This window comes from Hemitrygon akajei, chromosome 5 (genome assembly GCF_048418815.1).
Source record: "Hemitrygon akajei chromosome 5, sHemAka1.3, whole genome shotgun sequence".
NCBI classification, from domain to species: Eukaryota; Metazoa; Chordata; class Chondrichthyes; order Myliobatiformes; family Dasyatidae; genus Hemitrygon; species Hemitrygon akajei.
In genome coordinates, this window is record NC_133128.1 from 49,637,278 (window position 1) to 49,922,029 (window position 284,752).

The 284,752-nt window shown below is 39.6% G+C and overlaps 2 protein-coding genes across 3 annotated transcripts; one reads left to right on the forward strand and one right to left on the reverse strand.

Annotated features, from left to right (window-relative positions):
- Positions 1 to 10,848: 10,848 nt before the first annotated feature.
- On the reverse strand, positions 10,849 to 227,072 carry kdm6a (lysine (K)-specific demethylase 6A). 2 transcript variants are annotated; one of them, XM_073045507.1, is made up of 30 exons: positions 226,678 to 227,072; positions 226,504 to 226,567; positions 193,615 to 193,723; positions 186,461 to 186,510; positions 177,886 to 177,944; positions 145,553 to 145,673; positions 115,955 to 116,009; positions 105,154 to 105,188; positions 84,429 to 84,522; positions 67,618 to 67,744; positions 63,337 to 63,435; positions 62,995 to 63,214; positions 57,293 to 57,427; positions 56,613 to 56,762; positions 51,186 to 51,284; positions 44,265 to 44,372; positions 43,004 to 43,414; positions 39,099 to 39,880; positions 34,020 to 34,149; positions 33,793 to 33,898; positions 30,034 to 30,239; positions 29,499 to 29,566; positions 29,337 to 29,411; positions 24,755 to 24,903; positions 21,053 to 21,167; positions 19,247 to 19,434; positions 18,765 to 18,906; positions 15,547 to 15,673; positions 12,640 to 12,810; positions 10,849 to 11,713 (listed from the first exon to the last, which is right to left on the reverse strand). In XM_073045507.1, exons 1-30 carry the CDS (start codon positions 226,803 to 226,805, stop codon positions 11,684 to 11,686), a joined length of 4,353 nt encoding a protein of 1,450 aa, XP_072901608.1. In that variant the 5' UTR covers positions 226,806 to 227,072; the 3' UTR covers positions 10,849 to 11,683. The 2 variants fall into 2 exon arrangements, with proteins under 2 accessions (XP_072901608.1, XP_072901609.1); XM_073045508.1 differs by lacking the exon at positions 57,293 to 57,427.
- Positions 227,073 to 251,188: 24,116 nt separating this feature from the next.
- Positions 251,189 to 265,232, forward strand: fundc1 (FUN14 domain containing 1). The gene is made up of 5 exons (XM_073045509.1): positions 251,189 to 251,247; positions 253,875 to 254,031; positions 256,718 to 256,793; positions 262,115 to 262,243; positions 264,661 to 265,232. The coding sequence occupies exons 1-5, from the start codon at positions 251,232 to 251,234 to the stop codon at positions 264,736 to 264,738; spliced, it is 456 nt and encodes a 151-aa protein (XP_072901610.1). The 5' UTR covers positions 251,189 to 251,231; the 3' UTR covers positions 264,739 to 265,232.
- The last annotated feature ends 19,520 nt before the right edge of the window (positions 265,233 to 284,752 follow it).

Below are 284,752 nucleotides of genomic sequence, written 5' to 3' on the forward strand. Positions count from 1 at the left end.
GTTTTAAGCAAAATCATACAGGCCTATTAATCCAAAGATACATATTTTAAAAATAAATGCATAAATCATTATTTTATGGATTTTTTAAGTAGTCCTTGGGACTTGAGGAAGACTTACTCAAACTCTAGTTTTGAGAGTTCTTTGGTGCAATGAGACAAATGGTGATTCCTCCACAGATGGGGCAGAAGGCAGGATTTCTCTGTGTGCCAGATGCATGGTCTAATGATTCTTGGTACCAACCAAATCCTGCTTCTCCACTTTGAAGGTTTAGGGGCCAGAGGCAGCTACTAGTCATGGGACTAATGCACCTTAAAGAAACTTTGAGCATACCCTCTTATCTAGCTGGTTATCTCCACCACAGAGTTTAAAATAAGATATCTGTTTCATACATCTAAATTGACCGGCCAAGCACAGCAAACTGAATGCAAGTAATGATGGGAATACTGGGGTGAGAAATGTAATTTACATTGGCTTGCTTATACTTTTTAGTAAATTTGGAGGATCTTGTTGGTGATATTTTTCCAATACTTGCTTCAGTTAGCTCAGGTCTCAGGCCTAATTTTCTTCTAACTTTGAATCAAGTGTGAAGTCTTAATTTGCAAATATTCTCTTCTTCAACTGACCAAGCTGTGCTAAGTTACTGCATGCATTTCATCACTGATGTCTGCACTGGGCAAGAGCTGGATCCAAAGGTTTAAGATATGGCTCATAGTTTCCAAGATATCATCATGAAATCCCTATTAGTAAACAGAATTGGCATAGAGGTAGTGAACCTCGGTCTTGTAGATGTTAAATCTAAAGCCCAACCTCACACATGTTTTAGAAACATAGAAACCCTACAGCACAATACAGGCCCTTTGGCCCACAATGCTGTGCCGAACACGTCCCTACCTTAGAAGTTACTAGGCTTACCCATAGCCCTCTATTTTACTAAGCTCCATGTACCTATCCAGAAGCCTCTTAAAGGACCCTATCACATCTGCCTCCACCACCGTTGCTGGCAGCCCATTCCATGCACTCACCACTCTTGAGTAAAAAAACTTACCCCTGACATCTCCTCTGTACCTACTCCCCAACACCTTAAACCTCTTGTGGCAATCATTTCAGCCCTAGGAAAAAGTCTCTGACTATCCACACAATCAATGCCTCTCATCATATTATACAACTCTATCAGGTCACCTCTCATCCTCTGTTACTCCAAGGAGAAAAGGCCAAGTTCACTCAACCTATTCTCATAAGGCATGCTCCCCAATCCAGGCAACATCCTTGTAAATCTCCTCTGCCCCCTTTCTATGACCTCCTGTAGTGAGGCGACCAGAACTGAGCACAGTACTCCAAGTGGGGTCTGACCAGAGTCCTGTATAGCTGCAACATTACCTCTCAGCTCCTAAATTCAATTCCACGACTGATTTAAGGCCAATACACCATACACCTTCTTAACCACAGAGTCAACCTGCTCAGCTGCTTTGAGTGTCCTATGGAAGGAATCAACAAAATCTTGGGACTTGATCCCTAGGAGTACACAAATGTTGGAAGTGAAATATAACAATGCAGTAGGAAAGTGGTGGGGCAATGATATAGACTTGTTTGACACTGTTCACCAAGCTTAGTTCCGTTGTAGACACATTAGTGCGGACAATGATGCTACATCGTTGGGGCAAATATAACTGCATTGAGCTTTTGTGGGCAGCTGAATGCGAGAAGTGTCTCACCGTTGATCGTCACTGGTGGAATCAAAAATCTAGTAAAGTTGCAGCTCCAGCAACCAAGTTCAATCCTGAACTTCAGTACTATCACTGCACCGCATGTTTTCTCTCACCGTAGAAATGCCTACCGTTGTTTGCTTCAATGTTTTCTGCAAGGAGGCAGTGAGGGAAACTTGGGAACAGTAAAATCAAATTTGTGTAGGTGAATGCAAAAGGTGTGCAAGTACTCAGTGTGGTCTGCCAGCCTCTTGTTCACTGCTGTAAGAGGAGGGTGTTTATGTGTGACGTTCCTGCTGCTCCTAAGGGAAGACCCCTGTGTTTGGGTGCTCTCCTCTCTCTTGTGCAATGCCGTTGGGGGATAATACCAAAGTTCTGGGGGGTCTACAACTTATGAATTGGACAGTAGCTCATTAGGACTCTTTCAATATTGTGCTTCAAATTCTGTGTTTCCACCCCATTCTTTCTTCTTGCCATTTGCGCAGTTTGTTTTATTATACACAGTGGGGGGGGGGGGGGGGAAGAGAGGTTGTTGGGGTTCCGGGTTTGATGTTCCTATTTCTGGTTGCTCTTTTTTTTGCACAGAAGGTTTGGGGGTTGTTTTGTGCATGGGAGGGGGGTGATGTTTTTCTTTGAATGGCTCCATGCTTTTCCTGACTGTCCATTAATCTCAGAGTTGAAAACTGCACATATACTTTGATAATAAATGTCCCTTGAAATGAGAACTTGATTATCAGCACAGATTCAGTAAGCCAATAGACACATCCCAGTTCTAGAATCTGCTTGCTGCAACTTCTTCAGCGCTGTTGCAGTGTCTATTGTACTTCAGGGTTGTTGCACAGTGTCGGTTGTACTTCAGGGTTGTTGCACAGTGTGTTGTACTTCAGGGTTGCTGCACATATTTATTGTACTTCAGGGTGGACATCATCCACACTGTAACTTGGAAAGTTATCTTCTCTGGAAGGTGATCTAGGAGGGCCCGAGCAAAGACTTTCCCTATAGCATACAGCAGGGACCCTTCTGCAATTACCAGTTGGGCAAGTCTCCTTTCTTGGTGATAGCCATGATTATGGCACTCCTGTGATCCGCTCGTATATCCATTTCTTCCACATTAGATGATGAGATTGTGGATTTGAGACTGAAGCTTTTCATTACTGAGTTTCAGGCTTTCATTGGAGTTATTGTCTGCTCCATGGCCTTATATTTTATCAGTTGGAATATACCCTTCACAAATTGTTTGTGATGGAGAGCCTACTTTAGTTGCTGTAAGATGGTATCATGAGTACCCACACCAATAACAATTATGGTGGTTAAGGTCTTTGAATAACTCCTTAAGGCAGGCATGAACTGCTTCTTTCACTCTGGTGGGTTCACTTCTGTTTTTAGCTCCCAGTGAGGTAGGGCCTTGGGTATTTGGAACAGAAATGATTTTCACAGCACTGCAGACAAATGTTATTCGCTGTCATTGAATTGGTGGTTCTCTTGCTCTCTTTGTGTCCTCCTTTATCTCCCACACACAAAAAAGGAACCAATATCAACTATAAAAATTAGCCCAGAAGCTAAATCTATTTTTGCTCACCAAAAGCACATTAATGATACTGCAAAATCAAATAAACTTAGGAGTCATTTATAATCCCTGTTCAGCATTTTCACTACTGCATTCAAGAGTATAGGTTCCTGGTGAAAACAAAAGTAACCAGTCCATAGAAATGATGAGAAGATGGTTGTGGTTGTTGGAGGATAACCATCTCATCCTCAGATCATCAATGCAACAGTTCCTCAGAGCCATGTATTCAGCTGCTTCATCACTGACCTGCCTCCACAGGACTTCCATTCTATTCACAGATAGTGAAGCAGTTCATACATACAAGCATGGCCTAGACAATGGCATCAATTTGAAAAGTGCCAAGTAAAATATGTGCAATTCATGACTAGGCAATTGTCATTTTCAACAAGTATATGCCACTTCATAATGATAAACAGAAATGCCTATGGTAAACTCCTTCCAGAGGCAGAGATCAACATTGACAATATATTGAATAGCGGCAATTACAGTAAGCCAGAGGTCGGGTCTTCTGCAGGTATTTCTCCACTTCATCAATCCCATAATCTTTGTACCATCTGGAAGATAACAATAAGTTGTAATATAATACACTTCACTTACTTGGCTGAGTATAATTTGAGAAACGTGACACCATCTATACAAAGGAATTTAATGAAATAGCACCATGTACCATGACAGCACTGCCACAAATTCCCAGGGCTCATTCAACACCATCTCCATCACAAATGTCACATGGAAGAAATAGTGACAACTTGAAAATACCACCATCCACTAGCTCTACTTCAAGATGCACACAAATACATTTGTAGTTCTCAATAATCATTGGGTCCATGGCCTTAATCTACTTAATAGAACTGAATGAATATATTCACCATAAGATACAACATAAAATAAGCAGCAGACTACTAAAATCTCAAGTTAAAATCAGATACAGAAAAGTCCTATGACAAACCTTCACGATAATTAGTAATTGTTCAAGTCAAAAACTGTACCATTTCCCAGGGTAAACTACTTTAGCAAGAATTTGAAGCCTTTTGAACAAGACTTGTGTTCCTCATTGCAAAGGCCAACAATATTAAGATATACTGTATACTTAGCACTTTAACCTATAAGAGAGAGTTGGCTCAAATACTCAAACAGCACAGAATGAAAATTTATTTTTTCCACTCTTAAAAAAGTTCATTGGTGCATCTTAGGACTGCTATGTACGAAGAGTCAGATCTCTGAGAATTTTTGGCAAATAAGACATGCAAAGTATTTTAGAAAGTCAAGCAAATGCAAAGCAAAATTGTGGCCTCACCCAAGTACAACCTACAGAGTTCAATAGCTTTTTAATAGCTGGAATAAAGATAGTTATGTGTCTGAATTGGGGAAGTTTATAAACTCATTGCTGAGAAAAAAATAATGCAGAGTGAACTAGGCAGACAAGTCAGGAAGGCTTTCTTCCGGGGAGTGAGTGTTTATTCACTATGAGAAGCCTCAATAAATTTAGATTAGCTCCTTTTTCATAAAGGAGCTTGTAATTCTTAACAGCTTTTATCACCTAACCCTAATTTTCAAGATGTTAGACAGCCTTCAGAATGTTGCTCCGTAGAAACCGTTGCCAACTTTGATCAGACAAGAATTCAGTGACGTAGAGGAACGATGTCAATTTGTTGGTAGTTCAATTTTGTTAGCTCTCACTATTGCCAAGCAATGAAAATGGTTGATCTAGAACAAACTCTGCCAAGCTGAAGTTAGATAAATTCTTCTAAAGTTACATAATAGATGATAAACCAAATGATGTGAAATTCCATACTCACAAGATAGGAGAGAAATATGTATTGCAAGTGCATTCTGGTTAATGCAGCTAGACAAAAGAGAAATGGAAAGAAATGGGATATTTGACATTTAATAGGTCACCACTGTAGATGAACAACAAAGAAGTATCAAATTTGCTGACTGAAGATACGATGTTAATGTGAACAAGTCTAGTACTTGTGCAGGGAAACACAAAGGAAATACTGGAATCATAACAACAGGGTAGATAAGATCCAAAAGGCAACCCTAACAATGGTAACATCCACACCTGATGCACAATAAGTATAAAATAATTGAACTAATGCATCCTCAACAACATGAAATGGAGACCTGGAATAAAAATTCAAACATCAGGCAACTAAAACTATGCTTGGATATTGGAACAAGGAGAATTACCTGAAACCATGAAAAGGAAATAAACTTTGGAAATCATTACATTAGAACTTTATACAAATATCATCAATATTTGAGAACAAGAAGCAAAAATGGAGGTTTTAAATTCATCCATGAAAGAAATTAGGAAGATGAGAACACATTTCATAAATTTGCTGCATAAACCAAGATGAGTAAACTATCTCTCTTATCCCCAATTTATCAATGTATGATAAAACAGAATAATGAAAAACTTCTTTTATGCAGCACTGTTTTCAGGCAGTTTGCAAAAGTGTAATCCAAAAAATTGCACACAAAAAGAAATGAAAATTTCTCGGAAGAGTTTAAGATGGCACAGTATATTAATACCTCCAAAGTTGCCTATTTGTACTCTCAGTAAGATTAATTTTCAAATGATTCAACATAAGCAAGACCAAAAAATAATGGGAGTCACAAGGCATTCAGACTTCGGTGCTGCAGAAATTGAGATAACCAGATTCAACAAAATGGTACTTGTCACTGCACGCCCACAAAGGAAAAAAACTATGACCTCAAAATTAGGTTCATGGCTTGGTTCTTCTAAAACTTGACCACATATTCTTCCAGAATAAAGTCTTCAGTGGTGATCCAGACAGCAGCAGGCATTAATTTAAATTATATCATTCTAGATAACAAAAGGATTCCAAAATGGTTTAACTTAGAAGTATTATGCCCACGTCAGTCATGCAAAGGAAGTGTCTGTGTCACGGAAGATAATTCAATGTGTCTTCAATCAATGAAGTCTGCATGGTTTAAAACAGTACGTACACACACGCACACACACAGTGGCATGCAAAAGTTTGGCCACCCCTGGTCAAAATTTCTGTTACTGTGAATAGCTGAGTAAAAAATGACCTGATTTCCAAAAGGCGTAAAGTTGAAGATAACACATTTCTTTAATATTTTAAGCAAGATTACTTTTTTTATTTCCATTTTTTACTGTTTCAAAATAACAAAAAAGGAAAAGGGCCCGAAGCGTAAGTTTGGGCACCCTGCATGGTCAGTACTTAGTAACACCCCCTTTGGCAAGTATCACAGCTTGTAAACTCTTTCTGTAGCCAGCTAAGAGTCTTTCAATTCTTGTTTGGGGATTTTCACCCATTCTTCCTTGCAAAAGGCCTCTAGTTCTCTGAGATTCTTGGGCCGTCTTGCATGCACTGCTCTTTTGAGGTCTATCCACAGATTTTCTATGATGTTTAGGTCGGGGGACTGAGAGGGCCATGACAAAACCTTCAGCTTGTACCTCTTGAGGTAGTCCATTGTAGATTTTGAGATGTGTTTAGGATCATTATCCTGTTGTAGAAACCATCCTCTTTTCATCTTCACCTTTTTTTTAACAGACATTGTGATGTTTGCTTCCAGAATTTGCTGGCATTCAATTGAATTCGTTCTTCCCTCTACCAGTGAAATGTTCCCCGTGCCACTGACTGCAAGACAAGCTCAAAGCATGATCAATCCACCCCCATGCTTAACAGTTGGAGAGGTGTTCTTTTCATGAAATTCTGCACCCTTTTTTCTCCAAACATACCTTTGCTCATTGCGGCCAAAAAGTTCTATTTTAACTTCATCAGTCCACAGGACTTGTTTCCAAAATGCATCAGGCTAGTTTAGATGTTCCTTTGCAAACTTCTGACTCTGAATTTTGTGGTGAGGACGCAGGAAAGGTTTTCTTCTGATGACTCTTCTGTGAAGGTCATATTTGTACAGGTATCACTGCATATTAGAACAGTGCACCACCACTCCAGAGTCTGCTAAATCTTCCTGAAGGTCTTTTGCAGTCAAATGGGGGGTTTTGATTTGCCTTTCTAGCAAACCTACGAGCAGTTCTCTCGGAAAGTTTTCCTGGTCTTCCAGACCTCAACTTGACCTCCACCGTTCCTGTTAACTGCTATTTCTTAATTACATTACGAACTGAGGAAACGGCTACATGTAAATGCTTTGCTATCTTCTTATAGCCTTCTCCACTTTGTGGGCATCATTTATTTTAATTTTCAGAGTGCTAGGCTGCTGCTTAGAGAAGCCATGGCTGCTGATTGTAGGGGCAAGGATTGAGGAGTCAGGGTATTTATAAAGCTCTGAAATTTGCATCACCTGGCCTTTCCTAATGACGTCTGTGAACAAGCCATAGCCCTAACAAGCCAATTAAGGTCTGAGATCTTGGTAAAAGTTATCTGAGAGCTCAAATTTCTCGGGGTGCCCAAACTTTTGCATGGTGCTCCTTTCCTTTTCCTCCCACTCTAAAATTGTACAAAACAAAAGTAATACACTAATCTAGCTTAAAATGTTGAAAAGAATGTTTCATCTTTAGCTTTATGGGTTTTGGAGATCAGTTCATCTTCTACTCACTTAACTATTCACAGCAACAGAAATTTTGACCAGGAGTGCCCAAACTTTTGCATGCCACTGTATACACACACACACGTTTTAACTATAGTTTAACTGAGTAACAGATTATGTATTTAAATGAAATACAGAATTAAAACACTAACAATATTACTACAGTATTATAAAACTGCAGTTCTTAATAGTTATCAGAGAAATTCATCCAGTGTGCCAGCTGTGTCCTTCTGATTAACTGTAAATTAACAAAAAGAGTGCAGACACCTAGAACAGATAATGGACTGCCTTCATACAACTGCATCTTCCAATTCTCAATTTTCATTGCAACATTCAAAATGATTAGTACCTTCAAATTCTTTGTAGTTCCCAACTTGAAGTAGTGAAATTGTTTTATTTTCATGCCCAGCCATTTCTGGCAACTCCAAGCCTGAATGCTTGAAACTGAAGTAAGCAAAAAAGTTCTGAATTGTCTTACTGCTAATTTCTCACAAACTATCAGTGACAAAAATCACAAACACATGCAACTGACTTAGAGCTCTCTAAGTATGCTCCAAGCATGGTGTAGTGTTTATGCGAGTGACCCTGAGTTAGAAACTTCGGCAACACTCTCCTGTCCCAATTAAGCAGCGTATTGACCCAAATAACTGAAGGGAATCCCGGCAGTTTTCTTGTTTTTTGTTCTTTAAGATTCATCCCAAGTAACTGACTGCCCCGATTAATCAAGGGACCAATTAGCTGGAATCCACTGTATTCCTAGTTTCAATTCTGCAAGTTTATGGTGGCAGGCTATCACAGTATTTTCCAGACATCAGGCTAAAAACAGTAAATATGCTAGAGGTATCCAACATATGAATAATTATTTCAAATAAAACATTCATCTTAAATGATAAATATTGAAAATATCAGTTATCAATAACTAGTTAAATCTCAAATTCAACTTAATAACCTAAGATCTAATAATTCTGTATTGAATACCATGACCCAAAGTATTTGTAAATTTAATCATCTCCTATAAAAAGAAATTATCATCTCAAGATTCATTAGCACCAGAGATGACGGGCTTTTGGTTGTGAAGAGACCAGAGGAATGAATGGTCTTTTTCTTCAATAATGGAGGTTGAAGGATCTAACAGAAGTGTTTGGAAACTTTGAATTATTTTAATGTAATAAATAGGGAAGCATTATTAACTAAAATAAAAACTGCTTAGGAAATTTAAGAATAGGAGAAAGGAACATGGACTTACTATTAATTTACATAAATTACTATCACTCTTTCCTCACTGCAAATAAATGGGCCAAATATCTATTTTTCATATTACAAAATTCTTGACTTCCAGTTTCAGTATAAAGAAATAATTCTGAATACTGCATTGTAAGTGCTTATTGGATTTGGAATTTATTTGATTGGTAATACTATTCTTTTAATGTAATCACTCCATGCTATACGATGATGTTTAATAAATTGAATGCGAGTACAACTGTTATATAACAAATGCAGAAATGCCAAAATAGGCTTGCAGCCACAAAACTTGATTACACAATAATTTAACACAGGTACTATAACAGTTGAACCACTCGGTGAAAATGGGAAAATGAATCTCTGATGTTAATGAAAGAATACAAGTTTTACTTTTCCAAGCAATTAGACAACCAAACTAGGAACTGCTAAATAAGACAGGTAGTTTTGTTACAGTGCTGTATAAACGTATTACCCTATAACATATGGGGCCTGGATTTGAATATAGAAGCACAACCATATCTTTGTATTATTGCACTTGTTTAGGAAGTCTCAAACTGGTACTTAATGAGTGCAGTAAAACTGAGCACAGAACAACACATACCATCAACCCAACTTTGTGATAAAAATGAAACTGATTTGGAATGTATAAGCAAAAATCCCACTGGCAAAACAAAGAGGAAGCTCAAGAAGCTAGCATCATACAGAAGTCAGAATAAATCCAAACCTGCTGCTAGCACTACATTACATCAGACTGCCAAAAGTTGAAATCTTTCCTACTGATGCAGCAACAGCAACTTGAATTTCATCCTGGATTCAAAGCCAAAAGATACAAGTTCCACCAAGTCAGTAATTATTTGAATTTTTTCTTTCATCTTTCGCTTCTCCAGATTAATATTGGTATCTTTAACTTAAACCCAAAATATTTGTTTTGTGTTCCCCTTTTCTGTGTGTAGCACTAAAGCATAACCTCTGATGGAATTTTGTTGTTTAACTTGGGCATGGCTACAAAAATCATAGCCTGAACCATCAGAAGACAATGGCCTGACAAAGTATAATATAGAGATTTTATTCTATGCTAATGACAATTTGGACCCTATGTTCCACATTCAATTATCCTACAATCTGTTTCTCTCCAAGTATAAATTAATAGGCTTAAATCATAAATTAAAGTGTTAAGCAAATTTGTGCTATGTTAAAGTCAAAGCCAAATCTTTTCTGTGAAATCTTAATCTGGGAAATAAATATTTTCACAAAGTGATCACAACTTTAAAAAATGACTTGTCAAAATTGTAACATCTACTTTTTAAAAACTCCTCCCACTATAACGGGGAAACAAATCATAAATCAGCCTCAAATACAGCTCAAATATAGAAATATAACAAACGCAGTTAACTTTTAGAGCATTACTGTGTGACACCACAGGCTCTGTTGTAACAGCATTCCATGATGTTCATAGAGCTAAGATAATTCTGAAGATAAATAAACTAATTACTATGTCTCTAATTAAATAAAAACTTGCCTTTTAGTTGCAAAATTACCTTGAATTCAATTGCAAGCATAGGATTCTTTTTAAACTGGAACGTAGCAGCTCCCTTCATCAAGCACAGTTTCAACTGGCAGTGGGCAATATCTGAGAAGCACATATTACTAACGCATAACAGGTATGTTAACAATGGAAACCTTGCCCTGAGTATTGTCATGCAACATTGATTTTTGACATATGTAACTAACATATGTAATTTACTTATGAAAAAAATTTCCCTGAATATAAATTGTTAAATGTTTCAAAGATTACAATGCTCAACGGTTTTTATTTCATACATAGAAAACGTATTAGGAGTAGTGTTTGAAATGACAGAACTCCATAAAATTTTAATGGCAGGTATTCTGGGGGAAAAATAACAGCATTCCATCCACAAATATTTTCAAGGAATAAATATGCATTTATAAATAGTGTAAATTTACATCAAGATTAGAAACAAAACAAAAAATCATAAGTCTGAAGTTTATTCCTTAGTCTATGTGCAACCCATTTATCTGTGACTTGGCTGATAAGTTTATCTAGGAAACTGGAACAAATTTAAACATCATGGCTTAAAAATAACAAGACAGATAAACATAAAAGCTGTAAAAAAAATTCTCTCTCATTTAACTTTTCACATTACAAAATTTTCAGAATAGGTGTTGCCCTCAAGAGAGACTTATATTCCTAACTACCATACAAAATTGACCAGCTAAGCTAGTACTTTTAAAGGGAAAAATCTGAATGAAAAAAGATGATGAAACCAATTCATCAGCCCAAGACAGAATAATACAAAAAGAATGTCTTCAAGTCAGTAGTCTTTGTGTAATGTTGCCAGTTTTTCTCTGATATATACAAAATATGAAAAGTTATTTATAGGTATAGCTAAACCAGCTTTACTTGAACTTATTTATCCTGGAAGAGGAGCAGCTCCACTCCTATCCAGTATTGTTGACACTCCGCACTTGGAAGGTTGCATAGACACAGTTTTCAGTCAGCAGCCACATGGGATAGCCAAAAATCAGTGGTGTAACATAGTGGAAGATGATGTCACATCCTGAATACCAATGATGTTTTTGCTAGTTGTCCATAAAACAATACTTGTCAAGATGAGGATGAAGGCAGTGGAGGGGCCTGAAACGGAAACAACAGATTTTAAACTAGGATAATGATTTTTAAAACTATTTGCTCTAGTACTTCAATGGAAGCAAATTTCAAATCCATCAAAAGCATTAATGACTTGCCAATGAGAGAAAAGCAGAGTTCTGTTGGGTTAACTGAAGAAAATACCAGAGAGCTAATTTTTACTGAAGAACCACCAGGGATAACAGAGTGAGGTCTGGGCAGCTGCAGGAGGGGGTACCACGGCAGTGCACAGGGATAAAAGAAGGGAAAGGAAATTCATATGGTTTTCCAAAGCTGACCACTATTCACGATGTTATGCAGTACTGTGCAGAGAAGAGCTGTACTTATAAAGAACCATAATTTGAGTCGAGTATCTTTTCTGGTTGGTAATTATTATGTTTATTTTTGTTCATTTAAAACAAAAAATTGAGCTGCTAAGTACCAATATTATTTCACCATTTCAAAGTTGCATTATTTTCTCCATGTTTTGCATTTTGCACCGAACAAGTTCATAGAATTTTGTTTTCAAATTCTGAAACACCAACCAAAATCTAACACCCGTCCTTAATATAAAATGCCTCAACAGTAAGTATTAACATGCCATTCAACCTGGAAGATTTATAATAAAGCCCAATGTTATTGCAAACAATGACTACTGATATTTAAATTGAGGGCGGAGGGAAGAGAAGGTCACTGTACAATAATACAAGAATCCTGAAAAGGCCCTCTTGCTTATTCTTAGGATACTGCATCAGAATGCAGTGCATTCAGAGATTAATTAACTCAGCCCAGAAATGGCCCAGGTTCTCTTCTGCTCTGCATAGCTAAAAGAATAATCAAGGCATTGGACATAATAATGGACTTATTTACTGAGTTTCAACATTGGAATAAGAACACTTTCTTAATATATTCACCATTATATTGGATTAACTTACTAATGTGAACTGGTCATAGATTTGCATGAGGTCCTCCATTCTGTATTGTTCCAGCACAACAAAATTATCAAGGTTTCCACTGGCCTTGCGAGCACAGTCTTGGCAATGCACCACGTAGGTCTTTCGTGAGTTACTCTCATTGGTAACAAAAAGTAGGTCAAAAACTTCCACCTATTGCACAGACATAAATGTTAACATACTCATAGCTTTATCCACTTAAAAGATATCAATTCAAAACTAACCCATGGAAAACATTTCAATAAATAAGTGATCAGTCGAAGCAGTATAGCCTGGATATACTGGCTCAGGAAAATTTTCAGTTAAAAGATACATTTTGTGGTAAGTTGTAACAATTTGTGACAACATAATAACAAGCATGCAAGAAGAGAGTCATTGCCTCCTCTCCAAATCCACGGCAATCAAACCAACTGTTATTACTAAGCAATAATTGATTTAGAACTGATGAACCAGATTTGATTAGGAAGCTTAAAGAAACCCATAATAGGCAGTAATCATGATAGAATTCACCCTGCAGTTTGAGAGGGAGAAGATGAAGTCAGATGTATCAGAATTACAGTTGGACTAAATGGAATTAAAGAGGCATAAGAGAGGAGGTGGCCAAAATTGATTGGAAGAGGACACTTAACAGAGATGACGGCAGAACTACAATAGTTGGAAGTTTCTGGGGCAATTCAGAATGTGCAGGATAGATACATACATCCTAAAGATCAAGAAGTATTTTAAAAGGACGATGAGGCATCCATGGCTGACAAGAGAAATCAATTCAGCATATACACAAGAGATGGTATGTAATATAGCAAAATTTAGTGGGAAATTAGAAGATTGGGAAGCTTTCAAAAAAATCAACAGAAGGTAATCAAAAAAGCTATTAGGAGAGAAAAGATTAAACATGAAAGTACACTAGCCAATGATATAAAAGAGCATACCAGAAGTTTTTTTAAAGTATATAAAGAATAAAAGAGAGGCAAGAGTAGATATCGGACAACTGGAAAATGACACTGGATAAGTGGCAATAGGGAATAAAGGAATAACAGATGAACTTAATAAGTACGTGTGTCAGCCTTCACTGTGGAACACACAAGTAGTATGTATGAAATGCACATGTCGAGAGTAGAAGTGAGAGCAGTTGCTATTACTAAGGAAAAGGTGATTGGGAAGCTGAAAGATCTGAAAGTAGGTGAGTCACCTGGACTGGACAGACTACAGCCCAGTGTTCTGAAAGAGGTAGCTGAAGAGATTGTGGAGGCATTAGTAACGATCTTTCAATTTTTCAGTGATTTGGATGATGTAATTGGTCGAGTCTGCAGGAGATCTTAGCGAAATTAGGGGAATGGACAAAGAAGTGGCAAGTGGAATATAATGTAGAGAAGTGCATTCTTATGCACTTTTGTAGAAGGAATAAAGGTGTAGATTACTTTCTAAACAAGGAGAAAATTCAAAAATCAGAAGCGCAAAGGGACTTGGGAGGCAATGCAGGATTCCCTAAATGTTAAGTTGCAGGTTGAATCGTTGGTGAGGAAGGCAAATGCAATGCCAGCATTCATTTCAAATGTACTAGGATGTAAGAGCAAAGATATAATGCTGAGGTTTTATAAGGCATTGATCAGACTACACTTGGGAGTATCATTTTGGGCCCCTCATCTTTAAAATAAAAGATGTGCTGACATTGGAGAGGGTCCAAAGGTTCACGAGAATGATTTCAGGAATGAAAGGGTTAACGTGTGAGGAGCATTTGATGACTCTGGGCCAGTACTCACTGGAGTTTAGAAGAATGACAGAGGATCTTACTGAACCCTATTGAATATTGAAAAGCCAGCTGGAGAGGATGGTTCTAAGACCAGAGGGCACAGCCTCAGAATAGGATCTTATTTGGAACACAGATGAGGAGTTAATTTAGCCAGAGGGTGGTGACTCTGTGGAGTTCATCGCCACTGATGGCTGTGTAGGCAAGGTCACTGCGTATATATACAGAAGTTGATAGGTTCTTGATTAGTTAGGGTGTCAAAGGTTATGGAGAGAAGGCAGGAGACTCGGGTTGAGAGGGATAATAAATCAGAAAGATGGAATGGCAGAACAGACTCAATGGGCTGAAAGGCCTAATTCTGCTCCTATGTCTTAGGACCTCTTATCATTGTGCCTCCCTCTCCTTGTACATGGGCCTGGTTACAATTGGATAATACGTCTCATTTCACAGACAAGTCTTGAAAGACTGGGCTGCCAAAAATGGCAGTGACTGGGTGTAGGCAGCACATGCCCTATTACATGCCTAGGCATCAGGGCTAATTAAAAGGATGATTGAACTGCTGAAACAACAAATTAATCTGCTACCACCAACTAACACCTTACAAGGGTTTTAAGTGCTCAAAGGGTTGATTACTGATGACCATAATAATCAAATGTATTTTGGAAGCAGAAGTAGGCACTGTACAAGGGCTCCCACAGGGGAAGGTGGGTATGGGTGCACATTCTAAATTTTCTGAGTTGCAAAGAGAAGATTGTGGCAAACAGAGATATCAGGATATCAGTAAATGGGAAAGACTATTTGCATTTAAACAGGGAGAAATTGATAAAATTAAAATTACTTTTAAACTTTGGAAATTTGATCATAACAGGTGCTTTGTTGTGTTTCAGATGGAATGAGAGTGCCGGAACTATTAACGATTCTGCTTCATTCAAGCAGAGTGCTGTTGGTTCACTTGGGAAGGATATACAAGGACAATTATACTCCTGCGATCCTTTAATTCTACCACATTCTTTTAATGTTATTCACTTAAAGCCAATTCTACCTTGGATTTGAAATGCAGTTTTTGTTTAAGGGCAATGGAGTGAAAATCAAAGAAAACTTGTGGCTCCTTTTGTGTTACCCTTCTCTTTCCATATACTGACCTCACAAATGCTGCAGTAGTGCGCAGGCTCCTCTTTTCTATGCCCATGCCATGCAATCTCTTTGCCTGCACTAATAAGACCTTCCCTTGACAACTGGCATTGCTTGAGGGTCCTCAGCAGGCAGTATCTGAAGAAAGAGAGGAAAAAACAGATTGGATACTTTTAACATAAGCAAAATGCCATTCCCAGCTATGCTTTTCTTATTGATATTTTTACACCTCAGCCAGAGGGCCAGAGAGAACTAAGGCAGTGAAACAACTTTATGGTCTCTACAATTTTATTGCAGACTGACAGGGAAGGCTTGCAAATGTCCCACATATAAACAAAATTAACATGTGCAATTTAAGAAATTAGTCAAACTTTTGTGGTTGATGGGTTGGCTATCAATTCAGTTCTGTCAGCATTCAGCACCAAGCTCAGAGCTATATGTCCTCTCTACTTATGCATGTTTCCACACTCATTTCAAACATACATACTTCTCTCCACCAGTGAGACATACTTCCTTTGCTCTTTAACTTAGGACCGTAAAGTGCTACGTTAGGGATCGTACCTGAAAAATGCCACATAGAATTAATTTTCTAATTCAAGAAAGGATGTTACTGTACTGAAAGCCATTCAGAGAAAGTTCATTGGATGGTTTATCACAATCTTACAGCGGGTGCTGTAATAGTGTTACAGAAACCGCTACACTACTATGCTGCCCTAGATATATAGATGCTTAACAAGCAAAAGGGTGAAAACTTATTGCAATAGATGAAAATGCCAATTTGAAGTTACAATCAGATTAACTGTATTATATGGCAAAGGATGAGCTTGAGGTGCCGGGTGCAGTTTATCCTATGACTAATATTTATTCAATGAAAACTGGTGAGATTTTTAAACTATATGGTAGTATCATTTAACATAGACATTATGTAATTCTTAACAGGAATGCAAAGTTTTCAATTACTTAATAATCTTAATCACTTTATTTAAACAAAAAAAAGCACACTGAATGTTGCATGATACAAACACAAGAGATCCTGCAGATTCTGGAAATCCAGAGCAACACACACAAAATGCTGGAGGAACTCAAAGGAAATGAATAAGCAGTCAATATTTCGGGCCAAGACCCTTTATCAGGACTGGAAAGGGGGTAAATGCAAGAATGGGGGGGGGGGGTGAGAACAAGCTGGAAGGTGGGAGATGATAAACGGAAAAGGCAAAGGGCTGAAGAAAAAGAGGAGGAGGGGCACCGGGGAGTTGATAAGCAGGTGAGGAGGCAAGAGACAGAATGGGGACAAAAATATCAGAAGTAGGAGAAATCAGCGTTCATGCCATCAGGTTGGAGGCCATCTAAATAGAATATGAGGTACTGCTCCTCCAATCTGAGAGTGGCCACATTGTGGCAGAAGAGGCGGCCATGGACCAACATGTCAGAATGGGAATGGGAATAGGAATTAAAATGATTGGCCACTGGGAAATTCTGTTTTCTGTGGATGGAGCTGAGGTGTTCGACAAAGCGGTCTTCCAATCTACGTCAGTTCTCATCAATGTACAGGAGGCTGTATTGGGGGCATCGCATAAAGTAGACAATCTAACAGATTCGCAGATGGAAAAGCTATTTGGGGCCCTGAATGAAGGTGAGGGAACAGATGCATGGGCAAGTATAGCACTCCTGCTTGCAGGGATAAGTGCTAGGAGAGAGATTAATAGATTAATGGGGAGGGATGAAAGGACAAGGGAATCATTGGGGCGGGAGTCCCGGCAGAAAGCAGAGAGTACAGGGGAGGTAAAGATGAGTTTGGTGGTGGGGTCCCACTGAAGACGGTGGAAGTTGCAGAGAATAATGTGTTGGATGCAGAGGCTCAAGAGGTGGTAGATGAGGACAAAAGGAACTCAATCGCTGTTAAAGTGGTGGGAAAATGGCTAAGTGCAGATGTCCAGGAAAAGGATGAGATGCGGTTGAGGGCAGCATCAATGGAGGAGGAAGGAAAGCACCATTCTTTAAAGGACGACACCTCTGATGTCCTGGAAAGGAAAGCTCATCTTGGGAACAGATGCGGTGGAAATCAAGGAACTGAGAAAAGGGAATGGCATTTTTACACAAGATGGGGGTGGGAAGAGGTATCGTTAAGATAGTCATAGGAATCAGTGGGTTTATAAAACATCAGTAGATAGCTTGTCTCCAGTAATGGAGACAGAGAGAGATCAAGAAAAGGAGGGAAGTGTAAGAAGTAGAATAAGCATAAGGGCAAGGTGGAAACTGGAGGGAAAAGTTGATGAATTTGATGAGCTTTGCATGGGTGCATGAAGCAGCACCAATGCAGTCAGCAATGTAGCAGAGAAAGAATTGGGGAACATTACAAAGGAAGGCTTGGCATGTAGTCTGCTCCACACAACCAACGAAAAGGCAGCACAGCTGGGGCCCATGGAGAATGCAGGAGGAGCTGCTAGAGAAATCTTTGAGGGTGAGGACCAGTTCTACCAGATGGAGAATGGTGGTGGTGGAGGGGAACTGGTCGGTTCTGTTGACATGAAATAAGTGGAGAGCTTTAAGGGTTTCTTGATGGGGGATAGAAGTGTATAGAGACTGGATGTCTATGCTGAAAATGAGACAATCAGGGCCAGGGAAGTGAAAGCTATTAAGGAGCTTGAGACCACATGAAGTGTCACGGATCTAGGTGGGAAAGTACTTAACTGAGATACAAAAAGTGAACAGACATAAGAAAGAAGAAGAATAGCCCTTAACTCAGCTGTGGAGTTGTCAGGGCACCGTCATGACGGTGTTTCCGTAGCAAGCTATTCTTGTTTTTACGAGGCCGAGTTGCTAACTCGACGCTCAACCCAACTTGGATTCGAACTCGGGAACCTTCGCTCCGGAGTCCGGCGCTGATATTATTGTGCCACCAAGCGGGACAGACATAAGAAAGAATAAACCAAAATTAAGATGGCATTTTAAACATTTCAGCACCTCACAAAAGGCTTTAGTTTTTAGGTCTATCTCCTAAATTACATGATAAATTCAAGAATATTTAAATTAAAAATCCAATGTAGGTTCCAGACTAATCAAACCAAATGAAAACCACTTTAAAAATCTCAAATGCTGTTAAGTCAAGGATAGATGGCCAATTCACACTGTTACGAAAACATTTTTAACGGACTAGATAAGGGAAAATGTCTTAAACATCTGAAGTCAAACTAAAATCATCCATTACTCTTACTGCGGAAACACTCACTTGATCATTTCAAAAAGCTTTGGATCGGAAACCTTGATGTTACGTGCCACATTCCAGGACAGATGAATCATAGGAACAATAGATTTCACACTCTGTAACTTGTTCCATTCATATCTTTCTACGGCCAGTTTATATTGATTTGCTGTAGAGTATACAATTAATCTTTAGTTCAAAAGTCAAAACACAGAAAGAACAAATTTCTGAAACAGCTGGACATCAAGTCTGTTTATTATATAAATGCTTTTAGTTCCCATGGCAATAACTCAGTATATACAATATTAGACAAGAGATATATGGATGTTTCATATTTTGTTCTATGAGCACTATCCTTGAATCAGTTTAAAGAAAAACAAGTAATTAAAACGCGAATTCCCCCCTCCCTTAGGAATGATTATTATTTTTCTCATATAACCCTGAAAATAACCTGCTGTTATAAAAGGCATGGATAGCGTGCATTGGTTTGGCAGATACAATTTTCCTACCTGTCAGAGGCCCGACATTCCAAGCAATGTTGTTGCACCATCCAATGGCCTGAACCCAGTGTACTGTACCAGCATTTATCCACACTAGGTCTCCTGGGCGCTGAATAAAGCGATATACTGGTACATTAGCCTCATAAAGATCCTCTAAATTTGGCCACCATGAGCCCAACAAAAAATTTATGTTATTCCTGGCAAAGAAAATAAACAATTTTGAATGTTTGTTCAATATTCTTTCTATTACTTATTACTTCTTTCCAGTACTTTATTTTAATTCCTCCTTCTATACACATCTTCTTCAGTCAGAATAGACAAATTATTTACTACTGTTACTAAACTGAGATTTGCATGACTTAAGAATTGATCTTTCTTGATCTCCATGCCATCACATGAATTGGTTTTGTTCTCTCCCAGCCATTCCCTTGACTGCAATTTAAAATAAGTTTGACTTCTATGTTTTCTTGGTTCAGATACATCATCAACTTGAAATGCTAGCTTTGTTTCTTTCTTCATATATGCTGATTATCCAGGGAGTACTTCCAATATAGATTCCCATTTTATGCTGTTATACAGCAACTGTAAAAAATGAGTGTGTAACTGCCTTTTCAATGGGAGGCAATTACATTCTCCCTTTATACAGTTGCTGGCAGGCACCCTAACATGTTACATACCAGCTCAAGCCCGGAAGTTACAAGCAAGCCCCAGTATCTGAGGATTTAGGAAAGGGACAACACCCTCTCAATCACCAGCGAATATACTCAAACCTAAACTTATGACATGAGGAGAGTGACTCATTGAAGCTTGAGGATGGCTGGACTCAACACTGTCACGACAAACTCAGTTGTAATACTGTTATAGAAGTCATTTCTTCCAGCTGTGTTATACCAGGTAAGACTCCAGCTCCTGGAGAATTTTGCATTTGATTTTTTAGTCTCAATTTTACCGGAATCAAGTGGTGTTATGATATGAAATGCAATCACTCTGTCTGGAAATCAGTTTTGTTATCTGAATTGGAAAAATGCGTAGCTGACCCCAAAATCACCACCAATGTTATTTTTAAATCAAATGTGATAGCATTGCCAATGACCCCTTGTCAGTTTTCTAATGATTACGAATAAACAAATGGAACAACAGCTACGTTTAATGATACTGAATTTTGGCATTCTCCTACTCTTTAGCATGGGTGCATTTTGCACTGGACAACATATCTTCAACATTAGAGATGCAATCATGTTAAGACTCACAGCCACTTCTGAAATGCTCAGACTTAAGGTGGAGTTATTAGAAGGGAAATGAGTCAGGAGTCGAATATGGACAAAAGCAAAATCCTGGGTGACAATTTCAATAGCAGATGAAAAATATAGGGACTATGTAATATTTCTGTAACAGAGACCATATAGTATTGCACTGCAGCAGGATGGAATTGTTGGGATCAAATATTTCCATTTCCAAGGATGACCCAGTCTTTCAATTCAGAAACTCAGGAAGTGAGGCAACATAAATGGAGGGGAATAAACAGGAAACAGTTCAGTCCTTTATCAGGACAGGAACAGACACTTCGAGCAATAACACCTCTGCCAACCATGATGCCAAATTAAAGTAACCCCATCTATGATCCAAACCCTTCCATTCCTTCATGTGTCTAAATAACTCAAATCTAGTCACAAAATACACTTCGAGAGGATAAAATATTATGTCACTTTTGCCAGGGGCCTCCTATGTAATCACTCAATTATGTTTTAACTGTGTTTCAGAATTAAAAATACCCTTTATGTTGTATGTCTTCGTACAACAAAGAAATATTCTTACTTTTCACAGAAGTCATTCATAACTGCCCAGTATGATTCGGGTACAGCAAACCATTCACAATCTCCAGGACCTATATTAATGTTAACAGAGCAGAAATTGTTGTTTTCTTGATGACCTATAAGCAAAAATAAAACACTTTGATTACAAAATGAGTTCATTTCAAATTTATACTATATTTTGTATTTTACAAGCTATTGTATGTGGTATACATTCTCTGATTCTAAATGGAATAGTATTTTCCTAATGTGATCTATAGAATTATTCAACGAAGTTATAGATACACAAAACCTTTAATACATCAAGGCTGAACATGAAACAATTATTTTCTACTTATTTCTATTTTGCTTGTTAGAAGAACTATTCATTTGATAGCATGACTTTCTTTAAAAAATGTTATTCTACCAAAAGGTATGCATAAAGCAATGTTCAAAGGAACTACAGAATATACAGCTGCATTTTTATCTCATTAGATTGAATTCCTGATGAAGGGCCGCAGCCCAAAACGTTGATTGCTTATTCCCCTCAATAAATGTTCCTGACCTGCTGAGTTTCTCCACCATTTTATACTTGTTAATCTGATGCAACATCCTGGTGAATCTCCTCTGCACATTCTCTAAAAGAAACACATCTTTTCTGTAATGTGGTGACCAGAACTCAGGCAGTATTCCAACTAAAGTCAGACCAATGCTTCATGAAGTAGGAGAATAACCTCCCTGCTCTTGCATTCAATGTCCAGACTAATAAAGACCAGTATCCCATATGCCTTGCTAACTAATTTATCAAAATGTACTGCCAACCTTCAAGGATTTCTGGATGGCAAGATACCTCTGTTCCTCAATATTCCCTAGGACCAACTGTTCATCACAATTCCCATACAAACTATTTACATGCAGAGAACCAAAGTGAATCCAGCAGCCCACCCTTGGAAAGTTTTCTAAAAGCCAGTAAAATTCCTAACTCCTGACATCTACTATCTATATATTTGGTCTTCCTTGTTCACATTACGCCTAAATATGCCATGAAGTGTATCAAATTCTTCTGAGGACCTAGTTGCACTGCAACTTCTCAGTTATCTATTCAAACAGCATTTTTAATGACATCATTAAATTTGGTAAATAGGCTTTTATTTTCAAAAGAAAGTCATGCTATCTTCAATTAACCCCAGCTATTTTTAAACACAAAAATTTTGCAGATATTGGTAATGCAGAGCAACGCACACAAAATGCTGGAGGAACTTAGCAGGTCAGGCAGCATCTAAGGAAGGGAATGAAGTTTTGGGTCCTGATGAAGGGCCGTGGGCCAAAATGTGAACTGTTTATTCCTTCCATAGATGCTGCTTTACCTACTGAGTTCCTCCAGCATTTTGCATGTGTTGCTCAGGTATTTTTAGGTGATTATGGATGCATTCTAGGAGCTTTCCATATAGCTGATGTTATATTAGGCGATCTTTCTCAAGCAAATGAACTACTTTAAAAAGCATTGAAACCCTGCAAGTTTGAAATTACAACTAAAAATGATGGACAGACTCAAGTAGCATGTGAAGGGAGAAATTTAACCCTTCAGTTAAATGACCCTTCATCTAAAACTTGTGTTTGATCACTCAGGTCAAATGTTAACTCTCATTTCTTTTTAAATTATTAGAAGCCATACTGCTTTAACAACCTTGGATGAAAGCCACAGGTACAGAATTAGGTAATTCAGTCCATTCAGTGGAGTTTTTTCAACTCCATTCCCTGTGACCCTTGAGCAACTTAACAATCAGGAACCTATCAAATGACAACGTTGCACTTGCCTTCATTACTACCTACTCAACTTGAAAGTTACCCTTAAGGGAATCCCAAACAAGGCTTCCCATGTCCCTTTGTCCCTTCCTACCAAAGTGCATTACTATGCACTTCCCTAGACTGTCTTTCCCAACCTGTCCATGTCCTTCTCCAGGACCCCTGCCTCTGAAACACTACCTATTCATGCACCTATCTTGGTATTACCTGCAAACCTGGCTACAATGACCTGTCCTAACGAAGGGTCTCGGCCTGAAACGTCGACAGCGCTTCTCCCTATAGATGCTGCCTGGCCTGCTGTGTTCCACCAGCATTTTGTGTGTTGTCACAATGCCATCAAGTTTTTTCATCCAGACTATTAATGTATACAGTGAAAAATTACAGATCATGCAGAACTCAACTAGTCACCAGCAGCCATTCTGATAAAGACCCATTTATCCTCATTCTCTGACTTCTGGCAGTCAGCTATCTCCTATCAATGTTCGTGCCCTGCCTTGCCTTGAACACCATGGGCTCTTATCTTGTTTAGCAGCCTCATATGTGTCAAGTTGTCAAAGGCTTTCTGAAAATCCAAGTAAACAAGATCCATCAACACTCCAATGTCTAACTGGTTTGTTACCCTCCTCAAAGAATTCTAATTATCTTTTGCCTCTTTCCATTACATTTGCAATTTGCCAATCCTCAGACTCTCCCAACTCGTGTTTCATGAAAGATCATTAGTAGTGCCTGCACAATCTCTTTAGCTCCCTCTTTCAGAACTCTGCAGAGCAATTCATCTGGTCCAGGTGATTTATTTACTTTCTCCCTGCTAACAGTCACTACACTCACCTCTTCCCAGACTGTCTTGAGTGTCTGGCATATTACTGTGCAGACTAATGCATAGTACCTATTTAGTTGCTTTACCATTTCTCTGCTCTCCATTGCTATTTCATTAGCATCATCTTCCAGTGGTCCAAAGTTTAAAATAAATTTACTATAAAAGTACATGTACTTCACTATATACAACCTTGAGATTCACTTTCTGTGGGCATTCACAGCAAACACAAAAAACACAACAAAATCAATAAAAGGCCACCCACAACAGAACAGACAAACCATGTGCAAAATACAATCAACTCTTCAGATACAAAAAGAAAAATAATAAAAAAAATAAATAGGCAAAAATATCCATAACATAAGATGAAAAGTCCTTGAAAGTGGATCAGTTCAGTGATGAGATGAGCTGAATGAAATTATCCCCGCTGTTTTAAGAACCTGATGGTTAAGGGGTAATAACTTTTACTGAACCTGGTGCTGTGGGTTCTAGCATGGCCTGGGTTATGGGGGCCCCTGAAGATGGACGCTGCTGTCCTGCAACAGCACTCTGTGTTCCTGTACCCAACAAAAGGGAGGCCTTTTCCCATGATGGACTTCTGCCAGTCTTGCCTCTCTTATCATTAAGTCCCTGGGATTTATTACTGTCTTCTGACCTCCTGCAGTACATCTTTACTCTTAATTCTGCTATGTTGTTACTCCTTTATAATCATTCTTCCATAGTCAATAATATCAGAAATTGCTCTTGTAACACTTTAGCATTATTACAAAAGACAATGAATATGAACTTCAATGCTGTTTGATTGTTCAAATAAAAAGTTATCTGCAACAGATTTCATTCTCCACTCGGTAGACAGAGGATGAAAAAATAGTGAAATACTGATAGTCACAAAGAATTGTAAATTATTTTTATTTGGTGACAATCTCAAAACAATAATGATTTACTTAATACACTCTGATTTCTGTTATTGCATATGAATCAATATATTCAAAAATACAATACACATGAAAATCACTACTTCCAGAACAAAACAAGAAAGCTTATTTCACTTATTATTTAGCTACTTCACACAATCACTAATATTGCCGAACACAAAACTCCACTAACCTGGAGTCCTGCTTCCTGGAACTTTCATATACAGCTGGACCGTATTCATTCCAAGAATAGTATGGCCCACATGGCTCAACAGGTTTCCTGCTGAGACCACACGTACAAAGGCAGGCAATTTTGTTAATTCATGTAGTTGCGATTTCCACCTGAAGCAATGAGCAACAAATGTCTAACAGTGCAACAAAATACATACGTAAAAAGCATTAAAGTCATCTGTGCAGTTAGAAACATACAGGTTGACTCAACCATACGTTCAAATTATTTATACGCAAGTTCACTGCCATTGTATTTCTCAACTGCGTCTGCTAAATTGATTTTCTTGGACAAAGGAATCTGCCATTTTCCAAGGACCTCTCTGGTCATTTTTCAAGTTAAAGCAAAGAAAGTAAATATTAGGAGGCTTCCTGATGAAACAAGGTCATAGTCCCAAGTGAACCTTCATCTTCACTGTTGCTACCTGGTTAAAACTACTCGTGTGCCAGTGGATCCGATTCCATTGGTACAGAGAATGGAAACATTATCACGTCCTCTTAGAGCACAGGGATTGGCAAGGCCATGCATTAGGGTTAGAGTTATTATTGTCCTGACTGAGATTCAACAACTCATAGCAGACCACGTCAACATGGTACCTTCCTGATTTGTATCATTCATTAATGATTCCACTGCAATATATTTCCCTGATGAGCAATAAAAAGTAAGTTTTGTCCGTCACAGACTCAAGCCATTCCAAGCCAATTTGCAACCTACTAAGCATTTGAAAGTGCCACATGGAGAAATATAATGACTTTCAATCTCTATTAATAATATAATGCTAGCTGGATGATAAATATTGGGCATTGTCAAATGTCCAAGATTAAAGACAGCAAAGAAAAAACAATTGGTGTTTTTGCAATAAACAAAAACTAGTTTTGAACTGGTCTCCTCAGTGTGAATCTTTCCAAAATTATTCCTGTGGCGACCCACTTTCTGTGCAGGTGAACCGGCTCACAGATAGCCAGCACGCGGGGGGAGACTTTGGTAATGCACCTCTGATGTAATTTCTGCCCGGAGAGGGCGGGCACTAGGGATTAAATGCCAGCACCGCGAAGTTTAAATAAACTAGTCTCGAAACGACTTACCGACTGTGTATCGTTATTTCAGCGCTGTGTGTAGCACACTGCTACACCCCTAAAATTTTTGTTGCCTTCAACTCCCAGCATTTATCAAATTCAGAGTCATGGAAATAGTTTTTTTTTTACCCCCAATCAGTCTTACCCTCAGTCTAGACATCCTCCTGCTCTTCACATACAGTGCCTATAAAAGGTATTAACCCCCCGCCCCCGGAAGTCTTAGTGTTTTATTATTTTACAACATTGATTCACAGTGGGATTTAATTTGGCTTTTTTGACTGATCAACAGAAAAAGACTCCTCTCTGTCAAAGTGAAAACAGATCTCTCCAAAGTGATCTAAATTAATTACAAATATAAAACACAAGATAATTGATCGAATAAGTATTCGCCCCTTTTAGTATCACACACCAAATCATCACTGGTGCAGCCAATTGGTTTTAGAAGTCACATAATTAGTTAAATTGAGATCATCTGTGTGCTTTGAAGGTGTTTCAATTGATTGTAGTAAAAATACACTTGTATCTGGAAGGTCCAATTGCTGGTGAGTCAGTATCATGGCAAAAACTACACCACAAAGACAAAAGAACACCCCAAGTAACTCAGCGAAAAAGTTATTGAAAAGCACAAGACAGGAGATGGATACAAGAAAATTTCCAAGTCACTGAATATCTCTTGCAGTACAGTTAAGTCAATAATCAAGAAATGGCAAGAATATGGCACAGCTGTAATCTGACTAAAGCAGGGTTTACTCAAAAATTGAGTGACCATGCAAGAAGAGGACTCGGGAGAGAGAGCACCCAAGAGACTATGACAACTCTGGAGGAGTTACAAGCTTCAGTAGCTGAGATGGGAGAGACTGCACATACAACTGTTGCCCGGGTGCTTTATCAGCCACAGCTTTATGGGAGAGCAGCAAAGAAAAAGCCACTGTTGAAAAAAACTCACATGAAATTTCGGCTAGAGTTCGCCAGAGGGCACGTGGAAGACTCTGAAGTCAGCTGGAAGAAGTTTCTATGGTCTCATGAAACCAAAATAGAGTTTTCTGGCCATCAGACTAAATACTAAGTTTGGTGTAAGCAAAAATACACCATCCCTACCTCCTGGTGCTGGCTGCATCATACTGTGGGGATGCTTTACTACAGCAGGTCTTGGAAGGCCTGTGAAGGCAGAGGACAAAACAAATACAGCAATATACAGTGACATCCTGGAGGAAAACTTAATGCAGTCTGCAAGAGAACTGTGACTTGGAAGATTTGTTTTCCAGCAAGACAATTACTCCAAGCATAAAGCAAAACTGCACAGGAATCCCCATGTTCACTCCTGATCCCCATACAATCTGACAGAGCTTGAGCAGTTTTGTAAAGAAGAATGGGGGAAAAAACTGCAGTGTCCAGATATGCAAAGCTGATAGAGACCTATTCACATAGACTCAAGGCAGTAATTGCTGCCAAAGGTACATCTACCAAATACTGACTTGAAGGGGGTGAGTAATTATGCATTCAATTATTTAGTGTTTAATAACTGTAATAAATTTAGACCAATTTGTAGAAAATTGCTTTCACGATGACACGAAAGACTTTTCTGATCAGTGTCAAAAAAGCCAAATTAAATCCACTGTGACTCAGTGTTGTAAAACAATAAAACATGAAAACTTCCAAGGGGAAGTGAATTCTTTTTATAGGCACTGTATGTGTAGAATGCCTTGGAATGTTCCTTAATCCTACTCTCCAACGCTTTCTCTTGTCCACATCTAGCTTTCCTAAGATCCTTAAGCTCATTCCCAGCTATCTTATAACTTGCAAGAGCCCTGTCTGATCTTCACTTCTTAAACGTTTTTCTTAACTTCTTTCTTCCTCTTGACTACATGTACCCCTCATGTCACCCTACCATCCTTTCCCTTTCTCACTGGGACAAACCTAACTAGAACATCAATGCAAGTGCTCCCTAAACAACCTCCACATTGCCAATGTACCAGTCCCTTTAATTTGGTTTCCAAATTCTGCAGTAAAATTTTCATTTACCGTAACATTCTGACATTTACCGTAACATTTGTTTCCAGCTTACACTCCTAAGTTCCTGCCTAATAGCATCATGATTAGCCATCCCCCAATTAGCCATCCCATACTATCTGTTCCTATCCTTTATCTATGTTAAAGGTCAGGGAGATGTAGTCTAGATTTTTCAATGCAGAGAGATCTTAATGGGTTTAAAGGTAAGGCATTCCCCACAAGATATCTTTTCTCGCAGAGAATACTGTGTCATTGGACCTGTTCCTGAAGCTGCAGTGGAAGAAGAGGGAGATTCTTGAGACGGGAATGGAAGATTGCTGGGCATAGGTAAGATTGCTAAACTGAGTCTACAATCAGATCAGCAAGTGACCTACTCCTGTTCCAAATTTATATATTTCTGCATGTTTCTAGTATCCAGAATCAATAATATAAAAATTAATAATCATGAACCTATATTTCAAAATATGTACAAGTATTCAACCAAAATCAAACAATTAAACTAAAATAACGATCTTTTCTACCAAGCATTCTATAATTCCTAGTCAAATGAACAGATCTGCAATTCCTGTACCACATTCAACTGCAATTTTTTCCAGAACAAGAGCTAGGGAATTTCAGTTTCTGTGGGAAACTGGTGGCACTACTCCAAATCAAATTTTGGACATTAGTATTGACAAAGATGTTCGGAAGCTCACTGCAGCTACAGTGAAAAATGGCAGCAGTTCCATATGGAACAGAGAGCTAAATCAAGACTATAGTTATTTCCAAATGCATACAGTTTTTGTTTATCTGGTCCAAGATAATTCTAACATCTTTGGAAATTAGATGCTGCCTATGCCATTTGTTTATTCAGTAATGTTATTTGCACTCTACTAAAGGTATCCAGAATATCACTTTCATAAGTATTGCATTCCAGATACTTGCCACTCAGTGAAAAAAGCACCCCCCTTAATCTCTCCCCTCTTAGCCTAAATCTACATCCTGTAATTTTATCTACCTCTAATATAATTAGCAAGGATTCATCAACTGATCTCAGATGGTAGCAAAGGCATTTATGATACCTGGATTTTCTTGGTTTACTCTCCCCTACAACTGTCATTTCTTTACAACTTAAAATAATCCCTTTTAAAAACTTGTCATTTCTGATAAAAAGGACACCAACCTGACATTTTAACTTATTTCTTTTTAAATACATGTTGTCTGTTGAGTATTGCCAATCTCTCTGTAGCTACCCTAAGCACTACACAAACACTTTAAAATGTTACCTCTTGAAACTTTTGCTCCTGATGTACCATTTGAGTACTTCATAAACTCAGCTCAATTAATACAGGTGGTCCTTTTCCAGTAATACTCTTCTGGTATCATATCACAATTATAAACATCATTAACATAGCTAGACATCAAATGTCATTTTTTAAATTATTGAACATTTTGTAAAGTCACACAAAAATGGCACTTACTTTTTCTCATCTGACAAATCAATGTTGGTCCCAAATTTAATGGTTTTAAATGGACCTCTCCTCTTTTTGTTACCACTGTTTAAAAAAACGAAAAGTAACCAATGTAAGTGTTATTAAAATGGTTATTTCTTAAACTTTTGATATTTCAATTGAAAAACTTACTTATCAGAAGATGTGGATTCACTATCCGATTGGTCTTTGTGATGGCTATTTCTTTTCTCATTTTCTTCCTGCGAGTAAAGGATTGTGAATTACAAACTGATATACGTGTATCTTCTTAAAACATCTGACCTTCCAATTTTATCATCAATTACAAAATTCACATTGAACAACTACAGAGGGTTTGTGAAAATATTCTTCAGCAAAAAAACCTCATTTTAAGATTTTGGATTACTATTGTGTTTCAGTAATCTTTAATTAGATATTGTTATTTCACTATACCTAGAATGAGATAGAAGCTTCTGAAATCACATATAAATGTTATACTTCTAGAAAAGAATCAGAACAGGATGTTTGGTCATTAAAACACAAATGAAGGATAGAATCTAATAGAAATGGAGAAAAGAGCAAAATGATTTTGTAGTTCTAATCATTATTTTTTTAAAAACCAATTTTAAAGGAATAAAATCTGACCAACATAAAATACATTTCATGTTGCTATGAGCTAAACTCAAGTCTCTGCCAGTGGAAGACTAACCCGCAATGATTCCTGGAATGATGAGGCCTGGTATTGTGCATATTTGGCAATGGTGGTGTGTGATCTACTACTCTCACAGCGCCAAATCTTCTTCGTTCCAGTGGAGTCCCAGTTTTCATCTGCTGGCTGTAACAGTTGTGTTCGCACTTCCACTAAATGGTCATTATTTGCTTCTACCAAAGTTTTGGTGGAAAATAGACCTAGGTCTAAAAAGGAAGGTTAAAAATTGAGTTTGTACACAGTAATTATTGCTAGAATTATGAAAAATGAATTTTCACAAAACTAAAAATTCACTATATAAAAAAACGATTATTTCAGGACAGCAAGTGACAGAATAACAATAGAGAAGTGAGAATTGGGCTACATTCCTCTTAGAAGGTGAAGGTATAGGGAGGGTCTAAGAGCTTACTTTCCTTTAATCAATTTATATAAATTCGGAGGTCAGCTCCAACTTTCCTTACTTAAATTTACCAGACTCTTAAGCAAAACTGTTGACATCGTTCACAGGTGCTTTATAACAGAACTCTGAATATTAATAACATTACCCTGATAGATCATCATAGCAACTTCAAAAAACAAATACCCCTGTAATACCCACAATGAAAAATTCTCCAAAGACTGATCCCTACAAGAGTCATGAGAGAAAAGTTACTTCGGACTCTTCAGATTTTTGATCCAAATGAAAAAAGGAATGGAGATATAATATTGCTTATTTTGATATATAAAAACAGTACTCAAGGCAACATTTTCACTACCTCTGTATACATGACAATAATAAACCAATTCCAATTACAAGGCTTGTTGTTTGGTGAATTATAGTTGATACAGATTGAGAACTCACTGCCATATTTGAAGTGTTATTAAACTTTTCCATCTTTGCAATTTATACATTGCTTGAACATTCCCTTTGCGTTATTTGAATTGATCTACTATACATAAGGCCATTCCTTAACTTTGCTTCTGATGAAGTGTTTTAAGAAGTGTGAGTGCTGGAATAATTCATGTTTTCTCTTTTTAGTTGAAAGGCACTTGGTTTTACATATTCTAGGTTTCTTTTGCCTCTCACCTGGTAATGACTTCATAAGGTCAAAACTTTTAAAAGTCAAAAAAGCAGGACAAATTTTTTCGCCTGGTCAGACTGTAGCCAATTTGTCATGAATAAATTTTGACTGTTGTTCTGTATGCATGCACCAGCAGATAGGAGTCAAGCTCAAATTTACGTCAAAATCAAGATTATAAAATAATTCTTGCTCCAAACTACCAATAAATCTACTAATAACTTTGGAGTGGTATTTATTTTAAAGCTCAATGCTGCTACTTTTGGTGGCCATGTAAGATTAAAATTACATTTCCCTGTTGCATAGGACATGTTGTAAGACAGATAGGATATCATCAACAAAAGTGAACTTATACTGGAAAATAAGAGTTAATTTTTACTAATGATATTCTACCTACATGAACATGAATGAGGTGAAACTCAAATTACATTGCAAGAGAGCACTTACATCACCAATTACTCCAAAGGAATCTCTGAGACAGTCATATAGTCAAATTATTTAGTTTCAATAATACACCCTCAAGATCAATTTTTGAAGAAAAAGTTTGTAAACCTTTTACAATGGCCTGGTTTTCTGCATTAATTACTCAAAATGTGGTCTGATGTTACAATAGACAAATACAATCTGCATAAACTAGTAACAAATTATTGTATTTTTCATGCCTTTATTAAACATTGTTTAATCCCTCACAGTCTAGACCGGAAAAAGTATGTGACCCCTTGTATTTAATAACTTGTAGAACCTTGTTTAGTAGCAATAACCCTAACCAAACATTTCCTGTATCTGTTGATCAGATTTGTACAACAACAAGGAGGAATTTTAGACCATTCCTCCATACAAACTGTTATCGATTATCGAAATTAATCGATTATTTCTGGGATACTTTGCATGAACAGCCCTCTTCAGATCAAGCCACAACATCGCAATTGGGTTAAAGTCTGGACTCTGATTGGGCCAGTCCAAAACATAAATGTTCTCTTTAAAAAAAAAATTCTGTTGTTGATTTATTTGTGTTTTGGTCTTGTTGCGTCATGCAACTTCTATTAAGCTTTATGTGACAGAGTGCTACTCTAACACTCCCCTGTAAAACGTCTTAATACAATTTGGAATTCATTGTTCCCTCAATGGCTGCAAGCTGTCAAGACCCTCAGGCAGCAAAGCAGCCCTAAACCATGATGCTCTTTCCACCACGCTTCACAGTTGGGACGAGGTTTTGGTGGTGATGTGTAGTTCCCATTTTCCTCCACAGTGGTGTGCATTTCTGCCAAAAGGTTAAACTTCTGTCTCACCTCTCCACAGAACATTGTCCCAGAAGTGAGATGGAACATTCCGGTGATCTTTTGCAAAATTGAGATATGCAGCAATGTTGTTTGTTTTTGTTTGGAGAGCAGTGGTTTGCTCCATGGGGTCCTTCCATGACCACCATTCTTGTTCAGTGTTTTTCTTATAGTGGACACATGAACAGAGACTTTAGCAAGTTCTAGAGATTTCTGCAGCTCTTTTGCTATTACCCTTGGGTTCTTTTTCACCTTCTTCAGCATTGCACGTTGTGCTCTTGAAGGATGCCCACCCCTAGGGAGAATAGCAACAGAACTGAATTTCATCCATTTGTAGGCAACTTCTCTTACTGTGGACTGATGAACACTCAGATCTTTAGAAACGTTTTTGTAGCCTTTTCCAGCTTCATGCATCTCTACAATTCTTCTTCTAAGGTCCTCTGAAAGTTGTTCTGATTGAGGCATGGTGCACATAAACAGATCTTTCTTGAGAAGTACAGGCTCTATCAGTAACCTGACTTTGTGTGTCTTAACAGGGCACCTCTACAACCCACACCTCCAATCCCATCACATTGATTGGAACACCTGACTCCAAATAGCTTTTGTAGAAAGCACGTTACCCCAGCGATTCACATGTTTTTTTTAACCTAAACTGTGATCGTTTAATTGGTGTATTCAGTAGTGGCGAGAAATACAATTGTTCATATGCTATTAGTTTAGGAAGATTATGTTTGTCTATTATTGAGACTTAGGTGTAGATCAGACCACATTTTACAAGTAATTAATGCAGAAAACCAAGTAACTACAAAGGGCTGACAAACTTTTTCTGCAACTGTACATAGTTTAAGTATGTTAATGTGAAACAATTGCAAGAAAAGATACTGACCTGACAGCCTAGTAGGAAATACAATTTAAATAGCAACTTTAACCATGGCTGTCACACTAACTCCAGAAAGGTTTAGCTCAGAAAAAATAATATAAGAAGTTAATATTTTGAGGTTAAAAACAACCTGAAGGAATTCAGCAGGTCAAGCAGCATCTGTGGAGGAAATGGGAAAGCTGACACTTCGAGCTGAATCCTTGCACCAGGAGCGGACATCCTGATACACCGCCACGGCTGTAAAAGTCAAGTATTGCTCTTCCCCTACCGATGCCACCTGATCCAGAGTTCATTCAGCAGCTTGTTTCTTAGCTCTAGAATCCAATACTTGCACACTTGTCTCTCACATTCTGATACACGAGATCCACAATTAAAGGAGAAATTCTAAAATACTTTCCAATAGAAGTTCACTTTTGCTCAGACTTGAGGTAGTTGATAAAATTGTCTGTAAGCTACAAATTTGCAGAGAGCAACTAATGCTGAAAAGAGGAAAGGGGTTAAAATGAAGATTATTATTCTATTATACTTAGATTGTAATACCTACCTAGCTTGAGAGCCCCAGCAAGGCCACGGATTACAGTAACAGGGTTGTTTGGATTCGTACAGAACTGATGAAGTGGAGGAAAGAAAGCATCGCGCTTGTTCTCTAACTGCATAAAGAAACACTTCATATTAGGTGTTAATAATAAAAATCGGGTTTCACACTAACTGTTACATGTAATAAATAAATATATAAATAAAATTTTACTGGTCTGTTTATGTTCTACTTACATAAATACTAGGTGTAGGAGGGTTGAGCTTGTCCTTTGGCAGTGGTGGATAGGGTGGTGGTAGTGGTCGAGGTGGTGGACACTTGTCGAGTAAAATGCTACTATTAGATAAACCATTTCTCCCCAGATTTCTGAAAAATAGGCATTGTTTGTCACATTCTATTTGTTAACCCCTTCACACTTCGTACATGTAGCTGGAAGCTAAATTGATAGACATCGAGAAGACTTCTGATTGTGTGACATGGCATTGACCAAACAGAACAAAATTACAAGATATAAATGGAAACATTGATCAAGCTCACTTATCCAAAATTTGCAGAGACGACATATTTACACATTTGTTCATATACATCGTTGATACAAAACTTGTGCACAATAGCATAACAGTCTCAGTAACTTAAAGAACTCATTCATCAGAAATAAAAGAACATTCCAAAGCTGTTAACACATGCAACTTAAAAGATCATTTAATCAATAATTATTTGTTAAAGTGCTTAAGATTGTTCCAATATTGAGAAATATGAAAGTAACTAAACACTGCACAAAATCATCTCATCCCAAGCTGATTAAAAGACATTCAGTCTGAAGTTACACAAACTTCCAAACAGGCAAGAATGTGAAGAAATGGGTTTTTCTTGTACTACCGATATTTACATTTGGAAGAAACACAAGTCTGTTGATAAGATGAAGTGCCAATGTCACACTGACTTATTCTTTTGAGGTGAGAAATGCAAAATTGTTGGAACAATTCTGAGCACAAATGTATAGCAAGTATCCATGTCACACTAACACTATGAATATTGATAACAATCACATAGGCATGACATGTCACAGTCCTCCAACAAAAATGTATTCTAACTTAATGATAGCAAACATTCAGATTTATGAACTAAGCCTGATATAAATTCAAATAATCAAATCAATAACCAATCTTAACCACATTGATCTAGGAAGGAATGTCTCAACATGAAAACTGAACTTTACTATATAAACTTTACACGATTAAAAATCATACTGAAATTTATTACTACATCTACATACCATTACCAAGCAAGCAAATGTCATTTGAATTTTCTCCCCCCAACAAAGACATTTGTCAAACACAAGTAACTTACTGCAGGCTTCTACAACTTTCATATATGCACAAAGGGTGGAATGCATTCTAACAAATGCCCCACCACCCTGCTAGCGGTGTATATTCCAACATCAGGCAGTCACTGGGTGAGCTGAGCACCGCGATCAACAGTCACAAGATAGCACACCCTGAAGACTTCCAGATCATTGCGGGAGATCTCAACCAGGCGAGCTTCTTCAAGTCTTTGACTAACTACCACCAACATAATACTTGTGGAACCAGAGAAACCAACACATTTAACCACTGTTCCATTACCATCAAGAACACTTACAATGCCATCTCATGCCCACACTCTGGAAAGCCCAATCCCTGGTTGTACTTCTACTTCCGTCGTAAAAGCAGAGACTGAGGACTGTAGCACTATTGCAGAGGACCACAAACATACGGTCTATGGGGGTGGTGGGGTGGAGGAGTGCTTGCTTTGAATCGGTGGACTGGACAATATTCAGGGATCTATCTTTGAATCTGAGTGAATATGCCACAGTTGTCATCGACTTCATCAAGACTTATACAAATGAGTGGGTGCCTCCAAGAACATAGACTAATCAAAAACTACGGATGAACCAGGAGACTGACATTCTGCTGAGGGCTAGATCTATGGCATTCAAAACCGGTGATTCAGAACTATAATGGTCCAGATATGACCTAGAGAAGGCTATTTTAAGAGCAAAAAAACAATCCCAATTGAAGTTAGAGACAGAAGCGGATGCACATCAGCTCAGACTACTGTTTATTGATTAAAGTTCAGTGTGCAACACCTTCATACTCTCAATTCTAATTAACAAGCCGAAAAACATGAGCCTCTGTAACCGGATCCTTGACTTCATTATCGGGAGGCCACAGTCAGTGCGGATCAGAAATGACATCACCTTTTTGCTGACAGACACCACCAGCACACCTCAAGGATACATGCTTAGCCCTCTGCTCTACACTCTCTGCAGCCACGACTGTGTGGCACAGCTTAAATGCCACTTATGTGACCACTGATGCCAGGCAGACAATCTCTGAAGAATATCGATAATGGCTGTGGTCACCTGTCTTGTAAAGATATTGCCTAGAAGGCAATGGCAAACCATTTCTGTGGAAAAATTTGACGATGGCACAACTATTACTGGCAGAAATTCAGATGATGAGGCATACAGGGGTGAGATAGATCAGCTGGTTCACTGGTGTCACAACAACAACCTTGCACTCAATGACAGTAAGCCCAAGGAATTGACTGTGGACTTCAGGAAGGAGAAGTCAAGGGAACACACACCAGTCCTCATCGAGGGATCAACAATGGAACGGAAGTGTGAGCAGTTTCAATTCTCTGAGTATCAACATCTCTGAAAATCCATCCTGGGCCCAACATACTGATGCAATTACAAATACAACCCTCTCACCGGGGTTCGTTAGCTAACCCTGCTAACAGCCATGTGACTCCGAGGTGAGAAGGACGTCTTTCAAAAGCAATATACATCTAGAGTTGGCATGATTTGGGGTTCAGTCAAACAGGAATGTCAAGATGCTCTAATTAAAGGAACCTCAATTTGAGTGAATGCTGTGTAAATACTGCCCATGCACAGTTAGCCCAGAAATGACCGATTGTACACCAGCATAAAGTTATAAAGAAAGTGTATTCACCAAATTTACAGATACAGAAAAAAAGAAAATTAAAATGGGCCCATTCCAGTTAAATCTGCCCAATGTTCACATAAACGTTAGAGCTTATTTCTGTTGGGGGATATATCGCTTCACTCACACACTGGACCCATGGTCTGTGTGGAAGCACCTGCCGCGGCCTGAACTTCCCACGAAGACCATCTTGAACAAACTGGCTCTCTCAGGAGTACTGGCCCTTCCTCCTTGCAGTCATTCATCTGCACAAAGCACTTCTTGAAACGGGGACTCTCCTTCGATCGGCATTTTACGCGTCTTACCTTGTGCCCTGTTCTGCAGCTCCCGCCAAAAGGAGGCCAAACCAAACTACTGTCCTGCAGAAATCTCTTCCCACCCAGCTCTCTAAAACCTTCTCTACATCCTACAATCCTGATTGGCTGCCACAACATTCCAAAGTTAGACAGCATGACTCCTTATCTTTAGCAAAAGCCAGAAAACTCTTACCAGCAGAACAGTTTTCTCTAAAAACTGCTAAAATAAAATACCTCACAGCATAACAGTAGAAATCTTAACCAGAGCATTACACAAAGGTGGGATGATAGCAACTACATTTCATTGCATGTCTGAGATCTGATGTCACCAATGACACAAATTTCTACAGATGTATCATCGAGAGCATACCAACTGGTTTCATGATCGCCTGTTACGGAGGAGCCACTTCACATGACAGGAAAAAGCTGCAGGGAGTTGCAACCTCAGTCAGCTCTGTCATGGACACCAGCTCCCCAGCATCAAGACATCTTCAAAAGGCAAGACTCAAAAAGATGGCATCTATCATTAACATCCCCCTTCACCCAGTACATACCCCCTTTGTATTGCTAACTACCTGAAGACACAGACTCGCCATTTCAAAACAGCTTCTTCCCGTCATCAGATTTCTGAACAATGAATTCATGTACACTACTTCACTTTTTTTTTGCTTTACATATACACACACACACAAACACATATACAGATATGTATATACATATATTTTTTGTTATAGTTTATAGATATTTTTATCAAGTATTGCATTGTACTGCTGCTGCAAAACGACAAATTTCACGACGTATGCCAGTGATATTAAAGCTGATCCTGTTTATAAAGCATATAATTTATGGTTTGATAGAAACACGAGTCATAGTTGTACAGTTTAGAAACAGGCCTTCAGCCATGATATATATGAAAAGCACTATGCTTATCTATGCTAATTCCACAACTATCTACATCTTGCTCATTCAATTACCTGTCCAGATGCTTTTTTTTTAAAATTGGTCCTGCTTTCATCATCTCTTTTAGCTCAATCTAGATACCAACTAACCCTCAGATCTCTTTCAAACCGCTTCCCTTTGACCTTAAATTTATGCTCTCTTGTTTAGAAACTGAATATGGATCCGCATGATTTTAAAAGGTAAACCTACTATTATCTGTGAAGCAGGAGATTAGATTTTAGATCAAAAAACTTTTTACATATTTATTTCAAAATAGTTATCCTTCAACACTGATTAAGGCAATTTTTTCCCATCTATAGCTTTGGTTTAAATAAGTACTCTACATTTATTTTGATTGTGTTAGATGGCCTTTATATTTAGACTAACTAGGAGGCCATTTTTTCTAATGTACAAAACTCTGACACTTAAAATTCCAAGTAAAACAAACCTGAAAATATAAACATTTCCAAAAAGTGCCTTAGGACAGGTCTGTTCACCAAATATAACAACCTGACCTCCACATCAAATTTTAACTTCGGAGACTTGGTAGCTTACATTTCTCTTCCATCAGAATTTCAGGACATACAGAAATCATTACACTGCATACTTAGGTTCCCCAAGTTGTACACAAATCCATATTTTTATCTGAATTCTAGTCCTTATAAACTTTATCTGCGCTACTGAAGATAATTTTTAGAAGAAAGAATGATGTAAATCAATTGTAAATTGCAAACTGCTGAAAAATTATTAATTAAAAAAACGTGACCTATTTTCCTAGTTAACCTGGACTACTGTCACAACGTATTCAGCCCTTCTTTAAAGCTGTTATCCTTATTATCCTCTTCCTCACAAAAGTTTCTTTAAAAGTCTGAATGTGCAGTTATAGTGATGTTATTATTGTAATTAAATTCAGAGAAAGGCAGTTGACTTCATTTAAGGGTTTCCAGTGCATGTTTGTATCATAAAATAAAGCACCTTTCTGACCAACTGGATTATTTTACATCTCTATAGATTAATGAGTAGAATACTAGTATCCTGTATTTCCTTTCAGAATTTTAGAATAAATCAGAACTTCTTAATAAAGCAAAATTACCTGCATGCCTTTAACACTTCTGATGAACTGGGGTATATAGACACAGAGGTTGAAGACGCAAGTTGAGGACTAGGTTTAAAAGAAGTTTTTGGTGGGTCCATTTTGCAGGGGCTTTGAGAGTCCTCCCCCACACCTTTTCCATTAACAGTATGACCCAGTCCACGTTGAGGGCTGTTAAGGCTGGTAACACTATGAGCAGTAGTTTGTTCAGTGGATTTAGGAGATGGTGTTGCAGTAGAAACAGCTGAAGATGGTGAAGAGGCTATTGAATTTTCAGTCTTTGTGTGAACAGCTGGATGGATGTTATTAATTTTATCACAAGACACGGATCCCCCATTATTATTGGGTTTCCCCATCAACAAGGCCGAGAGCTGAGGATTGTCTGAACTAAGTACACCTGGTGACTTGGACTCTCCATGACTTGAAACAGCATTTGCTATCGCTTGATGGACATGATTAGGAAGTCCTTCTACGCTGGCAGTGCTGTTAAGTGTCCCTCCAGAGTGCCTGTTTGTTTCAGGCACTATTGATGCATTTCCTGAAGGCTTGCTCTCTTTGGTTAAGGTAATGCCTTGTTGTTCACCTGAGGTAGCAGTATAAGAGGAGAGGTGATTGAGAGCAGCCCCCTGTGTCGTTAGTGAATTGCTAGGCATGGCAGGGTGTCCAACCTGATTCTGAATACCAGTGCCAGCTGCCTGGAAATGCTGGGAATGCCCAGTGGAAGAGAGAGGTCGTTCACCATTAGGACCTGCCGAATGTGAACTCTGACCTTTGTTCAGCCCCTGAAAAAGAAAGAGCAGACATTGGAAAGTTAATATAAATGTTCTTTTTTTGTGTTCTTAATGGATATACTGTAATTCAATCAGGTATCTTTCATGTGCTTCATTGGGACCCATTTGGTACCATGGGAAAGGAACAATATAAACAGAGAGATTTAAAAATAAATAAATGGCTGAGAGATGCCAACACATTCATTACATTTAAAAGAGGTAGGAAGTGTGGCTGGGGTTCTCAGAAGTGCATCTATTCTTTCAATGAGGGTGATATTAGTAGAGCTGATTCACAGTTGGTACAAAACTAATAAAAATGTTAAGCATTTATAACCATATAACAATTACAGCACGGAGACATGCCATCTCAGCCCTTCTAATCCATGCCAAACGCTTACTGTCACCTAGTCCCACTGGCCTGCACTCAGCCCATAATTTAGGCCAATTACAGAGGTTAAAAAAATCAGAAGTGACAAAACAAGGAAAAATGCATTTTTACAGACACCATCTGTTTCATGCACACATGCCTGGACAGAAAAGCATTCCTTTCATTCACCTGTTCAATGAATGAATTTAATTATTTCATGGGAAATTTAAGAGCCAATCACATTATTAACTCTGGTGTTACATAGAGGCAAATTTTTCCCCCAGTGCAGCAGATGAGATTTAGAATAATTTGATAGTTTTATGGCTGTTGTTATTACTGAATAATATTTCTTTTTAAAGTTCTAGATTCATAACTGGATTCTAATTCCATAATAGCTCGAGAGTGAACTGGAAGGGGTAGATTCCTTTTCCAGACTGATCAGTAACTATGGCATACAGACTTAAAAGATTAGAAGGGAGAAGAGAATTTTTTTTTAAACATTAGAGTGAATATGTTGTTATGTCTTCTGCCTGAACTGATGCATACAGAAATAAAATTCCAATACCCTGAAGAAGGGTTTCAGTCTGAAACATCAACCTTTTATTCATTTCCATGGATGCTGCCTGACCTAACCTGCTGGGTTCCTCCAGCACTGTGTGTACAAAGTGCTCATTCTTCTGTTAAGAAAAAAATCTGCCCAAGTGATGCAAGATATTATTAGAAGAAATAACTAAATTTTCTTTTAAGGAATGACCAAATAGGCAGAGAGCTTCAGGAAAGGCCTCACACAGGCACCGAACAAGAGTAGTGCACTGAACCCAGGTCACTGGAGGTGTGACACAGCAGCTCCACAATGTTATTTATGTAGGATTAGCAATTTTAAAAGGGCAAATCTCTCATAGCACAAACTCTAACATAGTCATCAGGCTTTTCAAAGGAACCCCCTACTATTAATTACAGAGGAAAAGGGCAGAGTCTTTCCCTGCTTCCTACCTGACTTTACCAATAAAGCAAGAGGCAAGTCATACGAGGAGAAACTTGTACATGCCATTACTATAATTTTTTTTCCTGGTGTGTTATCCAATTCTGGTCACCTAATGGAGGTGCAGAAACATTAAAGCAATTTACCACAATGGGTTAAGGGAATTCACATATGGTAAAACTGGGAAAACTCGTCTTATTCCACTGAGCAAATGAGGTCAAGAAGAAATTTAATAAAGGTGTAGAAAATCATGATTGCTTCAGATAGGTGAATAGAAAGACCAAGGGACATGCATGTAAAATTTTTCAGAAAATATACAAGGTAAAGAATATTGTTTTACTCCACATGCCGAATGTAGTCCTAATCTCAAATTTACTACCCGTAGGGATAATGCATATACAGCCAAACTGTGCCTTCGAAATAAAACCAGAAAGACACTTTTAGGAGAATAATTTGGGAGGTTATGGCAAAAGAGCAGGAGGATGTGAAATTTGGAAAGTTAAACCAGTGTAGGATTTGTACAATGAATGGTAAGTCACTAGGAAATGTAATGGAACATGGACACCTAGAAATACAAGTGCATAGTTTGTTGAAAGTGGAATCCAGGGTAGACAGGGAGGTGAAAAAAGCATTTGGCACGCTGACCTTAACCATTCAGGCCTTTAAGTATAACAGCTGAGGCATTATGTTGCAGTTGTATGTTGAGTCGCACTTTGTACTACAGTTTGGTTACCCCATTATAGGAAAGATTTGGTTGAACTTTAAAGAGTACAAAGAATATTGACAATGATGTTGTCAGGATGAGAGGGTTTGAATTATAGGGTGGTTGACTAGGCCTTTATTCTTTTGAATGTAGGATAATGAGGAATGACCTTATAGAGATTTATAAAATTATGAGGCACAGGTAAGATGGGATGTAGCAGTGTTTTCTGCAGGGTAAGGGATTCTAAAATGTAAGGGCATAGATTTCTGGTGAGGAAGGAAGAGTTAAAGGGGACCTGGTGGGCAAATGTTTCCAACAGAGGATGGTGAGTATAGGAAATGAGTTGCCAGAGGAAGAAATTGAGGCAGGTACAATGCCATTGCTCAAGTAGTACTTGGATAGATTCAGTACATACAGGGATATGCAAAGAATGCAGGAAACTAGGAGCAGATGTGTGGGTACCACAGTCAGCATGAACTTGTTGGGCCAAAGTGCCTGTAACCATGTTGTAATACTCCTTAAGCGCTGTTCTCTCTAAGCTTTACGGGTGCTCACTGCGCAGTAACTATTTCTGCGCACAGTCTCCGTTGCTGTGCAGCTGGAATTTTTTTGTCATATAACGTGCCCCGCAGTTTTCAGGCCAAGTGAAAATTCCCTGCTCAGAGCAATGTTTGGACCATGCAACAGTAAAAAAAAGGAACTTTGTCTATGACTCTAACTGCTCCTCTTTTCACAGATGTTGTCAGACTTTCAAGTTTCAGATCTGCCATTTTTCATCAAAGCTGATCAAGGGTCTTGGCTCTGAAATGTTAACCTTATGTTTATAAATCTGATTACAGAATTTGTCTACATCCAGCCAAAGAGCACAGAAAAAAGCTACATGTCCTCTTTCTGTGCTGTAACAAATCCAAAAAAATAATAATCTTAGGAAGGGCAGACAGCACTTCAATATCATCACTGCGGACAACTTAACAAACCAATTACATCAGTTTAAACCACAACCAATGAGCTCACTGGAATATGCCAAAACATAAAGAAAGCCAAAAGTCATTTAAGAACAAGATATCTTAAGCAATTATTTACCTGAGTGGAGTTAACAAGTTGGTTTTTCCACGGCTCCTCTGTGCTGCTGGTCAGGTTTGTGCGGTTTTGAGGTAGAGTTAGTGCGTTTTGCTGTAGGTAAGGCACATTTCCATTGCTTCCACTTCCTGTTATATGATTATTGCCTATAGAAATAGTGTCTGTATTACCCAGCATTCTCGTAGTGCTGCATGTTACTGGGCCCCTGGATGGTTCAGCAGGAAATGGTCCATTCGCCATTGGTTGTCCAGGAAGGGCAGGACGGATTCCAGACTGAACAATGCGATCAGGCACTCTGGTTAGAGTGACATGAGGCTGCTGACCAGAAACAGAGTTTGTAGGCAGTGATGATCCAAGCGTTGGCCCATTAGGGATTCCCGCAGGCCGTACCTGTGCAACTGACGCCTGTCTCATCTGAACAAAACAATTTTTCAAAGTAAATAATTTCAAAAATTAGACAAGAAATTCACAAGAAGTAAATTGCATTGTTCATTAAATTATTTTACCAAGCTATCAAATTAATATATTTAGGATTTTGAAAGCCACTCCTACTGTAAAGTTTCAAGATGTAATCAAGTTGCTTAAGTTTATAAATTCATTTGAATCCCTGAGTTCTGCAGGTATCAAAGAAAATTTAAAGGAACTTTCAATTGTGTTTTTAATGTCACAATAATAATTAAGTTCTAATTTCTACCTGCTGAATAACTTAAAATAGTGAACGGTTAGCAAAAGGTGCCTGGAATTATTCATGTCTAAGGAAAATGCAGTTTTTGTTTGGCTAACTCATTGTAAAATCAAGAACCAAACAAATTTGGTCACAATATAAACATAAAAGCAAAAGTTATTCCATTTCGTGCAAAATGTTACTTTATTTTATGACCCACTTTCATTAAGGCTCCTTGCCAGTTGTGAAATCACTTTTGTTCCACGATTCAAAATCAAGCAAATTTGGTGCCAGAAATCTAATCTTGTTTAATGGCAGAATCAAGTGAAGAAAGTAAGTGTTAAGTTTTCAAAGGCAAATCTCCTGTGTTTAAAAATGGTTACTAAATATAATTACAAGTAGAAATAAGAAAGAAAAATTCAGTGGTTTAAAATTCATTTTCATTAAAATCAGCAATTCAATTTGTAACAGAAGATTAATATTCATGTCATAATCCTAATTTTGAAAATAGCCTTTTGACTACCTTCAGCTTTACTTCATAGCTTGAGCAGTAAAGTGTCAGTCCCATACTTACTACATAAAGGCAACATGTACTCTTACCTGATGCTGGTGCTGTCGCATTGAGGCAAACTGTCCCTCAAGCTGCTCCAGCATTTGAAGTTGAAGTTGATTCAGGTTCTTCCTGTTTGCACGCAACTGCTCCAAAAACTGGAAAAGTTCAATTAGTTTAAATTTATTAAATATGCCAAAAAGCAGCAATATTTAAAACTTTACTCAGTTATTACTGAAGGCCTGGTGAATCATTGGTGGTATACAAGTTCACAGAATATAACAATATAAATAACAGTACATTTCTAACAAATTACAGCAAATTCAAAGCAAAGGAAATCAAATTCAAGATAAAACAGTACTTAATTTTTGTCTGATTCACACATATTCCAATTATATGAAATAAATATAATTGAACTATTATTCATTCTTGTATTTCTATACTTTGATTTGATGAATCAGCTGTACAATTTCTCCCACTTAAGTGCTTCTACAAATGTTTCAGAGCTCCACAAAATGTATATCAAAGGAAATTCATTTTCTTCTAATGTTTGGATACTGAACATGTACAGGAAGCACAAGCACATCTAAACAACTGAAGGAGAGTAGCATTTTTCAGTATTTTCCATCTGAAAAATATGGTTATAATGTTAACAACTTTCAAATTCATCAGGGAGCACATTCCACCCTCGCCCCACCCTGAGGAACAGTTTGTTAAATATTTACTCCTATAGAAGCCAGAAGAGTGCATCAATCAGGATCCCGATCCCAATCCTCTATAAGTGGCCTCCAATCAGACACCATTCATCATTAACATCCCTTCCCATTGTGTCCATAATATTACAATCCACTCCACTTCCAAATCAATACGCAGCATTCTTCATATTTGAAAGGACATAAAAGATCAAAGAGAGAGCAGAGACTATTTTGGCAGAAAAAAAAGGAAGAGCCATACTATGCAGGAAGAACATGGGAATAGTCACCATTATGTAGAAAGGAGAGGACTAAAGTGAGGATAAAGCTGAGGGGAATGCAAGAGGTAAGAAAAAGTAATAGCTGGGTTTTCACATTTCAATCATGCTCATGTTTTGTGATTACTTGACAAGAGTTATGGACTATTTATATTAATGACCTGGAGGAAGAGGTAGAATGCTATGTATCCAAGTTTAACCAATGACATCAAAATAGACTGAAAAGCATGTTACAATGAGAATGCTGATTCTGCCAAGGGATATTAATAGGTGAAAAGTAAAAGTAATAGTAATAAGGTGAAAACTTGGCAAGTACAGCTTAATGTGGAAGAATGTGAGGTCATACACTTTGGTATGAGAAAACAGTAAACAGATTATCTAAATGGAGAGAGACTAAGAGTGCAGCACAGACAGTTCTAGGTACCTGTGTGTGAATCACAAAAGGTTAGCAAGCAGATAAAGCAAGTAGTTAAGACAAATGGCAATGAGCCCTTTATTGTCAAAGGTCTGAGGTGAGAAAAAGGGAAATTCAGTTTTACAGGACATTTTTAAGATACACTTGGAATACTGCATAGCTTTGCTCTGTTATGAATGTGAAGCAACTCTGAAGGGCCGAAGGGTACAAAGTCGCCCCCTCCTTTTTGAGAATCACAAGATCACTATTAATTCGGGTCTAGGACCCAGGAAATGAGAGAGAGACGTCCAGAATACACAAGGTTTGGAATGTGTCCTGACCTCAGCGAAACGGAACCACTGATAATGGCCATTGTCACTTGGAGACAGAATTGTGTATTGAATACTGTACTATTCACTGAAACCCCTCAGGGGACAACCAGAGTGGGCTGGTTGAGGGATTGCATCATCCCAACCTGACTGACATCTGAGACCCCGTGAGTAAGGATAAAAGAGGGTCTGGGGAACAACCCCTTTAGACGCACCAGGAGAAACGCTAGAGATCCCGTGACAGCGTTTAATAGCGACAGCCGGTGGGTTCTCGTGTGCGTCCTCCCTTGCCAGGGTGGCGGGCTCCTCACGGAAGAACGGTTTAGCTAAAGGAGAGGCCACAAGTGAAAGGCCACGACAACGAGACTCCTGACAGATCGAAATCATAAAAGGAAAAGTTTTTCTCCAAATCTCTCTCTCTCTCCAACAATTACAACACAGCGGTCCCCAACGGCTGCAGCCTGCATGAACTGAGTGAACTTTATATTTCCATCGGACAATACATTATCCCCTAGACAACGATAGAGCTTATTTCTTCTTATTATTATTATACCCGCACTTTTAGATTTAGTATTGACAACGTATATTATCTGTATATTTGCATTGATAATATTTTTGTGTATTTTTACTAATAAATACTGTTAAAAATAGTATCATCAGACTTCAACGGACGTCTCCATCTTTGCTGGTAAGTGACCCAGTTACGGGGTTCGTAACAGGTCCCTTTACAAAAGGCGACAGAATGGGGCTTATTAATTAAGCCTATATGAACAGAACTCAAAAATGAGAAAGATGCAATCACTCTGATGGGATTGTATTTTGGCACCCAATAGCCGCCATGAAATTGAGGAACAGAAATGCATACAGGTTAGGGAAAAGTGCAAAACAACAGCATTGTCAAAGTGGACAACTTCAATTTCTCCAATATATATTGTGTCCTCCTTAGTGCCAGCGGGTTAGATGATGTAGAAAATATCTAGGTACATCCAGGAAAGTTTCTTCAAACAGTTTATTCAGATAGTTTAACCAGAGCAAGGGAATAAGGGAGAGAGTAGGACCACTCAAGGATAAAAGAGGGAACATGTGCTTAGATGTCTTGGCAAGGACCTACACAAGTACTTCGTGTTGGTATTCACTAAGCAGTAGGGTATAGAGGACAGTGAGATCAGCGTGGCGCATGAAAATACGCTGAAGCATTTTGATAGAGATGGTGTTGGGTTACTTGAAGAATATTGTCTCCAGGGCCTGAAGTAATATGCCCCAGGTTACTGAGATAAGCCTCAACCAAGATCTTCATGTCCTCTCTAGCCACTGACAAGGTCCTGAATGACTAGCCAGTAGCTAATGTCATTCCTTTGACAAAAGAGGGAAATAGGAGTAATATTGTAAATAAATTATTGACCTGTAAAATCTAATATCAGTGGCAGTGAGCCTATTGATAGAATTCTTAGAGATACGATTTGAACATTTGGAAAATGTCCCTCATTAGGAACAATCAGCATGTGGGGCAAGTCATGCTGGTTTACCATCCCAAAATGCATCACCTCACACTAGTCTATATCAAAATCTATTTTGCCATTCCTAGGCCCATTTCCCTAATTGATCAAGATCCCCCTACAGATATGCCAGCTAGTGGAGAGGTGCCACAGCAACAACCTGGCACTCAACGTCAGTAAGACGAAAAAGCTGATTGTGGACTTCAGGAAGGGTAAAACGAAGGAACACATATCGGTCCTCATACAGGGATCAGAAGTGGAGAGGGTGAGCAGTTTCAAGTTTCTGGGTGTCAAGATCTCCGAGGATCTAACCTGGTCACAACATATCGATGTAGTTATAAAGAAGGCAAAACAGTGGCTATACTTTATTGAGAGTTTGAAGAGATTTGGTCCGTCAACAAATACACTCAAAAACGTCTATAGATGTACCATGGAGAGCATTCTGACAGGCTGCATCACAGGTATTGGGGGGGGGGGGGGGGCCATACTGCACAGGATCGAAAGAAGCTGCAGAGGGTTATAAACTTAGTCAGCTCCATCTTGGGTACTAACCTACAAAGTACCCAAAACACCAAGAAATGCTGTCTCTAAAAGGCAGCATCCATTATTAAAGACCCCCAGCACCCAAAGCATGCCCTTTTCTCACTGTTGCCATCAGGTAGGAGGTACAGAAGCCTGAAGGCACACACTCAGTGATTCAGGAACAGCTTCTTCCTGTCTGCAATCCAATTCCTAAATGGGCTTTGAACCTTTGGACATTACCTCACTTTTCTTTAAAATATAAAGAACTTGTTTTTTTGCATAATTTTTAATCTATTCAATACACATACACTGTATAAAGTATACTGAATAAGATTTACTTATTTTTTTCTTCTATATTATGTATTGCACTGAACTGTTGCTGCTAAGTTAACAAACTTCACGTCACATGCCAGTGATAATAAACCTGATTCTGATTCTGTAAACTACAAAAATGTTCACACTAACAACACCTTCATATTTCTTGCCATCTGCAAACTTACTGATCAAGTCTTGTGCATTTGCATACAAATCATTTACATAAATAACAAATAACAAGTGTCCCAACACCAATCCCAGTGGCACACCACTAGTTAGAAGCCTCCATTCAGAGAAATTAATCCTGGTAAGTGCAAGATGTTGTACGTTGGGAGATCAAATATAAATGGAAAAAAGTAAGGACAGGACACTTAACAACATTGATGCATGGAGTGATTTTGTAGTCTAAGTACTTAACTCTGAAAGTGGCCATACAAATCAATAGGGTGGCAAAGAAGGCATACAGCGCTTGTCTTTAATAACCGAGCCATTACGTTCAAGAGTGGGAGTACTGATTGCCTTCAATCCTGGTCACTCCATTATCGAAGGGATAGGGAGGCCATGAACAGTGCAAAGAGGTACCCTTTTCCCAGAATTAAAATGTCTAATATGCATTAAAGGAGAGAAGGGACAAGCTCAAAGAACATGAATGGGGCAAGAGTTTGTTTGCCCAAAGAAATGGCAGGTGCTTAGAATGCCCTGCCAGTGGTGGTGATAGAGGCAAGTATGATAGAGATTTTTAAAGAGGCTTTTAAATAGGAACACAAAAATATAGAGACTGGCAGATGAAGACCTTGTGTAGGCTTAAGAGATGCATCCTAACTAGAGTTTTATAAAACTGCAACACACCTTCCCCACTCTTTAATGTAATGCCTGGGCTATTAAATACAAGCGCTATATACCTACTTTGCCACCCTATTGATTTTGGTAAGTTGATGGAAAAGGTCCTGAGAAGCAGGATTTATGAACATTTGAAGAGGCATAATATGATTAGTGATATTCAGCATGGCTTTGTCACTAGAGCAGCAGATGTAGTGTATATGGATTTCAGCAAGGCATTTGATAAGGTACCCCATGCAAGGCTTGTTGAAAAAGTAAAGAGGCATGGGATCCAAGGGGACATTGCTTTGTGGATCCAGAACTGGTTTGCCCACATAAGGCAAAGAGTGGTTTTAGACAAGTCATATTCTGCATGGACGCCGGTGACCAGTGGTGGGCCTCAGGGATCTGCTCTGGGACCGCTACTTTTTGTGATTTTTATAAATGACTTAGATGAGGAAGTAGAGGGATGGGTTAGTAAATTTGCTGATGACACAAAGGTTGGGGGTGTTGTGGATAGTGTGGAGGGCTGGCAGAGGTTACAGCGGGACATCGATGGGATGCAAAACTGGGCTGGGAAGCAGTAGACGAAGTTCAACCCAGATAAGTGTGAGGTGGTTCATTTCGGTAGGTCAAATATGATGGCAGAATATAGTATTAATGGTAAGACTATTGGCAGTGTGGCAGATCATAGGGATCTTGGGGTCCAAGTCCATGGGACACTCAAAGCTACTGCGCAGATTGACTCTGTGGTTACGAAGGTATACAGTGCATTGGCCTTCATCAATCGTGGGATTGAGTTTAAGAGTCAAGAGGTAATGTTACAGCTGTATAGGACCCTGGTCAGACCCCATCTGGAGTACTGTGCTCAGTTCAGGTCACCTCACTATAGGAAGGATGTATAGAAAGGGTGCATAGGAGATTTACAAGGATGTTGCCTAGATTGGAGACTGTGCCTTATGAGAATAGGTTGAGTGAACTTGGCCTTTTCTCCTTGGAGCAACGGAGGATGACAGGTGACCTGACAGAGGTGTACAAGATAATGAGAGGCATTGATCACGTGGATAGTCAGAGGCCTTTTCCCAGGACTGAAATGGCTAACACGAGAGGGCAGTTTTAAGGCGCTTGAAAGTAGGTACAGAGGAGATAAATGTCAGGGGTAAGTTTTTTTTAAACACAGAGAGTGGTGAGTGCCTGGCATGGGCTGTCGGCGACAGTGATGGAGGCAGATATGATAGGGCCTTTTAAGAGACTCCTGGATAGGTACATGGAGCTTAGAAAAATAGAGGGCTCTGGGTGACCCTAGGTAATTTCTAAAATAAGTACATGCTCAGCACAGCACTGTGAGTCGAAGGATCTGTACTGTGCGGTAGGTTTTCCATGTTTCTATGTTTCTAATTGAAGATTTATTGGTTAACCCAGCAAAAGGACTGAGAAAACTCCTTTCCTGATATATTACCTAACTACTCACCATGCCCAAAAAAACAGGATAACTGACAAACAGAACTAAAATGGCATTAACTTGTGTGAATTTTTCATGTCATATTGCTGGACTTGGAGTTTTCAACTTAACATTCTGAATGATACTGTTATTATTTTAATTCTGAATGATTTAATATCAGATACACTTTAATGTACAGAGTACGAGTCAGGATACATGCCAGAGGCTCAAAGACAGCTCATTCGGTCATATTTTTCTTTTGAAAAGGAATTCTTAAAAGCATTAATAGAAATTGGAGAATAGACTAATTAGAGAATAATAGTTGGATCACATCACCAAATGCATTGCAATTAGCAACACTCATGCTTTGTAAAGATCACTCAGCCATTTCAAGGTGTGCAAAACTTACTGTTCTAAGGAAGCATGAAGTATAACAAATACAAGAAAATATGCAGATGCTGGAAATCCAAAGTAACACACAAAAAATACTGGAGGACTCAGCAGCCCAGGCAGCATCTGTGGAAAAGAGTGAATAGTCGACGTTTCAAGCCAAGACCCTCCCTTCATCAGCACTGTTTACTCTTTTCCATAGATGCCACGTGGGCTGCTCAGTTCTGGCATTTTGTGCAGGTGTGGCTCAAGTACAACAAAAAAAGTTTTATAAAAATAGAATAAAAGCATTTACCTGTAGTTTTTGAGGGGTCAGATACCATGATGGAACTTGCTGTTGTACTGAATGATGTGGTGCTGTGTGACCACCTGACCAGATATCTGGAGCATTTAACTGCAAATAAAAGAAATAATGAACAGAAATATTAGTGAACTGAACCATTTTCAATTTAACTGCTGTTGCACTTGTTTTAAAACATCAAAAAATTTACTATAAAGAGGAGTAAACAGTAAAAAACAACACTAAATCAAATCAATATTTGGTATATCCTTTAAAACTGCATCAATTCTCTTGGGTACACTGTCAGCAGATTTATAAGGAGAGAGAAAAAAAAAATCGGCTGGTAGGCTGTTCCAAGCATCATGGAGAACTTGCCACAGTTCTTCTGCAGACTTTAGCTGTCTCGCTTGTTTCTGTCTCTCCAGGTAATCCCAGACAACCTCGATGATGTTGAGGTTAGGTTTTTGTGGAGGCCATTAACGCCTGTTGCCAAACCTCCTTGTTCTTTTTGCTGAAGGTAACTGCTTATGACCTTGGCCATGCGTTTGGGGTCATTGTCCTGCTGCAGAATGTTGTTGGGATCGATCAGTCATCTCTCTGATGTTACAGCGTGATGGATGAGAATCTGCTTGTACTTCTCAGCATTGAGGTTTCCATTAACTCTAACCAGATCACCAACTCCATTTGCAGAAATGCAGCCCCAAACCTGCAGGGAATCTTCCCTGTGCCTCACTGTTGGCTGCAAACACTCATCCATGTAGTGCTCTCCAGCTCTTCCAGACAGCTTCCTTTCTGAGACAAAATTTCAATATTTGACTTGACAGTCCAGAGCACTTGCTGCCATTGTTCAGCACCCCATTCTTTGTGTTTTGTGCGTAGACGAGTCTCTTAGCTTTGTTTCCATTTTGGAAGAATAGCTTTTTGACAGCAACTCTTCCATGAAGACCACTTTTGACAAGACTTCTCCACAATGCAGAAGGACGTACTTGGGTTCCTTAGTGGTTTATGTCAGGTCAACGCCGACAGTAGTGCTGGACTTCTTCCAGTTTAGAAAGGACATGAGTGCAGCCTCTCATCTGCTGCACTCAGTTTCCATGGCAGATCACTATGTTTATAATCTTCAATCTTGCTAGTTTCTTTGTCCTTCTTCAGAAGGCTTGGACAGCACATCTTGAAATTCCTGTCTGCTACAAAATTTCTGCTTGGGAGAGACCTTGCTGACGAAGGATGCTTCTTGCTACTACGCTCACTCTTGCCATGGTGTAAGAATTGATAACTTCAAGGGTAAACTGTCATATCTGCCACACCATCACCTTCGCCCAGTTTGATTTCTTCTACACTTGTTTCTGTTTCAGTTAATCAGTTTAGTTCATTCAACTCATTTTGTCATTTTGTTATCTTTGTTTAATCATGCACTGTGCTATATACCTACAAAGTATTCAAGCTTTTATTTGAAAAATGGTCCTTTACTTAATGTTATTTTCCTTAATGGAATACAAAAAATTATCTAACTTTTTTTTGGAAAATGAATGTATGGAAATCTGAAATTTGCTCTTTTCTACTGCATACTAATGCAGAAGACAAAACATCATGTGGTTACCCTAGTAGACAAGGTGAAGGAGAATCCTACAAGCAAAAGGATTGTAAGGGACAAAATTAGTTCTCTAGTATATCAGAATGGTAATGTATGTGCGGAGCTAGAAAAGATCGGGGAGATCTTAAATTAATATTTTTCAACTGTATTTAGTCAGGTGACACAGTCTACAGAAGTGAGGCAAAGTGGCATCAACTTCATGGACCCTACACAGATGACTGAGGAGGTGGTATTTGCTGTCCTGAGGCAAATTAGGGTAGATAAATCCCCAGAGCTTGACAAGCTGTTCCCTTGGACTCTACAGGAGGCAAGTGCTAATACTGCCTAGCAGAGATATTTAAATCATCCTTAGGGACAGGTGAGGTAACAAAAGATTGAAGATGTTGCTCTGCTGTTTAAAAAAGGCTCTGAGAATAAACCTGGAAATTATAGGCTGGTGAGCATGACATCAGTAGTGGGAAAGTTATTGGAAGGTATTCTAAGGGACTGGATATATGTATTTGAATAGACATGGACTAATTAAGGACAGTCATCACGGCTTTGTGAACAGTTGGTCATATACTAAAAATGGATGAAGGAAAGGCAGTGGATGTTGTCTACAGGGGGCTTTAGCAAGGCATCTGACAAGGTCCTGCATGGAGGCATTCAAGATGAGGTAGTAAATTGGATTAGACATTGGCTTTATGGGAGAAACCAAAGAAAGGTAGTAGATCATTGCCTCCCTGACTGGAGACCTGTAACTAGTTGAGTGCTTCAGGGATTGATGTTGGGTCTATTGATGTTTGTCAGCTATATCAATGATCTGGATGACGACTTGGTTAACTGGATCAGCAAATTTGTGGATGACATCAAGATTGGGGTGTAGTGAACAGCGAGGAAGACTATCATGGTTTGCAGCTAAATCTGGGCCAGCTGGAAAAACAGGCCAAAAAAATGGCAGATGGAACTTAATGCAGACAAATGCAAGATTTTGCACTTCGGTAGGACCAATTAAAGTAGGTGTTACACAGTGAATGGTAGGGCACTGAGGAGTGCCATAGATCAAAGTGATCTGGAAATACAGGTCCATAATTCATTAAAAGTGGCCTCACAGGTAGAAAGGGTCATAAAGAAAGCTTTTGGCAAATTGGCCTTCATAAATCAAAGCACTGAGTACAGGAGATGGGATGTTATGTTCAGGTTGTAAGAGACGTTGGTGAGGCCCAGTTTGGAGTATTGTGTGCACTTTTGGTCATCTGTCTACAGGAAAAATGCAAATTGGCTGCAAGAGTACAGAGAAAATTTACAAGGATGCTGCCAGGTCTGGAGGACCTGAGTTACAAGGAAAGACTGAATAGGTTAGGATTTTATTCCTTGGAATGTAGAAGATTGAGAGAAGATTTAATACAGGTATACAAAATTATGAGGGGTAAAGATGAGGTAAACGCAAGCAGGCTTTTTCCACTAAGGTTGGGGTGGGACTACAATCAGGTTAAGGTTGAAAGGTGAAAAGTTTAAAGAAAACATGAGAGGAAACTTTTTCACTCAGATGGTCAAGAGAGTATGGAGTGTGGAGTGAGCTGCCAGCACAGATGATGCATGCAAGCTCGATTTCAATGTTTAAGAGAAGTTTGAATAGGTACATGGATGGTAGTGGTATGGAGGGCTATGGTACGGGTACAGGTCAATGGGAGTAGGCTGTTTTAATGGTTCGACACAGACTAGATGGGCCTTTTTCTGTGCTGTACTTTTCTATGACTCTCGGACTAAAACAAAATTCATATAAAAAGTGCAGCAAGTGGAAAGGGAAATAAAAGGATGCACCAAAAGCAGACATTTATAATTATACACTGCAACTGGAATGTTTCTCTGCATCCTTGAGTCCATGTTGCATTCATTATTATTTACAATTCTGTAAAGACCTGCAAAGAAATATGCAGTTTATAACATGCATGGAAAAACTACTTCCAATCATTTACAAGTCAATTCAAATTATTCAATATCTAACCTCCATCCTACTTTATACAATATTCCTGCAACTCCTGACACTCACAATCATATCTCACTTTTGAAGCCACTGTACACAGCTACTCTTAAATTCTGTAACATGCTCTTAACCTCTAGATTCCCTACCGCCTAGTTTCATACACTTAATTATGTACTTTCATAAATTCAGTACGCAAGTTAGTCATTCATTACTGGATCTAGCTTGAGCACAACAAATTTAAGGATTATGTTCTCTGCTGCTCTTGATCCTAAATTCAAAGATAAGCCTAGTTTCTTCATTCAATATAAATATTTGTTAAAAATCTCTTCCACTACATCAGTGAAACTGTCCCATCCATTCTCATTTTGGTCTTCAATGCCCAATTTTCAAGGATTCACTAGCCAGCTTTCAACCTACATATTTTGTGAATCTTACTTCCATCTTCCCTTATGCTCCCTCTGAACTCATATCAGATCTACCTTCTATCCTATTTCCATTAAACTGCTGACTATCTAAGGTCTCGTTAGCTGATGTTTCTCTGGCAGTATCCTGATGCCTTTCCAATTGTATGTTCCTTGCATACATCCATACCTTGGGTAACCTACTTCACTTTCCTCCAACAAGCAAGTTCCCAAATTCATTCTTATTTTCAATTCCATTATTGCCACATTCAGTATGACTGTTGTACACTCTTGCTCTTTAAAACTCATCTTCCGCATCATCCTCTTCCAATTCCTCTTCTCTCAGTGGGTTCAGGATCTTCTTGTTACATCTCATTTCTAACCTTCAGCAGCAATAAAGTCTCTTGGAACAGCATCTCGTACCATCCTTTCACCATCATCTGGAGTTACTATTTATGTGCTGCCTCTCAGCAGCATCACCCACAGGGACAAGTACAGGTTCTATACATCCGCCTGTTAACTGACAAGATGACCAAAACCTTTATGCTCAATATGCAGTCCAAATGTTGATACATTTTTCTACAGTCCAATCCTTGATGACAGTGGCTTGAACTAACCAACTCCCAACTTCAGAGTCCTGTTCCACTCTAAGCAAAGCTTATTGACCTAATATTTTCTGCATGACAAGATGGCATACTTTTGGAATACTCATCTGCATAGGCCACCAAATTTTTACCTACAGAAATTAAAGCACATCCAAAATCTGCCGTTTAATAAACCAACTTGAACTAGCCTTGAAAATGCAGCACTCAAGTTCATTTACCTTCTTTGGGAAACACCTTGATCACAAAAATTCCCATTTTTGCTTTCCATGACTTCATCCACACCTATCTTTAAATTTTCCTGACATCCACAGCCTTGTGTTCTTTCAGCTCAATCCACTCACACTATTCATTTGATCAAACATTGTTAATTGCCAACTCCTCCACTGGCTCATGATAAATTTATAGCAGTTTATGCTCCTCTGAAAGGCCTTGGGAGGCTTTACTATGTGAAGAAATGCAATACCAAAGCATAATCTGCTCATACTCATACATGGATGTATGAGTAAATGTATTTACTCATACATCCATATACAATATACCCACAGACCATAAAGTCCATGAATTCCCATTTACTTGATTTAATTGGAACATGCAGGATTAAACAAAAACAACATGAGTTTCTGTTAAACTACAGAAATTTATGTGCTACAGTGTTTACCACATCATACTGTAACAGTTATGGGCATTGATTACAAAAGAAAATTCTCATTAAACAGAAAGCATTACAAAAGAAATGCATATCATGGGAGTAATTAAAATCCTAAGCAGTGTTCAATTAGAAGCTTCAATTTCTCTTCAGCTCCTTTTCCATTTTAATGTTGAAACTATCAAATAGTTCTTCAAGGATTAAGCAAGAACCAAACCACCTGAAATTACCTTGGTAGGACTGGACATCCTTTTCCTTTTAGCAGGACTGTTAAGGTCATCCACTTGGTTAGAAGGAACCATGTGTAGTGGTAAGGTCTGCTGTGGCTGCTGACTGAGGCCTACTAATGGTTCATTGCTGTGGTGATGAGGTTTACAAGCCTATACACAAAAGAAAAGCATTGAAAATAAAATAAGTAGAAATAACTGTTTCCTTTCAATCCCCATTTTTATTTTGCTTTTAATACCCCACTGATTTCTGCAAATGCAGTTGCAATTTCAGAGTAAATGTTGTTTAGATAATTTCTGATTTTCCAATTTTATTTTGACAGAGTTGAGTACCAAGGAAAAACGATTGAGCATTTCAGGGTAACAGATGTTACAACTTTCTCTAAAGACAGCTTTATGTTCAAATAGTGCAAAGTATTACATGCGATAGGATGGTTCAACAGTTACTTCCCAATTGCTTGAGAAATCACCAATGTTGTACTTTTAAAAGTAATTTGGTTGATAATATTATAGCCCCATATAGTTGTAAACCCATGAACATATTTCTTCAAATCCTACCAATGATGAGGTCTTGTGAAGTTACTGTTTTGTTTGTGTGTGTATATGTATTAGCCACTTAAAAGTACCTTTAAAACTATAGAGCTAAAATGCTTAAGTACAATTGAGGTACAAATAATTTTCACCTGCTGAGCTGAATTCATGGCACCCTGTCTGGAGGTAAGTTCTGCTGGGATTGGTAGGCTCCATGCCTCCTCAATACTGGGAAGCATTTTGGTTTTACTTTGAAGGCTACCTTGTGGAAGGTTGCACAACTGGGCCTGTAAAAAGTATGTGATGCGATTATGTAAATGAAAGCTAACTGATCAATCACACAATCCACCTAATTGCTCTACAATCATGTAACACTTGTGGCTTTATGATCATACTAAAATTTCAGTTAAACTTGTGACAGAACACAATGGTGTGAAAATTTAGCATCCTGCCCCTGTTTTATTTTTTGTTAATTTTACACTGTGTGCAGTGGGAAAAAAATCAGTTAAAATCAAACTGAGAGCCAGTTCACATACAAACATATGGCACTGAATGGTATAAAAAGCATTATTTTTCTACCTGTGATATGATACAGAGTGATTAAAGTTCTGGGGTTCAGCAGTGTAAATATTGATCCTCTTTCCTGTCACACTAAATTCAACATTAACCTAAATTTTAAATTTAAATCTTTAAAAGCTGCAGTTTCCTTAAAGTTGACTCATAAATGGTTTAATATTTTTAAAGGTGCAACTTACTTAAATATATCTAAGAGAATTTGAAACACCTTAAAATAGTAGCCAGAAAAAAAGCTGAAAATAACTAAACATAAAAGTAAAAGTCACAATATTATTTTCCTGCTATCTTATTCATAGTTGCACAGGGAAAACATTGCAATAGCAAGTGGCAGCACCAAGCTGATTCTCTGGCTCAGCTGTAATGGTGGTCTGTCTGAACAACTGGGTCATAAGGTTACGAAACAGATCCGTGTACAGATCTGCTCAAAACTTATTCCACCTAGAATGATAATGGTGCCTTATCAAACAGTAGAAGGTATCATTGTGACAACAGACTGGTTCCACAGAGATAATGCAGGCATCATTCCTACCAAGATGCACTAGCAGCAGGTAGATTTGCAAGAATGAAGTCAAGCAAGAATTTCCTTCATTTAGCTTTCTCACTACCTCCTGCAGACCATGTCTAAGTAGCTATGTCCTTCACAATTAGGCCGGCTTGATGTTTTCGAAGCAACTGTAGTCATTTCAAAACCCCATTCTATGTACTTTTAATTTTCAGTGCTTTTCTATGAGTTGTTCAAAATGGAGGACTACTGTGTCTTCAGCTGGGGGAAGGTGGTATGTGATAACCAGGAGAGAGGTTCCTTGTCCATCTTCCACCTGATGCCATGAGATTGCATGGGGACAGGAGTCACTGTTGTGTGTGCCCAGGGTTACGTCCTTTGTTTGAATACCATTGTATCTCCACAGGATAACAGAACAGGACAAATTAATGTCTTGTGATGGAGGAGTTGGCACTTTACTTTCATAGGTATGATTCTGTGAATATAGCTATGTCAAATTGACAAACGCTAATGAATGATGAAAAGAAATAGGCTTGAGATCAGAGGAACTAGATAAAAGAGGAATGAATACTATGTAACAGCTGGGCATTGATAAATAGTAAAAGGAAATAAAAGATTTCAATTAGAAAAGATTTACTTGTGCCTAAAGGGTAAAACTCCATTGTGTTTTCTCCTCCATTTAAGCTCCAGACATACTAACTTTTATGTTGAAGCATACTGTATAGTTGTTCTTCCATTCAGATTCATCAATGTAATAATCTGTAACAACTGTTTTAAAATCAGTCTGAAATTTTAGTTTAGTGGTCACAAATTACAGCAGGGAATCAACTTTATAGAAAATGCAGGATTAAAGAACACTTATTATAAGGAGACTTGACATACTACCACAAGATGAGAGAAAGGCAAGGAGAAATGTGATAGTTCTTAAAAAAAAAATTCAGTATACTTAAATCAAAGTTCAAAGTAAATTTCTTATCAAAGTACATATGTGTCACCATATACAACCCTGAGATTCATTTTCTTGCAGGCATACTCAATAAATCCTATAACCATAACAGAACCAATGAAAGAGCAACCAGCAGGGCAGACCACCTGTGTGCAATGGACAATAAACTGTGTAAATGCAAAAAGTGAGAGAAAAAAAGCAAATAAATAAATTGAGAACTTGAGGTGAAGAGTCTTGGAAAGTGAGCAAACATTTCAGTGATGGGACAAGTGAAGTTGAGTGACGTTATCTTCTCTGGTTCAAGAACTTGCTGGTTGAGGGATAAATGTTCTGGTGGTGTAAGTCCTGATCAGTTATGAGAGTTTTTAATATTACCAAGAAATTGATATAGCCAAGGCGGTTAGATGTGGTTTATACCTCAGGGATTGGTGCCATGATACTTGCTTTGTTATTTAAATATGTATGACTTGGATGAGAATGACTGTTGTCTGATAAGTTTGATTACACAAAGATCGGTGATATTGTAGATATAAAGATGATTGCTTATGAATCCATTGTAAAGTTGGGTGGAGTGGTAGCAGATGGAATTTAATCCTCTGCTGCAGCTGTGGAAAGGCCTGGTTGAATTAGACTCAGAGCACTTGAGCACACCTTGGGAAGAGCAGGTGGCTTGAAATTAAGAATCAAGCCGGGCAGATTTGTTTATTTATTGAGATGAATGGGCCCTTCCAGCCCTTTGAGACACGCCACCCAACAATCGTCCAGTTTCATCCTAGACTAATCACAAGACAATTTAGAATGACCAATTAATCTACCAAACAGTACACCTCTGGACTGTGGGAAGAAACTGGTGCAACTGGAGGAAACTCACAGTCATGGGGAGAATGCACAAACTCCTTACAGGCAGAGATAGGAATGACAGATGATAAGAGTGTTAGAAATTTTGAATTCTCTACCACAATGAGAAGTGATGCTTAGTCAATTATTAACTTTATTTAAAAAATTAATCTTATTTTTAAATCAAAAATGAGGAATTTAGGGAAAAGTTAAGTACAGTAATAGCTTAGTTATCCAGTATATCACAAGCTTGCACTTTCCTGTAATAGGAACTTCAGGAGCATCTGGTTGACTCTGGACCAGGGTGACATTCGGGCAGCACCTCTGTAAATGGCTTTATCTTTTATCTTCCTAGTTGGCTGATACTTTCTGCCGTTTCATTGGCAAGTACTATAGAATACTGTTATTTTATTCCTCTTTAAAATTTATATGCATTAACATAGAATTACAGGCCCTTTGGCCCACAATGTTGTGCCGACCATGTAACCTACTTTACAGATTGCCTAGAATTTCCCTACCGCATAGCCCTCTAGTTTTCCAAGCTCTATGTACCTATTTAAGAGTCTCTTAAAGACCTTCGTTGGCAGTGCATTTCACACACCCACCACTGTGTGAAAAACTTACTCCCGACACCCCACCATACCTACTTCCAAATATCTTAAAACTATGGCCCCTCGTGTTAGCCATTTCGGCCCTGAGAAAAAGCCTCAGGCTAATCACACAATCATCAGTACCCCTCATCATCTTATACACCTCTATCAGGTCACCTCTCATCCTCCATCACTTCAAGGAGAAAAGGCCAAGTTCACTCAACCTACTCTCATAAGGTACACTCTCCAATCCAGGCAACATCCTTGTAAATCTCCTCTGCACTCTTTCTATAGTATCCACATCCTTCCTGTAGTGAGGTAACCAGAACTGAACACAGTACTCCAAGTGGGGTCTAACTAAGGTCTTATATTGCTATAACATTAACTCACGGCTCTTGAACTCAATCCCATGGTTGATGAAGGCCAACGCACCATACGCCAAGATCCCTCTGTTCCTCTGCACTACCAAGAGTCTTACCATTATTATATTCTGTCTGCAAATTTGACCCACCAAAATGAACCACTTCACACTTAACTGGATTGAACTCCATCTGCCACTTCTCAGCCCAGTTCTGCATCCTATCGATGTCCCACTGTAACCTCTGACAGCCCTCCACACTATCCACAACACCTCCAACTTCTCTGTCATCAGCAAACTTAGTAACCCACCCTTCTACTTCTTTGTGATTTTTTATAAATGATCTGGATGAAGGAGGAGGAGAACCAGAACATAACCCTGCAGACTGTCCTCCATGTAAAATATGAACCATCTACAACTACCTTTTGCCTTCTGTAGGCAAACCAATTCTGGATCTACAAAGCAAGGTCTCCTTGGATTCCATACCTTCTAACTTTCTGAATGAGCCTTGCATGGGGAACCTTATCAAATGCATTACTGAAATCCATATACACTGCATCCACTGCTCTACCTTCAATATGTTTTGTTACATCCTCAAAGAATTCAATCAGGCTTGTAAACCACGACCTGCCCTTGACAAAGCCATGCTGACTATCCCCAATCTGATTACATCTCTCCAAATGCTCATAAATCCTGCCTCTCAGGATTACTGAAAATATACTTAACTGTTTATCAGCCAGCATATTTGACTAGCTAGCATCATCCCTCCACCCCAAATTTCCCATGTATACCAGATAATAAAGTTTGCATTATAGAGTCAAGATCAATCAATGCCAATAAAGGATAGAAGGGCTAAGAAGCCTATTCCTGTTCCCATTTCATAAAATAGCATCAAGATAGAGAGTGAAATGGTATAAACCATTTCTACTTCAGGCTTTGTTCCATATGAGCCAGCAGCAATCCTTAGTATTTAGTCTATCTTCATTCAATGTCCAAGTAGCTTCATTAGGTGCTTAGCTGAAATAAATAGTCAAGCAACAGGAGTGGTTCAAACTTAAAAGATAAATATTACAGATGCTGAAAATCTGGAACAAAAAAAAATTTACAAATGCTTAGCAAGTTAGGCAGCTTCTATGAAGGGGAATACGGGGGGGGGGGGGGGTTAACAATGAAGGTCAATTACCTTCATGAAGGTTCCAACTAATATTATTGCCCTGCTCCCCATATAACTTCTCTCTATACCAGTTGACATAGAACAGAAGTGGTTCAACTGAAATTCTGGGTGAAACTAGATTAAGTCTGCAGTGTAAAACTATGACTTTGAACCTTTTTGCAGCTTAATGCTACATCTGTTGCATTGTAAACCTACTATGCCAAAATATATTTTACCAAATGGATCTGTAAAATGTCCTCAGACTATGAAGTCAAACAAAGAAAGATACTGCAGCTTTAACAGAAAAAAAATCAACATTGCATTAATTAATGGCTGATGGAGAAGTATTGTTGTAGTCAGGTAGGACTTAAAGAAAAAGCAGAATAGCTTTGCACTTAAGATACCATATAGCAGGCAAATTTGGCACATTAAATGGTCATTAAATGGTTTTCCCCTCCAGTGAGACCTCATGCAGTGGAAAGCAACTGACTGCTTTTCTTCAGATCAACCCCAGGTTGAAGAGGATTTTAAGGTGCCATTTATACAACCTGCTATACAGTACTGCATAAAGCTAAATTGATTCTATATCTGATATTGTTGATTTCATTTTCAAAAATGCAATTAAAGCAAAAGAATCCATCGTAATAAACCTTATAAAATGCTTCATTTGCCCATTCAAATTATATTCCTTGGAATTCTGTCTAAATGGTGACTAACAATATAACCAGTTTAAATTAATCTGATGCTTTGGAAACTTTCTAATATCATACAATAAACTTAACCATTAATATTCCAACATAAATGTTTAAATTTTATAAAAACACATTAGAAATATACACTTTCTCTGAGGCAAATACAATGCATTTCGACACCACATCCCAAACCAGTTTACCTGTAAATACTTTATCCTTGCTGTGAGTACTGAAGTATTACTACAATTTTTGCTCCTAGTTGCATTAATGTAACATTTAATTGCATCCTGAGGTTGATTGCAGGATTCATAGAGTGTTCCCAGGTCCATCCAGGCTGCAGCATGTCCATGGTCTAATTGAACAGCACAAATATAAGCTTGTAATGCATCCATTGGTTGGTTCTGTTGTTGATACAATACCCTAAGACAATACACAAAAAAAGCAAACAGAATTGAACAGATGAAGAAAACAAAGCATCAAACTGAAATTAGAGCTCCAGTGGTCTGTCTCTCCTTCTAGTCCAAGCACCTGTTATTGCTTACCCTATTGAACACCATGTATCAGCACTTGCTTCTGACTTATCAATGGAATGCCTGTATGATAAGAAGGCATCCTGAACTTTGCCAATGCTTGAATAGCACCTGTAAGAAAAGTATTAATTAGAAAAAGGAAAACTCATACAACTGAGTTATCTGATCAATTTAAGACCATAAATATTTTAAATGAACATGGAAACAAATTAAGCAAAATTACATTCCACATTGAAACACTGCAGCAAACAACAATACTTGTTAATCAGATTACAATAAAACTAATAAATGCTACATAATTTTGCATATAGTGAAACAAATTCCAGTACAATATGCAAGATGAACACAAATTTTGATTTTAGAAATGACAATCTTCATTCATTGAATGCCATTCTATTATCATTCGGGGGAAAAAAACACCTTGGGATTCAAGATGATCCACAACGGTCAACAAGTCTGAGGGCTCTTTACTATACACTTCAACCCCCCATTCTTGATTATTCACTTCACATCTTTGTCCTTTCTTCCTCAATTTACTTGTCTTTTATTAGTTAAGTTGCCCAAGTCTTATTGTGGATGCATTTTACTCTATAGGTAAGTTAACTGGTGCTTAAGGTAGTCATTTACAACACTGCTTTCCTTAGTGACCACAGGATATTTTCACAAACTATGTTTCCACTTTATTAAATTTGCCTGGACATCCTGAGAACTAACATTACACATTTACTATGTCATGAAACAGTTTGTTTTTCTTTTGCTCCAGATTATAGCATCTGCAGTCTCCTCTGTCTATCTATTGTGATTTGTTCGACCATCCAGTTCCAGCAATTTTCAGCTTCACTATCGTCCACTTTGAGTTTGACTCTCCTAAGCCAAGGTTAATTTCTCTGACATTTCTCGATCTCATAGTGATCTCTTAACTTTTAATCATCATTGGATCTTTTAATTATTTTTATTCTGACCTCCACTCAATTCCTTCTTAAAAACCAGCGGAGATGATCTGATAATCGCTAGGGAGAGAATTTTCCCTTTTCCTTTTTTTTAAAAAAAAATGTTTGTTTCATTTTTGGGGCAGTGCTGCAGGGGAGGAATTGTTTTTTTTTGTCTTCACCAATCAACAAAATTTGTTATTCTTGGTTATTTAAAATTCTCAATCCAAAAGATGCATCAACTTTTGGTCTCGATTAAGTTAGCTAAACTGTCCAATAATAACAGAATATGTAGATTTAAAGTTATATTATCAGCGTCTACTGAATCGTCAACAACCCACAAAGAAATGTAGTCTGTTTGCACATTTAAGAACCCAGGGCATCCTCCACCCAAAATTAACCGAAGTCTATTTCCACCAAGCTGACTGTTTTTGCTACCACCAAATTTCATCAGTGAAATAATAAAAAATGTGAAGGGCAATCAGACCTCAAGATGATTTCTTGTTTGAAATTGAAAGATGCAGACCCTATGTATAACTACATTGCACATTTGGAAAATATTCCATTTCATTTGCATCAGAAACTTTTTAGCAAGTCCAGACCATGATCATTCTAACTATTTCCCATTCGCATTACATGCAACATTTTAAAATATGTACATTCTGTCTGAGCCTCTTAATCTTATACATCTCCATCAAGTTGCCTCTCATCCTCCTTCACTCAAGAGAAAAACCCTAACTCACTCATCTTTTTCAAATAAGGTATGTTCTCTAATCCAGGCAACATCCTAGTAAATCTTCTCCGCACCCTCTCTTAGGTTTCCACATCCTTCCTATAATGAGAGAACCAGAAATGGACACAATACTCCAACTGTGGTCTAACTGGAGTTTTATAGAGCTGCACTTGAACTCATTCCTGACTAATAAAGGCCAACACACCATCTGCCCTCTTAAGTACCCAATCAAATTGCACTGCAACTTTGAGGGATTGTGACAAGATGAAACAGAATTAATCATTTCCCTATTACAGCAGCTATAAAATGGTTGAATATGTTGACATGATGGCTGACTCAAGTTTAGTTTTAGGCTTTGGTTTACTGGAAATTGTGGTAGTTTCCAGTAATTGCCTGACAGTGGTCTTGCCTTTGTTATCATTTGTTCTGGAGATGAGGGAGACCCTGAACAGTATAATAGTAAGGAAGTTTTAAGGGATTTTTGGAGCTTCTCCATGGGATGGATCACAATCAGTGCCTGGTGACCTTGATATCCCTTCATTTCTTGTAGAAGAGTTTGGGTCTCCTTCAACTAAAGACTGAGTAGTTAAGAATATATGAGCAACACTGCTAATAGTTATTTATTGATAAGTAGTACTATGGAATTAAATGTAACTTTGAACTTGATTTATTAGTGAATAACCAAAGTCTGAGCTTTGTTTTTTTAGTTGAATTAAACTAGATTTATAGCTGTAGTGAGAAGTTAAATCAGTGCTACAGTTGAGAGTTAAATAAAATTGTTACCAATTTCTTAGTTTTTTTTAACCTAAGTTACTTAATCAAACTATTTTGAATGTGTCTTTCACTCAAGAGGAATTAAAATAAACATGAGCTCTGTTTCTGAGACAGGGTTTTATGGACTTGACCTTCCTCAATGCTAAAAATTGTGCTATTACCTTGTTTTCCACTTTCAAGTTCAATCTTTCGAAGCGCACCACTTCACTGGATTGAACTCCATCTGACAATTCTCTGCCCAACTATGGGATCCTATATCCCATTGTAACCTCTGACAACCTTCCACATAGTAATAATATGATCACTTGAGTCGAGTATGATGTTCTCCAAAGGGATTGTCTATTGGTGGGTCCTCAGGTGGCTGTCGAGGCCAGTCCGGGAATGTTACGATGGCTATGTTTAACGTGGGGAGACTAAAGCATGAGCAGCCACCATATGATCTTTGACAAATTAGGGTCAGGGTCCAGTGGTATGGAGCACAAAATGATTGGGGACCCTTCACTCCTGCTTCACAGCTGTTGTGATGTCACCTTTCACCAAACTCCACCACTGAGATCCCATCAGATCACTCTTTGTCTAGAACTTCCCCCTGATCTTATCTCTAAAGGTGACCCCACCGGGAGCCAAGCACCAGATGGCCAAACTCCAGAAGGCATCGCTCTTGAGATCTAAGGCATTCACAAGCCACTCCACCAAGACAAGGTGACAATCTTTGGTGGTATCCACAACGCCACCAACCTTTGTGTCATATGCAATTTACGAACCCAGCCTACCAGTTCCTCACCCAAGTCATTTAGAAAACTCTCAATGAGAAGCACTGCAGAACATCATTAATCACTGTCCTTCAAGTAGAATATGCTCCATCTACTACCACCTTCTGCCTCTGAATTCCAAATCCATGCAGCCAAGTTTCCATGTATACCATACCTCATGACCTTCTGGATCAGCGAATCAAGAGGAATCTAGTGAAAATACCTTATTAAAATCCATAAACACCATATCTGCCACACTACCTTCTTCAGCTTGTTTCTTCACCTCCTCAAAAAACTCAATCAAGCTCTTTAGGCATGACCTGCCCCTAACAAAGCCACACTAGCTGTCCCTCATAAGCTCAAGCTTCTCCAAATGCTCATACATCCGGTCTTCAAGAAAATTCTCTATTCGTTTGCCACCACTGACAAAAAACTCATTTGTCTATAATCCCCAAGATTATCCCTATTACCTTTCTTGAAGAGCAGAACAACATTTGCCTTCCTTCAGTCCTCTAGTACTACTTCTGTGGTCAGGAAGACAAAGATCATTGTCAACATCAAAGCAATCTCTTCCCTTGCATCCTGTAGTAGCCTTAAGTATATCCCAGCCTAGCCCTGGGACTTAGTTACTCTGATGGGTTTTTTTCCATAAGCGCTCATACTGCCTCTTTAACTTTGACATGCACCAGCACATTAGCCTGCTCTACACTGATCTCACATTCACCAAAGTCCCTCTCCCTGGTGAGCAATGAAGCAAAGTATTCATTAAGGATTCCCCTTGTCTCCTCAGCCTCCAGGCAAGCACAAGTTTTAAAAGTTATGAAATTTCAGAGCAACAGTGGGATTGCTTTTGCACCTGCTGAATGGAATATGGAAGTGCAACAATAAGGAATCTGAAAATTCAATGAAAGTACTAACACTTACAGGTTAACAAGCATTTTACTGAGAAAGAAAGGCTAAAGTTTCAGATATTTACCAGAACTAGGTTTCTGATTTTCAGCAACTATCCGTTTGATGTTGCAAGGGTAAAATAATTTGAGGGTGCCAGATTTTGTTTAAACTATATAATTAAAAGTTAACATGAATCAACTAACTTCATTTTTACCTGCCAAGAAAGTACCAGGATTGGCCAGAGTTAGGATCTGCCTCTAAAGATTTTTGGAGACACTGAATAGCAAGGTTTTCCTTTGTTGTTTTGTCTCCTAATGGCTCTACTGTGTGATGCATCCAGCCTGTAAAACAGGAATACTGATTAGTTATATAACCACAGTTGCTGCAAAGCAAAAAAAAAAAAATGCATCCCATAATGTCATGTTATTTTTAATATAGGTCTCCTTTTCATGAAAAAAGCATCAGTACATAGATAAGTAACCATGTGAATAACTTACAATTCTTGGCATCTTGTCAACCCAAAGCACAGTTTCAGTATGACTGACCATCAAGTTCCTACTGTTTCATTTAAGTAAAAGAAATAATTGTACTTGCATATGCTCTGCAGCAGAATGACAATCAGGAATTATATAACTCAATTAAAATTACATTTCAGAATACAGTTGTCCCACAAGTTATATAGAAACTAAAAGAACAATGTATAATGCAGCTTCAGAACTGGCGCAACAGGCCTCAAAATGTAATTTCACTCAAGTACTTTATCAATATCCCTTGCACACTTTTCAAAGAACTCAACTGAAATAATTTGAGCTGTTAGACATTTTTGTGTGACAAAGAGGAGTTTAAATATTTCCTCCCTAAATGGAAACTATCTACTTCCAAATAGTTTCTGTCACTAGAGCAGCAATAAAGGAATAACTGATGAGTAGCATTATTTAGCTTAAAAAAAGTTCAAGTAACTGAAATTTCAACACTTGAACCTTGCTTAGCCTTAATTCAGAGTCTGACAATTACTCACTTCAATTATTAGGGTAAAAGTAGACTGAAAATTTAAATATACAAAGTATACAAAAGTATGCAAAATTACAGTTAAGTCTCTGAAGGTAGTGTACCTTGTTTGAAAGGCATTTTATTGATTCTACAGGATATTAAGCCTGCAAACTGTTTTATGCAAATATAAGATGCTACTCCTTGTTTTGAAGAGTATTCACCCTCATGTCTTTATTTAACAACTAGAATCAAGCATCGTCAAAGATTTGGGGAAAATAGAATCATCCATCTTCATTTGTGTTTTCAGAGTCAATAAGTAGGAAAAGGGATATGGTACAGTTCTGTGAATAAATTAATTAGTGCCAAAGTAATATCTTTTCATCAGGTTTAATAAAAAAAATCCTAACTTTCACATGTCCATTTTAAATCCAATATACATTTTTATAGCAGATGCCAAGTGAGTGTTATCCATGCAGGAAATATTATAGGTCAGATTTGAAGTGCCACTTCAAGAAAATCACATTAAAACCAACATCATTAATCATTGATATAATTCGTCTTCAAGGAACTATTTTGGTCTGCATCTTAAATGGGCTTCCAATTCATCCAAAACCAACTTTAAGATTCTCATCCTGGTGTTTAAATCCCTTCATCTCAGTCCATCCCATCTCTATACCTTTTCATAACTTCAGATATTTACGACATTACTTGTTTAACTCTGGCAGTTGTAAACACCTCAACAATGGAAGCTTACTCTTCATCTTTCTTGGAAAGCTACCCCTTTTCACCCCTTCTCCAGATGTTAAGATCCTACTTCTTTGAACTTTATTTCAGCTTCCCAAAGTTATAGCTTCTTGTAAAATGTATTACTACATCTTTTACTGCAGCCCTTCACTACAAGAGGTATTCCAGTTTGTCAGGTCCCTACTGCTCACAATCCTATTCATCTTCTCATTTCCCTGTCGTGATGCAATTCGTTTTTTCTCACCTACCATTCGAATTCCCTTTCATTCTTTTTTGGCACTTATCTACATGAAGGGATAATTTGCAACAACTAGTTAGCCTACCAACACATCTGGGGTGTGAGAGGAAACCAGTGTGGTCACGTGCCAAGTTGGCAGAGACAGGAACCAAGGTCAGGATCACTGGAGCTGTGGGGAAGAGGCATCAAATGCTGTGCCGTATCCAAACACAACGTATTAACTTCAACGAATAACAGTGGGTACAGGCTGAGAAGCTGTTCAGTTAAGTATGAAAGGTGGTCATCACCACCAACAAACATTTCACTGGCTGAAATTCAACTTGTTTAACTGTTAAGTTGCTGGGAACAAAGGCTTTCTAATCTCTGTTTCCTCATTTACTGATTTTTTCATGTCATTAAAGACTGAGTCTTTTATAAATATATAAAATAACATGCTTTGCCTTTTCCTGATTAACAAACAGAATACAATATTAAGCCATTAGAGGTACTTAAATTAGATATCTAAAAGCTTAGTCAAAGAGAATTTTTCAGGAAAAGATTAAATATGGCTACCAAAGATGCAACAATTAAAGAAGAGGGTGGACAAGTGAAACATTAAGAACTGAAGATTAAATTGAAGGAGACTGCAAAGAGAGAAAAGATGGAGGGAGAGGGAAAAACAAGCAAAGAATCATGGGGGGGGGGGCAAACAGCAGAGCTATGAGGGGGAGTTAGAAGGGAATGCCGTAAGAGTTAGCATGGAAGAGAATAGAGGGGAAGAGAAAGGAACAAGAAAAATAAGCGAGTCCCATTTCATGAACTGAAAGCAAGGAAGAGAATTGAGTCACAAGAGATTCGGCCGATACCCTAATACTGGAAGTTTTCAGCTACACACAGCATCTAAGGAGGGAAATAAACAGTTACATTTCAGGCCAAGACACTTTGGAGCAATAGTCAGCTTCCCTAAACATTGCAAACTGCTCATCTTTGAGGACTGCAGAAGGCAAAGGATGGGGGTGTTCAAATTCTGGTCTTTTTACACCCCACAGCACTTTGATATTACACTCTGGAACACTACAAAATGATTGGATTATTTTCCCACTGTAATAAGTCTGTTTCCATTACAATTACTGTCAAACAGTGTAACACTCAAGTTCTGTTGCCATGATAGGACATGGAAAGACAGCCATACAAATTTGTGTATAATTTCACAGACTGATTTAGTGAGGCTTCAATACAGTACGGAAATGAGGAACCAAACATGCTCCTGATCCTATCCAATAATGCATAATAATGAAGAATAGGAGATGATATTTATGTGATGTTTCTTTCTGTAGCTGTAGATTTCATCAAGACTTTTGTCCATTTGTCTTTTTCAAATAATTAGGAAACTAATTTTTAAACCGTGGGTTTCTGAAAAGCAACTTCCATTCACATGAATATTAAAGACATATAAAGAGTTTAGTATGAAAAAACATTGTTATACCAAAATATTTCTAAGATTTTCTACTGCAAATGCCTTCAATCTCATTTTTTGGTACATGAGGACAAGAAATCTGTAATGGCTAACTTAGTGGTTCATGAGAAAGCATAGGCTTTAACTGTGAACACATTTCAAAGAATGGAGAGCTAGAATATATTATCCCTTTCAATTTTTAAACATTATGTTCAACTGCTGGCCTATCTGATCACATCTATTGCGTCAAGGACATCTCAGTGGCCCTGAGGACTACAACTACGAGAAGTTCATCCAGCTGCAGCTTCTAACAATCCACCTTAAGGAGTTGGAACAGGAACTGGATGAACTCTGAATCATTTGGGAGGCTGTTGGGGGGAGACCTAGCAGAGGAAAATTACAGCAGTCAAGTCTCTGGCACAGAGCCTGACTCTATGGCTAAGAAGGGAAGGGGGGAGAAGAGTTATGCTGTGGTGATAGGGGATCAATTAGAAGAACAGAAAGTATGCTCTGGGGGCAAGAACAAGATTCCCAGATGGTACATTGTCTCCTGGGTGCCAGGGTCTGGGAAATCTCAGATCAAGTCTTCAGCATTCTCAAGTGGGAGGGTGAACAGCCAGAGGTCTTGGTCCATTAAGGTACCAATGAAATGGGTAGGACAAGAGACAAGGTTCTGCATATGGAGTTCATGGAGTTAGATACTAAGTTAAAGGGGAGAACCTCCATGGTTGTGATCTCAGAATTGCTACCTGTGCCACTGGGAAGATTTTGCAGGTTAACATGTGGCTAATGAGTTAATGTAGGAGGGAGGGGATAAGATTTTTGGACCATTGGGCTCTCTTCCAGGGAAGGTGGGACCTGCACAGAAGGAACAGTTTGCACCTGAACTGGAGGGGGCTAATATCTTAGGGGGAAGGATTGCTAATGCTGTACAGTGGAGTTTAAGATAGAGTTGCAGAGGGATGGAAATCAGAGTGCCAGAACAGTTAGTGGAGAGGTGTGGAGAGAGATGTTTGTAAGACTTCAGAAAAAGTCAGGAATCAAAAGGTTGAGCATGGTGCGACTAGTGTCTTGAGCTACATGCATTTCAATGCAAAAAGTGTCATGGAACAGGCAGGTGAGATCAGGGAATGGATCAGCACCTGGAATTATGATATCGTAGCCATTAGTGAGACTTGGTTGCAGGAGGGCAAGACTAGCAGCTCAATATTCCGGGTTCCATTATTTTAGACGTGACAGAGCCAGAAGGATTAAAGGAGGAGGGGTGGCATTACCAGTTAGGGAAAATGTCATGGCAGTGCCCCATCAGGACAGACCAGAGAACTCAACTGTGAGGCGTTATGGATGAAACTGAGAAATAAGGAAGGTATGACCATGTTAATAGGGATATATTATAGACCACCAACAGTCCGAGGAACAAATTTGCAGGACCCGTAGATCACAGACAGTTGCAAGAACCACAACGTTGTTATAGTAGGTGAGTTTAGCTTTCCACATATTACTGTAAAAGGACTAGATGGGATAGAGCTTGTCAACTGTGTTCAGGAAAGTTTCCTTTATCAGTACTTAGAAGACCCAATGAGAGAGCATGCGATACTTGATCCGTGATGAGGGAATGAGACAGGGCAGGTGACAGAAGCTTGTGTAAGAACATTTTGCATCTAGAGACTACAATGCCATTGGTTTCAAAGTAAATATGCAAAAAGATAGATGTGGTCCATGGGCTGAGATTCGAAATTGGAGAAATTTTGATTGTATCATAAATTATCTGGCAAGTATGGATTGGGACAGGCTGTTTCCTGGCAAAAGTTTACTTGGTAAGTGGGAGGATTGCAAAAGCAAAATTTTGAGAATACAAAGCTTGCAGATACCAGTCAGAATAAAAGGAAAATATAACAGGTGTAGGGAACCTTGGTTTTCAAGAGATATTAAAGACCTGGTTAAGAAATAAAGGTGCATAAGCAGTTAGGAACAAATGAGGTGTTTATGGAGTATAAGAAACGCAAGAGTGATAACAACCTGCAAAGGTACATAAATACTATTGATAACCCATGAGTGAAATTGACTCTTAAAATATGGAACACTACTATAAAAGAATATAATCTAGAGGGAGATATTGCAATTCTTAAATGGTGTGCATATGACTCGGATTTTACACCAAATTGGATACTAGATTTAAGGACTGGACAGCTAAAGGAAAAACAGTTCTTTGCAACATAATGAAAAAAGGAACACTGTTCAGTTTTGAAATGCTTAAAGAGAAATACTTATTAGAAAATCAAGATTTTTTAAAATCGGTATTTACAGATGTGACGATATGTTAATAAGACGCTTAAAAATGTAACCAAGGCAAATACATGCTTGATAGAGCTCTTTAGAAAAGCATATAATTCAGATAATGGTAGTAGAATCATTTCAAGCTTGTATAAGGGGTTGTCAAATCTTAAAACACATTCGACTTCACACATTAAAACAAAATGGGAGAAGGAAGGAGGGATAATTATATCTGAGGAAGAATGGACAATATGGAGATATCAATGGAAGTGTACCAGTTCACAGAAATGGAGGGAGTTTGGATGGAAAAACTTGATAAGATATTTTATTACACCCTCTCAGAAATCCCATTATGATAGTAACCTCCCTGTTTGCTGGAGAAATTGTGGAAATCAAAATGCAAATCATTATCATATTTTTTGAGACTGCCCTGTTATCAAAAACTATTGGAGGGGGATACACAATGCCCTACAAGACATCTTTAAATGTGAAATACCCTTGGTGAGTAAGACCATATATTTTGGATATATACCTCAAGAATGGTTGAAAAGAGATAAATATTTAATGAATATACTGTTGGTGGCTGGTAAAAAGATTCTTACTAGGAAACGGTTATCACAGGTGAGCCCAACTTTAAATACATGGATGGAAATTACAACGGACATTTACAAAATGGAGAAGATAACAGCATCTGTTAATCATAAGCTGGAACAATTTGATTCATACTGGGAAAAATGGTTTAACTACATACTGCCTCATAGGCCTGATTTTATTCTCACAAATCAATGAATATGTTGTAAAAAAAAAAGATCACTCCCTACTTGTACATAGTTCTTTCCTTTTGCTTGTTTTTTCTTTCCACCCTTTTCTATAAGTGTATACCCCAGATAAATACTTTGTGGAGATTTGTGATATATATGATTATATAATATATATGTACAATGTCTGAAATACATCGTATGGAAATGTTTGTTTGATGATGAACTTCAATTAAAAAAATTACAAAAAAAAAAAGAAACGCAAGAGAACACAAGACTTCAGGAGGGCTTTTAAAAAAAAGGCAAGAAATTGCTCTAGCAGACAAGGTTTAAGGAGAATCAAAAGGGATTCTACAGATATGTTAAAAGCAAAAAGATTGCAAGGGACAAAATTGGTCCTCTGGAAGACCAGAATGGTAGTTCACATAAGGAGCCAAAACAGATCTGAAATAAATTGTTTGTATCTGTATCTACTCAGGAGACGGACACAGAGTCTATAGACATGAGACAAAGTGGCATCAACTTCATGGATCCTGTATAAATTACAGAGGAGGCAATGCTTGCCATCCTGGGGCAAATCAGATAAATTCCCACAGCCTGACAAGGTGTTCCCTCGGACCCTATGGGAGGCAAGTGCAGAAGTTGCCGATGACCTAGCAGAAATACTTCAAACATCCTTAGCGACAGGAGGGATGATGTCCGTGTTGAAAGATGACAGGCAGATCAAATACAGAACTAGTATCATGTTCCATACTTTGATTGTCGTGCACTACCTTAATGCCATCTTCTTTTGCACTGTCCCTATGGCCCTTGAGTACTTCTTTATTCAGAAATCTCTATTTTGAACAAACTCAATGATTTTCATCCTGAATGAAAAAACTTCTCAAAATGGTCTAGCCCACGTTCTGAGATTGTGATCCCTGGTACTACACTCACCCCACCATTAGGCTGCCAGTTCTAAGATTTTTATCAGCTTCACTATTTGCAGCAGCTAACATAATCAAAGGCCCCACCCACCTGGGCCATTCTCTCCTTTCCCACTTCCGTCCAGCATAGGACACAAAAAATTACCACATGGTTCAAGGGCAGTTTCCATCCCATTGTTTTAAGACTCTATTATGACTTTCCAACTCTTGATCTCACAATCTACCTTGTTACAGCTTTGCATCCTATTGTCTACCTGTATTGCCCTTTCTCTTTAACTGCTTTCTGTTGTTGTTTTACCTTGTACTATTTCACTACACTGTTATACAGAAATGATCTGTGCAGATGGCAAGTAAAACTCTTCACTGTACCTCAATAGATAAGTTTTTTCTCTTACTCTTCTGAACTCCAGAGAGAATAATGTAGAACTACTCAATCTTTCCTCACAGAACAAACTTATCAATCCCTTGAACAAGTTGTGTATATTCTAGTGCAAGAAAACTGCTTTTGGTTAAGGAGACCTAATACTCCAGGTGCAATCTCACAGCCACCTCTTTTAAAATTCTGCGACGTTCATCATCAAGGTGCTTAAGATGCATTGGGTTTTAGAATTGCTAACTTCTGTAGTTTTTGTTTTGGTACATTTCCTCCAGACCCTTTTCTTTTTTGACTCTATGGTATTTCTAGCACGGTTTTTATATTTTTGCCAGTAAAGACAAACATTGTAATCTTCCTCCTTCCTTTCCAGTCCTGAAGAAGGGTCTCAGCTTGAAACACTGGCCGTTTACTCTTTTTCATAGATGCTACCTGCCCTGCTGAGTTCTCCCAGCATGTGTGTTGCTTTGGATTTCCAGCATCTACAAACTTTCTCATGTTGGTAATTCAATGCCATTCCTAATTCTGCAGTGTAGGTTCCATATTTTCCCTTGATTTTTCATTCATACAGAAGCATTTTCAGTCCACATTTATGCTTTTTATCAGTTTATTTCTATATTCTATAGTCACGCACTCAGCATTGGCAAGACCAAGAAATTGATTGTGGACTTTACATTGATACAGTCACGAAGGCGGCAGGCTAGCAGCTCTACTTCATCAGGAGGTAGAGGAAATTTGGTATGTCATTAAAGACTCCTGTAACAGTGGCTCCTGTAACATCACAGTCTGATATAGGGCTGTAATGCACAGTTTCATAAGAGACTGCAAAGAGTTGTAGATTCAGCCAGCTCTATCGTGCACAACCCCTTATCCACCTTTGAGGCCATCTTCAAGAGGAGATGCCTCAAAAAGGCAACATCCATCATTAAGGAGCCTCACCCTCCAGGACTTGCCTCCTTGTTACTACCAATGGGCAGGAGGTACAGGAGCCTGAAGAGCCACACTCAATGATTTAGGAACAGCCTCTTCCTCTCCACCATCAGGTTCCTAAACAGTCCATGAATATCACCTCATTATTCCTTTATTTTTGCACTATTTTGTAATTTATAACTTATAATATCTTTGCACTGTACTCCTGCTGTAAAGCAACTAATTTCACAACTTAAGTCAGTGATAATAAACCTGATTCTCTCTTTCTATATCAAGGTCTTGGTCTTCCTTTGCATAGTTCTAAAATGCTTCCAATTCTTGGGCCAACTGCTTTGTGCAACAACTTTACAGGTCTTTATATGTAAATTTCATACTACCTCAAATATCTTCCGCCATGATGGATGGACCACTTTTTTCTGATGGTTTCTGTGCCTTGAAGGATTATGTAGTCATTCTGAGTCCATCATTAATCCTGTGATTCATTTTCCCAATTTATCAAAGCTAACTCTCCCCTCCTTCCCTTCCTTTGTTTAAATTTAAGACACTAATTTCAGTTTGAACAACTTCACTCAAATTCAACAGAATATTCTAGAAAATTATGGTGACACCTTGCAAAGGACTCCCTACAATTATCCGGCATCTTCAGAATTTAACAGTACTAGACTGGCAGATTTTCCAGATCATTGTGTATTTCTCCTATCAATATCCTAATACATTTTTAATCCTAAAGATGCTTGATATTAAAACAATAAATTCTCCAGTAAACCAAGTCAGTTTAATGGGAAAGCTGCAATGGGGAGCTTGCGTGCATTAAAAGGGAACATGGGAAACAGAACACCCCAGTGCACTGAAAAGGACTGGAAGAAATGCAGAATTCCTGCCAACATGTTGGAACTTGAAACATTCACATTTTGAAAAGGGATACTAGGAAATCACGGTGTTGGTAAACTCAACACCAATGGCTACTGCTACTCAGTTTCTGTGCTGATAACAACTTGGCTATCGCTTACACCCTATTTAAACTGGCTGACAAATACAAAATATGGATTCAAGCAATGGCACTTGATTCTACATCATTTGTTGCAGACAGGACATGATGATTTCAAGATCACGTATGAAGCAAAGTGCTGGAGTGATCATCACCTGGTTAGATCAATCCTCTCACTGCACATTGTCCAACTGCACCAAAAGAAACCAAAAGTAATCCATCAACCTCCTGATAATGACAATTTGCAGCATCATAAACACCAGGGGCAATGTGCTAACGGTCTGATGCACTGGTGTCCATAGGCCCCTGAATGGAAGTGTGGCACAGAAGTTGGGTGAACACAAGACATTAGTGATGAAATCAGCAAAGTCAGCCTTTGGACCAATAACGAACCTATTGGGATTGGATTGAAGAAAATGACAAAAATATCACCAGTACACTGGAAGAGAAGCAGAAAGCATTTGTCGTTTGGCAGAACGACATTTCTTCCAACCTGAAAAGTAATCAGTTCGAACATCTTCAGATGCAAGCACATACTGCAATGTGCAGATGGAATGGTGGGAGAGAAAGGCAGAGGAAATGCAGTGCTACACTGACACCAAAAACTTAAAAGATACTTTTCACTATCATCAAAGCATACAAGCCACGCATCACACCCCTTCTATCAGCAGATGGGACAGTCCTGCTCAGAGAGAAAAAGAGCATTAATAAACAAATGCTGGTGACCTTTTACCGCTGCACCATAGAGAGCATCTTAACATACTGCATCTCTGTGTGGTATCTCAGTTGTACAGCAGCTGATAGGAAAGCACTTCAGCGGGTCGTCTCTAGCTCACAGAAGATCATCGGGACACAGCTCCCAAGAAGATACCTACAGCTCACGCTGCCAACGGAAAGCTACAAGCATCTGTAAGGACAATACACACCCATTGTTGAACACCTGTTTGAACTTCTTCCACCTGGCAGACGTTATAAGATTTTCTATGCCCACACTTCCAGACTGAAAAATAGCTTTTTCCCCAGAGATATAATTGTTCTGAACCAATCAATCATCAACCATAAATTTGTTATATTGCTATTTTTAACACTGGTTTTATGGCTGTCATGCATCTGATTTGCGCTTTTGTACTGCTGAACATCGCTTGTACTGGCTGGTTACTTGATTTTATTTATTGTTTATTTTATTTGTTGCTTTAAAGCATTGAGTATGAGAGTTGCAAACTCATTTTCGCTGTATTGGTGCATGAAAATTGTACGATGCAATGACAATAAAGACATTTCATTTCATTTAATGACAGGTGGAGAGAGCACTTCAGCAACTCGCTCAACAGGCCCTCTACTATAGACCAGGCTGCACTCGATCAGATCCCCCAGAAACCTGCTGCCAATAGCCTCTACCTCCCTCCAACAATAGCTGTCGCTCACTTAAGTTCTGGAAAAGCCTCTGGGAAGGATAGAATACCTGCAGAGGTCTTCGAGTCAATAGGTCTAGTTGACCTAAAGGGCCTTCCATGACATTCTGGGAAGATTAAGACATGCCCAATGAATTCAGCGAAGCTCTGATTGTACCCCCTTTTCACAAAGGGAGCAAAGCTTACAATGGTAACTATGGTAGTATCTCGTTGCTGTTGATTGCCAGGAAGATTCTAGCCCACATCACTTCAACAGCCTTATCACCACATCAGAGAAAATCCTGCTTGAAACACGGTGCGGGTTCCACCCTAGAAGTACCATCGATGTGACGTTCGCCATCAGTCAGGTGCAAGAAAGATGTATCAAGCAGAACCTGGATCTGTACATTGTCTTCAAAGACCTTTGGCGTGGTTAACAGAGAAGTGCTCTGGATAAACTTGTCAGAGTTGGGATGCCTACACAAGTTCATCAATGCTACTCATCTCTTCCATTATGACATGACTGGCCTTGACTCAGAGCCATTCAATATCCCAAATCGCGTAAATCAAGGGTCTGTGCTGGCCCCGTGCTGTTCAACCTCCTTTTCACATGTGTATCAACCTTGTCCACAGGCTGTACCTACAGTATAGAGTTGATGGATCATTGTTTGACCTGCATCACCTAAAATCCAAAATCTCAAGACAGTTAAAGGAGTCATCTTCAAAGCACTGTATGTGGACGACTGTGCTCTAGATAGATACTTTACTAATCCCAAAGGAAATTACAGTGTCACAGTAGCATTACAAGTGCACAGATATACAAATATTAGAAGCAAGGAAGAATAGTATAAATGACCTCTAACAGTCTAATGGGGGAGAGGTTCCATTGCTTCCCAGCTATAGGTTGACTCATTATAGAACCTAATGGCCGAGGGTATGAATGACATCACACAGCACTCTTTGGAGCAGGGCAGTTGTCTAATCTGCAAACTGGTTATTGACAGGTTTGCAGAAGTTAATGTCTGTTTGACCTCACCAGTAGTCTGGACAAAACAGAGGCCTTATTTCAGTGATCCTGGATCCACTGTTGTGTCACCTTCCAACACCATTGAAGGCACAACACTGAGGGTAGCAAAGGAATTTAAATATCCTCAAAGAGAAACACAGAAATCTTGTATGGAGCTGCTGAATATGGGAAAAGCTCTCAATAATAATTTCTACTCTACCTTAACCATGGAGAAAAATGTTTAGACTTGGGAAAATGGCAAAGTTGATATAGATTTGCAGTAGTCCATATTACAGTTGAAGAGGTGTGGCATGTGTTAGGAGATATGAAGGATGATAAACTTCCAGTTCTGGATGGGGTATATCCAAAAGCATCAAGAATCTAGAGAAGGCATTGTGGAAACCTTCACTAACTGCCACAGTACTTTTCTGGCAAGATGCTAGAAGACTGGTAGATAGCAAATATTGTACTTTTATTCAAGGACTGCAAGGATTGACTTGGAAATTACAGGCCTGTTACTCTAACATCCATGGTAGCCAAGATGCTGGAAAGCATTGAGGGTTAAAATACAGCTGGCCCTCCTTATCTGTGGGTTCCGCATGTGCGGATTCAACCAATCGCAGATCGGGAAAACCCGGAAGTTCTCTCTCCAGCACTTGCTGTTTGAGCATGTACAGACTTTTTTTCTTGTCATTATTCCCTAAACAATACAGTACAACATCTATTTACATAGCATTTATACTGTATTATGTATTATAAGTAATCTAGAGATGATTTAACGTATATGGGAGGATGTGCATAGGTTACCGTGGATCGGGATTTAAAAAAACCGGAAGTTTTCTAAGTCGGAACAGGTACATCTGGTATTATTTAGCGTCAATTAGTCAAATGTGTGTCTTAGTATATAGTATATATTTTTCCTTTCAATGCATACAAGCACTTAAGAAACATATGTATTTCAATAATTAAACCACTGCGTTGCTTAGTAATCATTGTAGCTTTCATCAGGGCAGGGGCTTCACATGCTCCACTATTCTTACTTTATCCTTTAAAAATGTTCCAATTGTTGACCAACTGTAGCCTAATGCTTTTCCAGTGACCGATGGCATTTCACCTCTTTCTGATTGCTTTATTATTTCCACTTTATTTTCAATTGTGATCGTTTTCCGGAACAGAAACACTGCGGGCTGCAGGTCCGGTGCTCCGCCAGGTCCTAAAGTCCACTGCACTGAGACAGGTTAAATAAGGTCTGGAGCTCTGCCGGGTCCTGAAGTCCACCAACTTGAGCATCTGTATTTTTTGGTATCTGTGGGGGTTCCCGGGACCAATCCCCCAACGGATAAGGAGGGCCGATTGTATACTTACAATTGGAACAGCAGGTTTGATTCGGGTTAACCAGTGTGGTTTTGGACATGGGAGATCGTCTCACAAATTTGACTAAGCCATTTCATAAGAAAGGCTCACAAGGAGAGAGCAATAGATGTAGAATATATGGATTTCAACAAGGTTTTTGATAAGATTCTACGTGGCAGGCTGTTCTGAAAGGTTAGACCACAAGACATCGAAGGAGAGCTATCAAACTACTTACAGAATTGGCTGCATGACAGAAGAGTGTTGTTTCTTACACTGAAGGTCTGCAACAAGTGGTGTGACCCAGATTTTGGTATTTGTCATCTATATTAATAACTTGGATATGAGTACACAAGGAACAGTCAGTAACCTTGCAGATGACAGTAAAATAGGTTTTGTTATAGAGAGAGGGATATCAAGAATTTCAGTGGATAATGTTTTGTTGTCAAAACAGAGGAACCTTGGAGTATAGGTGCATAGTTCCCTTAAAATAGAGTTATGGGTAGAAAGGCCAGTAAGGGCTTCTAACATGCAGGTCTTCATCGGTGAGGATACTGAATTAGAAATTGGGAGGTTATGTTGTGATTGTACAAGACATTGGAGAGGCCATACTTGTGTTCAGTTTGTGTTCATACACGTGTTCAGTTTGCTCATCTTTTGCATGCTTTCCAGGAAAGCAAGCAAAAAAAAAGATTAACAAGATTGTCACCTGAACTTGACAGGCTGCGTATTGGAGCATTGAAGATTGATGAATAATCTCATATAAATGTATAAAATCGTGAAAATGTATAAAAATATATATTGTTAAGTAGTTTGTAGTTACATATATAGATGACAAGACTTTCGAGCAGAGGTTTGCAACCCTTTTACACCATGGACCCCTACCATTAACCAAGGGGTCCACGGACCGAAGGTTGGGAACCCCTGCTTTATAGGGATGTGTGAAATGGGATTAGATTAAATACACATCTTCGTCAGCATGAACCTTTTTTCTATGATGTACAATTCTATGTCTCGATGGTACCCAATTCCAGGAACAAGATTCATGTAAGTAGCTGTAACCCAAGAACCATGTGAAAAGAAACAAGCTGAATGGTAATTTTATCCATGGCAGGCAGCACAGTAGTGTAGTGGTTAGAACAATGCTTTACAGTACCAGTGACCAGGGTTCAATTCCCACCACTGCCTACAGGAAGTTTATACATTCTTCCCATGATTACATAGGCTTTCTCTGGGTACTCCAGTTTCCTCCCACATTCCAAAGACATACCGGTTGGTCATTGTAAATTGTCCCATGATTAGGTTAAAATTAAATTGGGGGAGTGCTGCATAGTGCAGCTCGAAGGGCCAGGAGGCCTATTCCACACTGTATGTCAATAAATAAAATAAACAAAATGACAAAAGAGAATGGATGAGAAGAAACAAATCAGCTCAAATATATTTTAGCATCCAGTATACCACTTTCTTTGGAATCAAATCACAAGATTACTTGGAGGGAATGGGGGTTTACAAAATTATACACCCTACTCAATGTTTTTAGAATCAAAGTTTAAAAGTGTCACATCAGTTTAAATTGTGATGCAAATTTCACAAAAAAAACAAGCAATAGCAAAATTCTTTTATGAATTGCATAATTATTTAAATATTATTGTTAATCATTATGCACCTAGATTCTGTGTAGACAACGATGAATTCCATCCACCTGAACTTTCAAATCTCTATAATTCTTGGAGTACATAGCAAGCAATATAAGGGTGAGCTTTACTGCAAAATTCAGAATAATATTTTAAAGAAATAAAATATTATGAGAGAGCCTAGAAGAGTAAAAGACTATAAAAGACAAAACTATTTAACACATAATCTTTGCTGAATTACATTCATGAAAGAATATCAGTATGGAAGTTTTTTTGCTATACTGTGTAATTAGATTGGTTTAACAACCCATCTTGTGATGCAGACATTAAAACACAGGGGGTAGAGAACAGAGGCAGCAACTGGACATAAAATGCTTTCCAAGTTCCTTTGGAAGATACAACTTCAATGAGAAGCTAGGATTTTTAGCACCTGTAGTAAGAGGTCAACAAAGGAGTTGCCATAGCAACATGGCAGGGATGGTCAGCAAACTAGCTGCAAAAGCCATGTGAATAGATTTATGACAGGACACCACACTGGTGTGATTAGTTCCCAGTTAATGGAAACTGTAATCAATCCACAACTTGTGGTCAAGTATGTGATACATTCAAAATACTGATGCATTATAATCAAGTTCCAGTGTGAAGAACTTTAAAGCATGCAGCGAGACAGTAAGCACATTATATATGGGAAATAATTTGTCTGACATTGAAAGTAAACAAAGCTTAACAAAATTTATGACCAACATCGGTGAAACTAAATCCATCATTTTTCACAAAACACTTCTCATGTTTCCTGCATTATAGCAGGGGCACAAAAAACATAAATTATCAGCCACAGCTGAACATCATTTTTCATTATTAAATCAAATGTTCCAAAAAAATGGCCCTGAAACAAATATTGGTGTTAGCCAAAAACACCATCCTCCTGATACTCATAACATGCAAAAGCTTGTGTGGAATAGTCACTTTAGTTAATGTATGCTGTGCACCTTCCGTTTCATAACTGAAGCTCCCATTTTAAAATTAAGACCCATGCTACCATTAGAAAGTTAGCTACATTAAGTAATTTTCAGCACAATGGCAATATTAAATGCAAAACTGAAGCTAAAAAACGTGGGTACTCTTGATATGAATTATGAATTGCAAATTTTTGTTGTAATTTTACAAAATGAAATTCTCCAACATATAAATCAGCAATATGCATTTCAAGAACATTTTTTCAAAAATCAAAAATATTTGCAGATTTATTTCAAAGAAAAGGTCTTCCAGTGCATGTACACATTTTTTCCAAAGATATAGAGTCTAACATTTATTCAAATTTATACTTTTACCTAAAATAATATTCAAATTATTCAGTAAACTCGTGCACTGGAGAATGACAATAAACAATCTCGAATCTTGAGTCTTGAAAATGAAAGAAAGTTTAACTGTTGAAAAAGAAAACGTCTTTATTCCTCTTAACCAAACTTAACTGGTAGCTAAGCTGGATATAGCTGTAAATCACTTAAATTGTAATTTAAGGTAGCAGAACAGGACAAATATGGTCATATAGAGGCCCAAGGAAAGGGTTACAAAATAACTTCGCTGTCCTGGATCTTCCAAAAATACTCATGGGGATCACTCAACATTATAGTATATTCAGTTTAACAATTTCACAGTTCACACAGTCTTTAAATAGGTTTTTTAAAATCCACAAACTGCAAGGCTATGAATATATTCTACAACTGGCATGACATGCAAAACCTTCAAAATTTAGAAACATACTCAAGTTCTACTAAAAATTCTATGCATTACTAAAATTAATCTAAAAAAATCTTGAGCACAACTGGTTTAAACTAAATGAGTTCCTCCTGTACTATTCCACTTCTGAATATTTTTGTCAACATGCATCAGTTTCTGCTACTTTCAACGTATTCTTCATATTTTGAATGTATCAGAAATTTATCAATTCCCAATTAGAAGGGATTTGAAATCAAAAGAACTCTTACCCAGCTGCTGTAAAATATTTGCCTTCACTTGTGCAGAAAGATTCTCTGTTTGCAAAAGTTGTTCATAAGCTTCCTTTGCAGCACGATACTTTCTCTGCAGTTGTGAGGGGTGGGAAGAAAGGAAAATGGTCTAAAGCAAGTTGAAACAACTCTGTAACACTTAGCAACAAACTTTTACAACTTTTGTTCTTAGGGCTAGAACTACACACATACAAGAATTAAAGATGCTTTTTGAACACTTACTTGGGTTCTTTGTGACAGCAATGACAACATCAATTGTACAGACCGGAAAACTGGGTTCCACAGAAAACATGGAAGAGGAGGGGGGAGGGGACACTTGCCAACAAAAAGGGATTTCGCAACTACTTAGAGCTCATCACTGTGTTACTCGTAGCTTTAAATGGAAAATAAGCGAACAGCTAACAGGTTGGCTCAAGGAAAAAGTGTAATACAGCTTGGTCTCCAGCAAAATGAGATTTTGAAAATAATTTAATCTTTACAAATGTTTTCAAATGGAGCCAAACAAGAAAAAATTACAATCAGAAACTGGTCAAAATTGGCAAAATCCCTGTGATAACACCAATGACAGCCACCGAACTTTATGAGAGAACTGGAATACAGGCTACAAGTTTTCCTGTAATGAGATACAATTTAGGGTCCGGCCTGCCCTTCGTGAGGCAGCGCCACAGACAGTAATCACTTTTCTATAAAGGAAGAATGAATGAGGATAAAACCATAATTTTAAAAGTTTTTTTATAAACATAATTACTTAGAAAAGAGACGACTGTATGGTCACACACTTAAAATTACATGGAAATTAGACTGGTTTAAACAAAGTGACTCATGAATAATTTATATCTATTACATTGATGTATTATCTCAATGTACTTAAATACAGTTAGGTAAAAAATTAGGATAAAGACAGAGTTATACACTGACAAAAATCTAATTATAGTGTCACATTCTCATTCTATCCTAGTGTCTTCAAAATTAATTGTGATTTTTCTTCCAATGTGCAGGACTATCTATTTCACAAAACAAGTCAAAATTTCATCTGCAAGTTATGAACAAAGTAGACAAAGCAGTTTAGCCATATACACTGTTGACAAAGCCTCAATATGCAGCTAAATAGTTTGCAAGAATAGAACAAGTACTTTTAAAACTCTAATTGCCCTAACCTTACATACCTCTCGTGTTACTTCTTTCTTCTACAGCATTCCTTAGCCTAACTGTATGCAGTACTCTACAACTGAGCGGGCTGGAAGATAACATTTTTTCTATGCTCCATGGAAAGCATGAATGAGTGACAGTGGTGACCCAACCCTCAGTACAATTTCAGTAACCTCCAGACAGGTGTGGGCGGTGGAAGATGGGGATCACCACAACATCTGGCATGGGAAACTACCCATGCTGGTTATATAACACTAATTTTACATCCTATATAACATCTATTTTTTATTTGTCCAACCCCAAGCAACTTCGATTGAAGTTAGTTATCTTCTATGAATGTCATTACTTGATCTTCCAATATTGTCTGACTGATTTCAAATTCAAATGCTTTATGAAAACTGCATATGGACATCAAGGGATACTTTTGTAGGGTAATGTAATTGGTGGAAATGTACATAATTCGCAACCAACACCATCGAGTTGGGGTTCACTTTAAGAGGCTGGTCTAACGTGATCACGTAATTATGTTAAGGGCTTTTACCGTGCGTTGTGTTCAGTTTGTTGGAGTTTCATAAATGAGCTGTACTTTTTTTCTTAGACATAAAATGTCTCATTTTATTTGCAAAAACCTATGCTTCAATTCCCATGTATGATTCAACAAAGCAGTAAATATTTGATATCCCCACCAAATGTTGCTCTGTTGTTAAATTAGATGAGAATTATATATATTACGTATTTTTTTTACATTATCTCAGCAGATTTTGTCCTCTTTGGTCAGGACACATACAAACTCATACTTGTTTCTGTGTAATGAACAATCATTTGATGCAATAACTGGTACACAACAGAGAACTCAGGTTGATGGAAAAAATATCAAGTAAGTGAACTTTATCCTAGACAGGAGAATGATATCATTAGAACACAATAAATAAAATACATGGAATAAAATTTGTTTAGATATTTGAATAATGCAGGATCTGTTCAGGTTTTTATCCAAGATCAGTGGTACTGGACTATCAATGCTATGGATCTGTGTTTTTGCAAATACAATTGCTTACATTGTCTCACTTCTCTCATGAATGAAACATTAATAGCTTGAATGGCTTAATTCTGCTCCTACTTATGTTCCAAGCTAGATATCCAGTCTTTTAGAACAGAGATGCGGAAAAACTTTTTCACCCAGAGAGTGGTGGATATGTGGAATGCTCTGCCCCAGAAGGCAGTGGAGGCCAAGTCTCTGGATGCATTCAAGAGAGAGTTAGATAGAGCTCTTATAGATAGCGGGGTCAAGGGATATGGGGAGAGGGCAGGAACGGGGTACTGATTGTGTATGATCAGCCATGATCACAGTGAATGGCGATGCTGGCTGGAAGGGCCAAATGGCCTACTCCTGCACCTACTGTCTATGGTCTATTGTCTTATTGCTACTCTCAATTTAAGATTCCCCAAAAATTGCAAAATATAAACTGTTAATACATTTCTGAAACAATATTTGCACTGCAACCTACTATATGTGTCACATTATTTAACAAGTAAAAGATAATGGGTATTTCAAAAATTTGCACTATATTTTGCATTTAAAGCACTTACATGGTTACGATTTTCTAATGTATGTTGGTTTCAAGTAAATAGGTATGTATTTATTATATAAGAAAGTAATTCTCCTGCAACATTGTTCACTGCATATTATGAAAGTATGGTTTCATTGCACTTTTTTCTTGCCAATTTAGATATTCTGAGTTGCTTTTTGATATGACTTTCCACAACTGCCCATTATTCTATGAAATACATACAGTTGCAAGAAACAGTTTGCAAACCCTTTGCAATTATCTGGTTTTCTGCATTAATTACTCAAAACGTTGTCTGATCTTCATCTAAGTAACAATAATAAACAAACACAATCTGCCCAAGCTAATAACACACAAACAATTGTACTTTTTATGCCTTTACAAGTATCCCCCCCCCATTACAAATGTTTCCTTTACGCCACTTCGCTTTTACAAAAGACCTACATTCGTAACCTGTTATCACATTACAAAGAGGATTTTTTTGCTTTTAAGAAAATTTTCCCCATATAAATTAATGGTTCTTCACTTTACACCATTTCAGTTTAAGAAAGGTTTCATAGGAACACACTACCTTTGTAAAAGGGGGGGGGGAGAACATCTGTATTAAACAGATCGATTAATCACTCACAGTCCAGGCTGGAAAAATTATGTGAACCCTTGTATTTAATAACTGGTAGAACCCCCTTTAGCAGCAATAACCCCCAAGTATTTCCTGCAGCTGCTGATCAGACTTGCACAACAACGAGGAGGAATTTTAAACTATTCAATACAAAATTGTTTCAGTTGATAAATATTTCTGGGCTATAACCCTCTTGAGATGCTGTGGCATGACCTGAATTCGTTTAAGGTCTGGACTCAGACTTGGCCATTCCAAAACACAAATTTTCTTTTATAAAAAAACACATTGTTGATTTACTCTTGTTTTGGATCATTGTCTTGTTGCATCATCCAACTAATATTAAGTTCAGGTGACAAAATGCTACCCTGACATTCTCCTGTAAAATGACTTGAAACAATTTGGAACTCATTGTTCCCTCAATGATTGCAAGCTGTCCAGCCTGGACAGGGCCTCTCAGGCAGCAAAGCAGCCCCAAACCATGAAGCTCCTTCCACCATGCTTCACAACTGGGACGAGGTTTTGGTGTGCAGTGCCTATTTTCCTCCAAACACAGCAGTGTGCATTTCTGCCAAAAGGTTAAACTTCTGTCTCACCTCTCCACAGAACATTGACCCAGAAGTGTGATGGAACATTCTGGTGATCTTTTGCAAAATTGAGATATGCAGCAATGTTGTTTGCCTTTCTTGGAGAGCAGTGTTTTCCTCTGTGGTGTCCTTCCATGACCACCATTCTTGTTCAGTGTTTTTCTTATAGTACACACATGAACAGAGACTTCACCAAGTCCTAGATTTTTGCAGGTCTTTTGCTGTGACCCTGGGGTTCTTCTTCATTTCCTTCAGCATTGCACATTGTGCTCTTGATGTGATCTTTGCAGGACACCCTCTCCTAGGGAGAATAGCAACAGTACTGAATTTCCAGCATTTGTAGGCAATTTCTCTTACTGTGCACTGATGAACACTCGGGTCTTTCAAAATGCTTTTGTAGCTTTTTCCAGCTTCATGGATCTCAACAATTCTTCTTCCAAGGTCCTCTGAAAGTTGTTTTGATTGAGGCATGGTACACATAAACAGATCTTTCTTGAGAAGAGCAGGTTCTGTCAGTAACCTGATGTTGTGTGTCTGTTTTATAGGACAGGGCAGCTCTACAACCCACACCTCCAATCTCATCTCATTGACTGGAACACCTGACTCCAAATAGCTTTTGTAGAAGGCAATACCCCAGAGGTTCACATACTGTTTTGAACCTAGGTTGGGATTGTTTAAATAGTGTACTCAGTATTGATGAGAAGTAGTACAACTGCTTGCACATAATTAATTTAGGCAGACTGTGTTTGTCTATTATTGTGACAGGTGAAGATCAAACCACATTTTGAGTAATTAATGCAGAAAATCAGGTAATTGCAAAGTTTTCATAAACTTATTCTTGCAACTGTATGTCATTTGTTAACTACGTTTTCACTGTTAAACTACAATTTGCAAAACAAGACCAGACACTATCTCATGTTCCTTATTTTTAATTTATTCACTTTTCAAAATGCTGGCATCACACAGGCATGGGCAACATTTATTGCCCTTCTCATCTACACTAGAGACAGGTTTATACCCCCAGACTGGAGTGACACAGGTGGCCCCCGTTTTTCGAACGTTCGCTTTACAACAGCTCGCTGTTATGAAAGACCTATATTAATACCTGCTTTCACTAACCAAAGAGGATTTTCGCTTTTACAAGAAAAAGACACCCGCTTTATACTTGTGTTTACTCCGAGAAAGACTACCATGATCGTGAAGCCTTGTGCGGGCAGTTGGGTGCACACGCGTGTACGTGTGTAGGCATCTACGTGCCAATTTTTTTTCTCCCAGTCGATTTTGGCTCGCTGTCTTCCCGATTTTGATAAGTGAAACTACACTGTACATACGATATTTCTACTTTATATAGGCTGTATATTTATCAGCTCATTCCTGCTTTTACTATATGTTTGTGTTATTTTAGGTTTTATGTGTTATTTGGTTTGATTTGGTAGGTTATTTTTTGGGTCTGGGAACACACAAAAATTTTCCCATATAAATTATTGGCAATTGCTTCTTCGCTTTACGACATTTCAGCTTACAAACGGTTTCATAGGAACGCTCTACCTTCGGATAGAGGGGTAAACCTGTATGTGATACAAAAGGCAATTTTCTGATGATGGGGTGCCTATATGACTGATACCTTTGTCCTACTTGGTGAAGGAAGTTACAGGATCAGTTCTTTTGGAATAGTCTAAATGAGTAACTCCTGTGTATTCTGTAGATGACATCCAGTGTAGCCAGGTAGAGAAAGGGATGAATGTTTAACATGGTGGATGGAGTGCTAAAAGCTGGTTCTTTTGTCCCAAATCATGTCAGAATTTTGGGAGATGCACTCAACCAATCAAGTGAAATGTATTCCATCAGACTCCTAAATATGCGTTATGGAAGATTTATGACTTAATGCGCTCAATTTATTGCATAAGAGTGGGGTTCAATTGTTAATACTCTTACCTAACCCTAGACTCTCCAACAGTAGGAAGTTTACCCATAGACACGCCTTCAGTTTGTTCAGTATTTCCTTTTCTTAGTAGGATAATTGGCAACATTGGTGTTACAGTGTGGTGTGGGCTCAATGGGATGGACAGACCTATTACTGTGCAGTATCTTTAAATAATAATAAAATAATTCCATTATCCCCTTTTTAACTTTAATGCTGTTCCACTACCAATCCTGCTTCAGTCTATTTGACTTCATTACTCCTCAGCCAGCTTTTGACCTAATAATGTGATTGGTCTCTTTGATGGCTTCCCATTTTCCTTTCACAATATTCAAGTCACGTAAAATACTGTAAATGGCCTGCATCAAGTCAAGATTACTAATCATCACTATCCTTAGTATTATATAATTGTCAGTCCTATCCAAATTTTAAATTCTCGTCCTTAACTTTCAATTAATTTTTAGCCTCAATCCTCCCTATTTCTGTAGCCACCTCCAGCCATACAACTCCCATAAACTCATTGTTCTTTGGGACGGAAATAAGCTTTTTAATCATATACTTTGTACTTTCAGGCAAAATGATTTCTTAACAAATAGTTTAAATCCAAACATTTTCCTGTAAAAATCTGATCCTCAATAAATCAATTACATAATGGGCCACAAAATGGTACAAAGTACAGCTAACAAAGAAACTACTTTATGAACAGCCTCTGGCTGACTAACGACTAATAAGGTGAAACAGGCTCCAAAGATTGAAAATGAATACAATTGTCCAAATCACTAAGCGACTCTAAAACAAGACATCAATCAAGATTTAATTTCAAAATATCAAAACTGCAAATCGAACCTGAGCAAGAACATTGTCCTATTCAATAACTGCACGAAGACTTGTTCATACATTGAACTACATTACTGGAAGTCTGTAAGCAACAAGATGTTTTGTTTCCATAATCCTCAGGGCACTTTAACTGCCCCAGAATCTGCACTGGCATTTAGTGTTAATATTACCCAGCAGTACTCAAACTGACAGCAGCTATACAATTCAAAATCACCAAGTTTCAGCCAATGGTACCTAGTTTTAAACACAGACCATCCCACTGGTGTTTTTCCCTAAGCCGATCAACATAAATCAGTGAAATGAAAATTGCATCTTGTTGCATAACTAACAGGATATGAAATTACAAATAATTAAATAAAGTGGGGGTGCAGAATCAGGTGAAGTGTGGGGAGCTGGTGGACCCAATAGTGGTTCCTGGTGACTACATCTGCAACAAATGTTGATTGCTCGAGGAACTCTCGATCAAAGTTGATGACCTGGAATCTGACTTTCAAACATGCAATGCAACAGCAAGGGTGCAAGTTCGTTGGACACTGCTTCAGGAGGCAGTCACACCCATTAGATTAACAACTTCAAATTCAGTCTGTAGCCAAAGACGAGAAGGTGAGACTGCAAGTGAGATAGGTAGTGGGATCCAAAAGCTAGTGCTCGAACAACTCAGCCCTTCAGCTTGCCCAACAGTTGTTCTCTGTGAGGATAAGAGTAGGTGTTATAGAAAAGATAAGCAAACGAACTATGGTTCAGGGAGCCATTTGGGGGGGGTGGGGAAGGGGAATGTGATTGTAATTGGGGATAGTATAGGTCAGGAAATAAACACAATTCTCTCTGGCAAGGATCAAGAGTCCATCAGGTTGCATTTTCCACCTGCTGCCTAGGTTCCGGGTATCTCATCTAACCAGAGGGATTTAGATCGGTAGGGCAAAGATCCTGTCATTGTGGTCCGTACGGGTATCAATAACATAGGAAGAACAAGGAAAGAAGTTTGCTGAAGGAATTTAAGCAGCTAGGGACTAAATTAAAACAGTGCCAAAAAGGTAATAACCTCTGGATTATTACCTGAATCACATGCAAAAATTGGCTCAGGGCTAATAATATCAGAGAGTTAAATGCATAGCTCAAAGATTGATATGGGAAAAGTGGGTTTGAATTTGTGGAACATTGGCACGAATGTTGGGAAAGCAGGGAGCTGTTCCAAAGGAGGAGCTCCACCTGAAAAATGCATGGACCAAGGTCCTGACGAATCAAATATCTGGAGCTGTGGGTAGGGATTAAAATAGAACAGTAGATTGGGGGGGGGGGGGGGGGGGGAGGGGGGACTGAATATCTTGAAAAACTGTGGATAGAAAAGGGAGGAGAGGTTATTGACAATTCCAATAAGAAAAAACGTTTACAAAAAGATAACTGCTCGCAACATGGAGAAAAAATTGAAAAGGTGATGATGATGGTGATTACTGGACTAAAGGTGTTATACGCACCATTGAACAGTGGCCAGGAATTGGGATACAAATTACAATAGGAGATATAAAAAGCATGTAAAAGGGGCAAAGTTATGATGGTCACTGGGGATTTCAATATACAAGCAGTTAGGGAAAATCAAATTGGTGCTGGATCCCAATAGATGGAATATGTTGAATGCCTAAATCAGCTTGTGGCTGAGTCCACTAGGGGAAAGGCAATGCTGGACTGGACAATTTAAATATATTACTGATCTATTTAGAGAAGCAGCATAGTAACAGGCCCTTCTGGCCTTACAAGCCCATCCTATCTAATTACACCCATATGACCAAGTAACTTTCTAATCAGTACATCTTTGGAATATGGGACAAAACTGGAATGCTTGGAGGAAACCCACACAAACCAGATTTGATCAGGGAGCTTAAGGTAAAGGACATCTTAGGAGTAATGGTGGATGTAATATGACAAAATTCACCCTGTAGTTTGAGAGGGAGAAACTAAAACCAGATGTATCGGCATTACAGTTACAACCACAGCAGCACAATAGAAGAGCTGGTTGATTGGTAGGGATACTTGCAGGGATGATGGTAAAGTATCAATGGCTGGTGTTTCTCAGAATAATTCAAAAGACACAGTATCATTTCATCCCAAAGAAGCATTTTAAACTGACAACAAGCCAACCGAGGCTGACAAAGCAAGTCAAAGACAGCATAAAAGCAAAGGAGAGGACACACAATATAGCCAAAAATTATTGGAAAGCTAGAAGATTGGGAAACTTTTACACAAGGCAACTAAAAAAAATGATGAAATATGAAGGAGAGCTAGCTAATAATATTAAAAAAGCACAAAAAGTTTTTTTTACTCCTTATACTGTATACCTGGGGAAAAGAGAGGCAGACTGCTGACTGCTGGAAAATTATGCTGAAGAGGTAGTCATAAAAACCAAGAAAGACTGGATGAACAAGCATTTTGCATCGCTGTGGAAGACAACAGCAGCATGCCAAAAATTTCAGCGTCATGGGGCAGAATTACTAAGAAGCTGAAAGGTCTGAAGCACCAGTCTGCCGGACCAGATGATTATACCTCAGCGTTATGAAAGTGGTAGCAAAAGAAACGGTGGAAGTATTAGTGATCTTTCCAGTCACTAGATTCTGAATTGATTCTCGAGGACTGGAAAATCATAAATATCATTCTATTCTTCAAGGGAAGGAGGCAAAAGATAGGTAATTACAGGCCAGTTAGACTGACTTAATGATTGGGAAGACATTGTAGTCCATTATTAAGGATGAGGTTTCATGGCACTTGGAAGCATTCAATAAAATAGGCCAAAGTCAGCATGGTTTCCTTAAGGCAACTAGACAGCAAATTGGTTAGCACAATGCTTTACAGTACAGTGACCTGGATTCAATTTCCACCGCTGTCTAAGGGGTTTGCACATTTTCCCCATGGCCAAGTGGGTTTCCTCGGAGTGCTCTAGTTTCTTCCCATAACCAAAGGAATAACAGTTAGTACTGCAAGTTAATTGGTCAATATAAACTGTCCCATGATTAGGCTAGGATTAAATTAGAAGTTGCTGGTTAGTGCAGCTCGAAGGGTCAGAAGGGCCTGTGGCGGGTGGATGGGTGGTTAATAAACAAATCTGCTCAAATTCTTTGAGGAAATTACAGGCAGGATAGACAAAGGAGCATCAATGGATTTTCTGAAGGCCTTTGACAACATGCCACATGAGGTTGCTAAACAAGACGAGAATCCATGGTATTACAGGAGAAAGATACTAGCATGGACAAAAGATTAGTTAACTGTAAAGAGTGAAAATAAGGTAGAATAAGACAGAAGGTAAAGAGTGAGAATAAGGGGGGCCTTCTACTTGTCATGTTACACGGGGTCAGTGTTGTGGCCTGCTACTTTTCACATTTTACATTAATGATCTAGATCACAGGACTGATGGCTTTGTAGCCAAGTTTGCACACAATATGAAGGTAGGTTGTGGGGCAGGTAGTACTGAAGAAGCAAAGAGATTGCTGTAGGATTTTCACTGATTAAGAGAATTGGCAAAGAAGTGGCCATTGCACTTACATCCATCATCATGAAGTGTTTCGAGAGGCTCGTCATGAGGCATATCAAGACCCTGCTGCGCCCCTCACTGGACCCCCTGCAGTTTGCGTACCGTCCCAACTGGTCAACAGATTGCCACCACCCTCCACCTCCACCTGGCCCTAACCCACCTGGACAAAAAAGACACATACGTTCGGATGCTGTTCATAGACTTCAGTTCAACATTCAACACAATCATCCCTCAGAAACTGATTGGAAAGCTGAGCCTACTGGGCCTGAACACCTCCCTCTGCAACTGGATCCTAGACTTCCTATCTGGGAGACCTCAGTCGGTCTGGATCGGGAGCAGCATCTCCAACACCATCACACTGAGCACGGGGGCTCCCCAGGGTTGCGTGCTCAGTCAACTGCTGATCACTCTGTTGACCCACGACTGTGCTGCAACACACAGCTCGAACCACATCAAGTTCGCCGATGACACCACCGTGGTGGGTCTCATCAGCAAGAACGACGAGTCAGCTTACAGAGAGGAGGTGCAGCGGCTAACAGACTGGTGCAGAGCCAACAACCTGTCTCTTAATGTAAACAAAACAAAAAAGATGGTTGTTGACTTCAGGAGGGCACAGAGCGACCACTCCCTGCTGAACATCGACGGCTCCTCGGTAGAGATCGTAAAAAGCACCAAATTTCTTGGTGTTCACCTGACAGAGAATCTCACCTAGTCCCTCAACACCAGCTCCATAGCAAAGAAAGCCCAGCAGAGTGTCTACTTTCTGCGAAGGCTGAAGAAAGTCCATCTCCTACCCCCCATCCTCATCACATTCTACAGGGGTTGTATTGAGAGCATCCTGAGCAGCTGCATCACTGCCTGGTTCAGAAATTGCACCATCTCGGATCGCAAGACCCTGTAGCGGATAGTGACGTCAGCTGAGAAGATCATCGGGGTCTCTTTTCCCGCCATCACGGACATTTACACTAAACGCTGCATCCGCAAAGGAAACAGCATTATGAAGGACCCCGTGCACCCCTCATACAATCTCTTCTCCCTCCTGCCGTCTGGGAAAAGGCTCCGAAGCATTTGGGCTCTCATGACCAGACTATGTAACAGTTTCTTCCCCCAAGCTATCAGACTCCTCAATACCCGAAGCCTGGACTGACACCTTGCCCTATTGTCCTGTTTATTACTTATTGTAATGCCTGCACTGTTTTTGTGCACTTTATGTAGTCCTGTGTAGGTCTGTAGTCTAGTGTAGCTTTGTGTTGTTGTTTTTTTACGTAGTTCAGTCTAGTTTTTGTACTGTGTCATGTAACACCATGGTCCTGAAAAACGTTGTCTCATTTTTACTCTGTACTGTACCAGCAGTTACGGTTGAAATGACAATAGAAGTGACTTGACAATATAAAAATCAGAGGTGCAAGGGTTTTGGAAGTCCTTGTACAGGATTCCGTGAAGGTTATCTTGCAGGTTAAGTCAGTAGCAAGGAAGGAAAATGCAATGTTAGCATTAATTTCGAGAGGACCAGAATATAAATACCAGGATATAACACTGAGGTTTTAAGGCATTGGTCAGAGTACATTTGGAATATTGTGAGAAGTTTTGGTCTCTATATCCAAGTAAACCATTGCAGAGGGCCCAGAGGACATTTAGAAGATTGATCTTGAGGATGAAAGGGTTCACACAAGAGTAGCATTTGATGGCTCTGGGTCTGTACTTGTTGGGAGTTTAGAATAATGAAGGGGATCTCATTCAAACCTGTTGAATATTGAAATATCTTGATGGAGTAGACATGGAGATGTTTCCAAAGTGGGAGAGACTATGACCAGAGAAAACAGCTTCAGAAGAGTGTCTGTCCCCTTTAAAACAAATGAAGAGGAATTTCTTTATCCAGAGGGAGCTGAATCTGTGGAATTCATTGCTATGGACAGAAGTGGAGACCAAGTCATGGAGTATATTTAAAGTTGATAAGCTCTTGATTACTAAGGGCAGCAAAGGTTACAGAGAGAAGGCAGAAGAATGGGGTTGAGAGAAAACAAATGAATCAGCCATAATGGAGTGGTGAAGCTGACTCAATAGACTAATTGGCCCAATTTTGCTACGGTTTGATATCTATCACATTCATTGTTATGCAATCCTAAATGAAATTGGGTAATTGTTTCAACCACTGAAATGTCATGGAATATTCCTCGCAAAATACAATTTTGTTACTCTACAAACCATGTAAACCCAAGCATCTGCAGCTAGACAAGACAGATTCTACACTTATCATCTTGTCTGCCTTCACTTCCTACTAGGTAGTGGGTATTTACTGCATTGTGGAAAAGGATAGTATATGTTTCTACAAGTCTCAGAAAATATCTTTGACTTTGAAATCTTAAGTCACTACTTTAATTTGCTTTGATTGCACTGCAACTCATCCCAATGGCTGCAAATTTGCCCCATCACCTGCCTGTCCTTCCTGACATTTTTACTGCTCACTATCTTAGACTTATTTCTGTTTTCCCCCTCCTCCGCTCTATCATTCCGGTTCCCATCCCCTGCCAAATTAGTTTAAACCCTCCCTAACAGCTCTATTAAACCTTCCCGCCTTTGATTTCAATGACAGTTCAATGCTGATAACAACATAAAACTCATATGTATCCCATACATACATTAAAGATTATTTTTATCCTGCTTCTCTAAAAAAAAAAATGGTTTTTGCATTGGGAATATGAGAAACCTTTTTACAGTACCTGTAATAGTTTTTCTGAAACTTTTTTATGACGCTTGCTAAGCACATTAAGCCATAATAATCCCAAAATTTTAGGTTTATTTGAATTTTAATTAAGAATGCATCATTAAAACTAGACATTCTAGGAGGAAAAGAGTGAACAAAATGTGAAAAATAATCAGGCATTTTTATGATTCATTGCTTTGTTTTGTTTCTAAATATGGCCTTGATATTATCAAGGGAAGAGTGCAATATTTTCCAGATTTTGTTGCGTAGTACAGCACCTTATAGCCACATAGACAGTGCAATGATTAAGATTTTCAACTGCCATAAAGTTATTCCATTATTCTGTCACGATGGCTCATCTATCTTTTCTCATGTACTGGTAAACAAACTTCCTTGATTAAATAGGTCTTAGACAAACATAGCTCCAACGTGCAGATAACAACAAAATAAAACAAGGCATCCATTTGAAAGCAGAATGAAAAAAATAAGCATTAATCAACCATTTTTTAAAATAATATTTTTGTAATGAATATAAATTCTTTGAATGTTTTAAACACAATGAAGTGTGTTTTAAATTATCTTCAAAATAAAACCAAATCAGTATCAAAGAGACATTTTGGAAAACAACCACACACACAAAATGCGTGTGTTGTTGTTTGAATTTCCAGCATCTGCAGATTTCTTCGTGTTTGACATTTTGGAGACCTATTATTTATCCTAAATTAATATAAACTCCAGATCTCAGTTTTGATAATGTTACTCCAAAACAGTCAGGTGGTAAACAAAGAAACTACCATTATTTTTTAAAATACCATGTAAAGTACTTAAAGCTAAACAAATTTCAAGCCAATGCAAACATTTGCAGACAGAATTCACCCTTTGCTTCATGGCAGTTGCCTGGAGATTGATTTCAGAAAAATGACCGAAATGTGTACCAAATGTACAAATGTATCATTCAATTAGCAAACAAATGACACAGATTATATTTAAGTACAACAATCTGGGGGAAAAAAGGAAGAGTTTGCATATGTGTGAAGTAAAATATCACCAAATGTAAAAATGAGGCAATTAATGTTGAATCTGATCTACTACAGATTTTTCAAAACTTAATCCACAAACAGTACTCTTAAATGAGAACCACAGAGGTAAACTTATGATTTTACATATGCAACAGAGCTAAATTTCTGTGATAAAGTTCAAAAAATTAACTGGAGCAGATATTTTCTATGGAAATACAGCAAGAACAACTAAACAATTTCCGAATATAAACTGGGATCTTCAAAGTGCAAGAGGTTTAGATGGGGGCAGTATTTGTTAGGCACATCCAGTAGGATTTCTTAAATCAATAGGTAGATAGTCCAACTATCTACAGCAGTAGGAGCAGTACTGAACCTCGTGTTGGGTAATGAGCTTGGCCAGGTGACTGGCCTTTCAGTGGGTGAACAGTAAGGGAACTTGACTACTACAGTTCCTTAAGTTTTAAGACAGATGTAGATAAGTATGCATCCTGCGGGAGAGTAAATTGAAGCAGGGCATTAAGCAGGAACTACGGAGAGTTAAATGGGAATGACCAATTTTGGGCAAGTGCACATCTGACATGTGGAAGGTACTTAAAAACCAACTGCACAGAATACAAGAGGTATGTTCCAGTGAGAAGTACGTACAAGGATGGCAAGGTAAGAGAACCTTGGATGTCAAGAGAGGTGACATCCAAGTTAATCAAAAAGAAAAAGGACAAGTATTCAAATAGAAGAGCTCTTAGTGTTATAAAGAAGCCAGAAAAGTACTCCAAGGGAATTAGGAAAGCCAGGAGGGTCCATGCAAAATTCTTGGCAAATAGGATTAAAGAGAATCAAGGCATTCTATACACACATCGAGCAGGACAGGACCACTCAAGGATAATGGGGAAACATTTGCTTGAATGCAGAGAATGTTGGAGAGATCCTTAATGAGTACTTTTCATCAGTATTTACCAAGAAGGATGTAGAGGATAGGGAGAACAGTGTTGAGCATACTGATTTGCAAGGGCATTTCAAGGTAAAGGAGATGGTAGTGTTGGGATTCTTAAAGAGCATTATGGTCGTTAAGATTCCAGGGCTTGATGGGTATCACAGGTTATTGAGAGAGACAAGAAGAGATTGCTGAGACTTTGACCAAAATGTTTGTGTCCTCTCCAGCTGCACATGAGGTCTCGGTGGACTAGCAAGTAGCTACTTTTGTTCCACTGTTCAAATAGGGAACAGGGGATAATTCTGGAAACTACAGACCAGTGAGTTTCAAGTTAGTGGCAGTGAAGCTACTGGTGAGAGTTCTTAAGGACAGGATTTATGAACATTTGGAAAACCATGGCCCAATTAAGGAGAGCCAGTATGGCTTCATGTGGGGCAAGCTGTGTCTCACTAACTTGAGAGTTTTTTTGATGAGGTGGTGAGGGTGATTGATGAAGGTAGAGCTGTGGATGTTGTCTTCATGGATTTTAAAAAGGCGTTTGACAAGGTGCCTCATGGGAGGCTCATCAAGAAGATTAAGATGCATGGGATCTATGGTGAATTAGCTGTTTGCATTCAGAAGTAGCTTGCCCATAGACTGAGGATAGGGTTGAAGAAACTTAATTATAGTGGTGTTCCACAAGGATCTATACTGGGATCTCCGCTGTTTGTGATGTATATAATTGACCTGGATGAAAATATAGATGTGTGCAGATGATACAAAGACTGGTGGAGTATATAGTGTGGAAGACTGGCAAAGAATATAATGGGATATAGATCAGCTGCAGATACGGGCAGGGAAATGGCACAAAGAGTTTTACCTAGCCAAATGTGAAGTATTGCACCTCGGTACGTAAAATGAAAAAAAGACAGTACACTGTTAAGAGCAAGATCCGAGGGATCTTAGGGTCCGAAATCATAGCTCCCTGAAAGTGGCTACACAGATTGATAGGACAGTTAAGCAGCAAATGACATGCTTGCCTTTATTAGTCAAGGCCCTGAATTCACAAGTCAGTAAGTTATGTTGCCCCTCTTGTATTTAAGCAAGAAGGGATAACTTCAAAGGAGATGGTCTTACGTAAGGGGCAAGTCATTTTCTACAAAGAGTGGTGGGTGCCTGGAATGTGCAGCTTGGTGTGGAGGTAGAGCAGGAAACATTAGATTTCTAAGAGACATTTAGAAAAAAAAACACATGAATGTGAGGAAAGCAGAACAACATTGACATTATATAGGCAGAAGAGATTAGTCTGGTTAGCTATTTGAATACTGATTAAATTGGTCTGGCATTACACTGTCGGCTGAAGGTCTTGTTCCTGTGTTGTTCTGTTCTATGTTCTATTTTACTAGAGAACTAACTGAATTTACCAGTGGTCCTGTACAGTGGCAATTATAACCCAGTTTACCCTCCTTCCAAACCTACTCTCCTCAATCAAACAACACACACAAAATGCTGGTGGAACACAGCAGGCCAGGCAGCGTCTATAGGAGAAGCACTGTCGACGTTTCGGTCCGAGACCCTTCATCAGGACTAACCGAAAGGAAAGATAGTAAGAGATTTGAAAGTAGTGGGGGGAGGGGGAAATGCGAAATGATAGGAGAAGACCAGAGGGGGTGGGATGAAGCTAAGAGCTGGAAAGGTGATTGGCGAAAACGATGCAGAGCTGGAGAAGGGAAAGGATCATGGGACGGGAGGCCTCGGGAGAAGGGGGGGGGGGGGGGGAGAGCACCAGAGGGAGATGGAGAACAGGCAGGGTGAGAGAAAAAAAACAAACAACTAAATATGTCAGGGATGGGGTAAGAAGGGGAGGAGGGGCATTAACAGAAGTTAGAGAAGTCAATGTTCATGCCATCAGGTTGGAGGCTACCCAGCCGGTATATAAGGTGTTGTTCCTCCAACCTGAGTGTGGATTCATCTTTACAGTAGAGGAGGCCATGGATAGACATATCAGAATGGGAATGGGACGTGGAATTAAAATGTGTGGCCACTGGGAGATCCTGCGTTCTCTGGTGGACAGAGCGTAGGTGTTCAGCGAAACGGTCTCCCAGTCTGAGTCGGGTCTCACCAATATCTAAAAGGCCACACCAGGAGCACCGGACACAGTATACCACACCAGCCGACTCACAGGTGAAGTGTCACCTCACCTGGAAGGACTGTCTGGGGCACTGAATGGTTGTGAGGGAGGAAGTGTAAGGGCAGGTGTAGCAGTTGTTCCGCTTACAAGGATAAGTGCCAAGAGGGAGATCGGTGGGGAGGGATTGGGTGGACGAGTGGACAAGGAAGTTGTGTAGGGAGCGATCCCCGTGGAAAGCAGAAAGGGGGGGGAGGGAAGGATGTGCTTGGTAGTGGGATCCCATTGGAGGTAGCGGAAGTTACGGAGAATTATATGTTGGACCTGGAGGCTGGTGGGGTGGTAGGTGAGGACAAGGGGAACCCTATCCCGAGTGGGGTGGCGGGCGGATGGGGTGAGGGCAGATGTGCGGGAAATGGGAGAGATACGTTTGAGAGCAGAGTTGATGGTGGAAGAAGGGAAGCCCCTTTGTTTAAAAAAGGAAGACATCTCCTTCGTCCTGGAATGAAAAGCTTCATCCTGAGAGCAGATGCGGCGGAGACGGAGGAATTGTGAGAAGGGGATAGCATTTTTGCAAGAGACAGGGTGGGAAGAGGAATAGTCCAGGTAGCTGTGAGAGTCTGTAGGCTTATAGTAGATATCAGTAGATAGGCCGTCTCCAGAGAAGGAGACAGAAAGATCAAGAAAGAGGAGGGAGGTGTTGGAAATGGACCAGGTAAATTTGAGGGCAGGGTGAAAGTTAGAGGCAAAGTTAATGAAGTCAACAAGCTCAGCATGTGTGCAGGAGGCAGCGCCAATGCAGTCATCGATGTAGCGAAGGAAAAGAGGGGGATGGATACCCGTATAGAGTTGGAATATGGACTGTTCCACAAAGCCAACAAAAAGGCAGGCATAACTGGGACCCATGCGGGTGCCCATGGCTACACCATTGGTTTGGAGGAAGTGGGAGGAGCCAAAAGAGAAATTATTGAGAGTAAGAACTAATTCCGCTAGACGGAGGAGAGTGGTGGTAGAGGGGAATTGGTTAGGTCTGGAATCCAAAAAGCAAAGAGCTTTGAGACCATCCGGGTGGGGGATGGAGGTACATAGGGAGTGGACATCCATGATGAAAATAAGGCGGTGGGGGCCAAGGAACTTAAAATCATTGAAAAAATTCAAAGTGTCACGAACATAGGTGGGAAGAGATTTAACAAGGGGGGGATAAGACAACGTCAAGGTATGCAGAAATGAGTTCGGTGGGGCAGGAGCAAGCTGAGACAATAGGTCTACCTGGACAGGCAGGTTTGTGGATCTTGGGTAGGAGGTAGAAACGGGAAGTGCGGGGTGTGGGAACTATGAGGTTGGTGGCAGTGGATGGGAGATCCCCAGAGCTGATAAGGTTGGTGATGGTATAGGAGACAATGGCCTGGTGCTCCTTAGTGGGGTTATGATCAAGGGGCAAATAAGAGGAGGTATCAGAGAGTTGTCGCTGTGCCTCGGCCAGGTAGAGGTCAGTACCCCAGACAACAACAGCTCCCTCCTTATCAGTGGGTTTTATAGTGAGGTTGGGATTGGTGTGGAGGGAGCAGAGCAGAGCGTTCGGAAGGAGTTAGGTTGGAATTGGAACAGGGTGTGGTGAAGTCGAGACGGTTGATGTCCCGTCGGCAATTAGCAATAAAGAGATCCAGAGCAGGTAGAAGACCAGAGCGGGGTGTCCATGAAGAGGAGGAGGGTTGAAGACGGGAGAAGGGGTCATTGGTGGGGGTAGGAAAGTCCTTGCCAAAGAAGTAACCTCAGAGACGGAGCCGGCGGAAGAAGTGTTCAGCGTCATGGCATATGCGGAACTCGCTGAGGTGTGGGCGAAGGGGGACAAAGGTGAGGCCCTTACTGAGGACAGAGCGCTCTGCCTCAGAGAGTTGAAGGTCGGAGGGAATGGTAAAGACCCGGTACGGATGAGAGCTGGGATCAGAGGGGGGAGGGAGGCTGGTAGTGTCAGTGGAGAGGGAAGGGTTGACGATGGGATCTGAGGGAGAGGGGATTACAGAGTGGTGGTGGGGGAAGGGGAGACAGGAGACACAATCGCAGCATGTGAAGACCCAGCCTGGAGTTACAGTCGGTGGTTGTGCAATCGCTTTGAAGCTGTCCATGGTCATTGGAACCCGCGTTGATGGTGCTGGAGTCCAGGTTTTCAATATGCCCTGGGTTGCTGGGACAGCCAAGATCAACGGCCGGGGCCAATCCATGGTCGTTGAAACCCACGGTGATGGTTCTGGAGTCCGGGTTTTGAATATGCCCAGGGTTGCTGGGGGCAGCCGAGATCGATGGCCGGGGGAAGCGATACAAAGACCATGCTCTGGGGTCTGCAGATGGAAGATCTTGTGATCCTTGCAGGACGTGATAAAGTCAAAGAAATGGCGATTGCACACATGGATCCGATGGAGGATGAAATAACGGACAGGTCCATTGCAAACGGAGAAGAAGGTGTCTCAGAGGCGTGGAAGGGATTGTGATAGGGACGCCAGGTACCTTCTCATGGCGGAGAGTGTCGCCCTCAGAGCTCAACGGGAGAAACAACGGGAAGCAGAGTCAATTAAATATGAGTACCTGGGATCCTCAGAAGGTCCAAATTGAGAAGCTCGAAAACGGATCCTGAAGCCAACTGGAGTCATTTGGCGGTGGAGACACGTTCCAAAGAAGGATATATGGCTGTAATAGCGGGTCTGGATCAAAATATGATTGAAAAGTTGAAGGGCCGAAGGAATTATAGATGGGGAGCAGCGAGAGGGTTTCACTGAACTCCCGAAGAGAAGATTTAAACTTCTTCAGTGTAGGCATCACCGGCAGAGGCTTCGCAGTAGTGAATTTAAAGAGCAAACACGAGGAAATCTGCAGATGCTGGAAATTCAAACAACACACACAAAATGCTGGTGGAACACAGCAGGCCAGGCAGCATCTATAGGAGAAGCACTTTTCGGTCCGAGACCCTTTGTCAGGACTAACTGAAAGGAGAGATACTAAGAGATTTAAAAGTAGTGGGGGGAGGGGGGAGGAATGCGAAATGATAGGAGAAGACCGGAGGGGGTGAAGCTAAGAGCTAGCTAGAAAGGTGATCGGCGAAAGCGATACAGAGCTGGAGAAGGGAAAGGATCATGGGACGGGAGGCCTTGGGAGAAAGAAAGGGGGAGGGGGGAGCACCAGAGGGAGATGGAGAACAGGCAAAGAGAGAGAAAAAAAAACTAAATATGTCAGGGATGGGATCTCCTCAATCAAACTGGCTTTTTCTACCCCAGCCTGTTCTTTATTCATAGCATGCAATCATAGCCATGCTTTTCCAACCATACATGTTTCACTCACTCACCATGCTAATGATGCCTGCTTTCATTTAACATCAGTTTTTGATGCCTATTTGCCCACTGCATGGTCAGACTCACTCCAATCACCCTCATACATCCCCTCCCCCACTAATCATCCTCAAAGCATTGTCAAGTCCTTGCTTTTCCCTGATGTCTCATTCCCCAGGTATTACCATTCATACCCCTTTCCTCACTTTCTTTTCTCTCTCCCCACACATCCTTACTCATTTGTTCTAGTCAGACATCATCAGAAAATGATGCTCTGATGCACCCCTTCGCAGCCTTTCATACCCTCTCATTAAGTTCACTAAGATACACATAAATACCCTCATTGCAGTGATTATTCACACAAATTCTTCCAGAAGAAAACTGAAATAACTATGAAAGAGGTAGGTTAAAAGAAGATGACTTACCTGAATTTCATACAAGTGAGCAACATGAAACTGGACTGCAAACAAAAATTAATAATTTTAGTAGTTGACACTTTAAAGAATTTAAAACAATGTACATATACTTATTTGAAATGAAGTGACAAATATCAAACCAAAAATCTAGGCAAGTGCTCAAAGTCACAGAAATTCACCCATGTAAGGAATTTGCAAATAAATTTTCTAAAAAATATATTCAAATGCTAAATGCCAGCATAGATATATTCATGCAAATGACACAACAAAACTTTCACATAGATTTTTTTCAGGATAATAATCACTGAGTCAGGGACAATACCACTCTTCAAACTGCATTATGTAAAATTATCATAAGTCAGTGCCGTTCAAGAAAGATTTTCATTTCAAATTATTATGCAATGGCAAGCAGTATTTTATGTCCAATTAGTTCTACAATTTTTCACTTGTTTAGCTACATGTCAGATTTTTGTTTTACATACTTTCCAGTTTTTATTTCTATGCACATATTAAAAAGTTCATGAATTACACAGAGACTTAGCCTTTTTAAAAATCACATGTCACCGTCATCCCAAAGTGCCTCAGAATTTGAAACATATTACTATTAAATGTGGCAGGCATGTGCAGATGCTTGGTGGCGATTACACATTTTTTCTTTGCTTCAGGGTTTTAATAGGAGTACGAGGAGATGGTAAATGTAATGAAATGGAAGCTAGGTGGTAGGTTTTAAGTGTGAAAGTAACATGCAATTAGTAGCAGGACTTTGTTGCATATTCACAAATGGCTTTCTCAAAGCAATGGGAGAGGTGTTGAGCTTTAGAGAAAAAAGCAAGCAGTACAGTCAAGCTGGCAGCCATGTCTTTACTCTGTGAGAAAAGCAAACTACCAAGAATAGAAATCTTGAATATAATCAGTGGCTTATTTGGGCAAGGTTTACGCGGCAGAGACTGATTATGATGGGCAGTGTTCTTGTAGGGGTACACATAAAGCAAAATTAATAAGTAACTAAGGACTGCCAACAACACTCAGAAAACATTAACCAAAAAAGTCAGAGATAATTAAGAATGGAAAAGGCATGTGCTGTTTTCAGAATGTGAAACACACGAATGATACATAGTATGAATGGAGAACAAAGTTAGAGAAAATCCTATTGCAGTAGAACCCTCGTAATCCAGCACCCTGAGAGATGCCAAACTCCAGAATTTTAGGACTAGTGGACACCTGAACACGTTTCACATTTTGTTACGTAAACAATAAAGTATAATAATTTTTCTAGCGCACTGGTGAATTTAAAAGAAAATAGGAAACATTAAAAACTCTAAACAAATGATCCAGGTGAAAACAAACACATCCATATCGCTGAAGTTCTGAACTCCAACCACAGTTCTGGCCAAACATATGTCTCACTGTCTGGACCCTGGCAACACTCTGGACTCTGCTTTGGCCATACATCCCAATTGCAGACTGGACCATAATCTCTCACTGTAAACTAACAAGTGAGCCAGATGCCAAATTATCAGCATTACTGAAAAAAATGGATGGCAGATTATTAATTTTACTGTATGATTAAATTAATTATTTTATACGGAAAGGTTTTTTTAAAAAACAAATCTGTATGACAGAAAACATATTCGCAGCCAGATTCAGGAATGGATTTGGGTCTTTTTGCTTCAGTATTAATTCTACTGAGGGTAGAAACGTATACTCAGAGTGAAAGATCATCACAAAATTAGAAGGAGAAGCAAAGGGCAGAAGTGCAAATGAGTAGAACTGTTATTAGGCTCAATTGCAACTGGCTGAACTATCATACAGAGAGAAACAAACTTCAAGTTCTCCAAGTCTTATTAATATAAATGGAGGGATGTATGAGAAGCAGAAGTGGTAAGGTAGGTATAGCAGCCTGTACCTCTTGCCAAAGTGACCATAGTCAAAGCTAATACACTGGATGAAACTTCCTGTACACAAAATGGATTATTTACAAACAAAATCTATTTTATGAGATGTGATACTATTGTTTTTACCTAACAGCTCTGGAATTCATATTTATTCTCCCATCCACCCAAAAAATAGGCAATGCAGTACAAGCATTTAAACTGGAAATTAAAACAGTGAGACGACTGGCAATACTCAAATGTGCACTTCACTGCTATCTATATCATTGTATTCAAAAAGTACTTAATAAAAGACTTTTATTAGATATCACTAAATTTTAAGGTATCATTTAATTGTGTAAAAATAATATGCTTAACTTAAACAGTGGTTACTTTTTATTGCAATTTACTCTACTGTTAAGACAAAATTCAAAACTCATGTAAATGTTACACGTAGTCATTATTCAGAGTATGCAAACAGTAAGTAAATGATTAATTACATAGTTATTAAGTATGGACTAAGTGAAACTGTTTTTACTATTCTACCAAAGTTACATCCACACAAATTTCAAATTGTCATTTAAGTCCATCTTACAAAATCATTTAATGAAACTCAATTGTTCATAAACAGCAATTGTTTTAATCATCTTCACCCAATGCAATAATAACTCAGTTAAATAGTGTTATAGTGTTTTTATCCACTAACATTACACACACGGTACAAAACTACTACTCATCAATGGCATACGCCTGAAGTTGTTGCTGCACCATAGCAACTACAACAGCTTACATGGAAGCTCCCACAAAGAATAAGTGAAATCAACGAAGCATTCAGCTTAATAATGCTGGCTGTGGTTAAGACATGGCCTAAGAAGTCCAAAGCAAATCACCTGCTCATCTTCAGAGTCAGAGAATGTTTCCCAAGCACACAGACAGAGCCTCAGTTCAACTTATCTGAGAGATTACATTTTCACTCTGCATGGCAGAAAAAAAACTTAGCCTATAATATGGAAGGCTCTTGTGACCTTGAGACACTGAAACTAGAGTTGAGTATCTGAGCATTCCACCCAGTTTCTGTTGCAAATTTCTAGCATCTGTGTTAGTTTGCATATGAAGCAACAGCAAATCTTGAAGTCAGGTCATAACATAGAGTGCGATTTCTACCAAAAAATTAAGCTCTTTTTCCTTGTGCTACAAAAATGAAAGGCAACAGAAATATTTTAACTGCATTAACTACAACCATCGAGTCAAATAGTCCTGCTCCAATGACTGGATGATAGATCTATTTTAGATGCTTTTGGACTAATTTGTACCTTCGCAATTGCAACTCCACGTACCTATGAAGTATCTATATGGGACAAGCTATCCTGAGATGCTATTCAGGTAACCAACTGAATTGTATCAATCATAGATTGATACAGTTTAGCAGTGTTCCCCAAAAAACCGGGCCGCAAAGCATGTACTACCGGGTCGCAAGGAAACGATATGATTTGTCGATATGAAACGATATGAGTCAGCTGCACCTTTCCTCATTCTGTCACGCCCACTGTTGAACTTGAACACACACGAGGTCATTACGCATGTGAAGTCATTACCCACACGAAGTCATCAGTCGCCTAAACGCAGTGATACCCTAGCGCCAGGGATCACTGGCTGGCGTCAGGTAACCAGCCACCTCATGCAGCTGGTGAGAAGTGCCAATGTTTCTGAACTGGAGCGCGGACAGATGGGCACTGCCTCTAAACCTATTAAGCACACCGAGTGTTCGTGGGAAACCCGGTGCTAAAATATTCGCAGCCGACCTAATTTGGGCTCAGGGTTTCGTAAGTAGCAGAGCAATTACCTCGCTGTGATCAATTGAAAGTCATCTCTCGAGCCAAGCTTTTGCCGGCTGATAGATCTTACCTACCTACAAGGGGGGCGGGCACACGTCCTGTTGCACTCCTTGCTCGGTCAGTCGCTTTCTCTGGGTTGCGACCACCATGGCCCCGGTACGGGGACCTCCAGCCCTTACCTTGTCCTCTCACTGGTGTGTTGTAATGATTTTATATGTTCAGACGAGGAAAATATGCGCTGTGTTTATTATTAAATTCATTAGATAAATCCTTTCAGAAATGAAATTGAGTGTATTAGCCATTTATAAGTGACTTATAGTTGACTTATCACCTATATTCCGGTCAATATTAACACCCATACCGCCCCCTCCCCTCGGCCAGTCCACAAGAATATTGTCAATATTAAACAAGTCCGTGGTGCAAAAAAGGTTGGTAACCCCTGCAGTCTAGGAAGCCATTTAACCAGCTCCTTAGTGGAGCAATCTTGTTAATACCACCCCTGCTGTCAGCACTCACTACCTGCCACCAACTTCTCTTAAAAAAAATGCATGCGGCTTTCTTGAACCTCTGCATGAATTTAAGTGGACAAAAGGTGTGGCGATAAGTTTAAGATTGTATCCATTTTGGAACAAAGTCAGAAAGATATCTAATAATTGTGAATATATCTGACACCCATTATTGAAAATTTACTATTTACCAAAGTAGTAGCCAAATGTCATTAGATCTGTTTTATAAATTTACACCATCTTAACAGTATTTAGCAATGGAAATGTGAACCCCTTCAATGCCAACGTCACCAAAAACTAATTCAGCACACTTAGTCTCATTCATGCTAAATAAACAATACTTTTGAGTCATAAAGCAAGAAAAATTTCCATCTTTATACAGGTGGCCCCCGTTTTTCAAACGTTCGCTTTACAACAGCTTGCTGTTACGAAAGACCTACATTAGTACCTGTTTTCGTTAACCAAAGAGGATTTTCGCTTTTACAAAAAAAGATGCCCACTTTATACATGTGTTTACCCTGAGAAAGACTACCATGATCGTGAAGTCTTGTGCGGGCAGTTGTGTGCGCACGCGTGTACGTGCGTATGCGTAGGCGTTTACATGCCAATTTTATTTTCCTCCAAATCAATTTTGGCTCGCTGTCCTCCCGATTTTGATAAGTGAAACTACACAGTACCTACAATATTTCTACTTTACATAGGCTGTGTATTTATCATATCATTCCTGCTTTTACTATATGTGTTATATTAGGTTTTATGTGTTATTTGATATGATTTGGTAGGTTATTTTTTGGGTCTGGGAACACACAAAATTTTTTCCCATATTAATTAATGGTAATTGCTTCTTCGCTTTACGACATTTCAGCTTACAAACAGTTTCATAGGAACGCTCTACCTTCGGATAGTGGGGGAAATCTGTACTAGACAAAAGGCGCTTATTCTATGACGAATAAATGTCATAGAACAAATGCAAATAATGTAGATTCTATAATTTTTTTTTAAAAATATACATGAACCAAGTGTCATCAACGCTAGAAGTGGCACAACTCTGAATTCCAGTAAGATCATTTTGATAACCAATAGTTTAAGAATGTGAATAAAAATACCCACATTAAATATTGCAGTGGAATTTTACAATCGGATTTTGATCTGCATTTTTCTGAAAAATATTGCTTCCTATCCAATTAGCTCTTCATCTCTAGCATTGCCAGCTGATTTCCAAGTGCATATAGGATCTCCAGAAATTAACCTAAATGTGGCAATTACAACTGCTATAGTTGAAACACCAGTAGAATACTGCATACAAAAACAACTTCTGATTTTCTGGAGCAGTAAAGAAATAAATGTAATCATCTAAACAACAGAAAATCTGTGGATGCTGGAAATCCAAGCAATACACACAAAATGCTGGAGGACCTCAGCAGGCCAGGCAGCATCTGTAGAAAAAAGTACAGTCAACGTTTCGGGCCAAAACCCATAATCATCTACTTGTTATAGGTTTCAGCAGATTTCCTTTATTGAACTTAATGCCAATGATTTTAAAGGAAGCATGGGAACAGGGCCCTACTGATGTTATTAGGAAGTATGGGAAACCCCCAATCAGGAAAGCCAGTCACTGAACCTTTGGGATTTCTAATAAATTGGGTACAGGGTTATTAGAATTCTACTCTAGCTGCTGTTTGCACCAACATTAGGCTAGACATTAAATTTGAAGTTAATTTATTGTACATGAAGTCACTTAAATCCAAGATTTTACAAGATACAACAAATACTAACTAATTAGGAATCAAGCAATCCTGGTAAAATTGGTTAATTAAGGGGAAACTTGTCCACTGGCTTGAATATTATTTACAACACAAAGTTTGAGATTTTTGGAGGTCATTCATTAGTCCCACAAGCAGACAAACTCCTTAAGGAAAGTCTTCGACCAACCATCTTCAGCTGATCATCAGTGACTTTTCTTCAATTCACCAAAAGGTCTTAAGTAGGGACGTTTGTTAATGATTACACTGATGTTCCATTCAATTTGCATGTCTCAAGAGAGAAGGATAAATTTTGTTGGTTGTGGCTCTTGCCTCCAAAGGAAAGCTGTGGTATTTAACCACTTAAATAGAACACAGTGCAACTCTTTCACACACTGAGCGGCCGATGGCACCATATCAGAACTAGTAAAGGACCTGTAACTCTATTTCAAGTTTTGGGGCATACAGCAGTCAAATTATGACTAGTGAGATGTGTTAGTGCACTTGGAACATTACTAGACAATACTTAGGCATGCAAATTGCAATAAACATTCATATTATATCATTGATAACCGCTGAGAAAGTCGAACCATTGACAGAATAATATAAAACAGAATAACAAATACCAAGACCCTTGCCTTCAATGCGTTGAGGAATCACCAGTGTTCAAAAACTAACATAAATATGCAGTGACAGTAACAGCAGACCAGAAGCTGCATACTGAGAACTGGCTCACCTTCTGCCAATCTCAAGTCTCCTGAATATCTAAATGGTCAGGAGAACTATAGAATATACTCCACACACCTGGATGAGTGCAGTCCCAAAAGCAATGACCAAATTACCCAACATCCAAGACAAAACTGTCCATTTGACTGCCATCCTATAAGCTTTCATTCCTTCTATCATCAGGACAAATTGACTTTAAAGCCATGCATGGAAAACCATGGTATTATCTTTTCTAGGAACACAGTCACATGTGCTCCCCATAACAAGGGAGTTACCCGTACAGTGCATGTTGGCTGTAGTATTCACCAAATACAAAATGCATTGTAGTAACTTGTCAAAGGTTCTTGGACAGCACTCAGACCTGCAAGGACAAGGAAGAAAGACAGCACATATGCACATGACCAACAATACCCACAGTTTACACACTATCCTCCAATTGCCATTCCTTCACCACTGATGGATTCCAGCTTTGTACACCTTATCCAACAACATCATTCGACTGTTCTCACAAGACTTACTGCAGCAGCTCAGGTCACACTAGTTGGTAACACACTGTCATTCCTTCACCTCTGCGGATCCCAGCTTTTAATTTCCCTATTCAATATCACTATTGAACTCTCTTCACTAGACTAAATGCAGCAGCTCAATTAGACAGCTCACACTAAAGTATCATGGAAAAATTAGCTATGGGGCTTTGCCAAATACATTCAAGCTGGCAATGGAAAACAAGTTGGAAAAAAATAAGCATAGTCAAGTTATAAGGGCACTTCTCCAACAAGCTGGCTGTACAAAGGCTGATACGAGGTAAGGATGCAATTTGTAACTTTAAAGTATCAGTCAAAACTCAAAATATTCCTGCTCCTGAATATTGCACAATTAAATACCACAATTTAATTTGGAGTCCTGGTTTGAGAGAAGTATAAAATCTGTAAAAAAAAAAAATATATGAATGCATAAGTGTCAAAAGGACCCCGGTTATGTTGAGAGACAATCATGTGCAACTAAATATCACAGTCTACTGGCAACTTCACCCAGACAGCAAGTGCTTCCATTGTTTATACCAGTAGCTCCCAACCATCACGGAAACGATATAACAATATAGCGAGAAAACGATATAATTTGGCGATATGAAACGATGCGAGTCAGCTGCACCTTTCCTTATTCCCTGCCACGCCCACCTCTGAACTTGAACGCACGCGAGGTCATCAGTCGCCTAAACACAGTGATACCCTCTCACCAGGGATCACTGGTTGGTCTCGGGTAACCAGCCAGCGAGAAGTGCCGTTGATACTGGCCTGGAGTGCGGACAGATAGGCGCCGCCTCTAAACCTGTTAAGCACACCGAATGTTCGTGGGGAACCTGGTGCTAAAATATTCGCAGACGACCTAATTCGGCCTCAGGGTTTCATAAGTAGCAGAGCAGCTACCTCGCTACGATCTACTGAAAGTCACCCCTCGAGCCAAACTCTTGCCAGCCGATAGATCCTACCTACCTACAAGAGGGGTTGGCACCCGCCCTGCCTCACTCGGTCAGTTGCTTTCTCCGGACTGCAACCACCACGGCCCCGGTATGGGGACCTCTGGTCTTTACCTTGTCCTCTCACTGGTGTGTTGCAATTTTATATGTTCATATGAGGAAAATATGTGCTGTGTGTTTAATATCCAAATGTTATTTTATGCTATTGACTTATGAGTTATAATTGACATCATTATTTTCATGCAATGAAAATATGCGCTGTGTGTTTAATATTAAATTTGTTAGATAAACCTTTTAGAAACGAAATTGAGTGTATTAGCCAAATAAGTGACTTATAGTTGACTTATCACCTATATTCCGGTTGTTATTAACACCCACCCCCCATCCGCCAGTCCGCAAGAATATTGTCAATATTAAATCGGTCCGCGGTGCAATAAAGGTTGGTGACCCCTGGTTTATACTGTATTAACAGGATGAATTATTTGTTACAATCTACCCCACCTTGGTGAGACATTTTAGCCTAACAATCAAACTGAGCATACACTACAAGGAATGACATTTTTTCTTGTTGAGAACAACAATGTAAAATTGCAATCATTAGCTAATAAAATAGAAATGAAGGGTGGACGACATTTCTGGCCTGGTAATAATTTCCAATTTTAGTTAGGCATCATCCTTGACAAGGTAAATGCAGAGCTGTGGAAGTTCAGTGCCTCACCTTGTTCACATTTTACCCTTTTGCATTACCTGGCAATTATTTATTCTGAAAAATAGTCTTGCTAAACCTTTTTAAACAATGAAACTAGACTGCTACATCTAACTCTGAAGTCATCAAACTGGTTGCCAAGAAGCTTTACCAAAACGATTCCAAGGATGAGGAATTTCAACTACCAGGTAAGATTAGTGTAGCTGGATCTGTTTTGCTTCAAACACAGCAAGTTAAGAAGAAATGCTACAGAAATGTACAAGATTAGGTTTAGATCAGGTAAACAGAACATTGTAAATAATAAATTATGCAACATCCGTTGAGAGATTAACAGAGTAAACACCTCCAATTAATGAACTCTCAGCAGAATTAGGGAATAATAGAAATCAAACATACATTTAAGTTGCAGAGAGGAGGGAGCAGTGGAAGGAATACAGGAGCATCTGTAATTTAATCCGGCCACTTCCTCTGAGTGAGAAGCTGCAAAGGATGGACATATCGACAAATCCGCCATCGCCTGAATTACGACCGACCTGACAGACAGACCCCAATTTGTACGGCTGGGCAGTACTCTGTCTGAAATGGTGGTGAGTGGCACCAGAGAGCCACAAAAGACCGTCTCCAATTCTATTCACACTGTACACCTCAGAGTTTCAGTACAAATCTGAGTCTTGTCACTTGCAGAAGTTCTCTGATAACTCTGTGGTGGTTGGGTACATCAAAGATGGGCAGGACTAGTGGACAAGTTTGTGGAGTGGAGCGGGCGGAATCACCTGCTCCTGAATGTAGCCAAAACCAGGGAGATGGTGATTGATTTTAGGAGGAAGAGGACTGTGACGAGTCCTGCATATATTCTGAGAGAAGTTGCAGTAGTGGAGTACAAATACTTGGGTGGTCACCTCAACAACAGACTTTATTGGAAAACTAACATCAAGGCTGTTTAAAAGAAGGGGATAAGCAGATTATTTTCTAAGGAAGCTGAGATCCTTCAATGTGTGCAGCAGGATACTGGGGATCTTTTACCAGTCAGCTGCAGCAAGTGGAGTCTTCTTTGCAGCTTTAGGAGGGGAGCAGCATCAGTGCTGGTGATGCAAAAAGACTAAATAAACTCAACAAAAAGGCTGGATCCGTCCTAGGCTACAACCCAGACTCAAAATTTTGAGTTAGTGGTGGAGAGGAGGTCACTGAAGAAAATCTGTTATCCATATGGACAATTTGGCACATCCTCTCTATAACCTACTGAACAAGCAATTGAGCTGTCACAAGGATCATTACAGAAAATCTTTCCTACCAAATGCAATAAGCAAATACAACAGTTCATCTCTGTAAGACACGAGAACACACATCATAGTACAATAATGTTTGTTTTATTATTTTGTACATTACTGCTGCAGTATTGCAGATTGGCAAATTGTGTATATTATAATGTACTTTATTATTATTATATTTATTATTATTGTTGTGCTTTTAAATGTTGCTGCTGTAACAAAATAATTTCCCACGTAGGATCAATAAAGTACTTATTAATAACACAGGGCAGACTAATTTAAAATCGAGTGAACTGAGAGAGGCCTGTCACTTTCATTACCAGTTTGCTCGAGGGCCAGGGGTGCAGAGGTTATGGGTCACAAGGGGATGGAATCAATCATGCCATTCAAAACTGAACTGGATAGGGGGTTGAGGGGAAACAATTGTAAAAGAAGTGCAAAAATGGTGGGATAGCTTAAAGAGCTGTAAGACCCATTGGGCCAAATAGCCTCCTTTGCAATAACAATTCTATAATTATACTAACAAATACTATTAAACATGTTAAGAAAGAAACCAGCAAGTTAAATAGATATTAATGTGCACAAAAGTCTGACTCTGTCATATAAAAATAATTAAACAATTACACATTCCAAACTCAATGTGTTACTTATAAGGAATTGAACCAAAAAAATTACTTACTTTCTGCTTTAGACAGAGTGCATGGGTTGGAATCAATCAAGGCCAACTGAAAATGCTGCCAGAGAAAGGAAAAAGATATTAAATTAATACTACCACAACACCTGGACACATTAATTAAACAAAGAAAATTCAAAACAAGATAAAAAGTGAAGCTCTATCTTCTTCACAACTGACAGGAATCAAGTTGAGCACACTACAAATATAAGTGCAACTTTTAGTAATCACATTCAAAATGCTTCACAAGGTATACTATTTGAAAGTATTCCTTGAACTGTTTGAGCAAAAAATTCCAGTAAAATATCTAGAGTGTATACTGGTAACATCCCAAATGAATCTGCTTTACTAAGTTACATGAAATAATGCAAACACTACAAATATTTTTAAAACTCAGCAAAAAGTATTCGCATGCAAAAATGCTTTAAACACCAATTAAAATCCCGGAATTTAAAAAAAAACATACATACACACAGGCATTTTCATTTCATTTAAACTGGGATTCCCAAAAGCCTTCTTTGACATAAGAACCAAAGAAATAGGATCAGGAATAGACCATCTGGCCTGGTGAGCCTGCTCTGCCATCAATACAATCATAGCTGATCTGGCCGTGGATTAAGCTCCGCCTACTTACCTTTATAGACAATAGACAGTAGGTGCAGGAGTAGGTCATTCGGCCCTTCTAGCCAGCACCGCCATTCACTGTGATCATGGCTGATCATACACAATCAGTACCCCGTTCCTGCCCTCTCCCCATATCCCTTGACCCCGCTATCTATGAGCTCTATCTAACTCTCTCTTGAATGCATCCAGAGACTTGGCCTCCACTGCCTTCTGAGGCAGAGCATTCCACATATCCACCACTCTCTGGGTGAAAAAGTTTTCCCGCATCTCTGTTCTAAATGGCCTACCCCTTATTCTTAAACTGTGGCCTCTAGTTCTGGACTCAACCATCAGCGGGAACATGCTTCCTGCCTCCAGCGTGTCCAATCCCTTAATAATCTTATATGTTTCAATCAGATCCCCTCTCATCCTTCTAAATTCCAGTGTATACAAGCCCAGTCACTCCAATCTTTCAACATATGACAATTCCGCCATTCCGGGAATTAAACTTGTGAACCTACGCTGCACTCCCTCAATAGCAAGAATGTCCTTCCTCAAATTTGGAGACCAAAACTGCACACAATACTCCAGGTGGGGTCTCACCAGGGCCCTGTACAGCTGCAGAAGGAACTCTTTACTCCTATACTCAATTCCTCTTGTTATAAAGGCCAGCATGCCATTAGCTTTCTTCACTGCCTGCTGTACCTGCATGCTTGCTTTCATTGACTGATGTACAAGAACACCTAGATCTCGTTGGACTTCCCCTTTTCCTAACTTGACTCCATTTAGATAATAATCTGCCTTCCTGTTCTTGCCACCAAAGTGGATAACCTCACATTTATCCACATTAAACTGCATCTGCCATACATTTGCCCGCTCACCCAACCTGTCCAAGTCACCCTGCATTCTCATAACATCCTCCTGACATTTCACACTGCCACCCAGCTTTGTGTCATCGGCAAATTTGCTAATGTTACTTTTAATCCCTTCATCTAAATCATTAATGTATATTGTAAACAGCTGCGGTCCCAGCACCGAACCTTGTGGTACCCCACTGGTCACAGCCTGCCATTCCGAAAGGGACCCGTTAATCGCAACTCTTTGTTTCCTGTCAGCCAGCCAATTTTCAATCCATGTCAGTACTCTGTCCCCAATACCATGTGCCCTAATTTTGCCCACTAATCTCCTATGTGGGACTTTATCAAAAGCTTTCTGGAAGTCCAGGTACACTACATCCACTGGCTCTCCTTTGTCCATTTTCATAGTTACATCCTCAAAAACTCCAGAAGATTAGTCGAGCATGATTTTCCCTTCATAAATCCATGCTGACTCGGACTGATCCTTCTACTGCTATCCAAATGTGTCGTAATTTCCTCTTTTATAATTGACTCCAGCATCTTTCCCACCACTGACGTCAGGCTAACTGGTCTATAATTCCCTGTTTTCTCTCTCCCTCCTTTCTTGAAAAGTGGGACATTAGCCACCCTCCAATCAGCAGGAACTGTTCCTGAATCTATAGAACATTGGAAAATGATTACCAATGCGTCCATGATTTCTACAGCCACCTCTTTAAGTACCCTGGGATGCAGACCATCAGGTCCCGGGGACTTATCAGCCTTCAGACTCAACAGTCTATCCAACACCGTTTCTTGCCTAATATAAATTTCCTTCAGTTCATCCTTTGCCCTAGTTCCTTTGGCCACTATTACATCTGGGAGATTGTTTGTGTCTTCCCTAGTGAAGACAGATCCAAAGTACCTGTTCAACTCATCTGCCATTTCCTTTTTCCCCCATAATAAATTCACCCGTTTCTGTCTTCAATGGCCCAATTTTGGTCTTAACTATTTTTTTGCTATTCACATACCTAAAGAAGCTTTTACTATCCTCCTATATATTCTTGGCTAGTTTATCTTCGTACCTCATTTTTTCTTGGCATATTGCCTTTTTTGTTATCTTCTGTTGCTCTTTAAAAGCTTCCCAGTCCTCCGGTTTCCCGCTCATCTTTGCTATGTTAACACTTCTTCTCTTTTATTTTTATACTGCACTTTACTTTCCTCGTCAGCCACAGCCGCCCCTTACTCCTCTTAGGATCTTTCTTCCTCTTTGGAATGAACCGATCCTGCACCTTCTGCATTATTCCCAGAAATACCTGCCATTGTTGTTCCACTGTCTTCCCTGCTAGGGTATTGTTCCATTGAACTTTGGCCAGCTTCTCCCTCATAGCTCCATAGTTCCGTTTGTTCAACTTTAATACTGACACATCCGATTTTCCCTTCTCCTTCTCAAATTGTAGGTTAAAACATATCATATTATGGTCACTACCTCCTAATGGCTCCTTTACCTCGAGGTCCCTGATCAAATCCGGTTCATTGCACAACACTAAATCTAGAATTGCCTTCTCCCTTGTAGGCTCCACTACAAGCTGTTCTAAGAATCCATCTCGGAGGCACTCCACAAACTCCCTTTCTTGGGGTCCAGTACCATTCTGATTCTCCCAGTCTACCTGCATGTTGAAATCCCCCATGACAACTGTATCATTACCTTTGCAACATGCCAATTTAACTCTTCATTCAACTTACACCCTACATCCAGACTGCTGTTTGGGGGCCTGTAGATAACTCCCATTAGGGTCTTTCTACCCTTAGAATTTCTCAGTTCTATCCATACTGACTCTACATTCCCTGTTTCTATGTCCCCTCTCGCAAGGGACTGAATATCATTCCTCACCAACAGAGCTACCCCACCCCCTCTGCCAGTCAGTCTGTCCTTTCGATAAGATGTATATCCTTGAATATTCATTTCCCAGGCCCTGTCCGCTTGAAGCCATGTCTCTGTTATTCCCACAACATCGTACTTGCCAATTTCCAACTGAGCCCTTTTCCACATAACCCTCAATTTTCCATTATACAAAAATCTATGTGCAAATATATTTTGCGGTAGCCTCTTCTACTTCCCTTAGCAGAGAATTCCAGATTCATTGCTCTCTGGGAACACAGAATACAGTACCATTTAAAAGTATTCCATGAAATGTTTTATAGTTTGAGCAAAATGAAATCCAGCTCATTGGCCCACATTGTTGTGCCAACCTTTTAATCTACCATAAAATCAATAAACCTTCCCTCTTACATAGCCCTTCACCTTCTATCATCCATGTGCCTAAAAGTTTCTAAAATGCCCCTAATGTATCTGCTTCAGTCACCACCCCAGCAGGGTATTCCACACTGCCACCACTGTGTAAAAAAAAAACCTGACACCCCCCCCCCCACTTTACTATCCTCCAATTACTTTAAAAATCCTTTCTCTTCCCCCCTCCCCCCCATATTAGCTATTTCCACCCTGGAAAAGCGTCTCTGGCTATCCACTTATCTATATCTCTTATCACATATACCTCTATCCTCCTTCACTCCAAAGAGAAAAGCCCCAACTCACTTAACCTATCTTCCAAAGACATATTCTTTAATCCAGGCAGCATCCTAGTAAATCTCCTCTGCACCCCAAAGATACTATGTCCTTCCTATAACAAGGCAACCAGAAACAGACAATATTCTAAGTGTGGTCTAACTGGGGGTTTATAGGGCAGCAAAATTGCCTCTCAGCTCTTGAACTCAATTTCTCCTCCATCCCAAATCTATTCCCCCAAACCTTGAGGCTATGTCCCTAGTTCTAGTCTCACTTTCCAGTGGAAACAACTTTCCTGCCTCCATCTTATTTAACACCTTCATAAGTGTATACATTTCTATAAAATCCCCTCTCATTCTACTGAATTGCAGTGAGTATAGTCTCAGGCAACTCAATCGCTCCCAAGGGCTAAACAGGTCATCTCCGAAATCAACCTGGTGAAGCTCCTGTGCACCACCTCCAAAGCCAATTCATACTTCAAGAAAGGAGATCAGAAATGCACTGGTGCAGCCCCATTAATACCCTGTAAGGTTGCATCATAATGTACCTGCTCTTAAATTCAACCCTGTAGCCATCAAAGCCAACATTCTATTTGCATTTGTGATAACATGTTCCACTTGCAAACCAACTTCTTGCTATTCATTCACAAGCACTGAAGTTTCATGGCACAATAGCATGCTGCAATCTAAAACCATTTAAACAATGACTTGATCTTCTACTTTTCCTCACAATGTTGAAAACCTCAGATTTACAAATGATGCACTCAATGTGCTAGACAATTGCCCACTCATTTAACCTATCTAAACTTCTCTTCAAACTATCCACATCCTCTGCACAATTTGCTTTTCCACTCGCATTAACAGCAAACTTAGATCCACTACCATTCAGTCCTTTCTTTCAAGTCATTAATATATAAAGTGAACAGCCTGACGCCAAGCCAGCAGAACCCTGCACAATGCTGAATGCCAGCCAGCGAAACACCCATTTATCCCAACTCTCTGCCTTCTATTGCTTAGCCAATTCTCTATCCATGTTAATACATTACCTCCAACTCCATGCATAGTTATTTTACTGACAAGTCTTTTTATGCCACACCTTACCCAATACTTCTGGAAATCCTCTTGTTTCCCTCTATCCACTACATTCACTATGTACTCAAGTAAATTTGTCAGACAAGACCTGCCCTTCATGAATCCATGCTACATCTGCCTGATGGCCAGAATGCTGGCTATTTCTTCCTTAATGATAGCTTCAGGCATTTTACCATCTACAGATAAAGTTAACTGGCCTATAGATACCCACCTTTTACCTACTTTCTTTTTTTTAATAAACATTGTTATAACTTTCACTGTCTTCCAATCCACCCATTCTGCCCACAGTCCAGCGAATTTTGGTATTTTTATTCTTAATGTGTCATTATTGTAGGTTACTGTTGCAACTTTTTTTAATATACCCAATGAACAGCTTTCATTGGTAGGTGACTTGGATTTAGTTAATTTGGGTTTGATGACCACTTAGGCTAAGCACTTTCTTTAACCTCTGCGGTTTTATTTTTCCGGCAATTTCCTTCCAAAATAGATAAATAAACTTGGAGTGAACAGACAAGCAAGAAGCTGTTTGTCAAAACAAGTGCTGATAGGAACAGCAGCAATATTGAAACAGAGCTTTAAGCATTTCCTAATAAGAAAAAAGCCTCTACTAAGGATCACCAAAAAATACTCAGTAGCAGAGCAATCATATCTGGCCAATTTCTTAATCCTCCAACTGAAACATCACAATTGTTACCTAAACCTGTTTCTTATGGAAAGGAGGTGGAAAGATACCAGAATAGAAAGGCGAGAAGGAGGTTCTTGAAGTGCACCCTGAACTCGACATTATACATCACATTTACAAAGTGAAAATGTGCAAGATCCACTTAAATAACAAGATTCCTTGATAATCAATCTATGGACATTATTTCAATTAAGAGTTGGCGAAGTCACACATTTACTTGGAGTTCAATGTGCTGAAGTTATAAGCTTGGTGTAGTCAGACAGTGAGAAAATAGAATTCGTCTGTATGACGCTTAAATTTAAATCAATGTAGCAAATCCATATTCAAGAGTACAATAGCATACACAGCTCAAAAGTTCAACAAATTTATAATTCATGGTGAACAACTGCTGATCTAATTTTTAAAGAAAAATGAAAGTAATTATTTTTCTTTAAGTAATTAGTTTTATTTCATGGAAAGACAGATGAAGACAATTGAACACTTTCTCCTCTGACAGCAACAGAATAAAAACACAAAATAAAAATTGTTAAACAATTACCAAACAGCAGAATATGGCAAAGAGTGAACTTAAAATGAATGCCATCAGGATAGTATGAAAACATCAAACCAGTAATTTTATTCTTAACATTGAAAACCAGCTGCAAATAGGACAGACATCATATTCTTCATATTCCTGAATATGAAGGAATGCATCTGTCTTTTAAAGGAACACCACAATTGAGCCTCCTCAGATTGCCAGGACAGAGAATTCTACAGGTTCACCAAGCCCAAGTAAAGTAATTCCCCATCTTGATTCTGAAAGATCTAATCCTTATTGCAAACAGTAACTTGTGTCTTGGGCTCTTCTTTCTTTTTCAATCTTTTACTAAGTTTCCAATAAACAATTTTAATACTAATACATAGAGATCAGGAATACATTAATAACGGTTAACATGTAGAAACACATATTCCAAGTACCAAATGGAGTCTAACCTCCCAATATCCTAGTAATTAACCATGAAAAAGATAAAAATTATAAGAGAAAAAAAACCCCAAGCTAAAACAAACTAACCTAAAAAAAAACACAAAGATTGGGCTGCCATAATTCATCGGTTAAAATCATATTTTGTCGTTTAACTCCGCTCCTCTATCCATAAAAAAAATTACTGAAAAAAAGGATTCAGAAAGGGTCAACTTACATCAAAATATTGAATAAATGGCTTCCAAGTTTCTTCAAATTTAACCGAGGGGTCCATAGTACTGCTCCTAATCTTTTCCAAATTTAAACATGCAATCATTTGGGAAAACCATTGAAATGTGGTAGGTGGATTAAAATCTTTCCATTTAAATTAAATCGATCTTCTGACTATTAATGTCACAAAAGCAATTAAACGACGAGCCGATGAGGATAAATGACTGGAGTCTATCACTGGTAGTCCAAAGATGCAGTAATAAGATGAGATTTTAAATCAACACACAGAACTGCTGAAATATCTTTCCAATATTTTCTTAACAGAGGGCATGACCAGAACATATGTGTCAAAGAAGCTACTTCAGAATTACATCTATCACAAACAGGGTTTATATGATGATAAAAACCTGCCAACTTATCCTTGGACATATGAGCCCTATGAACCACCTTAAATTGTATCAAAGCATGTCTGGCACACATTGATGAAGTATTAACTAGTTTAAGAATTTTCTCCCATTCCTCTGTAGAGAAAGATATTTGAAGTTCTCTTTCCCACTCATTCTTAATTTTATCAGAAGTACCTAGATATATTTTCATAATCAAATCATAAATAATTGCTATTAAACTCTTCTGAAAGGGGTTTAAACCCAAAAGATTTTCTGTAACTTCGATTGGATGTGATATCAGAAAGGTAGGTAAAATGGCATTCAGAAAGTTTCTAATCTGTAGATATCTGAAAAAGTGTGATCTAGGCAAATTATATTTATTAGACAACTGTTCAAAAGACATACAACAATCATCCATAAATAAATCACGAAAACATGTTATTCCTTTTGTTTTCCATAACAAAAAGGCTTGATCAATTCTAGATGGTTGGGAAAAAAACCATAGATAGAGCTTGACGGGATAAATTCATTCAGTCCAAAAAATTTACGAAATTGAAACCATATTCGTATTGTATGTTTAACTATTGAGTTTATCATTTGTTTATAGAAAGGGAAACCCAGCTCCTACAATAGAAGCCAATGAAAACCTCTGTACAGACTCCCGCTCGAGATTCATCCATCGTGGAGATTGAGTTTCATCAAACTCTTGTGTCCAAAACGTTAAATATCAAATATTAATTGCCCAGTAATAAAATCTAAGATTCGGCAGAGCCAAATCGCCTTCCTTTTTTGATTTCTGTAAATATTTCTTACTTAATCTGGGATTTCTATATTGCCATATATATGAAGAAATCTTAGAATCGACAGTATCAAAAAAAGATTTAGGAATAAGAATACCACCTGAAATAGATACAGAAATTTAGGTAAAATAAACATCTTAATAACATTAATTCTACCGATCAAAGATAAAGACAGTGGGGAATCTTGGGCTTTACTTTCAGAAGAAAGATGCTCCAATCATCTAGTTTGCAAGCTTTTTAAGATTTTTTGGATTAACAACATCTCCGAATAGCTCTCCTCTACTCAAATTTCCTTATAGGGCAAATGCATCGTCCCTTGAACAAGATGAGTGAACCTTCCTCGCAATCCCTCTCGTCCCTAGAACAAGATGAGTGAGCCTTCCTCGCAATCCCTCTATGAGGTTTTCTGTACACTATACTTCAAATTTAGTCTTATCAAAACCCTATACAAATGCAATAGGATTTACTTATTCCTGTATCCAAATCTCACAACACACCATTTGCTGTAATTATTTTCTGCACTTGCATATTGGCCTTCAGTGTACAACCCAGGTCACTTTAAACATCAGACAGAACACCAATCACCATTAGAGAAATGCTCTTTTCTGTTCAACAAAGCAAGTAAATTTACATCAACACGTACAAAAACTGAATGAACTCAGGTCGGGCAGCATCTGTTGAAACGAGCAGTCAACGTTTTGGGCCGAGGCCCTTCGTCAGGACAGAAGGAGGGGGCAGGGGCCCTATAAAGAAAGTGGGGGGAGGGTGGAAGATGCCAGGTGAAAAACCAATCAGAGGAAAGATCAAGGGGTGGGGGAGGGGAAGAAGGGAGGGGATAGGCAGGAGAGGTGAAGGCGGAATGTAAGGGGAAAGCACTATGGGTAGTAGAACAAAGCAGAATCATGAGAGAGGTGATAGGCAACTAGAAGAGGAGGCAGAGTGAAAGTGGGATGGTAGAAGGGAGAAGGAGGGAATTTCCAGAAGTTGGAGAATTCAATGTTCATACCAAGGGGCTGGAGACTACCCAGATGGTATATGAGGTGTTGCTCCTCCAACCTGAGTTTGGCCTCATCCTGGCAGTAGATTTACATTTTTGCCTCATTGTCATGTTTTCATGTATAACAACATCTCACCCATATCCCATTGAAGCCCCTTTGCATTCTCCTGCATATTAAAAAATCTGGGAAATGCGTCATTTAGTCCCTTCATCCAAATTGCAGATACAGTCGGCCCACCTTATCCGCGAGGGATTGGTTCTGGGACACCTCACAGATACCAAAATTTGTGGATGCTCAAGTCCCTTATTCAACCAGTCTCAATGCGCTGGATCTTAGGACCCAGCGGAACCCCAGACCTTATTTAACCTGTCTCAGTGCAGTGGACATTAGGACCCGGCGGCAGAGATCTGAATCTGCAGTGTTTCTGTTCACGAAAATAATCACGATCACAATTGAAAATAAAGTGGAAATAATAAAGAGATCGGAAAGAGATGAAACGCCAGCGGTCATTGGAAAAGCGTTAGGCTACGTCGGGTCAACAATTGGAACAATTTTAAAGGATAAAGTGAGAAAGGCTCTGCCACAATGAAAGCTACAATTATTACTAAGCAACACAGTGGTTTAACTATTGGGTTTTGGGTTTTTGATCCTCCACATCAACCCAGCATGGTGGAGAGCGCACTCGGGAACGATCTGTCACTGGACTGAACTCGCGAACTTCCGTTCCTAAGCCCAGCGCTGAAACATATGTTCTTAAGTGTTTTATATGCATAAAGTAAAATATAATCTACATACCAAGACAAACATTTGACTGACACTAAATAATACCAGATGTACCTGTTCCGAGTTACTTAGTAAGAGAACTTTCGATTTTTTTCGATCACGATCCATGATAACCCACGCACATCCTCCGTAAACTTTAAATCATCTCTAGATTACTTATAATACCTAATACAATGTAAATGCTATGTAAAATAGTTGTTATACTACATTGTTTAGGGAATAATGACAAGAAAAAGAGTCTGTAGATGCTCAAACAACAAGTGCTGGAAGAGCACTTCCGGGTTTTCACGATTCGCGGTTGGTTGAATTCGTGCATGCGGAATTTGCGGATAAGGAGGGCCAACTGTGCATATTCTGAACAGCAAGACCACTATGACAGCCACTAAGTAAAGCATGCCAGTCCATTTCCTTCCTTTTTTACTACGTATCCAATTGTTATACAGGCAGTCCCTGGGTTACGTATGAGTTCCGTTTCTGAGTCCGCCTTTAAGTCGGATTTGTACGTAAGTCGGAACAAGTATATCAGGTATTATTTAGCATCAGTTAGTCAAATGTTTGTCTTAGTATATAGTATATATTTTACCTTTCTATGCATATAAAACACTTAAGAAATGTATGTATTCCAATAATTAAACCACTGCGTTGCTTAGTAATAACTGTAGCTTTCATCAGGGCAGGGCCTTTCACATACTCCATTATTCTCACTTTATCCGTTGTCCTTTAAAATTGTTCTGATCATTGACCGACTGTAGCCTAACGCTTTTCCAATGACCGATGACGTTTCACCTCTTTCCAAACGCTTTAATATTTCCACTTTATTTTCAATTGCGATCGCTTCTCGTCAATGGAACAGAAACACTGCGGGCAGTGGGTCCTGAGCTCTGCCAGCTCCCGAGGTCCGCTGGGTCCTAAGGACCACCGCACTGAGACAGGTTAAATTGGACAAGTGGGGGCTGTGCTAGGTCTGGGTATTTGATCATCCACAATATTCTGTGAGGGAATTTAAACTGGAGGTGGCAGTAGTTTTTTTTTTAATGAGGTCGAGTTGCGAGCTCAACATCAACCCAGCATGGATGGTACAGGAGTCACTGGATCGACATCAACCCAGCACGGGAATGGTCTGTCACTAGATCAAACTCGGAAACCTCCGTTCTCAAGCCTGGCCGGAACGGGAGGGCGGGGTCAGGGTGAATCTTACTAAGAAAAATTTAAGCCAAACACAAAGTTAAACACTTAATACAGTGTCAACAGCAATGACTTAAAATGGCGGACAGCGCCGCGATCTGACTTAAAAAGGCAGACAGCGTTCTCCTTCCTCGGTTCGTAAGTACGAGTTGTCCATAAGTCAGACAATCGTAACTTGGGGACAACCTGTATATGCGCAGAACAAGAACAGTACAGTATCATTAAATATGTTTAATTAATCGTGTCAGTAATGGTACATGCCGGGCAACTTGCAGCATGGGAGCCACAAACTGATCCTGCCAAGATGAAAAGATTTGCACATTTGAAAACTCATGCCAAAAGAAAGCCTACACACATAGGAAGCCTTATCAGTTAACCACATCGTCAACTGGCACACTTGCGCTTTCTCTCAATCGATCTGATAAAGTTATTCAATAATCAATTCTCTCCAATAATTCTACACGCTCCATGCAAATGCACTGTTTTCTGGAGGAATACTTTCATTTAGTTGTCTATACATATAGTCAGAAGACAATAAACTTGAACTTGCTTTAATCGTATTGACAAACCTTCCAAAATTTGGTGACTGGTGTTAATATCACCTTCTTGATGACAATTAACACTGATGCTCTACTCTCTCTATACCAAGGACTGTGTGGCTAGGCATAGCTCAAATGCTATCTATTGATTTTCTGATGATACAGCCATAGTTCGTGGAATCGCAGATGACGAGAGGGCATAATAGGAGCGAGGTATACTAACTAGTTGAGTGGTGACACAGCAACAACCTTGCACTCAGTATCAGTCAGATAGAAGAGTTGATTGTGGACTTCAGGAAAGGTAAGAGGAGGGAACACGAACCAATCCTTAGGGATCAGAAAGAGAGCGAGTGAGCAATTCCAAGTTCCTAGATGCCAAAATCTGAGGATCTAGCCTGGTCCCAACATATCGATGCAGCTAAAGAGAAAGCAAGACACCTCAAACACTCGAAAACTTCTATAGATGTACCAGAATAAGAAAATGGTAGATTTATACATCAGTCAGGCCATTCTCCTCTGACCCCTCTCATTAATAAGGACTTTTTGCCCACAGAACTGCCATGCACTGAATGTTTTTTTTTGTTTTTCCACACCTTTCGCTATAAACTCTAGAGACGGTTGTGTATGAAAATCTCAGGAGATCAGCAGTTTCTGTGATACTGAAATCACCCCATCTGGCACGAACAAACATTTCACGATCAAAGTCACTAAGATCACGATCAAGACCACAAGAGATAGGAACAGAATTAGGCCATTTAGCCCACTGAGTCAGACTGGTTCAAGCTGACAGGAAGTTGACAGACTCATGCACCTCCAACTCAGATAATGGCATCTCTGAATACACATGTCAAATCTTGAAGTGGATAGGCTACAGTAGCAGAAAACCACACCGAGTTCCACTCCTCTACCCAAAAAAGTGGCTACTGAGTATATATCTAATATATGTGAAGAAAGATGTTAAATAACTGTTTAATTCCTACCATTTTCTTATTTTCCATTGAGTTATCCTATCCTTCTTCGTTAGCTCACATTTGCTAATTCTCATCTTGTCATGTGCTCGTAAGAGCTCTTATAATGTATTTATGCATTTTTCCCACTCAGATTCTATCCTACCTTTGGTTATCATGTCTTTGATCCTCATCTTCTGAGTTCTAAATTACTCAGGGCCATCGCTATTTTAAGCAACATAAGCCACTGTGTTAAATTTAACATTACCTGTTTTCTCATCAGTCACCAATGAATTGCTGTTCCTTGTTTTTGAATGTTAAAAGGAACACTTCATTTGCAAATGATGTATTACTTCTTCAAATTCAAACTACTGAAGGATATGAAACTCAGATGTACCATCATGCTCTCTTAATCAGATCCAGCTCTTTTCCATTGTTCCAATTTGAGAGACAAACTTTACATTGCACTACTTTACTTTCAAACTCAAAGTAAAATTCTATCAAATAATGGTCACCCTTACACAAAGGCTGCTTCATAAAATAATCAACCTTTCTCAATGCACAAAATAAAATCCAAAGCAGCTGTTTTCTTCATCAGCTAAACACCCAGACACAAGACAACCTGAAGACTGTATTAAACCAATGCATCCCTTGTGCTTTGATTGCTTCATTCTGTTTACAGAAGGCTATGCAATTGTTAATGCCCAAGTGTCAATTTTCAAGAAGTCAGTCCATGGGTTTTCTAATTAACATGTCTATTACCATGGTAGCCTCTGCGACAGGTGCATAATGGAAACTTCTCCAGAGAATTACATACTCTGTTCAAACATGAACAAAGAGAAAAATCACTGGAAGAAGTGACTCCAATCAGCAAAAGAGAAAGCATTCAATTTGTAAAGCCTCCATTTTTAGTGTATTTTGCTAACCATGATGATTTATTTGGCATCACCTGAAGAATGGTTCCATAATTCAAGTAGCTGCTACTTGTGCGCTGGTAGTGGAACCCTAGCATTCTACCTGGGCATGCTGTGTTTCATGACCAAGATACTATCAATTCCTACTGAGCCAAGTCACAAGGACTGATTTCAAGGTTCAAAAGATTTGCAAAGCCCACTCCTATTTCTATTAGCTTAGACACTGCTGATCAGCAAACCTACTGTATGTAATTAAAGGCTGGATGACAGATGTGGTAATGAGAGGGTTGCGTAGGGCATTGAATCAAACCTAAAACTAATTTTCATTTCACGTGGGGAGAAAAAAGCAATTTAACCTCAAATCAGCACAAATATGGCTCAAATTTTCTTCTCCTTGGCAAGCACCAACTTCACCGTCCAGTATTTCCCAGCTGGAATTGGAACTGTGTGAAGTAATGTAACTATATAAACTATAGTTCAGACAAGTATTAGGGCTAAAATATTTCATGTACTTTTAGGATTGCTGCTGCTGTTAAGTACATGAAACAACACATGTAACTGTAGGAATAATTAGTGAATTCACACATAACATGAAGATTGTATCCAATCTATCTTCAAGGAGCAGTGCCACAGAAAGTCAGTGTCCATCATTAAGGGCCCCATCACCCAGGACATGCCATCAGGAAGGAGATGCAGAAGCCTGGAGGTACACACTCTGAGTCAGGAACAACTTCTTTCCTCTGCCACATACATGATTCATAAATGGACATTGAACACATTTTTTTTTTAAAAATTCTATTTTATAGGTGGGATATTTTCCTACCTATAAAGCAGCTGAAACTTGGAACCCACTATCTAAAGTGCTGGTGGAGACAGATACTTTCACAAGCGTTGAAAAATGGGATGAGCATCATTAGGTAGTGGGTCAAAGAGCCCAATTCTATTCTGTATGACATACCTGAGACATAATAATTAGATAACTTCTTATTTTGTTTGTTTTATCCATAAATTTTACAATAATTACAACGCTCATTTAATGTTGATAACTACTTGTAGCGTTACAGGATAAGAAACCATTAACAGAAAGTGACATATTGCACAGCAGGCAATACCAGAAATGTGTAACTAAAATGTCAGTTCAACTTAGATTTTGATAAAGAATTTGATTTAAAAAATGATTAAATAATGATCAGAAACAAGGCATTATGCAGTATTGGAAATCCAGGGTAACACACAAAATGGTAGAGGAAATCAGCAGGTCAGGCAGCATCTACAGAAAATTAACAGTCAATGTTCCAGGCCAAGACCCTTCATGAGGATTAACTGGTCATAAATTTGCGGTAGTAGAGTGAAACTCCAATAGTCAATCACTTTTGGGACTTTAGTGCTGGCTCTCTGGACCTTGCCTTCTACTGCAAACCTTGCCCCCTTCCTGAATGCATAGTTTGAAACCCTAACCCTGGCTCTGGCTCACATTCCAGACAAACCAGGGAACCAGAGGACAAAGCCATCTAGATCTCCAAACAATTAAATGATAAATTGTTTAGATTTTAGAGTGTTATGTCAGAGCAAAGGACTTTGTTCACCAAAGCACTTTCACATCTTTCAGCCAAAATATATATAATGACAAGATTTCAAATTGGAACTAATTGGAAATCTGAGATGTGCATGACTGGTCGACTTAAAACAGAAATTGTGGCCGTGTGTCAAGACTTATTCAGTCAACACATTATCAATTCATTAAATGCTAAACTTATTGTTGTCAGGGTCTAATGTGACAAAGCAACAAGAATTATCACACTATGCAAGTTACATCCGTAATCATATTACCCAGCCATTTGGATTCTCTTTTTGATAATACCGATTGCCTAAGAAATCAAGAGAAAGGGTGATTCAGACATTTTTAATCAATTAAAATTTAATTTCTAATTGTTCAACAGTTCATCTCTTAAAAAGGAATTCTCTTTCCCCTAAAATCACATCCCATTGGAAGTGCAAAAGTAGTTAATGCTGTTTTAGTTGTGATATGCTATTTTCTTTATATGTAAGAATCAAATTATATTAATTTGAATTCCCCATTCCCAGAAGTGAAAATAGACACAAAGAATTCCATTATAATCCCATGGTTTACCTGAAATTATCAACTGCAATGCAACAACTATTACCCAATGAAACAATTACATGTAGCTTTTGCATATAATAGCATTAAACAAAGTTCTTAACTTGATTTCCAAATCATTCAAAATACAATGAAAATCAGGGTTCTTACTTTTGTTTAAAAAAAAGTTGTGTATCTCATTTTAAAAACTTCTTCACTGTACAAAAGAACAGCATTTATGCATAACTAGCAGAATGCTTTTTAAATGTTGCGTTTGCTACTCTATTTTTAAAAAATAAGCATCAATTAACAGGAAATGCAAAAGCATAGCACAAGGCCCACCTACAAGTGACAAGTGGGCAATCGATCTCAGCATCCCAAACCACACCTCTAATTTTCAGCCAATCTGATACATTCAAATATATAGCAAAGACCATGGAGACAAGTCTGCTTCATGGCTGTAGTACTAAACACTTGTGCTCCAGAACAAACCCCACCTCAAGCCAAGCTACTCCAGTACCACTTTCAACTACACCATTTATCTGATTTAATGGAAAACCGCAATATATTTTTATTATATTGAGATACAGCATGGATCAAGCCTTCCAGCCATGTCACCCAACAACCCCCGATTTAACATTGGCCTAATCACAGGACAATTTACAATGAACAGTTGACCTACAGTACCAATCAGCACATCATTGGACTATGGGAGGAAACCAGAGCACCCGGAGGAAACCCACGTCACCATATAGAACCCCAACATTCATTTTCATGAGGGCATACTCAATAAAACATTACTTGCAGTATCCACTAATTTTTGTGGGATTTTCAAGGGCATTGGTATTTCCATTCCAGACCATAATGCAACCAGACAATATACTCTCCACCACACATCTATAGAAGTTTGACAAACATTCAGATGTCATGCCAAATCCACATAGAATTCTATGGAAGAGGCACTGCTGTGCTTTCTTCGTAACTGCACTTACATGCTGAGCCCAGGAGATGTCCTCTGAAAGTTGCTGTCCCTCTCCACCTGATTCCCCCGATGAAACCACTGGCTTCCTCTTCATGAAGTCAGTTATCAACTTGCTGACATTGAGTGAGGTTTGTGTTATGGCACCAGTCAGCCAGAATTCTTTTTTAACTCTCCCACTTATATGCTGATTTATCAACACCTTTGATTCGGCCAACGACGGTAGTGTCTTCAGCAAACTTAAATATGGCACTGGAGCTGCGTTTAACCTTACAGTCATAAGCATAACATGGGTAGAGCTGGGGGTTGGGGGCTAAGCACACAGCCCTGTGGTGCACAAGTGCTGATGGACATCGTGGAGCAATGTTGTTGCTGGTCCGAACTGACCAGAGTCTGCAAGTGAGGAAATCAAGGATCCAACTGCACAAGGAGGTATTGATGCTAATATCTTGAAATTTATTTTTTAGGTTTGAAGGGACAATAGTATTGAATGCCGAGTCGTGGTTGATAAAGAGGACCCTGATGTATGCATCTTTGCTGTCCAAACTTTCCAGGGTCAAGTGAAGAGCCAGTGAAATAGCACCTGCTGTGGACCTGTTGCTCCAGTAGGTAAACTGGAGAAGATCCAAGTCAGGATCTTCTCAGGCAGGAGTTGATATGTTTCATCACCAGCCTCTCAAAGCTCTTCATCACTGTGGAAAGTGTTACTGAACGATAGTCATCAAGGCTGGTTACCATCTTCTTGAGCTCCAGTATAACTGAAGTCTGCTTGAAGCAGGTGGGTACCTCAAACTGAAGGAGCAAGAGGATAAAGATATCAGTGAATTCTTCAGCCAGTTCCTCAGCACAGGCCTTTAGTACTTGGCCAGATACCCATCTGGGCTGGACTCTTTCTGTGTGTTAGCCCTCCCAAAGGACGCTCTCATGCCAGCATCACAGGCTGAAAGCACAAGTTATGTGGGAGCTTGTGGAAATTCCTCCATGTTTTGATGGTCAATGCAAGCATAGAAGGCACTGAGCTTGATCTACATTCATCTAGTCCCTTCAAAGAGATAGGTATTTCTTTCTTACATTCAGGCAGGAGGCGCTAATAGAGTGACCGAACGCCATAATTCAAGCAAGACTATATTTGAAATAGACTGAAATTTTACCAGATATGGTTACAGTTTTCTTTCCAATGTTGTCTGATATTTCTAGTAGTCACATACAGCAAGCCTGTTCATTCTCAGATACAAACAGCACCGATATAGGCGTTTCAGCTCAACAGGTCCATGCCTACTGCAGTGCCTACCCTTTCAAGGCTGATTTATACTTCTGTGTAGTAGCCTACGCCGCAGCCTTTGTAAGTGGCCTCCGCCGTTGTGAGTATTAACGCTAGTTGGTGGTGGTGTTTCTGTGCCACTGTGTAGAGTTTCTTCGTGTACTTCAAACAATGGCGACTGAGTGCATCATGTTGGAGTTGAGCTAATAAATGTTGAACAAGGGTTACTTTTATTGAAATTACTGCAACGCAGAAAAGAGAGAAGACGTCGGAGGAGATGGTATGTACGACCATTGAATGGATTGAGGCAGAAGGAGGGTGTATTTTCTGTGCTTGTCTGGTCACTGAGAGACATGGATGAGGAAATGCATTTCAAATATTTTCAGATGTTGGCAGGTAGATTTGACAATTTGGTTCATCATTTCCAACCATTTATTTCACATCAGTGTACACACAGAATGCCTATAGACAGGAGGAAATGTGATGCTACCAAGCGGACCAATCACAGTTATTGCGGTCTGCGTAACCGCGATGCGCAATTACATTTTTGGAGAGGTGCGCGTCGGGCTACGGCGTAGGCTAAGGCATAGGGTAGGGCATAGGTTACGCAGCTATGGCATTCATTTGACGCAGAAATATAAATCAGCCTTTAGTCCAATTTCTTGAATTTCCTGCATTCCGCACGTATTCTTCTAAGCCCTGACTCTGCACACTCATCTAATTGCTTTAAAAATTATGCTATTTTATCTGCTTTAACTACTTCCAGTAGCTCATTCTATGTACTCACCATGCTCTGAAGTAATTGCCCTCAAGTCCTTTTAAATCCCCCCCCCACCCTAAAATCTCTGTCCCTGGTAATTTGGACTTCCCTATCCTAAGAAAAAGGTGTATCGTCTACCTTATCCATGCTTCATTTTAAACATTTTTCTGCGTTCCAAGGAATCAAGACCTAGCACGGCCAAACTCTCCTTTCAATTCTAATCTTGGATACTTTCTTCCCAGACTGACCACAGTCACTAAACAAGATGAACAATGACTCGCACAATTGCAACATAATGTCCCTACTCCTATTCCTAATGCCCTCTCAGTTGAAGACCAGGGTGCTAAACACTGTTTTCACACCTTGTTTACCTGTGGTGCCTCTTTGAATGAATTCTACAAGACCTCTGCTGGTTTTACGTCCCATCCTGTAGCACGGTAGCATAGTGGTTCATGTAATGCTTTACAGCTCCAGCTGTAAAACTGGATTCAATTCCCATCACTGTCTGTAAGGAGTTTGTACATTCTCCCCGTGACCATGTGGATTTCCTCACACCTTCCAAAAATGTACAAGTTAGTGTTAGTAAGTGTGGGCGTACTATGGTGGCACTGGAAGCATGGAAACACATGCAGGTTGCCCCAGTACATCACCGACTGTGTTGGTTGTTGACATAAACAATGCATGTTCTGACGTACTTGTGACAAATCTCTTTAATCTCACATTCCAAAATGCATCATTTCACACTTACTGGTAATGAAATCTATTTGCCACATCTGGGCTCACTGCCCTAACTAATCAAGAACCCCTTGTACTCTGCGATGACTTTCTTCAATATAAACTATGGTTCCCAACTTCACGTCAGCTGCAAACTTGCCGATCAAATGTTTGCATTTCAATCTTTACAAAAATAGTGAATAAAAAAGGTCAGAGCACTGATGCTAGTTACTGGCCTCCATTCCAAGAAACAACCTTCAACCTCCACCAAACTTCCTACCCCAAACCACTTTTGAATCCACTTAACTAGTTCTCCCTGGATTCCATTACAACTGAATTTTGATCTTTAGTCTAATACTAGTAGATAATTTTCTGGTCAAGTAAGACTTCAGCAAGGTAAAAGGTGGGGGTGGGGTCAAACTCACTGAACAAATGTAACAAATGAAATTTACTCATTTTTAACTATCATAAATATCTACAAAAATATTATCAAAATAGGTTAAAATTATCTTGTATAATTTAAAAGAAGATGATTAATATACAACTGTTCAACAGATACAATTATCCCCAGGACAAATTAGCACAAATTTTCACAAAGAACTTTAGGAAGTTACAAGTCACCAGATCAACATTTCACTTTTCCACATAAACAGGGAACTCTTTTCACAAGATGGAAACCATCTGCAATATTTCATGGAAGGTAAAAAAAAATGTTACATAGAGTTGCAAGCATTCTTTAAAACTTAATTCTAGTCCGAAGCTGTTGAATGTAGCCTAATCATTATGATTGTATCTTAGTTTCATGTGCACTTTCTATCTTCTTTAACACCTTGCCCTGTGAGCAAACTGTTCAGCAAATATAATCCTCGTGCACCTTTTACATGCTCATCTTCAGAACATGCAAATCCCACCTTTCAAACAAGGTTTTTCATTAGATCTAAATACTGAGAAAAATGCATAAGCAGATCACTGAACTATTATTATACCTACTAACGTACCTTATTTCCAGGAAATCAACTCCACATATTAATAGAGAAAATATTTTCTACCACACAGTTATATCAGGTTTGATACTGCAACTCCAATGTGGCTATTTAGCAAACAAAAGAATACAAATAAAAGTCAAGATGCAAAAGGACTTTATTCAAACTTACCACTGGGTTGGATGAGGCTGAATATGATACAAGAGAAAGCTACCACTGCATATTTAGTGTAGAGTGATATTCCTTTTCTTTTGTAGATTGTTCTTTGTTCAAATAACTAGTCCACTGAAAGCTATTCATTAATCACACCACTGGAAGCCAGCCAAGTTCTATTAGTAAGTGGGAGGAGGAGGATGAGGAGCACGTGCAGCTGTATCATCTCATTGAGCTCTCCTATTACCTCAAATGAAGATTTGTTTGTCTTGCAAGGAACAGGTGGAGGTAGTATAGCCATGTGAACATTGAAAAATAGATAAAAGTCTCACAGCATTGAGGCAAAGCCATTTTCAAAGCAGCATTTTTCATTCAATTCCAGCAGTCAAAATTGCAGGTTGATACTGCAAGTAGTTTATCCACAATGGTTTTAGCAAAAAGTTACAATCATACACAAAAAAATCAGTTATTCCCTTTCCCTATTCAATTACAATACACCAAGAAAACAGTTTGGGAAGTTCATTCAATATTCCAACACCATACTTGACAAATGGCTAGATTTTAAGTTTTGTATCTGTGTCTGCTTTGCATGATTGTGTTATTAACAATATGCTTGTTATACTGATAGTGCCAAGTGTAAGAATTAGTTGTTTATCTTTTATTAATGTGAGAAACAATGCATTTTTTTTAAGAAAGTGGTGAAAGCCATTAGAAATAATATACAAAATAAAAAGGGATACAACATCTTGTGGCAGCACAGCTACATGGCAGGGAGGTCCTACATGTCAATTTGCAACTAGATTAAGTACATTGTCTGCAGAATGCAATTTGTAGTTTCTGCAAAGTTTGCTCTTAATTTTTTAAACAGCTATTTAAGAAGAATTAATATTTTTTAAATAATGTCAAAATTATTCAAAAATATGAGAGGTAGGTAGGAGGTAAGTTGAAACATTTCAGAGTTGTGCATGTGAGATCAATCAGTAAAACTACTTAAAATACTGAAGGCAACATGAGGATAGGATACCCCTGCCCCCCACCCTTACCCCCATCCCTATCTATTATTTTAGTCTGGTTCTCTTTCTCTCTCTTTTTCCCCCCTCACTATAATCTCTCCCCCCAGCCCTACCTTTCTTTCTCTTTTATTTCCCATAATTCTCCACCTTCCCCCAGCCCATTTCCCTCCAGCCTATCACTTCCCAGCTCTCTACTTTATCCCTCCCCCCACTTCTTACCCCCCTTCGACCATCCCATGTTACTTCACTTCTGACGAAGGGTTTCGGCCCAAAACATCGTTATTACCTCCTCCCATAGATGGTGTCTGGCCTGCTGAGTTCTGCCAGCATTTTGTGTTTTTTATTAAAATACTGAAGCATGGGTTTTTAAAAACACCATGACTGCTTGAATATCCAAACTGACAAAAAGCATCACACCATATTACATACAGCTAAAAGTTACTCAGGCTATTAAAGGAATTTAAATTATAAACTTTCATTCTGATCTGTTTGTGAAGGAACGACGATCATTTCTTGAAATTTGTATTACAAATCTGGGCACCCATTAAAAACTAAAGATCATTCCCTTGTGCATTACTTCATTCAAATCTTCAAAAGATTTATTAAATTTGTCAGGTATATGTTCTTATGAAATGAGGAAAATGACTGCAAATACAGTTAGGATGCAATTTATAGTAACACATACAAACTGCTGGAGGAACTCAGCAGGTCAGGCAGCATTTATGGAAAGGAATAAAGAGCCAACATTTTGGGCTGAAATCCTTATGGATGATCATTTGAAGAGCTACAGGTTTGTGGCTAAAGAGCTGGAAAATGAAACTAACTTTTGGAAATGTTTGGCTGGCTTGACATGATGAGTACTATGCTGGTAAGAGCAGCATCAATTATGAAGGAAGAAAAACCACCTTCACTGAAGAGGAAGGACATCTTTGATGTTCTGGAAAGGGTTTCCATTTCACCACAATTGACACTACTCTCACCTGCATCTCCTCCATTTCTGGGACATACGCCCTCACCCCATCTTCCTGCCATCTTAACAGGGATAGAGTTCCTCTTATTCTCACATACCAGCCCATTAGCACATCATTCTCTACAACCTCCTACCACCAAACACATCTTTATCTCCCCACTGCTCGCAGCTTTCTGTAGGAAAACACGGCAATGCCTCCATTTCCTTAGAAAGTAGAGGCGCTGCCTCTAAGTAGAGTTTGCAAAGATTCTACATGACATCCAAAACTCTGACATACTTCTAGATGTACTTCTAGTACACTAACTGAGTGCATCACAGCCTAGTATGGAAACACAAATGCCCTTATATGGAAAAGCCTACAAAAAGTAGTGGATATGGCCCAGTCCAGTACATCACAGGTAAAGCCATTCCCATCATTGAGTACATTTACATAGAGCGCTGTCATAGAAAAGCAGCATCCATCACCAAGGACCGCCACCACCCAGGTCATGCCCTCTTCTTGCCACTGCTATCTGTAAGGAGGTACAGGAACATTACATCCCACACCATCGTTCAGTTACCCTTCAACCATCACCCCAACATTAAACTGATGCCGCAACAAACAGTCTGACTTTTAAGGACTCAATCTCCTGTTCTCAATATTCATTACTTATTTGTGATTACCACTTTTTTGTATTTGCACAATTTGTTGTCTTTTGCACATGGTTGTTTGTCTGTCTTTGCGTGCCATTTTTCACTGATTCTATTGTGTTTCTTTGTATTTACTGTGAATACCTGCAAAAATAAACTGAATCTCATGGTTTAATATGGTGACATAAATGCATTTTTGATTACTAAATTTCTTTTGAACATTGAAGTAATAATATAATTAATTGCAATTTCATCATGTCATCCCCATACAAAAATGCAGTCAATTCATTAGTTTCACCTCAGTCTGCAAAACCACCCAGAAATAAAATGGGGTAGCTTCTACATTTTATACCTGAGAGTACAATATCGAAAAGAAACACATGAATGTGTAATATAATGATGTAATTTTGAAAGATTTGACTTTTTATTTAAAAAAACAAAATCATTGAAGTGCTTTCCAAAGAAGTGTTCACTGTCAGGAGGAGAGAAAATGCACAGCCAATGTAGGATACACCTGTGGTCGTTTCCCTCAATAATTATACAACTTTAGATACTACAGTACTGAGGGGACTGACCTACCGGGGGGAGCCTTAGTGACCTGGTCTCCAGCACCAAGTCTGGTGATGTGGTTCAGAAGAGTGAAAAGGGCTACAGTGTTGACAGGAGGTTCCTTAGTCAGAGGAACTGAGAATAGGTTCTGTGGGTACGAAAGAGACACCCTGATGGTCTGTTCCTTCACTGGTGCCAGGATCAGGAATGTCTTGGATTGGGTCCGTGGCATTCTCAAGGGCAAGGGTGAGCAGCCACAAGTCTTCATACATACTGGCACCAATGACATAGGGAGACAAGGTGAGGAGATGCTGAAGAGATTTTAGGGAGCTAGGCAGAAAGTTGATGAGCAGAACCTTCAGGGTGGTAAATCTCTGGATTGGTAGCTGTGCCACATGCCAGTGAGAATAAGAGGAGGATGATTTGGCAGGTGAATGTGTGGCAGAGGAACTAGCGCAGAGGTTCAGATTTATGGATTATTGGGATCTGTACAACCTGTACAAAAGAGGTAGGTTACACCTGAACCCTCGGGGGTCCACACCCTTGCGGGAAGGTTGGCTTGAGCTGTTCGGGTGGGTTTAAACTAACTTGGTAGGGGAACAGGAACCAGATGTGATAGTGCTGAAGATGAGTTAGTTGGTTGACAAACAGAGGCAATGTGCAGTGAGACTCCTAGCAAGGATGATTAGGAAAAATTGAGTCAACAGGATGAGTCCCAACATAAAAGGTTGACAAATTTGAAAAGGATGAATACAGTACTGAAAGTGTTGTATTTGGATGTGCACAGTAGACAGAATAAGATAGATGAACTTGAAGCACACTTACAGATCAGCAGGTATGATGTTTGTAGGCATCAGTGAATCATGGCTGAAAGAAGATTATAGCTGGGAGCTTAATGTCCATTGTATTGAAAGGACAGGCAAGAAGGCAGAGGGGTGGGGCTGCTCTGGTGGTAAAAAGTGAAATCAAAACATTAGAAAGAAGTGAGAAAGGATCAGAAGGTGTTGAATAATTATAGATAGAGTTAAGGAACTGCAAGGGTACCCTGATGGGAGCTGTACACGGACCGCCAAACAGTAGTAAAGATGTGCTCTACAAAAAACAAAGGAAGATAGAAAATACATGCCCAAAGGGCAATGTTACAATAATCAGAGATTTCAAAATGCAAATAGATTGGTGTTGGAGTTGGATTCCAAGATGGGGAACTTCTAGAATGCCTACAACATGGCTTTTTAGAGCAGCTTGTGGATGGACTGACTAGGAGATCAGTTATTTTGGATTAGGTGGTGTGCCATGAACTGGAATTGATTGGAGAGCTCAAGGTAAAAGAACCCTTCGGGTCAAGTGATCGTAATATGATCAAATTCACCCTGAAACTTGAGAAGGAGAAGCTAAAGTCAGATGAATCAGTACTACAGTGTAGCAAAGGAAATTACAGAGGCATGAGGGAGGAGGTGGCCAGAATTGATTGGAAAAAAACACTGCCACCGATGACAGAAGAGCAGCAATGGCTGGAATTTCTAGAAGCAATTCGTAAGGCACAGGATATATACATCCTAATGAGGAAGAAATATTCTAGAGGAAAGATAGCACAAATGTGGCTAAAAAGAGAAATCAAAGTCAACATAAAAGCAGAAGAGAGGGCATATTATACAGCAAAAAAATAGTGGGAAGTTAGAGGATTAGGAAGCCTTTAAAAACCAATAGAAGACAAATTAAAAAAGTCATTGAGAATGTAAAGATGGGATACAAAAGCTAGCCACCCAATAATATTAAAGAGGATACCAAGAGTTTCTGTAGATTCACAAAGTGTAAAAGTGAGGCAAGAGTGGATATCGGACAGCTGGAAAACAATGCAGGTAAGGTAGTAATGGGGGACAATGAGATGGTGGACGAACTGAATAAGTATTTTGCATCAGTCTTCACTGTGGAAGACACTAGTACAGTAGTATGGCAGAATTTCCAGGTGTCAGGAGTCATGAGGTGTGAGAAGCTACCATTACTAGGGAGAAAGTATTTGGAAAACTAAAAGGTCTGAAGGTAGATAAGTCACCTGGACCAGATGGTGTACATTCCAGGGTTCTGAAAAAAGTGGCTGAAGAGATCGTGGAAGCATTAACAACGATCTTTCAAGAATCACAAGATTCCGGAATGGACCCAAGGGAATGGAAAATTGCAAATGTCACTCTACTCTTCAAGAGGACAGAGAGGCAGAAGAAAGGGAAATACAAGCCAGTTTGCCTGATCTCACAGTGGCTGGGAAGATAGAGGAGCTTATTGTTAAGGATGTGGTTTTGGGCACTTGGAGGCACATGATAACACAGGCCTATAGTCAGCATGGTTTTCTCACCATGCCCTCTCTTCTGCTTTTATGTTGACTTTGATTTCTCTTTTTAGCCACATTTGTGCTATCTTTCCTCTAGAATATTTCTTCCTCATTAGGATGTATATATCCTGTGCCTTACGAATTGCTTCTAGAAATTCCAGCCATTGCTGCTCTTCTGTCATCGGTGGCAGTGTTTTTTTCCAATCAATTCTGGCCACCTCCTCCCTCATGCCTCTGTAATTTCCTTTGCTACACTGTAGTACTGATTCATCTGACTTTAGCCTGACAAAACTGTTGCAATTCATTGAAGAAATAACAAGCAGGATAGACAAAGGAGAATCAGTTGATGTTGTGCACTTGGATTTTCAGAAGGCCTGTGACAAGGTGCCATACATGAGGCTGCTTAACAAGCCACAAGCCCATGGTATTACACAGATAAAGCAGTGGTTGATTGCTAGGAGGCAAAGAGTGGGAATCAAGAGAGACTTTGCTGGTTGGCTGCCGGTGACTAAGTAGTCTTCTACAGGGGTCTGTATTGGGACTCATTCTTTTCACATTAAATGTCAATGATTTGAATGATGGAATTGATGGTTTTGTTGTAAAGTTTACAGATGATATGAAGGTTAGTGGAAGGGCAGGTAGTTTTGAGGAAGTAGAAAAGCTACAGAAAGACTTAGATTAGAAGAATAGGTAAAGAAATGCCAGATGGAATACAGTGTCTGGAAGTGTATGGTCATGTACTTTGGTAGAAGAAATGAAAGGGAAGAAATGAAATGAAACCATTTTCCAAATGGAGAGAAAGCACGAAAAACTGAGTCTTTGGCCAGGATTCCCTAAAGGTTAATTGCCGGTTGAGTCTGTGATGAGGAAGGCAAATGTGATATTGGCATTTATTTCAAGAGGATTAGAATATAAAAGCAATGATGCAATGTTGAGGCTTTATAAAGCATTGGTGAGGTCTCACTTGAAGTATTGTGAGCAGTTTAGAAAGGATGTGCTGAAGCTTAAGGGGGATCGGGGGGGTTCCACAAAAATGATTCCAGGATTGATCAGCTTGTCATATGAAGAGCGTTTGATGGCTCTGGGTCTGTACTTGCTGGAATTCAGAAGAGGGGGTGACCTCATTGAAACCTATTGAATGGTGAAATGCCTTGATAAAACGGATGTGGAGGATGTTTCCTATGTGGGAGAGTCTAAGACCAAAGGACACAGTCTTAGAACAGATGAGGAGAAATTTGCTTAGCCAGAAAGTGGTGAATCTGTGGAATTTATTGCCACAGGCAGCTGCAGAGGCTTTATGTATTTTTAAGGCATTCTTGATTGGTCAGGGCATGAAGGAATATGGGTGATTGGGGGGGGGGGGCCAGGAGACTAGTCAAGAGAAAAAAATGGATCAACCATAATGAAATGGCAGAGCAGACTCGATGGGCCAAATGGCCTAATTCTGTTCCTATCCCTTATGGTCTTAAATACAGGCAATCATCATCATGTGCCATGTCATGATTGTTGGCAAATTTTTCTATTGAAATGGTGCGCCATTGCCTTCTTCTGGGCAGTGTCTTTACAAGATGAGTGACCCCAGCCATTATCAATGCTCTTCAGAGACGGTCTGCCTGATGCCAGTGGTCGCATAACCATGACACAATATGCACCGGCTGCTTATACGATCATCCATCATCGGCTCCATGGCATTACTTGACCCTGATCAGCAGGCTAAGCAGGTACTACACCCTGCCCAAGGGTGACCTGAAAACTAGCAGAGGAAAAGAGCACCTTTGGTAGAGACACATCTCCACCTCACCACCCTACAGCAGATACAACAGGATTCTGATATCAACAAAGAGAAAATTATATTGCTCATATTTACAAACCAGATAATCAATTTAGATAAAGGTGAGCCAATTTCAGAAATACATAGTATAAATAAGGAAAAAAATTGGTTTCAAAGAATATGACAATCAAATTTTAAGTTATACAGCATAGAAGCAGGCCCTTGGGGACGCAAAGTCCACATCCACTTCCCTGCATTCTCATTAACGGCCTTCAGACTCTCCCCCTCACCTGCACACTGGGGACAATTTCATAGTGGCTAATTAACCTATCAAACTACACCTTTGGCAATGGGCATGTAGAGAAACTGAAGGACCTGGTGAGAAATCCACACAATCACAAAGGCAAGTGAAGCTGGAGCTGTGAGGCAGGCCCGCTCGCTGCATTACTTCAAAATATGTCCTTCAAACAGTACTCGTTAATATGAAACTATTACATGCACTGAGAAACATAGAGAAGAGACTACTACAGCCAAAGCAGCATGAGACACAGGGGCAATTCATTTCTACCTCGATACAATGCAAATTCACTATCCCCTAAAAGCCAATGGTAAACATAAAAAACTAATACCAGCCTTCTGACAACATACAAAGTGCTTTAGCTTTCAGATTTCGGAATATTTTGATCAATGTAATAAGATACCTTGGAGGTGAAACCCCATTTACATTACATTTTCAGCTTACACATATACCCTAAAAGGTAATACTATGCAATATTTTTAATAATTTTCTGCACTGAACAATGTGTACATTGAACCATCAGAAAGGGAAAGCTATCACCACCTATGTCGTCCAAGTGAACAGTCAGTCTGTTTGGCATTGCCATCGTTCCAGACTCTGAATTTATGTGATAATAGTAAACAGTCTTTGTCTTACATTTGTTCATCACACATGTGTACTCATGCAGTCGCTCAGCACGTTAGATTTTCGTCAGCAACAATCTTGGCAAACTTAATGAATTTCTCCACTGCTTTGTGGTCAGCAGAAATCTTTAAAATTTTAATGCCATGACTTTCTTAAATTTCTGCAACCAGCCTGCTGAGTATTTATAATTACCTTCAATTTTCAGTTTTTCATGATAGATCTTTGTTTGATAGATCAGCATAACGTTAAATGGCAATATGTTCACTCCAATGCTGACAACTTTGCTCTTTCAATATAGGATCAAGATATTTATTTTTATATTTTTCATTTATTTCTGTTCATTACGTATGTGACACCTGCGCATCACCTGGGAACCTTCCCAGCGCGTTGCGGAATTTTCCATTTGTGATGTCACATCAGTGCTCAAAATAAATGGGTGTGTGCACGTGCATGTGTGTATAAATCCACGAATAACGAACAAAGAAAGTACGTTGGACCCTTTATTAAAAAACCAGCAAAGACAATGGAAACTAAAACTAGTGATAAAACAAAATAAGCAGTCTAAGCATATTCAAACATACTTAAGCATTAGCGATCTTAATGTATTTAAACTTTAATGTTAAACAGTCAAAAAATCCCATTCCCCAATCTACTCCCTGCTCTAGCGACCAAAAACTGATCTAAGACAAAGCATAAATGTGTAGTAAGCTCTTTGCTTCCACCACACCCCAACCCACGTGACAAATTACCCATAATAAACACGCAACATAAGACACAGTACAAAGTAGATGCACGTCTCCCACAGGGAGCTCAACCTGCATTAAACACTTTTAGTGCTTGATGCATGGAGAAGCAAAAATGGCTATTTCTGCTAAACTAAAAATTGATATAACAAATTTAATGGAGTCTACTGCATAAAGGGACATAGATTGTTAATGTTGTTAATGCTCTGCAGCTGCATCATTCTTAAAGCCTACCTTAAGACTTGAATCATAGTCCGTGTTCACTTTGAACATCAACCCTAGACGCAAGTGAATCTCGTTGGCTCGAGAGAAGCTAGGATCAATATAAAGCACCTCCTGAAATGCTTTAATTGCCCTGAAAACAGAGAGAAAATTAATTCAGTTTTCTTGTCCCATATTAATTCAAAGATGACACTTAACTGTCTTCCATAAGCTAGGTAACAGATCAGTTCTTTTTTTGCTGGCATATTTAGCAAATCTATAGAACAGAAACTCAAAACAGGATCAATGGACAAAAAATTCTGCAAATGCACATACAAATAAATAGCAATAAATAACAAGCATGAAATAACAAGATAAAAGTATCTTTAAATGAGAGTAGTTATCCCCTTTTGTTCAAAAGCTTGCTGATTGAGGGATAGTAACTGGTGGTGAGAATCCTGAGGCACTTGTATCTTCTTTCTGATAACAGCAGCAAGAAAAGCCAGTGGGGAAGCAACATCTCTAGAGGCAAGGGAACGGCTAATGTTTCACGATGAGACCACACATTAAGATCAGATCAACAGGATTTCAAACATAATTACAACAGTTAAAAGCTGATGGAAACATTTATATTTCCCCAAACCTACAAGAATTAATACAGAAATAAACAATTAAAAATTGAAAGTAAGACTTGCACATTGGATGCCGCACGTTAAATTTTATAGGTATTATCTGGAAGTACAGTTGCACTATTAGCTTTTCTGAAGTCTACAATCAATTCACCGATCTTACTTACATAGTGTGCAAGGCCGTTGCTGTGATACCGCTCAACTAGCTGATCTATTTCACTCCTGTACGCCTTCTCATCACTATCTGAGCATATTTTATACTCAGTCTACTTTATATACTAGCACACTAAGTATATTTTATATACTGGCTACTACCAGAATTAACAAGATGTTATAATTTATTGCAAGGCCAATTGAATGAAGTATGACAATTACATCCATTTATATTGCAGAGTAAGTTCACTGGACCAATACTTGGAAATGGGCACACTGCCTTGAAGATAGATTGTGCAGACTAATCTTGTATGTGGAGTTCAGAAGAAAGAAAGAGGTGCTGACTGAAACATACAAATTCTTAGGGATCTCTACAGAATGGATGTAACAAGCGTGCCACCTCATGGTAAAATCTAGTATCGATTCCCAACAAGGGCGGTTATGTGTCCTAAGGGAGTGTTAGGGGGAAAGCACAAGTCGGGGCGGGGGGGGGATGTATTCAAGATTCTTTGGGGGAAGTGGGGGATGGAGAAGAGGGAAGATAAGCAGGATCTTAACTTGAGGCACAAGACATGATCAACCTTGGTAGAGCAGGCATTTCCAAAAAAGACATGGAACACAAGAAAAACCGTAGGTCTGCAAGTGGTGTGCGGTCAAGAACCATCTTTGGGGATGATGAGACCATACATGATTGGACAATTGCACTAACTGGAATAGTATAAAGCTAGCTTGCCAAACAGCAGCTTTATTCAGACTAACATTCAGATTCCAATCTGAATCCCTATCAATGTAATTTCCGCTGTTGCGATCTCCTTGCTGTTTCTTTGCGCGCCACTACCATCACTGCATGTGTCAACTCACTGCTGTTGTCAACATCCGATAGGCACTCCCAGTTTGTGTTAATTTTTAAACTTTGATTAATGATGGATAAATATATACGGCACAATCTGAGGCCGAAGGCAGTGGAGCCTTGAATTCTAATCCTGGTAAGAAACAGAAACTACAGAACTTGTGTCAATACAATGTTAATGGTTTTTATTCCGTTCCGTCAGATCAGCAATGCCACATGTGTCTTATTTGCAATACTGCACTGTCCAATGAAGCCACGAAACCATCAAGATTGCAGGAACACTTTCGTAAAAGACATCCTGAAAAGGCTACTTATGGTTTTACTCAATCTCATAATTTCTCATGTGGAAAATCTCATAATAGGTGAAAGATTAATAATGCCTGATCTATCAGAAGTGCTCACTACTGTTCTCAAAATGAATGTCAGTATTTTAAAATCAATTCATCTTGAGTAATAATTCCGTAGCTCATCATATTGATGAAATGAGTGAAGACCTTGAGTATCAACTCCATGCAGAGCAAGACAACAGAATTTGGGAACACCTGTATGAGACAATTGCGGGACAACAAGGCATTGCTAATGACATGTGTATGGTTATCAAAAATGGGAAAGGTTATGAAGAGATTTTCTTTCGTAAAAAGTTGAAAACAAATCAATCTACAACGAGCTCAAAATGTACATTGAGAATAGAAGTATTCTGATTAGGAACATGATCTCTTATGCAATTGATTGCCATGCTGGTTTAGTGGCATTTATGAAAAAATAAATTCCAAGTCTGTTTGCAATCCACTGTCTAATTCATTGTCAACAACTCACGGCCAAAAACCTCAGTCAGTGATTTTTTTCAAGCACAACTCTTGTAATATCTGCTTGTCAACACAATTAAAGCTCGTCCATTCAACAGAATATTTTGCCAGTTGTGCCAAGATAACAATGAAGAGTTTGAACGCTTGCTTCTTCACATTGAAGTGTGTTGGCTGTCAAAAGGCTGCCACTTAAAACATTTCTTTGAAATTCTACACAGAGACCTAGCTGACCTGTATGACATAATAAATATTCTAAACGTGAAAATGCAGGGTGAGAGTTCAATTAATTCCAGACAAAAAGCGAGTGTCCAATTTTATCAGAAAATTGGAAATATATAAGCAAAACATTGGGAGAAGAATGTTCTCACATTTTCCCTGCATGGAAAGTATGGCACTCTCTTTCACAGTGATTTGCAAGAGCACTGCTTACACCTGCAGTCACTCAAGAAGGATTTTCATAATCAATTCAAATATTTGAACATTCTAGAAGTTCCAAACTGGGTAGTTACCCCATTCCTTTGCAAGATAGAAGAACAGGAAGGGAGCTTGCAAGAATAAATTAACAAAATTAGAAATGAAGAAACAAAAATGTTTTTCAAAATTGTCGGCTTTTGTGGTATATAGCTACACTGTCATTCATACAAAGTTTTCTGGTCTTCAGAAAAGAGCCATACTGCTCTTCACTGCATTTCCATCCTCCTACCTTGTTGAAAGAGGCTTCAATGCAGTGAACCACATACTCACAAAAAACAGAAACCACTTGGACACTGTTACATGTAAGGACTTAAGGCTTTTGCTGTCTCAACTTGAACCAGATTTTTCAACTCTTGCTAAAAACCAAACTCAAGGATCACACTGACGTCAAAACTGTTGCACAGCACTCAGGTACTACGTAAGCTAGGTTTAAAGACAAATACAAATTTAAAGAATCATTTTTCTCAAGTTAGCAAATGGTAGATATATTTTTACACTATGGGAGTGCCAGGAAGCATACTGTGCCTAAGAGGGGCTTTGACAAGTATGAAGCCGCTTTAAGGGGGGTGTTGAGCTAAAAAAGGTTGGGAAATACTGGTTTAAGAGAAAGGATCACCCTTTTTGAGATAGAAATGGGTACTTTTTCCTCACAATTACAAAAGTAGTTGGATATCTCTCCCCTAAAACACAATGGAAACAAAGTTGTTTTTAAACGCAGAAGTTGACAAAATTTTGATAGGGCTGAAAAGTCACAGATAAGTGGTAATGCAGTTACAATCAGATCAATCATAATTTTACTGAAAGCAAAGCAATACTCAAAGGGATTACTCAAGTATTATGATTGTATGAAATTAAGTGAATATCATATATAAAGTTATCTAAATACGAGTAAACTTGATACCTGATAAAAAGAGAAAAAACGCTTAAAATAAGAGTTATATTTTAGAGATACAGAAGAAACAAGCCTCAGGCAACTGAGTAGAGATAGGAAATTACTTCTGTTCTGGCCTCTAGAGGTACAGTTTGTTTTCTATGAACATCACTTCTTGCACAGTTTAACCTGAATTTCATACTGAAACACATGATGGAAAGACATCCGTCTCCATCCCCTTTATTTGCCCTTGAAACAGCAATATCTGTGAGCTTTAGGTTTTGTTAATATCAGAAAACATTCAGTAATCTATTTTGAAGGAAGTATTATGTCTATCAGTCTTAAGATATTGTTGTACCATGAGTTTACTCTTATTTATACAGCTTAGTTATGGAGTGTTATGTGTGTGTATTACCTTGGTTAACGTCAATTGCAAGAATAATTAATGGTATTAGTATATTCAGACACACAGCAATTCTGTATTGAGTTCAGTATGTGTTTTACTTAACTTTCCACAGCTTTACAACTAAGATATCATTAAAATCCCTAAAGAAACCTTCCATCTCGAGTGATTTTTAAGATGTTTAACTCACTGCATAGCTTAATATATCCATAGTGCAAGGGCAGTAGAACTTCCATAACAATGTGCCCCGTTACACATTCTTTGGAGATCTGGTTGTATTTGTCTGATAACAGAGGAAGTTGGCTTTGGTTGAGACAAGTGTGTTTTGTTCTACTTCGTCCTCAGTTCTATCAGCTGCCAAGTGCTGCTTTGCTCCCACTGTAACTTAAAATTATCATTCATCATCAATGATTGCCCCACATCTCTAATCAGTCACTACTTTAAGGTTAAACTCCTCACAGTAATGCCAAAGTATTTACTCCACTGTGATAGGTAACTTCACAATCTTAGTTCCCTTTCACGTTGTGCCTTTTGGAAATTTCTGAAGTGGACCCATGCAAAATACACTGCAAAAAGACTATAATGCACAATAAGAAAACAGAATTGATGTAAGTAACTTAAATGATGACTTTCAATTTTGTGAGAATAACAACTTAAGAATGCAGATATCTTTTACCCTCTCCTCTCGACTGGAATCTATCACTTACAAATAAAACTATTTTTATGGTCTCTTCAACAATTGGATTGTTGGCATTTGGGGAATTATCAATAGTTCCTTGATCACCATACATGATTAAATCAGTAATATACATTAGTTGTGATCCTCAAGTTTAATTCAATTTTTCTTTCAAAATAATCTCTTATCAATCTCATAAGCACTTCAAGGCAGAATTTTGCATACATTTCTATTATTAAATTATATGACTTTGCACATACAGAAGCATTGCAATTTTGCAAATTAACTGGGCTTGAATACATCACTTCCATTTCTCTCATTGCCATGTGCTCTTCCTATATCCTGTTCCTTCATACTGTGTAAATCTAGCTTTCATCACCTTTCCTGCTTCTTGTCAAAGGCTTGGATTACCCTTCAATTTGCCTTTTTTGTCACTTTGGCCTCTGAGAAAACAAACAGACTTTAGATACTGTGCCTTGTTAAAAAGTATTTAGCCCCAACCCTTTGCTCAAATAAATAAACCCAGGTATTTTGATCAATTTAACTGAGAATTTTTATTTGTGAATCACATGCTCTTTTTTCATAGTAATGCCCAAAACACACGGAAAATTGTGAAGCATTAAAAACTAATTCAAAAACTGAAATGTCAGCAATTCAAAGTATTCATCTCCTTTCATCAGTACTTAGTCGCGCCATCTCTCGCGGCTATTACAGCCAGTTATCTTTTTGAACAAATCTCTATTAGCTTTGCACAACATGATGGAGCAAGATTTGCCCATTCCTTCTCGCTAAATTGCTCAATCTGTGCCAGATTAGTCGGGGAGTACCGATGGTGAACAATTTTGAGGTCTTGGGATATTCAATAGGATCAAGGTCAGGACTCTGACCAGGCCACTCAAGGATGTCAATTTTCTTCATTTAACACCATTCCATGGTTGCTCTGGCAGTGTGCCATGGGTCACTGTCCAGCTGAAAAATGAACTTCCTCTCCAGTTTAAGCTTTCTGGCAGAGGCTAGCTGGCTTTTGTCCAGGACCTCTCTGTATTTAGGAGTATAGTATTTAAGATTTCTAGTCCCTGCTTCTGAAAAGTATCCCCACAGCATGATGTCACCTCCACCATACTTTACAGCAGGGATGTTGCTACCTGGCTGATGCAGATTTAAGCCACACATACCGCTTAGTGTTGAGGCCAAGAAGTTCCACTTTAGATTCATCTGACCACAAGATCTTTCTCATCCTTACAGTATTTTCTAAATGATGCATGCAAGGCCTTTATGGGCAAGGATATGCTTTTTATTAGCCTACACTTTTTCCTTGCCACTCTTCCATAAGTACCCTTTCTGTGCAAGACTTTAGAGATTGTGGAACCATGAACTTCATCTCCAAATGCAGCCACCAACTTCATAGTAGCCTCTCTTAAAAGTCTCTTCTCCACTGACTAAGTTTAGAGGGGAAGCCTGACCTAGGCAGTGTGGCTATGGTTTCATATTTTTCCCATGATGGAATGCACTGAGCTCTGAGGCATGTTCAGTGCCTTTGAAGTGGTCTTGTACCCTTGGCAGATTTGTGCTTCTCTAAATTCAGTTCCCTAATTTGTCTTGAATGCTCTTTTGTCTTTATCTATCATACTGTTGGACCTTATAGGGGGTGGTGGGAGCAGTATTACTTATGAATTCATTCAAAACTGGTGATCCTCCAATTTTCATCATCAACAAATTGGGCAAATTGGCAAGGTAATGAATAGTACCGCACCTGAGGAATGTTAGCGTAGTAATTACCAAGAGGATGACTAATGCCTCACAATTTTGATTTTTAATTTTAGTAAACGGTTGACAGGTTTTGGAATTTTTTGTTTGACTTGATAGGATGCACAATATTGTGTCGATTAGCTCAAAAGACCTATTTGAATGTATTTTACATTTAGAAAATGAGAGAGTAAAATGTGAAAATAGTTATGGAGACCTAATACTATTCCAAGGTAATGTATTATCATAATTTCAAGGCTCCAGGCTGAATGGACTACTTCTGTTTTGACTGTCATTTTAATCCTTAAAGTGTCATACCTTGTTTTTAACCAGATCATTAATTCAATTCCCTTTACCCTTTTTCAGTGGCATTATCCCATTCAATATACTATTCTTTCAGTACAAATGATGTAGGATTAACACTTTAGTACAAAGAATGAAAGATAATAGTTTCTGCACAAAACATTAATTTCAAAAATGCCTTTGAGGAAAAAGTCATAACAGAAGAATATAAATCAGATTTCATATTTTATGGCTGGTACAACTTTGCTGAGGATACCATCAATTGTGTGCATGGTTTTAGAATTTCCCACTGACCTACATTACCTTTGCCTTAAAAACAACAGTACTTACAGATTAAAATCTTAAAAGACAATAAATAGACATGTAAATACATCCTGGCCAGTCAGGAATTAGTGCAACTTAATGACACCATGTGGTAAAAGCATGCAGGACAGCAAAATGCAAGTGAATTTCCACTGAGAATAAAAACTTTTAAACACTGAAATGAAAGCAATGCTCCTGCCCTCTAAATTACCAAAGTAAATATTTGTCACCATATACAACCCTAACATTAATTTTAATGTGGGCATACTCAATAAATCCATTAAATAATAACCATGAGTCAATGAAAGGCCGCACCAACTTGAGAGTTCAACCAGTGTGCAAAAGACAACTTGTGTAAATACAAAAAAGAATAAATAAATAAATAAATAAATAAGCAAGCAAGCAAGCAAGCAAGCAAGCAATATCAAGAGCATGAGATGAAGAGTCCTTGAAAGTGAGTCCATTGATTATGGAAACATTTCAATGAAGGGGCAAGTGAAGTTGAGTGAAGTTATCCCTCTGGTTCACAAACATGATGGTTCAGAGGCAATAACTTTTCCTGAACCTGGTGGTGTGAGTCCTGAGGCTCCTGTACATTCTTCCTCATGGCGGCAACAAAGACAAATCATGTCCTGGATGGTGGGGATCCCTGATGATGGATGCTGTTTTCCTACAAAAGCATTTCGCATAGATCTGCTCAATTGTGGAGAGGGCTTAACCAGTCATGGACTGCAACATATCAACTACATTTTGTCAGATAGTCTATTCAAGGATATTGCTGTTCCCATACCAGGTTGTGATGTAGCTCGTCAATATATTCCACTTGATGTCTATAGAAATTTATCAAGGTTTTGGATGTCACGCTGAATTTTTGCGAACTGCTAAGGAAGTAGAGGTGCTGCCATGCATTCTTTGTATTTGCAGTTACATGCAGGGCCCAGGCCAGGTCCTCTGCAATAACAGTAAGAAATTTAAAGTTGTTGACCCTCTCCACTTCTGATCCTCTGATGAGGATTGACTCATGGACCTCTGGTTTCCCTCTCCTGAAGACAATAATCAGCCTCTCTGTCTTAATGACATTGAGTAAGAAATTGCTGTTATAGCACCAGTCAGCCAGATGTTCAATCTCCCTCCTATATGCTGATTCATTACCACCTTTGATTCAGCCCACTGGTGTCATCAACAAATTTGAATATGGCATTGAAGCTGTGTTTAACCACAAAGTCATAAGTGTAAAGTGAGTAGAGTGGGGGGGACCAAGCATACAGTCTCGTGATGCATCCGTCCTGATGAAGGTCATGGAGGAGATATTGCTGCCAATCTGAACTGATTAGGGTCTGCAAGTGAAGAAATCAGGGATTCAATTGCACAAGGAAGTATTGAGGCCAAGGTCCAGGAATCTTGAGGGGATGATGGTATTGAATGCTGAGCTGTAGTTGTCCTGCTGTACACTCCTGGTGTATGCATCTCTGTGCTGTCCAGATGCTCCAGGGCTGAATGACCCATCAGTATCTGCTGTGGACCCGCAAACTGGAGCAAATCTAAGGCACTTTTCAGGCAGGAGTTGATGCTTCATCACCAACCTCTCAAAATACTTCTTCACTGTGGATGCAAGTGCCACTGGCCAATGAGGCAGATTACCACATTCTTCTTTATACTGGTATAAACTGAAGCCTGCTTGAAGCAGGTGGATACCTCAGACATTTAACCACTTGCTTCAGCAGTCTCAGTGAAAACTCCAGCCAGTTGATCAGCACAGGTCTTTAGTATTTGCTCAGGTACTATAACTGGGCAGGTAGTTTTTTGTGGGTTCACCCTCCTGTGGGAGTTTGTGATGGTTCCTCAACGTGTTGACCATCAAAGCGAGCATAGGAGGTAATGAACTCCTCTGGAAGTGAAGGGTGGAGAGGAGGAAAGCAAGCTGGTGAATTCAGCTGAGAGCAGGAAGGTAGGTGGTGGCGGTGGTGGGGGGGGGGGGCGGTATAGTTGATAGGTGATAAATGGAAAAGGCAAAGGGCTGAACAAGATGGAATCTCTTAAGAGTTCAGTACACCATGGAATGAAAGGAAGGAGGTAGGGAATCAGAAGGAAAAAAGTGAGAGTGATTGGCAGGTTGTGAGGGTGGGTAGGGGAAAGAAAAGGGTAATGGGGCCAAAGAAAACAAAGTGGGGAAAGAAAAGTGTTTATAGAAAGTTAGAAAGATTCATGTTGATGCCAGCAGAATCAGAATTGTTGATGCCATCAAGTTGGCAACTACCAATATAGAATACGAATTGTTCCCTCAATCTGCATGTACCCTTCAACTTGGCAGTGGACAGACACATCAATGTGAGAATGGGAAATGGAATTAAAATGGCTGGCCACCAGGAGATCTGGCAACACGCTGGAGTGAAGAAGGAGGGGACCTACAAAGAAGATCTTAACTGCTTACAAAGCATCTCCCAGTTTGCTTCAAGTCTTACTAATATAGACAGGTCATATCAAGAGGAACAGATGAAATAAATAACACCAATGGATTTATAATAGAAATGCTGCCTCGTCTGTTAAAACTGTTTAGGGCCTTGAATATCGGTGAGCAAGCAAGTGTAGGGATAAATGTAACACTTAGCATGGGTGCAGGGAAAAGTGCCTGGAGTCCGAAACTGCAAGGAGAAATGGGCAAACAAGAAGAGTCATGATGAGAGCATTCTATTTTTTTGTGGGGGGGGGGGGGAGAAAGAGTGTCGGATACAGGCCAATGGGGTAATAAATGAGGACAAGGAAAACCCTATTCCTGATTATCGGGGGGGGGGGGGGGGGAGGTAGAATGGAGTGAGTACAGCTGTGCAGGAAAAAGATGTGGGTGAGGGGTGCATTGAAAGCAGTGGAGAAGCCCTGTTTTTTGAAAAATTATTACATCTTGGTTATCCTGGAATGGAATGGCTCCTCATGAGAACAGGTGTGGTGGAGAAAGTGGTACTGGGAAAATGGAATAGAACCCTTGCAAGTGACAGGGTGGGATAAGGTATAATCACTGAATTTGATGAGAATTCCCCCCCCCCCTCCCCCGGTCAGTGTAGGAGCCACGTGTCTATTTTCTGTCTGTATTGTATTTTGTGATACGTTTATTATAATCATCTGTCACATGGGTTAGAGCATGGTAGAAACAAATGAGTGTAGTAACATCTTCATGCTTGGCTTTAGTTAGTTCTTTAGTCTAGTAGACAGGGGGATAAACCACAGGGAATATTTATTTTATTGACTGCTAACTTTATTACTTGGCTAACTGGAACGCAATAGCCTAATTAGTTATGCTAATTACACTATTATACTGCTTAAAATCACTAATATTGCAATTGGACCGCTAATTAGACAGATATGTCGCTAATTTAGTTTTGTTAGTTTTTTTAAATTGCTACAAGATCATTAGGCTTTGTTCGTTTCATAATAAAGGATTGAATATACCTTTTTTGACGCAGAAATTCATTACTTGGAGTGCATCATAAAGTGTTGAGTACTCTGGCTTAAGTCTCCCAGCGGTTTTGTCTGGTTTTCAATAACCGCTACAGACAGCTAGGCTAGAAAGTAAAGATCACATGGGATCCAGGCTCAGCTGGTCAGCTTGGCTTGGTGGAAGGAAGCATGGCAGGGGAAGGCCGCAATTCAGATTAAAGGCCCGTAACCAGTGGCATTGGTGCTGGGTCCACTGTCACATATCATCTAAATTAATAATTAGGATCCCAACATCGTAAGCATGCTTAGTAAGTTTGCAGATGACACCCAAATTGATGGTACTGTGGACAATGAAGGCCATCTGACATTAGAAGAGACCTAGACAAACTGGAGAAGTGTCACAAAGAATAGAAGATGCACTTTGACAAGAGTGAGACAGAGCAGCATTTACACAATAAATGGTATATCCTGAGAATTTTGTAGAACAGAGAGGGTACCCTAGAGGTAAAGATACAGAGTTCCCTGAAAGTGGCAATTCGGGTAGTGTGTTTGGCAATGCTTGCCTTCGTTGGGAAGGGCACCGAGTATAAAAATTAGGACATGTTGCAATTGTATAAGTCAGGCAAGTATTGAGCGTAGTTCTGATGACCCAGCTAGAAGAAGGATGTCACTAAGCTGGAAAGAATGCAGCAAAGATTCAAGAGAACAGGAGGGCCCGAGTTATAAGGAGAGGCTGGATGGACTGGGACCTTTTTCCCTAGGACGCAGGTGGTTGAGGGGTGAGGGATGCAATAAACTTTTAGGGATGTCAATATGGTGGATGGTCAAGTTTTCTTCTGCCAGGGGAAGGGAGCCTAAAACTAGAGGACATAGATTTAAAGATTTATGGGGAAAGATTTAAAGGAACTCGAGGACAGACTTTTCCCCCCACACACACATGGTCAAAATATGGAATGATCAATTGAGGTAGGTATAATTACAATATTGAAAGTGGTAGACGGATACAAGAGGTTTACTCAACATGGACAAGTTGGGCCCAAAAGCCTCCTCCTGTGCTGTATAATTCCATGAATCTATTCTCAAAGCAATTTGCATCAATACCATTAATACAGTCAGTGTGGCACATGCATCAGCTTAGATGAAAGAAAGGCAGATGTTAAGGGAAGGTATTCCAGAACTTAGAATATGGGCAAACATGCAATGATTACATTTGAAGATGGTCAAGAGGCCAGAATTAGAGAAGCACAGCTTTTTCCATAGGGTTAAAAATATCCTGGAGATTAACAAAACAGGGAACAACAGTCACTGAGATTGCACTACTTTATTTAAAAAGGCATTGCTTAACTGAAAGCTAACCTATCATAGCAATAATGGGTATGGGAAACATAACAATAATTAATAAATAGCTAGCAGATTCTGGACAAGCTTGAGAAATAAAACAAAGTACTTTTCCAGGGGTGCAGGGAGTGCATAGTGGAGAAAGTATGAAATGTACAGACATAGGATGAGAGCAGGTATGAATGTACAGTATTGATGGTCAAAAATCTAGTTTGTGCTAGTAATACATCACTAGATCTTTAAATGACTATGTTAATACTCACCAAGAAATAGAAATTATTTTTACATTCTTTACTTGAAGTTTAAAGTCACTTAGACAACAAAAGCAATAGCATATCTTCTAGTGTCTTCAGTTCTATCTGCTGATCAATCAGATCAAAGTTTCTTAATCAACTCTCATTGTCCTTAATTTCTCCTTGTAGGCCAAAATACATCAATCATTAATGACTGAGCACACAGAGGCCCAACAATTTTTCCTACATTTTCCCTACATTCACAATTGTTTGATGAAAAAACTCATCTCAAACATAAGATTTCATTCCAAAACTATGACTCTCCACAATTTTGTAAACTTGAAGGGCACAATACTATATGTATTCAATTTCAAAGTGGGGCTTAACTGCAACATTGTATCCATTCTTAACCAAAGTAAACAACGATAAACCCTGAACTCCACATATTTTCTTGCTAAAACTCCATATAATTGCAGATTAACATCCATTCCCTGCAACATTTGCTATAGAGGCCAGCTTGCAATCTGCCTTCCTCACTTGCTGTATCTTTTTCTCTTGCATAATTCATTCCGTCTACAATTTGTGACAGAAACACAAACCGACATTTGCTAGATCCTTATCCAAAATTTCTGGGTGCACTGTGATTGAGCTGGGCAGCAGTCTGCAATCACAAGTGGAGCAATGTAGAAAGAAAGGCTGGAGGAACTCAGCAGGTCAGGCAGCATCTACCGAAATGAATAAATAGTTCACGTTTTGGGCTAAATCTCTTCATCAGGACTGGAAAGGAAAGGGGCAGGCGCCAAACAAAAAAGTGGGTGGAGGGGAAGGAGGATAAGCTAGGAGGTGATATGATCGAATTTACCCTGAAACTTGAGAAGGAGAAGCTAAATTCAGTTTATACCAGTATTAGAGTAGAGTAAAGGGAGTTACAGAGGCACAAGAAAGGAGTTGGCCAGAAATGAATAGGAAAAAAACAGTCAGGGATGGTGGCAGAGCACCAGCAACCAGAATTTTAGGGGGTATATACATCCCAATGAGGAAGAAGTATTCTTAAGGAAAGATGACACAAACATGTCAACAAGAGAACCCAAAGCCAAAATAAAAACTGAAGAGAGGGCATATAATAGAGCAAAAATTCGTGGGAAGAGGATTGGGAAACTTCTAAAAACCAACAGAAGGCAACTAAAAATGTCATTAATATGATTGGCATATTCCATCTGTACCTTCTTAAAGAGGATACCAAAAGTGTAAAACAGGCAAGAGTGGAGAGGTGGTAATGGGAAACAAGAAAATGGCATACAACTAATAAGTATTTTGTGTCAGTCTTCACTAACAGTATGGTGGAAGTTCAAGGCATTAGGAAACATGAAGTATGTGAAGTTACTTTAACTAGAGAGAAGGTTCTTGGGAAACTGAAAGGTCTGAAGGTAGACAGGTCACCTGGACCAGATAGTGTACGCCTCAGAGTTCTGAAAGTAGAGGCTGAAGAGATCGTGGAGTAATGATCTTTCAAGAATCACTAGATCCTGGAATGCCTCTGGAAGTCTGATCTCAGTGGTTAAGAAGATGCTGGAATCTATTGTTAAGGGTGTGGCTTCAGGGTACTTGAAGGAACTTTAAAGAATATGCCACAGTCAGCATGGTTTCCTCAAAGGAAAATCTACTGGAATTCTCTGAAGAAATAACAACCCAGGTGTAGTGTTCTTGCACAGGTGTAAACTCTGAACTAAACACCAAGTATAAACCGGTCAATGAGAGGCGATTCCAGTAAGATTAACCGTTTACTGTTCACTCTTCCACATTAACGTACGGTGAAAACTGTTGATAAAACAATACAAAATATATACAGTATTTGTTTCCTTCTTGGCATCACATTTACATCATAAATACTTGCAAAAGTAAAACTACAACAACTATATTACATTAAAGTGCAACATAGTCAGAATCTACCTACGCCATCGACTGGCTTTAAATACACTTCAACACAAACTATCCGCAACTCTTTAAATAACAAAGAACATAAACTTTATCAACCATTACTTTTAACAGAATCAGCGTTAACATTTTTACTTCAACATATCGATTATCTTATGAACTTACGGCGTTGCTTCTCTGATGTTTCTTAGTGCGTAGAAAGAAAACTTTTCTCGCGCTGATCCTGCACACACAACCCCCTCCTTCCCGTTTCTCCAAACCGGTATTTTCCCACAGGACGCAGCAAAACCGGGTGTGACGTCATCGCATGCCGCGATATATCACAGACAACGAATTTACTTTCAACAACCTTAACTTTAAAAAATAATTACAAACGAATTACTAAAGCAAAAATATAATAAACTAAACAAATGCCTTAAAGGCAACACACTCCCCGCTTGACCTTCGTAAGGTCACTATGAACATAATACAAAACTTCAGTCTCTAAATCGGTCCTTAGGTAGAAGTAGAACGACTTCTGCAACTGGCCTTTGGTTAAGTTTTCACAACACCTTGGTCAGAAGTTTTCAACTCAACCTTCCTGACATGTCCATCCCTACTAGGGAATGTGGCAGTGATTCTGGCCATGTGAATGAGGAACACAAGTCCTCTCACTAAAGAATTCAAAATGGAGAACCGCTGAAAGCGTTCGTTAGTACGTATTGATTCTTCGAGGTAGGTGACTCCTGTTTGTATTTGCGGCCGAATTTCCGAGTCTCTTTTGGGTTCAATCAGCTCAAATGTCTCACTCATTTGAGTTTTTTCTGTTGGTGGCTGATACAGAAAGGGGCTCCGGAGAACCAGGATGTCTGCACCAGATGGGATGCAGGTAAGGATCTCGATGCATGGTCTGCAGGGTTATCCTCGGTACGTACATAATGCCATTGTTCAGGCTTTGAAGACAGGCGGATACGTTGAACTCTATTATGAACATACCCGTAGAAATGTTTTGATTCATTAGAAATATAACCAAGCACTACTTTGCTATCTGTGTAGAATTTGATTTCATCCAGCTCTAGATCTAGCTCGTCCTGGATAAGATCCGCCATTTCCACAGCCAGGACAGCTGCGCACAGTTCAAGCCTTGGAATAGTTGGCTCGGACTGAGGAGTGAGCTTCGCCTTACCGGTTACAAATCCTACTTCAACTTGACCATCCTTCCCGACTACTTTCAAGTAAGCCACAGCACCGATGGCCTTGGTAGATGCATCCGAACAAACACACAATTCTGTGTGCGCTGCCTCGGTGGGTGAGGTCGCAGTGTACCTACATCAGATATGAAGCTGTTTCAGATCTTGACGTGAATCTCTCCAAGCCTCTCATTTGCTTAGCTTGTCTTCTTGTAGGGGAGTATCCCAGTCAGAGAGCTCAGAGGTAAGTTCTCTGAGAAGGACTCTTCCCTGGATCGTAACTGGTGCCAGTAGACCAAAGGGATCGAAAACACTGTTGACAGTGGTGAGAGCTCCACAGCGAGTAAATGGCTTGACCACGGTCGGCACAGAGAACGTGAATGTGTCAGTCGTAATCTCGCAGAGGAGACCCAAGCTCCTTTGTGTGGGTATGGTTTCTCCATCTAAATCTAGGTCTTTGATTGCCGGAGCACAGTCATCGTGTGGAAAGGCCACCATTACTGCCTGACAGTTTGATGCGAACTTGTGCAAGCGGAGGTTTGACTTAGCGAGTGAGGCTTGTGTACGTCGGAGCAGATCGATTGCTTCGTCTTCTTTCTGTAGCGCTATCAAGCCATCGTCAACATAGAAGTGCCTTTCTACAAACTTAACGGTATCATTGACGTGCTCCTGTGCATGGAAAACGTGGACTTTCATCCGGTACACAATGACTTCCTTGTTGATATCATTGTCCTTGTGCCATAAGAAACGGAGGAAATTGCGATGGTCCTCTTGTACTAAGAAGCAATGGAACATCTGCTGGATGTCCGCTAAGATTGCGACCTTCTCCTTTCGGAAGCACAGCAGGACCCCGTGAAGGGCATTGTTGAGGTCGGGGCCTGTGAGGAGCACGTCATTAAGGGAGATACCAGCGCACTGAGCACTGGAGTCAAGGACCACCCTGATCTGATTGGGCTTTTGTGGGTGGTAAACCCCAAACGTTGGGAGGTACCAGCACTCCTCGCCTTCTCTCAGTGGCGGTGCTACTTCAGCATGTCCATTAGCGAAGATCTTCTCCATAAATGCTACGTATTGTTGCTGCATCTCAGGTTTCCTTTTCAGGGTTTTTTGCAAGGACGTGAACCACTTGACTGCCTGCTTTTTGTTGTTTGGCAAGCGCTGGCACGATTCTCTGAAAGGTAGTGGGGCAACCCAATTATTTGCTTCGTCTCTGAAGACCTTGGTGTCCATTATTTTTAAGAAGATGGCGTCTTGTGCTGATGGAGCAAGTTTATTATCATGCTCAGTTTGAGCGAAGACTGACTGTCCCAGTGTCTTCTCGGTTACTTTACATTTGTTAAAGCTTTGTCGTGCTTCCTTGATACACATGAAACTTGTGCAGGGTTGAAAAATTGAATGGCAGCCACCCTCTAGCACATTGGTCTTGAGTGTGTTAACTGTCAGTTTGTGTACATGGCCAAGGCACACCTCTCCTATCACCACCCAGCCCAGATCCAGGCGTTGGGCAAAGGGGGCGTTGTGTGGTCCATTGACCTGCTGCCTGACCTTGTGCACCTGGAGAACGTCCCTTCCGAGTAGCAGGAGTATTTCTGCTTTTGGGTCCAGTTCTGGGATGTGCTTGGTAATGTGGTGGAGATGCGGCTGGTGTCGCACAGCGTTTGGTGTTGGGATCTCAGTGCGGTTGTTCAAAATTTCATTGCACTCTAAGAGTGGAGGGCGACAGATGACAACTTTACCATCCAGGGACTCGAGCTGGAAGCCTTCTGCCTTCCTTCCATATGCTTCCACGCTGCCTGAGCAAGTTCTAAGGTAGCATGGGAACTGATTACTCTCAATGTTGAACAAGTCAAAGATCTCTGGTCTGACTAGTGAGCGATTCCTCTGGTCATCCAGAATTACAAAGGCTTTGATGGCCTTGTCTTTGGCTCCCTTAGGGTACACCTTAGTGAGGCAGATCTTTGAACAAGAACGGCTTGACTGACCTTGACCGCAAACTTCTGTGCAGCTCGAGTTGACAACAGTTGTCCTGGAGTGAGCCACTCCCTCCCCACCGTCCTGTTGTGGGGGTGAAGGAGCGTTGTCGGTTTGCGGGTAACGGGCCGGGATGCATGGCCCCATCGTGATTAGTGCTATTACATTCCGGGCACTTCACAGGGATCGTACACTCTCTAGCAAGGTGAGAGGTAGCGGAACAGCATTTAAAACGTATTTTTTTTTCCTTGAGAAGGGCCATCCTCTCTTCAAGGGCTTTTTTCCTAAACGTTCTGCATTTTTGATGGGGTGGGGTTTGTTGTGCAATGGACAATTCTTGCTAGGGTCACTGTTAGTTGTAGAGACTTCAGTTTTACGTACCGAGACAGGTTTATTGATGTTAAAATTATTCGAAGTGGATTTGACTGGCTTGGTGTGAATTGTACTGCTACCTTGACTCATGAAGCTAGGGTCGTTTCGATTCTTCGCCTCCTTGCACACAAACCTAGTGAAATACTCAAAGGGAGGAAATCGACCATCGTTCTCTTCCTTGTACTCTGAGCCAACAGACACCCACCTTTCCTGCAGCCCAAATGGAAGTTTGTCCACAATTGGTCTAATCCCATATGAAGTATCTAGGTATGACAGGCCAGTTAAATAGCCATCTTCTTTAGCGCCTTCAATCTCCATGAGTAGATCTCCGAGCTCTCTTAGCTTAGTGTGGTCTTTGGCTGACACCTTAGGAAAATTTTCCAGGCGTCGAAATAGTGCCGTTTCAATAATCTCAGGGGCCGCATAGCACTCCCGAAGTCTCTCCCATGCTTTGCGTAAGGCTAGCTTGGGGTTGTTAATGTACACTGAACGTATGCATCTCACCTGTTCGCATGATTCTTTTCCCAGCCATTTTGGCATAAGATCTAACTCTTGGGCTGGTCCGAGCTGGACTCCACCGACAGCGTTGGCGAATGAGGAGTACCACGCAAGGTAATTTTCAGGCTTATCGTCAAACTGGTATAGTCCTGAAATGACGAGATCTCATCGTGCTAAATACAGTGCCATGGGTTCAGCTGCAAGTGGCATGCTGGCTGGGGGAATATGTCAGTGGGTATATGACTGAGGGTGTACATTTGTTATGGGATTTGCTGTTCTAAATTCAGCCTTTGCCTCTTCGCTTGCCAAAGCTGGTAAGTTTGGTGTCGAGAAGTATTTGTCATCTGCCCTTTCATTCTTGAATTCGTCATGAAGTTGCAAGGGTGAATTGTCTTCCTCAGATGGATACGATGCAATTGGGCCTCTCCGAGACTCCTCATGAGGTGGGACGTTAGCATATAAGTATGGAGAGGAAGAACAAATCTTCAAATCCACTTGAGATCGGACGTAGTTGCTAGTGCGTTCCAATCTGGTCCTTTCTGAAGTAGATTATACTTCATCCAGAACATGCATTTCTTCAGCATTTTCTAATATATCTGCTTCCACCCTGGCAGCTTTGGCTTCTCGGTGTAGCATCAGCACTTCCAACTCTGACTCTATCCTTACCTTTTCCAACTGGTTTTCGGCTTCTCTGGCAGCCGCTTCCATTTTCAATTTTGCTTCCTGTTCAGCATATGATGCTCGGACCTTAGCGGCTTCTGCTTTAGCTCTTGCATGGGCAGTCTTATTTGTTGATGCCCTACTGCTCCTGGCGCTGGATGGCAACGACTTGATGCTGGATTATGATGCCATCGTAGCACTTGAAACGCCTGGTAATGCCGCCTTTTCACTGTAGTGTTTTTGCACAGGTGTAAACTCTGAACTAAACACCAAGTATAAACCGGTCAATGAGGCGCGATCCCAGTAAGATTAACCGTTTACTGTTCACTCTTCCACATTAACGTACGGTGAAAACTGTTGATAAAACAATACAAAATATATACAGTATTTGTTTCCTTCTTGGCATCACATTTACATCATAAATACTTGCAAAAGTAAAACTACAACAACTATATTACATTAAAGTGCAACATACAGTCAGAATCTACCTACGCCATCGACTGGCTTTAAGTACACTTCAACACAAACTATCCGCAACTCTTTAAATAACAAAGAACATAAACTTTATCAACCATTACTTTTAACAGAATCAGCGTTAACATTTTTACTTCAACATAGATTATCTTATGAACTTACGGCGTTGCTTCTCTGATGTTTCTTAGTACGTAGAAAGAAAACTTTTCTCGCGCTGATCCTGCACACACAACCCCCTCCTTCCCGTTTCTCCAAACCGGTATTTTCCCACAGGACGCAGCAAAACCGGGTGTGACGTCATCGCATGCCGCGATATATCAAAGACAACGAATTTACTTTCAACAACCTTAACTTTAACTTAAAAAATAATTACAAACGAATTACTAAAGCAAAAATATAATAAACTAAACAAATGCCTTAAAGGCAACACACCAGGATAGACAAAAGGAGAATCAATTGATGTTGTATACTTGGATTTTCAGAAGGCCTTTAACAAGGTGCCACGCATGAGGCTGCTAACAAGCTACAAGTCCAGTGGCTCATTGGCAGAATGCAAAGAGTGGGAATAAATGGAGCCTTTTCTGGTTGGCTGCCAGTGACTTCTGGTGTTCTACAGGGTCTGTGCTGGGACAGGTCCTTTTTATATTATGTGCCAATGCCTTAGTAAAAGGCAAGATCAATCCCACATCAATTAGTTACACGCATGTGCACCAGGGCAGAAAAGACCAGAAGTAAAACCCCGCAACCCGGAAGTAGAAATAATATATAAACACCGGGGGGTACCCACCTTTTTTTTTGCACTGCAGACTGGCCGAAAGGGGCGGGGGGGGGGGGGGGGTGTTCAACACGACCGGAATACAGCGATACTCAAAGCAGGTTCCTTATGTCCAGTCTATTCTAGTTTTCGCTGCTCTTGGCTTTTGTCCCGCTTGCTCACATTTTTTTCCGCTGAGAAAACGCAGCGGGTTCGTCTTTAAGTGCTGGGTGCTTGGACTCGGTACTGAAGCAGTTTTGAGACATTGCCTCATTAGACAGCCTCCGGGCCCGAACTCAGCCTCCCGCCCGCCGCCAGACACCTTGGCCAGGTGCGGCTGGTCATGGGTGGGGTGAGAAGACAAGTTCAGGGCCGGACATCCCCGCAGACTGGAAGTCAGCAAATATCAAGCCACCTTTCAAAAATGCATGTGGGCAAATAGGCCATTTAGTTTAACATCTGCAGTCGGGAAAAAGCTTGAAGCTATCATTAAAGAAGAAATAGCAAGGCATCTGGAAAGAAATGGATCCATCAGGCGGACACAGCTTGGATTCAGCAAAGGCAGGCTGTTTGATAAACTTACTGGAGTTCTTTGAGGATATAATGAGCATAGTGGATAGAGGGGAACAGATGGATGTTATTTACTTGGATTTCCAGAAGGCGTTTGATAGGTGCCACATAAAAGATTATCCACAAGGATGCACAGAGTTGGGGGTGATGTATTAGCATGAATAGAGGTTTGGTTAACTAATAGAAAGCAGAGAGTTGGGATACATGGGTGTTAATCTGATTGGTGATCAGTGGTGAGCAATATGCTGTAGAGGTCAGTGCTGGGCCCGCAACTGTTTACGATATACATTAACGATCTGGAAGAGGAGACCGAGTGTAATGTATCTAAGTTGCCGTGTAGACAACATCCATTGCCTTCCCTTCATCCACTTTCCTGGTAACTTCCTCAAAAAACTATTAGATTTGTTAAACATGACCTACCACACACAAAGCCATGTTGACTCTCCCTAATAAGTCCCTTTCTATCTTTATCCATTATCAAGTTGAAACTAATGGTGTTATAATCACTGGAGCCAAAGTGTTCCCCTACACACCCGTCACCTGTCCTAACTCATTTCCTAATAGGAGATCTAATATTACATCCTCTCTAGTCGGTACATCTATATATTGATTTAGAAAACTTTCTTGAACACATTTTACAAACTCTAACCCATCTAGACCTTTAACAGTATGGGAGTCCCAATCAATACGTGGAAAATTAAAATCCCCTACTATCGCAACTTTATGTTTCCTGCAGTTGTCTGCTCTCTCTCTCTGCAGATTTGCTCCACCAATTCTCGCTGACTATTGGGTGGTCTGTAATACAACTCCATTAATGTGGTCATACCTTTCCTGTTTCTCAGCTCCACCCATATGGCCTCAGTAGACAAACCCTCTAACCTGCCCTGCTTGAGCATTGCTGTAACATTTTCCCTGACTAGCAATGCCACCTCCCCACCCTTCATCCCTCTGCCTCTATCACGTCTGAAACATCAGAACCCTGGAACATTAAGCTGCCAGTCCTGCACCTTCCCCCCCCCCCCCCCACCCCTTAGCCAAGTTTCACTAAAATCTACAATGTCATAATTCCACGTGTCAATGCATGCCCTCAGCTCGTCAGCCTTCCCCACAATACTCCTTGCATTGAAATAGACACACCTCAGAAGATTATTACCACCAAACATAATCTTTCTATTTGTGACTTTGCATGAACCTTTAACATCATTTATTTTCACCCCCCGTTCCACTATCTGCTCTGGCACTCTGGTTCTCATCCCCCTGCAAATCCAGTTTAAACCCCCTCCACCCCCAAAAGCACTAACAAACCTCCCTGCAAGGATATTGGTCCCCTTGTAGTTCAGGTGTAATCCGTCTCTCTTGTACTATACCTTGAATTTAGCAAAAGTGGGATGAACCAAAGGAGAAATTGTTGAGGGCGAGGACCAGTTCTGCCCAGTATCCTCTAACAAGAATAGTGGGTATGACTGTGAGGACAGTTTTCTATTCTGGGTGTCAGATATGGGATGTCTGGGAGACGTCCAGCCTCCCTGATGGCCACATTTGTGCCAGGTGCATCGACCTGCAGCTCCTTAGAGACCAAGTTAGTGAACTGGAGCTGCAGCTTGATGACCTTCGGTTTGTAAGGGACAGTGAGGAGGTGACAGACAGGAGCTACAGGCAGGAAGTCACGGTGGGGGCACAGGAGACAGATAAATAGGTAACCAGTAGGAGATGGAAAGGAGGGCATCAGGCCCTCGTGTCCCTCGTGTCTGTCCCTCTAACAATATGTACTCCATTTTGAGTGCTTTTTTTTTGGGGGGGGGGGGAAGAGAACAACCTACCCGGGGGAAGCAACAGTGGTCGTGCCTCTGACACCGAGTCTGGCCCTGTGGCACAGAAGGGTAGGGAACGGACGAGGTGGGGCAGTGGTAATAGGGGACTCTGCAGTTAGGGGGGATAGATAGGTGATTCTGTGAGCACGAAAAAGAAACAAGGATGGTAGTTTGCTTCCCAGGTGCCAGGGTTAGTGATGTTTCTGAACATGCCTACAATATCCTGAAATAAGAGGGTGAGCAGCCAGAGGTCGTGGTACATATTGGTACCAATGACGCAAGTATAAAAAGGGAGGAGGTCCTGAAAAGCAGAATACAGGAGTTAGGAAGAAAGTTGAGAAGTAGGACCTCGAAGGTAGTAATCACAGGATTGCTGTCTGTGCCACGCGACAGTGAGTATAGGCATAGAATAAATGTGTGGCTGAAGGATTAAAGCAGGGGCAGGGATTCAGATTTCTGGATCATTGGGACCTCTTCTGGGGCAGGTGCGACCTGTACAAAAAGGACAGGTTACACTTGAATCCCAGAGGGACCAATATCCTGTCGAGGAGGTTTGCTAATGCTATTGGGGAGGGTTTAAACTAGATTTGCAGAGGTGTGGGAACACAAGTAGAGACAGCTTGTAGGGAGTTTGTGAGGAAAGATAGACAAATCAGCCTGATGGTTTAAGATGTGTCTATTTTAATGCAAGGAGTATCATAAACAAGGCAGATGAACTTACAGCGTGAATCAATACATTGAAATATGACGTTGTGGCCATGACAAGAGACTTGGATGTCTCAGGAGCAAGAATGGCTGCTGAGTGTACCAGGCTTTAAATGTTTCATAAAGAACAGAGAGGGAGACAAAAGAGGTAGGGGTTTGGCATTGCTAATAAGGGATAGTGTCACGGCTGCAGAAAAGGAGGAAGTCATGCAGGGATGGTCTACTGAGTCAGTGTTGGTGGAAGTCAGAAACAGCAAAGGGCCAATAACTCTACTGGGCGTGTTTTTTTTAAATTACACCCCCCCCCCCCCCAAATACTAAAAGGGATATCAAGGAGCAGATAGGGAGGCAGATTCTGGAACGGTGCAATAATAATAGGGTTGTTGTGATTGGAGATTTTAACTTTCCTAATATTGATTGGCAACTCCTTAGATCAGGTGGAATTCATTAGGTGTGTTCAGGAAGGATAAACCAATGAGAGTGGAGGCTCTACTTGATCATATATTGGGAAATGAAACTGGTCAGGTCTCTCAGTGGGAGAGCATTTTGGAGATAGTGACCACAACTCTGTCTCCTTCACCATAGTGCTGGAGAGGGATATGAGCATACAATCTGGGAAAACATTTAATTGGGGTAGGAGGAAATATAATGCTGTTTGGTAGCATAAACTGGAAGCAGATGTTCTCAAGGAAATGCACAGCAGAAATGTGGCAAATGTTCAGGGAACATTTGCATGGAATTCTGAATAGGTACGTTCCATTGAGGCAGGGAAAGGATGGCAGGATTAAAGAACCATGGTGTACAAAGAAAAGCTTACAAAAGGTTCAAGAAATTAGGTACTGTTAGAGCTCTAGAAAATTACAAAGTTGCTAGGAAGGAGCTTAAGAATGGAATTAGGAGAGCCAGAATGGCCCATGAGAAGGCCTTGGTGAGGAGGATTAAGGAAAACACCAAGGCATTCTACAAGTATGTGAAGAGCAAGAGGAGGAGCCATGGATGAATAAGCCCAACCAGGTGCGATAGTGGAAATGTATGCATGGACTGATACGACGTAGCAGGGGTACTTAATGAATACTTTGCTTCTGTATTCACCAGGGAAAAAGACCTTAGCAATTGTAAGGATGACTTACAGCGGACTGAAATGCTTGAGCATATAGACATTAAGAAAGAGGATGTGCTGGAGCTTTTGAAAAGCACTGTTAGATAAATCACCAGGCCCGGATGAGATATACCCCAGGCTACTGTGGGAAGCGAGGGAGGAGTTTGCTGAGCCTCTTGCAATGATCTTTGCATCATCAATAGGGAAGGGACAAGTATAGGATTGGAGGGTTGCAAATGTCACTCTCCCTTGTTCAAGAGAATAGAGATAACCCAGGAAATTATAGACCAGTGAGTCTGATTTGGAGACGTATAATCTGATTCAAGATAGTCAGCATGACTTTGTCAAAGGGCAGGTCGTGCCTTATAAGCCTGATTGAATTCTTTGAGGATGTAACAAAACACACTGATGAAGGCAGAACAGTGAATGCAGTGTAGATGGATTTTAGTAAGGCATTTGATACTGGGAGCAAGGCTCCCAGAAAGTAAGGAGGCATGGGATCTAACGAGACCTTACTTTGTGGATGCACAAGAAGGCAAAGAGTGGCTATAGGCGGGTCATCTTCTGCATGGAGGTCGGTGACCAGTGGCATGCCTCAGGGATCTGTTCTGGAGCCCCTACTCTTTGTGATTTTTATGAATGACCTGAATGATGAAGTACAAGGATGGGTTAGAAAGTTTGCTTGAGACACAAAAGTTGGGGGTGTTGTGGATAGTCTAGAGGGTTGTCAGAGGTTACAGCGGGACATTGCTAGGATGCAGAACTGGGCTGAGAAGTGGCAGATGGACTTCAACCCAGATAAGTATGAAGTGGTTCATTTTGGTAGGTCCAATCTGTAGACAGAATGTTATATACATGGTAAGACTCTTGGCAGTGTGGACGATCTGAGAGATTTTGGGGTCTGTTTCGATAGGACACTCAAAGTTGCTCACAGGTTGACAGTGTTGTTAAGGTGTATGGTGTGTTGGCCTTCATCAACTGTGGGATTGAGAACCATGAGGTAATGTTGCAGCTATATAGGACCTTAGTCAGGCCCCAATTGTTTCCATCTGTCCATTATCTCTTCTCTTCCCTACTGGATGAACTCAGTGGCAAGTGATCAGTCAACATTTCATCTGAGTAATGGAGATGATCCACACCCCCCCCCCCCCCAATACTGCCTGACCCGCTGAGTTCCTTGTTCCTGCAGTAGCATATTTTTAAATTTTTTTTGTTTTGCTTCCCTGCCTGCCTCCTTACACTTAGTACATTCTGTCTCCCAACTCCACTCCGACCTGGCTCCATCTGTTAGATGTGGTTACAGGCCCAGGAATTCAAGCTGGGCTTGTTTGAATTACAGAAAGCCAAGGATCAGGAGTTCAGTGGAGGTGTAGAGTAGAGAATTAAATTGTCAGAAGCTCAAGGTTACACTTGAGGATAATAAATATAAGAGGTTTTAGAAGCAGGATTGAAAAAGTCTTACTGCAATTGTATAGGACCTTGCTGAGACTTCAGGTATGTATTGCGTACAGTTTTGGTCCCGTAATTTAAAAGATGTACTTGCCATTGAAAGAGTACAGCAAAGATTTACTTGAACTGGTTCCCAGGAAGGCAGGTTTACCATATGAGGAGCGGTTGTGCTAATTGGGACTTTGGCACAAAGCCATAGTACAGAAGAATGAAGCATCTAATTGAAATATGTTATTTTTTTTCAGGGTTGACAGGTTGGATGTAGGAAAGGTGTTTTTCCTGCCTAAGGAAGTCTATGGCCAAGGGTCATTGTTAATAAGAGAGAGGTTGTTTTGGATGAGGATGAGAACTTTTCTGATGGTGACAACACTTTGGAACTATCACTGAGTGTGTTGCATTCATTCAAAATAGTGATTGATAGACTTATGGACGTTAAGGTACTTGAAAGATGGTGATGGGAAAGGGCTTTGAAGTAGAGGATTAGTCATAATCTTAAAACAAAAACAGTAGACAGGTTTGAATGCCTATTCCTCTTATTTCTAATATTCTTGTGACTTAGTGGTGACAATGTGGATGATATGGTTAGGTGGTTAGACTGTTTTGTTGGAGGTGATCACTGCTCAGCTCTTACACCTGTGCTTGCAAGCACAATCAACTTCATTTGCTGAGAACTTGCAAATGGAATTAAACATTGTATAATCATCCCTATGTCTTGCCTTTTGATGGAAACAAGTTAATGACAGATTATAGTTTAAATCTGTAAAGAATTAAATTATCGGAAGCTCAAGGTCACACTTGAGGATTGAACAAAGATCCTTTGCTAAGAGGTTCAATATATACCACGTCCCATCAAATTGAAAGCCAAAGTAGAGGTGTAGTAAGTGATTGAGAAAGAAAATGGAAAGGCATAGATCATAAGAAAAAGGAACAGAATTGGGTCAATCAGCCCATTCAATCATGGCAGATTTTTTTTAACCCTATTATTCTCTTACTTTCTGCCAGTAACTACTGATCCCCTTTACAATTGAAAACCTATCAACCTCTGCCTTAAATACACCCAATGACATGGCCTTGGCATAGGCTGACGAATGAAACATTAGGACAAGTGATCAAAAATGTAGACAAAAATTGAATTTTTATGGTAACCTCTTAGATAAGGAAGTTGTAGGTACAATTCGATGGATGATATATATAATTGGGTGAGAGCGAGATGTAAGGGGGCTGCAGAGGTACAGATAGTGATTACATTATTTGTCAAGGAGGAAAGTGGGGAAGTGATTTTCCAATGTTTTAAACTAACATTGATAAGTGCTGCTATTAAGAGGGATTTCGGTATGTCTGGGTAGGCATTGCAAAAAATTAAGGTAGGTTAGAGTTGTTGAAAGGTAACTCCAACTCCAGTTCTGACAGCCCTGGACACCTCGTGACCATAGATATCACCATTGCCAACTGCGGCTCCAAAGACCCCAGGTGACTCCAGACTCTGGAACTCATCACCGTCAGCTCCAGTTTCAACAATCCTGCATGCCTTTAGACCTCAAGTTAAGCAGCCACTACTCTGGCTCCAGCTTGGACCTTAGCCACCACCACCTCCAGAATGAGATCTTCCTGTCCCCAGATTCCCTGTCCTCTACCACTTTCCAACCCTGGGTCTCAGGTTCTCCCGTCACCTCTTGGGTGCTCAGAGCATCCATCTTCCTCCCACCTTGCCTTCTCTTAGCACCTCAACCATTGCCTCCTTCTTCCCTCTGCTGATGCTACCATTCGCTTCTTCTTCCCGATCCTCCAGCCTGATCCCAGCTGTAATCCCTGCCATGTCTTCACCATTCCCTCTGACCTTCTGTCCCCGGCAAGGGTCTTGACTTTGTTCCCCTTCGCCTGCACCTCAGTGAGTTCTCTGCCCACCATGTCACCAAGCTCTTCCATTGCCTCTGTCTCCAAGCCCACTTCTTTGTCAAAAATTCCCCACCCCACACTGATAACCCCTTCTCCTGTTTCCAACCCTCCTCTTATTCTTGGACACCCTGCTCAGGTTCTCTGAGAGGAGATCTTATATAAACTTAAAATTATGAAAGGGGGAGAAAAGGTTGAGGCAGGAAAGTTGTTTCCACTGATAGCCTCTAGATTTGGGAGAGTAGATTTAGGATGGAGATGAGGAGGAACTGCTTTTCCCAGAGGGTGGTGAATCTGTGGAATTCTCTGCCCAATGAAACAGTGGAGTCTACCTCAGTAAATATATTTAAGGTTGGATAGATATTTGCACAGAAGGGGGAATTAAAGGTTGTGGGGAAAATGCAGGTAGGTGGAGACGAGTCCATGGCAAATCAGCCTTGATCTTATTGAATGGCGGAACAGGCTCGACAGGCCAGATGGCCTACTCCTGCTTCTATTTCTTGTGTTCTTATGTTCTGCCTGCTCTGGATCTTTTCATCTCTAATTGCTGACGTCAGTCAACAGGCTCAACTTTAGCACCCCTCTCTCTCCTCCTCCTTCAATCAAAACCCCTCTGAACGCACTGTTTCCACTCTCCATTCTAATCCCAACCTTACCACCAAACCTGCAGAAAAAGGGCATACTGACCTCTACCTTGCTGAGGCAAAGTGGCAACAGAGACACTTCCTCTTACTTGCCCCTTGGAAAGGACTCCACTACGGACTTAGGCCACTGTCTCCTGCACCATCACCAACCTCTTCAACAACGTAGAACTGCCACCAACCCTTACCCTGCACTTCCTGTTTCTACCTCCTATCCAACAACCACAAACCTGACTGTTGAGATAGGCCTGTTATCTCTGCCTGCTCCTGCCCACTGAACTTGTGTCCACATACCATGACCCCAGAATCATTATGTGCACATTTGGAATTATAACCAAAGTTTAATCACCTGACCTTGCTCATTTCCCAAAACTATGTCCAATTAGACTCTCCACATACTGCTTCAACGATGCCTCTTGGATACTATGAGATACCACCCCATCTCAGTCGCTTGTATGAAGGAAGACCCATCAATAATGAGGAAGTTAAGGTTCGCCAATATGATAATCCTGTTGTTTCTACACTTTTGCATAATCTACATATCTGCTCCTCTACCTTTTGCTTGCTATGGAGGTGGGAGAAAAAAAAAGAGTATTAATCCCAGTGTAATTACACTTTTATTACTCAGACTCAGCTCCATCCAAATTGCTTCTCGCTCATGTTATGTCACTATTCTTATAAGTCCCTCTTTTTCCAGTTCAGAAGTAGTTTAACCCAGGGACTAAGACATTTTAAAATAAATATACCAGCACACAGTTTATGTTTCTTTTGTTTGATGAACTGTACTTAGAAAAAAGAAATACAATTATGACTAAAACATTAATTAATTGCACAGAAATACATTCCTGATCTGTATTCTTTGGAAATCACACCAGCATTTTTCTTTAAAAAGGCATGACCTAATGCAAACTTGCACTAAATTATTACTTTTAATGAGCACATTATCAAAAAGATGAATGGTCTTGAAAACTTTAGATACACAATATCAGCATTCATATTTTCTAGATATTACACTTACATCAACGATCAAAGCTTACTTCACACAAAATAGCCGAGTCTTTTTTACACCTTCAAATTCATAGGTATTTGTAATGAATGTAATACAGTAACAGCTCTCATTCCTACTGTCCTAATACTAGAGTTCCACATTCTCTTCTCAACAGTTATAGAATCATAGCAACTTATAGCATAGAAGAATGCAAATTCTTACTAAATTCTTACTAAAAACCATACTGTGTTCATAACACCCGAATTGTTCAGATTAACTCCATTTCCAAATCTCAATCTGCAGCCTTGTGGATTACAAAACATATAAATTTTATTTAAATAAATGAAAGATGGGTTTCTTCTCGTATCAGTCCCTCATAGGCCAGCACAGTGCAACAAGACAAACTGTTGCCTACTAAGGCATCATGAGTATTCCAGCGATGTTTTCCTTATCCACCACAGCATATATAGTAGAACAGATTAATTTAAACAATGTATTACAGATCCAGTCATCTTCCAGTGAACTCAACGAAGCTCATAGGTAAAGTCAATGGAGAACCACAAAGTTTCGCACTTTTGAAGCTACTGCTTTTACAATACACCATTGGTACTCACTTTGCCCAAATACCACAATTATCTGTCACCATTAATGCAAAATACTTTTACAAATGACTTTCCTGTTCAAGACAACAGCTTGAAAATAGGAAATGCATAAAATACACCCCATAAAATGATTCGTCTGAAGCAAATGACATACTTCGGAGCAAAAAGTAGTACAATTATTTGGTTTCTTTGAAATGAATTTTAAGTATCAGTAGTTAATGCTATGGTAACAAATCAAACTGACTGAAATTAATAAATTATCTTAACAAAGCATTCAACAACACAAATTAAATAGGGTTGTAATACCAGCCTGTAAAGTCATTTATTGTTCTGCATACAACACATAGAAAAATAATTTTTGAAAAAACATGGTGATTAATGCATGAATCTAAACTGCTCTTCTGTTAAAATGAAAGCCAATGTTTTATACACTTTGTTAGGTCTGTGCCCATCACCCCTCTTGTGGTCAAAACGGCTCTACAAAGTTTTCTACCACTAAGAAGAAATAAGGCACTCCACTGGGTGGGTGTCAGAATTTATTCTAAAGAACACTATCTGTCAAAAACAGCAAGCCACAACATTGGCAGTTCTCAAAAACTCAACGCTATGCAAAGTTATCGCTGTTACCACAAGCTTCAATAGAATGGTTGTCAGAAAGAACAAACAGTTCTTAGATTATAAATTGTATCCCAAACTGTAAATACCTAACTGCAGAATACCCAAAACTAAAGCACCTACCCAATTTACAACAGAGCTACATTTTACTCACATGAAACTAACGCAAAATTGAAATAGCAGTAAAATAGTTTACCAACCACCTATCTCAGAAAGAATACCAGTGAAATAACTACAGTTTAGCAAATCTTTATTACTTCTCTCTCCAATACATTAAAATGGAGATTCTGTACAGATTCATAGTTATTTGAGTGTTCTTACACACTGAACAAGTACAGCACAATTATATCAAACTTAACCTTTCAAATGAACTAGGCTCATTCTTGATTGGCTCAAGAAATTAAATAAAGATTTTGTAGTTTTATAATATAAATACTCAAACACCATGGTCACAAAAATAACTAACCAAAGAATACCCAATGCACAGTTCACCAACAGATATTTTGGTTTTAAATCAGTAGGCCAGTAAGTAGCCCAAAATTGTCAGACAATATTCAAAGCCCTTGACACACACTGCATTCTCCACAATGGCACAGCATCCAAATTGCAAAAAAAATCCTGAAGGCATATTTGGTTGCAATCTATGGCTGAACGTCCAAACAGACTTGGTGGTGGTGGTGGTGGTGAGAAAAGAAGTCAAGAGATTGCTGAGAGAAAGAAAATCAACTGAGGCTTATCACCTTACAGGTGCCTGCGCCACTCCCATACTGCTGTAGTAAATCATCAAGTAATACTGAAAAGATCTCCCAGAGTTAAACTGACAGAACTGTGCTGGGAGCTGGTTGAAGAGATCACTTAAATTGAGTAAGTGTTGTTAAAATCTGGTTGTTGCAGGAATGTAATCTTATTTATCAAGCAATGCAATGAAGGAGCATTACATGGGAAATGACTCTATCCATCACTGACAAGGAAATTACATTATTAGCACTAGTTCAATTTGCAACTGGAGACATTGCAACTGCATTCTATTCTGGAAGGAACAAATTTTCATTTACATAGCACTGAAGGAATGTGTCATACAACAGAATTTCCTGAACTAGATCTCATAACCATTTACAAATTTCTTTAATCACCAATATTGCTTAGATAGATAGATAAAATTTGGGGTGCAGATGTTCTCTGCAGCCAAGAATGGTAAAATTTTAGAAGAATAAAATATTTTATTAATTCTATTTTAAAAATTTAGCCATTGGAAAAATGTTAATAACTATATCAAATCTTTCACGACATTAAAGAACAAGTTGTGCTATTTTGAGATTCTGTCAGTTAAAAGGAAAAGTTACTATTAACAGTTATAAGTTAATGCAAATCCTATTTTAAGCATTTTTCCTTCTGCATTGAAAATGAATTCCCAGATATACATTATTCTTTTGAATCTACAAATATGATTTTTAGTTTTAGCTATTCCCTGCTATTTTAAACTAGACACCATGCAATGTGCAACATTTACTTCAGAATTACAAGGAAATGGGAGTATCAGAGTGACTGGATGACAAGGGACAAGTGTAGGGCTCTTAGCATGTTCAAAATTCAGAGGTTGAAAGGGAAAGTTGTAAGAAAAAGAGGAGGGAAAGATTGCAGTAAGCATCTCTTCTTATTTTAACAGGCTGATGGATATAATCCCTTATCCAGTAAGCCAAAATTAGACAAGAAAACTTGTAAAAAAAAATCCAACATTTATCAACTCAGTAAATAGACTGAAAAATCTATCAACCCTTTTCTATATTTTGCAGTAAGTCCACCAGGCAAATTATTCTGCCATCCCTAAGCAAACAAGAGCCAAAATTAATCAAAACATTGCCACAAATAGAGTAAATTAATTTCATACATACCACTATACACATTAATTTCCAACTAAGGAACTGCATAATCATTTTACTCACCACTGAAATGCATTATAACGGAAGTAGACAATACCAAGGCCATATAAAAAGGCAGCATTCTATGAGAGAAGCAAATTTTTAAATATTAACACTGTATTGAACTCAAATAACTATCTTAATATTTATTACAACAGACCAGTATGAGTGAGAACATGTTAACTTGATTATGCATTGCATCATCCATATGGTAGTACATTCTGTGCAAAAGTACAATATTTTATTTGCACAATAGCTTGAAAACATTGACAATTGCTAATTATATATGCAATGTTTTGAAAGGTTATAAAGATTACAGACATCACAATTTGAAATTATAAACATTGCTTTCAAAAATCACTCCACTGTTTCACACAACTACAAATTATCAGGAAAAAATAAGCTGAGAGGCCTAAAATATTTGTCAGAAACACAAGTTTTAAAAAAACCTTACAAAAAAAATGGGAAACAAGCTAATGAGGTTTTGGGAGAGAATTCCAAAGCGAAGCTGAAACACACAAGATGCAACTGGCTTTAGTGGGGTGACAAGTAGAAATGCAGAAGTTAAAAAAAATTAAGAATAGAAACTAGAGGAATAGAGACCTAATGCAGGCAAATAGGGTTCACAGAGATGAGTGTCACAGTCAGCAGAGGATGCATTAAAGGGTTGCTTCTGTGCTGTACAAATTTACAAAATATTGCAAGGATATTGCATCTGTTGGACAGAACTTGTGCAGTATCACAGAGTAACAAACTGTTGAAACATAGAGTAAAATTCTCCACTGAATTAAAGCTGATGATCAGATATAATAACCACTGCCATAACCCATCCCCCTGACAGTTAAGTATTCTAAAGGGAGGATGATGCAACCACAGCAGACGAAAGAGTTCAGAGCCAGCAGAAAAGCAAAAGAGTGCATAAAATACAGCAAAAATTAGTGGGGAATTAGAGGATCGGGAGGCTTTTCAAAACCAACAGAAGGTAACAAAAAAAGAGATAAATATGAAGTAGGAAGGCAAGCTAGCCAATAATATAAAAGATGATACCAAAGGTTTTTGCAGATCATATATAAAGAGTAAAATAGAGGCACAAGTGGAGATTAAACCATTGGAAAATAACACTGGACAGGCAGCAATAGGAGACAAGAAATGGAGGATGTACTTAAGTATTTTGCATCAGTCTTCACTGTGGAAGACAACAGTATGCCAAAAATTTGAGAGTGCCAGGGAAGAAGTGAGATATTAATAAAGAGATAAGGTGGTGCTTGGAAAACTGAAAGGTCATCTGGACCTAATGAACTACACTGCAGGGTTCTGCAAGAGGAAGCTGAAGAGACTGTAGGATTATTGATAGTGATCTTTCAACAACCACTAGATTCTGGAATGGTTCCAGAGGACTGGAAAATTGCAAAGTCACTCTACCCTTCAAGATGGGAGGGAGACAAAAGAAAAATTATAGGGCAGTCAGACTAACCTCAGTGGCTAGGAAGATATTGGAGTCTATTGTTAAGGATGAAGATTCAGGCTACTTGGAGGCACATAATAAAATAGGCCAAATTCATCATAGTTTCCTTCAGGGGAAATCTTGCCTGACAAATCTGAACTCTTTGAAGAAATAACAGACAGGATAGACAAAGGAGAGTCAAAGGATGTTGTTTACTTTGATATTCGAAAGGACTTTGACAAGGTAGATCAAATAAAGCTGCTAAATAAGAATAGATCTCATGGTATTACATGAAAAATACAGGTCTACAACCCCTTATCCAAAATTCTTGGGGCCAGTTGCATTTCAGAATTCAAACTTTTCAGATTTCAGAGTCTCTCCTTATTGGTTCTGGGGACTCCCCCCCCCCCCCCCACCCCACCCCCGCGGATACCAAAAAGCACGTATGATCAAGTCCCTTATTTAACCTGTCTCAGTGCGGGTGGACTCTCGGACCCTGCGGAGCTCCAGACCTACGCACATCCTCCCATATACTTTAAATCATCTCTAGATTACTTATAATATCTAATACAATTTAAATACCATTTAAATAGTTGTTATACTGTATTGTTTAGGGAATAATGACAAGAAGAAAATTATTTCCAACAAAAACTTCCAATTAAACATAAAAATATACAGCTTCAAATGAACCAAATTAAACACATGGTCAGTGACTGATTGGAATAAATGTAAAACGTCACTGTCACTATAAAACTTCAGTAACTTGTCTTTTTGTTTCTTTAAATCATATACAGTGGTAGTTCCAACACCATATTCTTCAGTAAGACGTCGCACAGACACACAACAATCAAGTTTCTGCAGTAACTCCACTTTCTGCGTTATTGATAATGATAGATGCTTCCTTCTCTTTTTCCTCATTGTTACCCATAGGGGTATCTGCAGCTCTTTTTGACATTTTCACAGTGAAATTAAATACAAAGTCTACAGTGAAGACAAAATATCAGCGAACAGCAAATACACGTGTAATCAGCACGCGCACTGAGCCACAGTGACGTCTGGAGGCCTCTGCTAGTGCTGCCACGTCACACCTGAGTGACGTCAGCTGTTGGCAAAAAAAACCTTGGTTTTCTGAGCTTTTTGGATCTCAGAATTTCGGATAAGGGATTATGGACCTGTCTGTACTAGCATAGATAAAAGCTTTGCTGATTGGCAGGAATAAAGGAAGCCTTTTCTAATTGGCTGCTGGTGACTAGTGATGTTCCAGAGTGGTCTTCTTTCAGTGTCACACGGTATGTCAGTGATTTTTATAACGGAATTGATGTTTTTGTAGTCAAGTTTGAAAACAGGTGGCAGGGAATGTAGCGTTTAGGAAACAGAGAAGTTGCAGAAAGACTTGAGACAGATTAGGAGAATGGGCAATGAAGTGGCAGATGAAATATGGTGTAGGGAAGTACATGTCATGCACTCTGGCAGAAGGCATAGACCATTTTCTAAATGGGTGCAAATTCAAACATCAAAGGTGCTAAGAGACTTGGGAGTCCTTGTGCAGTATTCCCTGAAGGCTAACTTGCAGTTTCAGTCAGTGGTAATGAAGGCAAGTGCAACGTTAGCATTCATTTCCAGAGGACTAGAATATAAAAGCCAGTATGTAATGCTGAGGCTTTATAAAGCATTGGTCAAGCTGCACTTGAGAGTACTGTAAGCAGTTCTGGGCACCTTATCTAAGATATGTTGGCATTGGAGAGGGTGCAGAAGAGATCCATAAGAATGATCCCAGGAATGGCTGGGTTTATTTATTTATTGGGATACAGCATGGAATAGGCCCTTCCAGCTCTGCAAGTCATGCCACCTAGCAATCCCCCGATTTAATCCGAGCCTAATCATGGGAAAATTTACAATGACCAATTCACCTATCAACCGGTATGTATTTAGACGGTGGGAGGAAACCAGAGCACCCGGAAGAAACCTGCTCAGTCACGGCGAGAACATACAAACTCCTTACAGGCAGCAGCAGGAATTGAACCCGGGTCTACTGTATTCACTGGAGTTTAGAAGCACGAGGGGGGAACATCAATGACACCTATCCAATACTGAATGGGCTAGATAGAGTACAATATTTTCTAAATTGGGGAAGTCCAGGACCAAACAGTACTACCTCAGAATGGAGGAAAGTCCATTTCGAACAGAGATGAAGAAGAACTTCTTTAGACGGGGTGGTGAATTTGTGGAATTAATTGACGCAGGCGGCTGTGGAGACCAACTCATTGGATATATTCAAGCAAAGATTGATAGGTTCTAGATTTTCTTCGGCAGTTTAACGGGGGCACGACTGCGCAAGCGCATGTAAGTCGGACCATGAGGCAGCGGGAGTATTTAAAGACAACAGTTAGACGGAGCGGGCGACAGAGTAGTGGGAGACAGAGTAGGATAGCTTTGTCTCGAAAGGTTTGGACGAGCTTCACTCCAAGTGAGGTAAGGCCCGGTAAGTTCTTTTAAAAGGAGGAAGTTTCAAAAGTTGAGGCAAGTATTGGGTAGGTCATGGCAGCTGAGATCGGCCCCGTGGTTTGTTCATCCTGCAGCATGTGGGAAATCAGGGATGCTTCCAGTGTCCCTGACGACTATGTGTGCAGGAAGTGTGTCCAACTGCAGCTTCTGGCAGACTGCATTGAGCATCTGGAGCTGCCATTGGATTCATACTGGTGCATCCGCGATGCTGAGAAAGTCAGGAATAGCACGTTCAGTGAGTTGGCCACACCGCAGTTGGCTACACAGGCAGAAAGGGAAGGGGTGGCTACTAGACAGCGTAGCAGTAGGCAGGTAGTGCAGGAGTCCCCTGAGGTCATCTCCCTCCTAAACAGATATACTGTTGGGGGAGATGTCTCATCAGGGGAAGGCAGCAGCAGCCGAGTTCATGGCACCATGGGTGGCTCTGCGGCACAGGAGGGAAGGAAAAGGAGTGGGAGAGCTGTAGTGATAGGAGATTCGATTGTAAGGGGAATAGATAACCGTTTCTGCTGCCGCAAACGAGACTCCAGGATGGTATGTTGCCTCCCTGGTGCAAGGGTCAAGGATGTCTCTGGGCGGCTGCAGGACATTCTGGAATGGGAGGGTGAACAGCCAGTGGTCGTGGTGCACGTAGGTACCAACGACATAGGTAAAAAACAGGATGAGGTCCTACAACGTGAATTTAGGGAGTTAGGAGATAAACTAAAAAGTAGGACCACAAAGGTAATAATCTCTGGATTACTACCAGTGCCACATGCTAGTCAGAGTAGAAATAGGAGGATATTTCAGATGAATACGTGGCTTGTAAAATGGTGCAAGGGGGAGGGATTCAAATTTCTGGGGCATTGGAACCAGTTCTGGGGGAGGTGGGACCGGTATAAACAGAACGGTCTGCACCTGGGCTGGACTGGAACCAATGTCCTAGGGGGAGTGTTTGCTACTGCTGTTCAGGAGGATTTAAACTAATGTGGCAGGGGGATGGGAACAAGTGCAGAGAGACAGAGGGGTGTAAAATGAGGGTAGAAGCAAAAAGTAGTAAGGTGAAAAGTAAAAGTGGCAGGCAGGCAAATCCAGGGCAAAAAGCAAAAAGGGCCACTTTTCAATATAATTGTATAAGGGCTAAGAGTGTTGTAAAAACAAACCTGAAGGCTTTGTGTGTCAATGCGAGGAGCATTTGTAACAAGGTGGATGAATTGAATGTGCAGATAGTTATTAATGAATATGATATAGTTGGGATCACAGAGACATGGCTCCAGGGTGACCAAAGATGGGAGCTCAACATCCAGGGATATTCAATATTCAGGAGGGATAGACAGGAAAGAAAAGGAGGTGGGGTAGCATTGCTGGTTAGAGAGGAGATTAACGCAATAGAAAGGAAGGACATTAGCCTGGAGGATGTGGAATCGATATGGGTAGAGCTGCATAACACTAAGGGGCAGAAAACGCTGGTGGGAGTTGCGTACAGACCACCTAACAGTAGTACTGAGGTTGGGGATGGCATTGAACAGGAAATTAGAAATGCGTGCAATAAAGGAACAGTAGTTATAATGGGTGACTTCAATCTACATATAGATTGGGTGAACCAAATTGGCAAGGGTGCTGAGGAAGAGGATTTCTTGGAATGTATGCGGGATGGTTTTCTGAACCAACATGTCGAGGAACCAACTAGAGAGCAGGCCATTCTAGATTGGGTATTGAGCAATGAGGAAGGGTTAGTTAGCAACCTTGTCGTGCGAGGCCCCTTGGGTAAGAGTGACCATAATATGGTGGAATTCTTCATTAAGATGGAGAGTGACATAGTTAATTCAGAAACAAAGGTTCTGAACTTAAAGAAGGGAAACTTTGAAGGTATGAGAAGTGAATTAGCTAAGATAGACTGGCAAATGATACTTAAGAGGGTTGACGGTGGACATGCAATGGCAAGCATTTAAAGATCACATGGATAAACTACAACAATTGTTCATCCCAGTTTGGCAAAAGAATAAACTAGGGAAGGTAGTGCACCTGTGGCTGACAAGGGAAATTAGGGATAGTATCAAGTCCAAAGAAGAAACATAAATTAGCAAAAAAAAAGCGGCACACCTGAGGACTGGGAGAAATTCAGAGACCAGCAGAGGAGGACAAAGGGCTTAATTAGGAAAGGGAAAAAAGATTATGAGAGAAAGCTGGCAGGGAACATAAAAACTGACTGTAAAAGCTTTTATAGATACGTGAAAAGAAAAAGATTGGTTTTGAAAAGAAGAAAATGTAGGTCCTTTACAGTCAGAAACAGGTGAATTGATCATAGGGAACAAGGACATGGCAGACCAGTTGAATAACTACTTTGGTTCTGCCTTCACTAAGGAGGACATAAATAATCTTCCGGAAATAGTAGGGGACCGAGGGTCTAGTGAGATGGAGGAACTGAGGGAAATACATATTAGTAGGGAAGTGGTGTTAGGTAAATTGAAGGGATTAAAGGCAGATAAATCCCCAGGGCCAGATGGTCTGCATCCCAGAGTGCTTAAGGAAGTAGCCCAAGAAATAGTGGATGCATTAGTGATAATTATTCAAAACTCCTTAGATTCTGGATTAGTTCCTGAGGATTGGAGGGTGGCTTATGTAACCCCACTTTTTAAAAAAGGGAGAGAGAAACCAGGAAATTATAGACCGGTGAGTCTGACATCGGTGGTGGGGAAAATGCTAGAGTCGGTTATCAAAGATGTGATAACAGCACATTTGGAAAGAGGTGAAATCATCAGACAAAGTTAGCATGGATTTGTGAAAGGAAAATCATGTCTGACAAATCTTATAGAATTTTTTGAAGATGTAACTAGTAGAGTGGATAGGGGAGAGCCAGTGGATGTGGTATATTTAGATTTTCAAAAGGCTTTTGACAAGGTCCCACACAGGAGATTAGTGTGCAAACTTAAAGCACACGGTATTGGGGATATGGTACTGATGTGGATAGAGAATTGGTTGGCAGACAGGAAGCAAAGAGTGGGAGTAAACGGGACCTTTTCAGAATGGCAGGCAGTGACTAGTGGGGTACCCCAAGGCTCAGTGCTGGGACCCCAGTTGTTTACAATATATATTAATGATTTAGATGAGGGAATTAAATGCAGCATATCCAAGTTTACAGATGACACAAAGCTGGGCGGTGGTGTTAGCTGTGAGGATGATGCTAAGGGGATGCAGGGTGACCTCGATAGGTTAGGTGAGTGGGCAAATTCATGGCAGATGCAATTTAATGTGGATAAATGTGAGGTTATCCACTTTGGTTGCAAAAACAGGAAAACAAATTATTATCTGAACGGTGGCCAATTAGGAAAAGGGGAGGTGCAACGAGACCTGGGTGTCATTGTACACCAGTCATTGAAGGTGGGCATGCAGGTACAGCAGGCGGTGAAAAAGGCAAATGGTATGTTGGCATTCATAGCAAAAGGATTTGAGTACAGGAGCAGGGAGGTTCTACTGCAGTTGTACAAGGCCTTGGTGAGACCGCACCTAGAGTATTGTGTGCAGTTTTGGTCCTCTAATCTGAGGAAAGACATTCTTGCTATAGAGGGAGTACCAAGAAGGTTCACCAGATTGATTCCTGGGATGGCAGGACTTTCATATGAAGAAAGACTGGATCAACTAGGCTTATACTCACTGGAATTTAGAAGATTGAGGGGGGATCTTATTGAAACGTATAAAATTCTAAAAGGATTGGACAGGCTAGATACAGGAAGATTGTTTACGATGTTGGGGAAGTCCACAACGAGGGGTCACAGTTTAAGGATAAAGGGAAGCCTTTTAGAACCGAGATGAGGAAAAACTTCTTCACACAGAGTGGTGAATCTGTGGAATTCTCTGCCACAGGAAACAGTTGAGGCCGGTTCATTGGCTATATTTAAAAGGAAGTTAGATATGGCCCTTGTGGCTAAAGGGATCAGGGGGTATGGAGAGAAAGCAGGTACAGGGTTCTGAGTTGGATGATCAGCCATGATCATACTGAATAGCGGTGCAGGCTCGAAGGGCCGAACGGCCTACTCCTGCACCAATTTTCTATGTTTCTATTAGTCAGGGCAACAAAGGTTATAAGGAGAAGACAGGAGAATAAGGTTGAGAGGGATAATAAATCAGCCATGATGAAATGACAGAGCATACCCAATGGGCCAAAGAGGCTACTTCTGCTCTTTTGCCTTTTGGTAATTTGGAAATTACACTTCACAAGATCACAATTACACTTAATAGTAGTGACAAGTAATCATTAAAGCTTTAAGTAAGTTCATTATGCTCAAAAATATTGAATGACAGGATGGCTGTCAAGCATAAATCAGACAATTGTTGAGCTGTTTTCAGTGTAAGACAGAAAGGGGAGCAGCAGAGTTTGGGTGAACTGATACGAGTATAACAGCAAGAGGCTAGCTGGCAACTCAGAACACAAGATTCATACTAGACAATTATTTTCAATTGTTTACAATACAAATGCAGTCACTATGCACACAAGCAAATCCATGCAAACAAAATAAAACTGCTAGTATTTCAACATGATGACAATGTCTCTTCTCATTTTATAGTGTCCTTATTTTTAGCAGAGGGATTGATATGTTAAAATAAAAACAGCAAATATAATCTATTCAATCTAATTAATATTCCATTAAGTATCCATCAAATGATACAAACCTTCCAGTAGTCAGGCTGTAAACTGTAGTACCTCTGGTATGCAGATAATGCTGAAAGGCAATAAAAATGAAAATTTATTAAATAAAATTCCAATAATAATCTGATTTTTTTTTTAAAAAGTCACAAGTAATTATAGTCTCTGTTTTATTACATTAGCTCATCTGATTGATCAAAGTCCTGAAGGAATGCAATCTTAAATACAACTCCAGATTGTAGATGGTTGACTTTTAAATGTCTCTGGAAATGGTTTAGTAAGTTACTCAGTTCACTGGAAATTAAGGAGAAGTATTAAATGCCAGCTATGTCAGAGATACCCATATCCCAAAACAAAGTACTTGTGGGAAAGAGGTGTCTGCAAGGGAATCAGATACAGGGCTGCAGAATTGAGAGCATCAAGACTAAGACAGTTAAATCATTATGTAAAATATTGATTTACTCAATATTTCAAATTAAGTTCATGGTAGTCTAACACATTAGTGGGAAGTTACAGATCAACTAGCCAAATAGTGTAAATCTGGCACCATCTATTCTGAAAATAAGGGACCAAAACAAAAATGGAAAAATCCATGGGAGGCTTGAGATGACTTAAAAGGTCAGGAACAGAACGAACTGTAATAAATTATAAATGGTAAGGATCTCCCACAGAACTGAAAAATTTTGAACTGAAGCTGGATTGTAGAAACATTAACTGACTGACAACAGGGAAAGTCAAGAGATCACGGTCTCAGGGTCACATTCACAACTTTTCCTTCAGCAATTGCTGAAGCAATACAAAAGGCCTGGCGATTTCAAATGGAATCCTTCAAGGGCAAAGAATAGGGAAGTTATAACATAAATTAGAATGTGACAGAATCACACAAAGGTGGATAAGTCATGGTGCAAATATAAATCGAAGCAGAATGGTGGCTTTAGAAAGAGAACCTGATTGCGTCAACTAACACGTGTTCAAAAATAACAAATGGATAGATAACTGATCAGTTGCACATTCCCAAAAATATATTAATAACAAACATTGAATAGTAATTAAATTAAAAACATGTCCATAAAATTGTCCACTAATTTACATTTTGCTTCAATTTATCTGCTCAGCACTTAACTCTACACTGGATATTTAATAAACTGAATTTAGACTGCTTCACTCTACTTCTTACAATTGGACAGTTGCTTAAAATGAAATACTCGCAAGTTATTAAAACTTATTTCAATTTTTCTTACTGTTTAGATAAAACAAATATTGGTTATGTATTTAAAATACCATAAGAAATATTATGTGAATTGATATTATCCATCTCTTTACCAGAATCATTTCCATGACTACTACCTCTTATAGCTTAAAACCAAGAATCACACAACCTTAAAAAGGTGGGTGGCAGTGAAAAACCCCTAAAGGCATCATAAAACTGCACCTTACAATTTCTATTATTTGATTTGACAAGCCTTTTTAATGCAACTGTTTTTGACTGTATACTACTCATAACTTGTCAGTCCAATGTCTTCTCAAATATATTTTTACTAATTTAATCCCCTATTTTCATTACCTGTCTTTATTCATTTTCATCCCTTTCCCTTAGTCACATAAGAAAACAGGGCTTGAGCAGAGCCAGAAAGGATACTTAAAAAAATAAAAATCCACTGAAATGCAAAAGTACTTTATTGCTGAGCCAAATTCAATATTGACATATCGAGAAGCTTTGTCAAGATGCAGAGATGAACAATGAAACTGGAGGTCCAAAGTGTGGGTGAGACCGATAAGAGAAGTAACAAGGGCCAAAGTTTGGAACTCTCAGCAAGAAATGAAATAGCTGGATGAAGTCTGAACTCTACAACTGAGCCAATAAGGCCTCAGGAAATAGTCTGGACAAGGCGGCAAAAAGTCTCCAGTGAAATCAAGCATGGTAACCTAAAGAACAGATCTTGATGTAGGAGACAATTTTAATGAGGTATAAAGTCATTGAGGTATACAGTCAGCTAGCAATTGATAAACTTTATAGGACAGCTTGTCTATGAAAAAGAAACTGAAATTTAAAGGTATGTTAGTAGATCAGCCCTTTTAGGATACAAGTATAGGAATGTTATTTTCCACTTTCTCCAAGAATAACTAGAAAAAAAAACATTTTATGTAAACTAATAATTTTGGCAAACACTCCAAATAACTTTATTTTTTGTCAACTATATGTCAATAATCAGAAAATTCAGTCAGCACATAAAGACAATCCAAACCAAATATCTGAAGAACCATGCTGAACTCACATCATGCTCTGTCCACTACTGGATTAAAATAGTTAATCATTTTTGTATGCCTGAAGGCACTGAATCCTAGATGGATGATTTTTATGGTTTCCAGGTAGAACCAATGCATAAATCTGAAAGAGTTACCATAAATTCCGGTGTATAAGCTCAGAATTTGGCCCTAAATTTTGGTCCTAAAATTAGGGGGTCGGCTTATACACAGGGTGCCAACCTTGGAAAAACGAATACACGGAAGACAGGGTCGCATTTATTGGCTGTTTTTGAGTCAATTTTGTTCCACTGTCGTCGCATGAATTCTCTGAATGATTTGTTTAAACTCATATCTAGTGGCTGGAGCACGGAGATCAAACCACCAGGGATGACTGCAATGTCCGTATTTTCAGCTTTCAGTGCTGCTTTTCTCTCACCTGACAAGTGCACTTTGAAGGTGTCCCAGACAAGTAGCGACTTTTCTTTCCCGAAACCTTCGGGATGTCGACGCCACACCTCTTTAACACACTTCAAGCAACGGCTTCGTCCATCCAGCAGCGTTCTTGAACGTAAACAACACCCCACGGGAATTTTCTGAGCAATCTTTGTTTTTTGTCTCAAAACAAGATCACGTCTAATCATAAATTGGGTGCACCAACTTCGCGTAGCTTTGAAATTTTCGCTGACTTCACCGTGTTTTTCGGCCAATTTAAATGCTTGAACTCAAATCATTTCTCTGGTAACAATGTATCCGGACGATCGTTGGTGATTCACCCACTATAAAACTTTTTCTTCCAGTTCTGGCCATTGGCATGGTTTCCTGCGGTTTACACATTTCATCTTTGGCATTTCCCTCAGCCTCCGCCTTTCTCCACTCTCTCATTTGTTTCTCGTTTACACTAAACTTCTTAGCAGCTGCAGAATTATTCGTTCCTTTAGCAAAATCAACAACCTTCAGCTTGAAGCCAGCATCATATCGCATTTGTTTTAATCTTTTGTTAAAAGTTTGGCGGTCACAAACTCAATACTGAGTAGATGTACTGATCCTGCCAGCCCGTGTTATGTTTTAACAAAATTACGATGGGCGCTAAATGGTTTCATGGGGGTTACAATTCTGAGAATTTTTTTTACCATTGGAGACCTAATCCAAAATTTCCCTCCCTGATTTATTTATTAAGAATTCGCTTATAACACTCTACAATGTGTAGGCCTGTTTTTTTAGCAGGTACTGGTTCACAAAATTTCCCGGTTCCAGATCCTGCAAAGCTGAGTGAGATCTTGTGATCTTTTCTGGTTAAATCAAAAACCTGTACAAAAGGGGTCGGCTTATACAAAGGTAACATGAAAAAGTCACTTTTTTAACCTTGAAAATGGGGGGGGTGGGGGGGGGGGGTCGGCTTACACTCCGGAACATACGGTACTCCATATTACTTGCAAGGTGTAAGGGCATTAGAAAGGATCCATAAAGATATTTGAGAATGAATTCTGGAATAAGGGACTAAATTACAAACAGAAGGACTGGTGCTGGTGCTGTGGATATTGGGAGGCTGTTCTCACTCCAAGAGGAATAGATGACTAAAAGATCACATGAATAAACCAAAGAATAGAATTAAAAGTGACATAAAGGGGGACTTCCGGTAAGATGGCGACTGTTTAGCTGCTTCGAACTTTTGCTCCGTCAATTCACCTATCTTTGCACTATATGTCTCCATTCTTAAACCTTAGTTAGGTATTTTATTGGGTTTCTTTTACTTGTCTGCAAACACATCTACCTTATAATGTCTAACAAAAGTGCCAACACCGGGAAAAAGGAAACTTCTACGAATTTGCCGGTTGATATCCTCGCAGCGTTGGAACAACATCGACAAGATATTTTAAAGGAAATTAGAACTCATTTCAACCAGCTGGATTCCAAATTAGATCGGATCAACGCTAGAGTGGACGAACATGTTGAACATCTATCTCGCATCGACTCAACCTCTGAAGATTTAAAACGCCGTGTTCTCTATCTCGAGACTTTGTGCGCCAGCCTAGAGGAAAAGAATTGTAAACTTTTTTCCAAAATGGCGGATCTTGAAAACCGTAGCAGACGTTGCAATCTACGAATTCTTGGTTTGCCAGAGGCCACCGAACAGGGCTCTCCCGTGAAATTTTTTTCCGATTTTCTCTGTGAGATTTTTGGGAAGGAATTTCTCCCGACTCCACCTGAGCTTGAAAGAGCACACAGAATCTACGTTCCCCGGGCAATTCTGGGTTCCCGCCCACAACCGGTAATTTTGTGCTTTCATCAATACCAGGTGAAAAACAGTTTGATGATGGAGGCACGCCGCAGAGGTACTTTTGCTTTTCAAAATACAGTCATTCGTTTTGTGGAGGATTTTGCCCCCCAGGTTCTGAAGATGCGTGCTGAGTTTAAAGGTGTAATGAAAGTGTTTTTTGATCGTGGTTTTAGACCCTCTCTTCGGAATCCAGCTGATCTACGAATTACGCTTACTACTGGAGAATATAAGTGGTTTAAGTCAGTGAAGGATGCTGAGGCATTTGTTGGAAGTCTTCCGGCCAGCACGTCTCCTTAGGATCCTGGTCTGAACTTCTAAAATGGTGGATAAGTACCTCTCGTAGTAAAGCTATTTCTTCCAGACTCAGACCTTTCTTGAATAACTCAGACATTATTTATTGAAATTCTAAGGGCTGTAGACAATCTCTCCCTGGACTTGGTGCGTTTTTTCTAAATAGATAATCCGAGTTTAATGCTTCCCTGCGGACGTTTAGATTGTACTTGGGTAATCCATTTTATTCTTGTATAACTTTTTTTTAAACTTGTTTTGGAGGTTTGGAGTTTTTATTGAAGGCCTCCCTGTTGGTTGATTCATAGTTTAAGTTTTGCTCCCCTTTTTTTTTTTCTGTAAATGGTTGATAAGTACTCTCTTCGAATATACAATTTCCCCCTTTTTCTCCCTCCCCTTTTTTTTTCTTTTCTCTTTTAATCTTCTATAACTTTTCGCGGGTAGGTTAGTTTTGGTTTTCTTTTGATTTTCTTTGTGTTAAGTCTTATACTTCTGTTGAAGTTGTTCCTATTTGTAATGATGTTTTCTAGTGCATAAACTAGTTACCATTTGCTATAGTATTTAGACGGAACTGTTGTTAATGACACAGAACTGGGTTAATTTTTTTGGTAGCGCTAGCTGCTTTTTTTGGTAGCCGTCTCGTTTTGGCTTGCGAGGGTGGAGCGGATTCTCCAGTTCCAACACTACTCATTGTTTCCTTTGCTCTCCTTTGTTATTCAGGACATGTTTCTGTTTTGATTCTACGAATCTATGTTTACATTTTTGCTCCCAGACTGTTATTGTACTGCTTGATTTTTGATATGCCTGCTGCCTTCTACGTACTAACAATTGATAATGGTTAACACACTTAAATTTGTGAGCTGGAATGTAAAGGGATTGAATCACCCTGTTAAAAGGAAGGAAGGTCTTCTCACATATTAAACAACTCAAAGCTGACATTGCTTTCCTTCAAGAAACTCATATTCATTGTTTTGATAACTCCCGGCTTTTGTCAAAGTGGGCGGGTCAGCATTTTCATTCATCCTTTGCCGCCAAAGCTAGGGGGGTCTCCATCCTTATTAACTCAAATATTCCTTTTGAACTCCATCATAAGATATCTGATACAAATGGCCGTTTTATTATTGTTTCTGGTAAATTATATAATACTAAAGTTGTACTAGCAAACCTGTATGCCCCCAATTTTGATTATGTTAATTTTTTTGAATGTTTTTTCTCCTCACTACCAGACTTAAACTCATACTCTCTTATACTGGGTGGTGATTTCAATTGTTGGTTAGATCCTAATTTGGATCGATCGTCCTCAGTTACTAGACCACCTACTAAATCTGCCTTAGCTATTCAATCGTTTCTCTCTAATTATGGTATCTCTGATATATGGCGTTTCCTTCATCCTACTAAGAGAGATTATTCCTTTTTTTCACATGTCCACCATACCTTTACTAGAATTGACTACTTCTTACTCGATAATCAACTCATTCCATTTGTCTATTCTTGTGACTATCAGAGTATACTGATTTCTGACCATGCCCCAATTACTCTGTCTTTAAATTTTCCTGGTCTCCCTCAGAGGAATAAACACTGGCGGTTTGACTCGACTTTATTATCGAATGATGATTTTCTAAAATTTATTAAGGATCAGATAACCTTTTATTTTAACACCAATACATCACCTGAAGTGTCATCCCAGATTGTCTGGGATGCCATGAAAGCATATTTGAGGGGCCAAATAATCTCCTATACAGCAAATCTTAATAGAAAGTCCTGTGCAGATCGATTAGACCTCATTAATCAGATTAAAGATTTGGATCAACTGTATGCTCAAACTAAGAACCCTGAACTATACAAGAAGCGTGTAGAACTTCAAGCTAAATTTAACCTCCTGTCTACTCAACCTGTCGAACACCAACTTCTTGAAAGTAATAGTCACTTTTATATCCATGGCGACAAATCTGGTAAATTTCTAGCCAATCAGTTGAGGCGTTCCAAAGCTAAACAACATATTACAAAGATCCGGAAGGAGAATGGAGACTTTACATTGGATCACCTAGAAATCAATGACGCATTTAAAAATTTCTACTCTCGACTTTATTCCTCTGAATCTTTGAATGACAATATCTCTGTTGATCATTTTTTAAATAATCTGAATATTCCTTCGCTTTCATCTGATTTTAAAGCCAAACTTAATGCGCCTATATCACTAGAAGCTCCAAAATAAAAAGAAACATAAAATTATCCAATTATGACAATACACCCTCTAACATTTTAGACAATAGCATCATACAGCATCTGTCACTTGTTGTCCATTATTCTTTGTAAGTTGCAGTTTAAAAAAGCACAACAGAAATGTAAATACAAAAAAAAACTTACCTTTTGGATAGTCCTCTAATAAAAGGTTGAAATGACCAAGCTGGCAAAACAATTCAGGGTCAACTTTTCCTTCACACTTCTTTATCACTGACTCAAAGCAGTGAACAGCCTAAAAAAAACAAACAAATTGTAAAAGATAGAAAGCCCATACTACAGTGCATCCTATCTCTGGAAAATACAAGCAATATGATATCAGCAATTCTGCAGTGATGTTTTCATGAGGCTCAACATTATAACATCCTCATTCTAGTGCTCAGAGACTCTTGCTATGCAATAATTATGAACCTATAACACAACAATGTTAAATGTACACATACAAGCTCATTACTCTCCACCATCACAGCATAAGCCTGTTGTCATGGAACACAGAAATGATTTCTAAGTTTCAGTCAGTTAAAGTATTTTTTTGGGTTTTTAAAGAGAGTAGCCTTTGTTCTCCTTGAACAGAAACAAAACAGGGTCTGGAATTTAATATTTTATCAATGTCTTGGCTTCTTCTCAAACACAGAACAGTACAGCACACATTTCGGTCTTCTTTTATATTTGCATAGTTTGTTATCTTTTGCACACTGGTTGTTCCGCCCTAAAGGGTGGTGTTCTTCATGAATTATATTATGGTCATTGGATTAACTGAAAACACATCTCAGGGTGCTATATGGCGACAGACATTTACTTTGACAAATTTATTTTGAACTTTAATGTTCTGCAGAACTAATTAAGCTAATGACACAAGGATTTCTGCCTGCAAATGGTCCTTATATCTCCAATCTCTTGCATATTTATGTGCTCAAGTGTCCGTGGTTGCTCCTTTTACTGCCCTTAAGTCACCTAAAACTTTTGTTCTCAACAACTGCAACAATGCTACACAGCATTGTTTCAAGGAGGTTCAGGTTGCTGCACCAAACTACAAGTAGAACTCCATCTCCATCCAGTCACAAAGCCAGTCTTCTGTCCCAAAGGGTCGATACCATATGCAGCCTTACCAATCGTGGAGCAAGAGCTCGATCACCTGCAAGAAGCTGCTGTGATAAAAGCTACTCATGTTGGGAAGCTCTAATAGTCATCATCAAGAAAACCAAAAGGTTTACAGTGAGGTCGTGAACAGACTTCTCAACTGGTTTCAATGCAACTCTGGAGACGCACCAGTACCTATTACCGGTACTGGCAGATCTCTTCACAAAATTGAACCATGGTTGCTAGTTGGACCTGGCTGAAACCTACCTCCAGGTAGAATTGGCGGAAAATTCACAGGAGCTTCTCACCATTACAAAACATATGGGGTTGTTATCCTTCCTCCTACTGCCTTTCGGGGTAAGGACAGCTCCTTCAATTTTCCAACAGCTTACGGACATCACGCTGAGTGGTACTGATGGTGCTGCCACTTAACTTGACAGCATCATTGTAATTGGCTTGGACCAGATAGAACTATGCCAATGACTGGACCACAAGTTGAACACAATACAAGACTTCAGGCATCAAAATGCAGCCTCCTAGAATCTTTAATCAAATATCTGGGATTCATCATAGATGAACATAGTTATCACCCAGATCCCAAAAATATCACTGCTATCCTAAAGATGCCTCCACTATCATAAGTCAGCACTATATGATCATTTTTGGGTATGATCACTGGCTGAGGGAGTCACTCAATGCCCTGTTGCAACAAGGGTGCCATGGTCCAAACAATACCAAGAGACTTTTGATCAGCTGAAGAATGTTCTGTCATCTGACCTTCTCTTGACACATTTCAACACAGAGTTACCATTCAGAGCTGGCATATCACACATCGTCACTGATGGCTCCGAAAAAACTGCCGTGCTTACAGCCAGATCACTAACCAGAACAAAAAGGAACTATGGACAAATCACAAAGGAAGCCTTGGGAATCATCCTTGCTGTGAACAAATTCCACAAGACACTTTATGGCAAATGCCTTACTTTCCTTATTGATTACAAGCCACCGTTGGCCATCATCGGTTCCAAGAACTGCATCCTGGCATATACAGCTAAACCGCCTACAAAGGTGGGCTATGATTTTTGAAATCAAGTATACATCAACACAGGAACTTAGTAAGGCAGATGTCTTCTCCAGACTTCAGAATCAACAGATAATGAAAATGAAGATGCAGTCATGGCTGTAATTTCAGTTGATTGCAAAGTCTACCAGGTTGTATTGGATGCTGCTGAAGGTCTTCCAGTCAGTCAACAAGATCACAAGAGAAATGGCTGCAAATCCTCTTGTTCAGCACATCTCCAGATAACTCTTTGACAGATGACTAGTCAGGGTTGAGGAAGATGTCATCCCCTTTAAGCAACGTCATACATCGCTCTCAACTGTGAAATGCTGCCTAATGTTTAGAGACAGAACAGAGATTCCACAAACACGTCAACCAAAAATACAGAAACAACTCCACTGTGGTCACCCAGGCACCAATCCAATGAAAACCCTGGCAAGAAGTTTTGAGTTCTTGCCAGACACAGACAAAGATATCACATCCGTATGCGATCAGTTTACTCGGTGCTCTATGGCAGCAAAGAATCCAAGTACAGCTGATCCACACCCATAGCATCAGGCTAGCAAACCTTGCAGTCAAGTACACATTGCCTTCACCAGCCAATTAATTTGGACCTAATCCAAATGTTTAGAAGTATTATCCATGAAGTCAACAATGACAATGGCTAGCATTCAACAACTCCTGCACCCAATTCAGTTCACAGCATTCTGCCAGAACAGCAGAATTATCCACATCCACTCACCTCTACCCCCACCGCCCCCCCTCCCCCGTATCATCCAGTCCAACAGCCAAGCAGAGAGGTTTATGGATACCTTCGAACAGTCACTTCATGAGGAGAAAGAGCATTGGCCAAGGCTCTCAACACAATACTACTGACATTACTGAATTACATCACATCCACACGTCGAGGGGAAGCCTCCAGCTTTTGCAGTGTTGCATCCAACATCCATGACAGCAGATGGTCAGGTGCACAAACGGAGCCACACAGACTTTGGTTGATGGACAAAGTCATTCAAGCCCAGAGCTGCAGTGTGGGACAGATAGTACCACAATGGTCAAGACCGCACAGTATCAGATCAGATTGTCAAACGAATGGGAAAAGTGCTACATTATCATGGACAGATATCCTTGGTGTCGTCACATCAACCAGTTGCAGCCTGGCACTCCCGGAGGTACAAGTTCATTGAGCAGATCATCAAACACAGAGCTGGACCTTCATCTCCTCCTGGAATGGTTCAATTTACTGCAAGTGACAGCCTGCAACCACCAGAAACTGATCACTAGCATAAGCCAATTGTTCCAATCCAAATCAACACTTAGCTCAATTCCTACAGGTAAACATTTCCAAGAGGCAGGAGTCTACTGACAACCACTCCCAGGCTGACACTCACAAACAAGAGAAAATCTGCAGATGCTGGAAATCCAAGCAACTCTCACAAATTGCTGGAGGAACTCAGCAGGCCAGGCAGTATCTATGGAAAAGAATACAGTTAACGTTTCAGGCCAAGACCCGCCAAAGGGTCTTGGTCCAAAATGTCTGACTGTACTCTTTTCCATAATGCTGCCTGGCCTGCTGAGTTTCTCCAGCATTTTGTGTGTGTTGCTAGGCTGACTCTCACTGACTGTCATTGTTCTTATCAAAGTCTTGATTGTTCCTGGGTAAACCAATTAAATAGTTGTGCTTTACGATAAACTTAAGTTTTGTTGCTGTGTGGTTTTACTGACTAAAGGTCTATTTGGAGTTCCAGCTTTGTTCCATCTCCAGTCTTCAGGCCTAATCAGCAGTTATAGGCCAGAGAATACAACAGTAAATAAACATTTTTAAAAATTGCAGGTGCTAAAGATGGTGTTTAATCCACTGAGAATTTCTAGCATTTTCCATTTTTTTCCCCTCTTCTACCTTATTTTCAACAAGGTAGCACCTATGACTTCTATCACTCAAAGCAACAGACTTAGCCAAATTTGTATAGACAGTGATGGACACGGTCAGATAGTTCCATTCTTCAAGAACAATGGACCTACAGATTTTTATTACTATTATCCTGATAAGCCAACTGATTGCTACTAACAATAAATAATCATCGCCTGGATAAAATGATATCACAGTCATATAATACACTCATGCCAATCTTTTTGCTGATCTACTCTATCCTCGTTTCCTGCATTAGAACTAAATCCCACCATGCTTTGCCTATTTAAGTGTCTAAATAGCTCAAACATGATGGTGTAATGTGACTCATCATACAACAGCACATTCCAAATACTAACCACACTAAATAAAAAACTTATTCCTCAAATCCCCTAAAAGCTTAAACACTCTCACTTGAAACACATGCCCTTTGATTTTGATACCTCTGCCCTAACTGTACTTAGCAGGTCACCCCAAGGAACGCAAGCCCAAAAGGCATCTCATCCCACTTAAATTATAGTAAAAGGCAACACTTAAATCATGGGTGGTTTCAAGTCAATTGTAATGTTTAATTACATTTCTATTCTCTCTCATCATAATTTGAAGAAGCTTCTCAATATGGAAATCAACCTGTCAAGTGCGTTTTAATTTGGTGATTTCTACACTATGATAAGCTCTTCATTTGTATTATGAATACATATTTCAGTTTCTGAATTGTGAAATCAAGAATGGTACAGTTAGCAACTAATCAAATAGTTCATTCCATGAAACAGGAATCAGGTCTCTTATCCTCAAACCGATTCTTTGTACTACAAGTTCTCTGACTTAGCCACTAGTTGGCATATAGCCCTTTCAAATTCTTGAGAACGTTTTGTGGACAGACAGCATCTTTGATGAGATTTGGCAAGTTGCAGATGAAGATGTTAATTCACAGATCAGCAACTTTATTGAACCCAGCTGGGAAGAGGAGACGCAAGGGATCTCCGATACAACAATCGTGACCATTTTCATAATAAAGGAAAAAACCCATCTGTAGTAAGCACAGAGATTGCTTGGAGCAGGCTTCAAGAAGAGTGTGGTGATGTACCTCAAAGACTATCAGCCAGGTGCACACATCCACAGAGAAGTGTTTTGAGAGGCTGGTGATGAAACATATCAGCTCCTGCCAGACAGGTGACTTGGATCCACTCCAATTTACCTACTGGAGCAACAGTTCCACAGCAGATGCCACCTCATTGGTTCTGCACACAACTCTGGAACATCTGGACAGCAAAGGCACATACATCAGGGTGTTCTTAATCGATTAAAGCTCAGTATTAAATACCATTATCCCCTCAAAACTAATCAATAAGCTCCAAGACCTTGGCCTCAATACCTGCTTGTGCAATTGAATTTTGGATTTCCTTACTTGAAGACCCCAGTCAGTTCAAATCGGCAAAACATCTGCTCCATGATCTCCAACAGCACAGGTGCACCACAGAGCTGCGTGCTTAGCCATTGCTTTACTCGCTCCACACCCATGACTGAGTGGCTAAGCACAGCTCCAACACCATATCCAAGTACGTTGACGACACCACTGTTATGGATCATATCAAAAAGTGGAGATGAATCAGTATACAAGAGAGATCGAAAATTTAGCTGAATGGTATCACAACTTCTCATGGAATGTCAGAAAGACCAAGCAGCTGATTACAGACTTCAAGAGAAGGAAACCAGAGGAGTCTGCGGAGATTTGGCACGCCATCAAAGACTCTTGACAAACTTCTATAGATGTGTGGTGGAGGGTGTATTGTCTGGCTGCATCACGGCTAGTATGGAAACACCAATGCCTTTGAACAGAAAATCCTACAAAAGTTAGCAGATTTGACCAGTACATCACAGGTAAAGCCCTCCCAACCACTGACCACATCTACATGAAACGCTGTCATAGGAAAGCAGCATCCATCTTCAGAGATCCTCACCACCCAAGCCATGCTCTTTTCTCACTGCTGCCATCAGCTGGAAGGTACAAGAGCCTCAGGGCTCGCACCATCATGTTCAAGAAGTTACTATGCCTCACCATTTGGCTCCTGAACAAAAGGGGATAACTACACTCACTTATCCATCTACTGATATGTACCCACAACAAATGATATCATTTTAAGGACTCTTTACCTTGTTATTTCATGCTCTCATTACTTATTGCTATTTATTTATTTTTGCATTTGCACAGTTTGCTGTCTTCTGGTTGATCTTTCTTTTATCTTATTATAGTTAGTATCTATTATAGTGTTGGCGCGTGGCCTAGTGGATAAGGCATCGGTCTAGTGATCTGAAGGTCACTGGTTCGAGCCTCAGCTGAGGCAGCGTGTTGTGTCCTTGAGCAAGACACTTAACAACACATTGCTCTGCAACGACACTGGTGCCAAACTGCTTGGGTGTAGTGCCCTTCCCTTGCACAACATCGGTGGCATGGAGAGGGGACGGCTTGCAGCTTGGGCAACTGCCGGTCTCCCATACAACCCTGCCCAGGCCTGCGCCCTGGAAACCTTCCAAGGCGCAAATCCATGGTCTCACGAGACTAACGGATGCCTATTCTATTCTAAGTTACTATCTATAAAATTTGCTGAGTATGCCCAAAGAAAAATGAATCTCAGGATTGTATACAGCGACATATGTACTCTGATAATAAAATTTACTTTGATCAACTGCCTGGCTCTTCCCAACCACCAACTCCAAAGAAATGCTCCTAAGAATCCATCTAGAAAAACAACTGAATTGATCTTCCAACAGATTGTTTCTGCCTCTAATTGATGCCAAACCCACAGCAGATACAAAGATACTTACCGTCACTGGATACAACCAAACCATCCAAATCCACAGATGAATAAGGGAAGCAACAATCTCTGCAGACCAATGCCCACTGGGCACATCACTCACATGCAACAACCAACTCCCCCCCAAAAAAAAACTGCCTATTCCAAACTCAGTCAGAAGCGATCAGAGGGGCTAGATCCACAAAGCTTTTCTGCATGTCTACATGAAAACATGTGATAGCCCCACCCAACTCCAGCAAATCTCTGGCCCATAACCAAAGTAGAAGAAAGCATCCCTGCATTAGGAGCACAATGAAATCCTGTACAAAATACAGGAGCATGTCACATCACTAGTCGTCCACTTATGCAAAACCTGCAAGTTCCAATGTGCTCCACTGCTCACCTTAGAATCCATAATACTAGAATGGAAGCAAATTACCCTTGATCCCAAGGAACCACCTAGGATGATAACTAATTTTAATAGATGCATTTCCAAAAAAACTTCATACAGAACAGATGTCTTTATTCAATTAGCAATGCAGTTAAATTAAAGCAATCAGAGTTAAATTATTTTGTTACCTAATATCACAATATTCTCTAAGTTCGTACTGAAGAATTCTGGAGAATACATGAACAGTAAGAAAATTGAAGCAAAATAAAAACCATTCAGCCTACTCAAACAACACACACAAAACGCTGGTGGAACACAGCAGGCCAGGCAGCATCTAAAGGGAGAAGCACTGTCAACGTCTCGGCCCGAAGCGTCAACAATGCTTCTCCCTATAGATGCTGCCTGGCCTGCTGTATTCCACCAGCATTGTGTGTGTGTTGTTTGAATTTCCAGCATCTGCAGATTTCCTCGTGTCAGCCTACTCAAAAGCAGTTTGTAATGCTCTGGTCCAACACTGTGGTATCGGATGCCAGACAACAGAAAATCCCAATCATCTTCCCCTTTCTCTCAGCCAAAAGAACTGCTCTTCTTAAGAACAGACACTCCAGTGGGGGGGTAAGAGTTTCACATAATCCAACATTTCCCAAAATGGAAATGCTGTTGGTTGAGATCATAATAGTTGCATTTGTAGGTTAATTAACTACAGATTAACATTTTTTGGTTAATTTTGGGTCTTAATTGGAATGAGTTAATTAGTATAGATCCCTAGATTCAAAACATGCCAGGCTAAGGTGCTTAAACTTGTATTTCTCAACTGTGCCTTAGTTGCACAATTTTTAATAGTAAAATCTATCACTTATTTTAAAAATTATCAGTATTTCAAATTCCCTGCACTTTCTCAAATCATCCTATAATAGCCCTGCACTACACTTGCAGCTTAAGCACAGATTGCAAATAAACAATACACCCTGCCCACTTTTGCTTCCGATGTTAAAGCTGTCTAAGGCCTTTACTTTCTACATTCCCTCTCCCATTCTCTTGCTAGTTTAAGTGCTCTAGCAACTCCTCCTAGAAACTTCTGTTGAAGACCCTGGTCCTGTGTGCACAATTAATGCGATCAATTGGCAAATTGTTGACCAAGTCAGAAAAACATCCTTGTACAACTAATTCTACTTGGAATGGCAAAATTGTTGAATGAGTTATTCTTGGAGATGTACTGAAATCTCCAAATTCCTAATAAGGTTAATAAAGCCACCTACCTCACAAACATTTTGTAGATAAGAAAAGAAAATCTGCTTTGGTTTGCAGCAGCAAGACTGTGAAAGTTTCTAACTCCAATTGAATCTAAAACATTTGAAAATAATTTAGCTTGCACAATACACAAAATCATGGTCCACCAAGAGTATTAAATCCAATGGTAAAAATAAAGGTATTCCCATAATTAATATAGGCAAATACAAGTTATTTTTAAAATATCCCATTTGCCACAGAGCATAGTGACACATAGCAAGTTGTTGTGTTTACAATTGCTTTTTAAAAATGCTCACCAATAATGAAACCCGATTCTGAATAACCCATGTACAAACAAATTAAACCACATTTAACTGATCTTCCTATAAAGGCCAATCATAATGGCCACACTTCAGTTCCCTAATTTAGGACACCAGAAAAATCCCACACAGGTTCAGATACCAGATGCAAATACAAAAATCATAGCCATTTGTCAACATCTTGTTTAATCAGACTGCAGGCAGCAGTGAAATAAATGTGCAGTTCCACATCATTCACTCAGCATTCAACTGCTCACTGAAAATAAACCAAAACCAATTGACAAACCAGATGAAAAAGTGGAAAAACCAAGTCAGGCAGACTACTTAATCTACCAACTAGGCTATTTAAAATAAGTCATTGCAACAAATAAAAATATTTATCAAAGCATGATAAAAGATAGCAGACAAGAAATGCTGACATTTTTAAGTAGACTGTATAACATACTAATTACACATTTCTACAAGTCCACTAAAACAGAATTCATCATCAAGTATTCATGTTAGCATAAAAGAATTAAGAACCTCATGCCCAAAGTTTTACATCTGAGGTAAGAGGAGCATTAGAGACCACATCTCAGGGGTGTCTGCTTAGCCAATGCTCTACTCTCTATATACCCATGACTGTGTGGCTAGGCATAGCTCAAATATCATCTGTAAATTTGCTGATGATACAACCATTGTTGGTAGAATCACAGATTCACTACTCTTCGGCTATTTTTTTAAAAATCCTCCATACCTCTGTTCTAAAAGGTCACCCCCTCAAATGTTGAAACTGTGCCCTCTAGTTCTGGATTACCCACCATAGGAAACATCCTCTCCACATCCAAACAAGAGAAAATCTGCAGATGCACTCTATCTTCTCCTTTCAGCATCCAGTAGATTTCAATGAGATCCCCCAGCATTCTTCTGAATTCCAGTGATTAAAGCCCAAAGCTGCCAAACACGCATCATATTAACCCCTTCATTCCCAGAATCATCCTCATGAACATCTTCTGGACTCTCTCCAACACATCGTTTCTCAGATATTGGCTCAAAATTGTTGACTTGACCAGTGTCCTATAAAGCCTCAGCAACATCTCCTTTCATTTATTTATATTCTATTCCCCTGGAAATCAATGCCAACACTGCATTTGCCTTCTTTACCACAGACTCACCCTGCAAATTAACCTTCTGGGAGTCTTACACGAGGACTCTCGAGTCCCTTTGCGCCTCTGATGTTTGAACCTTCTCCCCATTTAGATAAAAGTCCACACTATTGTTCCTTTTACCAAAGTACATTATCATACATTTCCCAACCCTATACCATCTGCCACATTTTTGCCCATTCTTCCAACTTGTTCTGCTGCAATCACATTGCTTCCTCAGCACTATCTACCCCTCCACCTATCTTCGTAAGATCCAAAACTTTGCCACAAAGCCATCAATTCCATTGTTGTACCAAACTAATTATTAAGAATTAAATACTGACTTAAGAAATCCCATATGCCTACTACACAAGGTCAATATCCCTCCAATCTCTGCATATACATCTGCCTATTTAAGGGCCTCTTAAACACATCTATTGTATTTTCTTCCACTACCTCCCAATGGTACATTCCAGGCACCCACCATTGTGTAAACTCACTCTCCCCAGAAATCTGTGAACACCTCTCACACTTTAAATGCACACCCTCTTGTATGAGACATTTAAATACAGAGGAAAAAGATACCAGTTAACTAATCTGTCCATGCCACTCATATTCTTATAAATTTTTAGCAGCATCCATTGCTCCAGAGAAAATAATCTGTGTGTCCAACCCCTCAAATCCAATCAGCACTCTGATAAACTTCTTTTGCACCCTATCCAAAACCTCGGCACCATTTCGATAACAGGACAGCCGGAATTGAATGCAATACTCCAGATGTAGAGTTTTATAAAGCTACAAAACTGTGACTCTTGAACTCAATGCCTCAACTATATTCCTCCCACAGTCCAAAGACACAGTTAATTGGTCATTGTAAATTGTCCCATGACTAGGCTAGGATTAAACTGGGGTTCCTGGACAGTACGGCTCAAAGGGGCTATTCCGTGCTGCATCTCAAATCAATCAATAAAGCATGCCATACACTTTCTTTACGACCCTTTCATCTTGTGCAGCCACTCCCAAGAAGCTATGGATCTGACTCCTAAGATCCCTCTTGCAACAATGTGGTTAAAGGTCCTACCATTAACTTTAGGCTATCTCTTTACATCTGATCTCCCACAGTGCCACACCTCACAGTTGCTCAGAATAAATTTCACCTGCAATTTACTAGCCCACCTATCTATATTTTTACCCACCTCAAGGCAAGAATATAACAAAAGATGTTTGTTTGGTCTTTACCCAAATATTTTCTTCCACTTATCAACCCATGCCAAATTTGCTGCATTCATGCACCTTTTTTTTTACCATTTTGCCAATACTTTAAATGGAACAGAAAACAACAGCATTATCTCCAAACATTCACTTCTGGCAAAACCTGGGAGAAAAATAATTGACAAAGCATTTGAAAGTCTTCAGAACTACACTGAACTCAAGTTTAAGGTAATGCTTTACCTCCAACAATAAAAGCAGGGCTATCGAGTATTGAATTTTCCCCATTCTCACCAACTTCAACATTATTAGTGGTTGCCACATTTATTCACACACTGCCATGCTGTCCAAAAGCCACACTCACATTATCTCTCAATATCATCTCTTTTACCAAAGTTTGGACCAAAATATGTCAGGAGCCAAATGTTCTTGATAGAATTCACAAAAAAATTAATTAACCAGGTCATTGATGAATAAATACCTCTTAAGAGCAGTATCGATGGGAATTTACAGCACCAAGATATGCAGGAATGTGGTACTGTGAACAAAATTATCAGCCAGTCCTGATGGAGGGTCTCAACCCAAAACATCAACACTGTTTGATCCACAGTTCTTCCAGATGTTGTTTGCTCCAGGTTACAGCATCTCCATTCTCTTGTGCCTCCATCAACCAGAATTGTACTAAATGCCAAGGTACAAGGCATTGTTCTAGCTTACACTTGGCTTCGCTACATCAGTGGTGAAAGGAAAAGGCCAGGCAAGACTGTGTGAGAATAGGAAGGGAAGTTAAAAAGGCACTGAATACTGCAAAGCAGTGAGGCAGACAGTTTTAAAACAAAAGGAAAAAAGGCAGTTTTCTACTCCAAGCAGTTTTGGGCTGCATTCCAGCAGCGTATTATTCATGTAAAGATTGCAGAAAGTTCAGGACTTCAGTTTATACTGAAGCTTAACCACCTCTTGGGCAGAATAGGAACCAATATTATGGAGAAAATGCCTAGGTTAAAATGCCAAAGTGAAATTCAGAGGTAATGAAGGGGACAAATACAAATGTGAATTTGAAAATGCATAGGATCGAAACAGGAGTGCAGTCTTAAGCATTTCCAGAGTATCCAAAATGTTACTCACGGTACCCTTCAATGACTGCCGTCTTAAATAACACCCCAATAGTAAAAGATAGATGGATAGGTAGATAGCTATTTTATTGATCCCAAAGGAAATTACAGAGTCACGGTAGCATTACAGATATACAAATATTGGAAGAGAAGTAGAAAGAATAAAAAATAAGTTACCTCAAACAGTGTAACAGAAGAGAGTCATCACTTCCCCCGCCATAGATTGACTCATTCATTATAGAGCCCAATGGCGAGAGTAAGAATGACCTCATATAGTGTTCTTTGGAGCAACACAGTTGTCTTAGTCTACTTACTAAAGGTCCTCCTCTGTTCAGCCAAGGTGGCATACAGACAGTGAAAAACATTGTCCAGAATGGCCAGGATTTTCTGTAGGGTCCTTTGTTTTACCACAGCCTCCAGTGTGTCCAGTTTGACTCCTATAACAGAGCCAGCCTTTCTAATCAGTTTTTGAGCCTGTTGACATCCCGTGTCAATGCTATTGCCCCAGCACACCACTGCATCAGATTGCACTGGCAACAACAGACTGGTAGAACATGTGAAGGAGAACCTTGAATACTGACTCAATGTTATATCTGAAGTTCGAGGCATATAGGATCAATCGGAAGGGAGCCAATACAGTCCCCTGTGGGGCCCCAGTGCTGATTATAGCCATGTCTGACACACAGCTCTGAAGCTGCACAAAGAGAACACCGATGTGCACATCCTTCTACCTGCTCTCTCAGAAATTGAGAAAGGAACAAAAATATTTTGAAAATTAAAAATAGGATTGAAACATTGGTATTTATTATATGCTTCATTTAAAGCTTGTACTTCTATCCCACGTTAACCGGAATTCCATAATGAAAATGATAGTAACATGAATAAGCACAGATGTTCTAGCTCAAGTCGACATTAATGCAGAAGTTGTCAAATTTTTATGCCAACGTCAAAATCCTAATGGGTCGGCATGCTGTCCAGTTATTATATTAAATCCTTGCTATCCACAAACTCCAGACATCACACTCTCAAGGTCAACTTTGTATAAATGGATTGCAGCCATAGCTGATGTTTGGAGTGCTTATGTTTTCAGAATTCACATTAAATGGTTTATGGTAATTCAGAATTAGACCAAGCACAATGAAGCTCAGTGTTTTGCCCACTAGAGATGCCGCATAATCAATGATAGCTTGACATTATTGTGCAATTTTTATACTCCACCCATTCTTCACGATACTCTTTAAAAACAACTTTTCCGTTCAAACATCTCCTAATATGGCGGAGGTCCATAATGCTGCTGAGAGCAAGTTACAGGTGCTAAGTTACTAACGGCTATTAACAAAGGATTTCATAGAACCTTCAAGTGTTTCTGTTTATGCTTTCACTTGTCATTTAATCTATTGTTATGTTCTCCTATATGTTTATTTTAAACTGTTTTCCTGCTTTCCAAATCATTTATAAATTTAGGTGATGAGCTACATCACCTAAAGATATGTACCGCTTAAAGAGATGGAAGCATTAAATAACAAATTAATTACCTGCTAAAGTAAATGTGAAAATGGATCTATGGGTTAACTACTATACAGTTATCCACTTGAGGAACTGAAAAGGACAAAACAGAGCAACCAGAAATGAAGTAGTTCTGGAGATTCACAGAGACGTGTCCATCTGCATCAATCATTTAATGTTTATGGACTAGCACAGAAAATAAAAATGCTAATAGAATACAGACCTTTATATCCAACAGACCAGGATAAAGGGTAGAAGATACAAATCCAAGTTCGTACCACACCTACAGCCTAGAGACTTCGGTGTACCAAATCTTGGCAGAAATAATCCAAACAAAAGAAAAAATATGCAGATGGTAGAAATCTTCAAAGCCATTTCCCACTCTTATCATTTTAATTCCAGCGACTGCAGCCACAGTTAGAATTTCATCTCAGCTGCTAAACTCCTTAAGACTCAAACTAAATCCCTAAAATAATTACAGTCATCAGAATGTAATTGCTTGGTTAACTGTTTGTACCAAAATTTCCCCCACACTACAGCTGTAAGTTTGAATATTAAAAGTATTAAATAACTACAACCTACACATATTCCTATTGGTTATTTATGTGGTATATTTGTATGGTGACAACTGCCCCTTTGCACTGAATAATAAAGATTTTTTAAAAACACACAAAATTTTGGAGCAACTTCGCAAATCAGGGAGCATCTATGGAAATGAATAGAGTCACTTCATTTAATCAGCACTGCTTATATGATTATCCATGTCTGTATACACCCAAATTATAATCACATTATTACCTGGTTTTGACAATCACTTTCCAGCTTGTATTCCTTCCTCTCTGCCCACCTTATTCTAGCTTTTTCCCCCTTTCTTTTTAGTCCTGATAAAGGCTTTCAGCCCAAAACTTCAATTCTTTATCCCTTTCCATAGAGGCTGCCTAACCTGTTGAGTTCCTCCAGCATTTTGTGTGAGTTGCTGTACTCCCAGCATCTTACAGAATCTCTTGCAATTAGTTTTTTTATATATATAAAAAGCAATGCTGTAAACATACTTAAATGCATTTCAATATTCTGCTCAATCTAAGGCTACTCGAAATGCATAAACTATATTTGCATAACAAGGATCAGAATTGTTTGCCCCTGATTTTATTGGAAGTGTGTGAAATTATTCATAGATGTTAGCATGACCCTTAAACAGCTTTCAATTTTCTTGCCATTTTTCATCAATTTGTTCTATGGTGGCAAAGAACAACAACAGAAAAGGACATAACTGGATAAAATGGAAAACCAAGTGCTCTACTTGCAATAATTTAGTCATTTAATTGTTCCAATTTATGCAACTGTAGACAAACGTAAAATAGGAATGGGCCAATCCACACTTCTACATTTTTATCCAGGCTCAATATTCATCACTAATATCCAAACTATATCCAATACCAGATTAAGCAATTTATATTCAACACCATATTTTATAAATATAATCATCTGGATGAATTTAAAGTTAACTCCCTATGAATCTATTGAGTAGGTTACACAGCTGCACATTAGACAGAAGGCCAAAGATCTAACTCAAGCATAGAGAGTTTATAAACTTATTTTATAGACCCAGAACTCAGGAAAAACTGAAAATTCACTCAACGACTCCTCCTAGAGGTATATATGAACAACGAGCACACATAATTTACGTGTGGTTGCTCATATTTATGTTTCAAAATGCAGTTTCTGGAATTTGGAGCTGGAACATGTGGCAGCACTTGCAAGCTGCCCCAGCACACCCTTGGGTCACACATTTCACTGTATATTTCAATGCACACATGACAAATAAACTTAAATCTTGGAGAAAATAATACATGACAATACATTTTTTGAGATGCAAATTCCATAGTCCATATTAATCAATAGATATGTCACATTGGATTTTCTAAGACATTTCAAAATGCACTGCTTTGAGGGTTCATGGGGTTGCAATGACCACCAGGCTAAACAGAAATAAACAGGTTACCTAAGGTGGTGTATCTGAACAGTACTGATCCCTTACCTACTCAATTTATTTTAACGACAGAAGCACAGCACTTCTAGCTTCAAAGCTCACATAAAGCTTGAGGGGAAATTAATGAAACACAGAGGCAATTTAAATGTGTGAACAAGATGAGCAGATGTACTAAGTGTGGAAAAATGTGAGATTACATGTGTTTTTGGAAGAATGAAGTAGAATATTTATCATTATTATTAGAAAGAACTAAATCTTAGTGGAGATGCCATTTCACAAAACACAAATAAACTTAAGACAGTAAGAGATTGAAACATAATTAGCCTATTTGGCCTATCGAGTCTGCTCTACTAATCGATCATAGTCGATTTATTTTCTCTCTCAACCTCATTCTCCTGACTTCTCCCCACAACCTTACTAATCAAGAAACTATCAACCTCTGATTTAAATATACCCAATGACTTGGCCTCCATAATTGAATGAGGCAATGAATTCCACAGAATCACCACCCCAGGCTATCGGAATTCCTCATTTCAGTACTAAAACAATATTCTTCCATTCTGACGCTGTGTTCTGTGGTCCTAAGTTTTCCCATTATTGAATGTATCTTTTCCATGTCCACTCTTCCTTGGCCTTTCAACATTCATTGGGTTTCAATTACATCCCCCTTCCCATTCTTCTAAATTTCAGTGAGTACATGCACAGAGCCTTCAAATATTCTTCATACATTAACCAATTCATTCCCAGGACCACAAACCTTTGCAAAACCCTTTGGTATTTTCCTTCTATCCCACTGGTTAGCTTATCTTCACATTTCATCTTTATTGCATTTTCAGTTGCTTTCAGTTAATATTTTAAAAGCTTTCCAATCTAGTTTCTCAGTAATTTTTGGTGTAATGTATGCCCCCTCTTTTGCTTTTAATACGGTCATTGACTGGCTTCATCAACCACGGTGCCTTAACCATCCTTTAAAATGCTTCTTCCTGGGATCCATCACTAACCTGATTTTCTCAGCCTACCTGCATATTGAAATAGTTCATGACTATTGTAACATTGCCCTTTTTGCGTGTCTTTGCCATCTCCCATTGTAATTTGCATCCCACATTCCATCTAATGTTCAGAGGTCCATATATAAATCCCATTAGGGTCTTTATAGCCTTGCAGTTTCTTAACTACAGTCACAAATATTCTATATATTCTTCCTAAAGATGATTTTTTTTAAACCAACAAATCCACCTCACCCCTTCTGCCCACCTACCCCTCCTTTCAATATGATTTGCATTCTTGGATGTTAAGCTCTCAGCTGTGATCTTCTTTCAACCACCTGTAACCCTCCAATTCAGCCAGCATGCATTTGTCTAGGGGAAGACAGCCTCTGCCCCAGCCACACTGAGAAATCTCATTTGTGTGGATGTGATGTGTTGTCCAGTTACAAATCTGAACCACAAAATATCAGACAGTACACTGTACGCAATCAAACAACTGAATTTTATAAATCTTAATCTGACTATAGGGTTAGTGAAGAAAATAAAAAAAGGGCCCATTTTAATGAAACAGTCTAGTGTGCACGTTGGAGCTCACAGATTCATTTATTCATTCCCCATCGACCTCCGAGCATCGCTGACCATCGGACCCCCGCTCTGAGTCTACTCCGTCCGCTGGTCTACCAACTCTTTCCATTCGCGTCTTCTCTCTTCATCTCTCGCCAACAAAAGACCACAAAATCCCTGCTCCCAGCCCCACAATAAAGAGCAACATGCCTCTCATTGGATAGCGCACATTCCAAAGCCCCCGTTATCTCTCGTAATAACCCAAACATTACTGCTACAGAGAAACCATTACCTTATCAGTGAAACATTACAGAGAGGCCATTACATTAGCAGTGAAACCTTACAGTGCATTACACACCTTTCTTATGTTGATGCCCACAACATAATGCCTGCTTATCTCTATATGCACTACAAGATCATCTACCTTATTTCATGTGCTGCATGCACTGAAATTTAACAGCTTGGGTCCAGCATTCACTACCCTTCTTTTGTAGTGTTTAAGGCTCAGATTCAAGATCATCATCTTTGATCCTGAATTCCTCAAGCAACCAACACTTACTGCAGATGTGGTCATCAGGAACCACAAAGGTATCTGCCAGCTCCACACCACACAGCTACAGCACATGTTTAGTAACTACCATAAAAAGAACCTAACCTGCTATTCACCTGTACTTCCCTACAGAAACTCTCAAGCCAAAGCCTTAAACTGGCCTACTTACGCAAGGTAGATAGAAAATTGCTTCTGCCCCCTGCCCCTTCTCACTGAAACCTCCCCACTAGCTCTCTATGCTCCCACAATGGCTGCTCCACTTAAACCGACCTTCTTTTTACTGGCCCACATGAAACTTGCACACAAACCTGCTATATTCAAAGGTTCACACTCTCACACAGATCTAGATTCAGCATCCAGTTGGTGTAAGCAAATGGTAATGAGATCTTTTAGCAAGTTAGTGGATATAACAGTGAAGGATAGCTTTTTGAAATTCTACAGAGCTTTGGTGTCAAGTACAACATAGATTTAGTAGATTAAATCGTGGAATGAGCTATCTTTTCAAGTGGAGATTAAGTAAATTCTCCGCTTTCAGCGAATTTAGAAAAAATCTCATTGAGGGATACAAATTTCCCAGAAAATCTAACAGGATTAATGCTGGCTATTCCCTCCAGCCAGAGAACTTAGAACAAGGGTGGCACGGCCTCATGACGAAGTTCAAGTTTAATTGTCAACCACACATGAATACCCGTGTATCCAAATGAAAGAGTTTCTTCGGGGTCAAGGTACAAAACACAGAACTAACTGTCATACACAGCACAAGGCACACATAGCACATAGATAGATAGATAGATAGATAGATACTTTATTCATCCCCATGGGGAAATTCAACATTTTTTCCAATGTCCCATACACTTGTTGTAGCAAAACTAATTACATACAATACTTAACTCAGTAAAAATATGATATGCCTCTAAATCACTCTCTCAAAAAGCATTAATAATAGCTTTTAAAAAGTTCTTAAGTAGTTTACTTAAATACATTAAATACAATCAACCCCGGCACTTTAACATATCTTACTCCTGGCGGTTGAATTGTAAAGCCTAATGGCATTGGGGAGTATTGACCTCTTCATCCTGTCTGAGGAGCATTGCATCGATAGCAACCTGTCACTGAAACTGCTTCTCTGTCTCTGGATGGTGCTATGTAGAGGATGTTCAGAGTTATCCATAATTGACCGTAGCCTACTCAGCACCCTTCGCTCAGCTACCGATGTTATACTCTCCAATACTTTGCCCACGACAGAGCCCGCCTTCCTTACCAGCTTATTAAGACGTGAGGCGTCCCTCTTCTTAATGCTGCCTCCCCAACACGCCACCACAAAGAAGAGGGCGCTCTCCACAACTGACATAAAGTACAATTCAAAAAAAAAGTCCAAATCCCTAAGTCCATGAATATTGCAGAAGTCTGCAGTTGAACACAATACATCTTGTCTTCTGCTAAGCAAACACTGGAGGGCAGCACTGACTCCAGTATGTACATCACACCACACCATCTCCACTGCTCCCTTGGGCAGCTGCAAACAGGCAACGCCACAGCTTGAGGCCTACTCTTCACTACGACCAAAGTTAATTTTTAAAAAGAAGAAATGTCTTTATGGAAAAGCATTTCACATCTTTAGAATCCCTATAAGAGATACATTCAAGGCCAAAATCAATTGATTCTAGACACCAGAAAAATGCCCAGACAGTCCAGTATAGGAGTCCAGCCTCATAACAGTGATCACAACTTTAGTTTTAAGATAGCTTTTGAAGAAGTATGTTTCTTGCAGGAGAGTATTAAAATTGAGTAGAACAAACAACAAGACTATTAGGCAGGAACTAGAGAGAGTTAATTGGGAATAGCTGTTTTTAGGCAAGTCTACATCTGACACATGGAGTATGCTTAAAGACCAACTGCACAGAGTAGAGGACAGGTATGTTCCAGTAAGGACAAAGATTGGAAGGTTGACTGTCGAGAGAGGTGGTGAATTTTTTTGACGAGTAAGGAAACGTATACAAGGTTCAGAAAGTTGAACTTAAATAGTGCCCTCGAGGATTATAGGCAGTCCCCAGGTTACAAACGAGTTGCGTTCCTGAGTCCGTCTTTAAGTCGGATTTGTACATAAGTCAGAAAAGGTACATCTGGTATTACTCAGCGTCAGTTAGTCAAACGTTTGTCTTAGTATATGGTATATATTTTACCTATGCATATAAAACACTTAAGAAACGTATATATTCCAATAATTAAACCACTGAGTTGCTTAGTAATAATTGTAGCTTTCATCGGGACAGGGCCTTTCACATGCTCCATTATTCTCACTTTATCCTTTACCTGTATCCTTTAAAGTTGTTCCGATCGTTGACCGACTGTAACCTACCGCTTTTCCAATGACCAATGGCATTTCACCTCTTTCCAATCTCTTTATTATTTCCACTTTATTTTCAATCGCGATCATTTTCCGTCAATGGAACAGAAAACTGCGGATTTTATGTTCTATCATTGAGCAGCAGTGAACCCGTCTGATTGGCCTTTCAGAGTTCTCTTTAGGAACTAGTTGAATTGATCAGCATTTCTGATTTGGCTGCTGTTCACGATCGCACTTAATAAAAGAAATACAGCAGCGGCCACAGGCAGCGGGTCTTGTGCTGCTCCAGGTCCTAAAGTCTACCCACACTGAGACAGGTTAAATGGGACAAGTGGGGGTGGTGCTGACTGGAAAAGGGAGATCAAGGCAAATCTTGCTAAGAAATATTTAAGCCAAATACAAGGTTACACGCTCAACACAGTGTTAACAGCAACGACTTAAAATGGCGGATGGCGTTATGATCTGACTTAAAATGGCGGACAGCGGTCTCCTCCCTCCGTTCTTAAGTATGAGTTGTCCATAAGTCGGACGCTCATAACTCGGGGATTGACTGTATAAAGAAAGCAGAAAAGAACTTGAAAAGTCAGAAGGGACCATTAAGGCATTCTATCCATACATCACCAGCAAGATGATAACTAGGGAGCAGGTACGACCACTCTAGGAGAAACGAGGGAACGTGTGCCTGGAAGTAGAGGATGTAGGTGAGATCCTAAATGATTACTTTGCATTAGCATTTACCTAGAAGATGCATGTGGATAGAGAGAATGTTGCTAGGGCATTTTGAGATAAAGGAGGAGATAGTATTGGACCTTAAAGAATATTAAGATAGACAAATCCCCAGGGATTAATTTGTTTTACCCCAGGTATATAACAAGCTTTCTAGGGCCTTGGCCAACATCATCTTGTCCTCTCCAACCACAGGCAAGGGCCCCAGAGAACTGGCAAGAAGCTAATGTTATTCCATTATTCAAGAAGGCAAGTAGGGGTAATACTGGAAGCTATAGATCAGTAAATCTCATGCTAATGGTAGGGAAGTTACTGGAGAGGATTCTTTGGGTTAGGCTTTATGAGCAACTGGAAAACTTTGGCCTAAATAAGGACATCCAACATGGCTTTATACAGGGCAAGTTGTGACTGAGTTTCTGAGGAAGTACCAGAGTGATTGATAAAGGTAGAGCTGTGGATTTGGTCTACATGTATTTTAGTAAGGCATTTGATAAGGGCCCATATGGGAGGCTCATCAAAAGTTTTTAAGATACATGGGATCCACGGTGAATTTAATGTTTGGATTAAGAATCGACTTGCCCATAGAAGACAGTGGATAGTGGTTGATGGGACATTCTGGCTCATAGTCTGTGACCAATGCTGTTATGCAGGGATTTACAATGACAGGGACATCTGTTGCAAGTGATATATGTAAATGACCTGGATGAAAACATAGATAAGTGGGTTAGTGAGCATTCAAATGAAATGAATACTCATTGTATTGTGGATAGTATAGAAGACTGGCAAAGAATACAGCAGGATATAGAACAGTTGCAGATATGGGAAGAAAATGGCAGATGAGAGTTTAACCCAGCCAACTGAGGTGTTGCACTTTGGGAGATCAAACATAAGGAGAGAGTTCACTGTTAATTGCAAAACCCTCAATAGTGTTGATAAGCATAGGGATCTTGGGGGTCCAAGTTCAAAGCTCCTGAAAGCAGCATACAGCATGCTTGCTAAGGCTTTGAGTTCAAAAGTCAGGAAACTCTGTTGCAAATTTATAGAACTGTAGTTGAGCCACATCTGGTATATTACATTCAGTTCTGACTGTCCCATTATAGAAAGGATTTTGAAGCTTTGGAGAGGGTGCAGACAAGGTTTACAAGGATGCTGCCTGTCTGAATTAAAGGAGAGATAGGACAAACTAACATTGTTATCTCTGGAATGGCAGAGGCTGAGAGGAGATTTTGACAGAGGAGGTTTATTATATATTGAGAGGCATACAGTTGCAAAAAAAAAATGTGTGCAAACCATTTGCAATTACCTGGTTTATGGCATTGATTACTTATAAAAATGTGGTCTGATCTTCATTCAAGTCACAATAATAGACAAACACAATCTGCCTAAACTAATAGCACACATACAATTGTACTACTTCACATCAATACTGAGTACACCATCTAAACAATCACAGTCTATGTTCAAAAAAGAATGTGAACCTCTGGGGTAATGCCTTCTACAAAAGCTAATTGGAATCAGATGCTCCAGTCAATGAGATGAGATTGGAGGTGTGGGTTGTAGAGATGCCTTGTTCTATAAAAAGAAAATCAAGTTACTAACAGAGCCTGCTCTTCTCAAGAAAGATCTGTTTATGTGCACCATGCCTCAATCAAAACTTTCAGAGGACCTTAGAAGAATTGTTGAGATGTGTGAAGCTGGAATAGGCTACAAAAACATTTCTAAAGACCCGAGTGTTCATCAGTCCACAGCAAGAGAAAAAGTCTACAAATGGAGGAAATTCAGTACTTTTGCTAATCTCCCTGCTGAGATCTCTAGAACTTGCTAAAAAAGTCTCTATTCATGTGTCCACTATAAGAAAAACACTGAACAAGAATACTGTTCATGGAAGGACACTGTAGAGGAAACCACTGCTCTCCAAAAACATTGCTGCACGTCTCAAGATTGTAAAATACCACCTGGGTGTTCCACAACACTTCTGGAACAACATTCTATGAACAGATGAGACAAAAGTTGAAACAATTGGCAGAAATGCAGAGCACTATGTGTGGAGGGAAAAGGGCATTGCACACCAACACCAAAACCTCATCCCAACTGGGAAGCATGGTGGAAGGAGCATTACAGTTTGGGGCCGCTTTGTTGCCTTAAGGCCTGGACAGCTTACAATCACTGAGGGGAACAATGAATTCAAAACTGTATCAAGACATTTTTACAGGAAAATGTCGAGGTGGCAGTCTGACACCTGAAGCTTAATAGAAGTTGGATGATGCAACAAGTCAATAATCTGAAACACAACAGTAAATCAACAATAAAATGGTTTGAAAAGAACAAAATTTGAGTTTTGGAATGGCCAAGTCAGAGCCCAGATCTTAACCCAATTGAGATGCTGTGGTATGACCAGAAGAGGGCTGTTCATACAAGGTATCCCAGAAATATTGATGAATTGAAACAGTTTTGTATGGAAGAATTATCTAAAATTCCTCCTCACCATTGTGCAAGTCTGATCAGCAGCTACAGGAAACAATTGGTGGAGATTATTTTTGCTGAAAGAGGTTCTACCAGTTATTAAATAGAAGGATTCACATACTTTTTCCAGCCTGGACTGTAAATAATTAAACAACATGTTCAATAAAGACATGAAAAGTACAACTGTTTGTGTGTTATTAGTTTAGACAGATTGTGTTTGTCTATTATTGTGAATTCAATGAAGATTAGACCACATTTTGAGTAATTAATGCAGAAAACCAGGTTATTGCAAAGGGCTCAAACTTTTTCTTGCAACCGCAGATAGTGCAGACAGCAGGAATCTATTTCCCCAGGGTTGAATTCTCTAATACCAGACGACAACACCTAATTCCCTAACTTCTGGTAAGTAATCCCCTGTTTTCCTCCCCCCCCCCCCACTTTTGTTTTCCCTTTTTGCTGTAGATGCCCATCTTCTCTTCCTCATCCCATCCTCACAACCTGTCCATCACTCCCTGTGGTTCCTCGCCTCTCCCTCCATTACATTATTACTGTCCTCTATCAAAATCCTTCTTCAGCCCTTTGCCTCTTCACTTTCCAGCTACTCACATTATTCCCTTTACCCCTCTCTTCCTTTCCACTGTTGATGAATGATCTCAGCCCAAAATATCAATTGTTCATTTCCCTCCCTCAATGCCATCTGGCTTGCTGAGTTCCTCCAGCAATGTGGGTGTGGCATGCATTGCAGGCGAGAAGGTGCAAGTTCAAAGGAGTTGTGTAGGACAAGTGGTTTTCTTTTTTAATTTTACACATAGCACTGAGTGCCTAGAATGCATTGCCTGGTGTGGTACTGGCACATAGATGTATAGGATACAGACATTGTGTAGGCCGAAGGGATTAGTTTAGTTGGGCATTCGATTGCTAACTTAACTAGTTCAGTACTTTGTGAGCTGAAGGGTTGGTGCTTATGTTATACTGTTCTATGTTCTAAACAATAACAAGGGGGAAAGAAAAACTCTGAAGGACCTATCTTCAATTGAGACACTGATTCAATTTCAATCTTGAAATTTCCTGCAAACACCAGGAAAATATGCGCAGATTGCAAGGACTGGCTAGTATCTTAATAATCAAGCTCAAAGAATCATACATTTCACTCAAAGTTCCAGACTATACCAACATAACCATCAAGTACATCCTTTCACACCAGCAAGGCACAAGAGGTGGCACCACAGTGATATAAAGACAGAATGAGCCTGGGATTTTTTATTACCAACTCCAAATCATGGCACAGCATCAAATACTGACAAAGAATGGTTTTAATTAGCATCTATCATTTTTCCTCAACTAAGGAATGAGTACAAACGCACAGTGAATACTTCAGTGGGGATGGGAAGCTTCCAGGTTCATCATTACATTCAAGATCCAAGTTGTTTAATGTAATTTCCAGTAGACAAGTGTAAAGGAAAACAAACTAATTGTTACTCCGGATCCGATGCGGAACAAAAAAAATGAACAGAATTATAAAAAATAGAAATACGCAAGATAGCTTATACACATAGATTGATTGCATAAAAGTGCCGCTAGACACAAGAATGTCTGTACATAAGGTGACTCTGACAGGAAATAATAAAGTAGTAGTGAATGGAGGTGTGGAGGTGTGGGTTAATGAGTGGAGGGTGTTGATCAGCCTTACTGCTTGGGGAAAGTAACTTTTTTTGAGTCTGGTGGTCCTGCATTGGATCCTACGTAGCCTCCTCCCAGACTGGAATGGGACAAAGAGTCCATGAGCAGGGTGGGTGGGATCATTCACGATGGCACTTTTCCCATCACCTTTCAGCATAGATGTTTTTGATGGCACATAGGCTGTTGTGGGTGATGCATTGGGCAGATCTGGCTACCCATTGGAGAGACTCCAGAATATCCTCAAGGACACTACCCTTTGACCTAACAGAATAAGGCCTGGGACATATGGATGCTAGAAATTGTCTCAAATTGATGGCTAAATAAATAAATGGAGAAATGAATGCAGTGGCCTTTATTTTCAATTATCTAGTTCATGCAAAAACAACATTAAGATACTGACAGAAGTGTCTTACAAGGACTGTGCCGTGGTCAAAGTCCTTTTTTCCATAGCAAGGACATTCTCCATCATCTTGTGGCACTACCATGCTATACAAGCTGGATCCATAGCAATCCAGCAGCTCAAGACTAAGCCTCTTGGAGGGGTTTTGTACCTGGTTTTGAGCCGTTAGATTTTCTATACATCTAGCTCATATAGCATAAACTCATATAGCTCACAATAAAATGCAATTCTCATAGTACATAGGCACTGCTACATGCTATCAATAGAACTGCATTACATCAAAATCTATGATATTTGAGGCGAAGCATGTCCCTCATTCTACCATTAAAGCCAGATGGTCAATCCTGCTTCAGCGGAAGTCAAAGAGCAAAGCAGCACCAAGCATGTCTGAAAATAAGGATCACACCAAGACAGGAGGTGTAGGGAGACTATCAGAGCTTGTAGTGGTATCTGAACCAGATGGAAAAATGGCAGCTGGAATTTAATGCAGACAAGTGTGAGGTGTCACACTTTGGTAGAACCAACCAGGGTAGATCTGAAAGGTAGGGCACTGAGGAGTGCTGAAGAACAAAGGGATCTGGGAATATAGGTCCATAATTCATTGAAAGTGGTATCACAGGTAGATAGAGCCGTAAAGAAACATTCTGGCACACTGGCCTTCATAAGTCAACGTACTAATTTATGTTATGTTGAATTTGTAAAAAACATTGGTGAGGCCTAATTTGGAGTAGTGCGTGCAGTTTTGGTCACCTACATACAGCAAAGGTGTAAATAAAGTTGAAAGATTACAGGGAAAATTTACAAGGATGTTTCCAGGTCTGGAGAACTTGAGTTATAAGGAAACATTGAATAGGTTAGGACTTTAGGTGACCCTTTGAACGTAGATGATCAAGAGGACATTTGATAGAGGTATACAAAATTGTGAGTGATATATATAGGATAGATATAAGCAGGCTTCTTTCACAGAGGTTGGGTGGGACTACAACTAGAAGTCATGGGTTAGGGGTGGGGGGGTGAAAAGTTTAAGGGGAACATGAGAGGAACCACCTTCACTCAGAAGCATGTGAAGTTGTGGAATGAACTGCCAGCACAAGAGTTGCCTGTGAGCTCAATTTCAAAGTTTAAGATAGGTGGACGGCAGGGGTATGGAGGGCTATGGTCCCAGTACAGATCGATAGGAGTAGGCAGTTTAAGAAGTTTGGCACGGACTAGATGGGCTAAGGAGCCTGCTTCTGAGCTGTGCTTTTCTACGACTCTAAAAGACCTGTTTAATGTGCCAAAGCTGTAATATATGCAGACATATATGATACCTGTCCAAATTACTCTCTGTCTACAAAAGCTTACACCAATCCAAATCAGAGTAATTATCAGTCAGTCTGTTCTCAAACATCAGCACAATAACCAAGGATGACATCAATGGTACTGTAAATTATCAACCAACAAACAGCTTACTGATGCACCTAAACAAACGTTGCAGGGACGCAGCAGGTCAGGCAGCTTCTGTGGAGGGAAAATGACAGTTGGCATTGAGTCAAGATCCTTCATCAAAACTGAAAAAGAGAGGGTCGATGTCCAATTTGAAAATGATTGGAAAGCATGGAGCAAGAGCTAGCAAGTGATTGGTGGATCCAGGTGAGGAGAAATGAAAGGCAGGTGAAGGAAGTGAGAGTGGGCAAAGCAAAAGAAGCTGGGAGGTGATCATGGAGGTGACAAAGAGCAGCAGATGACAGATTCTGAGCAGAAAGGAAGGTGAAGCTTGGAACTAAATAAAAGGTGGGTGAACAGATGAGAATAGTAAGGAAAGAGAATCAGTTGAAGGAATGTGGGCATATGATAGGTGTTCAAAGTAAATTTATTATCAAAATACATAAATGTCACCATATACAACTCAACATGCTCTCCACCACACACCTATAGCAGTTTGTCTGAGTTTTAAATGACGTGCCGGTTCTTCATAAACTAAGTAGAGGTGCTGCCATGCTTCCTTCGTAATGGCACTTGGTGCTGGACACAGGACAGATCCTCTTGTATGATGGCACTGAGGAATTTTAAAGATGCTAGCCCTCTCCACCTCTGATCCCTGGATGAGAACTGTCTCATGGACCTCTGGTTTCCTGCTCCTTAAGTCAATAATCAGGAGGAATAAAACAAATAGCATCCAGTGAGCAGCAGTTCTGTGGGTGAAAGTGCCTTGTTAACAAGAGGTCAGAGGAGAATGGCCAGACTGGTTCAACCTGACTGAAAAGCAACAGTAACTCAACTAAAGACGCATTACAACTGTGCATGCAAAAGAGCATCTCTAAATGCATAATACATCAAACCTTTAAGTGAATGGGCTACAGCAACAGTACTAGAACATACACTCAGTGGCCGCTTTATAAGGTACAGAATGTACTTGATAGAGTGGTCACTGAGTGTACTTAAGCAATGAATCAAAACCATGGAACTTCCTTTTCAATATACAACAGCATCTTCACTGGGTGGGCTGCAAACCGTCATAAAATCAGGTCCACATTACATCTTCGGGTAACTGGCAATGAATAAAAGATCCCAATAGAAGCATATTTAAAGCAAAACAAGAACATGTATGAACAAAACAAGAACAAGAACATGTATGTCAGTATGTTCAAAAGAAACAGCAAATGAAAATTTGGAAAGCCAAAGGAACATTTAAAATATCGTAATCTCATGACGTCATAAAAATGCTACTAATGCTTCTTTTGAAAGTGTAATCACTGTGGCAATGTAGGGTAAATATCTAATTATTTTAAGAAAAGCAAAACAATAATTCAGATGTTAGTGAGAAATAACAGTAAAAACATTTTTTCAGGGGAAATATTTAATGTAAACAATTACTTTGGGGGGGGGGGGGGAAGAGAAATGATAAATAAGGGAATCAAATCATTCCAGATCCAAAATATGTTTTTTTTAAACTGTCAAAAATCAGTCTATAGTTTATTATTCCTGAATATCTTATTACTTGTAGATTCCCAGGCTTCACAAATCTTAACATTTCCCTGCCATCTCTAAAAGACATGCAACCTTAGTTTGGAAAACAAACCAACTGCAAAGTATCAGATTTCAAAATTAAACTATTTCTGCAAAATGTATTGGGGTGCTGCAGTCCTGCATTGCACTGGAATCCACACAGGCCACAGTTATGCTACAGCATTATAACTTGAAAGACCTATCACAGTATTATGAAAGTAAACTTTTAAAGACTTAATAATTTCACAATGCTGATCACTTAGATAATTTCTTACTACAGAAACAAAAGTAAATAACATTAATAATCTTTTGACCTATAATTAAACTACACACTATGCAAACTTAGCATTTGGAAATCAAGAATGCATATGCATCTAAAATGAAAATCAATACAGATGTTTTAAATTATAAACTGAATTGGAATGAATTAACTATTTTTCAAATACTGAGTAATATCATGTCATGAATAATGTTACATGTTCAACCACCTTGTTCTTTTCAAATTTTTAAGAATACATGCAGCAACCAACTGTTAATACATTGAAAAGAAACAAGCTAATCATAAGTTCTGTGCAGCAATTATCTGGAAATTATTCAATTTTGCTCTAAACAGTCTTGTACTGAGGGGAAGATCATGAAATTCCACAATGAAAAAAGTACCATTTTGTCCCACTAATGTCAGGGTAGAATTGAGCATGTCCATCATTTCAGAGGAGTATGTGATTATGAAAAGACTAAACATTAGGCAATTAATCATTATGGTACTTCATTTTATATAAATAAAATCATATAATTCTACAAATGTTTAAAAAATACTCAATGAGTCGTCACAACAAAGTCTTGCATATTTAATCAGCATTTTGTCTGCTCTACCTTTAACTAGAAAGATCTAAACTCAGTAAGTACTGAACTGAGTAACTTGCAGAAAACAAATCACCCATTGCTCTCATTTGTAAAAAAAAAAGGACTACTTCAATAGTTAGGTGATTTTAATTATACAAATTTTAGTGTATGCACAATAGAGGTTTTAAATTATAAAAGGAAATGAGGCTTCTATAAATGATTAGCACTATTAAGGTTGTGTTTGCTACTGTGTTTATGAGCAAGTTAGCCTACATATTTTAAAATAATGACCAACTTTTGAATGTGTTTTCTTTCCCCTATAGCTATCCAATGCTCTTTCCATCTTTCCATACATAAAAGTTGACTTTCTGCATCTCTTTGGTGTTGCAAATATTCCATCAAACTGAACCAACAGTACACAAAAAAAAACTTTATTTAAGTTTACTGCACTTCGCAAAGATAAGATCTTTAGTAGGAAACAATCGAGTTATTTACAATAGTTAATTTTATAAATATACAACTTCAGTCTTCCTATAATGTTCCAAATGCAAGGGCAATTGGTGTACCCCAATCAGCCCCTACCCAGTTTGCACAAATTCATGATCAAACCTAGGATCTTTCTGCCTTGTAAGACTGACATTATAAATAAATTGAGTGAATAGTTTTGACTACACTAAATATAATTCATAGTCATGAAGATATAGCATTATTCAACTTCAGACCAAAATTTTTATATCTTTTTCAGGCCTTACTTATTTTTATTCCTAAGACCTACTTTGATTCTTTAGATTCAATTTTAACATCTTATATTTGGAATAATAAACAAGCTCGTTTAAGTAAAGTTTACCTACAAAGGAATAAAGAGATGGGTGGACTAGCCCTACCCAATTTTAGGTTTTACTATTGGGCTGCCAATATAAGGAATATTACTTTCTGGTCCTATTATATTTATCGTAAAGATTGCCCATCAGGGGTCTCCTTATAAGTTAATTCTGTAAAAAATTCCTCTATTGTCTCTCTTCTTGGATCATACTCTTTTTCAGCAAATAAAATAACATAACATAATTGTTAAGCAAACTTTAAGGATTTGGGCTCAATTTAGGAAATTCTTTGGTTTAGCGAATTTTTCATTATCATCTCCCATCCTCCTTAATTATTTTTTTTATCCCTTCCATGACTGATAAAGTCTTTAAAGATTGGAATGAACTAGGTATTAAGTGTTTTTGGGACCTGTTTATCTCAGGATCTCTTGCTTCATTTGACCAATTGTCAAATAAATTTGCACTCCCAAAAACACATTTTTACAGATACCTTCAAATTAGAGACCAAGATTTACACCATAGGGTGCATCCCATCTGGATGTAACATGGCTCCATTCTGACCATGACCATGAGAACCTGCAGAGTTGTGGACACAGCCCAGCGTATCACTCAACAGACCCTACCTACCCCTGGACATTTTTCTGTGCCCTCTCCCATCAGGCAAGAGATACATAGGCCTGAAAGCACACAATACCAGGCTAAAGGGTAGGTTCTATCCTACTATCAATAATAAGACTGTTGAAAAGTTCACTCATACAATAAAATGTATCATACTAAGGAACCCTCTTCCATCTAGATCTTGAACTCAAATCTACCATGTTATGATCTTGCACCTGTCTGCCTACACTGAACTTTCGCTGTAATGTTCAACTTTATCCTGCATTCTGTTATTGTTTTACCTTGTACTACCTCAATGCACTATGTAATGAATTGACCTTATGAACTGCAAGCAAGACAAGCTTTACGCTGCACTTGGGTAATGCGACAATATTAAACCAATTCCAATAAGTCTGGATGTTACATATAGATTTCATATAAATGCAGATTTAACTATTTAAGCTTTTAACATAGATGAGTATTTAACAATTTTCCGAAAAAGCATTTTAATACAGAAATATGTGCCTTCCCCCACCACCCAATATTTTCGACATTGATTTATTACTGGTATACAACTGCTCAGATTATTCCTTGCAAGCCAGGTTGTGAGAAAGCTGCTTAGCTATTAAAACAATACAGTGCAATTCTCACCATTCACAGGTAAATGTTAAAAGCATGACCAACCTTGTCAACCCTCACCAAGAACAGTCAAAGCACCATTAGCAATGAGTTTCATACAAATTCAAATTTGGAAGTTAATGGTCTACAAGTATTAGGTGGTTTACTAAGCTGTATTGTGACATTACTAATTCCTAACAGCTTTTCTGTTAACAGAAATGCATTTTGGAATTCTGTACTGAGAGGTTCTGTATGCTGGAGAACAAACTCACTACAGATCAGGAAACGGCAACGATCCAATTACTTTTAAAGTTCCAGTTTGAATTTCGATTAAATACAATATCAACATCCTCAAATAGACCTTAATATTTGTTGCCTATAAAACAGCTTATTTCTTATTCATAATCATATAATTGGTAGTTAAGTGTTTCATCTTATAGACTGCCTATGTGACATGTGAAAGAGATTTAGAACCTAAAACTAATGAATTATGACTTTATAGTACGCTGCGGTTAAATGAAAGAACACTTTAAAGGCTTTAGTACGAATGCCCAATTAGTAAATAAAATTTTGACATTCATTTTCAAACGATAACCATACTTTCTCAGAAATACTCGTGTTACAAAAATGTACTAGAGCAAACCATGAACCAAGCAAATAAAAAAAATGCAATTTGAGTCAATTTAAGTAAATACCAGTAGAAACATGTCGGACCGAGTATTACAACACTTACATAAGCTCAGATTTTAACCCACCTAAATAAAAACACAAACCGCCGCATTTTCCTCGCTGAAAACAACGAATTGAGTAGGAAATCAAAATCTAGTGAGATCGGACGCTCCAGAATTGTTCAATGTACATAAACTTGTACGATACGTACAAAAATGTTCTATTACAGTACAAATTTAAGAAAGACCTATACTGCAATGTAAATATCGATTCCATATGAAAGTTTTTCTCGAAGACGTGGTTCTGTCTCATTTCAGCAAATTTACACCCTCCTCAAAATCTATTTAATGAAATATCACACAGCCTCTATGGGATTGCAGCCATTTAATTATGTTTCCCAATTACTGTTTCGTGCTACAGGTTGAGTGAAAGAATCATTGTGCATTTGTCTTAAAAGCGCACAAACAATCCCATCAACGTCTCCATTTCCAGCACCTCAGTAGGTATAATTCATATACACAACACAATGCACATTGCAAGTGAAGAAAGAATGAAATTAGCCCGAGTTTCTTTTTGTTTGTTGTTGTCCTTCCTCTCCAGTCTCACTATTTTCCTCTCTCCTCCCTGTCCCGCCATCTTGGAGATCAGCAGCCATTTTTAACGCGGAGCGAAACTTCAACCGATGCACAACACAAAACCCACAGCAGAGCCCAGAGACTTGGAAGGCAAAACAGGAGGAGGGGGGAGGCCGAAAGAGTAGCCAATTTTAATATAACCACCTAAAACAAAAGACTTGTCACTCACACCACACGTTCAACATCTGCAAACATCTCTTTTCATATGCACCATTGCTTCTCAGGTTATCTTACACATATAAAAATATGACAACATTAAATGATACTGTCCAATGGAAAGTAGGGATGTTTTCTTCTAAGACTGGTTTTATTGTTCAAAAGAAGGGGGCGAAGAAGTTTACGACTGCAACACATATATTCAAACATACATTTAAAAAAAAGACAGTGTTGCTCAGCTCTTACCTTTATTAACAAGGCCTTCGTTCTGGCGCCATCTTCATGAACCTTCAGAAATCCAAACAGTCGGCTGTGCGAACGCGACAGACAAGATGACATACGTTAACATCGGATTTAATTTATGCACAAACACTAAAACTCAATCAAAAACACAACACAAAACTTGCAGAATTTTCTAACCTATCGAGAGTTGCAATAGAGTCTCTCTCCTGGGGCGTCAGAGTTGGAAAGTCATCCTCAATTTCACTCGGTTTTCCCGCCGCCATTTTCTTTTCCTCATCACCGAATGATACTCCACAGGATTTCATGGGTTTACAGAGATGAAAAAAAACTGTTTGCAATTTATTTTGTATTATTCTTTATTAATTCCGTGCACTTTTTTGTTTTTCACATCCTTCAAGCTCTTGCTCCTTTCTACCACACGCTGTTGAAGTCCTTATTTATTCAGAAAAACTAAAATAGCATTTAAATGATATTAGCAAAAAAAACACAGAAAACTTCAAAGCAGAAAGTTGTAATTGTGTCACACCGATTCCACGCCGTAAGCGCACAAGCAGCAAACCCACTCCCCACCAATGACCGACAGCGGCCAACACCACGTGTCTTTGTGTTGATTTACGTCAGTTCGTGCTGCGGGATCAACTGACACGAGGGCCCGCCCCTTCCGATCGACGCCGACAATCATTGGCTGTTAAACCGCCTCGTCGTTCTTTTATTGCAACTGGCGCCGGCATAAACTGGTCCCTCATTGGACAGGGAAACTGCCAATCTCTGAAATCGCCATACACGTCAACAATGTTAGGGTTAGTCGGGCTATAAAAGGAATGTTGGCTGCGTATAAGTTTAGTTTTGCTTTATTTTTGTTGGCTTTTCATTTGTTGGGGGGGGGGGGGGGGGGGAAGAGTGCGAAAGAAATGGTGATAGTGGAGTTGACTGTGTTTATTGCTTCCTCTGGGAGCAATCGTTTTGGCGATTAACTGAGAAACGGAAAGGATTCGGCCAGATTGGGTCGGATGCCAGTAAAAAGCTTCGTGGCCACATCCCCAGTTTCCAAAGTCAATCAGCTCCACTTTCGGTGACTTCTTCGATTCGTGGCTTCTGCTGCATAGTTTAAAGCAATCCGAAGAGGCGACGTCTGAGAGAGGAACTCGGCCCATGCTGAGTTTTCGTGTGAAATGTGACAATTTTTGATAGCTTTAAGATTTGGAGAGCGTCTCGCCGCTAAGAATATTCTGGCAAACTACACGGTTCTTTTTGTCCCTTTCTATTCAAATTAATCACTTTCCTTAATGAGGCCTATTTGAGCCCACAACTCTAGGTGGATTAATTTTAATTGCGAACCAAGGGTCAACTATTCCCTTCCATCTGTAGTGTAGATCGTTTTATTTCTCAGGGTTGGGCACAGGGAAGCCATACGTAATTGGATTGCAACTTCCCATAATCTGCCTTCAAGGTTGAATTGGCACTGACAAATTGTTTCATCATCATATACCTTACAAAATGGTGGTTTGATTTTCAGCTTTATGTGGACATGACATTTTTTTTTGCAGTATTAAATGTTGATTATTACAGTTTTAATTCAGTTATTAATGCATTTATCCTAGATAAATTTAGGGAGAATTGGAGAGTGGGAATAATGTAAATAAAGCTGTTTGGAAAATGTGTGATTTTCTGATCATTTAAAAAGCTCAAGTCAACAGATTATTGTTTCTGTTAACTAGTAAGGAAAAAATATTCCATCTGATTTTTTTTAATTCACCCTTCTGTTCATTTAAGATTTCACATGTGGCCTTGGACAGAGTTTTGGTGAACCATTTGGTTATGCGGAATTGTCAATGTTTCTTGCTAATGCAGTTAACTAGGAATTATTTTTTAAATGCCCACCTCAGTGAAGTTGAAGGCTGATCATACTAAAATTGGATGTTTTGTTTTATCTTTGGTTTCAACCTCTGAACTTTACTGTTTCATCATCATTAGTTCATTATTTTTCTGCAAAGTTGCCAAATCTAGTTGCTCAGTCTTGTTTCCTCCTTTGTACTTGCTGAGCAGGCGAAGGCTGCGGTCTCTCTCAAGGTTATAGCTCAGACTTGGTTGGTTTTTAGGTTTGTATGGAATGTTTGGGGACAGGAGTTAGCGGTCAGGTTAGGATTTAGGGTCAGAGATGTGGGGGAGCTGGAGATCAGGCTAGATTCAAGAACTCTGCTCTGCATTCAAAGGACATAAGTGGTCAGATGTCTGGCTGGCAGACTGGTGAAGATGAGAGCTGGTGGACTCCCAGATCAGTGAGTCATGAGTGGGTTCATGGATCAGAGTTCTGCGTGAGTAGTGGGCATTTGGGCTGCTGATCCCCTACAAGTCAGCAAGACGGTAGTTCAAGGTCCCATGTTCGTGGTCCCATCATTGGCAAGTTCAGAGTTTAACACCTGAAGTCTGCAGTCCGCATCTGTTGTCATCCACAAGTCCAGGAATCAATACCGAAGATCAAAGCCCAAATGTCAATCAGAAGTTGAGGTCCAATGGCCGGAGCCTAGGATTGGCAAGTCCACCGGAGAAGTCAAAGGCCCCAATGTCTTCAGTCTGCTGGAGGTGGAGGATGGCCTAAATGGGGTGGAGGACTCTTTGTGTCTGCGTGGGTGGGTGCAAAAGAGGAACTGGACTTGTTCTGCTGTCTTTGTTGTGTTCTGTGAACATGGTGGGCACCACTGGAATGTGTGCCAACACCTGTGGACTGTCCCCAGAGAATCCTTGGGCCGTGTTGGTTGGTAAAACAAATGGCACATTTCACTATGTTTTAATGTACATGTGATAAATTAAACCTGATGTTTGAGCTTTCAAGGTCCACCTGTACTGTTATTCCATTCTTGCCCTTTCTGTACTCGTCCTCAGAATTTTTATGCATTCTGTAGATCCTTCTCATAATTTTTGTTCTTGAGTATTTGTTTACTTACCAGAATTAGTGGTACCTCTAGTGCTTTGAAGTGCCTGCTTTCAGTAGCCCATGATTGCAGTGTACAGAAGGATGGGATCATTGATACTTTGTACTGAGTTTGAGATCTTGATTGTGACACTTTCTCAGATTGCTGATTTCCTCATTTATGTTGGCCTTTAGTGGGAAGCAGCTCATAAGAAATGGGAAAGATCAATTTTTTGTGCTCCATGTGTTAAGTTAGACACAGATTCTCTCAACCCTCACTCCTTGGCTGGAACTTAAGCATGTAGTGTTTTAATGCTTTGATTCATGCTCCCTGGAACACTTAATAAAGTGGTGTTAAGTACAGTCAGTGAATTCATTTTGCTGCAGGAAATAAATTATGATACAAGTTATTCAGGTGTGGGATTGTAGTCATAGACCAGTACAGGACACAAGCCCTTTGACTCATGGGCCAACCTGCTCTTCCATCTACCTGCACGTGGGCCATAGCCCTCCTTACTGCTCTCCATGCACCTAGTTAAACCAAAATGTGACAACTGAACCAACTCACACCACCCTCTGTAACTCAAATTCCCCTCAAGTATTTCACCTTTTACCCTAAACCTATGATCACTAGTTCTTGTCTCACCCAATATGATGGGAAGGACTACACACATTCACACTTAAACCACAACCTCAATGCCCTCTTTAAAATCTTTGCTTATCTCCTTTTCAAAAAAAAATTATTTTTGTTAGAGAGGATGCTAACCCCAACTCCAACACCAAATGTAAATTAATCTTGTCCAGAATTTATTCTAGCAGTTACCCTACCACTGATGTCACATCCAAAACCCTGTACTAGCTCGTTGCCTCTGCTGCCCATCTTGAATAAAAGTATGTTTGCTGTCAACTGGCACCTCACTTACAGCCAGTAAAGATTTTTTGTTTAAATCAGCTCCAGACATCTCCTCACTTCATAGCCAGTTGTAGATTAGTCTATTTTTAAATCCACTGGTGCATTCTTTTCAACGATACTGTGTTCTAGAAATTTACCTTTCTCCTATAAATTTGGGTGTTATTCCTAGCTCCACCATTCTCAGTTATGTATTCTTTAAAAATAGTACCTAATCTCCCACAGAAACTGATATGCAGCTGTATTCCACCACCAGGTACGTCTTTCCCTCCTCCCCCTTTCCGCAGGGATTGCTCTCTATGTGACTCCCTTGTCCATTCATTCATCCCTCCCCACTGATCTCCCTCCTGGCACTTTATCTTTTCAAGCAAAACAAGTACCACACCTGCCCCTACACTTTCTCCCTCCCTACCATTCAGGGCCCCAAATAGTCCTTCCAGGTGAGGCAACACTTCACCTGTGAGTCTGTAGGGGTCATCTACTGTATCCGGTGATTCCAGTGTGGCCTCCTGTATATCAGTGAAACATGATGTAGACTGAGAGACTGCTTCGCCGAGCATCTACACTCCTTCCGCCAGAAAAGCTGGGATCACCCGGTAGCCACCCATTTCAGTTCTACTTCCCATTCCCATTCAGACATGTCAGTCCATGGCCTCCTCTACTGCCGTGATGAAGCCACACTCAGGTTAGAGAAGCAACACCTTATATTCTGTCTGGGTAGCCTCCACCCTGATGGCATGAATATCGTTTTTGGAACTTACAGTATTTGCCCCCTCACCTTTTCCTTCACCATTCCCATTCCTGTTTCCTGCTCACACCTTATCTCCTTACCCTCCCATCACCTTCCTCTGGTGCTCCTCCCCCTTCCCTTTCTTCCATGGGCTTCTGATAGATAGATAGATACTTTATTCATCCCCATGGGGAAATTCAACTTTTTTTCCAATGTCCCATACACTTGTTGTAGCAAAACTAATTACATACAATACTTAACTCAGTAAAAAATATGATATGCAACTAAATCACTATCTCAAAAAGCATTAATAATAGCTTTTAAAAAGTTCTTAAGTCCTGGCGGTTGAATTGTAAAGCCGAATGGCATTGGGGAGTATTGACCTCTTCATCCTGTCTGAGGAGCATTGCATCGATAGTAACCTGTCGCTGAAACTGCTTCTCTGTCTCTGGATGGTGCTATGTAGAGGATGTTCAGAGTTTTCCATAATTGACCGTAGCCTACTCAGCGCCCTTCGCTCAGCTACCGATGTTAAACTCTCCAGTACTTTGCCCACGACAGAGCCCGCCTTCCTTACCAGCTTATTAAGACGTGAGGCGTCCCTCTTCTTAATGCTTCCTCCCCAACACGCCACCACAAAGAAGAGGGTGCTCTCCACAACTGACCTATAGAACATCTTCAGCATCTCACTACAGACATTGAATGACGCCAACCTTCTAAGGAAGTACAGTCGACTCTGTGCCTTCCTGCACAAGGCATCTGTGTTGGCAGTCCAGTCTAGCTTCTCGTCTAACTGTACTCCCAGATACTTGTAGGTCTTAACCTGCTCCACACATTCTCCATTAATGATCACTGGCTCCATATGAGGCCTAGATCTCCTAAAGTCCACCACCATCTCCTTGGTCTTGGTGATATTGAGACACAGGTAGTTTGAGTTGCACCATATCACAAAGTCCTGTATCAGTTTCCTATACTCCTCCTCCTGTCCATTCCTGACACACCCCACTATGGCCGTGTCATCAGCGAACTTCTGCACATGGCAGGACTCCGAGTTATATCGGAAGTCTGATGTGTACAGGGTGAACAGGACCGGAGAGAGTACGGTTCCCTGCGGCGCTCCTGTGCTGCTGACCACCGTGTCAGACCTACAGTCTCCCAACCGCACATATTGAGGTCTATCTGTCAAGTAGTCCACTATCCAATCCACCATGTGAGAGTCTACTCCCATCTCCGTTAGTTTGTGCCTTAAGATCTTGGGCTGGATGGTGTTAAAGGCACTAGAGAAGTCAAGGAATGTAATCCTCACAGCACAACTGACCCCATCTAGGTGAGAGAGTGATTTGTGCAGCAAATATGTGATAGCATCCTCCACTCCCACCTTCTCCTTATACGCAAACTGAAGAGGATCCTGGGCGTGCCTGGTTTGTGGCTTCAGATTCTGTATTATCAGCTGCTCCATGGTCTTCATCACGTGCGACGTCAAGGCAACAGGTCTGAAGTCATTCAACTCCTTTGGTTGTGGTTTCTTCGGTACCGGGACAATACAAGATGTTTTCCACTGTCTGGGTACTCTTCTCTGCTCCAGGCTCATGTTGAAGATGCGCTGTAGTGGTTCTCCCAGCTCAGTCGCACAGGCCCTCAGTAATCGTGGGGAAACTCCATCCGGTCCAGCCGCCTTGCTGGTACAGATCTTCCTCAGTTGACCTTCCACCTGTGCAGCCGTAATCCTGGGCGTGGGCAAGGTCTCCTGTGAGTGGCTATTTTCCTGTGAGGGAAGTAAGCCTGGTGTGGATTTCTGCGGTGAGGATGAGATTGAGCTGTCGAACCTGTTGAAGAAGTTGTTCAGCTGGTTCGCTTTCTCCACATCTCCACTTATGTTCGCCCCCCGCTTTGCACCGCATCCGGTGATGATCTTCATCCCATCCCACACCTCCTTCATGCTTTTTTTCTGCAGCTTTTGTTCTAGCTTCCTCCTATACTGCTCCTTTGCCCCCCTTATCTGTACTCTGAGTTCCTTCTGAACTCTTTTAAGCTCCAACCGATCACCATCTTTAAAGGCCCTCTTCTTCTGGTTTAGGAGGCCTTTGATGTGACTAGTGATCCAGGGCTTATTATTGGGATAGCAGCGAACAGTTCTAACAGTTCTACCTTCTCCAATCAGATTTCCTCTCCTCCAACCCTTTATCTCTTTCACCAATCAACTTCCCAGCTCTTTATTTCACCTCCTTCCCCCTCTCCCGGTTTCACCTAACACCTACCACCTTGTACTTCTTCCTCCTCTCCCCCCACCTTCTTTGCCTGTCCTCTCATCTTTTTCCAGTCCTGATAAAGAGACTCGGCCCAAAATGCTGCCTGGCTTGCTGAGTTCCTCCAACATTCTGTGTGTGTTGCTTTGGATTTCCAACATTTGCAGATTTTCTCGTGTTTGTATTTGGTTCCTATGTTGTCGGATATATACCATCAAAGGGGAAATTCAGTTGTATTGTCTCTAACAATTGTCTTCCTTTACTGCTGAACATTTATCTGAAAATATCCAGACATGGTAGTTTCTGTGCCTGTTAGATAGTAAGATATCTTTGTACCAAGGACTTTTTGCCAGTGAACGTAGCAGTAGGGGAGCATCTTGATAATTTTGTGGTTTGAGTGGTTACTGGGACATTGGTCCCAGCTCCCCCACAGCAGTTCCTAATGTCCTTGTGGAAAAGTTTAAGCTAATTTGGCAGTGAAATGGACACAGGAAAGTAAAACTAAAAAAGAAAAATAGGAACAAATTGATAGAAATAAATGGTAGTAGCACAACAGACAGAATGTTTTTTAGACAAGATGGAGTATTAGGGTAGGTTACAGTCCATACAAGATCATAAAATGGTGATGACGGTTAGGGCCTGGAGAGTGAAAGTGCTACTACCCTAGATATGGGTCAGAAACATTAAAATAAGGGCACTAAGAGCTCAGTTCTGCTGGGCTTCTGGAGGGATCAAGGCCCATGGAGTGGGAGAGTTGGAATCTGCAACCTGGGACCAGGGCCCAAGTCCCTCAGGCTCAGGAGTGGCTTACGGGTGGTGAGGGGAATGGTTGTGGAGGATGTCAACTAGGTCATCTCTGGTCACTGGCACCCTTCTGCTGCCTGGCCCTACTGTAATTTGCACCATTGCACCCAACCTTTTGTCTATTATCCATGCTTGATCCCAAGGCCCTACCCAGAGCTCAAAGCTTGAACCAGAGGATTCCACGTGATACCCATCATTTCCCAGCCTCTGCATTGAACAGATTAATGGCCCTTTAGATTGTACATATTGCTATCCTAGCTGGGGGTACGTATCATCTGCAAACTTACTAACACACCTATCTACATATTCAACAGATCAATTACATATATCACAAACAGCATAGGTCCCAGTTCAGATCCCTGTAGGACATCACTGGTCACACACCTCCAGCCAGAACGTCCCATTCTATGTATGAGCCATTTGCTCATTTGCCACTTTCTTGCCCATTCTCCTAATATGTCTAAGTCCTTCTGCATCCTACCTGTTTTCTCAACATTACCTGCCCCTCCACCCATCTTCATATCATCTGCGAACAAGGCAACAAAGCTATCTTTCCATCATCAAAATCAATTATATTCAGCATAAAAAGAAGTGGTCCCAACACCGACTGCTGCGGAACACCATTAGTCACTGGCAGCCAACCAGAAAAGGATCCTTTTATTCCCACTTGCTGCCTCCTACCAATCAACCAATGCTCTAACCATGTTAGTAACTTTCCTGTCATATCATGGACTTTTAACTAGGTAAGCAGCCTCATGTATGGCACCTTGTCAAAGGCCTTCTGGAAGTCCAAATATACAACATCCACTACATCCCCTTATCTATCCTACTTGTAATCTCCTCAAAGAATTCCAACGGGTTCGTGAAGAAAACTATGCTGACTTTGTCCAGTGTCACCAAGTACCCCATCACCTCATCCTTAATAATTGACGCTAACATCTCCCCAACCACTGAGGTCAAGCTAACTGGTCTATAATTTCCTTTCTGCTGTCTTCCATCTTTCTTAGAGAGTGGAGTAACATTTGCAATTTCCCAGTCCTCTGGCACCAAACCAGGGAATCCAATGATTTTTGAAAGATCATTTCTAATGCCACCACAATCTCTAATGCTACCTCTTTCAGAACCCTAGGGTGCAGTTCTTCTGGTCTGGGTGAAATATGTACCTTTAGATCTTTAAGCTTTTTGAGCACCTTCTCTTTTGTAACAGTAACTGCACCCACTTCTCTTCCTTCACACACTACAACATCAGGCATACTACTGGTGTCTTCCACAGTGAAGACTGATGCATAATACTCATTTAGTTCATCAGCCATCTCCTTGTCCCCTGTTATTATTTCTCCTGCCTCATTTTCTAGCGATCCTATATCCACTCTCATTTCGCTTTTATTCTTAATGTACTTGAAAAAACTTTTACTATCCACTTTGATATTATTTGCTAGTTTACTTTCATATTTCATCTTTTCCCTTCTAATAATTTTTTTAGTTGCTCTGTAGGTTTTTAAAAACTTCCCAATCCTCTATTTTCCCACTAACTTTTACTTTTACAATAGTTTTGACTTCCCTTGTCAGCCACAGTTGTACTATTTTACCATTTAATTATTTCTTCATTATTGGAATGCATATGTCCATCTTCATTTTTCCCAGAAATGCATGCCATTGCTGCTCTGCTGACATCCCTGTCAGCAGCTCCTTCCAATTTAATTTGGCCAACTCCTCTGTCATACCACTGTAATTTCCCTTACTACACTGAAACACTGCTACATCAGACTTTACTTTCTCCCTATCAAATTTCAAGTTGAACTCAATCATATTGTGATCACTGGTTCCTAAGGGTTCTTTCACCTTAAGCTCCCTAATCGCATCCGGTTCATTACGTAACACCCAATCCAGTACAGCTGATTCCCTAGTAGGTTCAACTGCTCTAAAAATCTATCTCCTAGGCATTTGACAAACTCACTCTCTTAAGATCCATTACCAACCTGATTTTCCCAATCGACCTGTGTATTAAAATCTCCCATGACAACCATAATATTGCCCTTTTGACTCGCCATTTCTATATCCTGCTGTAACCTGTAGTCCACCTCCCAGCCACTGTTGAAAGGCCTGTATATAACTGCCATGAACGTCCTTTTACTCTTGCAGTTACTTAATTTACCCCACAAGGATTCAACATCTTCTGATCCTATGTCACATCTTTCTACTGATTTGATGCCATTCTTTACCAGTACAGCCATGCTATCCCCTCTGCTTAACTTCCTTTCCCTCCTATATAATGTGTAACCTTGGACATTCAGCTCCCAACTACAACCATCTTTCAGCCACAATTCAGTGATGGCCTCAACATCATACCTGGTAATCTGTCATATTGCAACAAGATCATCCACCTTATTTCTTATACTACACGCATTAAGTACCCCCACCACCTAGGACATGCCCTATTCTCCTTTTTACCATCGGAAAGGAGGTACAGAAGCCTGAAGGCACACACTCAGTGATTCAGGAACAGCCTCTGCCATCTAATTTCTATGTGGACATTGAACCCATGAAATCTACCTCACTAATTTTTTATTTCTGTTTTTTTGCACTGTTTTCTGTTTGATAGAGATATATATACTTACTGTAATTTATTTTTTCTCTCTATATTTACTTATCATGTATTTCATTGTACTGCTACCGTAAAGTTAACAAATTTCGCAACATATCCCAGTAATATTAAATCTGACTCTGATTCCGATGATGGACAGAAAAAGAGATTCAAAAACTTTACAAGAAAAGCTCTGAGGAGTTTTAATATTGACATATACTACAAGGGAACAATAGGCATTGAATTACCCTGTTTAGCATAACCACATAAAGAGCAGCTTTTGGTCATGAGGAAGCCAGAATGTCAAGCAAGACAAGTTTATTGTCATATCTACGAGTATGATGAGCACAATGGAAAAACTTCCAGCAGCATCACAAGCACAGAGATTCACACAGAACAAAAATTACACAAGGCAATGAAAGAAGAAAAGGCTGTGCAAAATGAGACAATAATGCAAAAAAAAAGCAGACAAAACCATGGTAGTGTAAGAGGTGGTCCATAACGTTCCATTGCTGAGGTAGCTTTAGGACTGTGCAGGTCAGTTCAGCGATCTGATAGTTGTAGGGAAGTCGTCCTTCCTGAAACTGCCGGTGTAGGTCTTTGTGTTTATGTGGAAAAAGTGAGAAAATCAGGAACTGCCAATGCTTTGGCATCACCACACCTGTGTCATCTGTTTGAAAGGAACTTTCAGATCCAGTTTGGTCTATTCAGCCGTATCTTTGTGCACGTTGCAACAAGAAAAGGTGATGACAAGCAACAGAGTGTACAATTAAGTACAAGAAACACACAAAGTTGGAAAACTGCAAGTGGAATTAACTAAGGGATTTTTATAGATGCAGATTAAAAGCCAGAATAGGTTGATTGGTTTCTCAGACTTGCACAGCGCTTTAACAATGTCTATGTTAAAAAATGGTATTCAAACTAGACTTTCACAGCCCATAGAAGAAGAATTCCAAAGATTCATGGAGACATAAGTCTGAAGGTGCTGGAATCTAGAGCAGATAACAACCAGCTGCCTTCTGCCTTTTCCACTATCACAGAAAGCCAAACAAACAAAAACAGCACTCTTTGTTCCACTTGGCTGGCCTACAACTTACTAACATGAAGCCTGAATGTTCTAATTTCAGGTAACCCACACCACCTGTGTCACTTTCCTATTCCTACTAGGCCACCTCGATTCCCTTTCCCATTTCCATCCATCCATTACTCATATTGGGCTTCTTCTCCCCTGGGCACCTGTCCCTATCCCCTCTCCCACCTGGGTCCACCTGCCCATCATCTGGTTCCACTTTATCATTTTCCAGTCTCTATCTCTATGTTCCCCTTCCCTCCCCCTACCTGGCTCCATCTGCCTTTTCTCCTATCACCCAGCAACCTCTCTCACAATTCCTCTTTGCCTCCACAGTGCTGCTTAACTCACTGAGTTCCTTCAGCATTTATTCCAAATATCCCAAAAAGAAAAAAAAAATCATGGGTCTTACGGGTGATACCTCATGCTAGATTCTCCAATTAGAGGAAACTCATTATATCCATCATTGCAAGACTGTCCAATCAACTCACCACTCACTCATTTAAACTGCAGCAGTCAAGCTTAGCCTGCTCAACCATTCTTCTATACGGCAACCAGTAATCTTCCAACCTCCACACTGTACACAGTATGCACATTAAGTAAGAAGATCAGTATGGTACACAGTGATTCCAAATGTAGTCTCACAAAATACTCAAATGTAACTGAAGCACAACCTCCCTACTTTTATATTTAATATCCCGCAGAATAACTATTAACATTCTGTTAGTTTTTCTAGTTACTTGCAGTACCTGCATTATACATTATGACACCAAATTCCATTGTTTCTCATAACTCTGGAGTCTCTTACTATCAGATGTTTCTTTTTTGCCAAAATGAACAGTTTTATATTTACCATCTTGTATTCCATTTGCTAGATCATTACCCATTTATTTAAGCTATCTATCATCTCCTTGTAGAATCATTATGTCCTCTCACAACTTACTTTCTGACCTGTCTTTGCTATCAGCACAATTCGCAGTAAATGATTGTCCCTTCATCCAAGTAATTACATACAGATTGTAAAATGTGAGACCCCCCTGCTCCAGTCTCTTGGATACACCACTGCTATATCTTGCAAAGCAGAAACATACCCATTAATTCCGACTCTTTTTCCTGTTCGTGTCATTGAGTTATACAGCACAGAAACAGGTCTTTTGGGCCATCTTATCCACACCACCTGATCAAGTTCTACTGACCTGCATCTGGCCCATATCAAGTAAATGGGACTAGGTCTTTCAAACTTCTTCTATGTATGTATCAGTCTAAGTGTCTTTTAAATGTTGTAATTGTACTCATCTGAACCACTTGCCCACATACCCACCACCTTCTGAGGAAAAGATTGTGCCTCAAGCCACAGTTAAATTTTGGTCCCCTCATTTTAAATCTTTGCCCCCTAGTTTTAGACTCCCCTACCCTGAGAGAAAGACAATGACTTTCTCTCTCATTATGCCCCTAATTTTATATACTTCCATAAAGTCATCCTGTGTACCAAGGAAAAAAAGCCCCTGTCTCTTCTTTTAACACAATTCTTGACAGTATTTTCTCCACCCTTTCCAGCTTACTAGAATCCTTCCTATAGCCAGGTGACTTGAACTGCACACAGTTTTCCAGTGTGGTCTCACCAATGTCTTGAACAGATGCAATATGATCTTCCAACTCTTGGATTCAGCAACTTTTTTTGTCCTTGCCAATGTGTTAATCTTTACATTTTCTGCAATAACCTTTGATGCAACCACCTTATTGAAAGCCTTGTGGAAATCGAAGAATAGCACAAGTTTCCTCTTTCATCCACAGCATGCCAATACACACAGTAGGTCTGACTAAATGGAAGGGTTGTGGTAAACTATGTATACCTGTCTGGACACGCCCCTCTGCTGACTGCTCCTATGGCTCCTCCCACAAACCCCTGTATAAAGGCGATTGGGGCACTGCTGCTCCCTCAGTCTTCGAGGTGTCGTGCTCCCTTTTGCTGTTAATATAAGCCTATCGTTCACTTCCAGTCTCCGAGAGTTAATGATGGTGCATCAAGGGTGCAATAGGTTCATAATATTTTTGAGTGCAAGGAGTTCAGAAAAGATTGAGGAAAAGGGAATGGTATGCCAGTGCTGTAAAAGGACATCCTGGAGAGCAAAGCGCAGAAACAACTATCACTGTGATGATTGTATGCTCTAGTATCAATTGTTTGGTGACAATAAAGTAAAGTAATAATCATGGACAGGGTCTGATGTGTTTACAATTATGAAACAAGAGCAGTGCCGTCACTCTACTGAGACTCTGGCTTGAAGAGCAAACTTGAAGAAGTATAAAAACCATAGAAAAATGACAATGGGAGATTTTAACCATCCAGGTATAAAGTATATCAATAGAGGAAGGGGAGATGCCAGCATGCGTTGAGGACAATTTTGTGGGTCAATATATTGCTGGGAAAAGATAACTGGACTTCAGAAATCAGCTTGGTCAAGTTGAGTAAGTATCAGTAGGGAAACATCTAGGAACCCTACCACCCATCCCACAATCCCAACAACCGTCGGGAAGGAGGTACAGGAGCATCAGGACTAGGACTGCCAGACAGGGTAACAGCTTCTTCCCTCAGGCTGTGATACTATTGAATACCCTGCCACCACTGAGGTCTTTTCACTAGGACAGTGAGTTATTCCTATTTACTATACTATTTACTGGTTATTTGTGCTGTGCACTTGACATGCATTTTTATTTATATTTTATTAACTTATTTGTGGTTATATTTTGTTTTATGTACTGTGGGTGTTATATACACATACATTTTTGTGGGTGCACTGTGGTCCTAGAGGAACGTTGTTTCATTTGATCATATATAGGTTTGGTCAGATGAAAATAAACTTGAATTTGATCTAGGAAAGAGTGATCATAAGTATGGAAATTGTTAGGGAAAAGGATAAGACCACTTCACATTCTTCTCCATACTCAATTAGAAATGGACCATTTTCAATGTAATGAATAGATCCAGCGCAACTAAATTGCTGATACATGGTTTTAGTCTGAAGGGTCGATAATTCTTCTCTCCCCATAGATGTTGCTTGACCTGCTGAGTTCCTGTAGCAGTTTATTTTAGTTTTTTTTTATTTTCTAAATTAACATCAAAGCTTAGCAGGAAATACTGCAGTTGGGGAAAATAGAAGGCTTTAAAGGTAAGTTGGTTTATTATTGTCGCATATACTGAAGTACCGAGAAAAACACATTTTGCTTACTAGTTACACAGATCAATTCATTACAACCATATATTGAGGAGGTACAAGGTAAAGGAAGAACAGAATGCAGAATTACAGAGCAAGTGCACTACAGGAAGACAATAAGGTGCAAGGTCATAAAAGATTGTGAAGACAAGAGTCCATCTTTTGTAGTGGAAAACAATCATCTCTATCTTCTACCTAACTCTAGACAAGAGAAGAGATAATTCTGGGATGGATCGGGTCTTTGATTATCCTGAGTGCTTTACAGAAGCAGCAAAAATTGCGGGCAGAATCCATGGAGGTTTGACTGGTTTCTGTGATGTGCTGAGCTGTACCCACAACTCTGCAGTTTCTTGTGGTCACAGGTAGAGTGGTTGCTATACCAAGCCGTGATGCATCCAGATAGCATGCTTTCTATCTGCACTATTGGGAAAATTGATGAGGATCTATGGTGACATGCCAAATTTCTTCAGCCTCTTGAAGAAATAGAGATCCTGCTGAACCTTCTTGGCTGTAGCATCCATGTGATTGGGCCTGGACAGGTTATTGGTGATGTTCACTCCTAGGAACTTAAAGCTCTTAACCCTTGCAACCTCAGCACTGTTGATGTAGACAGGAATACATGCATCATCCCTCTTCCTGAAGGCAATGGCCAACTCTCGTTTCCCTGATTTGACAAAAAGGTTGTTGTCATGCCATCACGTTACTGGGCATTTTATCATCTTCCTGTACTCCAACTCATTGTTATTCTGAGATACGATCTACTATAGTGGTATCACTTATAAACTTGTAGATGGAGTTAGAGAAAAATCTGGCCACACAATCATGAAGTAGAGCATAGGCAGAGGGTGCAGTCTTGTGGGGAAGCAGTGTTGAGAATAATCACAGGGAAGGTGTTGCTGCCTGTTCTTACTGATTACAGTCTGTTGGTCAGGATGTCAAGAATCCCAGGACTAGGTGTCTGGAGATGAGTTTGCTTGGAATTATAATATTGAAGGCAGAGTTGTAGGTGGCAATGTTTTAGCTACAATTTAGGTATAATCCCACTAGGGAAAAAAAGTGTGTAAGTAAAACCCCAAATGTCAAGATGACAAAAAAGTCAGGTTTAAAAAGGGTATCTAAACGATCATGATACAAGTACAAACTATAGTAATTATAGGAAGTTCAGAGGGGAAGTGAAAAAGGAAATAAGAGAGAGCTTGTGTGATACACAATAGGCTTGTCATTAAGACTGAAGCCCATTGGCTAAAAGGTACTAGGGCAGCATAGATAGAACATTGAACAAGTTATAGGAAACAGAGTGATAGCAAGAGATTATTTCTCAGACTAAAAATATTGCACAATGGAGATCACCTGGCAGCAAACATAAAAAAGAATCTAATAATATTTTAACAATTTGAATAGCAAAAAGGTTGTCAGAGGAGACGGAGTGAATTAAAGATCAAAAATCTACTCAGAGGATATAGCAGAAAAACTAAATGAGTACTTTGCATCAGTCTTTACCTAAGAGGGTATACTTGAGATTCTGGATTAGGTAAAAAGGATAGAAGAAAAGTTCAAAGTACATGTAAATTTATTATCAAAGTACATATATGTCACCATATTCAACACTGAGATTCATTCTTGTGGGCATTATCAATAAATCTTTATTAGAATAATAACCATAATAGAATCAATGACCGCACCAACTTGGATGTTCAACCAGTGTGCAAAAGGCAACTAAATATATAAATAAATAACAACTATTATTTTAAAATAAGCAATAAATGTTGAGAACATGAGGTGAAGAGTCCTTGAAAGTGAGTTCATAGGTTGTGTGAACAGTTCAATGATGGGGCAAGTGAAGTTGAGTGAAGTTACCCTCTCTGGTTCAAAAGCCTAATGGTTGAGGGGTAATTACTGTTCCTGAACCTGGTGGAGTGAGTCCCGAGGCTCCTGTACCTCCTTCCTGATGGCAACAGCGAGAAGAGAGCGTGTCCTGGGTGGTGGGGTTCCCTTGTGATGGATGCTGCTTTCCTGTGAGAACATTTTGTGTAGATGTGCTCAATGGTGGAGAATATAGCTATATTTAAAGTAGAAAAATCAGCTGGTCCAAATAGGATACATCTTTGTTGCTGAGGAAACAAACAATAGGAGCAAATTGTAGTAGTCGGCAGATAAAAACAAAGTACAGCAATAAACTCAATATCACAGTTTAATACTAATTTCTTACAGCCACCTTGATCATATCTAATAGATACCTTTGCATTCTGCAGATGAGTTCCTAGTCTCTCAAATCTTCTACCTTCCTTTAAAATATTCCTTAAAATCTGCATTTCATCATGGTTTTTGGTGATTTCCCAATTTCATATGGCTCCATATCATTTTTTTGCTTGCATGGGCCTGTGAAGCACCTCAGGATATTTGGGAAAATAATAAATATTAAAATGTACTTGATTATCTCCAGTTTCTGACGCATTTCCTATGTTGGGAGTATTTATTTACTGTTCTATAGAAAATAGTCTAAGTTGGCCATATGCTGTACCTCCCATCAATGTAAAAGATGTTACAAATTGCATGTTAATACAATGAAATGCCTCATGTAACCTCATTGGACTGTTTTCAAATATTCTGCAGTCTGGTCAGCAATCTAGGATCAAAGTTTGCCAGAAACTAGGTCTTCTCTCCCAAAACCACAATTCCAGAGTACCGTGGACAGCTATTGTCAACTCAATGCACTTTATAGTTTGCACATGACTGTTTAGGCCAACTATGATAGTGGCACTCAGAAAGGTGAACATGGGATCTTTGGTCAACTTTTGAAACAGGTGGCTTGGAGATCATTATTGTTTTCAGAAATGAATAGGAATAATAGGGGAAATATCAGAGCCACTGCTCCTGTACAGAAATTGGTAGAACGGAGTTCAATTTTGCATTGCTATAAGAAAACACTATCTTTATTTTACTTTATTCTGGGTTGCTTGTATATGGTGGCTCTTGTTTTCAGTTGGATTTTTAGGGAAGTGATACAGTTACATAGAGATCAAGTTATTGGACTAGCAACCAGAAGTTTGGATGACTTATTTGAGAACATGAGTTTCAATTCCACAAAGGTAAATGACATTAATCATTCTATTTTGTCCATCTCACTTTGTTTAGCCATTACCTTATAAATCTCCCATCTTTTGCCTAATCCTGAGGTGCATCCTTGGATGTTATTGGATGTCTAATCTTAGACTGTGTGAAACTCCCAGCATCTGTGATCTATGTCTTGGAGACTGATGTCAGAACATCCTTTAAGAGGGTAAGCCCTCACAAGGAGTCAGGCCCCAACGGTGTACTGGCAGGGTAGTGAAAATCAGTGTCGATCAACTGTCTGGAGTCTTCAAGGACACCTTCAACCTCTCACTGCTTCAGTTAGAGGTTCAAAGGGGCAGCAATCGTTCTGGTGCCCGGGATGAGCAGCCTCAGTGATAAACACCATCATTCCTTCACTACTAATCAACAAGTTTCAAAGCTGGGCTTTTGTATCTCCCTCTGCAACTGGATACTCAACTTCCTCATTTGTGAACCACAGTCAGCATGGATCAATAGTAACATCTCTTCCTCACCTATGATCAAGGATGAGTGATAAGCCCACTGCTCTACTCTCTGCACTAGACACAGCGCAAACACCATCAGTAAATTCTCCACTGATACCGCCGTTGTTGCCAGAATCTCAGAAGGCAGTGAGTCAGATAGATCAGCTGGTTGAATGGTGCCACAACAAAACCACAACCTCTACATCAGCAAAAAAAAAACAACTTGTCTAGGAAGTCGGGAGAACACACACCAGTCCTCATAGAGAGGTCAGCAGTGGAAAGAGGGAGCAGCTTCAAATTCCTGGCTGTCAACATTATAGTGGATCTATCTTGGACCCAGCACACTGATGCAATCATGAAGAAGGCATTCCAGCAGCTCTACTTCATTAAGAGATTGTGGAGATTTGGTGTCACCAAAGACTCTTACAAATTTCTACAGATGTACAATGGAGGTTTGGTCTTGAGGCTCTAATGTTCAGGATCGCAAAAGGCTGCAAAGGATTGTAAGACTCTGCCAGCTCTATCATGGTCCCAAACCTCCGTCTGTCACGGACATCTTCAAATGATGGTGCTTCAAGAGGCAGTATTCATTGTTAAGGACCTTCACCATCTGGGACATGACCTCTTATTACTACCATCCAGGAAGAGGTACAGGAGTCTGAAAACCTACATTCAATGAAGAGCAGCTTCCCCTCTGCCATCAGTCCATGAACACTACCTCATTGCTCCTCTTTTGCACTCTTTATTTATTTTTGTAGATTATTTCAGTTTTTATATCTTGCAGTGCACTGCTGGCTAAAACAACAGATTTCATGACATGCTGTATGTTAGTGAAAATAAACTAGATTCTGATCCTAAATAAGCTGCAATATCTAATTACCCTAGCAATCAGCATATGTTTTATTCCCTCAAATAACAGTTGATTTTTATCAGGGTCAGTTCTTGCACAATGGACCAATGGTACTTCAAGTTGACTTAGCATTTCCTGCCAATATTGTTTACGCTAAAAATGTTATGAAAAGGCAGAGAGAAATCAAGAATAAATTAATGTAAGTTTGTCTCACTTCCATCAGGGAAGAGGCTATGCAGCAACTATGCCAGGACAACTAAACTCAGAAAACAGTTACTCCCCCAAGCCAACAGGCTGATCATCATCTCACCAACCATCTAGAGAGTTTAATGACATCCTCAACCTCTCAACTGCTTCAAAATGACATTCCAAGAAGAGCACCAGGGTGAGCTGCCTCAACAATAATCATATCTATTGTGATGAAGTGCTGTGAGAGGTGGGTCATGGGCTAGAATTAACTCTTGCCTGAGCAAGAACAGGACCCACTGCAATTTGCCTACCACCACAACAGGTCTCGACACCTAAGCAATAGCAAAACACACACCGGGCTGCATTTTATTGATTATAGCTTAATGTTCTACACCATCATCCCCTCAGTTCTAATAAAAAAGCTTCTAAAGCTGGACCTATGTGGCCATCTCTGCAACTGGATCCTCCACTTCCTTATTGGGGAACCGCAGTCAGTGATGGTAATAACATCATCTCGCTGACAATCAACACAGGCACAACTCAAAGATGTGTGCTTAGCCCACACCTTTACTCTCTCCCTCCAAACACATAACTGTGTGGCTAAGCACAACTCAGGCACCATCTATAAGTTTGCCAATGACATCACTGTTTTTGGAGTTTGGGCAGATCTGGTATGTCATCAAAGACTTGCAATTTCTACAGATCAATGGTGAAAAGCATTCTTACTGGTTGCATCGCTGCCTAGTAACCTATAGACATGGCCATGAAAATCAACAACTGCATTTCCGAAAGAAGGAAGGAGATGTGGCGAGTTCACCCGGAGGGCCGGTTCTCAGAACTATCCAATGTCTACCCCAGTTCCTGAATCCAATAACCAACACAAATCTCTGCAGTCATCTCAGGAGGAACCCATGCAACTTGAAAGAACCCTTGTCTCCCCAGCAGAGCGAGAGACATATGACTCAACAAAAGTTTTGCTTATACTGTGCTAAGGCCAGCCACTTCTGAGTCACCTGTCCCGTGTTGTCAGGAAACTCCCAGGACCATCCAGTGAGGGAAGAACTGTTATGGTCTGAAATATCACTCCCATCTTGTCAAGTCCCAGAGTGATTTCACCATCTCTATTATTTTGAGGGATACATCAACATTCTGTGAGAACCTTGGTAGACTCTAATTCAGTGGACTGACAGAGAGAATTCAGGTTCCTAAGGTATGCCTCGACTAGTCTATCTCTGCTATGGCCCTGGATGCTAGACCACTGGAACAGAGACAAATCTTTTACCTTTCTGTTACTCTCAATTTGACTATTGGAAGGCACGAGGAAACAATTTGTTTCCTTTTATTCATTCTCCAGACCTTCCCCTAATCCATGGTTACTTCTTCATAATTCTTGGATAAACTGGTCTTCTGGCACTATTCAGGGTTGGCTGACCCGAATAAGTGCCTTCCTAGATGTTCCGAGACACCTTCCCAAGTTCCTGAGTGATCTGCTGTGAACCATGTCAAGTTGTCAGTCGAGTTGCTTCCTGACTCCTCAAGACTGGACTTGAACTTGGAGTGCCTTCAGAGTATTCAGATTTGTTGGAGATGTTCAGTAAGAAGAGAGCCATTATGCTTCCTCCATATAGGAACTATGATTGTGCCAACTGGTACATGTCCTCCCAACCTGGCACATATCCTTCCCAGGGGAGGCTCTATGCCTTCTCTGCTCCCAAGAGGCAACCTACGGAGGATTACATTAAGGAGGCTTTGACATCTGGGGTTATCTGACCATCCATTTTTCCAGCTGGAGCAGGATTCTTCTTTGTAGCTAAGAAGGATGGCAAACTGAGACCATGTATTGATTACAGAGGTCTGAATAGAACTCCTATTAAGAACTGTTACCCACTTCGTCTAATGAACACAGCATTTGAGTTGTTACAAGGAGCCATGGTCTTCTCTAAACTAGACCTCTGAAATGCCTACAACCTGATCTGGATCGAGAGAGAGATGAATAGAAGACAGCCTTCAACACTCCCACTAGACATAATGAGTGATGCCATTTGGTTAAGTTAACACTCCAGCAGTCTTTCAGACCTTCATGAACAATGCATTCTGGGAGATGCTTAACCACTTTGTCTTGTTTATTTGGACAATGTTCTTATTTTTTCTCAGTTGCTTGAGAACCAACTTTTTGTTAAAAAAGAGTGAATTTCACTTCCTTGAAGTTTCTTTTCTGGGTTTTGTCATTTTGAACAGGAATTTACAGATAGACCCTGAGAAGACCCAAGTGGTACAAAATTTACCACAAACTACATCGGTCAAACAGCTCCAATGGTTTTTAGGGTTCACCAATTTCTATCAGTGCTTCATTTGCAATTTCAAATAAATCGCAATTCCACTTACCAACCTCACTGAAAGACCCGTTCCATTGGACTCCGAAGACAGAAGCTGCTTTCTGCATTCTCAAGAACAGATTTACCACCGCATCTGTACCTGTTTCCCTGATCTGGACCTACCTTTTGTAGTGGAGGTTGACACCTTGAGCATCAGAATTGGAGCTGTGCTATCTCAATGAACCATTTCAGACCAGAAGCTACACTCATGTGCCTTCTTCTCCAGATGTTTCTCTCCCGCTGAGATGAACTATGATATTGGCTTGCTGTCAAGATGACATTTGAAGAATGGAGACATTGGCTGGAGGGAGCGAAACACCCCTTTTTGATTTGCACCAATCATAAGAACCTAGCTTATATCCAGGATGTCAAAAGACTGTAGGTACGCTCTTCAATAGTAGTGTTCTTCAATAGGTACAATTTTTTCATTACATACAGACCTGGTTCCAAGAATCGGAAACCAGAGGCTCTTTCTAAGCAGTCTGAAATGCCAGATAAGGAGGAAGTCCCAGAGACCATTCTCCCCAATTCAAGGCTGGTGGCTCCCATTAGATGGGGGATTGATTCCATGGTGTGGAGGACCCAGGATAAACGGGAAGTTAATTCCAGCAATGGATTACTTGGTGATATCTTTGTACCTGTTCCACACCAAGGTATTGAATTAGGGGTGTGCCTCCAACATGGTCAGTCACCTGGTAGTTTCCTGTACTTTGGAGTTTACAAGCAGGCGGTTCCGGAGGCCAGGCATGGTCAACGATGCCAAAGTCTACATGCGATGTGTGTGCCCGGAATAAAGAAACCAGAGCACTGTTCCAAGGGCTTTTACAGATTCTACCAATTTCCACTCATCCCTGGTCTCAATTTCAATGGATTACATTACTGCCCCGAGGGAATACTGTCATTATAGTTGTGGTGGACTGGTTCTCTGCTTATCAGTCTGTTCCTCTCCCCAAACCACCTATGGCGTTGGAGATAGGCAAGCTGATGATGCAATTCTTGATTCATAGCTTCCCCTGCGAAGATGATGCCATCTCTGTGCTGTGGTTTGCTCTAAATCCTGACTAAAACTTTTCTGGAATATTGTTTTAATTCCTAAAGTTATTGAATTGCTTGAAAGTGACTTTCTCAAGAATCTTGCCCAGGAAGGGAAGATTTGATATCGGCCTGTAGTTAGCTAGTACCTTACTATCGAGGTTTGACTGCTGCAATTTTGAAGGTATCTGGAAGAACTCCAGTTTCAAGGGATGTGTTAGTAATTTTCCTATAAGATTTAAAAGCACTATTAAAAAGTGTAGTAGGGACAGGGCCATGACAGCAAGTAGACAGGTTACTTTTTGTTACAATCTTATAGAGTTCTGAATTTAAAATACTTGTAAATTTTGACATGGGTGCAGTCTTTTTACAAGGTTTACTATAGAGGTTACCAGCATCTATAGCTATACTCTCCAGTAATTTTGTTGATAAAAAATATTGTGAATTCCTCACATTTTATGGCAGATGTTTGAGTGAGGACATTATAGGTTGAGGCAGGGTTCAAACATATGGTTTACAGTCGAGAGCAATATTCTTGAATCGCCACTATTCTTTGTAATAATCTTGGAAAAATTGACTCTTCTTGTAGAGTGTACAGCAGTGTTAAAGGAGGCTAGATTTTCCTTGAAAATATTATGATGGACTTCCAGCCCAGTTTTCTCTCAGCTACTCTGCATGTCTTGACTTCGCAAACAGAATTGTTTAACCATGGCATTGTTTTACTTAGTGATGTTTAACACAATGAGTGTTAAGTAGTTTAAAAATCCCAATAAAGGCCTTGGATATACTCAGCATTAGGTGATCTTTTTGGGATCAATTTGCATTGCTGAATATGGAAACTTTTTCTTGTTCCACAACACAAACTTATTACAGGTCCCAAAGCAGAGAAGGAGAGGAAATGTTCATACTTTTCAATTGAAATAGATAAGGTAAAGCTACCTGAGAAATACTGGCAGTGCCAAGGCAGAACTTTCACATTGCTCAATCTAAGTGCTAGGAAATTCATGATTTTCTTGCAAATACAGCAATCCTGAACTTGCTATCCAAACTCCCACCCGTGTCCACATAAACTTGCTGTAATTCACTATCATTTATGCTGATGCTTCAACTAGCATGTCCTATAACAGGTTAGACCTGAGTAAGGATCTGCAAGTCCATTCATTTTGAGGCAACTTTGCATCAGCCAGGAAGAAAAATAAGTAAAAAGCTGTTTCAAAAAATGATTATTGTAATGTTGTTTTAAACTGTTGTTCAGTTATTTAATTTATAATTGTTATGCCAGAATTAACATGACAAAGCCTGTATTATGAACCTGCCATCTGTAGAGGATTCTCTCAGCTGTTTCAGTTGAAATTACACTTGCTCACCCATTTGACCAGATTACACTGTACAAAATGTTGGTGCCATGAAAGTTCTCCAAGAATGTGGATGCTCTAAATGTGGGGTAATTGTGTTCTCAGCAGCAAGTCCAAGCAATGAGTTATCCTTTGGAAACCTGATTGAAGAAGGCTCGGTGCAAGTTGCTGCATTCTGGTGTTAGGAGAGAATAATGGACATCTCAATGGCACCATGCTGTCCAGAACAGTATTCATCAGTGACCACAGGCAATCAGCACATTAGCACGAATTCCCACGCAGACAAGACACAATGTATGACCTTTTTAAACGCGGGTGAAGGTACAAACCCAGTTTAAATTGCAAATACAGTCCCTAAACCAGTTACTTTTTCCCAGTAGTAAGACTAATCAACACCTCCACCCACTAACTCTACCACTACTGTATTATTTCCTGTCAGTCACCTTATGTACAGCTTAGCTTCACTTCATAGACACAGAATCAGTTGATGTATATAAGCTATTTCATGTGCTTGTATTCATTGCGTTTTGTGCTGTATTATTTTGTTCTCCTTACACGTGTGTACTGAAAATTACATTAAACAATCTTGAAATGTTAAATGACTGAACGTAACATAAAAGACTACCTCCAGGGCAAGAGGCTGACTTGTACACGATCATGAGAGACAAGATAATCTGGGACATCCACATATAACAAGATAGCTAGCTCGAAAATTCGATCCATCGAAAATATTGTGTTCAATAATGAATGTTTTTGTGGCGATGCCGAGATTACGCCAACTGCTCCTCGGTGTGGACACTGTCCCACCACTGTGACGCCCAGGGGAGGCCCGGACCGCCCGCCATTCTGACCCCATCAGTGTGTGTTTCCGGGTCAGGAGCGGAATCAATGACAGATTGGCAACAGTATGGCGGAGCGGGGAGGTAGGTAGGAATGGCGGCGGTTTGTTTCTCTCTGTTTATCGGGAACATCGCACACAGAAAAGTTGTGGCATTACGACAGCATACTATAGGATTGTATGCTTGAAAGAACAAGCTTATTTTTAGTTTGATCCTTGCCAATTAAGTACGTATGTATTATTATAGCAGATATGCAATTGTTGTGACCAAAATTCCTACGAGCTTGATCAAGGACATTACAGACCTTTTAGTCGTAAATTTGTTTTACGATGGAAAAAAAATTACAGTTGCTCTGGTGTATTTAATGTCAGAACTGTGTCATATTGTTTCTGACGTAAATCAGCAAACGCAATGTAGGAATAGTAGATAAAATATACATCATTTATTAATGTTTAACTGTTTTAGAACGGTCCAGTGCAAAAACTAATGACTAATTCAAAATCTGGATGTTATTGCACAAAAAGGTTATCGACTGTATGATATTATTTTCTCAAATTATAGATTAGGTTACGTGGCCAGCTTGTGTCTCCATCATATTTTTACATTTTTTCATAACGAAATGAAGACACCTGAAATGAAATTCCCTAAACTGATATTTACTCAAGACCTCAAAACTATGGAACTTCTTAATCATTTTCTTGCTGCTGCCATCTTAAAACTTTTGAATCTATAACATCATTTCTCTCTATTATGTGTTACAGTTGTTCATCTTGATTTCTTAGTTCTTAAAACGTTTTACGAGTTTATTTATGTTGAACAAAAGACATATTCACCAACTAAAATATGGTCAACTAAAACATGGCAAGTTTGAAAAACACCTTAACATGAAGCAATGTATATTTAAGACATCTATGGGTCACATTCTAAGCCAAATTTGTGATTGTTTTTTTACATATGATAGGAACAACATGCAGTAAAATATCACAGAACACTTCACACAAGGAATAATCAAATATAAGTTGAATTTAGGCTTTTAGAATCAGAAGCATTGTATATTGTTTAGTTGTCTCTAAAATGCAGAATATGTTATGCTTTTTAACTATCCAGTTCAAGCATAGACCAAAAATAATTGACAAATGTTATTTGAAATTATTTAATAAGTTTTTAGAAGGATACAAAATGTTCACCTGAGTCTACAAATTAGTTTAATTCCCAATTTGGAAAAATAGCGTTTTTGATTGTACAGTGCACTCACCCAGTCAAAACTAAATACATGATCTTCAGACTTGACAAAGTTTACCATTCTACTAAGGTGAAATTGGAAATAACAATTTGCTCCAAACATTTGGAAAACTACCTCGATTTTTTCAACTTGCAGTATAATTGAAACCTTTGAATTTATTTAAAAATGATTGCAGTTCTTGAATATCTCATTTTGTGTTGTTGAAAAATACCATTTATTACTTTATATTTATATTTCTCCTTGTATACTCACATTTTGTAAACTAAGACATCACTATGATTTCCATACTGGAGGAAATGTTTTATACTTGAGAACAATGAAACATATAAGTAATATACATTACTTTTGGGGCCTAAACTAACATTTTTCTCAACTAATATATCCTGATGAAGCATACTGGCCCAAAACGCCAACTGTTTACTCTTTTCCATAGATGCTGCTTGACCTGCTGAGTTCCTCCAGCACTTTGTGTGTCGCTTTGGATTTCCAGCATCTGCAGACTTTATCATTTTTTGTAACATTTAACAATTTTTGCTGCAACTATTCTAATTGGTTTTGTGATATATTAACACATTTACTGTGTGCTGATCTGCAACAGCTGTTATTTATATGTAGACCCTTGATGACTCAGCAGGGCTTTTTGACTAGCAAAATTTTGCAGTTGTGCTCAGTCCTCTGCTTACTATTTTTCTCTTTGTAATATATTTCAAAACATCTGCTGGCATGCTGTCAGAATGTCACAATTCAGACAGCATGAAACAGTCTGCAACTTCCAGGAACACACCAACCAATGGTTCTTCACAGTATTAGAAGCAGTTTACTTCACCTTTTTTAATCATGGATACTGAAACAACTGTATTCTTTTCACCGTCTTAGCTGTCTCAATTGAGACAGATTTGCAGTTATGACTTATGACCACGCTAACAGAAGGCAATCTATCCAGTCTAATCTCATTTTCAGTACTTGGTCTAAACCTTAAAGATGATATTCCAGACATTAGCCAGGAAATGTTTCAATGTGGTGAATACTTCTGCATTCAGCACCCCTTTTACTCTTTGAGTATTAGCTTCCTGGCACTATCTGGGTGGATAAGTTTGTTCCTTAGCTTGTTCATTCACTTTAAATTTATTAACCTGTAAAATAATGAAAATAAGGGTCCAACGTGGATAAACTAACTCTGGAAGCCCAGAACTTGATTTAGGAGTAAAATAAACTGATTTTTTTACCTAATAGTTATGTGGAAAAGTACAGAGACACTGATCTACTCATACTTTTCTGACATTATCCAGAATAATGGTTTTTTTTTGTTTCATATGAATGCAGCTCCAGCATTGCAGGTGGAACCAAGTCATCAATTGCTCATGACTTTGAACAAACCTTCACCTTTTCTTTCTCATACTAGCTGCTTTTTATAAGAGCTTGTCAGCTGTGTGGCAGAAAAATTAGTAATTTTATGTTCTCTCATTAGGCCAAAATAGTGATGATGAATCCTATGAAGTTGTAGATCTGAGGGAGTATTCACGACAACACGCGTGGTGGGGCCGTGTTTTCGGACATAATTCTGGTCCAGTTGCAGAGAAATATTCTGTAGCTACTCAGTTAATGATGGGTGGTGTAACTGGCTGGTGAGTGTGTAAATGTATTGCATGTTGTCAAACTTAACATAATCTAATCTATTGTTACAATTCTCTTCCTCATTCCTTTTATGTGTGTCTACGTGGAAGCAAAATGAATACATAAATTGCTTGAGTGAAAATGCCCTTGGGAATTGCTTTATACATACATCCAGAAGCCATGATGATTTTAAAACAACATGGCATCTGCTCAAAGTCTGATATCTGAAAAATTAACTGTTTCCCTTTCTACAAATGCTAGGTAACTGTAAGTTTTTCCAGTGTTTTATATTTTTGTTTCAGATGCAGTTTTGTTTTGATTTTCATATGTTTTAGATGCAAGTGCTATATAAAAGACTTATTTAAATGAAATCATCACAAACAGCACAAACAGTAAATCACGTGTTTAGTTTCATTTTACACAATTCAGTTTGGTGTTACGTGATTGTATGACAATCCTTATTCTGCTAATTGTAATGGTCCTATATTGAAATAGTTTGAGTAATCTGGATTTGTAGCATGTAACTAATTAAGAGGATATAAAAATGTGCTGAAGTTCACACAAATGAGATTGCATACAGCGTTCATATGGGAAATGAGATTGGGTTGGGAATATCTACTAATGTTGCCATAAGGGATTTCTTCAATTCTCGGTTGACTTTTGCAGTCTTTTCTTTTTCATTTCAATTACAATAGGTTTTAGTTATGTTCCTTTTGTATAAAGAACATGTGTCTGTCATTTATAAAACTGTTAACCAGAGCAGTTACTTACTAAGAACAAAGTTCTTCTGTAGAATTTACTTGTTCTTAATGGAATACTGTTCCAAGAATGGTATGCACTCTTTTCTGCAGGAATAGATGTTGTCTGTTGTAAGCTATAATCTTTTGGAGTTCCTGGTTGCTAGCTATTTTAATTTCGCTCCCAGTCCCACACTAAACTGTGTGTACTCGGCCTCCTTCATTGTCAGAGTGAAGCCAAATGCAAACTAGAGGAACGACTCTTTTTTCCCCCCACTAGGGGTTAGTCTACAACCTGACAGTATGAACATTGAATTATCCAAATTTAGGTAAACTGCTTCCTCTCTGTCCCTTTTTCTCTCTCTTTCATGGAGATGCAACACTGAGCGTCATAGGAAGTCATTCCTGCTTGTGGCTATCAAACATTACAACTCCTCCCTCAGAGTGTCAGACACCCTGAGCCAATAAGCTGGTCCTGGACTTATTTCCACTTGGCATAATTTAGTTGTTACTATTTAATTATTTATGGTTTTATTTTGCTATATTTCTACACTATTCTTGGTTGGTGCGACTGTAACGAAACCCAATTTTTCTCGGGATCAATAAAGTATGTCTGTCTGTCTGTTCAGACCTGCCCAATTCCTCTCACATCTATTCAAGCCTCCCATTACCTTGTTTCTTTGCTCACCTCCATTCACCCTGTGTGGCCATCACCCACATATCTAACACCCTCTCTCCCTACTCTTCACGTTTGTCCACCTCACCTCTCTTATGTGTTTACATGCTGTATCTTCCTGTTCTATTGGATTCCATTATCTGTAGCCTTTTGTTACCTCCCAACCTCTCTTGCTGTGTCCACTATTCCCTCCTCCATCTGCCTATCTACTTCACCTGGATCCACCTTTTATTTGACATTTCTTGTTACACATTTACTCCTTACAGAGATGTTGATTATCTCTCCCCTATCTTTCAATCCAGATGAAGAATGTCAATCTAAAACCTCAACTGTCCATTTCCCTCTGCATTGCTGCCTGACACACTGTTTTTCCAGCTTTTTGTTTGATGTCACATAAATTATCAACTTTTAAACCCAATACTATACTTAGAATATGATATTATCGCAGTAAAATGAAAATAAAACTGAAAGCTGTTAATGCAAGGGAATTCACGTAGAGTATTACATTTGCATTAGTCTCTTTCATTCTCTTTCATTTTTGATGTATGAGATGGAACTCCCCGAATCAGCATCAGAAATATATCCAAACAACATTTTGTACAGTGATCTGAAAAGTAAGACCACTAAATACTTAATAAAAGCAGAAAACCTGCGCAGTTTCCAAACAGTTAGGAGGCATTCATTTAATCACTTATTCTGATAGCTCTGAAGTTCCAAAAGGGAGATGGACTAGTTCTTACATATTTCTAGTAATTTGAAGTAAAACTTTAAGTGATACAGATTTACTCTAATATTTATAATTGATGTTTCAACCAGAACATTGGCAATGCAAAGTTCTGAATACCAGCGTGTAATTCTAATTTTGGCTAAAAATTTGGTCTGATGGCTATCATGTTTCCTCTTCGAAAAAGAAAATTAGAATAAAATTAACATTTCGCAGAGCTGAGGTTTAAGCTATGAACAAATAATCTTGAGTTGATGACTCATTTGTAAATTGAAAAAAGGTCCAGGAAAATTTAGTGTAGGAAGAAATTAAACTGGAAGTTTAGTGTGTACTGTTACTTCATCATGTCTGAAAGCAAAATATGGCAGATGCTGAACATTGGAAATAAAAATAAAAAACTCGGACAATACTTAGCAGGTCAACTGCATTTATGGGGAGAGAAACAGAATTGATGTACAGTTACTGACCTCCCCTTTCTACTGAATCAAATAATAATTTTTGTTTAATGTGAGCCTGAAGTTAAATTTACATCTCATGTTTCTGCTTTACTTAACATTTAGGTGTGCAGGCTTTGTATTTCAGAAGATTGGCAAGCTAGCGGCTACAGCAATTGGAGGTGGATTCCTTTTGATGCAGGTAAATGCAGTATATGTATTTATCTTATTTTTGTAAATATTTGTGGAGAGGTTTGATAGCCTTAGTGTTAATTAAGTGGGACTATGGGACTGCTTTAAAGTCAGTAAAAAAGGATCTATAGTAGGTGAACTGCACACAGCCAAACCAGAGTAGCTTAAAAGAGAAATAAACACTCAAGATTTTTTCAGATTTAAACCAGAGCAACAGTTGTAGATACAGTTACCTATTTTCATTCAACGACTTACTCCACAGGTTCATTTTATATCGTAAGTAAAAGGAAAGTGGTATCTGGAAAGTGTCAACCAATACTAGAACTGGAATCAGAATCAGGCTTATTACTGCTGATGTACATGCAGTGGTCACTTTATTAAGTATATCTGTACACCAGCTTGTTAACACTATCAAATCAGCCAATCATATGGCAGTAACTCAATGTATAAAAACATGCAGACATTGTGAAGAGATTCTGTTGTTGTTCAGACCAAACATCAGAATGGGGAAGAAATGTGATCTAAGTGAATTTGACCATGACATATTTGTTGGTGTCAAATGGGGTGGTTTGAATATCTCAGAAACTGCTGATCTCCTGGCATTTTCATTGTGACAGTCTCTAGAGTTTAAAGAGAATAGTGCAAAAATCAAATCAAAATGAAAAACATCCAATGAGTAGCAGTTCTGCGCCTTGTTAATGAGAGAAGTCAGTGAAAACTGGCCAGGCTAGTTCAAGCTGACAGGAAGGCGACAGTAACACAGCTAACCACACGTTACAACAGTGGTGTGCAGAAGAGCATCTCTGATTGGATAATGCATTCAACCTTGAAGTGAATGGGTTACAACAGCAAAAGACCACGAGCATGTAGTCAGTGGCCACTGAGTGTCTGTCATGGACATTGAGTGCGTGTTTTCAGGCTTCTGTACCTCCTCCCTAATGAAAAGCAGGTATGTCCCAGATGGTGAGGGTACCTAATGATGGATGCTGCCTTCTTGACGGACTGCTTTTTTAAGATGTCCTCAATGGTGGGCAGTGTTGTGCTCATGATAATACCGGCTGAGTCTACAACCCTATGCAGCTTCTTTAGTGAGATTAAGTAAGAATTAACCTCATTGGTGAGACTAAAGTTAAAGATCTAATGCTAGCTTGCTTTTGCAGAAATCATTGCAGCAGAGGAATCATTATCCTGTTGTACTTAATACATGTGGTGATTCAAACTTTGAAGTTAACCATTCTCCTGATTGCAACAAAGTAGCAAGGAAGTGTACAGGATTGAAGTGTGATATATAGAACCTGGGAAAAAAATGCTGTATGCTCTCTTACCTATTAGAATAAGAAAGATTATTAGATGTCAAAATGCCACCATTAATGTTTGATTTTTGTGGAAACTAAATGCCAATTAGCTTGTCCGTCCAGTGCTACCGAGCCCAAGGCCAAGCCCATTGTTTGAAATCAGTGGCTATTTTAAATTTCCATTTGAAAAGATATAAACTTTATATCTGAAATTCAAAATAAAACTGAATGGATACTTTATTTGTCCTTTCGGAGAAATAATATACAAATGGATTCCAGTTAATTGGGGCAAATTGGGACCAGTACATTATGGCCCAATTAAGCAGCTGCCCAAATTAGCCAAAGTTTCATGGAATTAGTTAAAAAAAAAGACAAACTACTGTTTAACTTGGTAACAAATTACGTATTTAAGTGAAATACAGAACAAATTAGAGCACTACCAATACTACTGGTAGTTGTCTGTCATATCTGGAGATGACAGGAAGCCTGTGCAGGAGAGTTTTTAAAGTGGAAAAGCCATTGCACTGGGGCAGTTCCACTCTCTTGACCTCGGAAGTCCAGGTCCCGTGGAACAAGTAAACATTACATCTGGGGTCTTCCCTGGTTGCAGTGGATACCATAATTTCTGTGCTTCGTCTTGCTCTTTGGTCTCCACGCAGCTTTGCAGAACTCCCTTCCAGGCTTCTGGATCTCACTGTAAATCTCATCTGACCAGTCCACCAGAGCTGACTTCACATGTTGTGACAGGCATGTCCTGATCTCACCACCTTCCCTCACCTGGTTTAGCCCGCCTGTCGAAGCAGTGTACTGGCATGTGGCCACTTTGCATGCAAACAGCTACTTGGAGCCATAGATAAGAGCTGTGTGTGCAGTGAGAACCAAAGGTAGCATTCGTGATGATTGTCATTATCTTCAAATTCTTCCTGGTTCTTAGCTCACTGAAGTAGTGAAATCATTTCAATTCCACTCTCAGCTATTTCAGGCATCTCCAAGCTTGAATGCTTGAAACTGCAGTGAGCAAAATGGTTCTGAATTGTCTTACTGCTTACTTCTCATCAACCATGTGACAAAAATCACTGCTTTTAAACATATACACACGCAACCAACACAATTTAAAAACTCTTCGTTCTAAGCATGATGTAGTTAGAAAATGTTTGGCAACAGTTTCTTGCCCCAATAAAGCAGCATATTGTCCCAAATAAATGAAGGAAGTTCTAGCTATTTTTTTCAATTTGTTTTGGTTCTCTTAAGAGTTGTCCCAAATCAGTGGCTGCCATGATTACCCAATGGCTCAATTAACCGGAATCCACTGTATTATCAAAGTCTTGATTGAAGTTAGAGTAAAAGTTGTAGAAAAAGTTAACATTGATAAAGGGGCTACTTGAAAGACTGGCCATGAAGTTAATCCTTTTCCTGTCTGGATGGCTGGTTTTCAATGTTTCTTGGGGAATTTGGGATTAAGAATGCATTAAAAACTTCCCATAATTTCCTAATGGAACATAATTTCTGTGTAAGAACATGCCTTTAATCCCTATATTGATCTTCACAATGGTGAAGATTTTCAGTACACTGACCAAGATTCAAGATTCAGATTTATTTATCACATGTACATTGAAGCATACAGTGAAATGTGTCATTTGTGTTAACAACCAACACACCCGAAGATGTGCTGGGGCAGCCCACAAGAGTCACCACACTTTTTGGTGCCAACATAGCATGCCCACAGTGCTCGGCAGAACAACAAAGAACAGAACAAAACAAAACACCAGTGACAAAAAAAAAACAGCAAAACAAGTCCAGTTCCTCCTTCCCTGATGTCCACCCACCCATGCTGAGAAACCACCATGATGGGCTGCCTTTGGTCTCCAGTCTGCACTGGATTCAGACTCACAAACACTGGGCCTTTGACTTCTCCAGCGGACTCGCAGGCATTTGTAGACTTGAGGCTCCGGGTTCAGGCCTCAACTTCCAGCCTCCCAGTTGACCCTTGGGCCTCAGTTCCTGGCATTGACCCCAGGCCATGCCAATCATGATCTATCAGTCAGGGATCTGTGTGAATCTGGAGTTCAAGGTCTGGTGTTCAAAATCCGTAATAGGCAAGTCCTGGTGTCAGCCCCAAATGTCAGAGATTGAAGTTGGTGAGTCCAAATGCTAATGCCTGAGGTTTGAAGCTCCTGGGGTGGCATATCTATAAGACCAGCCAGGAATGCCTCCCCCAGTTCGGTGGGTCCCAGGGTTGGAGATTTGGATTTCGAGGCCTACAATTCCAAGTCCCATGATCAGTGAGTTCTGGAGTCGATACAGAAGGTCAGAAACTGAATTCAGCGAGTCCGGATATTGAGGCCCGATGGTCAAAGCCACTGGGTTGGTGTGTCCGTAAGGCGGAGGCTCAATGTCTGTGGGTCTAGGCTAGAAACTGGAGGTTGGAGGCCTGGAGGTACCCTATCCTGTCTGGATGTGTGGATGGGTAGGTGGGAAGGAGGGAGGATAAGAACTGGTTTTGTTGCTGTTGTTGTTGCTTGTGTTGTTCTGTTGAACATTATGAGCATGCTATGTTGGCGCCAGAGTGTGTAATGACGTTTGCAGACTGCCCACAGCACACCTTTGAGTTGTGTCGGTTGTTAACACAAACGATGCATTTCACTGTATGTTTCAGAGTAGATGTGATAAATAAATGAATCTGGGATAAATTGTGATGTAATAACCTGACTGAATTTATTGTTGAGAAAACAAAAGTTTAACGAAGGGAATGTAGTCGATGCCTTTCATATGGATTTTCAGAATGTTTGACAACATTCAAAACAAAGGCAGATTAACAAAATGGAATGAAGCAGCCAGTAGCAACATAGACTAATAATGTCTTAAGCACAAAAAACTGTTGTGCTAAATAATTTTCTATACTGAAAGGTAGTGGTATGTCACAGGAATCAGTGCCATCGCTATTTCAAAATTTGCAGAAGATGCCAAACAGATGTGGTAAACAGTGAGGAGGATAGTGACAAACTGCAAAAAGGTTCATGCTTGCATAATGGATAGAGAAATACTGCATGAAATTTAATACAAAAGGAGTGCAAAATGTTGTATTTGGGTAGAAAGACTAAATGGCTCACTTCTGAGAGTAATGCAGAATCAGAACCATTTATGTGTATAAATCTTTGAAAGTGGTTAGACAGTGTACTGGGGGGTGGAAGGCTGTTGCACTAGAATGTCTAGGGAGGATTTAATAGAGATGTGCAAGTTTATGACAGGTTTAGAAAAGTAGTAGCTGTTCTTAGTGGTGAATGGTTTAGGGATCAAATTATGATATATGGGGTTTGTAAGCTTTTTGTTTATAAAGATTAGGGTGGTACCGATCGATCTAAGAGTCACTAAAGGTGTTGAAACAAAATCGGAGGGAATTTGAGAAGCAAAGGAAAATAACTTGAAGGGCAACAGGAAAGAGCAGTGGAATATAACTTACTGAAATGCTATTCAAGGTGCCAGCCTGAGTTCCTTAAGCTGAATGGACTCCTGTTCCAAAATAATTTTATGACTCTAATCTGTAATTTAGTTATTAGAAATATAACTGTGATACTGGAGATTTTGGATTGAGGGTATTGATCTGAGCAGCACGCTATGTTGAAAATCCAGTAGTAGGAACAGAAGTTTTGATAGCTGAAGTGAGATGTTTTCTCATCAGTTGACTGCTTGGTGGAACAATACTCAAACTACATCATTACAGTACATAAAAGCCACAAGACCTTTTGACATTATTTATCTAGAACCGTTAAATTTCCAGAGAAACTTCTATGAAAAAATGATATAATAGGCACTAATAAATCTTGAGCTTTCTGTTAAATCAATATTGCTTAGTGCAAGTTATCAATTGAAACTGTGTAAAACATACTTCATTTTCTACAGACAGCCCGATTATCCACAATAGTGTGACACTGCTGGAAATAGGTGTTTGAATTTGTAAGTCTGGTGTAAGATCTATGGAACATATTTAAAATATTCAAAGAACTGTCACGAAACTTTGTTCATTTATTGTTTTAAGGTTGCAAATCACAGTGGCTACATTAAAGTAGATTGGAAAAGAGTTGAGAAAGATGTAAATAAAGCCAAACGACAGTTGAGAAGAAAAGCGAATAAAGCTGCTCCTGAAATCAACACCTTTATTGAAGAGGTGAGAAAAGTGAATGTTTTCTGAACTCTTAGTACTCTAGCTGAAATTCAACAACCCCTCCTCCCCATCCCACAGCCAAATTGTTGTCCATGTAATTTATTGATCTCACTATCAATGTCACAAATGTGACCAGCCAATTTACAAAGAAGGGACAGCAATACTTTAAAGAATACATATTAATTTACTACTATTTGGTCAGTAGGCTTTGCTCCAGAAAGTTTCGTAGCTCATAGTTTGTACAGTAAGAATCACAAATTTCTTGCCCATGGATTGTAAATCCAGTTTGAATGCACATTTGCCCTTTCTTCCTTCATTTCCCCCCCTCAAACCAAAGGACTTTTTGTTAGAGCCAAGTTGACCTCCTTTGGCTGAGGAAGCAATATCAATGTTGATTTGTAGTCCACTGTCATACTTAACTGGTGTGATAGGATGGAATTCCCTTTTCTTGATTGAGGGACTATTTTTTATTCTTTAGTCTGACCCTTTTAATATTTGACATGAAACATCTTGATCAGATCTCATTCAGAGATTTGCCTAACTTGATAAATAACTATTAGGGAACTTAGGCAGGAGGGATCATGAATTTGCAGATCATGGTGACGTGTAATTCTACTACTGCAAAAAATCCAAGGCAGAGCCTCTAATTTTGGGCTCTTTCCCATCTGGCATGCAGGCCATATCAACTGGACAAAGAAAATTCTTCTCACTTTGAAAACTGGATAAAGATAATGGACTGGATAATGTAATAATGTTGTTGGAAATCATAAAGATGATTAAAGTAAAAAGTTAAAGTCTGTCCTGAGCTTTATCAGCTCATCAGGCCGGTGCTTATGCCGGTTTCCATGGCGCGAAGCGACTGAGAGTACGAGATTCTCTCCCCCCCCCCCCCCCATTTTCAGCTGGGTGGACTGGAGCTGTGTGTGGTTCACACCACACTGCCTCGGCTGGGGCTCGAACTCACGACCTTCAGATCACTAGCCCAACACCTTAACCACTTGGCCACGCCCCACGTATGAGATTAAAGGACATGGTTTTAAATTTTCGATTATAGAAAAAAAAATCCTACAATAAGATGAAATGAGAAACCATAAGTATTTGCTCTTTAGGAGTCACTTATTTAGACATTGGCCATCTTATTACTTAAGAAGTTATAGCTGATTGAAGTGGTTTGTGTTAAGATAAATTGATACAAATTGAATGGCATTAGAATTTCTGTTCATGGAAAACAAGCAACTGATGTATTAAAATAAACATTTACATGTTGTCATTGGTACGCAATATGTACTTCTATCAATCTAAACCAACATTAACCATCAGACCCTTCCCAAACCTATGGAAACTGATGAAGGAACTATTCCATATTCTACTGTGGAGTGTTCCATCTTCCATCATCCTAAGGAAGTCAATGTGGGTCCAAAGTAGCAAGGTGCTTGACTTTAACATGCAAACACGAGGAAATCTGCAGATGCTGGAAATTCAAGCAACACACACAAAATGCTGGTGGAACGCAGCAGGCCAGGCAGTGTCTATAGGGAGAAGGGTCCTGACCAAGGGTCTCAGCCTGAAATGTTGACAGCGCTTCTCCCTATAGATGCTGCCTGGCCTGCTGCGTTCCACCAGCATTTTGTGTATGTTGCTTGACTTTAACATGTCTGTATTCTCCTACTTCTCAGTGTAGAAACTGCAAAAAAAAGGATGCTCTGCCATCATCTCTCTGCCACCACCCTCCTTCTCCCTGAAACCAGATATACGTTTGTAGTTACCTGGATGCTTGCTTCTTTCATGTATTGAATTAGAGACATTAGAACCAAGCTGTCTGATAATGGATCACCTACCTGATCATTTAACAATAGTGATGTTAAGGAATTTTGGCATATGTAAGAGATCGTATTTGAGGAATGTAGAGCACAATAAAGAGAAGAGCATATGAAAACTGAGAAATTTTAAATTATATCATTGAAGTTTTTTTTAAAGATGAAGGATTTCTCATTGGACTATCCAAAATATTGATATTCTGTGATATTTAAATGCATGAACAGATAAAATTATCTTTTTAGATTGCATAATTGTTTTGTTGAAAGACAATAATGTTTATAATTTTACTCTTTTAAGTGCTTTAAGTGCTTTAATTTTAAGATTCTTTAAGAAACCTTGCATATTTTAGATCTTAATTTGGAACAGAAATTGAACATGGTTTTAAGAGTGCAGTCTTTGATCATATCTCTTTACATACAAAGCTTTGGATATCTAATAATAATCTAGCATACATCGAGTTTTAATGACCTGCTTTTTCTGAGTGATGCAACATTATCATGTTCTTAAATGTGATAAAATAGTATTAATATTGCAACATTGTTTAAAAGAAGATCTCTCTTTGAATTAAATTTCTTGAATGTGTATTGTTTTACCTCCCACAGTCAGCTGAATTTGTAAAGAAGAATATCGTGCTGACAAGTGGTTTTGTTGGGGGCTTTTTATTGGGTCTGGCCTCGTAAAGAATTTCCGACTATGCAGACACAGTAACAACTATGAAGACAAAACTACAGTTTGGTCCTGAAAATATACTGCACCAAACCAACAATGCTAGCATGTCAGTATTGCAGCTTCCCAAGGAACACTGGAGAGTTCAAGCCACACAATGAAATATTAAAAGGACAAAAATAATCATCCTGCACTTTTGATTTTAGTTAGTTGAATTGATGTGGTATAATTTGTATAGTAAGAAAAGCTTTAAATTCATTTTTGTGGGTTTTTTTGTATATTTTTTTCTTGTTATCAGTTCATGCTGTAAACATCTTTACAAGCCAAATATACTGTATTTTCTGTTGTTTAGACTTTTTACACAGTATTTAAAACTTTAAAAATGATATCTAATTTGTATATAAAGAGCTTATTATGTCTATCTGTAATTTAGTCTGAGGCTCTGTCATATCTTTACAAAATGCAACAGTCAGTTTTCTTATTAATTAAACACTGCTTTTGATTTTGATATTGATTTTAAACTCTGTCAAACAAGGATAATTTTGCAAATATTGTTTATGTTTATAGTCATCCTATCTAACCAGCTCTATGTTTTAAAATGTTTCCAGGAAAAACACAGTTAAGGCCTTTTGCTACTGGAGTTTTTGCAACTAGTTTTGATTGGCCAGAGAACTTAAATTTTAATTCTCAATCTAGCTTACTACAAGCAATGCTATTTCAAAAAATCTTGAGTTCTGCTGATCTCCCTGGCTTTTAAAATTATTTGCTTGGGAAGTTTGCCACACATCTTCAGGGCCTGACAAGATGTCCCTTCAGACCTTGTGGGAGGCTAGTGCAGAAATTCCAGGCTTCCTGGCAGGTGAGGTTCCAGAGGATTGGAGGATAACTAATATTGTTCTGTTGTTCAAGAAAGGCTCAAAGAATAAACCAGGAAATTGTAGGCCAGTGAGCCTGACTTTAGTAATGGGTAAATTATTGGAAGGTATTCTGAAGGACACAATATATAAGTACAGTAGAATCTCTTTAATTGGGACGTATTGGTACCAGTAAATTTTGGCCTAATTAGCTGAAGTTTCATGGAAATAGTTAAAAAGGTATAAAAACATACAAGCTACCATTTAACTGAGTAACAAATTATGTATTTAAATAGAATACAGAACAAATTAGAACACCAACCATACTACTACAGTACAACTAAGTTGTGTATTCCTCCAAGTTATTGATGGAGGAATTCATCCAGTGTACGCTGTCGTGTTCTTCTGATTTACTGTAAATGAACAAAATCAGTGCAGACACCTAGTGTAGATAATATACTGCCTGCATCCATTACTTTCAATGATTGCATCTTCTAAATCTTAATTTTCATTGTCAATACCTTCAAATTCTTTGTAGTTCCTAACTTCTTGCAGTAGTAAAATCATTTCATTTTCACTCCTGGCCTTTTCTGGCATCTCCAAGCCTGAATACTTGAAACCACAGTGAGCAAAACAGTTTTGAATTGTCATATTGCTTCTTTCTCGCCAACTATTAGTGACAAAGATCACTGTTTTTTGAACACAAACACATGCAACTAACAGTATTTTAAAACTGATTGTTCTAAGTGTGCAATTGAACCTAGTTAGAAACTGTTAAACAACAGTCTCCTGTCCCAACAAAGCAGCTTAGTGTCCCAATTAAATGAAGGGAATCCCGGCTATTTTCTCAATTAGTTTTTGTTTTTTTAAGAGTTGTTCTAAATAAGTGGCTGCCCTGATTTAGGTAACCAGAATCCACTACTTGGATAGACAGTCCTGATTAGGGAGAGTCAAAAAAGGCTTTGTGTGTGGTGGCACGCACAAAATGCTGGAGGAACTCAGCAGACCAGCCAGCATCTATGAAGAAGAGTTATCACCAGTCCTGATGAAGGGTCTCGGCCTGAAACGTCGACTGTTTATTCGTTTCCATAGATGCTGCCTGGGCTGCTGAGTTCCTCCAGCATTTTGTGTGTGTTGCTTGGATTTCCAGAATCTGCAGATTTTCTTGTCTTGTTTGTGGTGAGTTATGTCTATCCAATCTCAGAGTTTTTTTCAGGAGGTCACCAGGAATGTTAATGATGAAAAGACTACATGGACTTTAGCAAGGCCTTTGACAAAGTCTCGCATGGGAGCCTGGTCCAAAAGGTTCATTTGCTTGGCACTTAGGATAAAGCAGTAAATTGGATTCAACAATGGCTTAGTGGTAGAAGCTAGAGAGTGGTAGTTGATGTTTGCCTCACTAACTGGAGGCCTGTATCTAGTGTCGTGCTGCAGGGATCAGTGCTAGGTCTCTTGTTGTTTGTCATCTATATTAATGATCTGGATGATAATGTAGTAAACTGGATCAGCAAATTTGTTGGTGATACCAAGATGGGGGTGTAGTGGGCAGCAAAGAAAGGCTATCAAAGCTTGCAGTGGGATCTGGATCAGTTGGAAAAATGGCAGATGGGATTTAATGAAGGAAGTGTGAGGTGTTGTACTTTGGGAGGACAAACCAGGTTAAGACTTGTATGGCGAATGGCAGGGTATTGAGGGGTGCAGTAGAACAAAGGGATCTGAAAGTAGCTAGGGTCACTTAGAGCTTTTTGCATATTGGCCTTCATAAAAACAGGAGATGGGATGTTACATTGAAGTTGTATAAGACATTGGTGAGGCCTAATCTGGAGAATTCTGTGCAATTCTGGTCACCTACATACAGGAAAGGTATAAATAAGATTGAAAATGTGCAGAGAAAATTTACAAGGATGTGGCTGGAACTCGACCTGAGTTACAGGGAAAGGTTGAATAGGTTAGGACTTTATATAATGTAGAAAGTTGAGGGGAGATTTGATGGAGGTACACAAAATTATGAGGGGTATAGACAAGGTAAGTACAAACAGGCTTTTTCCATGAAGGTTGGATGAGACTAGAAATAGATATTGAGGGTAAAAGGAGGAATAATTAAGGAGAACCTGAAGAGGAACTTCACTCAGGGAAAGAGAATGAGTTTTAGTATCACTGGTAAATGTCATGAAATTTGTTGTTTTGCAGCAGCAGTGCATTGGAATATGTGTATAAAACTATAAACAACAATAAGAAATAAGTAAAAGAATTAAACTAGGCAATGCAAAACGTGAGGTAGTGTTCATGAGTTCATTATCCACTCAGAAATTTGCTGGCTGATCCTGAAACATTGAGTTTGTGTCTTCAGGCTCCTGTATCAGCTCCTTGATGGTAGCAAAGAGGAGAAGGCATGTCCTGGGTGACGGGGCTCCTTGATGGATACCACCTTCTGGAGGCTCATGTCCATGATGGAGCTAGCTGGGTTTGCAACCCTCTGCAGTAGTCCCTCCATACCAGATGGTGATGCAACCATTTAGAATGGTCTCCATAGTACACCTATCATTTTTTGAGTATGTAGGAGTTGCCAACAGAAGTGGTGGATGCAGGTTCAATTGCAACATTTAAGAAAAAGTTTGGATAAGTACATGGATGGGAGGGGTATGGAGTTCTTTGGTCTGGATACAGGTGGAAGGGACTAGGCAGATTAACAATTGAGCACAGATTCAATGGGCTGGAGGACCTGTTTCTGTGTTGTGCACTATACAGTTATGACTGACAAAACTGCCATATGATTTCAAACATTACTTGTTAGTTTTAAGACATTGATACCGTCAATCTATAAGGCAGGAATTGAAAAGATCAAGGTATATTATGAAAACAATAGTTGTGTTTTGTTCTGGTTATAAAGAGGGATAGTGAGGCACAGAGAGAGATAACAGGAGGTATGGTTGAATGAGATGTGTCTTTTCTCAAAATTATAAATGCCAAGATTATTCCTTTGTTTATTATGGGTAATTGGAACAAATCAGGAAATGATAAACTGGTGAACTTTTAAACGGTGATAGGGAATTGTAAGACCATTAGATATAGGAATGGGATTAGACCATTTGGCCCATCAATTCTGCTCTGCAATTTCATCATAGCTGATCCAGTTTCTCTCTCAACTCTTCCCTTACCTTCACCCAGTAACCTTTCACTCCCTAACTAACGAAGAACCTATCAATCTCTGCTTTAAATACACCCAGTGATCTGCCCTCCACAGCTGCCTGTGGCAAAGAAATTCCACAGATTCACCACCCCTGGCTTAAGAAATTCCTCATCTCTTAAGATCTCATTCCTCAGTAAAGTCCTCAGTGAGATTCCTCATCTGGACCTTAAGATTTTTCAGTTTTTCAAGCACTTTTTCCCTAGTAATAACAACGGTGGACAGATCTGCTCCCTGACACTCTTGAACTTCTGGCATACTGCTGGTGTCTTCCACAGTGAAGACTAATACAAAATGCATATCTATTCAGTTCACCTGTCATTTCCACGTCCTTTATTACTAGCTCTCTAGCAGTCTGATATCTACTGGCACCTCTCTTTTACTGTTTATGTATCTGAAAAACTATTGGTATCCTCCTTGATATTATTGGCTAGCTTACGTTCATATTTCATTTTCCTTTGATTTTTTTAGTTGCCTTCTGTTGGTTTTTAAAAGCTTCCCAATCCTCTACCTTCCCACTAATTTATGCTCTATTATATGCCCTTTATTTGCATTTATGTTGTCTTTGACTACAGTAGTCAGCTACGGCAGTGTCATCTTGCCTTTATAATACTTCTTATTGGAGATTGGATTTACTCACATTTGGAAAAGAATGGGCTAAGGGATTATCAGCATGGTTTTGTTCAGGGAAATCATGTCTTACATAGGACTGAGTTTTATGAGAATGTGCTGGACATAATGAGGGTAGGGCAATGGATATTGTCTACATGGACTTCAGTAAAGTATTCAGCATGGACTCTAATGAAAGGCTAATACAGAAGATCAAGGCACATGGGATTCAGAGAGACTTGCATTTGACCTCCAAAGTGTATTGCGCACTTAAGGAAATTAAACACTACCTGCCATTTCTCTGTCCGTATTTTCAACTCATCTATCTTGTTCTGCATCCTTTAACAACCTTATTCCAAATGTGAGTAAATCCAATCTGTAAGAGTCTTCTCCAACTTTATTGATTTTTGTTTCAAAGAGAAAGTTGATAAATATGTTTGATAATTTACATTAAATAGCACATTGCAGGCCCTTTGGCCCAAAATATTGTCCTGATCCTTTTATTAATTCCAAGATCAATCTAACCTTTCCCTCCCACCGCCTTTCATTTTCATCCTGTGCCTATATCACAGTTTCTTAAATGTCCCTTAATGTATCTCCCTCTACCACCACCACCCCTGGAAATGCATTCCACACACCCACTACTCTCTGTGTAAAACACCTACCTCTGACATCTCTGCTATACTTTCCTCCCAAACACCTTAAAAGTTGTCCTCCTCCTGTATTAGCCATTTCCGCCCTAGGAAAATGTCTCATGCTATTATTAAGACTATGTCTATTATCATCTTTATCAAGTACCTCCTTCACTCCAAAGTGAAAAGCCCCAGTTCACCCAGCCTGTCCTCATAAGGCATGCTCTCTAGTCCAGGCAGCATCCTGCTACATCCGCTCTGCACCCTTTCTAAACCTCTCACATCCTTCCTATAATGAGAGGATGAGAACTTAATACTGTTAGACCATATGTGGTCTAACCAGAGCTTTATAGAACTGCAACATTACCTCATGCTCTTGGACTTAATCCCTCAACTAATGAAAGCCAAACACCATACACCTTCTTCACCACCCTATCAACTTGTGCAGCAACTTAGAGAGATTGATGGATGTTTCTGCTCCTCCACACAATCAGAATCCTATCATTATCCCTATATTCTGCCTTCAAGCTCAACCTTCCATTTCACACTTTTCTGGATTGAACATTTGCCAGTTCTCAGCCCAGTTTGACATCTTATCAATGTCCTGTTGTAACCTACAGCACCCTCCTATGCTATCCACAACATCACCAACTCTTGTGTCATCTGAAAACTTACTAATGCACCTTCCCACTTCCTCATCAAAGTTATTTATAAAAATCACAAAGAGCAAGGGTTCCAGAACAGATCTCTGTGGAACACCACTAGTCACTGACCTCCAGACAGAATATGCTCCATCTACTACCGCACTTCTGTGTGCAAGTCAGTTCTGTATCCGTAGAGCCAAGTTTCTGAACCCATGCCTCCTGATGTTCTGAATGAACCTACCATGGGGAATGTCTTGTCAAATGCCTGACTAAAGTCCATATGTACCACATCTACTGTTCTGACTTCATGGATATGTTTTGTCAGTCTCACAAATGACCTGTCCCTCACAAAGCCACGCTGACTATCCCTAATCAGACTATGCTTCTCCAAATACTTGTAAATCCTGTCTCTAAGAATTCTCTCCAATAATTTGCACACCACTGCGTAGGGCTCGCTGGTCTATAATTTACAGGGTTATCCTGTTACTTTTCTTGAACAAAGGAATAACATCTGCCACCGTACAACCCTCTGGCACTACTGTGGCCGGTGAGGACACAAAGATTATCATCAAAGACACAGCAATCTCTTATCTTGCCTCCTGTAGTAAACTGGGTTATATCCTGTTCAGAACTGGGGACTTGTCTATCCTCATGTTTTTCAAAGTTCCAGCACACCCACTTTCTTAACACCAACATCTTTTAGCATATCAGCCTATTCTACACTGACCTCACATTAGTCAAGGTTCCTCTTAACTGGTGATTTCTGAAGCAAAGTATTTATTAAGGATCTACTTTATTATTTCCTGTCAGTCACCTTATGTACAGCCAAGTGTCACTTCACTGATGCACTATCAATCTACATTTATAAGCTAACATATATTTATATTTATTGTGTTTCTTATTATTATGTGCTTTACCTTTTGTGTTTTTTTGCACTGCATCAGAGCCAGAGTAACAATTATTTTGTCTCCTTTACCCTTGTATACAGGAAATAACATTAAACAATCTTGAATCTTGAATCCTTGCCTCCTCCAATAGTGTGGATTTTAAAAAATTATTTTATCCCTGATTGTCGCACCCTCACTCTAGTCATCCTCCTGTTCTTCATGTACTGGTAGAATGCCTTGGGGTTTTCCTTACACCTACTCACTAAGGCCTTCTCAGCTCTCCTAAGCTCATTCTTAAACTCCTTCCTGGCTACATTGTTACTCTCAAGAGACTTGTCTGATCCTTATTTCCTAAGTAAGCTTCTTTCTTCCTTTTGATTAGATGTTCATATCTTTTGTCAACCGTATTTTCTTCACCCTACCATCCTTTTGCTGCCTCGATGGAACAATCCCATCCAGAACCCTATGCAAATGCTCTCTAAACAATTTCTACATTTCTGTTGTGCATTTTCATGACTACATCTGTTCCCATTTTATGCTCCCAAGTTCCAGCTTAATGGCATCAAAATTCACCCTCCCCCAATTAAATAATTTCCCATACTGTCTGCTCCTATCTCTGCCCAAGGCTGCGGTAGAGGTCAGAAAGTTGTGGTCACCATCTACAAAATGCTCACTCACCAAGAGACCCGTCACCTGACGAAGTTCATTGCGTAGTACCAGATTCAGTATGACCTCTCCTCTAGTCAGCCTGTCTACATACTTTGTCAGGAATCCTTCCTGGGCACACCTGACAAATACTTCACTTTTTGCACTGTGGAGGTTCCGATCAATATTAGTGAAGTTGAAGTCATCTGTGACAACAGCCCTGTTGTTTTTTTCATCCTTCCAAAATCTACCTCCTGGCCTGCACCTCAGTGCCTCTGTTGCTATTGCAGAATTTATAGAATACTCTCAATATAGTGACCATTCTCTTCCTGTTTCTTACTTCCACCCACATTGATTCAGTAGATGATCCCTCCAGGACATACACCTTTTCTGCAGCAGTAATCCTATCACAGATTATTAATGCCTCTCCTCACTTCTTTTACCTCCCCCCATCCCCTTTGAAACTTTTAAACCCTGGGACATCCAGGAGCCATTCCTGCCCTTGTGACAGCCAAGTCTCTCTGAAGGTTCAATGGTTAAATGGTTCCATTTAATATCAGAGAAAGTATACTGCATACAACCTGAAATTCTTACTCTTCACAAACATCCACAAAACAGAAAAGCCAAGGAATGGTTGACAGAAAACACTAGAGCTTTCCCTCTCCACCCATACACATACATCAGCAAAGCATCAGCCCTTCCCCACTTGTTCCAGCAGAAAACATCAGCCCCCCTCCCCCCACCACCACAACCAAGCAATAACAAAATCCCCAAAGAGGCCATGAGCTAGAGTCCATCAAAACCCACTGCTCATCCCACAGGCTGTCTCTCACTACCGAGGGAGAAAGGGATATCACTCCCGCCACAGCGAGAGGGAAGGCCAACGGCCTGCTGTTTCAATGTTACAGTCTGCAAGTTCACTTTACTTTGAGCTTCTCCAACTGGAAAATCAGCAGCAAACTCTCTCTCACCAAGAGAGAAAGGGAGAGAGAGTGATCACCCGAACGCAGAACTGAATGAAGAACTGCAGTTTGAGTGCAGTTGCAGATCATGGACTCCAGAAGGACACCAGACATCTTGAAAAGGAAAAAGAGACACTAAAGAGAATAATTTAAACTCTTTCACAGATGAACTCGAAGAAGTCGCCCTTTAGCTCCTCCCATCTTCATTGTAGCTCCATGTACTGACCAATGCTCTAAGTTCATCACCCTTGTTCCTAATACTTATAGCATTAAAATAGACTCATTTCTACCCATCCAACTGACTGTAATTATGTCCTTTGCACTGCCTCTCCTTCCTCACAGTCTCTCTACAGGCTGATCTACCTTTGCAGCAACTGCTCCATCCTCTGACCTAGGAGGGAGTAAACGTTCTCCAACAGCTCTTGCAAACCTGTCCACAAGGATATCGGTATCCTCTGAGTTCAGGTGTAACCTGTCCCTTTTGTAAAGGTCATACCTTCCTTAGAAGAGATCCCAAAGACCATAAATCTGAAACTGTCCCCTACACCAATTCTTTAACTGCTCATTCAACACCAAATCATCCTATTCTTATTCTCACTGGCGAGTGGCACAGGTAGCAATCCAGAGATTGCTACCCTTGAGGTCCTGCTTTTCAGTTTCATTCCTTGCTCTCTCTATTCAATCTTCAGAACCTTATTCCTTTTCCTAGCTATATTGGTACCAATACACATCACAACTTCGGTCTGCTCACCGCACCCCCCCCACCCCCCCCCCCACTTTTAGGAGCACTGTGGATCTGATCTGAGGCATCCCTGACTCTGACACCTGGAAGGCTACATACCATTCAGGAGTTTCTGTAACATGCACAAAACCTTTTGCCTGTGCCCCTATCTATTGAATCCACTATCACTGCTGTTTTCTCCCTCCCCCTTCCCTTCTGAGCCACAGAGCTAGACTCAGTGCCAGAGACCTGACTGTTGTGGCTTTCCTCTGCTAGGGTCCTCCCCCCCCCCCCACCCCGACCCCTTCGCAACAATATCCAAAGCGATATACTAGTGTAACATCTTGGGAAAGGTTTCACTGCTAATGTGATGGTCTTTCTGTAGAAACATTGCTAATGTAATGGTCTTTCTGTAGAAACACTGCTAATGTAATGGTCACTCTGTAGAAACACTGCTAATGTAATGGTCTTTCTGTAGAAATACTGCTAATGTAATGGTCACTGTAGAAACACTGCTAATGTAATGGTCTTTCTGTAGAAATACTGCTAATGTAATGGTCACTCTGTAGCAGCAGTGTTTGGGTTATGGCTAGAGATAATGGGGGCTTTGGAATGTGTGCTGTCCGATGAAGGGAGTGTTCTTTCTTGTTGTGTGCCTGAGACCAAGGTGATCTGGGTCTTTTGTTCAGTGGAAGATGGAGAGAGAAGATGCCTGAATGGAGAGGATGTAGACACCAGAAAGGAGTGGCCTTGGAGTGGGGCCAGAAGTCGATGAAGCCCAGGGAAATCGATGGAGGACCAGCGGAAGGGAAACCGTGAGCTCCAACTTGTGCACATTAAGCTGCTTCACTAAAATGGGCCCTTTTCTTTTTGTTTTGCTTTACTAACCCTTTAGGCAAATTAAGAATTATAAAGCTAAATTGTTTAATTGCATATGCTGTACCGTCTGTTATTTCGTGGTACTGATTTGTAACAGGGTAACACATCACACAGCATCCACACCAACAGACATTTGGTGGGGCCCGTGATTGTCTTCCCTAGACTTATGCAGCCGACAGAACCAGAGGGTCACACTAGTTATTGAGGGGAATGGGCACAGGTGTATCCTGCACTGGCTGCCTATCCTCTCCCTCTCCTGATGGTCACTCAGTTACCTGTGTCCTCCATCTTAGTTGTAACTACCTCCCTGTGTCTCCTGTCAATCAACCCCTCAACCTTCCTTTAACTTTTGCCCACTCAAACCTATTTCTTTTTATTGGCCTAAGTGCCTAGTCACCCAATGATCTCAAAGCCTGCTTGAGACCGGGCTTGAGATGTTGGGCAAGTATAGAAAGATATAAAAACAAAAGAACTGGCTCCTATCATTCATTCTCCAATGCACTGTACCAGAACAAAATATTTTTCGTCCCTTCCCTGCTTTTCCTAATACTGAATTTATCCCAATTCTGACAAAGGTCTTCAACCTGAAGTGTTAAATCTATTTCTTTCTCCACAGATATCGCTTGATCGGCTGAGTAAATCCTGCTTTTTGTATATTTCTTCACATTGGATGGTGAATCTCACAAATTCTCTTTCCTAGAAGTCGGTTAGGGCTGTTATTGGTTACATTCAAAGCAGACATCAAGAACTAGCAAAGGAATCAAAGGATACGTGGATGAGGTAGGAAAATTACATTTGAAGTAGATCATTATCTTGTTGTAGTATTTGAAATAGATCATTACTATGATCTTGTTGACTGGTGGTGCAGACTTGAAGGGCTGAATAGCCTACATCCATTTGTATTGGGTTCTGATATATCTGAGCTCCTGATCTTGGTGGCAAAGAAAAGGATGAATTAAGGGGTGTAATAGATGAGTTCACTCAGGTTGCTAATGTAAATTTAAGAGATTGTTATGGAGAAGCACAAGTAGAGTTTATGAGCTGGGAAATCCCCGATGGTTTAAACCAGGTTCCATTGTCATTTGTAAAATTACCAGTTTTCATGCTAGAATGATTGAATGTTCTGCAGCTAATTTATGTTGCAATAATGTTTTTTCCTAAGGCAACACACAAAGTGCAGGAGGAACTTAACAAGTCAGGCAGCATCTATGGAGAATAAACCATCAATGTTTCAAGCCGAGACACTTCATCAAAACTTATATTTTCTTCTAAACACAGAACGCATTGTTTCACTGGTAGGGGATTAGAACAAGGAATGCAGCACTTTTTAAAATGCTGTTACACACTTCAGTGCTGGGTTCGGAGGTAACAGTTTTTCATGAGACAATGAACAATTAGTGGAACTCTTAGAATTTCTCATTTGGTTAAGTTTTATTAAAAGAGGTCCCTCTGAGGAAAGGATCATTTTTCAACATAGATGGCATTTTTCCAAAAAGGACTGTGTACAGCAAGAATGCTAGAAGATGGCCAATTATGTTAATCCTGTATTTTCAGTGCATTATTCACAGGGGCAAAACACAGACAAAACAAATATAACAAGGAACACACAGATGTCCACTCAAAATAAGGGAAATCTTTATTATATAATATCATGGTGCCCAGAAAACTTTCATGCATCTGCAAAGTATCTTGAAAACAAGAACTCAACAGTTCCTTTCTTATACTTCGCCACCCCTCCCCCCACCACCCACTGAACCTGTCCTACCAGCTCTTTTGTTTTTAATCTAGCATTTCTACTCACCAGTTCAAAATATAACATATAATGTTAAGCTTTTACATATTTAACAGAATCTTGTCAGGCAAGGGAATGAGTCACATTGAATTTTTCTTCTTGTTAGTTCTTAAGAATCAATCAGCTACATCTGCATTACCCACAATAGCACCATTATAGCTTTTGTAGTGTGCACGTAGTAATATATTACAAATGCTCTGTTAAAGTATTTTACTTTTTAACTTATGCAGGCATCATCTATGATAGAGCTGACACAAAGAAGCAGAAAGCAGCACAATCACAGCACTTTATGTATTTATAAAATATGTACTGTATACATTATACACAGAAAATTATATCTAAGGATAACGTATGTATCAAATTTATCTAACACAAGGGATTCAGCAGATGCTGGAAACGCAGAGCAACACACACAAAGTGCTGGAGGAACTCGATGGAAATGAATACTCAGTCGAAATTTCAGGCTGACACCCTTCTTCAGGACTGGAAAGGAAGGGGAAGAACCAGAAGACCATTAGACTATAAGACATAGGAGCAGAATTAGGCCATTCAGCCCATCGAGTCTGCAACGCCATTCCGTCAAGGCTGCTCCAGATCCCACTCAACCCCACACACCTACCTTCTCGCCATATCCTTTGAGGCACTGACCAATCAGGAAATGATCAACATTTTCCTTAAATATACCCATGGACTTGGCCTCCACCGCCGTCTGTGGCAGAGCATTCCACAGATTCGCCACGCTTTGGCTAAAAAAATTCCTGCGGCCTCTAGTTCTAGGTAGCCCCATAAACATCCTTTCCACATCCACCCTATCTAGTCCTTTCAACATTCGGCAGGTTTCAATGAGATCCCCTCGCATTCTTCTAAATTCCAGTGAGTACAGGCACAAAGCTGCCAAATGCTCCTCATACGTTAACCCCTTCATTCCCTGAATCATCCAGGTGAACCTCCTCTGGACTCTCTCCAATGACAACACATCCTTTCTGAGTTATGGGGCCCAAAACTGTCGACTAAACTGTGGACAGACTAGAGTCTTATAAAGCCTCTGCATTTTCTCCTTGCTTTTATATTTGATTCCCCTTGAAATAAATGCCAACATTGCATTTAGATAGATAGATAGATAGATACTTTATTCATCCCCATGGGGAAATTCAACTTTTTTTTTCCAATGTCCCATACACTTGCTGTAGCAAAACTAATTACATACAATACTTAACTCAGTAAAAAAAATATGATATGCATCTAAATCACCGTCTCAAAAAGCATTAATAGCTTTTAAAAAGTTCTTAAGTCCTGGAGGTAGAATTGTAAAGCCTAATGGCATTGGGGAGTATTGACCTCTTCATCCTGTCTGAGGAGCATTGCATTGATAGTAACCTGTCACTGAAACTGCTTCTCTGTCTCTGGATGGTGCTATGTAGAGGATGTTCAGAGTTATCCATAATTGACCGTAGCCTACTCAGCGCCCTTCGCTCAGCTACCGATGTTAAACTCTCCAGTCCTTTGCCCACGACAGAGCCCGCCTTCCTTACCAGCTTATTAAGACGTGAGGCGTCCCTCTTCTTAATGCTTCCTCCCCAACACGCCACCACAAAGAAGAGGGCGCTCTCCACAACTGACCTATAGAACATCTTCAGCATCTCACTGCAGACATTGAATGACGCCAACCTTCTTAGGAAGTACATTCGACTCTGTGCCTTCCTGCACAAGGCATCTGTGTTGGCAGTCCAGTCAAGCTTCTCGTCTAACTGTACTCCCAGATACTTGTAGGTCTTAACCTGCTCCACACGTTCTCCATTAATGATCACTGGCTCCATATGAGGCCTAGACCTCCTAAAGTCCACCACCATCTCCTTGGTCTTGGTGATATTGAGACGCAGGTAGTTTGAGTTGCACCATATCACAAAGTCCTGTATCAGTTTCCTATACTCCTCCTCCTGTCCATTCCTGACACACCCCACTATGGCCGTGTCATCAGCGAACTTCTGCACATGGCAGGACTCTGAGTCATATTGGAAGTCTGATGTGTACAGGGTGAACAGGACCGGAGAGAGTACGGTTCCCTGCGGCGCCCCTGTGCTGCTGACCACCGTGTCAGACCTACAGTCTCCCAACCGCACATACTGAGGTCTATCTGTCAAGTAGTCCACTATCCAATCCACCATGTGAGAGTCTACTCCCATCTCCGTTAGTTTGTGCCTTAAGATCTTGGGCTGGATGGTGTTAAAGGCACTAGAGAAGTCAAGGAATGTAATCCTCACAGCACAACTGACCCCCTCTAGGTGAGAGAGTGATTTGTGCAGCAAATACGTGATAGCATCCTCCACTCCCACCTTCTCCTTATATGCAAACTGAAGAGGATCCTGGGCGTGCCTGGTTTGTGGCCTCAGATTCTGTATTATCAGCCGCTCCATGGTCTTCATTTGCCGTCTTTACTACAGACTCAACCTGTAAATTAGCCTCTGGGAATCTTGCTCAAGGACTCCTAAGTTCCTCTGCTCCTCTGATGTTAGGACCTTCTCCCCATTTAGATAGTAGTCCACACCAATATGCATCATCATACATTTCCCAGCGCTGTATTCCATCTGCCACTTTCTTGTCCATTTTTCCTATTTGTCAAAGTCCAGCTGCAATCACACTGCTTCCTTAGCATTACCTACCCCTCCTTCTATCTTTGTAGCATCTGCAGACTTTGCCATAAAGCCATCAATTCCATTATCCAAATCACTGACAAACAATGTGACAAGTAGTGGTCCCCACACTGATCCCTGAGGAACACCACTAGTCACTGGCAGCCGACCAGAAAAGGTAACCAGAATAGAAAGGTTGGGAAGGGGGGTGGGGGAGTAGAAGGAGGACTAGCTAGAAGATGATAGGTGAAGCCAGGTTGGTGGATAATGTAAATGGCCGGAGAAGAAGGAATCTGAAAGGAGAGGAGAGGAAACAGTCTGAGACCTTTCTTCAAGACTTATCTAAAAACCAGCAAACTTACAGGGAAAACGTGTAAACACCATACAAATATCACCGAAGGTCAGAATCAAACCTGGATGGTTGAACTTACAAGACAGCTGCATCATCTACAGTATTATTGTGCGAACCACAAGTACTTTAAGTACCAGTTCAGATACATCCCTAGGAGCCAAGTAAACAGAAGGGGACTGAAAACTGCTGCCCTCAAGCAAGGACAGGCTAACTCTCAATAACAAGAAGACTCATTTGATGCTGAACAAATGATAAAAAAATGGAGAAAATGGGGATATTACCAGGCATGTAAATTAGGAGGATGAGGAAACTGATGAAATTGCACCAAAATCCTAAACACTACAAGGGCCTTGGATGTGAAACTTTAACTGTGTTCCTCTTTCCACAGGCGCTGCCTGACCGAGTGTGTATTTTCAGCACTTTTGTATTTATTACTAATTTTCAGTAACTGCAGGTTTTTGCTGAGCCAAGTAAGTAGAATTTTTGGAAAAAAAAATTAAGATCCCCTTGATTCCTCTGCATAGTGTTTTGGCAAGCATACAGATATAGTCTTTTAACATCTGTCCTGATGTTTCTAGAACAAGCAGAAACTGCCAAGGACAGAGGCTTGAGGAATGAAGCAGTTTTTACATTTAAAATGCTTCACATATATCTTCTGTGGTAAATTATGCCATCTTCATATGTTAGTACCTGTCCCAGCAAAAGTGGATAAGAATTTCACCAGTGGAGGAATCATAAGCACAAAAAGTCCAACTTTCATAAGTCTGTACAGATTTTCATAAAGCCTTTTATAAATTACCACAAATCAGAAGGGTGTTTTAAAAATAACACATTAGAATTAGAGGAACTGTGGCAAAGTGGATTAAATACATGTGAAGAAAGAGTGAGAGAAGGATTTACAGATCTTTTCCCAGAATGGTTACATGAAAGAAGCATCCAGAGCTGTCAAGACTTCAGTAAACTTGAATATGCTCTGATTTCTTTGTAATTGAAGTGACCCATAATTTCCGATGTGACATAGCATTATAATGCAAACAAAAAGGTATATAAAGTATTACAGGATATCAGTTCCTGAGGTCACTGCATATATAAATATATCAGTCATATATGTGTGATCAATATCAATATGAACTGCTTTAGATAATATTCAGGTATTTATGTCATAATAGGAACCTTAACATAAGTACTAAATTAATAGAAGGCAGCCAAAAAATGTAATGGATGGGCTGCAATATTAAAGGATAAGAACATCCTGAAACCCGTGGTCTGTACTTCATATATCCAATTAAACAGACTATTTTTGATTTTGTTTGCAATTACCATCTCACACCCCCTTGCATACAGTTGCATGGCATTATACTCTCATTGTAACTTTGTCTTTTGCAAGTTTTGCTTTAACTATGTCAAATATCTATTCCCACATTATTTTTAATGTGGTTATGCATGATGAAATATTAGTTATAAATACTTTGCTATGTATATGGCTGTAAAATAATTATAACATGGATATAGAAGCCTAACAATTTATAGCAGATGAGGAAAAGTGAAAGTCTTACACACAAAAAGCAGAACTCCCAGTAGTGCAAAATTTATATTAAAAAAAATAATTTTGGGAGAGGAGCTATTTTGCTTGTTTTGTTTCATAAATCTACGAATACATCAACAAGCCTGATTAAATAAGAGAAAGTTTGCTTTAATGCATGGTGTGGGATGTATTTTTAAATTCCTGAGCAAGACTTAAAATTGTCAAAACTAAAAAATTAGTAATTATGAGTTGAGTTAGTTTTCCTATCAGAGTTAGTCCATGAACTACTGAAATTACCTTTCTGTTGAATCCTGTATCTCACTACATGGAAACACTTTATTTCATTTATTTGTTTATGAATAGAGTTTATAAAACAAAACATTACAGTAATATTTCATATAATGTCACCCATTTAGGAGCCTCCTTAGGCTTCCTGATGCAATCGTACAACAGGCTGTATCTTGTTAATAAGTAATTGTGGATTTACCAGTTTGCTTTACCACTGAACAGATCACATTTTCTGATTGCATAGTAAACATCAAGAAACTGCAAACTACCAATACAATTACCCCAGAAGTTTTTTCAAGAGTTAAATAAATATGTGAGGAAGTTTCTTTGGAAAGGTAAGATGTCAAGAATATCGTTGGAAAAATTGACATGGAAATTTGATCTAGGAGGGTTACAACTTCCAAATTTTAAGAATTATTATAAAGCAAATCAACTTAGATTTATTCCCCAATGCCATTCGGCTTTACAATTCAACCGCCAGGAGTAAGATATGTTAAAGTGCCGGGGTTAGGACTCAATGTATTTAAGTAAACTACTTAAGAACTTTTTAAAAGCTATTATTAATGCTTTTTGAGAGGGTGATTTTAGATGCATATCATATTTTTACTGAGTTAAGTATTGTATGTAATTAGTTTTGCTACAAAGCTAGGTGGAGGATGAATGCGTGGTTGAGGGATTGGAGCAGGGGGCAGGGATTCAAGTTTCTGGATCATTGGGACCTCTTCTGGGGCAGGCGTGACCTGTTCAAGAAGGACGGGTTACACTTGAATCCTGGGGGGACCAATATCCTAGCGGGGAGGTTTGCTAGGGCTACAGGGCAGACTTTAAACTAGTAAGATGGGGGGGGGGGCAGAAATCAATTTGAGGAAACTATGAGAAAGGAGGTTAGTTCACCAGTAGAGCAAGTAAGTAGACAGTGTGTGAGGGAGGAAAGGCAGGTGATGGAGAAGGGATGCGCTCAGCCCGAAGTTGTAGGGGAGAAGAAAGAAAAGGATAATAAATTTGAATGCATTGCTAGGGATGAAAAGAGAGGAGGAGGGGGAGAGTATCTTAAATGTATCTATTTTAATGCTAGGAGCATTGTAAGAAAGGTGGATGAGCTTAAAGTGTGGATTGATACCTGGAATTATGATGTTGTAGCTATTAGTGAAACATGGTTGCAGGAAGGGTGTGATTGGCAACTAAATATTCCTGGATTTAGTTGCTTCAGGTGTGATAGAGTAGGAGGGGCCAGAGGAGGAGGTGTTGCATTGCTTGTCTGAGAAAATCTTATGGCGGTGCTTTGGAAGGATAGATTACAGAACTCCTCTAGGGAGACTATTTGGGTGGAATTGAGGAATGGGAAAGGTGTAGTAACACTGATAGGAGTGTATTATAGGCCACCTAATGGGGAGCGTGAGTTGGAAGAGCAAATGTGTAAGGAGATAGCAGATATTTGTAGTAAACACAAGGTGGTGATTGTGGGAGATTTTAATTTTCCACACATAGATTGGGAAGCTCATTCTGTAAAAGGGCTGGATGGTTTAGAGTTTGTGAAATGTGTGCAGGATAGTTTTTTGCAACAATACATAGAAGTACCGACTAGAGATGGGGCAGTGCTGGATCTCCTGTTAGGGAATGCGATAGGTCAGCTGACAGATGTATGTGTTGGGGAGCACTTCGGGTCCAGTGATCACAATAGCATTAGCTTCAATATAATTATGGAGAAGGACAGGACTGGACCTAGAGTTGAGATTTTTGATTGGAGAAAGGCTAACTTTGAGGAGATGCGCAGGGATTTAGAGAGAGTGGATTGGGTCAAGTTGTTTTATGGGAAGGATGTAATAGAGAAATGGAGGTCATTTAAGGGTGAAATTATGAGGGTACAGAATCTTTATGTTCCTGTTCGGTTGAAAGGAAAGGTTAAAGGTTTGAAAGCGCCATGGTTTTCAAGGGATATTAGAAACTTGGTTCGAAAAAAGAGGGATGTCTACAATAGATATAGGCAGCATGGAGTAAAGGAATTGCTCGAGGAATATAAAGAATGTAAAAGGAAACTTAAGAAAGAGATTAGAAAAGCTAAAAGAAGTTACGAGTTTGGTTTGGCAAATAAGGTGGAAGTAAATCCGAAAGGCTTCTACAGTTATATTAAAAGCAAGAGGATAGTGAGGGATAAAGTTGGTCCCTTAGAGAATCAGGGTGGTCAGCTATGTGTGGAGCCGAGGGAGATGGGAGAGATTTTGAACGATTTCTTCTCTTCGGTATTCACTAAGGAGAAGGATATTGAATGGTGTAAGGTGTGGGAAACAAGTAAGGAAGTTATGGAACCTATGACAATTAAAGAGGTGGAAGTACTGGCGCTTTTAAGAAATTTAAAAGTGGATAAATCTCCGGGTCCTGACCGGATATTCCCCAGGACCTTGAGGGAAGTTTGTGTAGAGATAGCAGGAGCTCTGACGGAGATCTTTCAGATGACATTAGAAACGGGGATTGTGCCGGAGGATTGGCGTATTGCTCATGTGGTTCCATTGTTTAAAAAGAGTTCTAGAAGTAAGCCTGGCAATTATAGACCTGTCAGTTTGACATCAGTGGTGGGTAAATTAATGGAAAGTATTCTTAGAGATAGTATTTATAATTATCTGGATAGACAGGATCTGATTAGGAGTAGCCAGCATGGATTTGTGCGTGGAAGGTCATGTTTGATAAAACTTATTGAATTTTTTGAAGTAGTTACGAGGAATGTTGACGAGGGTAAGGCAGTGGATGTAGTCTATATGGACTTCAGCAAGGCCTTTGACAAAGTTCCACATGGAAGGTTAGTTAAGAAGGTTCAGTAGTTAGGTATTAATGCTGGAGTAATAAAATGGATTCAACAGTGGCTAGATGGGAGATGCCAGAGAGTAGTGGTGGATAATTGTTTATCAGGATGGAGGCCGGTGACTAGCGGGGTGCCTCAGGGATCTGTTTTGGGCCCAATGTTGTTTGTAATATACATAAATGATCTGGATGATGGGGTGGTAAATTGGATTAGTAAGTATGCTGATGATACTAAGGTAGGAGGTGTTGTGGATAATGAGGTGGGTTTTCAAAGCTTGCAGGGAGATTTATGCCGGTTAGAAGAATGGGCTGAACGTTGGCAGATGGAGTTTAATGCTGAGAAGTGTGAGGTTCTACATTTTGGCAGGAATAATCCAAATAGAACATACAGGGTAAATGGTAGGGCATTGAGGAATGCAGTGGAACAGAGAGATCTAGGAATAACAGTGCATAGTTCCCTGAAGGTGGAGTCTCACGTAGATAGGGTGGTGAAGAAGGCTTTTGGAATGCTGGCCTTTATAAATCAGAGCATTGAGTACAGAAGTTGGGATGTAATGTTAAAATTGTACAAGGCATTGGTAAGGCCAAATTTGGAATATTGTGTACAGTTCTGGTCACCGAATTA

Excerpts from the sequence above, each read along its gene's own strand:
- kdm6a (XM_073045507.1), bottom strand. The coding sequence starts at position 226,805 with ATGAAATCCTGTGGAGTATCATTCGGTGATGAGGAAAAGAAAATGGCG. Across the intron at positions 193,724-226,503 it reads CGAAGGCCTTGTTAATAAAG|GCTGTTCACTGCTTTGAGTC; the intron begins GTAAGAGCTGAG and ends TGTTTTTTTTAG. Across the intron at positions 43,415-44,264 it reads TGCGACAGCACCAGCATCAG|ATGAGACAGGCGTCAGTTGC; the intron begins GTAAGAGTACAT and ends TGTTTTGTTCAG.
- fundc1 (XM_073045509.1), top strand. Across the intron at positions 254,032-256,717 it reads ATGGGTGGTGTAACTGGCTG|GTGTGCAGGCTTTGTATTTC; the intron begins GTGAGTGTGTAA and ends CTTAACATTTAG. Across the intron at positions 256,794-262,114 it reads GTGGATTCCTTTTGATGCAG|GTTGCAAATCACAGTGGCTA; the intron begins GTAAATGCAGTA and ends TATTGTTTTAAG.